General features: G+C 66.1%; 33 protein-coding genes across 81 annotated transcripts; 18 read left to right on the top strand and 15 right to left on the bottom strand.

The window, feature by feature from the left end:
• The first annotated feature begins 1,300 nt into the window (after positions 1 to 1,300).
• CAMK2B (calcium/calmodulin dependent protein kinase II beta) lies at positions 1,301 to 19,708 on the top strand. 4 transcript variants are annotated; one of them, XM_087763134.1, is made up of 21 exons: positions 1,302 to 1,465; positions 3,969 to 4,063; positions 6,364 to 6,423; positions 6,758 to 6,812; positions 6,920 to 6,985; positions 8,659 to 8,731; positions 9,361 to 9,463; positions 9,860 to 9,943; positions 10,439 to 10,533; positions 10,758 to 10,880; positions 10,976 to 11,059; positions 11,514 to 11,556; positions 12,066 to 12,140; positions 13,711 to 13,748; positions 13,824 to 13,895; positions 14,951 to 14,995; positions 15,320 to 15,368; positions 18,150 to 18,225; positions 18,332 to 18,426; positions 19,128 to 19,362; positions 19,438 to 19,708. In XM_087763134.1, the coding sequence occupies exons 1-20, from the start codon at positions 1,401 to 1,403 to the stop codon at positions 19,358 to 19,360; spliced, it is 1,629 nt and encodes a 542-aa protein (XP_087619260.1). In that variant the 5' UTR covers positions 1,302 to 1,400; the 3' UTR covers positions 19,361 to 19,362; positions 19,438 to 19,708. The 4 variants fall into 4 exon arrangements, with proteins under 4 accessions (XP_087619262.1, XP_087619263.1, XP_087619260.1 ...); XM_087763136.1 differs by lacking the exon at positions 12,066 to 12,140 and having other exon boundaries at positions 1,301 to 1,465; positions 13,708 to 13,748; XM_087763135.1 differs by lacking the exon at positions 14,951 to 14,995 and having other exon boundaries at positions 1,303 to 1,465.
• A 1,437-nt stretch (positions 19,709 to 21,145) lies between these two features.
• Positions 21,146 to 28,856, bottom strand: YKT6 (YKT6 vesicular SNARE protein). Its single transcript, XM_087763138.1, has 8 exons — positions 28,837 to 28,856; positions 27,777 to 27,899; positions 24,830 to 24,912; positions 24,091 to 24,191; positions 23,441 to 23,545; positions 23,207 to 23,272; positions 22,604 to 22,705; positions 21,146 to 22,210 (listed from the first exon to the last, which is right to left on the bottom strand). The coding sequence occupies exons 2-8, from the start codon at positions 27,878 to 27,880 to the stop codon at positions 22,175 to 22,177; spliced, it is 597 nt and encodes a 198-aa protein (XP_087619264.1). The 5' UTR covers positions 27,881 to 27,899; positions 28,837 to 28,856; the 3' UTR covers positions 21,146 to 22,174.
• A 268-nt stretch (positions 28,857 to 29,124) lies between these two features.
• On the top strand, positions 29,125 to 36,920 carry GCK (glucokinase). Of its 2 annotated transcripts, XM_087762783.1 has the most exons (11): positions 29,125 to 29,379; positions 29,748 to 30,684; positions 33,359 to 33,521; positions 33,650 to 33,804; positions 34,038 to 34,157; positions 34,248 to 34,343; positions 34,590 to 34,689; positions 35,543 to 35,726; positions 36,021 to 36,176; positions 36,430 to 36,663; positions 36,759 to 36,920. In XM_087762783.1, exons 2-11 carry the CDS (start codon positions 30,640 to 30,642, stop codon positions 36,901 to 36,903), a joined length of 1,398 nt encoding a protein of 465 aa, XP_087618909.1. In that variant the 5' UTR covers positions 29,125 to 29,379; positions 29,748 to 30,639; the 3' UTR covers positions 36,904 to 36,920. The 2 variants fall into 2 exon arrangements, with proteins under 2 accessions (XP_087618909.1, XP_009474617.1); XM_009476342.2 differs by having other exon boundaries at positions 29,125 to 30,684.
• An 861-nt stretch (positions 36,921 to 37,781) lies between these two features.
• MYL7 (myosin light chain 7) lies at positions 37,782 to 41,035 on the top strand. The gene is made up of 7 exons (XM_087762884.1): positions 37,782 to 37,826; positions 39,206 to 39,316; positions 39,577 to 39,652; positions 40,123 to 40,227; positions 40,358 to 40,436; positions 40,544 to 40,592; positions 40,872 to 41,035. Exons 1-7 carry the CDS (start codon positions 37,824 to 37,826, stop codon positions 40,971 to 40,973), a joined length of 525 nt encoding a protein of 174 aa, XP_087619010.1. The 5' UTR covers positions 37,782 to 37,823; the 3' UTR covers positions 40,974 to 41,035.
• Positions 41,036 to 41,242: 207 nt separating this feature from the next.
• Positions 41,243 to 42,826, bottom strand: GNLY (granulysin). The gene is made up of 5 exons (XM_087762885.1): positions 42,668 to 42,826; positions 42,187 to 42,311; positions 41,960 to 42,085; positions 41,707 to 41,879; positions 41,243 to 41,361 (listed from the first exon to the last, which is right to left on the bottom strand). The coding sequence occupies exons 1-4, from the start codon at positions 42,705 to 42,707 to the stop codon at positions 41,712 to 41,714; spliced, it is 459 nt and encodes a 152-aa protein (XP_087619011.1). The 5' UTR covers positions 42,708 to 42,826; the 3' UTR covers positions 41,243 to 41,361; positions 41,707 to 41,711.
• A 664-nt stretch (positions 42,827 to 43,490) lies between these two features.
• On the top strand, positions 43,491 to 49,989 carry POLD2 (DNA polymerase delta 2, accessory subunit). Its single transcript, XM_087762782.1, has 11 exons — positions 43,491 to 43,593; positions 44,321 to 44,596; positions 46,814 to 46,935; positions 47,814 to 47,937; positions 48,015 to 48,129; positions 48,270 to 48,468; positions 48,606 to 48,686; positions 49,068 to 49,225; positions 49,344 to 49,471; positions 49,569 to 49,670; positions 49,777 to 49,989. Exons 2-11 carry the CDS (start codon positions 44,377 to 44,379, stop codon positions 49,932 to 49,934), a joined length of 1,407 nt encoding a protein of 468 aa, XP_087618908.1. The 5' UTR covers positions 43,491 to 43,593; positions 44,321 to 44,376; the 3' UTR covers positions 49,935 to 49,989.
• Positions 49,990 to 50,072: 83 nt separating this feature from the next.
• AEBP1 (AE binding protein 1) lies at positions 50,073 to 56,879 on the bottom strand. Of its 3 annotated transcripts, none has more exons than XM_087762741.1 (21): positions 56,587 to 56,879; positions 55,979 to 56,446; positions 55,672 to 55,743; positions 55,345 to 55,416; positions 55,137 to 55,223; positions 54,570 to 54,671; positions 54,299 to 54,388; positions 54,018 to 54,095; positions 53,864 to 53,938; positions 53,667 to 53,776; positions 53,448 to 53,587; positions 53,262 to 53,346; positions 53,027 to 53,171; positions 52,849 to 52,937; positions 52,610 to 52,733; positions 52,330 to 52,526; positions 52,052 to 52,231; positions 51,631 to 51,973; positions 51,388 to 51,527; positions 51,204 to 51,303; positions 50,073 to 51,115 (listed from the first exon to the last, which is right to left on the bottom strand). In XM_087762741.1, the coding sequence occupies exons 1-21, from the start codon at positions 56,831 to 56,833 to the stop codon at positions 50,565 to 50,567; spliced, it is 3,495 nt and encodes a 1,164-aa protein (XP_087618867.1). In that variant the 5' UTR covers positions 56,834 to 56,879; the 3' UTR covers positions 50,073 to 50,564. The 3 variants fall into 3 exon arrangements, with proteins under 3 accessions (XP_087618867.1, XP_087618868.1, XP_087618869.1); XM_087762742.1 differs by having other exon boundaries at positions 56,593 to 56,879; XM_087762743.1 differs by lacking the exon at positions 55,672 to 55,743.
• A 136-nt stretch (positions 56,880 to 57,015) lies between these two features.
• Positions 57,016 to 63,945, top strand: CAPG (capping actin protein, gelsolin like). Of its 4 annotated transcripts, none has more exons than XM_087762799.1 (10): positions 57,016 to 57,843; positions 59,791 to 59,862; positions 59,927 to 60,099; positions 60,177 to 60,331; positions 60,722 to 60,883; positions 61,441 to 61,590; positions 61,686 to 61,778; positions 61,996 to 62,128; positions 62,206 to 62,294; positions 62,387 to 63,945. In XM_087762799.1, the coding sequence occupies exons 2-10, from the start codon at positions 59,840 to 59,842 to the stop codon at positions 62,450 to 62,452; spliced, it is 1,044 nt and encodes a 347-aa protein (XP_087618925.1). In that variant the 5' UTR covers positions 57,016 to 57,843; positions 59,791 to 59,839; the 3' UTR covers positions 62,453 to 63,945. The 4 variants fall into 4 exon arrangements, with proteins under 4 accessions (XP_087618925.1, XP_087618922.1, XP_087618923.1 ...); XM_087762796.1 differs by lacking the exon at positions 57,016 to 57,843 and adding an exon at positions 58,942 to 59,049; XM_087762797.1 differs by lacking the exon at positions 57,016 to 57,843 and adding an exon at positions 58,970 to 59,106.
• Positions 63,946 to 64,043: 98 nt separating this feature from the next.
• DBNL (drebrin like) lies at positions 64,044 to 79,532 on the bottom strand. Of its 2 annotated transcripts, XM_087762779.1 has the most exons (14): positions 79,405 to 79,532; positions 78,302 to 78,357; positions 75,744 to 75,856; positions 75,130 to 75,204; positions 74,521 to 74,667; positions 73,220 to 73,297; positions 72,454 to 72,605; positions 71,264 to 71,318; positions 70,633 to 70,707; positions 70,389 to 70,491; positions 68,869 to 69,009; positions 67,311 to 67,417; positions 65,789 to 65,894; positions 64,044 to 65,192 (listed from the first exon to the last, which is right to left on the bottom strand). In XM_087762779.1, the coding sequence occupies exons 1-14, from the start codon at positions 79,485 to 79,487 to the stop codon at positions 65,053 to 65,055; spliced, it is 1,431 nt and encodes a 476-aa protein (XP_087618905.1). In that variant the 5' UTR covers positions 79,488 to 79,532; the 3' UTR covers positions 64,044 to 65,052. The 2 variants fall into 2 exon arrangements, with proteins under 2 accessions (XP_087618905.1, XP_087618907.1); XM_087762781.1 differs by lacking the exon at positions 68,869 to 69,009.
• A 4,193-nt stretch (positions 79,533 to 83,725) lies between these two features.
• Positions 83,726 to 102,112, top strand: TCF7L1 (transcription factor 7 like 1). Of its 2 annotated transcripts, XM_087762776.1 has the most exons (12): positions 83,726 to 84,024; positions 84,103 to 84,163; positions 85,050 to 85,180; positions 97,432 to 97,515; positions 97,668 to 97,800; positions 98,395 to 98,497; positions 98,809 to 98,892; positions 99,351 to 99,494; positions 99,566 to 99,725; positions 100,012 to 100,119; positions 100,464 to 100,524; positions 100,598 to 102,110. In XM_087762776.1, the coding sequence occupies exons 1-12, from the start codon at positions 83,821 to 83,823 to the stop codon at positions 101,062 to 101,064; spliced, it is 1,740 nt and encodes a 579-aa protein (XP_087618902.1). In that variant the 5' UTR covers positions 83,726 to 83,820; the 3' UTR covers positions 101,065 to 102,110. The 2 variants fall into 2 exon arrangements, with proteins under 2 accessions (XP_087618902.1, XP_087618901.1); XM_087762775.1 differs by having other exon boundaries at positions 83,726 to 84,163; positions 100,598 to 102,112.
• A 6,124-nt stretch (positions 102,113 to 108,236) lies between these two features.
• Positions 108,237 to 112,286, top strand: TGOLN2 (trans-golgi network protein 2). The gene is made up of 4 exons (XM_087762777.1): positions 108,237 to 108,394; positions 108,821 to 110,187; positions 110,923 to 111,006; positions 111,935 to 112,286. The coding sequence occupies exons 1-4, from the start codon at positions 108,337 to 108,339 to the stop codon at positions 111,938 to 111,940; spliced, it is 1,515 nt and encodes a 504-aa protein (XP_087618903.1). The 5' UTR covers positions 108,237 to 108,336; the 3' UTR covers positions 111,941 to 112,286.
• A 2,993-nt stretch (positions 112,287 to 115,279) lies between these two features.
• Positions 115,280 to 120,903, bottom strand: LOC104022617 (caspase-3). The gene is made up of 4 exons (XM_009476358.2): positions 120,007 to 120,903; positions 119,702 to 119,874; positions 117,974 to 118,115; positions 115,280 to 117,858 (listed from the first exon to the last, which is right to left on the bottom strand). Exons 1-4 carry the CDS (start codon positions 120,206 to 120,208, stop codon positions 117,611 to 117,613), a joined length of 765 nt encoding a protein of 254 aa, XP_009474633.1. The 5' UTR covers positions 120,209 to 120,903; the 3' UTR covers positions 115,280 to 117,610.
• Positions 120,904 to 121,023: 120 nt separating this feature from the next.
• On the bottom strand, positions 121,024 to 128,520 carry RETSAT (retinol saturase). 2 transcript variants are annotated; one of them, XM_087762773.1, is made up of 11 exons: positions 128,327 to 128,520; positions 127,681 to 127,863; positions 126,816 to 127,057; positions 126,013 to 126,214; positions 125,171 to 125,368; positions 124,954 to 125,073; positions 124,087 to 124,225; positions 123,803 to 123,912; positions 123,342 to 123,508; positions 122,830 to 122,989; positions 121,024 to 122,361 (listed from the first exon to the last, which is right to left on the bottom strand). In XM_087762773.1, exons 1-11 carry the CDS (start codon positions 128,484 to 128,486, stop codon positions 122,216 to 122,218), a joined length of 1,827 nt encoding a protein of 608 aa, XP_087618899.1. In that variant the 5' UTR covers positions 128,487 to 128,520; the 3' UTR covers positions 121,024 to 122,215. The 2 variants fall into 2 exon arrangements, with proteins under 2 accessions (XP_087618899.1, XP_087618900.1); XM_087762774.1 differs by having other exon boundaries at positions 123,378 to 123,508.
• A 1,339-nt stretch (positions 128,521 to 129,859) lies between these two features.
• ELMOD3 (ELMO domain containing 3) lies at positions 129,860 to 136,417 on the top strand. 9 transcript variants are annotated; one of them, XM_087762786.1, is made up of 12 exons: positions 129,874 to 129,930; positions 130,223 to 130,300; positions 130,598 to 130,667; positions 130,984 to 131,046; positions 131,393 to 131,484; positions 131,714 to 131,837; positions 132,190 to 132,312; positions 133,749 to 133,879; positions 134,503 to 134,579; positions 134,725 to 134,852; positions 135,011 to 135,082; positions 135,637 to 136,417. In XM_087762786.1, exons 2-12 carry the CDS (start codon positions 130,226 to 130,228, stop codon positions 135,840 to 135,842), a joined length of 1,161 nt encoding a protein of 386 aa, XP_087618912.1. In that variant the 5' UTR covers positions 129,874 to 129,930; positions 130,223 to 130,225; the 3' UTR covers positions 135,843 to 136,417. The 9 variants fall into 9 exon arrangements, with proteins under 9 accessions (XP_087618917.1, XP_087618912.1, XP_087618916.1 ...); XM_087762790.1 differs by lacking the exon at positions 135,011 to 135,082 and having other exon boundaries at positions 129,877 to 129,930; positions 131,393 to 131,531; XM_087762791.1 differs by lacking the exons at positions 130,223 to 130,300; positions 135,011 to 135,082 and having other exon boundaries at positions 129,860 to 129,930; positions 131,393 to 131,531.
• A 982-nt stretch (positions 136,418 to 137,399) lies between these two features.
• On the top strand, positions 137,400 to 139,041 carry ADRA2B (adrenoceptor alpha 2B). The gene has a single exon (XM_009476362.2). It carries the CDS (start codon positions 137,608 to 137,610, stop codon positions 138,751 to 138,753), a length of 1,146 nt encoding a protein of 381 aa, XP_009474637.2. The 5' UTR covers positions 137,400 to 137,607; the 3' UTR covers positions 138,754 to 139,041.
• A 2,995-nt stretch (positions 139,042 to 142,036) lies between these two features.
• LOC104022622 (glycerol-3-phosphate acyltransferase 2, mitochondrial) lies at positions 142,037 to 152,876 on the top strand. 4 transcript variants are annotated; one of them, XM_087762760.1, is made up of 20 exons: positions 142,037 to 142,074; positions 145,024 to 145,148; positions 145,366 to 145,479; positions 145,718 to 145,791; positions 147,049 to 147,159; positions 147,656 to 147,784; positions 148,729 to 148,828; positions 148,912 to 149,048; positions 149,208 to 149,307; positions 149,475 to 149,681; positions 149,793 to 149,903; positions 150,192 to 150,277; positions 150,369 to 151,318; positions 151,385 to 151,533; positions 151,644 to 151,721; positions 151,871 to 151,999; positions 152,076 to 152,196; positions 152,380 to 152,433; positions 152,559 to 152,614; positions 152,689 to 152,805. In XM_087762760.1, exons 3-20 carry the CDS (start codon positions 145,366 to 145,368, stop codon positions 152,803 to 152,805), a joined length of 2,823 nt encoding a protein of 940 aa, XP_087618886.1. In that variant the 5' UTR covers positions 142,037 to 142,074; positions 145,024 to 145,148. The 4 variants fall into 4 exon arrangements, with proteins under 4 accessions (XP_087618886.1, XP_087618885.1, XP_087618883.1 ...); XM_087762759.1 differs by lacking the exon at positions 152,559 to 152,614 and having other exon boundaries at positions 152,689 to 152,876; XM_087762757.1 differs by having other exon boundaries at positions 151,871 to 152,196; positions 152,689 to 152,876.
• On the bottom strand, positions 152,849 to 155,330 carry LOC104022624 (oxaloacetate tautomerase FAHD2A, mitochondrial). Its single transcript, XM_087762818.1, has 8 exons — positions 155,250 to 155,330; positions 154,214 to 154,402; positions 153,927 to 154,143; positions 153,796 to 153,855; positions 153,554 to 153,716; positions 153,267 to 153,375; positions 153,098 to 153,185; positions 152,849 to 152,983 (listed from the first exon to the last, which is right to left on the bottom strand). Exons 2-8 carry the CDS (start codon positions 154,396 to 154,398, stop codon positions 152,921 to 152,923), a joined length of 885 nt encoding a protein of 294 aa, XP_087618944.1. The 5' UTR covers positions 154,399 to 154,402; positions 155,250 to 155,330; the 3' UTR covers positions 152,849 to 152,920.
• A 974-nt stretch (positions 155,331 to 156,304) lies between these two features.
• On the bottom strand, positions 156,305 to 159,841 carry LOC104022625 (uncharacterized). The gene is made up of 5 exons (XM_087762665.1): positions 159,739 to 159,841; positions 158,032 to 158,321; positions 157,661 to 157,933; positions 157,085 to 157,192; positions 156,305 to 156,921 (listed from the first exon to the last, which is right to left on the bottom strand). Exons 1-5 carry the CDS (start codon positions 159,839 to 159,841, stop codon positions 156,454 to 156,456), a joined length of 1,242 nt encoding a protein of 413 aa, XP_087618791.1. The 3' UTR covers positions 156,305 to 156,453.
• Positions 159,842 to 160,781: 940 nt separating this feature from the next.
• Positions 160,782 to 161,554, top strand: COX5B (cytochrome c oxidase subunit 5B). The gene is made up of 4 exons (XM_087762834.1): positions 160,782 to 160,940; positions 161,040 to 161,113; positions 161,197 to 161,296; positions 161,372 to 161,554. The coding sequence occupies exons 1-4, from the start codon at positions 160,856 to 160,858 to the stop codon at positions 161,482 to 161,484; spliced, it is 372 nt and encodes a 123-aa protein (XP_087618960.1). The 5' UTR covers positions 160,782 to 160,855; the 3' UTR covers positions 161,485 to 161,554.
• A 1,039-nt stretch (positions 161,555 to 162,593) lies between these two features.
• On the top strand, positions 162,594 to 163,765 carry PURB (purine rich element binding protein B). The gene has a single exon (XM_009475016.2). It carries the CDS (start codon positions 162,678 to 162,680, stop codon positions 163,707 to 163,709), a length of 1,032 nt encoding a protein of 343 aa, XP_009473291.2. The 5' UTR covers positions 162,594 to 162,677; the 3' UTR covers positions 163,710 to 163,765.
• A 793-nt stretch (positions 163,766 to 164,558) lies between these two features.
• On the bottom strand, positions 164,559 to 170,213 carry LOC148055047 (uncharacterized). 14 transcript variants are annotated; one of them, XM_087762804.1, is made up of 4 exons: positions 169,567 to 170,050; positions 169,162 to 169,256; positions 167,881 to 168,117; positions 164,559 to 167,780 (listed from the first exon to the last, which is right to left on the bottom strand). In XM_087762804.1, the coding sequence occupies exons 3-4, from the start codon at positions 167,881 to 167,883 to the stop codon at positions 166,860 to 166,862; spliced, it is 924 nt and encodes a 307-aa protein (XP_087618930.1). In that variant the 5' UTR covers positions 167,884 to 168,117; positions 169,162 to 169,256; positions 169,567 to 170,050; the 3' UTR covers positions 164,559 to 166,859. The 14 variants fall into 14 exon arrangements, 9 of the variants coding, with proteins under 9 accessions (XP_087618930.1, XP_087618932.1, XP_087618931.1 ...); XM_087762806.1 differs by having other exon boundaries at positions 167,881 to 168,078; XM_087762805.1 differs by having other exon boundaries at positions 169,630 to 170,050.
• Positions 170,214 to 170,350: 137 nt separating this feature from the next.
• On the top strand, positions 170,351 to 177,066 carry LOC104023371 (histone H2A.V). The gene is made up of 5 exons (XM_087762833.1): positions 170,351 to 170,494; positions 173,872 to 173,949; positions 174,237 to 174,350; positions 174,461 to 174,590; positions 174,848 to 177,066. The coding sequence occupies exons 1-5, from the start codon at positions 170,492 to 170,494 to the stop codon at positions 174,907 to 174,909; spliced, it is 387 nt and encodes a 128-aa protein (XP_087618959.1). The 5' UTR covers positions 170,351 to 170,491; the 3' UTR covers positions 174,910 to 177,066.
• Positions 176,932 to 181,810, top strand: MAT2A (methionine adenosyltransferase 2A). 2 transcript variants are annotated; one of them, XM_087762784.1, is made up of 9 exons: positions 176,932 to 177,066; positions 178,633 to 178,710; positions 178,793 to 178,915; positions 178,998 to 179,110; positions 179,193 to 179,336; positions 179,422 to 179,640; positions 179,721 to 179,903; positions 179,977 to 180,110; positions 180,509 to 181,810. In XM_087762784.1, the coding sequence occupies exons 1-9, from the start codon at positions 176,976 to 176,978 to the stop codon at positions 180,609 to 180,611; spliced, it is 1,188 nt and encodes a 395-aa protein (XP_087618910.1). In that variant the 5' UTR covers positions 176,932 to 176,975; the 3' UTR covers positions 180,612 to 181,810. The 2 variants fall into 2 exon arrangements, with proteins under 2 accessions (XP_087618910.1, XP_087618911.1); XM_087762785.1 differs by lacking the exon at positions 176,932 to 177,066 and adding an exon at positions 177,409 to 178,409.
• GGCX (gamma-glutamyl carboxylase) lies at positions 181,789 to 188,810 on the bottom strand. Of its 5 annotated transcripts, none has more exons than XM_087762766.1 (14): positions 188,779 to 188,810; positions 186,799 to 187,011; positions 185,973 to 186,131; positions 184,794 to 184,872; positions 184,601 to 184,707; positions 184,332 to 184,495; positions 183,924 to 184,183; positions 183,283 to 183,414; positions 183,051 to 183,202; positions 182,810 to 182,979; positions 182,597 to 182,727; positions 182,378 to 182,525; positions 182,110 to 182,305; positions 181,789 to 182,031 (listed from the first exon to the last, which is right to left on the bottom strand). In XM_087762766.1, exons 1-14 carry the CDS (start codon positions 188,793 to 188,795, stop codon positions 181,875 to 181,877), a joined length of 2,085 nt encoding a protein of 694 aa, XP_087618892.1. In that variant the 5' UTR covers positions 188,796 to 188,810; the 3' UTR covers positions 181,789 to 181,874. The 5 variants fall into 5 exon arrangements, with proteins under 5 accessions (XP_087618892.1, XP_087618890.1, XP_087618891.1 ...); XM_087762764.1 differs by lacking the exon at positions 188,779 to 188,810 and adding an exon at positions 185,436 to 185,601; XM_087762765.1 differs by lacking the exons at positions 186,799 to 187,011; positions 188,779 to 188,810 and adding exons at positions 185,436 to 185,601; positions 187,084 to 187,210 and having other exon boundaries at positions 182,110 to 182,525.
• Positions 187,277 to 190,040, top strand: VAMP8 (vesicle associated membrane protein 8). 2 transcript variants are annotated; one of them, XM_087762836.1, is made up of 3 exons: positions 187,277 to 187,417; positions 188,801 to 188,992; positions 189,833 to 190,040. In XM_087762836.1, the coding sequence occupies exons 1-3, from the start codon at positions 187,415 to 187,417 to the stop codon at positions 189,974 to 189,976; spliced, it is 339 nt and encodes a 112-aa protein (XP_087618962.1). In that variant the 5' UTR covers positions 187,277 to 187,414; the 3' UTR covers positions 189,977 to 190,040. The 2 variants fall into 2 exon arrangements, with proteins under 2 accessions (XP_087618962.1, XP_087618963.1); XM_087762837.1 differs by having other exon boundaries at positions 187,310 to 187,417; positions 188,804 to 188,992.
• Positions 190,041 to 190,374: 334 nt separating this feature from the next.
• On the top strand, positions 190,375 to 193,375 carry LOC148055044 (vesicle-associated membrane protein 5-like). Its single transcript, XM_087762835.1, has 3 exons — positions 190,375 to 190,673; positions 191,828 to 191,959; positions 192,847 to 193,375. The coding sequence occupies exons 1-3, from the start codon at positions 190,671 to 190,673 to the stop codon at positions 193,069 to 193,071; spliced, it is 360 nt and encodes a 119-aa protein (XP_087618961.1). The 5' UTR covers positions 190,375 to 190,670; the 3' UTR covers positions 193,072 to 193,375.
• A 333-nt stretch (positions 193,376 to 193,708) lies between these two features.
• CUNH2orf68 (chromosome unknown C2orf68 homolog) lies at positions 193,709 to 195,236 on the bottom strand. Its single transcript, XM_087762828.1, has 4 exons — positions 195,013 to 195,236; positions 194,779 to 194,894; positions 194,232 to 194,350; positions 193,709 to 193,935 (listed from the first exon to the last, which is right to left on the bottom strand). Exons 1-4 carry the CDS (start codon positions 195,105 to 195,107, stop codon positions 193,813 to 193,815), a joined length of 453 nt encoding a protein of 150 aa, XP_087618954.1. The 5' UTR covers positions 195,108 to 195,236; the 3' UTR covers positions 193,709 to 193,812.
• A 67-nt stretch (positions 195,237 to 195,303) lies between these two features.
• On the top strand, positions 195,304 to 199,445 carry USP39 (ubiquitin specific peptidase 39). 2 transcript variants are annotated; one of them, XM_087762771.1, is made up of 12 exons: positions 195,306 to 195,688; positions 195,987 to 196,056; positions 196,177 to 196,271; positions 196,943 to 197,079; positions 197,165 to 197,317; positions 197,421 to 197,646; positions 197,721 to 197,798; positions 197,899 to 197,966; positions 198,048 to 198,379; positions 198,848 to 198,983; positions 199,066 to 199,152; positions 199,244 to 199,445. In XM_087762771.1, the coding sequence occupies exons 1-12, from the start codon at positions 195,325 to 195,327 to the stop codon at positions 199,289 to 199,291; spliced, it is 1,794 nt and encodes a 597-aa protein (XP_087618897.1). In that variant the 5' UTR covers positions 195,306 to 195,324; the 3' UTR covers positions 199,292 to 199,445. The 2 variants fall into 2 exon arrangements, with proteins under 2 accessions (XP_087618898.1, XP_087618897.1); XM_087762772.1 differs by lacking the exon at positions 197,721 to 197,798 and having other exon boundaries at positions 195,304 to 195,688.
• A 172-nt stretch (positions 199,446 to 199,617) lies between these two features.
• LOC104023369 (pulmonary surfactant-associated protein B-like) lies at positions 199,618 to 203,317 on the bottom strand. Its single transcript, XM_087762809.1, has 8 exons — positions 203,200 to 203,317; positions 202,675 to 202,799; positions 202,038 to 202,106; positions 201,774 to 201,899; positions 201,243 to 201,341; positions 200,510 to 200,848; positions 199,819 to 199,908; positions 199,618 to 199,725 (listed from the first exon to the last, which is right to left on the bottom strand). Exons 1-8 carry the CDS (start codon positions 203,264 to 203,266, stop codon positions 199,690 to 199,692), a joined length of 951 nt encoding a protein of 316 aa, XP_087618935.1. The 5' UTR covers positions 203,267 to 203,317; the 3' UTR covers positions 199,618 to 199,689.
• Positions 203,318 to 203,525: 208 nt separating this feature from the next.
• On the bottom strand, positions 203,526 to 206,614 carry LOC148055042 (uncharacterized). Of its 2 annotated transcripts, none has more exons than XM_087762832.1 (5): positions 206,434 to 206,614; positions 205,541 to 205,674; positions 205,058 to 205,153; positions 204,351 to 204,525; positions 203,526 to 203,679 (listed from the first exon to the last, which is right to left on the bottom strand). In XM_087762832.1, exons 1-4 carry the CDS (start codon positions 206,471 to 206,473, stop codon positions 204,355 to 204,357), a joined length of 441 nt encoding a protein of 146 aa, XP_087618958.1. In that variant the 5' UTR covers positions 206,474 to 206,614; the 3' UTR covers positions 203,526 to 203,679; positions 204,351 to 204,354. The 2 variants fall into 2 exon arrangements, with proteins under 2 accessions (XP_087618958.1, XP_087618957.1); XM_087762831.1 differs by having other exon boundaries at positions 203,526 to 203,618; positions 206,434 to 206,608.
• Positions 206,615 to 209,203: 2,589 nt separating this feature from the next.
• Positions 209,204 to 212,199, bottom strand: LOC148055041 (pulmonary surfactant-associated protein B-like). Its single transcript, XM_087762817.1, has 6 exons — positions 212,082 to 212,199; positions 211,560 to 211,684; positions 210,923 to 210,991; positions 210,659 to 210,784; positions 210,128 to 210,226; positions 209,204 to 209,733 (listed from the first exon to the last, which is right to left on the bottom strand). Exons 1-6 carry the CDS (start codon positions 212,146 to 212,148, stop codon positions 209,335 to 209,337), a joined length of 885 nt encoding a protein of 294 aa, XP_087618943.1. The 5' UTR covers positions 212,149 to 212,199; the 3' UTR covers positions 209,204 to 209,334.
• Positions 212,200 to 212,407: 208 nt separating this feature from the next.
• Positions 212,408 to 215,253, bottom strand: LOC148055040 (uncharacterized). 2 transcript variants are annotated; one of them, XM_087762830.1, is made up of 5 exons: positions 214,988 to 215,253; positions 214,176 to 214,309; positions 213,931 to 214,026; positions 213,224 to 213,398; positions 212,408 to 212,561 (listed from the first exon to the last, which is right to left on the bottom strand). In XM_087762830.1, exons 1-4 carry the CDS (start codon positions 215,025 to 215,027, stop codon positions 213,228 to 213,230), a joined length of 441 nt encoding a protein of 146 aa, XP_087618956.1. In that variant the 5' UTR covers positions 215,028 to 215,253; the 3' UTR covers positions 212,408 to 212,561; positions 213,224 to 213,227. The 2 variants fall into 2 exon arrangements, with proteins under 2 accessions (XP_087618956.1, XP_087618955.1); XM_087762829.1 differs by having other exon boundaries at positions 212,408 to 212,500; positions 214,988 to 215,247.
• Positions 215,254 to 217,336: 2,083 nt separating this feature from the next.
• On the top strand, positions 217,337 to 218,583 carry MRPS24 (mitochondrial ribosomal protein S24). 4 transcript variants are annotated; one of them, XM_087762824.1, is made up of 4 exons: positions 217,337 to 217,408; positions 217,681 to 217,755; positions 217,834 to 217,945; positions 218,267 to 218,583. In XM_087762824.1, the coding sequence occupies exons 1-4, from the start codon at positions 217,376 to 217,378 to the stop codon at positions 218,548 to 218,550; spliced, it is 504 nt and encodes a 167-aa protein (XP_087618950.1). In that variant the 5' UTR covers positions 217,337 to 217,375; the 3' UTR covers positions 218,551 to 218,583. The 4 variants fall into 4 exon arrangements, with proteins under 4 accessions (XP_087618950.1, XP_087618951.1, XP_087618949.1 ...); XM_087762823.1 differs by having other exon boundaries at positions 217,341 to 217,408; positions 217,678 to 217,755; XM_087762825.1 differs by lacking the exon at positions 217,681 to 217,755 and having other exon boundaries at positions 217,339 to 217,408.
• The last annotated feature ends 4,771 nt before the right edge of the window (positions 218,584 to 223,354 follow it).

The following is a 223,354-nucleotide window of genomic DNA, read 5'->3' as shown; positions in this document are numbered from 1 at the left end:
CCGCCTAAAGGCTGGGGACGGGGACACCCAAGGGTGTCTGCAGGTGGCCCTCATGTCCCCCCATGGGGGCAGGGTCCCTCCCACGTGATGGCGGGGGCTGGATTTCGGGGTCCTTTGGGGCATCAATATGGGATCCCGGGGGGGGGGGCAGGGCTGGATTTCGGGGTCCTTTGGGGGTGAATATGGGATCCCTGGGGGGGGCTGGATTTGGTGGGGTGGGCATGGGGTGCCTGGCGGCTTTGGGGGTGCCGACCTCGGGGTCTCACCCCATTGCTCCCCACCTCCCTGTCCCCATTCCCCCCCTAATCCCCCCCGCGCCAGGCGCCGAAATTTCTCCGTGGCGATGCACAAATATAACCGGGCTCGGCGCAGTCCCCCACGGCCGCCCACGGTCCCCATGGCAACGGCAGCGCCAGCCGCCAGCCGCCCACCCGCGTTCGCCCCGCGCCCCGGGGTGGGCACCCGCCTGCCCGCGCCCCATGCCGCCCACCCACCCGCTCGCCCCCGGCCCCACCGCTGATGTGTGCCCACGGTGGGGCGGGGTGGGAGGACCCCGGTGTCCCCGCACCCTGGCCAGGCCCTGGGGCTGCTGGTGGCCTCCAGGGTCGCCTCTTGTGCCCCCCCCCCCCCCCAAAAAACCTGCCCCCCCAGCAAGCCTCTGGCGTTGGGGGGCTTCAAGGTGCCCTTGGGGGGCGGAGATTTTTGCCCCCCCAGACCCCTGCCGGGTGTTTTGCTGAGGGGGGGTTGGAGCCTGGAGGGGTTGTTTGGGGTGACATTGGGGGGGGCTCGGTGTTGGGGGGTGCAGGGGGATGGTGGAGCGGGTGGGTGTGGGGTCCTTGAGGGGGTGCCTGGATATTGGGGTCTTTTGGGGGGCGATGTCGGATCGGGAGGGGGGATTTGGGGTCCTCCGGGGGGGGGGGGGATGTGGGGGTCTGGGTACGGGGATATTGGGGGGGATCCCGGGGAGGGGATCTGGATGCGGGGCCTTTTGGGGGGTGGCTGTGGGTGCTCAGGGCGGGGAGTCGGGATTTGGGGTCCTTTGTGGGGGGAGATGTGGGATGCGTGGGAGGGGGTCTGGGTACGGGGATATTGGGGGGAATCCCGGGAGGGGGGTCTGGGTACGGGGCCTTTCGGGGGGTGGCTGGGGGGAGTGAGATAGAGGGGTCCGGGGGGGTGCGGATGGGGGCGGTGGGGGGTCCCCGGGGCGGGGGCGGGTCCGGGCGGGGGGGTGCCCGGCGGGGGGGGATCCCAGGCGGGGGGCGGCGGGGGCTGTCCCGGGCTGGTGCCTCCCCCGGCCCGGCAGCGCCTCCTCCCGCCCCCCCGCGCCAGGCGGAGCCGGAGCCGGAGCCGGAGCGGAGCCGGTGCCGGGGCGGCTCATTGCGGCGCGGCGCGGCGGCAGCATGGCCACCACCGTGCCCTGCACCCGCTTCACCGACGAATACCAGCTCTACGAGGAGATCGGCAAGTAAGGGCCGGCGGACCCCGGGCACGGCAGCGGGCACGGCCCCGGGGGCGGCGGGGGGCGGCGGGGGGGGGCGCTGCCCGGGCTCCGGCCGCCGCTCGGTGCAGACGTGACGCACCCCCCCCCCGGGATCGGCCCCCCCCCCCCGGGACCGGCCCTGCCCAGTGTGTGTCCCCCCCGTACTGCCCTCCCCCGGTACTGGCCCTGCCCCCCCCACCGCCCCCCCCCCCGGTCCGGTGCCTGCCCCCCGGCCGCAGGGACCCCCGGGCCTTACAGCCCCTCCCCGGCGGCCCGGACCCCCCCCCCCCCAGTTCCTCCCGCCCCCCACTCCCAGTCCCTGCAGCCCCCTTGTTCCCCAGGGACCCCCCCATCCTTCTGGACCCCCATCCCTGCAGACCCCCCCGATCTTTCCTGGTCCCCCCGGTCACCCCAGACCCCTCCAGATCCCCTCCAGTCCCCAATCACCCATCCCTATAGACCCCTCCAGCCCTTACGGCTGCCCTTGGCCCTATGGACCCCCCACCCTTATAGACCCCCCTTCCATTTCTCCTGACCCCCCAGTCCTCGCAGATCCCCCAGCACTCCCAATTCCGCCCCTGGCTCCTACAGCCCCCCAGTCCTTATAGCCCCCACCTGCTCCTATAGACCCCCCGATCTCTCCAGATCCCCTGCTCCTTATAGCCCCCCTGGTCCTTATAGACCCCCCCGAAGCTCTTACCGACAGCTCCCCAGCCCTTATAGCCCCACCGGTCCTTCTAGACCTCCCAAACCCCCCCAGTCCTGATACCCGCCCCCGAGTCCTTATAGCCCCCTGGTCCCTATGGACGTCCTCACCCTCCAGACCGTCCTTGTCCTTATAGGCACCTGCTCCTTTTGGACCCCCCCAGCCTCCACGCCCCCCAACCTCTCCAGCCCCCCCATCTCTATAGACCGCTCATCCATATGTCCCCGCTGCTCCTTACGGACCCTCCTCATCCGCCGGCCCCCGTTAGACCCCTTTGGGCCTTATGTAACTCCCCAAATCTGCGGCCCCCCCCGCCGGTCCCTACAGACGCCAGCCCCGCTGGCCCCCCCAGTCCTTAAAGACCCCCAGGTCCCCCCTGGCCCCCCCCGGGTTCTTCCAGCCCCCCCCCGCCTGTGACCCCCCCGGGGCGGGTGTTGGGGGGAGACCTCGTCGGGAAGGGGGGGACCCCCCCATATCGGGGGGACATTTTGCAGGGGTAGACGTGGTCCCTTTGGGGGTATCGGGGGGGGGACGTGGTGCCGTCGGCGGCTGTTCCCTCGCTCTCCCCAAAATCCAGCCCATCCTGGTTGCCATGGCAACGTGGTCCCCCCCCGTCACCCGCCAGCCACTGTGTGTGTGTGTCCCCACGCCGGGATTGTCAGGGACATCTGCCCCCGGCCAGTGGGGAAACTGAGGCACAGCTGGGAGGGGGCCACGATGGCCGCCCCTCCCGCAGGAGCTGGCACCCACCATGTCCCCGCCTCCCTGGGGCCATGTGGGGAGGGGACAGGGGGACAGGGGGTGCCAGGCCCTGGGGAGTTCTCCCTTGTCCCCCGGCGGTGGCAGGGTCCCCACCGTCCCGGCCGGCGCGGGGCCCTCGGTGTCCCAGGACATGGGGACCTGGCGCGGTGGCAGGGGGCGGCCTGGCCCCCAGCCTCCCGGGGCCCACGTGTCCCCTGCGGGACACTCGGCGTGGCGGGGCCGGGGTGCTGCCGGGCTCTGCCGTGTCCCCAGCCTGCCTGGGAGGCCATGCCCTGTGAGGGTCCCCTCTCTGTCCCCCCAGACGCTGCTCTGCCCCCCCCGGCCTGGGTGCTGCTGAGCACAGGCAGAGCTGGGGCACCCGCTGCCCCTGGGGACCCTGGCGGGCAGGGGACGGGCAGGGGACGGGCAGGGACATTGGTCCTGGGAGGGGGACAGATGGTGGTGGCACTTGGAGGGGCTGCAGGGTGTTGCTGCTCGGCACGGGCACGGCCACGCCGTCTCCGTCCCTGTCCCTGTCCCCAGGGGTGCCGGTGGCCGCTGGCTCCCCGTGCCCCGCCGTGCCCACAGCCGGGCCCTGTGCCCGCTGCCACCGCCACGGCCACAACCGCCACCATTGCCACCACCATCGCCACCGCCACCATCGCCACTGCCGCCACCATGGCCACCGCCGCCATCCGGGCCACCCGCCGTCCCCATGGCAACGGGCTGCCGGTGCCAGATCCTTCCCCAGACCCCCTCCGTGATGCCGGTCCCCGGTCCCCCGCCAGGCGCTCGCCCTGCCGAGCCCCCCCTGCCCAGCACCCCCAGCCCCCCCATCCGCAGGCCCCCGGCGTGCCTGGGGCGGGGGCCGAGCAGCGTCGGGTCCCCCCCGCTGCCGGGGTTCACCCCCGGGTGCTGAGTCACGGCCGGCGCAGCCCCCGGCCCCGGGGTGCTGAGTCACGGGTGGGAGCCCACCCATGCCTGGTTTTGGGCGGGGGGGCCGAGGCAGGCGGGGGGCGCTGAGCCTGTCCCCCTCCCCAGGGGGGCTTTCTCGGTGGTCCGGCGCTGCGTCAAGCTCTGCACCGGCCATGAGTACGCCGCCAAGATCATCAACACCAAAAAGCTCTCCGCCAGAGGTAGGACCCCCCCGTGACCCATGGGCGGGTGCTCCCAGGGCCCCCCCAGCCCGGCCACCCCGGTGCCCATGGTGACAGCCGTGGTGCCCAGGACACCCGTGGTACCCCTGGTACCCACAATACCCGTGTCACCCGTGATACCCCTGCCACCCGTGGTGCTCGTGGCAAAGGGTGCCAGCTGGGGGGGGGTGTGCTCCGTGGGGGCTGGATCCGGCCCTTCCCGTCCCTGTCCCCTCCTGCTGCTCCGCCGGGGTCCCCCCTCCCCGCCCCGGTGCCCCTCGGTGCCCCACAGCGTCCCCCAGGGCCCCGCAGCAGCCGCGGTGGCTGTCCCCCGCGGGCTGTGCACACGTGTGAGCGGGCTGTGCGTGTGCGTGTGGACGTGCACGCGTGTCTGTGTGCGGGCACTGTGTGCACAGGCGTGTGTGTAGTGCGTGTGCATGCACGGGTGTGAGCAGTGGGGGTGTGCGTGGGGGGTGTGCGGTGCGTGTCTGATGTGTACATGGGTGTGTGTGCACAAGTGTGTGCAGTGTGTGTGCGTGGGGGGTGTGTGCTTGCACTGGTGTGAGCTCTGTGTGTGCATGGGGGTGCGCACAGGTGTGTGCAAGGGTGCGCGTGCTTGCACAGGTGTGAGTTGTGTGTACGATGTGTACTTGGGGGGGTGTGTGCATAGGTGTGTGCAGCGTGTGTGTGTGTGCATGCACCGGTGTGAGCTCTGTGTGCACACAAGTGCGTGCGACGTGTACATGGGGCTGCGTGCGCGCACAGGTGTGTGCATTGTGTCCTGTGTCGCGGGGTGTGTGCACACCTCAGCGGTGTGCGTGTACGCTGGGGGGGGGGGGGTGTGCGCAGGTGCGGGGTGTGCGCAGGTGCGGGACGTGTGTGAGCACGGCATGCACGGGTGTAGATGTGGGGTGTGCACACGTGTGAGCAGGCAGCGTACGGTTGCACTGGGTGCGTGGGTGTGTGCTCTGTGTGTACACATGTGTGTGCCTCGGCCATGGATGTGTGTGTGCGCGCACAGGTGTGAGCAGTGTGTGTTTGCTCTGTGTGAGTACAGCGTGCGTGGGGATGTGTGTGCACACACGTGTGCATGTTGTGTCTGTGCACGCCGTGCATGGGATGTGCAGGCTGCATGTGTGTGCACACGTGTGCAGGCCGGGGGGCGTGCCGTGTGCGAGCCGTGTGTGTGAGATCATGGCCTTACACGTGTGCACACACGCACACGTGCGCAGGTGTGTGTGAGCAGGTGCACACCCCTGTCCGTGTGTCCGTGTGCCCTCCCTGCCCAGCACAGCCCTTCCCCGCTCACAGATGGGGCTGCCCTCACCCTGCCTGCCCCTGCCCTCACTCTTCCTGCCCCTGCCTTCACCTGCACTCACAGGTACAGCCACGCACCCCGGTACACACACACACAGACAGGTACAACCACACGCAGGTACAGCTGCATGCTCATACAGTAGCAAACACGGGTACACGTGGGCACACACATATGGCCAGACACGGGTACAGCTGCACACACGCACAGGTACACCCGCACACGTGAGTACAGCCACACACACAGGTACAACCACATGGATGTACAGCTGCACATGCATGTACTGCCACACACGGGTACAGTGGTATGCATGTGCGCATATGTACAGCTGCACACAGAGGTACACCCATGCACACAGGTACAGCTGCACACAGGCACACCTGCACACAGGTGCACAACTACAGGCACATGTAACCCCCCCACATGGACAACCGCACCCGTGTGCACACCCACACACGTGCACATCCACACGTGCACAGACACACCCATATGCACACACCCATACATGCACAACCACATGGATGTACATCCGCACACACGTACAGCCGCATAAATATGCCCAATAACACAGACGTGCACACCCGTGCACAGCTGCGCACACCTGCACACACCTGCACATGTGCAACCCTGCCCACACTTGCACACCTGCACACCCAGACACACTGACACACGTGCCCATGCCCACAGGTGCCCACCCACGCCCACGTGCACACCGGTACATGCACACACAGTCCCCACACGCGCACACCGGCACAACCCACACCCCCCGCACCTGCACCCTTGTGCACACCCACACATGCGTGCACACCCCTGCACTCGCACAACCACACCCAGGTGCACACCCGTGCACACCCACACCCACGTGTGCTCACACGTGGCACCTGCGGGCTCCTCCGGCCAGGGCCGGGGCCGGGGCCCGGTGACCCCTGCGGCGTCGCGGGGTGGGGACGCGGGGCGGGTGCCTGGCTGACACCTGTGTCCCCAGACCACCAGAAGCTGGAGCGGGAGGCCCGCATCTGCCGGCTGCTGAAGCACTCCAACATCGGTGAGTGGCCGGGGATGCCGCTGCCACCCGGGGACACGCTGGGTGCCACCATGGGGGTGTGCCACGCTGGGAACGTGGGGTCCTGCTGGGTGCCCCCTGGGGTCCTGCTGGGCATCAGCCCTGGGGCACGCTGGGTGCCCCTCTGGGGACACAGGGGGTCCCACCCTGGGGTCCTGCTGGGTGCCCCCCTGGGGACGTGCTGGGTGCAGTGCGAGGGCTGCGTGTGACAGACACGCGTGTACCACACGTGGCGGCTGCGCGGGGGCCGTGGGCTCCCGGGGCCGTGGCTGAGCCTGTCCCTGTCCCCATCCCCGTCCCCGTCCTGTCCCCGCAGTGCGGCTCCACGACAGCATCTCGGAGGAGGGGTTCCATTACCTCGTCTTTGACCTGTGAGTGCGGCTGGGAGCTCGGGGGGTATCGGGGGGGCCCCGGGGGGGGTTGCGGGTGCCCAGATGCCAGGGTCCCGGGGTGACACGGTGCCCCGGCTGCGTTGCAGGGTGACCGGCGGCGAGCTCTTCGAGGACATCGTGGCGAGGGAGTACTACAGCGAAGCTGATGCCAGGTGAGCCCCCGCGCCCCCCCAGACCCCCCCGAACCCCCCTGGACACCCCCAGCCCCCCCAGTGCCCCCCCGGGGGGCTGCAGGGATGGGGCAGCTCCAGCAAGGCAGGCAGGGGGGCACCCAGTGGGTGGGGGGGTGCCCCCCCATTATCGTAGCCCCCCACCGGCTCTGTCCTGCTGCCGGGTGCTCGGTGGGGCCCCCCCATGTCCCCCCCCTCCCACCCCGTGCTCCCCCCCCGCCGCTGAGGCCTGGTGCTGTCATGACATGTGCTGGGGGGGGGGGGCTGGTGGCGGGTGGGGGGCCCCCAGGGCCCCCCCCGTGCCGGTACCGAGCCCCCAGCGCCCTGTGTGCCCGCCGTGTGCCCGTCCCCGTGGTCTCTGGGCTTTCACAACAATGTTTCTCCCCTTCTCTCGTTCCCCCCATCTCTGCCCCCCCGTCCCCCCCCGTGCCCCCCACCCCTCGTCCCCCCCGTGCCCCCCTCATCCCTCCCTGTCTCCCATCACGCGTCGCTCGGGCTCTCTGCGTGTCCGTGTGTCCGTCCGTGTGTCCGTCTGTCCCACCGCTCGCTGCCCCCTCCCGGCACCCTCTTCCCTCTGTTTTGCCTCTTGCCGTCCCACTTGCCCCCTACCTGCCTTCCTGCCCCCCTACCTGCCTTCTTGCCCCCCCCCACCTGCCTTCTTGCCCCCCACCTACCCTTTTGCCCCCCTCCTGCCCCCCCTCCTGCCCCCCACCCCTTTATCCCCCCTCCTGCCCCCTCCCACCCCCTTTACCCCCTCCTACCCCCTTTCCCCCTATTCCCCCATCCTGCCCCCACTCCCATCCCATTCCTCTCCATCCTGCTCCCCCTCCTGCCCCCCTTTACCCCCCCGCCCCCCGTTTTGTTTTGCAGTCACTGTGTCCATGAGCTATTAGCACGCGTTTCTCCCACCCATCACTTTGCCCCTGTGCAGAGGGAGCCGCAGGTCAGTATAACGGGGGGGGCCGGGGGGGCCGTGCCCCCCGTGCTGCCCCCGCCCGCCGGAGCATCCCGCTTCCTGGCCCCCGCTCCCCTCGCCGGGACCCCGCTTTGGGGCTCTCTCTTCCCTCCTTTTTCTCCCCCCTCCCATCACTTTTTTTGCCCCCCCCCTTGCAGGGAGGTTGCCCCCCGCCATGCCCCAGCACCCCTAGCCGGGCCGGGCCCCCCCTTCACCCCCATTTCAGCCTCTCATCCCCCCGCTCCTTCCCTCTTTCTTTCTTGTCTCGTCTCCATCCGCCCTCCCCGCACCCCCTGTCCCCCCCGTGAGTCCTGTCTGGGGGGACCCCGGTGTCCGGGCGGCAGCAGGGCTGGGGGGGGTCCCCATGGAGGGGGGGGCACAGCAGCACCATTAGGGTGACCCCCATGGCTCCGTGCCAAGGTGGGAGCACCCCTTGATGGGCACCCAGGGGTGACCCCCCCCCAGGGGTGACCCCCCCAGGCAGGGGCATGGGGGGTGCCAAGCTCAGCACCCCCCCCAGTACAAGATCACTGCTTGCTTTTGTAGGGTCCCCCCCAGGGCGCAGTGGGGTGCTGGCAGCGGGGCAGGGGGCTGGTTTGGGGCAGGCACAGGTCCCGGGTGCCCCCGGGCATGGGGGTGCGGGAGGTGGCGTGGGGGGCAGCGTGTCCCTGACCCCCCCCCCCCCGACGTTTGCACGCAGCCACTGCATCCAGCAGATCCTGGAGGCCGTCCTCCACTGTCACCAAATGGGCGTCGTCCACAGGGACCTCAAGGTGAGTGCCTCTGTCTGTCCGTCCCTCTGCACAGGGTGGGTCCCCTCCCTCCCAGGTCTTGGGGTCCCTGAGTCCGCACAGCCCGAGGGGGCCCTGGCTCGGTGGGTCCCCAAGCCCTTGGCTCCTGGGGGGGTCACTGAGCTCCTGCTGGGGCTGGGGGGGTCCCCTCCGCCCTGAGTGCCCCCCAGCTGCCATCTCCCCTTTCTGGGTGTGTGTGTGACCCCCCCAGTCACGCCACACTTCTGCGCTGAGTTGGGTGCTTACTGCGACCCCCCTGCTCACGTTGCGGTGCGAGGGGGCCATGAGCTGGGTGGGATGTGGGGACGGGGATGAGCGAGGGGGGCGGCTGGAGCTTGGCTGTGGGGTGGGACACGGGGCTGGGAGCGAGCCGGGGTGACACCGAGGTGGGGCTGGGCCCGGGGCTGTGCCACCCGGGCACCCCCAGGCATTTGGCACGGGGCACCCACAGCCCCCAGACCCGCTGCCTGGGGCAGGGGGCTGCCAGACGGGCAGCACCCACTCGACGGCGGCTGCAAAGCACCCTCTGCTTCCTCCCTCTCCTCCTCTGCCCGCCCCGTGCCCGGTGCTGCCCTTCTTGGCACTGCCCTCGCCCGGCGCTGCTGCCGCAGCCGGAGAACCTGCTCCTGGCCAGCAAGTGCAAAGGGGCGGCGGTGAAGCTGGCCGACTTCGGCCTCGCCATCGAGGTGCAAGGGGATCAGCAGGCCTGGTTCGGTGAGTGCCACCGCGTCCCCGTGCCTGCCACGTCCCTGTCCCGTGTCCACTGTGTCCTGCACCGTAGCCACCGCGTCTGTGCCCCATGCCCACAGCATCCTGCCCGCCGTGGCACAGCCCCCTGCCTGCCGCCTCCCCCCCATGCCCACCGCGTCCCTGCCCTGTCTCTGTCCCTGTCCCATGCCCACCGGGTCCCTGTCCCATGCCCACCGTGCCCGTGCAGTGTCCCCACCGCATCCCTACCCCATGCCCAGCACATCCCTGCCCCGTGCCTGTGCCCCAGTCCCATGCCCACCGCGTCCTGCCCCGTGCCCACCCTGTCCCTGTCGCTGTCCCTGTCCCCTGCCCGCTGCCTCCTGCCCGCTGCGGCTCAGCTCCTGCCCGTCTCCGTCCCAGGCTTCGCGGGCACGCCCGGCTACCTCTCCCCCGAAGTCCTGCGCAAAGAGGCCTACGGCAAACCCGTGGACATCTGGGCATGCGGTAAGAGCCTGATCCCGGCCTGATCCCAGCCTGATCCCATTCCCCTCCCATCCTGATCCCCTTCCCAGTCCCTTCCTGATCCCATCCTGATCCCATCCTGTCCCCTTCCTGGCTCCATCCTAGTCCCATCCCACTCCCATCCCAGTCTCATCCTATTCACCATCCCAATACAGTGCTGGTCCCATCCCAGTTCCTGTCCTGGCCCTATCCCAATCCTCATCCTGGTCCCATCCCTGCCCCCATCCTAGTCCTGTCCCCTTCATCCTGGCCCCATCCCGTGGCCATCCCGGGCTGCGTGCCCCGGCCATGCCACGCTGTCCCCGGTGGGTGGGTGCTGCCACGGGGGACGGTGCCATCCCGGCAGCACCGGGGAGGCTGGCATGGGGACAGGCCACCCTGGGGACACCGCTCCCCGGGGGCAGGGCTGGAGGGAGCCGCGGGGAGGCTGGGGGTCCCTGGCCCCCTCCGGCCCTGACCCTGCTCTCCTTCGCCCAGGTGTCATCCTGTACATCTTGCTGGTGGGCTACCCGCCATTTTGGGACGAGGACCAGCACAAACTCTACCAACAGATCAAGGCCGGTGCCTACGACGTAAGTCCCCGGCGCCAGGCACGTCCCGCGCTGTGGCTGGCCGGCTTGTTAACTCTGGAACCTACTGAGGGACACTACAGCTAATCACCACCAGGGAGAGCCTGGGGCGGGACTTTGGGCCACGTCTCTGGCGGCTGGTTGGGGACGTGGGGGGAGGCAGAGGGACGCAGGTGCCGTGGGGCTGCCCCTCCCCAGCCGTCACCCCGCCATGTCCCCCCCCACAGTTCCCTTCGCCCGAGTGGGACACGGTCACCCCCGAAGCGAAAAACCTCATCAACCAGATGCTGACCATCAACCCTGCCAAGCGCATCACAGCCCACGAAGCCCTCAAGCACCCGTGGGTCTGCGTAAGTGCTGCGTCCTCCCACCCGGCATCCCCCTGGTGTCCCCTCCCGGTGTGGTGGCCACCGGCGCCTGGCGCTGACCCCCCTGTCCCCCGCAGCAACGCTCCACCGTGGCCTCCATGATGCACAGGCAGGAGACAGTAGAGTGTCTGAAAAAGTTCAACGCCCGGAGGAAGCTCAAGGTGAGGTTCTTCTCCAGGGAGGAGCGTGGGCTGGATCCGGCCCTGGCCCTGCCCGGTGTTTCCCCACCCGGCACAGCACCACCCTGCCCATCCCCGGGGCTTTCCCGTGGGGCACAGTCCCACCCTGCCCATGCCCGGTGCAGCACAGTCGCATCCTGGCAGCGCCCGGTGCGGCACGGTCCCGTCCCGGCCACCCCACGGTCCCATCCTGGCCGTGCCCGCTGCTTTGCCATGGGCCACGGTCCCCTCCCAGCGGTACCCAGCGCAGCAGGGTCCAATCCTGCCCCTGCCTGGCACATCGCACTGTGCCGTGGCCCCATTCTGCACCCTCCGATCCCATCGCCGTGTACCAGGGCCTCATCCTGCACCCCCCCATCCCATCACCACACCCCATGGGCCCCATCCTGTACCCCGCCATCCCAGGGCCTCATCCTGCCCCTTCCCTCCCTTCCAGGGCGCCATCCTCACCACCATGTTGGCCACCAGGAACTTCTCAGGTAAGGGGGGGCTCCCGCTGGCCGGGGGGGGCCGGGGGCCACAGCCCCCCCGCCCGCAGCCCCCGCCGAGGCCGGTGCCCCCCTGCCCCTCTCTCTGTCGCTGTCTTTCTCTCTTTCTCCCCCCCCCACCCCCTAAACCCCCCCCATTTTTTCCCTGTCGGCGAGGACGGGGGCGTGCGTTAGCCAAGGGGGGGCAGGATCCGGCCCCCCCACGCACACAGCAGCAGGTAGTGCCCGGTCCCCGTGTCCCCCCCACCCCACTCCGGTGGCTGGCGGATGGGGGGGGACATGGGGAAGGGGGGGGAATACGACGGAGCAGCGCCAGCCACCCCCAGGCCTGAGGCCGGGGTGATGGGCACCCCAGGACTTGTTGGGGGGGGGGGTGGGGGGGTGGGAAGGTGGGGGTCCTGGCTGCAGCCCCCCCCCCACCTGCCCCCCCCTCCCCTAACAGGAGCTCTGCTCCCTTTCTCTCCTCTCTTCTCTCTCTCCTGCCCGTCTCCTGCCCGCAGTGGGCAGACAGACCACCGCTCCTCCGACCATGTCGGCGGCCGCCGCCGGGGCCCCCCTGGGGCTGGTGGAACAAGGTAGACGCATCCGCAAAGGGCCCCCCCGGCCCCCCCGGCCCCGCTTGGTTTCTGTGTGTCCCCCCTCCTTCCAGATCCTTCGTCCCCATGTCCCCCCCAACCCCAGCCTCTTCCTCACCCCCCCAACGGGTTTCGGGTGCCCTCCTCGGAAATCGGAGCGCAAGCATGGCCCCCCCGCATTGCTCCCCCCGCAACCCCCTGCATCCCCCAGCCTCTCCCCCCCCCCATGGGGACAGAGAGATGCCACTGTCCCCCCCTGCTGTCTCCCCCCCGGCTGGCCCCGGGGGGGGGCTCTGTACCCCCCACATCGCTTGCCCCCCACCCCATCATCCTGGGGGGGCAGCTTGTGCCCTGCTGTGGGCCCTGGAGGGGGACACACTGTGGTGGCACCCCCAGGGGACACCTGGGGACCCCGCCTGGGTCAGCAACGGGGAGCTGGGGGGGGAAAGGATAATTTTAGGGTGCCCCCCCCCCATTGCTCCCACCCCATGGCACTGTCCCCCCCCACGCACACAGGGGGGGCACGCCGGTGCATGGAGGGGGGCAAACCGGCCGCCTGCCCCATGCCCCCGCCGTGTCCCCCCCGTGCCCCCCTGCACGCCCCCCAGCATGTGCCCCCCTCCCCGCATGCCCCCCCGCACGGCTTCCGAGAGCTGCAGCCGGTGTTCGTGGCGCCGCGGAACACTCGGCGGGTCTTAAACCGTGCCCCCCAAAGGGCTACAGCTGCCCCCCCGCCGGGGATCCCCCGGCCCCCCAATTCGGCTCTGGTTTAAACCCCCACCTCTCAGCGCCCGCCTGCTTTCGGAGGAGGGACCGGGACCCTTGGGGACACCCCACCAGGGACCCCCGTGGGGACATGGGTCCGCTGGGGGGGGACAGGGGTGTCCCCTTCCCCCCACTCCCACCCCCCATTGGGTGCTGCTCCATGCCACCCTGCTGTCACCGGACTTGTCACCGCACAGCCCCTGCCACCCGGTGATGCCGGCGGGGGGGTCCCTGAGCTCGGAGGAGCGACGAGGATGCTCGAGGTGACACCCCCCCCCACGGCCACTTGTGTCCCCCCATGTCCCCGTCCCCCTGCCCCTCACTGGCCAGAGATCTCGATAGCAGTGACAGATGCTCCCCCCCCGTCCTCGTCCCCTCCAGGGTGACACCGGGGGGGGCACAGGGGGCCGCCCCCCCCCCCCCCCGGACTCAACTCATCTTTTTTATGTTGTTTTTTTATGTTTTTCCCTTTTTCCTCCTTTCCCGCCCCGTTTCTCTCTCACCCCCCCCTCCTCTCTCTCTCGCTTTCCTCTCTGCATTTCTCCAAGGTAAGCCAGCTCTGCCCCCCCCCACGGGGGGCCACCAGGTTGGGGACACCCCCAGGACGGGGACACCCCCAGGACGGGGACACCCCCCTCCCAGCACGTGTGTGTGTCCCGACGCCGGGGTGGCGGGTGCTGCCGGCACCCGGGGGGCATCGGGGTGGGGGGCTGGGGTGGGGGGGTCAGGGCGGGGGGACACGCGGTGTCCCTTGTCCCCAAGGGAGGGGACAGCCACTGATGCTCTCTCCCCCCCCCCGCAGCAGCTAAGAGCTTACTGAACAAGAAGGCGGACGGCGTGAAGGTGAGGGGCCGCGGGGGGGCTGTGGGGGGGCTGCCCCCCCCGTGCCGCTGAGCCCCCCACTTCTGTCCCCTCCAGCCTCAGACCAACAGCACCAAAGGCAGTGCCGGTGTCACCAGCCCCAAGGGGACGCTCCCGCCCGCCGCCCTGGTAGGTGACCCCCCACCCGCACCCCCAGCACCCCCACCCCGGCCGGATCCATCCCGCCAGCCCATCCCATCCATTGCCATGCGCCCCTGATCCCTGCCGCCTCGTCTGGCTGTCTGTCCGTCTGTCGGTCCCTGGTGTTGCTGGGGACAGGCGGGTGACATGGGGACAGGGGTGGAGGGGGGGGGTGCAGGATACGGGCACGGAGGTGCCACTGCCACAGGGACACGAGGTGGGTGCAGGAGACAGGCGCGGAGATGTCCCTGCCGTGGGGACAGCGAGGTGGGTGCAGGAATCAGGGATGCCCCACCGTGAGGACAAGGTGGGTGCAGGATGCGGGCACGGGCACCCCACCACGCGGGCGCAGGATGCGGGCACAGGGAGGGAGATGCTGGCCAGGAGCCTGCCGGGAAGGTAAGCGCGGGGTACGGGCGCGGGGCTGCCCGGCCGGCCCCGCGGGTGCAGGACGCGGGGATGCCCCGGCAACGCGGATGGCAAGGTGGGTGCAGGGTGCGGGTCCGGGGATGCCCCGCCAGCACAGGGAGGGCAGGACGCGGCCGTGGGGATGCGTGGCCGGTACGGTAAGTGTGGGATACGGGCAGGATGCCTGGCCAGCGCAGGATACGGGCGCGGGGACGCCCAGCCGGCACAGTGAGTGCGGGACGTGGGCCTGAGGCTGCCAGCCGGTACCAGGAGTGCGGGATGCAGGCAGAGGGGTGTCCAGCCCACCCGGCGAGTGCAGGATACGGGCACGGGGCTGCCCTCCACGACCCGGCCGGCTCCTCCTCGGCCGTCCACGGGGGTCCCGCTGCGGCTCGCTTCCCCCGCTCTCTCCCCCTTTCCCCCACCTCCGTCTTTCTGTGAATTAAACCATTTGGCTTTCGCTGGACTAATGACTCTCTGCTTCTCTCCCCCCTCTGCCCCTCCCCGAATCCGGTCTGGGTCTCTCTTCGCCCCCGTCCGCGTGCCGCTCGCTCCGTCGTCCCCCTTCCGTTGTCCCCCCCCGGGCTCTCGCTTTCTCCCCCCCCCCGCCTCTGTCTCTCTCCCTTCTCCCGTAGGAGCCTCAAACTACCGTAATTCATAACCCCGCGGACGGCATAAAGGTATTGCTGCCTCTCTTCCCTTCTCGCCTCGCCCGCGATCGTTAGCCCCCGGGGTCGTTTGGGGCCCCGCTTTCCGCCTCCATCCCCCCCTCAGCATCAGCCATGGCGCGGGGCGGGGAGGGGGCTGACGTGGCGCTGGAGCGGATGAGGATCGTGCACGGGGCGCGGTGACGGCGGGGGCTTCCCCCCACCGCGGCGTCCGGCATCGCCGGGGTCCTGCCGAGCCCCAGCCGGGCTCATCCCTGTCTCCATCCCCGGCTGGGCCGGATTCTGACCCTCTCTGTTTGTGTCTCTCTCCCTGCACCGCCGCCGTCCCGCTGGCAGGAGTCGTCCGATAGCACCAACACCACCATCGAGGACGAGGACACGAAAGGTGACGGGGGCGCGGGAGGGCTGCGGGGCGGGGCTGGCACTGGGGTGCACTGGGAGGGTGCTGGAATGCACTAGATGGCACTGGGATGCGCTGGGAGGGTGCTGGAATGCACTAGATGGAGCTGGGATGCACTGGGAGGGTGCTGGAATGCACTAGGATGGAGCTGGGATGCACTGGGATGGTGCTGTGATGGCACCAGGATGCATTGGTGTGCACTGGGATGGCACTGGGATGCGCTGGGAGGGTGCTGGAATGCACTAGGATGGAGCTGGGATGCACTGGGATGGAGCTAGGATGGAATGGGATGCACTGTAATGGCACTGGGATGCAGTGGAATGGCTCTGGGATGGCACCAGGATGCACTGGGTGCACTGGGACAGATGGGACACAGTGTAATGGTACAGGGACGTATTGGGATGGCATTGGGATCTGCTGGGATGGCACCAGGGTGCATTGGGGTGCACTGGGATGGAACTGGGATGGATTGGGATGCACTGTAATGGCACGGAGATGCACTAGGATGGCATTAGGGTGCATTAGAGTGAACTGGGGTGCATTGGGAGGCACTGCAATGGCACGGGGACACACTGGGACGGCACTGGGATGCTCTGAAATGGCTCTGGGATGGCACCGAGGTGCATTAAGGTGCACTGAGATAGACTGAGATGGCACTGGGATGCACCAGCATGCACGGGGGTGGCATTGGGATGCACTGGGATATACTGAGATGGCACTGGAGTGGACTGGGATGCATTGACACGCACTGTGTCGCACTGGGATGCAGTAAGATGGCACTGGGATGCACCACGAGGCACTGGAATGACACGGACACAGTGGGATGGTACCAAGATGAACTGAGATGCACTGGAAAGGCAGTGGGATGCACTGGATAGAGCTAGGCTGTACTGGGATGTATTGGGATGCACTGGAATGGCACTGGGACACAGCAGGATGGCATTGAGATGCAGTGGGATGTCACTGGGATGCACTGGGACAAACTGGAGTGTAATGATATACTCTGGAACAGCACTGGAATGGAACTGGGCTGTGTTGGAATGCACTGGGAAACACTGGGATGCACTAGGAAGGCGCTGAGATGTGCTGGGATGGTGCTGAGATGCACTGGGACACACTGGGATATAGTGGAGTGCCACCGAGATGCATTGGAATGGCACTGGACTACATTAGGGTGACACAGGGATGGACTGGGATGGCACTGGGATGCACTGGAATACAGTGGGATGATACCAAGATGAATTGAGATACACTGGAATGGCAGTGGGATGCACTGGATGGAGCTGGGGTGTACTGGAATGCACTAGAATGGTACTGGGATGCACTGGGAAGCAATAGGATGGTACTGCAATGCACTGGAATGGAACTGGGATGTATTGGGATGCACTGGAATAGCGCTGGGACAATCTACTACACACAGCAAATTGGCACTGAGATGCAGTGGGATGTCGCTGGAATGCACTGGGACAAACTGGAGTGTAATGATGTGCTGTGGAATAGCGCTGGTACATACTGGGATGGAACTGGGCTGTATTGGAATGCAGTGGAGTAGCACTGGGATGCAGTAGGATGGCACTGGGATGCACTGGGGTGGCATTGGGATATAGTGGAGAGGGCTGCATTGGAATGGCACTGGAACACACTGGGATTGCACTGAGATGCGCTGGGACACACGAATTCAACAGCATGACACTGGGATGCACTGGGATGGAACTGGGGTGAACTGGAATGCTTGGAATGGCACTGGGACACAGTAGGCTGGCACTGGGTTGCATTAAAATGCAGTGGGATGGCCCTGAGATGTACTGGTGTAAACTGGGGTGTATTGGGCTGCATGGGAATGGTACTGGAACACACCAGGCTGTAACTGAGATGTAGTGGAATGCACTGGAATGTACTGGGGTGTCACTGGGATGCAGTAAGATTGCACTAGGGTGGAACTGGGGCACATTGGAATGCACTGGGATGTAATGGAGTGCACTGGAGTGGCACTGGGATGCAATAGGATCGCACTGGGATGTGTTGTAATGCACTTGCGTGGGTCTGGGATCTGTTGTAATACACTGGGATGGTACTGGGATGCACTGGAATGGCACTGAGCCACAGTGGGATGGCACTGGGAGACACTGGTATGGAACTGGATGTATTGGGATGCACTGGAATGGCACTGGAATATACTAGGACATGCTAGGGTAACGCTGGGATGCACTGGGCAGCACTGGGACATGCTGGGGGGGCACTGGGCAGCACTGGGACATGCTGAGCTGGCACTGGGAGGGCACTGGGCAGCACTGGGACATGCTGGGAGGGCCCAGGACGCTGGCTGGGCCGTGGGGATGCAGAGACCGGTGCGACAGAGCTGCGGGGCCTGGGCGTGCGGAGGTCCCTGTGTCTGTCCCCATGGTCCATCCCTCCGTCTGTCCCCGAGGCCCATGGATCTGTCCCCATAGTCTGTCCTCAAGGTCTGTACGTCTGTCCTCATGGTCCATCTGTCCCCATGGTCCGTCTGTCTGTCCCCGTTGTCTGTGTCTGCTCCACGGTCCATGTGTCTGTCCCCATGGACTGACTGTCTGCCTGTCCCCATGGTCCACGTGTCTGTCCCTGTGGTCCGTCTGTCCGTCCGCATGCCCCCTCCACGTCCCTTCTCCACCTCCCGTCCCCCCGTGTCCGTCCCCCCGGCCCGCCGGCGGGTGTCCATGTGTCCATCCCTCTCCCGCCCCCATCCCCGTGTCCCCCCGCCCCAGCTGACGCTGGCTCTGCCCCCAGCCCGCAAGCAGGAGATCATCAAGATCACGGAGCAGCTCATCGAGGCCGTCAACAACGGGGACTTCGAGGCCTACGCGTGAGTCGGGGCCGCGGGCGGGGCCGGGCGGGGCCGGGCGGGTGGGGCTGGGTGGGGCTGGGTGGGCGGGGCCGGGCGGGGCCGCTGCTCACCCGCTGCCTTGCAGGAAGATCTGCGACCCGGGGCTCACCTCCTTCGAGCCCGAGGCCCTGGGCAACCTGGTGGAGGGCATGGACTTCCACCGCTTCTACTTCGAGAACTGTGAGTCCCCTGCCCATCCCCTGCCCTGCCCTGCCCTGCCCGTCCCCTGCCCTGCCCGTCCCCTGCCCTGCCCTGCCCTGCCCGCCCCCCCGTCCCTTTGTCCTGCCTGCCTGTCCTGCCTGGCCACAGCCCTCCCCCTGCCTGTTTGCCTTACCTGTCCCTGTCTGCCCCCCTGCCTGCCAATCTTGTCCATCCCCTGCCCTTTTTCTGCCTGTCCATCTGTCCGTCCAAACTTCCCAGCCCCTGCCTAGCCTCTGCCAGTCTCGCCCAGCTCCTGCCTGCCTGCCTGTCCCCTGCTTGGTCCCTCTGTCCGTCCATCCTGCCCATCCCCTGCCTGTCCTTCTGTTCCCCTGCCCATCCTCTGCCTGGCCACTGCCTGCTGCCCTGCTTGTCCTGCCTGTTCCCCATCTGTCTCTCTTCTGCCTGCCTGTCCGTCCTGGCTGCGTGTCCATCCACCCATCTCTGCCTGCCTGCCTGCCTGTCCATCCACCCATCCAGCCTGCCTGTCTGTTGCCTGTCTGCCTGCCGGTACCCTCCCTGCCTGCACATCACGCCTGCCTGTCCATCCTGCCTGCCTCCCTCTATCCCTCTCCGCCTGCCCATCCCCGCGCCTGCTTGGCCGTCCATCCGCCTGCCCCGCCACCATCCCTGCCCGCATCCCTGCCCGTTCCCCTGCCCGCCTGACGGCCGCCTCCCGGCAGTGCTCTCCAAGAACAACAAGCCGATCCACACGACCATCCTGAACCCCCACGTGCACGTCATCGGGGAGGACGCCGCCTGCATCGCCTACATCCGCCTCACCCAGTACATCGACGCCCAGGGCCGGCCCCGCACCAGCCAGTCGGAGGAGACCCGCGTCTGGCACCGCCGCGACGGCAAGTGGCAGAACGTCCACTTCCACGGCTCGGGGGCCCCCGTCGCCCCGCTCCAGTGAAGGTGAGCGCGGGATCGGGGAGAGAGGGGTGCTGGGGTGCCCCGGTTCTGGCTCACAGGGGTCCCCCGTCCCGGCAGAGCTCGCGGTGGCTGTCCTGGTTCCAGCCCGATGGAGACGGCGATGGGAGCCGAGCCGGCAGCCGGAGCTGCGGCCCTGAAGCACGCGTCCGCATGCCTGTCCCCCCTCCGCCCCGGCCCCTGCTCCTCCCCCCTCCAGTGCCTGTGTTTGCAGAAAACAAAAAGACAAAAAAAAAAAAAGCCAAAATGACGCCAACAACAAAAAAAGGCAAAAAAAAAAAAGGGGAAAAAACCCCAACCCCAACCCAACCCCACACACCCAAAAACCAACCCAGCCGCTCGGCCACAGGCGGGGGGGGCTGGGGGGACGCCCCCGCGGCCAGACCCCCCCTCTCTGCCCGTCTCTGCCTGGGGGGGGTCTCCCGGCTGGCGGGGGGGTGGTCCCGCCCCCCTCCCCGGCTCTGCTTGTGGCGTTTCGCTGTTGCTGGTGGTGGATGTTGTTCTTGGACTCCGCTTTCGCTCTTTCCCTCCCCTGCCCCTGTACATAGAGAGAGCTCTTTATTTTTGAATTCCCACGGGGGGCCCCGGCCACGGGGTGCTGCCGGGTGGTGAGCGAGGTGGCGGGGGGAGGGACCCCCCCAAAGTCCGGCGCTGCCCCCGGAGCGACACCCGCGGGGACCGAGGCTGATCCCGGGCGCCCGGTGGGCGCCTGTGGGAGGGTCCCCCGACGGGCACCCCCGTGTCCCCATGCCGGTGACAAAGCCCGGGCACCCAGCACCCCGTTTCCCCCTCCCTGGGCAGGCGGGTGGCTGGGTGCCGGCTCCGGGTGCCGGCGGGTTTTGGCAGAGGGGAGGTGGGTGCCACGGAAGGGGGCTGGAGGGCGGCGGGGGGGCTGCGGCCCAGGCGGCGGGGATCGGGGCGGGGGGATCGGGGCGATCCAGCCAGCACTGACGCAGCATCGAAAGCACTTTAGACTAAGAGAACGGGTCTCTTAGGGGGCACAGGCTGCTCCGCCGGCTGCCGGGGCTCCCCCGCCGCTCCCCCCACGGCCCAGGGGCACCGGGCAGTGCTCCCGGCTCCGGCCGAGAGCGTTGGCTCCCCTCCTGCGCCCCTTCCCCCGGCCAGCGCTCGGGGGGCCCCGTCTCCCCCCACTCCCCTGCCCCGGGGAGGCATCACCCCGCTCCGGGCGCTCTGCGGCTCGGCCACGCGTGTTCCCCGGGGCTTCCCCTTCCTCCATCTCTGCGTCCGGAGGCGCCGTGTGTTGCTGGGGGCTGTTTTTGGCTGGGGGGGGGCGGGGCGGGAGGGCCGGGGGATATTTTTCTTTTTTAAATTATTATTATTTTTTTCTGCATGCCCTTTGCGCGGGAGCAAACCTCGGGCGCTAACGCTGTATGTCGAGGAGCTGAGCTGAGCTGTTACTGTCCCATGAATGCTGGTGGATCGTTGCCAAATTTTTCTCTTCTCCCCCCCTTTTCTCTCATTCTTTTTCCGCCCCCCCCTGCATATCTCCCCCCCGCCCCACACCCCTTCGTCTTTTCTTTCTGAGCCTTGTAAGTGTAAAAGATGACTCTGATTTCGTTTTTGTCTCGGGAAAACTGCAAATAAATTATGAGGAAAAAACAACTGACCAAAAAAAAAAAAACAACAGCCGGAGGGCAAAGGCTGAGTCAATCCGTACCCGCGGTTCGCCCCGGGGACGCCCCGTAGCCACTCCCGGCCCCGGCTCGATTCCCGACCCGGGAAGCCGCAAGGAGAGTCGGAGCCGGGCTACAACCGCCAAAGACAACTTTATCCCTGCCCGGCCGGTGCGGCCAGCGGCACAGAAACGATAGGCAACACCGATCACGATACAATCCCGAGCGAAAGCTTTTTCCCTTCCAGAGGAGGAGGAAGAGGAGGCAGCGAGGGCCGCGGGGCAGCCGGCAGGCTCTGGGCCCCAGGCTGCCGGGAGCAGGGGAGAGGGCCCCCAGCCGCGGGGAAGCCAGGCGAGCCCCCCCGGCCGCCCCCCGGCCCTGAGCACCGGCGCTGGCTTCCAGCCGGCCCCGCGCTGCCTACGTGGGGGGCTCAGGCACGTCAGTGGGGGACAGAGCCCCCGAGCCAGCCAGGGGCACCGGGGGCCGGGGGCTGCCCGGGGCCCCCCGTCCCAGCTCGGCTCTTCCCCACGCCACCACCGAAGCGAGGGAAGGGGCCCAGAGGCGACCCCCTCCCCGGCACCCCCTCGGCCCTGTCCCCTCCCCGGGGACGGGCGCCACAGCTTCCCGCTCACCGGCACTGGGAAAAGCTCCTGAGGAGGCAACGGGTGATAACGCAGCAGCGAGCCTCCCCCAGCAGAGGAAAACGCCTCTTCTTCCCTTCCCACCCCTCTCCCACGCCCCCGGGCTCCCTCTTAGAACCCTCACCCCAAAGACCCCCCCAGCTCCCCCGGGCAGCCCCGGCTCCTCTCTCCCCGGCCGCCCGGGAGGCCGAGGCGCTGGCTAGTGTTACAGGTGTAAAGGCAGGGGCAGGCGCGCGGCCGGGCGCCCCGTGGTCCAAGCCGCCCTCGGGAAAAGCGAGGGCAGCGGGTCTCCGGCGCTCCCCCCACCCCGCGGGGCGCCAGCCCAACACCGGCCTCGCCATTCCCTCGAGACGAAAAAAAGTCATGTAAACGCGCGGCGCCGAGGACGCCCGGCCCCGGCCGCCGCAGCGCAGCCCAGACCTGGGAGCCCACCCTGGGCTTCTGCTTGCTGTCCTGGGTGCGGTGAGGTCCGAAGGGGAGCGAGGGCCTGGTGGTCCGGAGCAGAAGACCCCGGGCTCCGCGTCACATGATTTCACAGCACGAGTTCTGCTTTCGAGCCTGGGAAGAGAAGGAAAACCGGCAGTGACGCTTGCTGCAGCTCCCCGAAGCTCGCCACGAACGCAAAGGCCCTGTGGCCCCACGCCGAAGGCTCGTGGCACAGATCTGCCCCCCTCAGCCACCCCCTTAGCCAGAGCCCGTGCCGGGAGCCGCCGTGGCCAGGATCGGCGCCAGCCTCCACCCCGCAGGGCAAGGAACGGCCCGGGCGAGGGGCTGAGGAGCTCCGCAGCGGGGGTTTGGGCAACCGAGCTCCCTCCGGGTCCAAAGCAGCTGCGCCGGCGGACGGCGATCCTTGCCCGGCACCCGCATCCACCGCCCTGGGGGTTTATTCTGCCCTTCCCTGGCTCCCTGGGGAGGGGGCGACCCTCCCCTGGGATGCAAATCTGCACTCACAGTTTTGTAGAAGGCTTTGGACTGTGCCCCGAGCACCTCCGATTTGGAAACCAAGTCGTCCAGCTTCTCCCCTCGCTCCAACAGCGACTCCATGGTGTTGTGCTGCCGACAGAAACCGGTGCTGAGCCCCGGCGCTGGCACCCTGGGCCCTCCCAGACCCCGAGCAGAAGATGGAGGTGCCACCACGTCCCCATCCGCACAGGAGGGGACGAGCCTCTGCCCTTCCCCCGCGGCGAGGGAGGGAGCAATCCCAGCCCCAGCAAAGACGGGAAGGTGGCAGCGAGCGGGAGGAGAGGAGCCCTCGGTGCAGGCGGCCGCACACGCGGGTCACTTAAAGCAGACGACAAGCGAGGATGTAACGCTGCGCAGGGGAGGGACCGTGGCTTGGAGGAGGGAAGCGGAGGGGAGCCAGTGCCCCTGAGGAGCCCGGAGGGAAGGGGAGAAGCAGCTCCGGCAGCACCGGGAATGACCCTGGGGAATGGAGGGGGCCGGACGGCCCCTGGAGGGCCACGCTGCACCCGAGCCCTCCGAAGGACGTCCCCATGGCCCCGAGCGGTTGTGCCAGCCGGAGCGTCCCAGCCGCGGGCCCAGCGTCCTCCTCACCAGGATGATTTTGGTCTCGTCCAGCTCCGCCTGCACTCTGGTCATCGGGTCGGCATCGCGGGGGTTCTTGGAGAGAAGCAACACGGCGTCAGCACCACCGCCGCAGGGACGCCGGTGTTCCCCGGGCCACGGCCCCGCAGCACCGGTGTCCCAGCACACGCTGAGGCATCACCTCCAGAGCTGGGGCCGGGGGGAGCGTTTCCCGGCCTCCGTGCAGGACCCGGGGGGCCGTACCTGGTATTTGCTGAGGTACCCATCCAAGGCCGCGTAGCTGATTGTCGCCGGGGATCCCGAAGGCCAGTCTACTTTGCTGACCTGCCTGGAGAATTCATCCAGCACCTGCGACGCAAGGAAGCGGGCGGTTACTGCCTGGCCAGAAGGGATCTTCCTCCTCATCCTCCTTGTTCCCTTCTGAACGAACCGAGGGAAGAGGCAGAAACCAACTTCCTCATCAAACACGGACAGAGCAGCACGCACGCCAGATAGGGGCGGCCGTCCCCAACTGTCCCCAAAGCCCTGTGCCCTGCCAGGGTGGCCAGACACATCATCACCGGATTTTGGCAACGCCAGGAGCGTGGTGACACCCAGTTTTGCCGCATAAAACCCAAGCCAGGCAGGGAGGACGGGGTGGTTGTGAGGCCAAGGCCTGGGCTAGCAGCCGAGCGGAGCCGGGACTAAGTCCTAGCGGGCAAAGCCAAGCCACTGCACGGCCGGGAAGTCTTTGGGCCGGTCGGGTCCTGCTCGGCTCAGCTCTGACGTCCCCCAGCTAACGAGCACAGGGCCATTTCCTCATCGCAGCACGAGCACAAGATCTGGATTTGCTCCCCGGAGCAGCCCCACCGCAGACTCTCGCCCTCGGAGCTGCTCCCGGCCCGCGCGCTCACCTTGTCCAGCAAGGTGAAGCAAACCCGCTGCGGATACTCGTTATCTGCGATCACCACGCCGGCCAGCCCGTCGTTCCGGACGTACACGTGGCAGAGGTAGTCTGGGCAGAGAGTTCACGTCAGAGAGGCAGCGGGAAGGTCTAGAGCCTCCCCCAGCGCCCGCCGCCTCCCGCCCGGCCCCAGCGGCTCTTCCACAACCCACGAATTGCACTGGAAGGTTTCATTCAGCGACCGCGCTTCACGTGATTTCATTAGGAGAGCGGGAAGGGCTCAAGGGAGGATCAAAACCAGCCCCAAATTGTGTTGCAGCAGGTTACCGCAGCCTGGCCGCGTGGTGGGGACACGACGCTGCCTTTCCAGGGCAGCAGGTACTGCCAGCGTCAACCAAAAACCAGAGGGGGAAGCGCTCAGCCTGATTTTAATAAATAACAACTTGTCACAAGCCTGGAGTGTCATTAAAGAGGCTGCAGCGGCCAACTCCAGGCCGCACCCTGCGCGTCTCAGGGGGCAGGAGGGACGCGGAGCAGGGCGGGGAGGCGCGAGGAGAGGCCAGAGATCATGGGATGGGACAAACCCAGCAAGCGGCGGGCGCGCAGCCCCACAGCTCCAGGTGTCCCAAGGGCGGCCAGGAGCGTAACAAAGCTCGACCTTTCACTGCTTTGAGGTCTCGTTTTTTATCACAAACGGACAAGGAACGAAGCAGGTGCGGCTGCGCGCTGACCCCGGGTTATCCTCTTACCTTGCTCTTTGACGGAGGCTCTGCTGCCCAGCTCCGAGCGCTCCACGATCAGCTGGCTCGTGAAGGTCATGAATTCTTGCACGCTGCAAACACAAAGCGTCGGCGCTCGAGTCTGCGAGGGGACCTGGGGCTGCGTGCGGCCTGGAGAGCCACGGGCGTGCTGGCGCAGCAGCGATGGCGGGGATCACCTGTCCCACAGGGCCCTGGCGTTTTGGCCGGACCGAAACCCTTCCCCACGCCCCCCCCCCCCCCCCTTCTGGGGAGCGGGGACGTGGCCGAGCCGTGGGTTTTCCTCAGGGAAGAGGCTGGAGCCTGCACCTACGCAGAGCTGCGGCCACCACCCAAACACCTCCAGCTTCGCCAGGCCAGGGGAGCGCCCACCCCTCCCCGGCCGCGGCGAGGGACTCGCGTCCTTGGGCTGAACTCGCTTTTTGGTGATTTAGCAGACAGTAAACCTCCGCCGAACCACGGACCTGCCCGGCTGAAGCCTGGCGGGCGGCTGCGCCCTGCTCACACGCAGCGAGGGGCTGCAGGGGCCTCCGGCCCCTTCCCTCGCCTGAGCTTTTATCCCGTGCTCGGGGCCCTGACCCCAATCCCACGCAAGGCGCCAGCGAGCCGGGGAGGCTGCTCGACCCGCAAACACACCTCACCTACCCACCAGTTTGATCAAAGTCGAGGACCATCCTTAAGTCGGGCTCGCGCTAAGTCTGGATAACATTCCCGAGCCCAGCCGCGCGCCCTGCCAAGGGCCGCCAGGCTCCTGACGTAAACCCTCTCCTTCGCCCCACGGTAAAAGAAAAGAGGCCAAAGTCACAAGCAAGCGCAAAATCGATCCGTTCCCAACGCACACCGGGATTAACGCTGACAAATTCCCCACTTCACCTGGAAAGTCCCAGGAAGGGAAACCTGTCGGAGCTCAGATTACCGAGTTTGCTCAAACACCCCCCACACCAACACGGGAGCTTCACGTGACGCGGCGCCGAGGCAATGTCAACGAACACGGACACCGGCGCGGCAGAGACCGCGGTCTCCCCCGCTGCCTTCCACTGCTGGAAGCAGCTCCAGATCGGGGATTTGCCTCTCGCACTTTACGTATTCCTTAGGGGTTTTGCATTTCCCCCAGCCCGGACACCACGCCATCGGACGCCGGCTCCACTGAGACTCCGAACTGACGGGTTTCCAGGCACTGCAGAGAAAAGACTGGCCCAAAGATTTCTTAACATCAGACTTCAGCAGAAACAGAGGACCAACACGTTCCTCCTGGCCTGGGGGATCTGCTGGCAGCCGCAGCAGTTCCAGGATTTAAGAGTATTCCCGGAGGAATCGGCCACCGAAGACTTCATTCCCTCACGCCCCCTTCCTGACCCTCCTAAACTCTTCGGCAGACGTTGGACGGCTGACGGCCCGCGCTGGCACAGCCAGGCCAGCCCCGTCCTCCTGCCCGCGGGCTCCGACGGCTCCCAGGAGCCCCAGCCACGTTCACCCCAGACCCGAACCCCAAACCCAACTCTCTGGTAACTCCACAGCCTCAAAAAAAAGGTACGGGCAGCGTTTTTAACCCAAACTTCAGTTAATCGCACCTTAAATATCACACCGAGGCTGCGCTCTCACAGGCACCGAGGCGCTAGCAGCCCCTCCAAGCACAACCAGGCAACCAGCCCAGGGCAAGGATTAGCCACCAGAGAAAAGCTGCGAGACTGACGAGCACAGACACCCCCTCACCCTCCACACACGGCATCGCTGTTCCCAAAAAGCCAAGACTTTTTTTTGAGCAAAGAACTAGCCAGCTGCTGGGCAAGCGGCTCTTTTCAGCTGTAGCCGACGGCAAAACCACGCAGGGAATTTTCTCAGGATTTGGCAAACTGGGAGCTGCGACTACGAAGCGATTTGGATTTTTAAGAGATTACTTCACTCGCCGCAATCCATCTTCGAGCGCCTGCGTTGGCAGCACTGGCACAGCTCCTTTATCCCTCTTGCATATTTGGCTAAGAAAGTATTTTTTAAGACAACCTTACTTCAGTATTTTTGCTTTATCACTGGAATTGCAGAACCAAATGTGCTTGAGGCTCCATAAAATCTTGGCAGGGACAGGACATGGAAAATTTGAGTCCTATAGGTGAGTATTTCCTAAAGCCCTTATCATCTGGAGCCGGGGGCCGGGAAAAGAGCATTTCCCAACAGGCACCTGCTTTATTTTACAGCTTTTAGAGGCTTTCAGGAGCTCCCCTCAGCTGCAAGCTCAAGGGCGACCGCTGAGAGAGCTCCGTGACCTCTCTGCGTGCACGCAGCGGGCAGCGGGACGCCCGGATCGGCGTTCAGGCCTAAACCGGCTCACCCGAAGCTGTCAGAATAACCCGAGCGGAGGTTTGTGGGCTGGGAAAAGTTTAAGATTAGACCAAACACCTAAATAAAAAGAGCGCGGAGGTGTCAGGCGAGCCTCGTTTGTCTGACACAGAGCGGAGCCTCCTCCCACTCGCCTCTCGCACCCAGCAGCCGCCGTGACTACCAGGCTCAGGCACTCGCTGGAGGGCGAGCAGCTGACCCGAGCGCTCGGGGTGTTTCCCTGCGCCCAGATTTTGTCGCTTGGCTACAGCCGATGAGTTACCAGGTGAAACCTGACCTCCTGCTGCTGGCCCTGGGCGGCTCGTAGGGAAAACGAGGTTTCGCTCCGCTCCCGAGGCTGAAAGATGGCTCCAAGTGGATTTTGCAGCACTGTGCAGGCTCACGGCTCCCCAGGGGAGCGTCTCCGGTGGGTTTATCCCTTCGGAGAAGCCTGTCACCACTGCCACTGCATCCCCGGTGCCACCAACCAGGGAAGAAAAGCCCCCAAAAGCTCCTACCCCCCCTCCCCGAGGCCCTGCCCGAGCCACGTGCCGGCCTCGCAGCACACGGGAGATTCCCCCGCCCCCAGTCTCCCTCGGGGGGTTCGGGCGCCCCGGGCACCCACCTGGAGCGCTGGAAGAAGTTGAAAGTGGACACGTCGTAGGCGGCCTTCAGTAAATGCACTTTGGGGTCTCCCTTGTAGAGGACGCTCAGGCTGTAGAGCCTCATGGCGCCGGCTCCCGCTCTCCTGGCGCAGGGGGGCCGGGGTGAGGGGGGGCCGGGCGGGGGGGCCCGGGCGGCCGGTGGGGGCCCCCCCAGCGGGGCTGGGGCTCGGCAGGACCCTGCTGCCACCCGCGGCTGGGGCTCCCCCAAACGCTCCCTGCCTTAAACACCCGCTCCAGGATAACCCAGCTAGCCCGGTCTGTCCCAGTATAGCCCAGCTAGCCCGGTCCCCCGCCCCAGTACAGCCCAGCTAGCCCGGTCCCCCGCCCCAGTACAGCCCAGCTAGCCCGGTCCCCCGCCCCAGTACAGCCCAGCTAGCCCGGTCCCCCGCCCCAGTACAGCCCAGCTAGCCCGGTCCCCCGCCCCAGTATAGCCCAGCTAGCCCGGTCCCCCGCCCCAGTATAGCCCAGCTAGCCCGGTCCCCCGCCCCAGTATAGCCCAGCTAGCCCGGGCCCCCCCCCCCGCATAGCCCAGCTCGCCCCGTCGCCCCCCCCAGTATAGCCCAGCCAGCCCGGCCCCCCGCCCCAGTATAGCCCAGCTAGCCCGGTCCCCCGCCCCAGTATAGCCCAGCTAGCCCGGTCCCCCGCCCCAGTATAGCCCAGCTAGCCCGGTCCCCCGCCCCAGTATAGCCCAGCTAGCCCGGGCCCCCGCCCCCCTATAACCCAACTACCCCGGTCCCCCGCCCCAGTATAGCCCAGCTAGCCCGGTCCCCCCCCCCAGTATAGCCCAGCTAGCCCGGTCCCCCGCCCCAGTATAGCCCAACTAGCCCGGTCCCCCGCCCCAGTATAGCCCAGCTAGCCCGGTTCCCCGCCCCAGTATAACCCAGCCAGCCCAGCCCAGCCCAGCCCAGCCCAGCCCGCCCCAGCAGGTAGAACCCCGTCGCCACCAGGCAGAACCCAGCTCCCCATCCCCATCCCCATCCCCATCCCCATCCCCTCCCGGCCCGGCCTGGCCCGCGGTACCGGCGGCTCCGGAGGGGGCTGTGAGGAGGCGGCGGCCGACGGAAGGGGGAGAATGAGCCCGACCCGGAAGCAGAACCGCGGCGGCCGGAAATGACACCGACCCCGGGCAACTGCCACGGGGACTCGCCCGCTCTGCGCTCGCGCGGTCTCCGTCCCGCCCTCTCAGCCTCTTGACCAATAAGCGCTCCGTCTCCCGCCTCGCCCACCGCCCCTCGCGGCCAATCAGCGCCGTCCTGGCGTCATGGGGCGGAGCTTGTTCCGCCGGAGCTCCAGCGGGGGGCGCTCGACCCCGGCCTCCTCCGCGCGGGGCGGGCGGGGGTCCCCGTGTGGGGCGGGGGCCTGCGTGGGGCCCCCCCGTGGGGCGGGGACGGCCGTGGGGCTGCTCTGCCCGTGAGGGGACCCCTCCGTGGCGTGGCCCCATGCGTGGGACCCCCGCCGTGGGTTGGGGCCGCCTCCTCTGCGCGGCTGCCCTCTCCCCCGTGGGGTGGGGCCCACCGACGAGATGTGGGTGCACCCCCCGAGAGTTTGGGACCCCTCTGTGGGGTGAGGACCCCCCCATAGGGCCAGCTCCCCCCACGGCTGGGGCAGGGGTGCCTGAGCCCCCCCCCGCCGCCCCACGGGTGCCCCCAGGCCATGGGCAGGGTGGGGAGGAGGCGCTGTGGGGTGACCCTGGCCCCCCCTGGCCCCACCATGACACCCCAAACCCTGCCCCCAGCCCCCTCGCTCCCCCGCGGGGCTGCCGGACCCCCCAGGGCCTGCCCAGGCTCCCGGGGGGACCCTTCCTTCCTCCTCCCCAGCTCCGTGAGCGAGGGGACGCCGCCGCGGGCCGGCACCGGGAGGTTTTGGGGTCCCCCCGTGGCTGGGAGTGTCCTCTTGCCTGTTGCGACCCCCGTAAGTCTGTGTTTCCCCAGGTGCCCCCCAACGCTTGGCTGACGGCACCGATCCGGGGGCGAGGGGGGAACGCCGTGTCCCCGTCCCCCAAAACCAGTGGCTGTCCGCGGCCCACCGCGATGCCCGGGATCACCGGAGCTTTTCCCATCCCAGGGGCACGGAGCACTTCCCAGTCACCCTCGTCCCTCGCCGTGCGGCCGTAACCTTTGTCATCGAGCGACCGGCTCCTCCGGCCCGGCGCGGTCTCCATGGGAGCGTGCCGGGTTGCTAAGCCGTCCGGTGGAGTGCTTGCCACCGCCGCCAGGACATCGAGCCGTTGATATGACAACTGGAGCGGGGACACGGGTGGCCCGGGCGGTGCTTCGCATGACGGGGCCAGCGGCCCCCGGCGGGGAGGGGTCCTGGCCAAGCCTCGCCACCGCACCAGGACTTCCCCGCTGGCTGTAGAAACCCACCGGGGTGGGCTCGCGACCCCTCGCCGCGCTGAAAACCATCCGGTAAAATAAATTTACTGGTGAAAGGAAGCGAGTGCGGAGAGCGTGACCAGCGTCCCCGCCGGCACAGAGGGCCGCGGCCCCGAGATGTGGGGCGAGAGGGCTGAGCGCGCCGGGGCGCCGGGCCCCTCTCCCTGCCCCTCCGCTTGAGGGTCCGGAGGCCGGGGGGGGAGAGCGGGACCCCCCCTCAGCGGGTGCCAGAGAGGAGGCGGCCGCCGCCGGGCGTCGGATGAGATAAAGGGGTGAAAGTGGAGCATCCCCCGGCGGAGCGAGGGACGGAGCAGCCCAGCGCCGGCCGGACGACTGCCGGGACGGGGAAGGGGGCTCGCTCCCCGGGCCAGGTGCGGCGGCGGGGTGCCCGGGGCTTGGCGGGGGGACGGCTCGGCCCGCAGCCCACCCTGCCCCGACGGCTGCCCCCATGCTGGATCACCGAGCCAGGATGGAGAGCGGCAGGAAGGAGAAGGTGAGGCCGCCGCCGGGGCGATCCCAGGGGCAACTGGTGGGGAGATGGGGCGGGGGGCACCCGGCGGGTGCGGGCAGCGGTGCGGATCCTCCCCGGGCTGCCAGCCCTCCCTGCGGCGAGCGGCCAGGCGCTGATGGCGTCTGCTGCCGGGCAAGGTCCCCCTTGGGGACGGAGGTAGCCGGGAGGGGAGGACGGCTGGCGGGTTGGACGTCGGCTCCAGGGGCAAAGCCGTGCAGCCCGGGGTCAGCCCCGACGTGCCCAGGGGGGTCCCCGTCCCCGAGGTCACCCCCCGGCACGCTCCGAGGAGGGGACCCAGCGCCATGAGCCAGGGCTCTGCGTTTTGGTGCACCGGATCTCGGCACGGCACGGGCCGTGCCCCATCCCCGTGCCACCAAGGACTCAGGACGGAGCCGGGAATGCCTGTGGGACTGCACCGCCTGGCTGGGATGCTCCTGCCGTCCAGGCGTTGCCGTTGGCATCTTTCTGCCAGCCAAGCAGCTGCCATCCCCGGGACAAGATGGGGCCTGTCACCTCCTTCGGCTGGTCGTCACATTGTCCCCGAGGCACCCAGAAGGACGGCACCCGGCTCATCCCCGGCCAAATGTCAGTCGGGGGCAGCTGCTCCCAACTCCTCTCCTGGATGGATTGAGCTGACGGGGCTGCGCCATGGGTGAGGACAGCAAGATGCCTCCCCGCTGCGGACTGGGATGTCCAAGGGGACACCGAGGGGACACGGCACGTGCTGGGGGCAGGAGTGCGTGGCTGGCAGAGTCGGGCATCGCCGGCCACTGCAACCTTCGGCCGCGTGGTTTCCAGCTTTGTCCCCTTTGCGGGATGCGTGAGAGCAAACAATTTCCTTGGGAAGCCAGGAGCTGGTTTTGGTGGCATGGGAAGAGCCAAATCCCACTGAGGAAGAGTGAAACCCCTTGTTTCGGGGGCAAGAGAAGGGATGAGTCGGGACATGCGGCACCTGAGATGGAAAAAACGTTGGAGAAATAAAACTCAGACCCTTGGGTGCCACTCGCGGGTGCCGGCCCTGGGGACGGGGACCCTCTGGCCACGGCAAATTTGGTGTTCATGTGCCGAACAGTGCCACAGGATGGCTTCATGCTGAATACCTTCAGCCGACAGCTCAGGCGAGATGGTCTAATCCGGCTCCACACTTTTCCTGGCAGGATTTTTCCAGCCATCCCGGGCTGAACACCCTCCGGGTCGTGGCGAACCTCACCACGGTGCTGCCTTGGGCTGCCCCGGTCCCTTTTTGGGGTGGCCGGTGGCATCCCCCAGCATGGCGGCATCCTCCGTGGCGCAGCCACGTCTCTTGGCATCTTGTCTCGCGGCACCTCAGGGGTTCAGGGCTAATGGAGCCCCCAGGCTTCGGCACCGAGACAGGGCGGGGAGGACGGCTGGAGAGGTGCCGGGATCCCGCCCGGCTGAGGGTGGTGGCTGAGGCCCGCCCAGGCGCGAGGGCTCTGCGGGGCAGGAACTTTCAAGGGCGAGGAGATATTTGGGATCAGCCCCCCCTCGGGGAGCTGGAGGCTGAGGGACGGCGTTCGGGGCCGGGTGAGGTATCAGGGTGCGCTGGGGGGATCGGGGCGAGCAGCCGCAGGTTTGGCTGAGCCGAGGCGGTGGGTGCTCTTCCCATACCGGGATGCTCCAAACCACGTCCCAAAGCCTTCTACGATGCCCCCCCGCCCCGAAACACATCGGGAAACAGCAGCAGCCTCGAGGAAAACATCCGTCTGCCGGCAAAAGTGCAAGCGGGAGCGTTTGAAGCTTGCCCGGATCCCAGTGACTAATGAGCCCTCTAATGCCGCCGGCTGCATCTGGCCGAGCCGCGAGCGCGCTCTCTCCCCCCGCCAGCTCCATCTGACAGCCCGGGGCTGCCTGCCCCCGATTACGTGCCGTGGCTAATGGAGGCTGCGCCGGCAGCGGAGCCTGGGGTTGCTGCGTAAAGGGTAAATACAGGTCCTGCCTGCCAGGCGCTTCCCTTGAGTGGGCCCTGCGATTCTCCCTGGTAGCGAGGCAAGGGAGCATTTCCTGATAATACTTTTTATATCCCGCCCGCGCTCCGGGCTGCCTGCTCTCGGCCCCCCTTTCGCGCCAAGTCCAATGGGCAGAAAATGGTACCCGCAGTTCCCGGCGAGATACAGGGAGAGGGATGGATGCTCCTGGCTCCCAGGGGACCAAGGAGAACGCAGCATCCTCGTTGCAGACACGGAGAGGTCCCGCATCCTTGGCGGGAGCTGCTGAGCTCCTAAATGGGATTGCTGGAAGTGCTCCTTGCTGGGAAAGACTGGGATTCGGCAGGATGGGACATCCCAGGTCACTGGTCCAAGGCCTGCTGGAATGGCGCCGGCTTCAATGTGGTGTCAACCATCTGAGCTCGTGGAAAATCAATGGGCTGAAAGCGACAGCACGGGGACCATGACAGGCAGCGCCGGGAGAGGATCTGGGGCCAGCAGCGGCTCGTGCTGGTCATGCGGATTCACCAGCCTGTCCGTTAGGTTGGAGGCAGGATAGCGGAGAGATGGGATAAGGTGTTTCGGGGTGTCTGTGTGCTGATGGGGAAAAGCAGGGCCAGGGGAAGGAAAATTTGGATTATTTATTGCGGTTCAGGCCACCCGGGTCCCATATCCCCCGTCCCCAGCTGATGCCATCCGTCCTGCCGCAGGTGGAGCAGATCCTGTCGGAGTTTCGGCTGAAGGAGGAGGACCTGAAGAAGGTGATGTACCGGATGCAAAAAGAGATGGACCGAGGGCTAAAGCTGGAGACGCACGAGGAAGCCTCCGTCAAAATGCTGCCCACCTACGTCCGCTCCACACCCGAGGGCTCAGGTACGGCGCTGCCGGGCTGCTTGGGCATCGCTCCCGGTCCTTTGCCGCGTCACCTCTTCCTCAGACCTCGCTGAGCTCGGTGCGGGAGGCCGAGCTGCCCCCGAGCCGGTCACCTCCTGGCTTTGCAGAGGTCGGAGATTTCCTGTCGCTGGACCTCGGCGGCACCAATTTCCGCGTGATGCTGGTGAAAGTGGGCGAGGGGGAGGAAGGGCAGTGGAAGGTGAAGACGAAGCACCAGATGTACTCCATCCCGGAGGACGCCATGACGGGGACGGCCGAGATGGTGAGCTGGGCACGCGGGGCGTCCCGTCCCCTCCTGCACGGTCCCCGTCACCGGGCAGGGGCGCACCCTGCCGCGTTTCGGTGGGGACGCCGGTGGGGGCATCCCTCATCCCTCCGGGGGGTGGCAGGGAGGTGGCCACGCGCCGGGGACCCGTGGTGGGGATGGTGGCCGGCTGCGGGCGGTGGGAGGATGGGGGACAGCCCCCGGCGAAGGCTGGACCTCCTCTCTTCCAGCTCTTCGACTACATCTCCGAGTGCATCTCCGATTTCCTGGACAAGCACCAGATGAAGCACAAAAAGCTGCCCCTGGGCTTCACCTTCTCCTTCCCCGTGCGGCACGAGGACATCGACAAGGTGAGGGGGTGGCTGGGCAGCACGAGGACTCGGGGGGCCCCAGGACCCAGCTACACCCACAGCCCCATTTTGGTCTTACCCTCGCTCCAGGGCATCCTCCTGAATTGGACCAAGGGCTTCAAAGCCTCCGGCGCGGAAGGGAACAATGTGGTCGGGCTCCTGAGAGATGCCATCAAACGGCGAGGGGTGAGATGATCGTACGGTTTGTGCCAGTACCGCAGCGGTGGGGAGACCCCAGCACCCCCGGCTGTCCCCGAAACGGGGCCGCCGGAGCCTGGCGCGTCCCTGGGAAGGGTCGTTCCACGCGTGCGCACACGCAAGCACGTGACACGTGTGCATCCTCGCCCTTGGGGACCCCCCAACCCCGACCCGCCTGCTGCGGCACAGCCCGGACCCCCGGCGAGACCCCGATGGTCCCTCTCCCCTCCCCAGGACTTCGAGATGGACGTGGTGGCGATGGTGAACGACACGGTGGCCACGATGATCTCCTGCTACTACGAAGATCACCGGTGCGAGGTTGGGATGATTGTGGGTAAGACGGCCCCTTCCCGCAGGGACACGCAGCAGGCCGGGGGGGACCGTTCCCACGGCCCCGCTCACGCTTCCCTGCTGCGAGCAGGGGCTTGTCCCTTTTGGGGACACCCACCAGGGACAGGGGGGTGGCAGCGGCGCCCTGCCGAGGTCTCCTGAGGTTGGGACGCCAGATGGCATCGCCTGGCCCCGGCACGGTGGTGGGGGCACCTTTGCGGTGAAGAGGGGGTCTGGTCACCCAGGGCGCGGGTCTGTCCCCGAGGGCCATTCTTTCTCCAGGCTGCCGGTGGCTCCGGCATCTCACCGTACGGCTGGGGACCCACTGAAGGTGGCCAGCGCTGGCCGTGCTGGGGAGCCCGGGAGGTGGGGATGGGTTTGAACCCCGCAGGCTCCTTTGTCGCCTGCAGGGGAGCAGCCCCCCGCCATCCCCCAGACCCACGCTGGCTTTAGTGCCATCAACCATGCAGCCATCTGGGCTTTCCGCACCGGCTCACGCCGTCCCCTCGGCCTGGGTAAACACCGCGCCACTGGCACCGGGCTGTTTATCAGCTCCTCCGGAGGCCAGGCTGCCCTTGCTGCGCAGCAGCCAGAGCCCCTGGGACCCCGCGGTGGCCGTTCCTGACACCCAGCAGGGACATGCAGCCGGCTGGGGCCGTGGGGAAGGATCGGGGGGAGCAGGAGGGCTGAGCTTCCCAATCCGCATCAGGATGGGGACGGACAGCTCCGAGCGCAGCCCCCCAGCTGTGGCGCTGGCTGCCCCACGGAGCCGGCAGGACGGGCAGGACGCGGGTGCTGGGGCTCAGCGCTGTCCCCCGCCACCACCACCCACTCCCATCCCCGGTTCCCGCTGGCAGGGACGGGCTGCAACGCCTGCTACATGGAGGAGATGCAGAACGTGGAGCTGGTGGAGGGCGACGAGGGGCGGATGTGCGTCAACACGGAGTGGGGGGCCTTCGGCGCCTCGGGGGAGCTGGACGAGTTCCTCCTGGAGTACGACCGCGTGGTGGACGAGACCTCACTTAACCCCGGTCAGCAACTGTAAGGAATAGGACAGATCCAGTTCCTCTGGGCGTCCCCCCGCCATCCCCGGCTGCGTCCCCTCCGCCCACCCTTCTCCTTCCCCCTGCCCGCCCGTGCCACGCTGGGCTCAGCTGAGGCCGGAGCAGCTCAGCACAGGTACCCCCAAAACGGGGGTCCTTCGCCCCGGCTGCTGTGCCCATGCACGGGGATGCATCCGGCAAGGGGGGCGGAAGGAAAGAGGGGGTGCCGCGGGACGTGGCCCCCCCAGTCCCGGCCCTGACGGCCGCCCCCTCGCCTGTGTCCCCCCCCCAGCTACGAGAAGATCATCGGGGGGAAGTACATGGGGGAGATCGTCCGGCTGGTGCTGCTGAAGCTGGTGGACGAGAACCTGCTCTTCAACGGGGAGGCCTCCGAGAAGCTCAAGACCCGCGGGACCTTCGAGACCCGCTTTGTGTCGCAGATCGAGAGGTACGGGGCTGGCGGAGCCGCGGCGGGGGGCCGGCACCCGCAAACCAGCCTGCTGTGCTGCCCCGCACCGGGGTCTTCCGTCCCGTCACCACACAGGCGCATTGGGGTCCCCTGTCCCATCACCCCACACCAGGCTGTCCCACGCTGGGGTCCCCTGTCCCGTCACCCCACACCAGCCCTCTATAACCGCCCCGCACGGGGTCCCCGTGTCCCCCCGTCCCCTGACCGACGCACCCCTCTCTCCCTGTCCCAGCGACTCCGGCGACCGCAAGCAGATCTACAACATCCTGACGGCCTTCGAGCTGCTGCCCTCGGGGATGGACTGTGACATCGTGCGGATGGTCTGCGAGAGCGTCTCCACCCGCGCCGCCCAGATGTGCTCGGCCGGGCTGGCCGGCGTCATCAACCGCATGCGGGAAAGCCGGAGCCAGGAGACCCTCAAAATCACCGTGGGGGTCGACGGCTCCGTCTACAAGCTCCATCCCAGGTGAGGATCCCCGAGAGCCTTCCTCCCACCGTGGTCCCCTTCCTCCTCCTCCTGCATCCCCCAAGCCTTGACCCCGTTTTTTTCACCTCTGGCAGCTTCAAGGACCGCTTCCACGCCACGGTTCGGCAGCTGACGCCCGGCTGCGACATCACCTTCATCCAGTCGGAGGAAGGCAGCGGCCGCGGGGCCGCGCTCATCTCGGCCGTCGCCTGCAAAATGGCCTGCATGATGGGGCAGTGAGAGAGGACTCGGGTGGAGGATGAGGATGATGATGGCCTGGGGGGGTGGGAGGACGGCGGTCCCGCTCGGAGCTCTGCGAGGAGCAGAGACGGACGTGGGAAGGGATTTGCCGCTGGTGAAGGCGGCTCCCGGCTCCCCAATAAACGGGGTTTGCGTGGACTTCTCCTCTGGGGCCGCTTGAGCGAGAGCTCCTCGTCTTCCTCGTGCCGGCAGGGAGACCCCCCCGTGGGGCTGCCCCACGTCTGAGGGGTCATCCTGCACCTCCCTGGCCCCACTGGGGACCCCGCCGCGGGGAGCGGGACCCCCGTGCGCCCCCCCAGCCCCTGTGCTGGGACTGAGACCCCCGGGGGGCTGGCCAAGGGGTGAGGGGCTGGTTGGGGAGGACCTGGGGATGGAGGGGGCCGGGGTGGCCCCCACCAGTGAGCCCCGGAGGTGCAGAGACCGACTGGGGTGTGCCGGAGCTGTGCCGGCCGTGCCGCAGCACCGATTTTTGGGGATCCCCTCCAGCCTTATCCCCGCAACGGACACAGGGTGGGGGGCAGAGCCTGGGGGCACCCCAGCCTCCCCCTCCCAGCACTGACCCCCCCAAAAGGGGGCACAGACCCCCACCAGGGGCTAAATCCCGCTCCTGCCAGCGGCAGGACCCCAAAACCCAGCGGGTCCCAGCCCACCCCAAAAATGTGCCGTGGCTCAGCCCCCTTCCCAAGCAGCCAAAAATAGTGTCCCCTGCCCCGGTGACAGCCGGGGGGGCCCGGCCTGGCTTGCGTCCGGCACAGCCCCGCGGTGTCAGCACCCGGCGCCAGCACCAAGTTTGGCTCGGCCGCCCGCCCGCGTCCGCCGCCCGATTTAGCTTGGGGCGATAAGGGGGGGGATAAAAGCCGGGGCGCCCCGGGGAGCCCCAGCCCAGGGCTGCGGCGAGGATGGTGAGTGCGGCCGGGGACCCCCCAGGCACGAGGGATGGGGCGCCCCAGGGTGTGCGGATGCTGCGGGGGGGACTGGGGGCACCCCAGGGTGTCGGGGTCCCTCTGGGGGTCTGGGGCACCCCAGGGATTTGATCGCCCTGAAGGTTTGGGGCGCCCCAGGGCGTCGGGGTCCCTCTGGGGATGGTGGGCACCCCGGGGTGTTGGGTTCCCCAGAGGGTCCAGGGCAGGGTTTCGGGGTCCCCCTGGGGGTCTGGTGGCACCCCTGGATGTTGGGGGTCCCCCTGGGAGTCTGGGGTGTTCCACAGCATTGAGGTCCTCCTGGGGCACCCCAGGGTGTTGGGGTCCCTCTGGGGGTTGGGAGCACCCCAAGGTTTTGGGGTCCTCCTGGGGCACCCCCAGGTGTTGGGGTCCCTCTGAGGGTCTGGGGCACCCCAGGGTGTTGGGGTCCCCCTGGGAGTCGGGAGCACCCCAGGGTGTTGTGTCCCTCTGAGAGTCTGGTGGTACCCCAGGGTGTTGGGGTCCATCCGAGGGTCTCGAGCACCCCAGGGTGTTGGGGGGGGTCTGGGGGCACTCCAGGGTGTTGGGGTCCCTGTGGGTGTGTGCGAGCACCCCAGGGATTGAGGTCCTCCTGGGGCACCCCGGGGTGCTGAGGTCCTCCCGGGGCACCCAGGGTGCTGGGTTCCCTCTGGGGGTCGGGGGCACCCCAGTCTGGGACCCCCTCGGGCTGTTGGGAGTCAGCCCATGGTAGGGGCCATCGTGGGGGGCCGGGGACACCCTGGGACGCCTGGGGCCACCCCATGGGGCTGGGCCACCCCATGGGGTCCGGGGCCACCCTGGGACCTGGGGGCACCCCAGGATCTGGGATCGTCTCAGGGTGTCGGGGTCATCCTTGGGCGTCGGGGGGCACCCTGGGCATCAGCCAGCGGATTCCCTGGGCTCTGATTGGCTGCGGCCAGCAGCCAGCAGGATTCCCTGGGCTCTGATTGGCTGTGGCCAGCAGCAGTAGGGTTCCCTGTGCTTATGGCCGTGGCCAAAAGTGGATTCCCTGTGCTCTGATTGGCGGCAGCCCTCAGCCAGCAGGATTCTCTCTGTTCCGATTGGCCAAGGCCGAACAAAAGGGATTCCCTGTGCTCTGATTGGTTGGAGGACCAAAAAGGGATTCCCTGTGCTCCAATTGGCTGGGGCCAAACAAAAGGGATTCCCTGTGCTCTGATTGGCTGTGGGACCAAAAAGGGATTCCCTACGCTCCGATTGGCTGGGGCCAAACAAAAAGGATTCCCTGCGCTCTGATTGGCTGGGGCCAAACAAAAAGGATTCCCTGCGCTCTGATTGGCCGGGGCCGGACCAAGGCTTCCCCGCGCCCCGGTTGGCTCCCGCAGGCCAGCAGGAGGGCGGGCACGCGCGGCAGGGCGGCGGCCAGGCGGGCGCAGCGCCGCTCCTCCAACGTCTTCTCCATGTTCGAGCAGTCGCAGATCCAGGAGTTCAAGGAGGTAACGGGGCGGGGGGTCCCGGGCGGGGGGTCCCGGGGTGGGGGGATCCCGGGGCAGGGGTTCCCGGAGCAGGGGGTCCCAGGGCCGGGGGTCCCGGGGCGGGGGGTCCCAAGGTGGGGGGGTCCCGGGTGGGGGGGTCCCAGGGTGGGGGGATCCTGAGGCAGGGGGTCCCAGGGCGGGGGGTCCTGGGGCGGGGGGTCCCAAGGTGGGGGGGTCCCCGGGCTCGTCCCCCCCCGACCCCCTCGCCCGTTCTGCTCCAGGCCTTCAGCTGCATCGACCAGAACCGGGACGGGATCATCACCAAGGCGGACCTGAAGGAGACCTACACGCAGCTGGGTCAGTGGCGCCGCGCGGGGACGCGACGGGGACGGGGACGGGGACGGCTGCGGCGCCGAGTCGGGGTGGTAACAGTGGCAGGGGACAGTGACAGTGCCAAGCTGGGGACAGCAGTGATGCCAATCGCAGGGATGGTGGCAGTGCCAAGGGTGGGGACGGTGCCGGTGCCAAGCCCATGACAGTGATGGTGCCAGCGATGGCGCCAAGTGGGTGACGGTGCCAGCGCCCAGTGTGGGGACAGATGTGGTGCCAGGCACGGGGAAGTGACCGTGCCAAGTGCGGGGCCAGTGACGGTGCGAAGCCCGGGGCAGTGACAGCCGGGGCCGCCCGGGCGCGCGGAGGGAACCACTGGCTTTATCTCCCGAGGGACGCGTCCCCGCGCTCCAGCTGGCATCTCCAGTGCCGCCTCTCCCCTCCCGGGGCCAGGCTGTCCCCGGTGCCCAGTGTCCTTGTCACCGTGTCCCCCCCAGGGAAGGCGAACGTGAGCGACAAGGAGCTGGAGGAGATGCTGAAGGAGGGGAAGGGGCCCATTAACTTCACCGTCTTCCTGACGCTCTTCGGGGAGAAGCTGAACGGTGAGCGGCCCCGGGTGTCCCCTGACACCCCCCAACACCCCTGTCACCCCCCGACACCCCCCAACACCCCTGTCACCCCCCGACACCCCCAGGGGTCAGCCCCAAGCCCCACCTAACACCTCCCCGCCAGGCACCGACCCCGAGGAGTCCATCCTCAATGCCTTCAAGCTCTTCGACCCCGCCGGCACCGGCACCGTGAACAAGGACGAGTGAGCGGGGGACAGCAGGGACCCCTCGGGGCACCCGGCCAGATCCTGCCTCCCCCGGGCAGGGGATGGGAGCCGACCCCGGGCTCAGCCGTTCCCTCTTCCCGCAGGTTTAAGCAGCTCCTCCTGACCCAGGCGGATAAGTTCTCCCCAGAGGAGGTGAGGCGGCTCCCCTGGCCGTCACCGTCCCCGTCCCCGTCCCCTGCGCTGGCCCCTGCCCACCCCGTCCCCTCACAGTGTCCCTGCACGAGGGGGGACAACAGGACCCTCGGGGGGAGCAGGTGCCCAGGACGCCCGGCTCTGCCTGCCCACGGGGAGATGTGGGGAGGGGGACACAGCCCCCAGCCCCAGCTCCCCATGTGTCCCCCATAGTCCCTGTCCCCAGGGTCCCCATGTGTCCCCCATAGTCCCTGTCCCCAGGGTCCCCGTCCTCCACAGGTGGAGCAGATGTTCGCGGTGACGCCCATCGACGTCTCGGGGAACATCGACTACAAGTCCCTGTGCTACATCATCACCCACGGGGACGAGAAGGAGGACTGAGGGGACAGGGGGTCCCCCGCCCTCCGCCGCTCGCTCTGGCCAAATAAACCACCAAACGAGGGGATCTTGTCCGTCCGTCCGTCTGCAGTGGCCCCAGGGAGGGAGGTGGCTCTGTTCAGCCTGGGCTCTGCACCCTCGCATGGCTCCCGGTGTCCCCATGGAGCTGGCGTGTCCCCAACACAAGGGACAGCCCCCCGCCAAAGGATGGGCTCCCAGGGGACCCCGGCACGGGGGACAGCAGGGCCACTGTCCCCAAGAGACGCGGTGGCCTGGGGTGAGATGCTTTATTGCACGGGGAGGAGGATGCGGGGGCCAGGGTGGCAGGTGGGGCTGGGAGGGGGTTTCAGGGTTCCGGGGGTGGCACTCGGGGCCGGTCGCGGTCTGAGCCCTGCGGAGACAAGGAAGGAGCGGTGAGCTGGGGGCCACCGTCGCCCGTCACCCCCAACGCATGTGCCAGCGAAAGTGGCTCCTCCAAACTTCCCCCCGCCTCCAGGAGGCATTTTGGGGTCCCCTGCCTCACCCCCACCCTCCGGGGGCACAGGCAGGTTCCCTCCTGGAGGCACAGGACCCCCAAGGGCTCTCCCGCGCTGGGGCAGGCACGGGGTGCAGGACACGGGGTGCGGGATACGGGCTGGGGGAACGCGGGGTGTGGGATGGAGGATGCGGGGTGGAGGACACGGGATCAGGACGCGGGATGCAGGATCGGGGCGCGGGACGCGGGGCGGGTGCTGACCAGGCTCAGGCCTTGCAGAAGCCGATGGCGACGCAGGTGTCCTGGGCCTCGTCGCCGTTCTGCAGCGCCTCGCTGATCTGGTCCCGGTACTTCTTCACCAGCCGCTTGCAGACACGGCCCAGGCGCTTGCCCAGGGCCCGGCAGGCTTTGCCCAGCGCCGCCTCCACCGCTGCCTGCCACGACCAGCCCCGGCGGCGTCAGCGGGGCCGCCTGCGGGGCCCCGCTCCCCCGAGCCCCCCGGCCGCCCGCTCACCTCGTCGGGGTTGTCGCCCACCATCGCCTTCATCTGCTCCAGGATTTTGGTGCACAGGGTGCACTTCTTCCCCTTGCCCAGCGCCATCACGTCCCCTTCGTCCACGTCCCCTTCGGTCATGTCCCACTGTGGGAGGACAAGGCGGACCCTCAGGGCTGTGCCGGGCCCCCCGACGCAGGCAGGGGGCTGCCCCACAGCCGTGGGGCGGCGGCAGGGCCGGTGCTCACCAGGGCCAGGCTGTCCCAGAGGTCGCGGCAGTACTGCTCCCTGCCGCAGCGGCTGGCGGTGGCCACGTCCTGGCACCAGGCCGCGGGGCCGCCCTGGCAGGGCTCGGGGACCGCAGCCTGCGCCGCTGAGCGGGGATGGGGACGGTGAGCGCGGGCGCGGGCGCGGGACCTCGTCCCTGCCACCCCCAGGTGCCTGTCCCCACGTGGCCGCCATCCCCGCCATCCCCGGCTCCCCATGTGGAACCCATCCCCACCATCCCCATGTCCCCACCTAAGACCTCGTCCCCACCGTCCCCACTGCCCCCACAAGGACCCCGTCCCACCATGCCAAGGTCCCCACGCAGACCCCGTCCCCAGGCCGCCTTCCCCGCTGTCCCCCGTGCCCGTCCCCACGTGTCCCTCTCCCCTGCGCCCCGGGGTGCCTGTCCCCCCGCCACCCCGTCCCTCCTCGGGGGCACGGGGCAGGGGGGGCCCCCGTTACCTCCCACCGCCACCAGCACCAAGAGGAAGGCGGCAGCCATGGCGAGCCCACTCGAGAGGGTGACAGCGGGTGACAACCGGCCGGCCCGCCCCGACGGCTTTTATAGCCCGGCGAGCGGGCTGTGGGGACGGCCGCGCCACTCAGCGCCGCCGAAACCCAAAAAACCCTTAAAATGGAGCGGCGCCGGCTCGCAAACCCCTTCCTCCCTCGCACCTCCGCCCCCCGCCCCCGCGGCAGGAAGGCAGCCGGGGGGGCCCAGCCCCGCGCCCCACCGAGCCCCCGCGCCCCGCAGCCGGCTGCCGCCGGCGGCCCCCAGCCCTGGGCCCGGCGGGGGCCCCACGGGGGCGGCCCAGCAGCCCCCCAAGCGGGGGGGGAGGGCGTGGGGCCGGGGGCTCGGCGGGGGTCCCCTCTGCCCCCGCCCGGGCTCGGGGGGGGCCTGGGGCTCCGTCCCGCTGTTCCCGGTCCCCCCGTGAGCAGTGGGGGGGCCCGGGGGCCGGTCCCGGTGCCCCCCCGGGGGTCGGTCCCGGTGTCCCCTGTCCCCTCCCGGACCCCCCGAGGCCTCAGGGGTCGGCCTCGTGCCCCCTGTCCCCCATGGCCTCCGCGGGGCCTGTCCCGGTGTCCCCGTCCCCTCCCGGCCTCCGTGACGCCCCGGGGCTCGGTCCCGGTGTCCCCCTCCCCTCCGGGGCTCCCTGGGGTCCCGGTGCCCCCCTCCCCCCGCCCCCGCCGGTTTCCACGGTAACGGCCTCGCGCCGCCGCCACCGGCGGTTGCCACGGCGACCCGCCGCTTTGGCGTCACTTCCGCTCCGAGGCCACGCGACTTCCGGGCTTTGCGGCGTTCGCGCCTTTTCCCCCCCCCGCCCCTTCCCCATGGCGGGCTCGCGGTGCCGGCGGCCCCCCCCGACCGCTGACCCCTGACCTCTGACCCCGTAGGTGACCTGCGGCCTGGGGGGGCCCGGAGGGGGGTGAGGACGGGGGGGTTTGTGGCTGCCCCGCTCGGGGGGGGCCCGGCGGGGGGGCGATGGGCGCCCGGCGGGGGGCTGGTGCCTTTTGGGGGTCCCTGGGGGGCGGCTGAGGGTCCCTGGCGCGGGGGGCTCCCGGGGGACCCCCGCGAGGGTCCTGGGGGGACCCTGGTTTGGGGAGGGGGGTCCTGGTGCTCGGGGGGGCTGGGGGGTCCCTGTAGCGTCCTGCGGCCTGGGGGGGCTTGGGCCGGGGAGTTTTGGGGCGGGGGTGTCCTCGGGGGGGTCGTGGTGCTCGGAGGTGTCTGGGGGGCTCCCGGTGCCCTGGGGGGTCTCTGTGCGGGAGGGGTGTTTAGGGGGGGTCCTGGGGGCTGTGCAGGGCTCGTGGTGCCAGGGGGCATTTGGTGGTCCTGTGGCCAGGGTGGGACTGGGGGGCTGCGGGTGTCCTGCTGCCGGGGGGTGACTGGGGGTCCTGGGGTTTTCCTGGCACCAGGGTGGGTCTGGGGGTGCCCTGGTGCTGGGGAGGGGGGCGGTGACTGGGGGGGTCAGCCGTGTTTTGGGGGGCGAGGGGGGCAGTTTGGGGGTGGGGGTTGCCTCCAGGGAGGGATTCGGGGCGACGGTGATGGCCGGGGTGTGCCGGGCTCGCTTTGCCAGGCTTAATTTGCCCAGATCCTTAATTTGCCCGTTTCCTTGCCAGATCCTCCATTAAAATCCCGCCGTGTCCGGCCCCGCCGCTCCGGCCCGGCGCCCACCATGTTCTGGGAGCAGGCAGCCGCCACGGCGCAGGGTTTGCTGGCCCCCCCCTCCGCCGAGGCCTCCACCTTCACCAGGCTGCCGGTTTCGGCGTACGCCGACTACTCCCAGCCCTTTCGGCTGGGCGAGCGCAGCTTCAGCCGCCAGTACGCTCACATCTACGCCGCGCGCCTGATCGAGATGCGGCCCATCCTGGAGGAGCGGGCGCGGCAGAAGTGGGGTGAGTCGGTTTGGGGAGTAAGCCCCCTCTTTGGGGGAGGAGGGCAAAGCCGCGCGGCTGGCGCAGCACCCGCTGGAAGCTCTTCGGTGATTTTTTGGCAAGTGCTGGCCATCCTTTCCTAAGCTTAGGCACACATTAGGGGTCGAATAACCCTTTGGGGGTTTTGGGGGGATGGTTTCTCTGCCGGACATGTCCCAACCTTTCTAAAATCAGCTTTAAACATCAGCTGTGTGGAGAAAACCTTTTTTCTTTTTGGCTCACCGGGCCAGGTCAGAGCTCTTGCTCGCTGTCGGGAGCACGAGTGAAGCGCAAGGTTTGTCATGGCGAGGGGCTGGCGGGCGCCCCGGCCAGGAAGCGGGCTGTGGGGGGCGCGAGAGGCGCCGCTTGCGCCGGGGGGGCCGTTTCCTCGCCCGGCAGAGCCGTGTTAGCGGTTAGTGGGTGGGATCCTCGTGCTAGAGAGTTTCCATCCAGCGCTGCCGTTATGCCTTCAGATGAAGCAACTGCCTCGCCGCTGCCAGAGCGCGGTGGCTAAGCTTTCTGACAGGCCTCGGCGCGGCGCATGGCTCCTCGAGCGTGGTAAAAGGCTGTTATCGAATTTCACCATCTCGGACCAGCCAAGCTTTCAGCTTTGCCCTTCTATGGAGGTTTTTGGGCTTGGCCGCTTGTTTTTCTTTCTCTCCCCGGCCCCGTGGGCTGCACGGAGTGAGGGGAAGCAAAGCCCGCACTGGGCTGTGCCGGTTGCACAGCGGATGTCTTTCCTTGGCCGGCCACCCTGCGCCGTAACCCTGGATTTTGCCGAGGTTGACGGGAACCAGCAGTTTTGTAAAGCTCCACTTCCCAGAGTCATGTGATGGGACGAGATTTCTGGCGTTTGTCTCACAGCGAGAAGCGCCTGCAGGCAAAATCTGGAGAGAGCAGCCCCCCTCCCCCTAAACACACACATTTGGAGGGTTAGAGCCAAGAATAAGAAACTAAAACGGGATTGTTTTTTCTGACTCCGAGTGTTTGCATTCCTGGGATTGATGAACCTGTGTTTCCAGCTCCGCTGAGCCCAGGGTGCCGGTGATGGCAGCGGGGTGCTTTCCACCGGAGAGGAGTCACGTTCAGCAGGCGTGTGATTAGCAAAGGGAGAGTCTGGGGGGGAAAAGGTCACCCCACCGCCCACAGCCAGAACGGGCGACCCGACGGAGGAGCTGGCGCGGCAGCGGGCTTCGGCCGTGTTGTTCTGGGAGAGGAGCCTGGCAGCTCCCGCGGCCCCGGCGCAGTCCTCCTCCCTCCCGCGCTTGAGGCTCGGGGTGGATGGGCTTCACAGCTTGATTTAAGCAGCAGGAAATAAAAGTCCTGCAGACACGTACAGGATGGGGCTGGAGCATCTCTGGGTCCTGGTGGGTGAGGTGAGAAGTCTTGGGCTCAGCCTGTGGTGAGGGAGGTGCATTTTTTGCTGTCTGCACGTGCTCCCCAGCCACGGAGACGATGAAGCGCTGGGGCTGCAATGCTCTCTGCACCTCCTGAGGTGCGAGTTGGTTCCCCCGGCCCGTATCCCCCTGGTAAAGCCCAGGACCAGGCACAAGCCTTTCGGGCAGAGGAAACCCTGCCCTCCCCAGCAGCCTGTCTTCATGCTGGGATCTTCCCAAATGCCCGGCTGCGATGGGGATCCTGGCTTCCAGCAGGAATCCCGGGCAGAGGATCTGGCCCTGGCAGAGGCAGAGGTCAGACTTGGGGGTGGTGAACGATCTCTCTTGCCTGTCAAATCTGAGTGGAATGTTTGGGTCATCCGGATGAGGAGCAGGAACACCAGCCCCTCGTGCTCAAGGGCAAGGGCACCAATTCCGTGCCCAGGTGGGACAAACCTGGACCTGTGCCCCCTGCAGAGCTGGAGCTGTGGTCCCAGCGGGAGCTCTGCACGCTGTCCTGGGTGGTGGCCAGGAGCTGTGGGTCCCCCAGACCCTGGTGTGACCCAGCTTTCCTCCCCCTCAACGCGGAGGAAATGCCTGCAGGCAGTGCTGGCTCTCTGGCATGCTCCATTGGCCCCATCTGGCCTACACATGTGGATTCGGCTCCATGCCTCGAGGAAGAGCAAGAGGCTTTGCAACATTCCCTCGCCGCCTCTTGCTGGCCTGGACGTTCAGGCCCTTTCAGCTGGTCCCGGCCAGCCTTGAACCTTGCCTGCCCTCGCAACCGTCCCCGAGGCCGGCTGAGCCCCGTTTCTCTCTGCAGGGAACGGCGTGGTGGTGAGGAAGCTCTGCGAGCTGCGGGCGGGCGAGAAGTGCTGTGTGGTGGGGACGCTCTTCAAGGCGATGCAGCTGCAGCCCTCCATCCTGCAGGAGATCAGCGAGGAGGTAACAGCGGGGACGTTCCCTCCCGCGGGCCCCCCCGTCCTCCTCCGCATGGCTCTGGGGGACGTGCCAACACACGGCCGGCTTCCCATCGCTTCCCTCGTGCTCGCTGTGGCCGAGCAAGTGGGAACTGCCCGGGCCTTGACCTGGGGAGCTGGTGTATAATCTTCTCTGTGCCTACCCTGTCCCTAGACACCGCCACTCTTGCTGCCACCCCTTTGGGCCAGTGCGCATCGTGTACGTGCCTGCTTGGTGTTGCTTTTCCTGCCCTTGGAGGGTTTGGATCCAGCAGAGCAAACCTCCTTTCCCTGCTGCAGGGGAGGAGGATGAGGGGGGCGTCCGGGGAAGCTCTGCCGTCCCCATGCCGTGCTGGGGGCCCATCTGCTCCCAGCCAGCTCACAGGGAGCGTGTTGGGAAGTTTGGAGCCTGCTCGTCGCAGCATGAGGTTAGCCCCGTGCCTGCCGGGCAGGGTTCAAAGGGAGCGGAGTGCTTGCCCGGGCGATGATTGCAAACACGTTTCCCGAGGCGAGCCAGAGCGCTGTCTCCCGCCGCCTGGCTGAGCCGCTTCCTCCTTGGCCGGGGAGCCACGCTCGTGTTTGCTTCGCCAGGGCGCTGCAGGGAAGCGTTAAGCGAAACCAGCTCGTCCAGGCGGTGTGCAGCTGGCGAGCAGCGCCGAGAGCTGCCGGGGCCTCCAAAGCGCCGCTTTCAAAGCGGCAGCGGGGGTGTTGGCCGCATCGGCGGGGGGGGCCGCGCCGGCGGCTCTCATGAGTCACGCGCCCGCGCTCTGGTTTCCACGAGCGGGGTTTGGCTGGGGGGAGGAAGGGCCCTTTGGGGCAGCTCGCCTTGCCGAGGCCATGACAGCCTGCCCTGTCCCCCCGCAGCACAACCTGGTGCCTCAGCCGCCCTTGCCCAAGTACATCCACCCCTCCGACGAGCTGATCCTGGAGGACGAGCTGCAGCGGATCAAGCTGGAAGGAGCTGTCGAGGTGCAGAGGCTGGTGACAGGTAGGGGACGATGGCTCTGCAGTGGGAGCCACCTCACAGGCCCTGGCCGGGGGCTGACCGTCCGCTCTCTGCCGTAGGGACCATCTGCGCCGTGTACGGCTCCGAGCAGGATGATGGCAAGTTCCTGGTGGAGGATCACTGCTTCGCCAACCTGCCCCGGCCGCTGCCCTGGAAAGGCCCCGACTCGGACCGGTGAGTCTCCGCAGGGACAGGAGCGGGGCTGGCACCGCCGTATCCGGAGCCCCTTGGTGTGGGCAGCCCTGGCATCGCCGTGCAGGCAGGGATGGGCGCAGGCAGGGAGCACAGTGTGCTGCCCGAGCCTCTCCGCTTAGGTTCGTCCTGCTGGTGTCGGGGCTGGGGCTGGGCAGCGGCAGCGGCGAGTCCTTGCTGAGCACGCAGCTGCTGGTGGACGTGGTGACGGGGCAGCTGGGCGCCGAGGGCGAGCAGAGCTGCGCCGCGCAGATCTCCCGCGTCATTCTGGCGGGGAACCTGCTGAGCCAGAACACGCAGAGCCGGGACACCATCAACAAGGTACGGCGGGGAAGGGGCCTTCAGCCTCGACGCTGCTCTCTGGGGCCCGGGCTGGCACGGGGAGGCCCGTGGAGGTGGGGAAGGAGGAGTCAGAGAGGGCACGGGGTTGTTCCCTCACTCTCTCCCCACTGCCCCAGGCCAAGTACTTGACCAAGAAGACCCAGGCTGCGAGCGTGGAGGCCGTGAAGATGCTGGATGAGATCCTGCTGCAGCTTTGCGTAAGTGCTTGGAGCGGGATAGGGTTGGCCGGGGACTTGGGTACCTTCTGGGGGAGGGAGCCTGGCTCCCGAGCCAGGGAAGCAGCGCTCTGCCAGCAGCCCGAGGGTGCGGGGTGGCAAACGCCCCTTCCCCGGCCCCCACCTTCTCTTTGAGCACCGCATATGGTGCTGTACAGGAATGCGGCAAGAAGGGGAGGCAGCGCGCAGCCCAGCTTCAGATCCCTCTCCTGGCATCTGGTCTCTGTGGTGAAGCCAAGCGGGGCTTCCTGCGGGGAAGTGGCGGGAGCCAAATCAGGGAGTGGGCAGAGCCGGGGATTTGCTCTGAGCCCCTTCGAAGGAGGGTGGCTGGGCCATCCCCCGTAATCCCCGCTCTGCCGGCAGACCTCCGTGCCCGTGGACGTGATGCCTGGTGAGTTTGACCCCACCAACTATACGCTGCCGCAGCAGCCCCTGCATCACTGCATGCTGCCCCTCGCCAGCGCCTACTCCACGCTCCGGCTCGTCACCAACCCCTACCAGGCCGACGTGGACGGCGTCAGGTAAAAACACCTGGTGTGCCAGCAGCTCTGTGATAACTGCTGGCGGCATGGGATCGCGGGGCAAGTCACGGCAAGTACAGCTGTCAAATCTCTCCTTCTTTCCCCCAAAATGGTGTAGGTTTTTGGGGACCTCAGGGCAAAACATCAGCGACATCTTCAAATACAGCAGCATGGATGACTACCTGGAGATCCTGGAGTGGACGCTGCTGGCGGGACACATCAGCCCCACGGCCCCGGACACGCTGGGTAAGGCGAGAGCTGGGTGGCCGCCAAGGCTGGGGGGGTGTTTGCCCTCGAAGGGGTGCAAGGTGCAGGTTCCCCTCCTAATTTCCATCCCTCCCAGGCTGCTACCCCTTTTACAAATCAGACCCTTTCATCCTCACCGACTGCCCTCACGTCTACTTCTGCGGCAACGCTCCCCGCTTCCAGTCCAAGCTGCTCAAAGGTGAGTCCCGCAGCCTGCAGGGCCCCCGATCCTCGCTCGGGGCTGGGACCCTGCCCCGGGGTGCTGCCCGAGGGCTCACCTGCCTGACGCCTGCCTGTTTTTGCAGGGGAGGACGAGCAGCAGGTCCTGCTGCTGACGGTGCCCACCTTCAGCACCACACAGACCGCCTGCCTCGTCAACCTGCGCAACCTCAGCTGCCAGCCCATCAGCTTCTCCGGCTTCGGGGCTGAGGACGATGACGGGGACATGGAGGTCAGGCACTGACTGAGCAGGCAGGGCACGGACTCAATAAACCCCTGGCCCCTCGGAGGGCCCTGGCGCCCTCCGCCTTTGTGTCATCCCCGTCTGCCCTCCCGGGAGGGCTGGCACAGAGCTGCCGGGGGCACAGGAGAGAAGAGACGCTTGTACCAATATAACTTGATTTATTTGTGTAACAAAAAAACTGTGTGGAGGGGACAGGGGCTGCAGCTGCCTCCGCGTGGGCCCTGCCCTGGAGAGTGGGACCACCCCTGCCAGCCCCGCTGTGCCGGGAGACGGGGACGGGGCGAGGGCTGGGTCCTGCTTCACCCCCTCCCTTGCCAGGCAAGGGCTGGCGCTGCCCAGCCCCGAGGGACGGGGCAGCACGTCCTCTCCTGCCGGGCTCTGGAGCCTGGCAAGGGGGATGCTCCGCAGCCGCCCAGCCTTTGGGGCGAGCGTCGGCATGGCGTGCCCTGCAGTCGAGGAAGCAGCGCGGGTGAGAAGCCGGAGCCCACCCGGGGCGGGCTACCCAGAGCGGGCTGCCCGGGGCTCGAGGAAGGCTTTAGAAGCAGATGCCGGAGCCTGCTGCAGGCAAAACCAAACCGGCCGCAAGCGTCCGGCCTTGGCTCGAGGCAGGAGCGAGGGGACGAGCATCTCCTAGTCACCAAAGTTCACGGTGTAGGTCTCGGCCGTGGTGAAGGGCTGCGCCGTCCCCGTGCCCAGCTCCCAGGCCTCCGTCTCCGTCACCAGCTCAGTCACCACCTCCGTTTCGGTCTCCATCTCCCAGGTGCCGGCTGTGGGTGGCTCTTGGCTCCAGGGCGCGTAGGCAGTGCTGCTGAAGGGGAAGGGCAGGGCCGTGGTGGGCGGCGGGGCCGTGGGGGCACTGGCGGCCGTGGTGGCATTGAGACGCCGCAGCCTCATCTGTTGCCGGAGCTGCATGCGCTGCCGGAGGCGCATACGCAGGCGCATGCGTTCGCGGGGCGTCATGGGGCGGCCGGGCACGATGCGGCGGATGGGCCGGTTCCCGTTCATGGCCATGATCTCCCGGATGCGTTTCCAGTTGGAGCGCGAGAGGACGAAGTTGCACTGGGTGGCCCCAATGTCGTAGAAGACGCTGCAGGTCTTGACGCTGGGGTTGTAGCCCTCGGCCCGAGCCGAGACGCGGTACTCGCCCGGGTTCAGGATGCGCCAGTAGTCCCCACCGCTGGCTGCGGAGAGCGAGGGGAGGCAGCGGGGTGTGAAGGAGGCGGCACGGTGCTGCCGGCACGCCGCCTGGCACCCTGTCCTGCACCATACCTGTCTTGATGTTGTGGTTGATGCCCCCCACGACGATGGTGGCGTTGGCGATGGGTTCTCCCTGCTGGTCCGTCACCAAGCCCTTGATGCCCCGGTGGACCTACGCGAGGAAAGGGGACGAGAGGAGCCATGTGGGGCAGGCGGGGCAGCGCCGGCTCCCTGCCTGGCGCGTCCCGGCACCTACCTGCTCCATGAAGGTGAGCAGCGACTCCTTGTTGTTCTCCCACTCCTGCTGCAGCTCACTCTCGTGGGGGAACTTGTCGCAGCCGAGGTAGACGGAGAGCTCCAGGCAGTTGGTGTGCAGGTAGCTGAAGTCATTCATGGCTGTAAAACAAACCAAGCGCTCACCCAGCCGCTCGCTCGCACCTTCAGGTGGTGGGAGCGCGGGGCGGGCGGACCGACGCCGTATGGCGTGGCACCCACTTACTGCCAGCCCGGGGGTGCCACTTGGCCCCCTGCACGATGCCCATGGCGTTGGTCATGTCCTGCGTGTGGCAGCCCCCGCGGAAGGTCTCGGTCATGGTGAGGTGGGCCGAGGCGTAGGAGATGGCGAGCCAGCGGAAGATGGCGTGGTCGGGCGTCTCCTGCAGCTCGGGGTTGTCGTCCTCGTAGTCGTCTGGCGGGCGAGGGGCGGCCGCTGGTGTCTCGCTGACGGGCCGGGCCGTGTCAAAGGGGTAGGATACCAGCTTCTCCCCACCCTGCAGGTTGGCTCCCAGCACAAAGGGGTTCTTGTCCATCCATGCCATGACAGCCCGCGTCTCCACCGCCACCTGCCATGGCAGGCACGGCAGTGTGAGACACCACGTCCCCATCACTGTCCCACCACCCCGCCCCGTGCCGTGGCTCACCGTGGCGTCCTCAACCAGGTAGTGCTCCGGGATGGGGATGTGGTGGTTGGGGAACTTGTGGGGCACCAGCTTCCTCTCCTCGGCCGCCCACAGCGCCGAAGCCAAGTCGGGGAAGTTCTCAAAGAGGTCGTAGCCCTCCTCCGTCCAGTGGCCCAGCGCCCAGTTGCCCAGCTCGGAGCCCTGCGGGCAGCCCAGGGCAGCGGTGAGCCCGGGGGCTGCATCCCACCGTCCCATCCCACCGCTCCGCCGTCCCATCCCCTGCCCTGCCGTCCCCTTACCGCCTCGCGGGCCAGCTCGTAGCCATCGGGGTTGAGGGAGGGCACGAGGTGGATGCGGGTTTCGGTCACCAGGCTCCGCACCCGGGGGTTGCCGTCATGGTACTCCTTGCACAGGAACTGCATCAGCAGGAGCAGCAGCTCCCGGCCCAGCGCTTCGTTCCCGTGCAGCCCCGCCGTGTACCTGAACTCGGGCTCACCTGCGGGCAGGGTACAGGCAGGATCAGCATGCTGCCTGCGGCAGGGGACAGCAGCCGGGTCGCCCCACACCTCCCCTTCTCACCCGTCTCGTGCTCGCCCGGGTTGTCCGAGATCTCCATGGCGTAGATCTTCAGCCCCCGTGAGCTCTTGCCGATGTTGTAGATGCGGGTGATGGTGGGACACTCCTCGTTCACCACCTTCATCAGCTGCGGGCGCAGGGTGGGGGGCAGGTGATGGGGGACAGTGCTCGGGGGGCCGAGCCCACCCCCCGTGAAGGAGCCCACCCCACGGAGGTGCCCACCGCCCCACGGAGGTGCTCACCTGCCTCATGTCCTTGTAGGTGTGGTGGCGGAAGTCCAGGTTGTCGGTGGAGGTCACCTCGTTCTGCTGGGCGTAGTAGCTGCTGACGGCTGCGGAGGGGACAGGGACACGGCGGTGGGGGGCTGCGGAGCTGCCACCCCCCCAGCCCCCTCAGCCGCCGCTTTGGGGTGGCTCTTACTGGAGAGGGGGCAGCCCAGGACCTCGAGGCGCAGGCAGAGGCTGCCGTTCCACGTCTGGGGGTAGATGCGGATGTAACGGGCCACCATGGGCTCGGGGAACTCAGTCAGCACTGGCGTGTCCTTGTCCACGTTGCCGTAAAACATCTGCAGAGGGGAGCGAGATGTAGCCACGGCGGGGGAGCGGGTCCCTGTTGTCCCCATCCCCCCCAGCCAGCCCGTGTTGGGGTCCCGTACCATCTCCTCGTAGCCATTGGTGTACATCACCCAGTTCTGGCTGTCATTGCTGAAGCCCACGTAGAAGCTGGTGACAAAGTCCTCGCTGCGGGAGGAAGGGGACAGGTTGGGAGGGGAGGTCCCCGAGCCGCTCCCCCACCCCGTGTCCCCAGATCCGTCCCCTCCCGCTCGTCCCCGGCCCCATACTGGATCTGGGAGTCGCGGCCCTGGGTGATGACGCCGGTGAACTTGGTGGTGCGGCGGGTGTCCACCTCGATCCAGTGCGCCCGGCTGTCGTCCTCAGCGCACCAAGCCCCATCGAAGAAATCGTCCTCGTTGGTGCCCGCCTGGGGTGGGGATAGTGGGGGGGACGTGGGTGGGGGGCCCGCTGGTGCGGAGGGTGGCCGCGGGGCGGGCGACCCTCACCTGCATGTTGAGGCGCCCGCGCTGGGCGCCCAGCCCGTGGCGCAGCATGGAGGAGGCCAGGATCTGGTCGTCCTCGATGCGGTGGGACTCCAGGCCGATGGGGGGACACCCTGGGGACAGTGTGGGGGGCGGGAAGGGTGGTGGGCACCCCCCCGCAGTGGGGTGCCCGCTTCCCCCCCGGGACCGGGGACACTCACTTGTCTTCTCCTCTGGAGGGGCCCATTCGTCCTCGTCTGGCTCCCACTTCTTCCCCCCTGGTTTTTTGGGTTTTCCTGGAAAAGGGGCGCATGAGGGGGAGCAGAGCCCAGGGGGCTGGGGCGAGGGGACGGGGATGGGGGGGCTGGCACCCACCTTTGCGGTCCCGGCCCTTCTCCTCTGCCCAAGGGTCCTCCTCCTCCTCCTTGCTGCTGCCGCCTTTCTTGGGCTTCCCTGGGATGGGAGAGTGGCTGCTGGGGACATGCCACCCGCCCAGGGGACATGTCACCTGCACCAGGGACGTGCCACCTGCCCCAGGGACATGCCACCCACCCTGGAAACATGCCACCCACCCTGGGGACATGCCGCCCCCCCTGGGGACATGCCGCCCCCCCTGGGGACATGCCACCCGCCCCGGCACCCATCCCGTCTCTCACAGGGCTTGAGTTTCTCCTCGTCCGTCTCCATCTCGTCCTCTTTGTCCGGGTGTTTCCTGGGCTTCGGGGGGGGGGGCAGCCCGTACTCCACTGCGGGGCGCAAAGGGGGAGCGGGGCTGGGACACCCCTTCAGGGCCGGGGGACGGCGCGGGGGTGCCACCCGCCGGAGCCCAGCTGGGCACGGGGGGAGATCCCTACCCGTGGGGCCGGGCAGAGCCCCCCAGGAACGGGGGTCCTGGGGTGCCCCGGCCCCCCATGGCTCGTCACTCACGGTCATCGTAGTCGGGTCGTAGGAAGCCGTCCTCGTAGTCCCCTTCGGTCACCAGGACGGGCGGCGGGGGTGGTGGCTGAGGGGGTGGCACCTCCGGCTTCGCTGGGGAGGGCGAAAGAGGCCATGCTGGGGGTTGGGGGGGGAATGGGGGTACCCCCGTGTCCCTGTGGGATCCCTGTGCCCCTATGGGATCCCTCAGTCCCTGTGGGGTTCCTCATGCCTCCGTGGATCCCCACACCCCTACTGTGCCCCCAGGGGTCCCCCATGTCCCTGTGGCGTCTCCCATGCTTCTGTGGGATCCCTGTGTCCCTGTGGGATCCCCCATGCCCCTGTGGGGTCCCCATGTCCCCCTCTGTATTCGCACAGGATCCCCGTGCCCCCAAGAGATCCCCTAGGGGGTCCCTGCACCCCTGTGGGGTCCCCTGCACCCCTTACGCAGTCCCCATGCCGCCCCCCCAGCTCCAGGCTGTCCCAAAACGATGCTCCCCTGGGTCCCCAAGGCTGGGGACTGTCCCCCCCACCCCGAGAGGTGCCAGCCCCCCTTTGTCCCCCTGTCACCCCACTTACGTGGCTCCTCGGGCTGGGGCCAGACTCTCTCGGGTTTTTTCCTGCTCGGGGGCTTGCGGGGTTTCTGCTGCCGCCGGATGTACTCGACTGGGGACAGAAAGGGGGTGGCGGTGACTTCAGAGGGACGAGGCGGGGGGACACCCCCTCCCTCCTTTCCTCCAGGCCGGGGGACCCCGGCGGTCCCCCCGCCCGCGCCCCGGCACCGTACAGTCCTCGTAGTCCTCCCGCTCCAGCTGCTCGTTGTAGTCCAGCGTTGGTGGCTCCGGCTCCTCGGGGACCTCTGTGGGGACGGGGCGCAGGGTGGCACCGGGGAGCAGGGAGGTGGCATTGGGGTGCAGGGAGGTGGCATTGGGGTGTAGGGAGGTGACACTGGGACGCAGGCAGGTGGCACTGGGATGCAGGGAGGGGGCATTGGGGCACAGGGTGGTGGCCCCGGGGTGGAGGGAGGTGGCCCTGGGGTACAGGGAGGTGGCCCCAAGACACAGGGAGGTGGCCCTGGGGTACAGGGAGGTGGCCCCGGGGACAGGGCACTCACCAGGCTCGGGCTCGGGGCTCCAGTCCTCCCGCCCCGGCTGCCAGGGCTCGCTCGGTGGCTCCTCCGGCTCCCCTGGGGACAGGGACACAGAGCGAGGGGCTGGCGGGGCCCCCTGGCAGCCCCCCACCGAAGGAAAATCCCGTCGGGAGGCAGGCTGGCGGGGCGGAGGGGTGACCCCGGCGGGACACAGCCCAGCCGGCCGTGGGGTGCCACCGGGAAGCCGAGCGGGACACGGGGGGACGCAGTGGGGTGCCACCCCCCCACCCCAACCCGGTGGGCGGCGAGATCAGGCCCCCCCAAGACTTACCTCGGCCACCTCCATCCTCCTCCTCCTCGTAAGGCGAGGGCTGCTCCGGGAACCGGGGTGTCCCCGCGTCGTCCTCGCCCCGCGGGGGCTGCGGGGTGGCGGGGGGCCCCGGGGGGGTGGTCGGTGGCTCCGGTGGCTTCTTGCCGGAGGGTTTTTTGGTGGCCTTGGGCGGCTTCTCCTTGGGTGGCTTCTCCTTGGGCTTTTTGGAGCCTTTTGGGGTTTTTTCGGAGCCTTTTGGGGGTTTTTCGGAGCCTTTGGGGTTTTTTTCAGAGCCTTTTGGGGGTTTTTCGGAGCCTTTGGGGGTCTTCTCCTTGGGCTTCTTGGGGGGCTTGTCCGCGCCCCTGTCCCTGTCCCTGTCCCTGTCCCTCTTGGCGCCCCGGGCTCTCTCCTTGGGCTTTTTGGTGGGCTTGGGCGGTTTTTCCTTCTTCCCCTTCTTGGGTTTCTCGGGCTCCGTCAGCCCCGGGGAGCCTGGGGAGGGGAGCGGGGGCAGCAGCCGCCCCGCCGCGGGGTGAGGGGCGGCCGGGGCCGGGCTGGGGGGGGTCCCCACCCCCCGCCGCGCCCCGCTACCGGCGCAGCCCCGACCCGCGGTGCCGCTGCCGCCCGCTCACCGGTGCCGGTGCCGGTGCCGGTGCCGGTGCCGACGCCCAGGTCGGTGCCGAAGCCCAGGTCGGCGCCGTCCCCGTCCCCGTCCTCGCCGTCGCCGCCGCCGGGGCCGAGGAAGCCCCGCAGAAACGCCTCGATCTCGGCGTCGGTGAGCGCGGGCGGCGCGGCGGGGCCCGGGGCGGCCCCGGGCAGCAGCGGCAGCAGCGCGGCCGCCAGCAGGAGGCAGGAGCGGGGCGGCCCCGCCAGCCCCATCGCCGCGTCCGCCGCACCGGCCCCGGCCCCGGCCCCGAGCGCCCGGGCGGGACCGGCGGGGGGCGGGCGCAGGGGCCGGGGGCGGCACCGAGCTGCGGCGGGGCTGAGCGGCACCCGCGCCGCACCGGGAACGGGAACAGCGGGGACAGCGGGAACGGCACCGGCACCGACACCGCACGGGAACGGGAACGGCACCGGCACCAGCATGGCACGGGAACGGCACCGGCACCGGCACTGCACGGCAACGGCGCTGGCACCAGCACCGGCACTGCACGGGAACAGCATCGGCGCTGGCACCGCACCGGCACCAGCACTGCACGGGAATGGCACTGGCACCGGCACTGCACGGAACCAGGACGGTACCGGCACTGTACGGGACCCACGCTGCATGGGCACTGGCCCTGCACCGGCACTGGCGCTGCACTGGCACCAACACCGCACAGGAATAGCACCGGCACCGCACTGGCACGCTGCGGTGTGGCGTGCCTGACGCTGGACTGACACATGCACTGCCGCTGCCCGGGGAACCCTCGCCGAACCGGCACCGCACGGGCACTGCCGCTGCCCGGGGCCCCGCACCGGCTGGGGACCAGCGCTGCGCTGGCACCGCCTGGGCCCTGGCTTGCAGGGGCACCAGCACCGCACAGGGACCAGCGCTGCACCGGCGCTGGCACGACGCGGGAGCTGGCGCTGCGCAGGAACCAACACCGTGCTGGCGCTGCATAGGGCTGGCCCTGCGCCGGCACCAGGCCCTGGGCACGCAGAGCCCACGCTCACGTGCTGCGGCCTGGTACGGACACACGGACACCACGGGTGCAGGCACACACACCGCACGCAAACACCGCCGCGCTGCGCGCACACCGCATACGTGACGCTGCACGCACGACACGTGGGAAGCCCACCGTCGCGCCGACACGCTGCCACACGCGGAGGCCCCACACGCGGGACACGCACCGCACATGTCCCTGCACACGCGTGGGCGACTGCCCGCGGGCTCCCCGCACACGCAGGTACCACGCACACAGACCACGCGCTGCACGTAGGACACGGCGCAGACGCGGCGCAGACGCGTGACCCCCCCGCCCACCCCCTTCCCGGGGAAGGGAAGGCCCCCAGGTGCCACCCGAGGCGCTAAGGGGGGCGGTGGGCGCCCCCCACCCGCCCCGGCCCCCCAGGCTCCCCAGGCCGCGCGGTGGCCGGTGGGGCCACGTGGCGGGCTCAGGCCGCCCGCGCTCGTCACACGCGTGGCCCCCCCGGCCGTGAGTCACTTCCCAGCAATGCTGCGGCCGCGGCCTGTGGGGAGCTGGGGGGGGGGGGGGCCTGCTCTGCACCTCCCAGTGCCTCCCAGTGAGCCTCCACTGCAGCCCCCCCCGCAACGCAGCCCCCAGTAGTGCCCCCCCTCCCAGTGCAGCTCCCAGTATGGACTCTACCCGTTACAGCTCCCCCAGTACAGCCCTCCCTTCCCAGTACAGCATCCCAGTACAAACCCCTCCCAGTACAATCCCCTCCCAGTATACCCCCCCAAGTGCACCCCCCCATATAGCCCTCCCAGTACAACTCCCAGTACAGCCCCCGCCCATTATAGACCCCCCAGTACAATCCCCTCCCAGTGCAGCCCCACCCAGTCCAGCTCCCAGTATACCCTCCCCAGTGCAGCCCCCTGTATCGCCCTCCCAGTACAGCCCCCAGTACAGTCCCCCCCCCGTACAGCCTCCCCACCCAGTAGAGCCGCCCTCTCCCAGTACAGCCCCCTGTACCCCCCTGGCAGGGCACAGGGCTGGAACCCCCCCCGGGGGGGGGGAGGCCCACGGGTGGCACTCAGTGCCCTGGGTGACAGTGGGTCCTGGTGGGGAGGGGGGGTCCCAGGAGGGGGGGGTCCCAGCAGTGGGGTGGGGGGTCCCAGCAGTGGGGTGGGGGTCCCAGGAGGGTGGGGGGTCCCAGCAGTGGGGTGGGGGGGTCCCAGCAGTGGGGTGGGGGTCCCAGGAGGGTGGGGGGTCCCAGCAGTGGGGTGAGGGGCCCCACTCGAGGCCACATGTCCCCGTGGGGGGCCCACGCGGGGCCAGGCCCGTCCCCCCGTCCCCCCGTCCCCACCCTTTCCTGCCGCCTGAGTCACCGCCGCCGTCTTCCGGGAGGCTCCGCGGCTGTTGGGGCGTCCGTCTGTCCTGCCGCGGCCCGCTGCCGTCCGCCTGAGCGAGGGGCTGTCCGACTGTCGGGGTGTCCGTCTGTCCATCAGGGTGTCTGTCTGTCTGTGTGGCTGGCTGTCCGTCGGGGGGGTGTGTGTCTCTGGGGTATCCCAGACACCCGGGGGGTGTGTGTCCATCCGGGTGTCCTTTGGGGTGTCCGTCTGTCCGGCCAGGTGTCTGTTTGTCTATCGGGGTGTCCTTTAGGGCGTCTGTCTGTCCATCACAGGGTGTGTGCCTCTGGGGGTGTCCATCTGTCTGTCCTGGGGGTTTCCCACCCACTGGGGGGTTTGTCTGTCTGTCTGTCCTTCCTGGTGTCCACCTATCCATCGGGGTGCTCATCTGTTTGTAGGGGTGTCTGTCTGTCCTTCCAAGTGTCCAGCTGTACATTGGGGTACATCTGGCCATTGGGGTGTCCGTCTGTCCATGGGGGTGTCCACCTATCCGTAGGGGCATCCATCTGTATGCAGGGGTGTCTGTCCATCCTTCTAGGCATCCGTCTGTCCATTGGGGCTTCCATCTACCTGTCGGGTGTCCACCTCTCCTTCTGGGTGTCTGTCTGTCCTTCTGGGTGTCCATCTGTCCATCAGGTGTCCATCTGTCCACCGGGGGGTCCACCTCTCCTTCTGGGTGTCTGTTGGGGTGTCTGTCTGTCCTTCTGGGTGTCCGTCTGTCCATTGGGGCATCCATTTCCCTGTCGGGGCGCCCTTGACCCCCCGGCTCTCCACCCCTTGTGCTCTCCATCTTCTCCATCTCACGGTGCCCCTCCGTCCGCAGGTCCAGCCCTCCGCTCCGCCACCCCACGCGTCACCACCTCCCTGCCGCCATGTACACCGCGCTCCCCAAAAGGTACCCCCGCCCCCCCCCTCCCCTTCCCCTCGCCCCCCGGCTCACGCCGCCCCTCGCCCCGCAGCGGTTCCCCCTTCGGCCCCGCCGCCGCCCGCCCGGGGCTGCACATCTGGCGGGTGGAGAAGCTGCAGCCGGTGGAGGTCCCCGAGGCGACGTGGGGCGTCTTCTTCTCCGGGGACGCCTACCTGGTGCTGCACAACGGGCCGGACGAGCGAGCCCACCTCCACCTCTGGCTGGGTGAGCCCCAGGGTGGGTGGGTGGGGGCGCGGGGGGTGGCGGTGGGAGCGGGGTCTCAGCGCTGGCTGCCGCCGCAGGCCGGGATTCCTCGCGGGACGAGCAGGGCGCCTGCGCCCTCCTCTCCACCCAGCTGAACGCGCTGCTGGGCGAGCGCCCCGTGACGCACCGCGAGGTGCAGGGCAACGAGTCCGACGTCTTCATGGAGTACTTCCCCCGCGGCATCACCTACCAGGTACGGGTGCTGGGCATCCTCGGTGGGGGCTCGGGGCGCTCCCGGCGCTCAGCATCCCCACTGAGCACTCAGCATCCCCACCACTGGGCATGTGGGATCCCCTCTGGGTGCTGGGCAGCCCTAGCAGGTGCTCAGCATCCCTGCTGGGTGCTCAACACCTCTACCACATGCTCAGCATCCCCTCTGGGTGCTCGGTATCTCTGCTGGGTGCTCAACACCCCTGATGGTTACCGAGCACCCTTGCTGGGTGTTCAACACCTCTACCGCATGCTCAGCATCCCCTCTGGGTGCTCAGCATCCCTGCTGGGCGCTGGGCACCCACCAAGCACTCAGCATGCCCCGTTGGGTGCTGGGCACCCCAGCGGGCGCTCAGCACCCCTGTGCCGGCAGGAGGGCGGCGTGGACTCGGCCTTCAAGCCCACCCGCCCCGGCGCCGGCCCCGTGCGCAAACTCTACCAGGTGAAGGGGAAGAAGAACATCCGGGCGAGCGAGCGGGGCCTGAGCTGGGCCAGCTTCAACACCGGCGACTGCTTCATCCTCGACCTGGGCGAGGTGGGCAGGGGCCGCCGGGTGGCCCTGTCCCCACCGTCCCTCTCCCTGTCCCCCAGAGCTTCTCACCTCGAGCGTCCTTCTGGGTGGCCATCTGTCTGTCAAAGTGTCCATCCATCCGTAGGGGTGTCTGTCTGGTTTTCTGGGTGTCTATCTGTTGGGATGTCTGTCTGTCCTTCTGAGTATCAGTCTGTTGGGTTGTTCGTCTGTCCTTCCGGGCAGCCATCTGTCCACTGGGGCATCTGTCTGTCCTTGGAGATGTCTGTCTCTTGGGGTGCCCATCAATCAGTTGGGGTGGCTCCCCTATCCATAGGTGTGTTTGATCGTTGGGGTATCTGTCTGTCCATCTGGGTGTCCATCCATCCATTGGGGCATCCCTTTATCCATCTGGGTGCCCGTCTGTCGGGGTGTCCATCTGTCCAGAGCAGCGTTTCCCTGGGCCAGCGTCCACCCCAGCGACTGCTTCGTCCTCAACCTGGGCGAGATGGGTTGGGGGCCACTACGGTGGCCCGGGGAAGGTGGGATGGCTCTGTCACCACTGTCCCTCTCCCTGTCCCCAGACCCTCTTCGTCTGGTGCGGGGCCAAGTGCAACGTGCTGGAGCGCAGCAGGGCGCAGGAGCTGGCTGCGGCCATCCGGGACGGCGAGCGGGGCGGCAAGGCTCGCCTGGAGATCGTGGCAGATGGCGAGGAGCCGCCTGAGATGCTGCAGGTGCGCCGGGGCCCTGACGTCCCCAGTGGGAGCAGAGGGGGTCCCGAGTGTCCCCGGGGTGGCTCTGTGACAGCCCCTGTCTCTTCCCCCGGCAGGTGCTGGGCCCCAAGCCCACCTTGCAGGAGGGCAGCCCCGAGGAGGACGTCTTGGCTGATCAGAGGAACGCGGGGGCAGCCATCCTCTACAAGGCAAGGCCACCTCGGGACACCAGGGTGGTCCCCGGGCTGGGCATAGCTGAGTGTCCCCATGGTGGTCCTGGGGCTGGGCATGGCCAGGGGACACCGCGGTGGCCCTGGGGCAGGGCACATATGGGGGATGCTGCAGTGGCTGCGTGGGGGGACACAGGACCAGGCACGGCCGAAGGACCCTGGGGTGGCCCCGTGGTGACATCCTGGCCGTGGGCAGGTGTCGGACGCAACGGGGCGCATGGACCTGACCCAGGTGGCCGCGAGCAGCCCCTTCAGCCAGAGCCTGCTCTGCTCCGACGACTGCTTCGTGCTGGACAACGGCGCCGGCGGGAAGGTCTACGTCTGGAAAGGTGCCTGGGGATGGGGACGGGGGGGGACGCGGGGACAGGGGCCACCCCCAGCGTGGCTCTGACATCCCCGTGCGCAGGGCGCAAGGCCAACGAGCAGGAGCGCCAGGCGGCCCTGAAAGTGGCCGAGGAGGTCATCGCCCGCATGGGCCACTCGCCCCAGACACAGGTGGGTGCAGGCGGTGAGGGGTGCCCAGGGGCTGGCACAGGCGAACTCACCCCGTCCCGGTCCCCGTCCCCTCCCTGTCCCTGTCCTGGCAGGTGGAAATCCTGCCCGAGGGCCGCGAGACGCCCCTCTTCAAGCAGTTCTTCACCAGCTGGAAGTGAGGGAGCGGGTACCCGCGGGGCCAGCGCCCGGCCCAGGGCAGCACCAGGCTTGTGCCGGCTGTGCCAGCTCCCTGCCAACACCTGCGCCCTGCTCAGCTGTCCCTGTGACCGTGCCATCCCCATCCCCATGTCATCCCCATCCCCATGCCTACATCAGTCACATCCCCATGCCATCCCCAAGCCCGTGCCAACCCCATACCGTCCCTGTGCCATGCCCACGCCACCCCCGTGCCTTTGCCCGCCCCATGCCCATGTCATTCCCATCCCCATGCCATCTCGATCCCCAAGCCCATGCCATCCCCGTGCCTTTGCCCGCCCCATGCCCATGTCATTCCCATCCCTTTGCCATCCCCAAGCCTGTGCCATCCCCAAGCCCATGTCATTCCCATCCCCTTGCCATCCTCATGTCCATGCCATCCTCAACCCCATCCCCATGACCATGCCATCCCCATTCCTTTGGCATCCCCGTGCCGTTGCCCACCCCATCCACCTGTCATCCCCGTCCCCATGTCATTCCCATCCCCGTGCCATCCCCGTCCCCGCGCCATCCCCATCCCCGTGTCATTCCTGTCCCTGTGCCATGCCCATGCTCTGTGCCAACGCCGTCCCCCCACCCTCACTGCTGCCACACCTCTGCCACCTCCACGCCCTCACCGCCTTCCCGCTCGTGCCCGCGCTACCCCCGTGCCCACGCTGTGCCACCCCCGCGCCCCATCATCTCTGCGCCCACGCCATGCCGCGCTGTCCCCGTGCCCACATCATCTTCTTGCCCACGCCGTGCCCGTGCCCACACCGCCTCTCTGCCCACGCCAGGCCCATGCCCACGCGTCTCCCCCGTCCTGCGCCCAGGCCCTGGCGAACACGGGGTGGGTGCTGAGCCCTGTGTCTCGCTGCTCCAGGTGCGGTGCTACGTGAGCACCCCAAGATGGCTGAGAGAGGTGGGAGATGGCCCGTGGCACCCGCCTGGCTGCCAGCCCTGGGTCTCCAGTGTCCCCACATCCCCAGTGTCCCCACGTCCCCAAATCACCCAGGTGCCCAAGTCCCTCATGTCCCCAAATCCCTGGTGTCCCTGCACGCCTGGGACCTGCATCCCCAAGGTCCCCTCAGCCCGGTGTCCCTGCCGCCTCCATATCCTCATGTCCCCGGTGTCCCCACTCCCCGCTACCTCCACAGTCCCTGCACCCTGATGGCCTCAGTGTCCCCAAAACCACCCCTAAAGCCCCTCTACACACCCAGGGCCACCCAGACCCCGTCGCTGCCTGCACATTTCTGCCAGCCGCTGCCTCCGGCTGCTTTTCTCACCCAACCTCCCTCCGTATTAGACTCAAATAGTTAGTGCTGGGGCTAATTACGTATCTAATTATCCCTGCCTTCGCTCCTCTCTCCGGAGCACGAGCCTGGTCACGATGACCCGTTGCGAAAACACGTGGCGATTCCCACGCACGGCCCAGCTTTACCTTATTAAAAGATTTCTTGTTGGCGCTCGCGGCTGACGTTAGGAATACGTGAGCTCTGCCTGGCCCCACGCCAAACACCAGCATTTCACCCCAATTCACGCCCGGGACCGCACAGCCGGATCCTGCTGCAGCCATCACCAAAGAAAAGCCCTTTTATTGTTGCCGGGATGGACAGGGACGGCATGGGAGGCGTGAGCGGTGGGGAAGGAGCCCACGGGACCCCCGGGGAATGGGCTTGGAGGAGCCACCGCGTCCCCCAGCGCCCGTGGGAGCCACCGGCATCTCCAAACTCCTTCTACTTCTAAAGCAACACCAAGGAAAGAAACTCAACAAGGGGGGAAGGTGGCAGCTGGGCTGGGCTCTTCCTTGTTCACAGTGAATTTGGGGTGATGGGGGGAGGGATCCCACGCTCACAGGTTTTGCTGGAAAAAAAAACCAAACCAAACCCCAAACCACCCGCTTTGGTCTGGTTCGACCTCCTCCGCAGGGAGCTTGCTCGCACCCAAGTCGAATCCCTGCAGCAGGGTTTGGGGAGAGGGGAGGGCAGAGGAAACGCCCCTGGGGGACAGCAGGGAGGAGGACACAGGGACAGCGGTGGCCCCGCTGGCAAGCTCGGGGGGGCGGGTGGTGGCACCGCTGTGGAACCAGGATTTGGCTCTCTAGGTGGTGTTAGACCCTGCGAGGTGCCAAAAGCAATCCAGTGAGCTTCGTGAGCAAGGTGAAATGGGGAAAGCGGTTTCTCCGTCGTGGCCACGTCAGTTCTGAGGCCACAGGGTTGGAGGGAGCACGGGGGGAGAGGCAACTTGTTCCCTGAAAATGCCCCGTAAGGGATTTGTCCCCTCCTTCAGCCCTGAAAGAGAATCCATGCCCCAAACCAGGGGGAGGAGGGGGAGATCAGCACTGCGGGGGCTCAGGATGGGATCGGGCCCTTCATCCCGACCAAGGGCCAGCTACGGGGATGGGAGAGGGCGGAGGAGAGCAGCGCCTGGGTCAGCCCTGCTGCTGAGGGAGCAGGGCAATGGCACTTGGAGAAAAAAAAAGAAGAAGAAATAAAAGCCACATATCGTTTGGAAGAATCAGGCAGGAGCCACGTGCTCCCGGGAGGACGGAGCGGCTCTGGTCCCCGCAGCCCCGCCAGCCCCCTTACTCAATCAGTTCCACATAATTGGCAGGGAACATGCCAAAGTGGCCGTCGGGACCGTAGCCACGCCACCAGCCTTCGTCGATCATCTCGATGTTAGTGATGATGTTTTCCGGATCAAATGAGATCTCAGTGTCATCAGCTGGAATGAGACAGAGCGAGGAGGGGCTCAGAGCCAAGCCGAACCCCCCCAGCACAGCCGGGGACGCTGGGACCCCCCGCCTGCCTCGGACGTCCCTCCCGCAGGGACACAGTGCCAGGCACGCAGCCCCCGCCGGAGCCCCCGCTTAAAGAGAGGAGGCGGTGGCAGAGTCAGCTTCCCCGGGGCTGTGTCCCGCCGGAGCCCAAGCCCCTCGACAGCCACTCCTCACAGCAGACTGGCGATTTCACGGCTGGAGAAAGCACGGGCAGCTCAGCCCCGCTGCTGCTGTGAAAGGCCAGGGGTCCAGTAAATTATAAGATGCGAATATCCAGGCAAAACAGGCTCCGAGGCAGGAGGCAGGGGAGGGAAGGCAGGGAGGCGAGTGAGAAACAGATGTTAGGGGGGAAAAAAAGAGAAGCCATCAGCTGCCTTCCTTTTCCAGCTCCACTTTGGGTGGAAGACGCTGTACCTAGCACCCAGCCGTGGGATCGCCTGGCGTGGTGGGCGATGTCTCCGGTCCAGCTCTCTGGGAAGAGACTGGGCCCAGCAAAGCCCTGTCCAGTTCAGAGGGAAAGGCAGAGCTCTGCAGGTCTTACCAGCCTGGTAGTCGTAGAGCGCCCGCGCACACAGCCCCTTCCCCGTCAGGTCCGGCGGCTGCTGGTACTCAACCGGGTAGTCGTATTTGGCATCCTCAACGTGTTCCTTCAGGAAGGAGAGAGGCAGGAAAGGAGTTACCAGCGTGGGCGATGCTGTGCCAGGCAGCTCGTGCTTGGCTAGCCGCAGCAAGGGTCTGCGGCCCGGGGTCTCGCCACCCCAACGCACGGCACGCGGGGTGCACGTCACCCCTCTCCGCTTCTCGTAGCCCCGCTTGGTTTCCTGGGTGAATGGGGAGGTGTTGCACACCGGGAATTGCAGGAGAAAACAGTGGGAGGGAGGAATACAACACCGTGCAACACCCAGAGATTTAAATCAGCCCCCCGAGCCTTGGGGAACTGCGTGCAGGAGGTCCCAGATGCCCCCCCCCCCGTAATAAAAACGCTGGCTCTGGGGGCTCCACGCATCTCTGCCAGGAGATAAAGGGGACGAGCGTGCAAACCAGCCCGGCACCGAAGAGCGGAGGCGGCCAGCTCTCCCGTTTGGCTCACGAGCCGGCACCGATCCTGCAGTGCCTCTGGCCCAGGAGCCAGCATCACAACCAGAAACACCGGAGACCAGCAGCAGACAACCCTTCTGGAAGCCGATCCCTCGGGATCTCCGCTGCAGACGGCAGTTCATCACCCCCACGTTTAAGCCTGTTGAAGCTGGACAAGCTCCAGCTCCAGTTTTCCAAGCGTTTCTCTCTCATGACTGTTTTGAGACCTGAGCTGGCTGCTTTTTACTTTTCTTTCGTACGGAAAGGCTGAGGCGATCACTCAGCCCATCTCCCGCTCCCTTTGAACCAGCTGGACACTTCCAGACCAATTCGAGAATGAGAAAATTAAGTATGTTTGAAATGCTTATGGTTTTGTGAGGGGGGGGACGGGACAAGACGGATGAACAGAGGAGAGGAAACCAAACGGTCACCACAACTCCGAGGGAAATACTGCAGCATGACACAACCCCGCTATTAGACGCTGGAGAATCTGACGGGCACGCCAAGAATAGCTGAGCTTTGTCGGCTCCGCTGGTTTTGGACGTGCAAAGAAGCAGGAGAAGGAGGAGAAGGCGCTTTGGCCAAGGGGCTGATGGGGCTCTCCCCGTGCCCCCTCCTGGGGCTCCAGGGCCGCAGTGACGCCGGCCGGAGCACCCCAGGGTGCGGGACAGGTGACAGGGGCTCGGCGCCAGCACCTCTTGCTGTCAGCGCAGGGAAGGGATGCCGCAGCGTCCCCTCGCCGTGCGGATGCGGCCCGAGCATGTGCGAGCGCCGGGGTTTCTCCGTTTCCTACTGATTTTAGCCCAGGCAGCCGGGCTCCGAGCACCGGAGGGGGGATTTGTACCCAAAGAGACGAGATGCTCGTAAGAGGGTTCCAGGCTCACCCTAACAGATGAGACACAGCCCTGCCCTCTCGCGCGAGGATCCTGGCCAGCCCCGGGTGCCCTTTTCCCCCCGGGGTCCTCCAGCCTCCCCCATGCACCAACCTGAGGTGGTTCTTCATAGATGGCCGAGGGGTCCAGCGGCTCCGTGTACAGATTCGCCTCTTCCACGTGGGAAGCTGGGACGCTTGAATTGTACCCGGCGTCTCGTCCTGCCAAAGAAACGCACGGTATCTCACCACGATATCCATCACCGAAACCTCTCCCTGTCCCCTCGTTCATCCAGCTCCAGGCTGAAGTGCCACCGAACTCCTGCTACGAGCTGGCCGTCACCCGGCTCTCCTGTCCTGCAGAGGGGACGGGTCCAGCAAGCACGACCCCAGCCGCGGGGTGAGCAGGGGCGTAGGGAACGGTAAAAAGGACAAGGGAGAGATCCAGGACCTCCGATGGGGAAAGGAACAAGCTTGCTCAAGAGGAACCATTTCCAAGCTGCTCCTGGCGGTGAGCACAGGCCCTGACGGGAAGGTTTGGCGTGGAGACCCTGGCCGAGAGCAGCATCTAGCGGTGACTGCGGCTGGGGGGCCGCCGGAGCTCGGCCCTCGCCCCGTCGCTGGGGTGGATGGCGCAGAGAGCAGGCACACGGCGCTCTGAAACAACCCCTGGTTTTGCTCCACCAAAGAAAATCTGTTTCTGGCTGAAGCATTTTGCTGAACCCAATCTTGGTTTTTAACCAGGTCCGTTTTGATTTATTTGGGAAAAGGCAGCTTGGAGGTTGTTTCCCAGCTCCCACCTTCCTGAAGCAAAGCTCTGGAGCAGCCTTGGGACAGGGCAGCGGCCGCCTGGCGAGCTGGGGACAAGCCCGCAGGGACGCGAAACCACACAGCCCTTCAAGGACAAGGGAACCCCTCCGTGCCACCCACGGCGCATGGGGAGACCTTCCAGATAGAGCCAGTCCTCCTCCAGACTTGCTCTTCCCACCCAAACCACACGAAAGGGGACAGAGCATCTCGCCACACACAGAGAAAGCTCTGCGTAGCCCGGCTCCCTCTGCCCGCCTTGCCGCCCCAGCCCCGGCGGCGAGGGCAGCGATGCCCGGGCAGACGGGCACTGCCAGCCCTCAGAGCCCCGCATCCTCTGGTCTTTACTGGGATGGCGAAACCCAGCCCCGCCGAGCTGCTAGAGCTGGCTGCTGTCACCACGCTCTGCTGCCCGGAGGGAAATCCCTGCGCGGGTGCAGAAAGCCTCCTGTGCTGGGTCTCCAAGGCATTTTGGAAAGGTCTGCGTGCGAACCTCAAAGCCCCTGCAGCGGGAGGTCTGGAGAGGGGCTCTGGGGGTGCGCGGAGCTGAATTTCAGCCTTTCAGCCAGGAGATGTCCTCATCCCCTCGGCTGCTGAACCTCCTGCCAAGTCTGAGAAGGAAAGGAAGGGACCTTGGGACCAGGCAGCAATAACTCTCCTCCTTCCCCAACCTCAGCATCACGCTCAGCCCCTCCGGCTGGCGACAAAGCCTGCGGGTTTCTGGCCCATAGATCCTCGCGCCCTGCCGAGGCATGGGAAAACGAAACAGAAGCTGGGAGCCTGGCCTCAGCATGCCCAAGTTTGGGGACTTATTTGGAGAGGCGAGGCGAAAAGCTTTGGTTAGGCGAGGAAGCAAAGCCACGCACCTGCCGCGGGTACCGGAGAGGCTGGCGGGGTCCCCCAGGCAGAGGAGGGGGCGAAGGAGGCTGGGGGAACATCCCGGGCAGGAGAGGCAGGGCTCGGCACGGAGTTCACCTCCTTCTGCAGGAAAGGGCTGCGAAGCTTGCCTGGAAAAGGAGCGAAACGTGCTGCAGGAGGCGGGCAGGCATCGAGGCTTCCAGCCGCACGGCGACAGCCCCGCGGCTCCCCAGGAGTTAGTCACCGAAGGGTGGTGTCGGATGCTTTTTGCCTTAGGTTATTCGCCTAAACAGGATTTTCCAGCTCTAATCCTGGTTGTGGAAAACAAGTTTGTCTACTGGTTACAGCAGTAGCTGCAGCCAAGCAAAAAAATAAAAAAAGACATAATTTTAGGGAGGAAGAGTAACCGGAGGACACCACCACCCAGGCCCTGCTCTCCAGGCTCTCTAGGGGGATTTTCGGAGCACCCTGGATTTCACAGACATTAGGCCCAGCAACTGGGAGAGGCACGATTCAAACTGGTTGCTGCCAGCCTTCTAAGCCCTTTCCTTTGGCAGAAGGTGACTGCGCGCTGTTATCTCCCCCATCGACACCTCTGAAGCAAACAAAAGCAAAGCAGGAGTTGCCAGGCAAGCCCTGCCCCGGCACAGCAGTGAATATGCACCAGGACTTGCCAGCCTGCCCTTAGCCCGCGGGTTTTGTCGGTGCCAGGGCATTTGTCTCCTCTGCCTCCATTGAAAAACATCAAATACTAACACAAACAAGGGAAATCCTGAGGGATTCCTCGGCCTCACAAATCAGCCTCCCCGCCGTGATGTTTAAACGGCAAGAGAGACATTTTCCCACCCTGGGATTTCATCCCGTCCCGCCGATGGCTTGCCCACACAAGAAAGCACGTTTGCGCTCCCATCACAAAATAAAAGTGCTTATTCCAAAGTAATTCAAGCCACTTTCAAGGGGGCCGAGCTGAGGAGGAGACGCTCATCCAGGGATGTGACGTGTTCTCAGCGACTTCCTCGGCTGGTTTCAGCTTCGGTTTTCACAGCTTCCTGCTTCTATCGGATAGATCAGATCGGTCTTTTCTAAAGGGCTGCACTCCCGCTTGGTTCAGCGGGGCAAAAAATCGGGCGGAATTTACGGCAGCCAGGAGAGATTGCAACAGTGGTCCCTTTCTGGCATTAATATATTTAATTTTCATTTTAAAAATCAAATATAAGCCTCATGAGTTGACTCAAAGTATGGAAAACTTCAGTCTCGGCTGTTAAAACCTGGCGCAGCAAGAGCCTTACCATGAAAACCGTCACGTGAGCCGGGTGTGAGACATCGCCCTGCCTACAGCCGAGAGCACCGCGTGTGATGAGAGCGACCCGTGCTCAGCAGGAACCGCGGCCTCACGGGTATCGCGCCCACCCCAAACACACGCTCCCCGCACTGGGAGCACTCTCTGCCCGCAGATTCACCCGGTGCGGGGAACGGGAACCGGCTCACGCTGCCCGACCCGCTGCCGGCGCTGCGCCCCGCACCATACCTGGCTGGGAAGCCGTCGCCGCGTCCGCCGGCACCGACTTCTCCTTCTGCTTAAAGATGTCCCGGGGGTTCACTGCCCTCTGCGCTATCAGCGACGCAGCCTCCTGAGAAGGCGAAGAGCGCAGAAACCCTGCGGTCAAGGACCACGGCCTTGGACGGGGAGCAGCCCCCCCACCGCTGCACGAGGCGCGGAGCCGAGCCGACGCAGCCCCCCCAGCAAAGCGCTCGGGCTCCTGGCAGCGTACCTGGGCTTTCTCCACCGATTCGCTTCTCTTGAAGCCCTTCCGCTGCCTGGCGTCGTACTCCTCGGCTTGCTCCTTCTGCAGCACAACAGGGGGTCTGCTGCAGCCTTGGCGGGCGCCCAGCCAGCCCCCCCCTTCCCCAGGGACCAGAGGAATGGGAACAAGGAACAGACACGGCGACGAAGGGTGAATGGGGACGAAACCCCCTGGGTCTGGGAGGGAGAGGCAGGAGGTTTGCTGGGCTGAGGGTAAGGACTTGGCTCCCTCCAGTGTCCCCAGGCTCTTCTCCAGAGTTTTCAACTCTGCTTTCCCCAGAGGCCGTGGCTGGACCGGCCATTGGGAGCATGTGGCCAGCGTGAGTAGAGATATAAAGCGAGATCCAGCAAAATCAAAGTCCATCCAACAAAACTGAGGATGGAGCAAGAGACCTGGGGGACCAGCTCGTGGCACCTCTCCTGCCAGAGGGTGTCCGTGGGCCTTTCCACGTCCCCCGCCTGCCGTGACAACGCCTGGGGTGCTCCTCCATCGCCCTCCTGCCTCTCCCCGCAGCGTGGTCTGCACCCGAGCACCCTGTCCTCTCCGTCATGGGGGATGTGCGAATAAACCTGCCACGGGGGACAACGCCAAAGCTCACCCATTGCTGCTGCTCCCTGTCCCTGTTCTCTGCCTCCTGCTGCTGCTGGAGTCTCCTGCGGTGACAAATGACAAACTGGGGTTAACAAACAGGCAGGATGAGCGGTTTGCTCTGCACAGGGCTGCTCTGGGACCTCACCCTGCTGCAGCTACACTTTGCTTCTTGGGGAAGACCAAAGAAGGGCCGTTCCCCCTCACCTCCGGGGCCAGACAAGGAGCCACAGGCCACCGCCGGAGCCGTGCAGGGGGCAAGAGCAAGGAGCGAGGGGCAGAGTAGCAGGAGCTGCTTCAAACAGTGGGACCAAACCAGGGAAATCTCTTCCTTCAGGGGCACGGACAAGAGCACCCGGCACGGAGGGGCCGGGCAGACTTCCCCATCCGAGCTCAAAACAGGAAGGCAGTGCCCGCTGCTGCTCGCCGAAGTGAGCTCCGCCACCTAACAGGGGTCACGCCGGGCTTGGAGAGGAAGGAAATCAGCACAATGCCGGTCCTCGCACAGGCCGCTCCTCCCTGCAGGGCGCAGAGCCCTCCACCAGCCGGCCCGGACCTCCGGCACCCCACAAATGGTGGCCACAGATTTCGACGATGTCTTTGAGAAGCACCCTGCAAGGGGGGGACTTGGTCCTGGGGGCAGGATCCACGGGTGATGCTGGACAAGCAGCCGAGCTTGCTGGCGGGTCGGCCAGGGGCTCGCTGGGGGACGCCCAGCCGGGGAGCCCGCAGGTCAGCCAGACCAGCCGGGCCAAACCTCTGGCACCGCTCCAGGAAGGTGAGCGAAGGCAAACACAACTCATTTGCGCGTCGGCAGGAGCAGACGGACGCTCGAGATGCACAGGGGCTATCAGGAGGATCGGACCTGCGGATCGCGGTGCCCGAGGGCCGCGTGCTGCAGGGGCAGCCGGGCTGAGCCTGCCCCGGCACAAGCCGAGGCAGATCCCCTCCACAGCTGCTGCCTTAAAAGAGGTTTCCTGGAATTGCAGCGATTGCAGCAGCTGGGAACACACGGACACGATCCGCCGCTCCCTGAGGCACAACCCTCCGCTGGCAGTGCAGGGGCTGGAGCGGGGACAGCAGCTCGGGAGAGGTGGTGACAAGGGCACGCAGCACCACCGAGAGCAAAGCCACGAGATCCCAGAGAGCGGGCCGGGCTCCGGGAATCATTACGAACGCTTGTCAGCGGCAGGGACTCACTTCTGGGCTTCGATTTCGTTGGATCTCGCTTTGTATCTCTGTTCTCGCCCCGCCGCTTCCTGCAGCTCCCGCTCCTGACGCTCTCTCTCTAGCCGCTGCCGCTCCTCCTCCGCTCTCCTCTTCTCCTCTAGCCGGCGGTTTTCTTCATCTTTCTAATGGGAGACATGCATCAAGTCGTGAGTTTAATGCTGCCAGCTCTGAGAACCCCCCAGCTCTTTGCACGCCGCGCTGTGCCCCCAGCCAGCACGGCAGATCTCCTGCAGCTCCCCGGGCGCCCGGCGCCCGTAACGCTTCCGCAGCCTGAAGGTGCACGCACTGTAAAACCCCGGGGTAAAGCAACCGGAATGGGAAGCAAATACAGAGCAGACTTGCCCTGCTGTCCAGCCTTGGAGAGCTGCCTTCAGAAAGGTCAAAACCCAGCCCCCTCACCCAAATGGCATTTGCCATCCACCAGGAGCCGGGTCACAGCCCAGCCCTCTCCCCTGCGCCTGCCCCAGCAGCCCCGAGCCAAATTAAGATGAGATAAAAAGCATCTTGCTCTTCAAGCCCAATTTCTTCCTCCCCTTGCACCCCAAGGCAGCAGGACCTCTGCAGCCAGCCCAGCGCCATGCTGCTTTCCCCCCTTTGCCAGAGGTCTGGATCCCTGACTCGGCGCAGGAGAGCCCAGGTTAGAGAGGGACGATGCAGACAGAGAGAAATCTCCAGCTACATCCAAATGCCTCCTCCTGCTCACACCTGGCTGCTGAAGAGAAGCGGCAGCACTCACCTCAGCTTTGGCCCAGAAATTATCTTTATTGACTCTCTTGATTTCGGACATCGCATTCGTCTTCTGGTAGACAGAGCCCTGGGGGAGGCAGAAGGCGGCACGCGTGAGCAGTAGTCACCGAGCAACCACAATTTTCGCGTCCCTCTGCAGAACCGTGTCCCCGTGGCTTTCTGGCAGCTCTCTCCTGCTGCCGCGGGACCGGGCAGGCCCTCTTCGCCTTCCCCTGGCAGAGGGCACCCAGCCCCGCACAGCCACGGGCCAGCAGGCTGGGTTGAAGGGGTCAATGGAAGATATTTAGCACAAAGAGTTAACAAAAGAGACACTTTCTGATAGAATATAACAGCAAAACCAGCACGGTCCCGTGTTCAGCACAGTCTGTGACTTTTTATAAGTTACTATAACCTGATGCTTTGCCCCAGACTTTAAAGAAGGGCTGGCTTCATGAAGCCCAGCGATGTGCATGTTGCCAAAACCGGGGACTTCCAGCCTGGTTTTCCTCTTGCCTCAAGCAAAAATCAGGTTGCTGAAGCGCTGCAGAGCCCAGGCTGGAGCAGCCAGCAGAGGAGCGACCAGGACGCCGGGAACCTGGTGCTGCCGCACCGAAGCGGGGCCAGGGGCAGAGCGAGGGCCTTGCACAGCTCAGGTTTGCTCTTTACCCACATCTCAGAGCAGGGTCAAGCGATTCAGAGTTGGAGAGCACGTGCGGCTGAGCTTCTCCTTTGTGCAGCTGAGAAACCTCGCTCGCTTGGCGTGTGTCAAAAAAACACCTTCCACAGAGCATTTCCACATAGGCAGAAAGGACGCTGCTGACATCTCTGGCCTCGACACTTCACCGCACCGGGGGAAGCCTCAGTTTTCGTTTGCAAGCAGGTCAAAACACCGCTGCACCGACACGTCTTGTTCCCTGTCCCTCGGCTGCACCACAGCCTCGGAGAAGGCCCAGGCCTCGCAGATACTCTGCAAATTTGAAAAGCTGGAGCTTTTGTGTCTCTACAAACCTGAATAGAACCGGGGGGAATCAGTCCTGCTTAAAAAATTGGTTGGGCCTATGCAGAGGAGAGCTTAGGCTTTCTGTTTGCTGCACAGACACCTCGGCTCTGCCACCACCCCGTGCTCTCGCCCCGATTCACTCTGCAACGAGCCAGAGAGAGGAACCAGCCCTGGGCAAAACCATTGGTGCTTCCAGGGCCACGTCAAAGCACGGGGATCCCCTTGCACCGCAGGGGGACGGTGGTCCTCGACTCTGTCCCTGCCCGACTGCGAGCCGGAGGGACGAGAAAGCTCCCACGGAGCAAACTCACCACCGGCGCCTGAGGGCCCGCGTCCTGGAACTTGCTGCTCTCCTTGTGGAAGTTGTAGTTGGCCCCAGAGGCCTTGGCAACCTTCTCCATGATGAGCTCAGGCTCCACGTCCTCCTCCGCGCGAGCGTTGATGGTGACATGAGCCCCCTGAGCAGGAGAAAGCCAGCACAGGAGTGAGAGGGCGGATGCCAGGGGCCACTAAACCCACCACGCGGCTTCGCCGGGCCCTCTCTGCGCTCCTGGAGCTCCCGAGGGAAGGAAAAGGGCTCAGGTGACAACGGGAGGTCACTGGCCACTCTAAGATAACGCAACGCTGGGAAAGCACATGCTTGCGAGGGAAAGAGAGGCTTGTTTCGCCTCCTCTGCAGTCTCCAGAGCTGTTTTTGACCGCAAGAGGTTTGTGTTGCGCATCAGCCTCTGAAACGGCTCTCTTATGCACCGCAGGGAGCACCGGGTGCTGGGGCAGCGCTCCCCGGCCTCTCCGGGCCACGCTCCTGCCTGCCAACAGGCGCCTCCGTGCCACCCCAAGAGCAGCGCGAGCCGCGCAGGGCGCAGCTCCCCAGCCCGGGGCCCACCGATGCGGAGAGGGCGCCAGGAAGAGGACCAGACCTTTAGGAAGTTTGCTACGGTGCTGACGTGGTTGGCGCAGGCTCCTTTTCTGACGTCATTCACGCCTTCGCCCGTCTGCAAAGAGAAACCATCGGCACCTGCTTACCCCAGAGTCCCATCCCAGGCTGCTTTTATAGCAGCAGCACCTTGATCGAAGCCTGCAAATCATCGGCGCTGGCCAGGGCGAGGGCTTCACCAGGGCTCGCTGCGTGGGAAAAGACCCCGCTCTGCAGCAGGTGCTGCCCGGAGGGAGAGCGAGCCTCCTGCCCAGGGACGACGGCCGCACCGCGAGCGCTCCAGGCTCCTGCTGGTCCTCAAGCGCTTCATTCACCCCACCTTAGATGGGTTCAGAGCCATTTACCGGCAGCGTCACCGCCAGCCGGGTGAGCTACGTGGCCAAAGAGATGCAACGGGGAGGCGAATCCTCCCAGCCTCTCGTCACCTGTGTGCATGGGGTTTGGACCAGGCGCCCGCCGCAGCGGGCACGGTACGCCCTCGGCATTGCAGCCTGGTGGAGGGGATTCAACACGCTGCCTGCGAGCGGTTGGCAACTACAATTCCAGAGAGAATCGGAGGGAGAAACAGTCATTTATTTCCACCAGGTCCCCACTCACCCAGTTGACGAGGACGTATTTGGGCAGGCCGGAGTTGGGATCCTTCACCCTACAGAAGGCGTACATCACCTTCCCGCTGTTGAGCTCCTCCACCATCTCCTCCAGGCCACCATCTGCCCCGGGAAGGAAACGAGAGGCGTGAGACGAGCCGACCACGTACAGGTGGAGGGCACGGCCGAGCCTGCAGAGCTTGCAGCCGCCTGGCTGTTTATTTCCCGGAGATTATTCCTGGTAGATTTGGAGTTGTCCTACACCGAGAGTATTTCAGACCACTCGCGTTTGCCCTGGTCCTTCCACTACCTGCTCATTTGCGCAGGAGCCGAGCCTCAGCCCGCTCTCACCCACGCCCCCGTCCCCAGCAGCCTTCGCCACCAGAGCTCCTCTTCCTCAGACCTTCACTGCGACAAGCACAAATCCGCGTACGGAAAGATCCCGGGTCCATAACGCAAGTCAAGGGACGAGGGAGAAGGGAAAGGAGATGCTTGCGTGCCCCAGACTAATTAGAGGCTTTAACCAGAGCAGGCAGCTGCAAACTCTGCCCACAGCTTCCTACATGAAACCGCACCGCAAGGTCTCCGGCGAGCGCCTCCAATGCCAGAGAACAGCTCAGCAATGATCGGAAAAGTCCCGAGAAGCGGCAGAGGAACTGGCTACGCCTTGTTCCCGTCCCACCTTCTACGTCGGGCGGCGGCTGCGACGAGCCCTGCTTCGTCAAACGGGAAGTAGAGAAGAAACCGAGACGAGGAGACCCCTGCCCTTGCGCCCTCCTTGCTGGCGTTAAACCCACGGGGCCCCTCCCGGCAGGTCTTTGCAGGGGCTGCTCTCAGCTACGAGCTCGGGGACGAAGGAGGAGAGCCCACCTCTGCACAGGGGAAAAAAAATTGTGCAAGGCTCAGCAGAGGGGTTGTGCAAGGCGGGCGAGGGATGGAAAGGGCTACGTTGCCCCACGAACCGCAACATCACTCTCGCTAAAAGCGTATGCCAAAAAACGACCAGAAAAGGAGGAAAAAAGCAAAAACATGCTCTCATTTCAAAAAAATTCCCACAGACCACGATTCCTCCTACTTTGGTTTGTCTGACCCCTGAAAAGTAGAAGACAAGCTACTGCTTAGCATCAAACACCAGCAGCAACTGCACAGCCCAGTCTGTTTTGCTCTGCACTGCAGCAGGACCCGAGATCATTTTCTTCTCCGCTATTAAATATTTATGCTTTGGCTCTAAATTTGGCACGGTGGTTTCCAAGCCTAGCAGAAAAGTTTAAGGGCAGAAGTCTGAAGGAGGCTGGCTGACGGAGCCCTGGCCGGGCACCGGGAGGGTTCCGGGGCTGCGTCTTTGCCGGGTGGATGTTTAACGCGGCGGCCACGGAAGGACACAAAGGGAAGCGCTGGGAGGAGCAGAGCTCTGCGGAGAGGTCGGGGCTCCGGTAACAGGGAGCAGCAGTTAAGCTGCGCCTAACTAAGCAGGGTCCAGCATGAGGACCACATGGGACTTTTAATTTACAGACAAAACCCGCCAAGCAGCTAACACCCGTGCGAGCCCTGCGTTCGGATCTCTCTTCCACACAAGCCTAACCCTTCAACGGCGGTCCACCCGCGCCTCCGCCCCGCCGACGGTCCCCCGCAGCCGCTCTCTAGCGCAGATCCGGTGCTCAGGCAGTCGCATCCTCTGCAGCCTCCCCGGGGCTCCCCGCAGCCCTCGGTAACAGCTTTGGCTGAACACAAGGCCCCGGCACCAAACAACCCACAACGGGGGCTTTGCCGGACCCTGCAAAGCTGCCCAGGAACGTCTCACCTGACCGCAGTAACCGAGAGCTTCGTGGGTCGTGAGAAACACTTGCAAATGAGAAAGGCAGCCGGGAGGGAACAGAGCCGAGCGCTGGAGGATGCAAATCTAGAGAGTGGAGAAACCTGCCTGGATGCGTTGCTTTCTACCAGCGTTAGCTTTGCATCAAGAAGGATTTGTGTGGGAATCGGCAGCCGGATAAAAAAAATAAAGTCCCACGAAGCAGGGAACCAAAGAAAGAAGAGGCACTTTAGCTGCAGCGAGCTGGAATTGCCAGCCTGAGAAAGCCGGCTTTGAAGCGCTTCGTGGTCCTGCCTTCATCTTGCCCTGCGGCCGGCTGGGATCTACAATACTTCGGGACTGCAAAGGGGTACAAGGAACTGAACTTTGGATCCTTCGGAAAAGAGGAAAACGAAAGGGAAGAAGAAGGCAGAGCCACGCACGCGCCTCTCCCGCCTGCCACCGAGACTCTTCTCCACTTCCCTCGCTCAGAAACCGCACCGAACACCCCGCTGCTCCCAGACGCGCGCTCTCGCCCCCGTCCCAGCGCCGAGGGGCGAGAACAGGCTCAGGGACTGAAATAAAAATCAGCCTTCAGTGAGGGGCGAGGGAGCGAGCACCGCTTCCCGCCGCTGGAGCCCTTCCAGGCAGAGGCTGGATGCCACCAGAAGCACCGAGCGACAAAAGCCAGCCAGACCTCGTGAGCCGAGCCCTGCAAACAGCCCCAGCCTGGGCCGGCGGCGCCAGGCCGGGGGGACGGTCCCTAACACGCTCACCTCCGCAGCCGGCCACGCGCAGGTCGTTGCTGTTGCCTTCATAGGTGAACAGAGCCCTAAAACAAAGCCAGAAGCGGAGGTTTTATCCAGCCCGGTGCGAAACGCTCGCCCCAAACCTCACACCCCGTCACCGACCCCTCCGGACCCTCTGCAGCGCACCCAAAACACTGCCCCGTGCTGACGGTACCCGTCCGGGGTGTCCGCACGCCCCGGAGGCCCCCGCTGCACCCAGCTCCATAGGGCCCCCACCCCACACTCCTGCCCCACACCCCTGATCCCCCCGATGCACCCCCAACCCCTGATCCCCCCTACGCACCCCACACCCCCAGACACCCCCACAGCCCTGACCTCCTCCATACAACCCCCACCCCAGACACCCCCACACATCCTGGGGTCGCTCGTGTCCCCCCCAGTCCCCACCCCCTTAGATCCCCCCCATACACCCTGATCCCCCCTATGCATCCCAGACCCACCCAGACACCCCCACAGCCCCCTGTACACCCCAGAACCCCCCAGACACCCCCACAGCCCCCCTATACATCCCAGAACCCCCCAGATCCCCCTATACATCCCAGACCCACCCAAACACCCCACAGCCCCCTATACACCCCAGAACCCCCCAGACACCCCCACAGCCCCCCTATACATCCCGGAACCCCCCAGATCCCCCTATACATCCCAGACCCACCCAAACACCCCACAGCCCCCTGTACACCCCAGAACCCCCCAGACACCCCCCCATACATCCCAGAACCCCCAGATCCCCCTATACATCCCAGACCCACCCAAACACCCCACAGCCCCCTGTACACCCCAGAACCCCCCAGACACCCCCATACATCCCAGAACCCCCAGATCCCCCTATACATCCCAGACCCACCCAAACAACCCCACAGCCCCCTGTACACCGCAGACGCCCCCAAACACCCCCACAGCCCCCCTATACACCCCAGACCCCCCCCAAACACCCCCACAGCCCTCTATATACCCCAGACCCCCCTCCCCGGCACCCCCCACCCCCTGACCGCCCCCCCAGCCCCCACACCCCCCGGCACCCCCCAACCTTCCCTGGCAGACCCTCCCTCGCCCCCCCCGCCCCTCACCAGTCGGTGGGGCTCCCCGCCGCCACCACCCGCCCGTAGGCCTCCTGCAGCGCCCGCCCGTTCTTGCTGAGGTTCAGCGCCATAGCAGCGCCCGTTCCCGGCCCGCCCCGCGCTCCCACCGCCACCCGGCCCGCCCCGGGCCCGCCTCCCGCCCCGCCGCCCGCCCCGGGCCCGCCCACCGCCCCCCGGCCCGCCCCGGGCCCGCCTCCCGCCCCGCCGCCCGCCCCGGGCCCGCCCCCCCCCCCCCCGCCCCCCCCGGCCCCCCCCCCCGCCCCCCCGCCCGCCCCGGGCACGCCCCGCCGCCCCGCCGATGCTACCGGGCCCGCCTCGCTCGCCGCCCCGCCGCGCCCCGCCCCGCCCCGCCCAAGCCACGCCCCCAGAGCTTCAAGCCACGCCCACTGGTGTCCACGCCACGCCCCTGATTGGCCTCACCTCTCCCCCTTACGGCCACACCACGCCCCAGGACCTCCACGCCACGCCCCCTTACGGCCACGCCACGCCCTCCGCAGCGCTACACCACGCCCCCGAGCCGCCAAGCACGCCCCCCGCACCGCAAAGCCACGCCCACAAGTCTCCACGCCCCTCCCCCTGGGTTGCCCCGCCCCGCCCCGGGAACGGCCCGCCCCCGGACCACTAAGCCACGCCCCCCGCTCCGAGCGGGTCCCCCGCGGCCCCCCCCAAAGGCGGCGCTGCCGCCCTCATCCCAGGCCAGGAGAATCGGGGGCTCCGGGGATTTCCCCCGTGTCCCAGGCTGAGGAGCAGGAGGGGCCTGGGGGCTCCCAGCGCTGCAGCCGCATTCAGCCCGCAGCTGTCGGCGGTGCAAATGCACCTCGGTTTCACCCCAAATCATCAAAATCCTGCTTTTTTTGGGAAACGGGGCTCCAGCAAGGGGGGTATTTTCACAGGGCAAAGATTTTCCCATGCTGGGCATGGGGGGTCCCTCTCCTCTGCCCCCCAATGAGTCACCCCAAAAACTGGGAAAGGAAAGGGGGGGTTCAGGCAGGAACGCAAGCACCAAACCCAAATTGCCTTTGTTTTTGCTTCCTCCGCATTCGGGGTCACCCTAAAGTGGGACAAGCGGGGGGAGGCAGAGGCAGGAGGGGCTCCCCAAAAACTCCGGCAGCGTTTCATCCCCACCCCGCCAGCCTCGGGGGGCAATGGGGGGGAAACCCACCCGTGAGCCGTCACCGTCGCCCACCGGCGAAATAACCGGGGGCTGAGCTCCTGCTGCCCCGGCCTCCCCGGGAGGGTGAGCCCCCGGCACCCCCGCTTGTCCCCGGTGACGGTGTTGTGCTGGGATTTCTCTCCTCCGGGCTTCAGGCTTCGGTTGGGGAGGCGGTGGAGGGGGACAGGTGTCCCCCCGTGTCCCCAGACACCAAGGGAAAAGGGGTGGGAGATGGTGGATGGGGTGGTCGAGGGTCCCGGGGTGGCCAAGGGTCCTGGGGTGGCTGAGGGTCCTGGAGTGGTCGAGGGTCCTGGGGTGGTCGAGGGTCCCAGGGTGGTTGAGGGTCCCAGGGTGGCTGTAGCTCCTGGGACTGCTGAGGGTCCTGGGGTGGCCAAGGGTACCATGGTGCTGGGACACCACAGCCGAGGGTCCTGGGGTGGTCGAGGGTCCCAGGGTGGTCAAGGGTCCCAGGGTGGCCGAGGGTCCCGGGGTGGCTGTAGGTCCTGGGACTGCTGAGGGTCCTGGGGTGCCTGAGGGTCCCAGGGCAGCCAAGGCTCCCGTGGTGGCTGAAGGTCCTGGGGCGTCCGACGGTCCCACCCTACCGCAGCCGCAGCACCGCGCCGCTGGAGCCATTTCCAACCACGCCATTGGCGGCAGCGGCCCTGCTCCAGAGACTCGTTTTGCCAAGGGACCGTCCCCGGGTCCCCCAACCTCCGCTCCCTTCTCCATCCCCAGCCTCGCGGCACCTTCGGGGCGCCGCTGCCGGGACCCCAGCGGCTTTTAACACCAGGACGTGCTGGGGCAAAGGCCGGGTGACGGGATCCGACCCAGCGGCACGCGGCAACGCCCGTAATTGCTTTTTGGTTTGGGCTGCGCAGCAGCAAGACGTCGCGTGAGATGGTTTTGAAGGGCTCGACCCTGCCGTCATCTCCTCGGTCTCGTGCACCTCCCCTCCCCCCTGCCCAGCCAGGATGCTCTTAATTATCGCTTAACGGGGCGGGGGGGTCTTGGGAACATCTTGGGAAATGAGTTACGATGAGGTTTTGCCTCCAGAGCACCAGTTGCCTTCTGGTGGCACCTCCAGACCCATCGCAGAGGCTCTCCTGGGCTTGTAGGATGTGCAAAAAATGTTGGGAAAGACCCCAAAACCGCGGCGCTGCCAGCTCCCGTGTTTTCACCTGGGGTCCTGCAGACGCGGGGGGTGGCTGGGGAGCGCTAGGCGGTGTGGGACAGGCACCCTCCCCGCGCCCCGCGCCAGGAACCAGCCACCGCCCCGCTCCTTCGTGCACTCCTGCCACGCGTTATTTATCTCCTGGCCGGGAGAATGTCGGGAAAAATAACGCTTTGGGTGGTTATTTATATTTTTTAGCAGGCCGGGGCTGGCGCGGCCCCCCGGCCACGTCCGGAGCCCACACGGGAGGGCTCTCCCCCCCACATCTGCCCCTAAACGCAGAGCAAGGAGCCGCCCGGGAAGGGGCAGATGTGAACGCCCTGGTCAGCACATGGATGGCAGCGCTAATTAAAAGCAGGGCAATAAAACATCTGGAGGACTGGGAGCTGGGGAGGGCCGGCCAGCACGATGCCCTGCAGCTGCCTCTCGCTGCTCCTTGAGAAACTTGGGCAGGGGGGACCGGGGTCACCAGTTATTTAGATGTTACAAAAGCCTTTTCATGAAGTATTTCAGGCAAAGCAACTGAAGAACCTTTGTGGAGCGGAGCGAGGGGCTGCTGGCCCGGCGGGGAGGGGTGGGGAGAGGCTTGTGGCCCCAGGGACCGGGGATTCGGGGGCTCTCCTCGGTGTCCGGTGAAACGGGGAGGTGGCAAGCGCGGCCAGGGATGGGGGTTCACGGTCAGGCTGAGGGCGATGGGATGGGATGAAGCCAATTGCTTGGAGATGGTGGATGAAGCCCCGTTTGGTGCCATCTTGGTGTGATGGGCAGTGGGGTGAGCACCCATCCCACCCGTGTGTCCCCGTCACGGGGGGACGAGCCCACCCTGCAAGAAAAAGGGTGGAAAAAGGGTTTTCCCGTGGGGTCTGTCCTCCAGGCTGGCTTGGAGCTAGACGGGCACCATGGTGGCACCCTGGCACCCTGCTCCCGGCGTGGGGTGGGATGGGGAGCCCTCTCTGAGCTGGTGTGGGTGACGGGGGCACCCTGGTGGGATGGGGGCACCTTGGGTGGGAGGGCGGCACCCAGGTAGGATAGGGGCACCTGAAGAGGATGGGGCAGGGTAGGGACGACTTAAGCAGGATGGGGGTACCCAGATGGGATGGGGCGTCCTGGGTGGGATGGAGGGACCCTGGACAGGATGGGGACACCCGTGTGGGAGGTGACACCCTGGATGGGATGGGGGAACCTCAGATGGGGCACCCTGGATGGGTTAGAGGAACCCTGGATGGGATGAGGGGACCCTGGACAGGATGGGGGACCCCACATCGGATGGGGGACCCCGGATGGGATGGGGGGACTCAGATGGGATGAGGGGACCCTGGATGGGATGGGGAGACTGTGGGTGGGATGGAGGGACCCTGGATGTGCCACGGAGCCCCTGGACATGCTGGGGAGCCCCTGGACGGGATGGAGGGACCCAAACGGGATGGAGGACCCTGGATGGGATGGGGGGAACACAGATGGGATGGGGGGACCCTGGATGGGATGGGGAGCCCCTGGACGAGATGGGGGGACCCAGATGGGTGAGGAGACCCTGGATGGGATGGAGGGACCCAGATGGGATGGGTGGGATGGAGGGACCCTGGAGGCGCCAGGGAGCCCCTGGACATGCTGGGGAGCCCCTGGACGGGATGGGGGGACCCAGATGGGTGGGGGGACCCTGGATGGGATGGAGGGACCCAGATGGGATGGGTGGGATGGGGAGCCCAGGGTGGGATGGAGGGACCCTGGACAGCACGGGGGGACTCTGGGTGGGATGGGGAGCCCAGGGCGGGATGGAGGGACCCTGGAGGTGCCGGGGACCCCCCGGACGCGGCGGGGCCACGCCGCCGCTGCCGCCCCGCGGGCGCTCGGTGGGCAGCGGGCCGGGTCCCCTCGGAGCGGGGCCGGGGCGGGCGGCGGAGCCGGCGGCGGGCGGCGGGGCGGTGCGATCGCCCTGCCCTGCCCCGCGGTGTCGGTTTGCAGCCGGGCTCCTCCTCTCCCCCGCCGCCCCGCGCATTCCCGACCCTCCCGGGCGGCGGCGGCGGCGGCGGCGGCGGGGGCCCGGCGGAGCCGGAGCGGGCGGCGGGGCCGGACCCCCACCATGCCGCAGCTGGAACCGGCGGCGGGGGACGACCTGGGGGCCCCCGACGAGCTCATCGCCTTCCAGGACGAAGGCGAGGAGCAGGACAAGGGAGCGGGGCGCGGTTCGGCCCACGGGGACCTGGACGAGCTGAAGTCCTCCTTGGTCAGCGAGACCGAGAACCGCGGCACCGGCACCGGCACCGGCACCGGCTCCGACTCGGAGGTGAGCGCGGGGGCTGGCGGAGGGGGAGCGGGGGGAGGCGACCCCCGCCCGGCCCCGCTCACCGCCCTCTCCCCGCAGGCGGAGCGGCCCCCGCAGCCCCGGGAAAGTTTCCAGAAGCCGCGGGACTATTTGGCAGAAGGTACCGGCTCCGCTCCCGCCCCCGGTGCCCCCCCCGCTCCCGCTCCCCGCCGCATCCCCCGGGACCACCCGACACTTCCCAACTTCTTTGTTTCCGCCCCCGGCTGCGGGCGGGACCCCCCGCGCCCCCCCCCCGCGTCCCCCCCGTGTCCCCCCGCGTCCCCCCGGTGCGCCGGACCCCCCGGCCCCGGGTCCCGCCCCCCTCCCGGTAACCGACCCCCGGTCGCTTCCCCACGGATGGATCGGTGCCTCCGCCCCCCGCCACGGAGGAACCGGGCTCGGGACCCCCCGCAGCTGGGGCCTTTCTGGGAGTGACCCGCACCGGGAACCCCCCGCCGGAGGAACCGGCACCCCCGGGACCCCCCTTACCGCCAGCCCGGCCCCCCAACCCCTCTGCAACCGGGACCCCCCCCGCAGCTGAGACCCTCCAAGAAGAACCAGGGACCCCCCCGAAGGACTTGGGCACCCCCAGAGGGACCTACCCGTCCCCGCCCCAAGCGGGGACCCCGCCATGGGCCCCCCCGAAGGACTTGGGCACCCCCAGAGGGACCTATCCGGCCCCCCCAAGTGGGGAGCCCCCCAGAAGAACCAGGGACCCCCCCGAGGGACTTGGGCACCCCCAGAGGGACCTATCCGGGCCCCCCAAGTGGGGGGCTCAGACCTATGACCCGCCCCTGCCTCTGCAACCGGGACCCCCCCGGAGCAACGGGTGCCGGGACCCCCCTCCCGCAGCTGGGATCCCCCCCAGAAGAACCAGGGACCACCCCAAGGACTTGGGCACCCCCAGAGGGACCCCCCCACGACCCCCCCACGCTCCCATCCTTGCCCCCCCCGTGGGAGCATCCTCCCCCGCCGCCTCCTGACCCCCCCTTTCCTTCTCTCCCCAGTGGTCAGACGACAGCAAGATGGGGGGTTTTTTAAGGGCCCCCCCTACCCCGGCTACCCCTTCCTGATGCTCCCCGAGCTGGGCAGCCCCTACCTCGCCAACGGAGCCCTCTCCCCCGGCGGCGCCCGCACCGTAAGTGCCCCCCCGGGGACCCCCGAGCCCCCCCTGCTCCCCCATGTCAGGGGTGCTCGGCCCCCGCCGCGGCCCCCGGAGCCTCACGCCCCATCCCGCAGGAAGGCAACAGCCTGGTGCTAAAAAACCAAAAAAATGGGGTTTATTCCCTGTATTTTTGGTTCCCCTTGCTCCTTCCAGGGGGGTGCACCCCGGGGAGGGGGGGGGCTGGCCCCGGGCACCCGGCCCCGAAACCTGACCCTGAGCCCCTGCGCCGCTTTTCTTATTTAAAAGGGCTCCCTTCGACTTTTTAAAGCTCTTAATGGGCTGACATTGTCCGTCCCTCCTTTGGCGTTTAGAAAACTGATTAAGCAAATTGAGCGAGCATGGGGGGGGGGGCACAAAGGAGAGCGGGACTGAGCCCCCCAACCTCGACAGCATCGAAGCACCCAAACCATCCCGCACAGCAGCCTGGGCCGGAGCCACGAGCCCGGTTCAGAAATGCAAACCCGGTTCAGAGACATGACCCTTCCCTCCCCGGCTCCCCCTGCCTCAGTTTCCCCTCCCGGTACCCCCGTGGCGGGGATGCGGCGCGGCCGCGGTACCGCCGCTCCCGGCTGCAGCATCGCGCCACGCTCCTGGCTTTCTGGCTGGATTTCTCGGTCCGCAGCCGCGGTGCTGGTGACACCTGATGGGTTTAAGCACGTTATTATTGCCCGGGCTCTATAGGAACCTGCGCTCCCGTATGGAATATATACAGGACAGCAAAAGTTGCTGCGATCCAAATTGCTTCAAACCCCCGGCGCGAGCTCGCCGGCCGGGATCCCGCTTTCTGATGGTGCTGCGCGGAGTTTTCTGTATTTTTGGGGGGTTTCTTGCTTTCGCTTTATTGGAAGCAACTGGTTTGAATGGCCGTCGAGCGCAAAGCCTGGGGCCCCGGCCGGCCGCCGGGCTATATACATGGCCCCGGTCTGGCCGGCGGCCGGGTGCCGGGCAAAGGCTGTATTCCCAATTTGTCACTTTTGGTATTACTACGTTTTGGAGATGATGCACAACTGGCCACCATCCCAAACCGCGGCGAGGAATCAGGAATAACGAAAAGGGAGAGGGGTTGGGATTCATAGAAAACGGCCCCTAATGATGATTTAATGAATCCCAGAAAGGGGGGGTAATGAAAAGGGGCTGGGAGAGGAGCGGATGTTGCATCCCGGTTTTGGACCCGGGCTGATGTTGAACCTGGAAAAGGGCTGGAGGGATGAGTGGGGCTGGGAAAGCGCCGGATCGGGGCCGAATCCCGCCGGATTGGGGCGTTTCTGTGCGGAGCTGAGCCCGGGGCGCTTGCGTGGCGGGGGCAAACTTGGGGTGCTGGGAGGATTTGCGGGCGCATGTCACGTCTCGATGCGAGCAGGGGGGCTCTTGGAGCCGAATGTGGCTGTGCCGCCGGGGCAGGGTGAGGCCCCGCCGTATCCTGCGGCCACTCGTGCAATGAAAGCGTCTGAGCTCTGCGCCGGTCGGCAAAACCCCCCCTTTCCACGTGCTCCCCCCGAAGCGGCAGCGCAGGGATCCCCTGGATCCCGGGACACCGTCATGCCAGCGAGCCCGGACCGCATCCAGGTGGGCGCAGCATCCCCGAGCCTGCACCAGATCCGGCCGGGCGCAGCATCCCCGCACGGCAGCATCGCCCACGGGCACCGAGCTCTGCGCCGACAAATCCGCCGCCCGCCCTCATCCCGGGAGGCTTCGAGGCAAGACCCGACACGTGAAGCGTGGAGGTGGTAGGAGGCGGGAGGCCACCGAGCAGCCCTGGGAGCTTTTTTTTTTTCCCTGTTTCCTTCTTTTTTTCCCCCAGCCGTTGGAGGAAATGAGCTGATCCGCAGGATCCGGCCATCCCAGCGGCCACGGCATCCTCGCCATCCCTCAGCCGGGGTGCTGCGGATTGAACCGCGCGACTCTGCCGTGGGAAAAAGGAAGATTTGGGAGGGGAAAAAAAAAACCCAGACCCGAATAATCTCTGCGCCTGGGAGATGCTCCGAGGAGGCAGCGGGGCGGGCGAGGGACGCTGGGGACGGCCATGCCTGCGGACGCAGGTGGTGGCTTGACAGCGGTGAAACCGCTTTTTTGGAGTAACAGGCGGCCAAGCCGGTGCTTTTGCAGCTCTCCGCTCCAAAAGATTTAGAAATCTGGAAAATATTTAGAAATCTGGAAATGCGATGCCTTCACGCACCCCAAACCAGGAGAATCGCCTCCACCCCCGTGCACGGCTGCCGGGCACCGGAGCGACGGGATGCTCCTGCCCGTTATCTGGGTGAATTCGCTTCACTCCAATATCGCCCCTGTTATTTCCGAATGGGACCCTGAAATTTGGGGCGTCCCCTCCGGTTTCACTTTTCTGGTGATTCCTGGCCAGGGTGATGGTTTTTTGGGGCTCCTCTAAGCCAGAGAGGAATTTGGCAGGGTCTCATGACGGCATTGCCGTTCGGAGCAGCATTTTAGCCTGGTTTCCCCAGGAGCGCACCGGGAACTGGGGACCCCCGAGGCTGGGTTTGGTTCCCTGGGAGCATCGGAGCCGCGATTCCCAAACACACGAGGGTGCCCAAGGTGGGATGGAAAGGAAAAGCTGCGGGCAAGCACCGGCACCGCGAGCTGGACGGCTGCAAGCCCCTGTCGCCCCCGTGCCGGATCCATCCCATTGGGATCATTTGGAGCTGGCATCTTTTATCCCAAGCGCAGGACAAGCTGGATCCATACCGGGGCAAAATCGCACCCCAGTATCCTTCTCCAAACCCCAGTATCCTCCTCCGATCCCCAGCTTGGGGAGGGAAAGGGACGGGAACCGGGCGCTCGGCATCCCCAAACCGGGCATGGCACCGCCGGGGAGGCGAAGGCGAGACCACGCGTTGGCGGATAAAAACCCCTCGCACGGGACTGTTGTTATTTCCTCAAAAAAAGCAGTTTAACCCCAGGAATTCGAGTCTGGAGGCGAGTATTTAAATAAACCCGAACCTTCCTCAGGCGTGGAAATTCAGCCGAGGCACCCAAACAGCTCCCCGCGCCCTGCAACGATGCAGCGGCGGTGTCATTAATGCACGCCGGTGTAATTAATGCACATCGGCGGGTTGCGGTCCCAAAATAAATGAGGAAAAAAACATAACCTGGACTTGTTTCGGCTTTTTCTTCCCCATTCCCGAGATGAGCTCGCGATCCCCACGCGGGCTGCAATACAGAGGCATATCTGTCTGCAAAAGAAAATATATTCTCTTAAACGTGCGGCTGCCAAGAAAAATGATTAAAATACAGATTTTTGGCAAGAAAAAGGGTTGCTCCGAAAACCGGGCGGGTCTTGCCGGAGGCTCCGGCGGCGGCTCTGGCTGAGCGGAGAGGGTTTTGGCGTGCGCTCCTCGGGATGCGGGATGGAGGTGGTGGGATGGGGGGGATTTTTTTCGGCTGCGGGGGCTCGCTCGGTGCTCGGCATCCTCTAACCGCGGCGGTTCGTCCTTCGCCGGTCGCGCTCTGGGCTCCTCCTTGGGATTCGCTGGTTTATTTGGGATTCCCCCCCCCCCGCAGTGCCAGGGGCTGCCTTCCCCACCTGGAAAATATTATGAAAAAAAGGATTTTTCACACTTTTTGGCTGCTTCATCTCACCCTGCGCAGCTGCCGATGCGTCCCTCCGGGCAGCGAACCCGCCCCGTGCCTCAGTTTCCCCACTCGAGGTGCTCCGGCCTGTTGAGCCTTTGCACACAATGGCTCCTTTATGTCTCCTCCTTAATTATGCTATTCGGCTAATTACCCTGGGTTTTCTTTTTTTTGGGGGGCTAAATGAGACCTCCAGGAGGTTTCCACTAAACCCCCCTAACTTCTCCCTCCTCCCTCCCTTTTCCAACACGATTCCCAAATTAAAGCAATGAAGTAAGTGCTCCGGGCGACTCTCATAAGACCTGGTTTTGTTAAGGGGACTTAACGCGCATTCATCATCTTTCTGGTATTCTGAGCAGCTGCTTTTCATTAGTTTTTCTTCCTTGAAGTCGCTGGCGGGAGCGGGGGAAAGAGGAACCCGGAGAGAAGCGCCCGGCGCATCCCGGCCGGAGGAAGAGGAGGGTTAAGGGCAGGGGGAGGTCGGGCTCGCGCCGGGTCCCCTCTCTCCGTGCTCGTGCCGGGTTTGAGGGTGTTTTGGGGGGAGAGGGGATGGGTTGGGCTGTGACGGGCTGGGTGAAGGTGCCCCGCGGAGGAGGAGGAAGGGGTGAGGATGATGTGCGGCTTCACGGCTTGCGTCTTTTTTGGGGTGTTTTTTGGCAGCGATGTCACCCTGTGTGTGCACCCCGGGAGTCCCTGAGCCCCGGGAATCCCGCCCGGAGCTGTGGCAGAGGAGGTAGGCAGGCTGTGACGCTGGGTGAGCTCGTGTCCCCTGGATGCTGCCGGGGGGTTCGTGACCCCCCGGCATCCCATGGATGCTGCCAGGGGGGTGTGGGACCCCCTGGTGTCCCATGGGTGCTGCCAGGGGTACGGGACTCCCTTGGTGCTCCCCTGAGCCTGGGCGCAGCATCGCCCGGCAGGACGCAGGGATGCACCTCCAGAGGGGTCAGCCCCCAAAATCCTGGGCTTTGTGGCCGGCGGGGGCACAGCACAGCGACGGGACCCTCTTCACCCCAAATTTCTGTGGCAGTGTGGCTTCGAGTGACTTTTCCCATCATCCCCATACCTTGGATGGGATCTTAAACATTTTACACATGCTAACGTCCATTAAAGCAACCTTTCCCGGCTGGGCATCACATGTCACGTCCCCCCCGAGACCAGGGATGCTCCAGGGGGGGCTTCGGAGCCGGCGGGATTTTTTTTGCCAGGGCGGGGATGAGCCCTTTGCACCCGCTGGGATCCCCCCGGCGCGGATGCAGCCGCCGCCTGAATGCGGGATGAATGGAGCCATTCAGCGTGATGGACGGGAGCTGAAAGCTGCAGACAAAAGCCTCGGGGCAGCGGGGAAAACTTGTTGCCGCCAGGTTTGGGGAGCGGGGAGGGAACTGCTGGCGGTTGGGGGTCCCAGCTTGTGCCGCTTGTTTCTTTTTCAATGGCTGGGTGGGTGCGTGAGGGATGCTCGGGGTGCCCATGGGCGAGGGATGCTGGGGGTATCCGCGGGCAAGGGATGCTCGGGGCGGCCATGCATGGGGGATGCTCAGGGCACCCCTGGGTGAGGGATGCTCAGGGCACCCATAGGTGAGGGATGCTGGTGATATCCACAAGCGAGGGGTGCTTGGGACGTCCACACGTGGAGGATGCTCGGGGCATCCCCGCGCCAAGGTGGCTTTGGGATGAGGCTGTGCCCCACGAGCTGCCCGGGAGCCAGCTCGGCCGGCATCCTGGCCATGCTCCAGCTCCATCCCGCTTCCTTCCATCCCTCCCATCCCGCCTTCCTCCGCGGAGCTGCGGCTGGGGTCAAGCTGTTCAGCAGATGCCACCTGGCATCCCCGGCGCGGCGACACAGGGATCTGTGGCTGGAGATGAGGTCGGCTTTAAGCGCTGCCTCTCCGAGCTCATCCCAAATGGGGTTTTTTTGGCTTATTTTTCAGCTCCCAGCCTTTTTTTCTGGTTTCCCATCCTGGCGCCGTTGGCATTTCCCACCTGGTTCGTGCCGGTGTCTGCATGCCACCGACTGACGGGTTTGGGCTGTGTCGCGGGAACGGTCGAGCATCCTTTATTGAGGGGTTGCAAACTCCCAGTGCTGCACCCGTTCCCACCCCCGAGTCAGTGTCCCCACCTGGGACAGCCTTCTGGCTTCTGTCGCCCTAGAAATGCCGGGAGGGGACACCGCGAGCTGCGGGGACAACCCGAGCCGTAGCATCGCGCCCCGTATCGCCCCTTTGCAGCCCTTTAAAAACCCCGATGGGAAAAGAAATAACCCCACCAGGAACTTTTGGGGTTCTCCTTGGTGGGATGCAGGGATGCAGGAGACCCCCCCAAAGGTCTCGTCCCTGCTGGAAACCGCCATCCCGGCGTTCGCGGCCAACATCTGGAGGAGATTATTTGGCTGGGAAGCAGCTCGGAGGGGAGCGAGGCAGGGAGAGGGGGGCGAGGATTTACGGCTTGTTTCTTGGGCTGTAAATCCCAGCTGTAATTGGGATTTCTCCCTCCCTAATTATCCGCGGGGAAGCGGAACGCGGCGGTTCCCCGCGCGGGGATGTGGGACGGGCGATGGGCCGTGCGGGGCCAGGATGCTTTTTGGTTTTTCCCCTTTTTCTTGGGCATTAAGGTGATTTCTTCGAGCTTGAAGGACACCTGAGACCTGGTGCAGGAAGGCAAGAAACCAGGTCCCCTTGTTCCATTTCTCTCCGGTCCCTTCCTTGCCGTCATTTCCAGCTCCACACGGACCAAAACCCCATGGCTGGGGTGTTGCCGGCCCGTTCGCTTTCCTCTTCCCTCAAAGCGCGACTCTCTTCCCCTGGCCTCTGATTGCTTCCAGGAAGGAGGGGTTTCCCCCCTTTGCCCCCCTTTGCCCCCCTTTGCCCCCCCTTTTCCCCCCTTTTCCCCCCCTTCCCCCCCTTTTCCCCCCTTTCCCCCCTTTCCCCCCTTCCTCCCCTTTCCCCCCTTCTCCCTCTTCCTCCTTCCCTCTTTTTCTCCCTTTTCCCCCCCTTTCCCCCCTTTTTTCCCTTCCCCCCTTTCCCCCTTCCCTCCTCCCCTATTTCCCCCCTTTTTTGGGGCTCAGCACCCACAGCCCCTCCCCACATCTCCCTTTGCACCCAGACCTCCTCCACAGCAGCCCCGGCACCTCCTGCCGGGGAAGTCTGGGGGGTTTCCAGCTTTTTGCTCCCAGGCACGAAGTTTTATCAAATAAGACAATGTAGAAAACTCATTTCCCTCAAAAATCGCATCTCTCTCTGACCGCCTGTGCTGTTAGGAGCCAAACTTGGTTGGTTTTAACCCAAAAGAGGCGGTGATGCTGCTCAGCGCTGGGATCTTGGGATGCTGTGGGACCGGAGCATCCAATACCCGGATGAAGATTTTCGGGGGTTCCATTAAACATCCCACAAGACCCCATTTGCCGTATTTTGGGGGAAAAAGGGCCGGAGCGGCGGCAGGAGGGGGAAGGGCGCGCTGTCAGTTATCCCGCAGCTGTGTAAACAGGCTGGGAGCGAGGAGGGCCGGGGGGATCGGCGGGGGCCGCGGCAGGGCCGCGTTCAGGCTTGCCGAGCCCGGAGGCTTTGCAAAGCCCCGGGAATTTGGGCTGGAAAAAGGGGATGGCACGGGGATGGGCAATTTGGGGTTGCCGTCCCCCACCACCTGCCCCAGGCGGCTCCCGGGGACGGAGGTGGCGTGGGAGGGATGGACATCGGGGATGCGCCAGCGGGATGCTTCCCCGGATGCTTTCCAGCTCGCCTGTGGGGTTTTTGGGATGGGGACGAAGTGGCCGGGTGCCAGCATCGCGTGGATCTTCTCCACGGCGCCGGTGGTTCCTGCAGGCTCATCTCTGGGCTGGAGCCCGCGCAGGCGAAGGGAAAAGCCAGCGCGGAGGCTTTCCGCCCCCGGCGCCTGTGCGCAGCATTTTACCCGGAAAACCGTCAGCTCGGGTCCCAAAGGGACTTTTCTCACCCAAAATGAGAGGAGCCTGCTGTGACCCTGTGCTGTCTCAGTGGGACACGCAACATCGGGACAAATGACGTTGGGATGTGCGACGCCGGGATGCGCAACATCAGGAGGACAGGCAACGCTGGGATACGCAATCCTGGGACGCACGATGCCGGGACATGCAATCCCGGGACATGCGATGCTGGGATACGCGATGCCATGACATGAGATGCCAGGACATGCAATCCCGGGACACGCAATGCCAGGATCTGCAGTCCTGGGACATATGATCCATGTGATGCCGAGACACGTGAGACTGGGACATGCGATCCTGGGATTTGAGATGCTGGGACACGCAACACCAAGACACACAACACCGGGACATGCAATCCTGGGACACACAACGCTGGGACATGTAATGCCAGGACACGCAATGCCAATACGCGATGCTGGGACACGTGAAGCCGGGACACATAACGCCAAGATCGGCAGTCCTGGGACACGTGACGCCTGGACATACAACGCCAGGACATGCGATGCTGGGACACGCAACAGTGGGACGCGTAACGCCAGGCCACGCAATGCTGGGACGCACAACACCGGCCCTGCCACCAGCCAGGACTTCTCCAGCGGCGCTTTTCCCCCTTCCCAGGGAAAACGTCTCAGGCGGGATCGAGCCCCGCGCGCGGAAGAGGAGAGGAAATCCGCTCATTAAAGACCCTAATTGGGCATTAGGGGATCCCGCGGCGTTTGCACCTCCTCCCCGAGCGTGGAGGGAAAACGCCGCCGCCGCCACGCGGCACGGCCCCCCCGGCACGCCGGTCCCCGGCACGCCGCCGCCGCCAGCCCTTCCTCCGGCTGCTGGGGCCGTGGGTGGCTGCCGGCGGGGGCTTACCCCACCCCGGGGAGGGGACGGACAGACAGACAGGAGGCTTCATTGTGGTCCTACAGCTCCGGCAGGGAAGGGGTTAACTCCCTGCTTTTAATTGGGGGGTGGCTGGTAACGAGGAACCAGAACTTGCTCTAATCTCTCTGGAATGTGACCGATTTTCAACTATTTTCTCCTTTTTTTTTCTTTTTTTTTTAAATAGCTCCAATCTGCCGCTCGCGCGCGGCTCCCGCACGTGGTGGTACAGTGGGAGCTGTGTCCAGGCTGGGGCCGAGGGGAAGCCGGGGGGGCTTCATTTTTCCACATTACCACTGAACCGTTCGCCAGCTCCCCCCCTCTTTGTATATTTTGAAAGGGTCCCCCCCTTCCTCTCCCCTCCCCGGCCTCCTGAAACGGCTTCAAAATGAGAAGCAGCCTTTTATATACCCGGCCTTTCCCCAGCCGCCGTCCCCCAGCGGCTTCTCCGCTTACAGAATAGACGAGAAAGCCCCCTTTGTGATGGGGGCAGCGGGCAGGGGACGGCGAGGCGGAGCCGAAGGCGCCCGTCGGGGACGCGGGGGGCATCTCCTGCCTCGCCCCGGCACGGCCCCGGGGATGGCGGGGGACCACGCGTGGCGTCGCCTCGGCACGGCGGTAGGGATGGCGGGGCACTGCGTGCATCGTCCGAGTGTGGCTCCGGGGATGCTCAGGGCATCCAGCGTGTCACCACGGGCACGATCATGGGGACGTCGGGATATCTCGTGTGCTGTCCCAGCGCAGCCATGGATGCCCAGGGCACCTCGTGTCTTGGATGGGTACAGCTGCGGGGAGGCTGGGATGTCCCGTGTGTCACCCTGCCGTGGCTGCAGGGATGCTCCGGGCACCGCGTGCATCGCCCTGGGGATGTCGGGACATCTCGTGCGTCACCCAGGCACACACGATGCTCGGGGCATCCCGTGACGGTCATAGGGATGTCAGGACATCTCACGCATCACCCAAGCACAGCCATGGGGATGCTCAGGGCATCTTGTGTATCACCCCAGGCGTGGTCGTGGGGACGTCGGGACATCTCGTGTGTCACCCCAGCACAGCCACGGGGACACTTAGGGCACGTTGGCTGGGCACAGCCATGGGGATGTTGGGGCTTCCCGTGCGTCACCCTGGTGCGGCTGCAGGGATGCTCCAGGCACCTTGTGCCTCGCCCTGGGCGTGGACATAGGGATGTCGGGACATCTTGTGCATCACCCAGGTACAGCCCTGGGGGTGCCCAGGGCATCCTGTGTGTTGCCCTGTGTACCATCGTGGAGATGTTGGGATACCTCGCACGTCGCCCTGTGTACCATCGTGGAGATGTTGGGATACCTCGCGCGTCGCCCTGTGTACCATCGTGGAGACGTTGGGGTATCTCGCGCGGTGCCCCAGTGCAGCCATGGGGATATCGGGGCATCCCCTGCATGGCGCTGGCAGGGCCGCAGGGATGTTGGGGCACCCGGTACATCGTCCTGGCGTGGCTACGGGGATGCTCAGGGCACCTCACGCATCACCCCGGCGTGGATGTAAGGATGCTCAGGGCACCTTGTGCATCGCCCAGCTATGGCCGCGGGAACGCCGGGGCGCCTCATGCCTCACCCGGGAGCATCTCGAGCCAAAACCCTCTCCCCGTCCACACGACGCTGCAGCTTCGGTGGCGCGCGGGGCGGCAGCAGCAGCGCTCGGCTGTTTGGAACCAGCCCGGAGTTGTATGGCAGCCAGACCCCAGGGCTTCCCCGCCGCAGCCCGTCGCCTTTGATCACCCAGATTTGGAGGACGCATCAAAGCCAGCGCTTCAGGAAACGGCTCCTACTGTACTGGGGCGCGCAGGGTGTGCGGCAGGTCATGGCGCGAGCCCGCGCGGGTCACGGGGCCGCTCGCATACCAAGCGTGCTCCGAGCGTGCACAGCGCCCTGGCTCCCTGCCTCCTCCGCAACCGGCCTTCGGCGGAGCGGCTGAGGGCCAGATCTGGTTACGGCTCCCCAGCACCGACGGCTCCGTCTTGCCGCTATTATCCCACTGGTGCCAAAAATCTCCCCGGGGAGAGCGCGTGGAGGCATCGGGATGCTGGAGCATCCCTGTGCGCGGGATGGGGATGGGACGTGGGGTGCTTGGTTTAGGCGGTGAAGCAGGTTTTTAGGGGATCCCCCATGCTGGTGGCTGCGGGAACGGTTGGGTCATGGGAAATCCCCATATTGGGCTTCGTCGGGACCGTGCCGCGGCCGGCGGGGTTTCCTGCGGCACCTTCGTGGCAGTGCCGTCGGCACAGGGTGGCTGCAGTTTGCCAGCGGGATCGTCCCCATGAGCAGTGCCGTGTCTTCTCCCGGCTTTGCCGGGCTGCTGGGAGGTGGTGTGGGGTTGTGGCTCAGCAGAGGGTGCGGGGGGCCGGCGGTGCGGGGCCGAGTGCCGGCAGGAAGGGGGCGTGATGATGGGGTGCTGGGGGGATACTGGAGATACTGGAGACCAAGGGAGTACTGGAAATGCGGGGTGGGGGATACTGGAGATGGAGGGGGATACTGGAGATGGAGGGGGGATACTGGAGATGAGGGGGATACTGGGGGTGGAGGAGGGGATACTGAAGATGGGGGGGGGATACTGGAGGAGCAAGGGGGATACTGGAGTTGCAGGAGGGGATGCAGGAGATGCAGAATGGATGCCGGGGTGTACTGGAAGTGGAGGAGGGGGTGCAGGGGGGATGCTGGAGATGCAGAGGGGGACGCTGGAGACTGGGGAAAAGGGGGAGGCAATGCTGGGGGGACAGAGGACGCTTTGGGGGGCCGCAGGAGGCAATGCACGCGCCGATGCATCTGTCCCGCCGTGGAAGAGTTAACGCTCCCCGCAGCTCCTCGCTGGGTTTTCCTTCCAGCTGCTTCGGATCAGGAAGGTTTGTACGGCAGGGAAATTCCTGCGCGCAGCTGCGGCCCGTCCAGGCCACATTCCCCAGCCCCGGCATCTCGCGGGACGCGCCTCCCTCCCGCCGTCTGCCGGGAAATGCCTCCGGCCCCCCTCTGCCGAAAAACACAACACAAAGCACCTTTCTTTCGGGGGCCGCTTACGTCCAGTGCCAGGGAGACAAACCCTTGGGTTGCAGCAAGGTTTAACCCAGAGAGGGGGAAAAGCCCCAAAAAAGCCCCGTCTTTGTCTCCCCCCACCCCTCGTTGCAATATTGGGCTGGTTTCTCGCACTCTGGCAGTTTGGGGTTGGTGCTGGTGCCCTGGGGACCGGGGACAGGGAGGGCACGGGGACCACCCCAGGGCTGAGCCCCACGGGCGATCACGGCTCATGCTGTGCTGCGCCGGGCATCGCCTTGTCCCAGAAAGTCTGGGTTTGGGATAGGGAAAGGCGGCATCGGTGCAGGCAGGTGGAGAGTTGTGGGGAGGGCAGGTGGGGGCTCGTGGCTCCCGGCAAGCCAGCACAGAACTTTGGGATTTGCACCATTTGGGGCAGGGATTTGGGATTTGGGGCTTTGCACCATTTGGAGCAGAGATTTGGGGTAGGGGATTTGGGGATTTTCATCATTTGGGGTGGAGGTTTGGGGTTTTGCACCATTTGGGGTGGAGATTTGGGATTTAGGATTTGGGGCTTTGCATCATTTGGGGTTTTGCACCACTTACAGGGTCCATAGGGGCTTGTAGGGCTGCAAACAGCCCCGCGTGCCCCCAAAACCCCCTTGCCACCAGGCCACAGTGTCCTCCATGGGTTGGGGTGTCCCCAGCCGAGTGTGCAGCCAGGGCTGGCGGGGTGTTTTGGGGCTGGGGGGTGTTTTGGGGCCGGGGGTGTTTCAGGGCTGGCGGAGGGCGTCAGCCCGGCTCTCCTGCAGTACCTGCAGATGAAGTGGCCGCTGCTGGACGTGCCCGCCGGCGCCACGCTGAAGGACAGCCGCTCGCCCTCGCCTGCACATTTGGTAAGAGCAACCGAATCCCACGGGGGTGTTGGGTTTCCTGGGGGAAAACCCTGCTCCAGCCTCCCGTGATGCTGATACGATGCCCATGGCGGGGTTTTGGGGGGGTGGCCGTTGTTTCGCCCTCCCACGTGCTCTCCCTTGCTGCCCCGCAGTCGAACAAGGTCCCGGTGGTGCAGCACGCCCATCACATGCACCCGCTGACGCCGCTCATCACCTACAGCAACGACCACTTCTCGCCAGGCTCGCCGCCCGGCCACCTCTCCCCGGAGATCGACCCGAAGACGGGTGAGCGCAGGGGGGAACACAGAATAGGACATGTTTGGGTGAGCAAAGGGATGGTGACGGTGTCAGTGCCGTGCTGGGAATGGGGTGCTCGCCGTTGGATGGTCCCTCTGCTTCCCGGATGGTTTTCACAGCCTGGTCCCTGGGTGGTGGGAAGGGGACGCGGCCGGTGGCCAGGGATGGGTCCTGGACTGGTCACAGGTTTGGTTGGGGTGCGTGGGGATCCCTCCAGGTCTCTGTTATGGTTATCTCAGCAACCTCTCCCTGTGCTCCAGACGGGGAGATGGGGTGCTGGGAGGGAGATGTGATGCATGGCAGCAGACAGGATGCTCAGAGAGGGACGGGGTGCTCGAAGGGAGACGGGGTGCTCAGAGGGAAACGGGATGCTCGGAGGGAGACAGGGTGCTCAGAGGGAGACGGGGTGCTCGGAGGGAGACAGGATGCTCGGAGGGAGATGGGATGCTTGGAGGAAAATGGGGTGCTCGGAGGCAGATGGGGTGCTCAAAGGGAGGGTGCTCAGAGGCAGACAGGGTGCTCGGAGGCTGCCATGTCCACGTTTTAACACCGCTTCCCCTTCGTCCCTCCCTCCCTCCACAGGAATCCCACGGCCGCCGCACCCGTCCGAGCTGCCCCCCTATTACCCGCTGTCGCCAGGAGCCGTGGGCCAGATCCCGCACCCGCTGGGCTGGCTCGTGCCGCAGTAAGGATGGGCTCGACGCTGGGCCAGGGGCTCGCTCCCACCTCCGTGTCCCTGTCCCCGGGCAGGTCCTGTGAGCCCCACGTCCCCCCGAACCCCACATCCCCCTGAGCGCCTCCTCCTCTTCCCACTTATCCGCTTTTTCCACAGTGATCTTGGTGGGATGCCCAGAGCTCCAGGGGCTGGGAAGGGAGGGACTCCCCACCACCAGAAATTTTGGGAATCAGTGGGATGGAGATCGGCCGGGGAGCAGTCCGAGGGTGCCCGTGAATTGGGGAGGGATATCTTTTCCACTAAAGCTTGTGCGTTTGCAGGCAAGGACAGCCCGTGTACTCCATCCCTCCCGGCGGCTTTCGGCACCCCTACCCCGCCCTCGCCATGAACGCCTCCATGTCCAGGTGGGTCTCGGCAGGGACGAGGGACCCTCCTTGGGCGTCCCGGAGCTGGCAGCGGGTTTTTGGCCGCTTCCCTGAGGACGATGCGGACTCTGCCCTGCAGCAGCATTGGTAGTGGGTGCTCCCAGGGACACCCCGCTCTGCACGGGCACAGACCAGCCCCAGGAGGCTGTGGTGGCCTCCTCGGCCAAAAATACCCCTGGGAGGGTGCAGATGGTCCCCACAGGTGATTCTGTGGGGGAAAAGCAACCTCCCATGGGCTCAGGGCATCGCTTAGGCTGGGTCCATGTTGCCATCCTGCAAGCTGGGGCAGGATCCAGTGTAAAACCAGATCCCAGCTGGGTTGGGGCTGGTGGTCTCTTAGCCCAGGAGGTTCTCGGGAGGGTTTGGGGTGGAAGCCGGGGGCTGTTGGTGGCCGTGGGGAGCTGACGAGCCCTCCCCTCCCGCTCCCTCCGCTGCAGTTTGATGTCCAGCCGTTTCTCCCCGCACATGGTCCCACCGCCCACCCACGGGCTGCATCCCTCGGGCATCCCGCACCCCACCATCGTCTCGCCCATCGTGAAGCAGGAGCCCACCCAGCCCAGCGTCAGCCCCGGAGCTAACTCGTGAGTCAGGGACGGGAAGGGATGGCCCTGGGCCGGGAGCTTGTCCTGACCCACCGTCCCGCTCGTTGCAGGAAATCCCCTGTCACTGTGAAGAAGGAGGAGGAGAAGAAACCCCACATCAAGAAGCCTCTCAACGCCTTCATGTTGTACATGAAGGAGATGAGGGCCAAGGTGGTGGCCGAGTGCACGCTGAAGGAGAGCGCCGCCATCAACCAGATCCTGGGCAGACGGGTACGGGCATCTCCCTCGGCACTGCCTTTGCATGCTGCCTGTTTGTGACCTTAAAATGGCTTTAACCCCCCTTTACTCCACCTCTCCCTGTGGCTCGATCCCTTGTCCTGGGGCATCGCCAGCCCAGGAGGTCCCAGGGAGCTGGTGGCAATGGGGTGACAACGTGCTGGGGCTGGCTGGGAGCCCTGCAGCCCCAGGGCAGTGTGTCCTCGGGGCCAGCAGCGTGGCGTTGGGGTTTGCAGGGTGGCGTTGGGGTTTGCAGCGTGGTCTCTTCTCCCCCCTGCAGTGGCACTCGCTGTCGCGGGAGGAGCAGGCGAAGTACTACGAGCTCGCGCGGAAAGAGCGGCAGCTGCACTCGCAGCTCTACCCGACGTGGTCGGCGCGGGACAACTACGTAAGTGTGGCCCCCCCAAGCCCCGCGGCCATGGGGACTGGCCGGGAGGAGGCCTCCCCTCCTGTCCCCTTGCCGGGTTCCCGGATGGCTCCTCTCCCAGGGCGTTTGGCTGGTGGGAGGTTGCTGCCGTGCTCGGGGAGGTCGGTGTTTGGGGTGCTGGGGGTGGTGGGTGATGGCGCTGGGTCCCTGGGGGATGCTCTGCCACCCTCAGCAGCTCCTGCATCCCTGTGAGCTGCCCCTGGGCACCATCACCCCCATTTCTCCCCAAGGTCTCATCCGTCAAGCAGCCACCAAGGGCTCTTCGGTAGCAGAAAGCCACATAACGACTTTATAATATTTTCCAGGGCAAGAAAAAGAAGAGAAAGCGAGAGAAGCTGGCCCAGCAGCAAAGCCACGACACGGAGAGTGAGTATCCCCCCCGCCAGCCCCCTCCCTCCTCCGGCTTTCGGCCGCTCACGCCATTCTCCATCGTTTCCAGGCTCCCTGGCGTCCAAGAGCAAGAAGCCGTGCGTGCAGTACCTGCCGGCCGAGAAACCCTGCGACAGCCCCGCGTCCTCCCACGGCAGCATGCTGGATTCGCCTGCCACGCCGTCGGCCGCCCTGGCGTCCCCGGCCGCGCCGGCTGCCACCCACTCGGAACAGGCTCAGCCCCTCTCGCTCACCACCAAGCCGGAGGCCAGGGCTCAGCTCACCGTGCATTCGGCCGCCTTCCTCTCGGGCAAAGCCGCCTCTTCTTCCTCCTCTTCCTCTTCCTCCTCTTCCTCCTCCTCGAGCCTCGGCAGCCCACCCTCACTCCTCTCCAGACCCATCCCCTTCACCTCGGTGCCCTCCACGGCTCTCCTGTCCTCGCCTCCGTCCTTCGCGGCCGCCATCCCGTCCCCGCAGGCTGCCCTGGCCGTGCTGCAAACCCAGCCCCTTTCCCTGGTCACCAAACCTGCTGACTAAGGGAAAAACTCGTCCCCCCCTCGTCCCGTCCCGTCCGTCCCCTCCCTGCTGTACATTGCAGAAGCCACAATCAAGATTCATATGCAGCCAAAACCATTATTGGTCAATATTTGACCCTTTCTGAACTCTTTTGTAAGCAGACTCTGGAGGAAGGGGCTTTCTGCTCAGAGCTGCTGCCAGCAGTCGACCTAAAGACCGTTTTTATTAAAAAAAAGGAAAAAAAGGAAAAAAAAAAAAGAAAAGAAACCCTCCACAAGCTGCTGACGTTGGAAATCTGCGAGCTGACCGTGGGCAGGAGCCGAGTGCCCGTCGCTGCTGCAGGGCACGGTGATGCTGACGGCCCGGCGCTCCCATGCATGGGCATGCCGGCACCGAACGTGGCGGGCGTTGAGCTGGGGCCGGCGCTCCGTGCCGGAGGCAAGAGCAGAAACGCCAGCTACCGACCCGGTGCCTCCAGGTGCTCCCAAGTCCTCCCGTCCTGTGGCTCTGCTCCCGGCCACGGTCATGGCCTTCGCTCCGTCCCGGCGAGGAGCCGGATCCTGCCCTGAGGATGCTGCGCCGTCGGCCCTGCTCCTTCCCGCGGTCGTGCTGGGGTGGGCAGGATCCAGGGCTGAGCCCTGGGTGGGGGGGTTTTCCCTGGAACCCTGTTATTTTTCACAAAAGGAAATAAAACTACAGCTGCAACTTGCTGCGTGAGCGTGGTCAGTGGGGGAAGCACTCGCTCCTTGCCCATCGCCACCCTCTCCCCGCCAGCGCTCGAGCATCGCCGTGCCCTGGGAAGCATCTCAGGATGGGGCTCCGGTCCAGCCCCGGTGCGGGACGCGGGGCCAGGCATGGCCCCACTGGAGAGCATCACCCAGACGCCTCCATCGATGGGCACAGGGTGATTTTGGGGTGTCCATCACAAACCGGCGACGGAGCGAGCAGGCAGCGTGCGGTTTGCTGGCGAGATACGGGCAGCAGGGTGCGGGATTAGGTACCCCGGTTCGGGGGCGCCTGAGAAGCCGAGGAGCACGAGGTAGTGGGGTGCGTGTCTCGTGGCCGGGAACTGCAGGATGCCCTGGGCCTGCTTCTTCCAAAGCAGGGATGAAAAGACAGATTAGGATGAAAAAGGACCTTCGCAAAAGCAACCCAGGGTCACCCAGTGGATTTTCAGTCCATCTGAAGTTCTCGGTCATTTCAACACTTGAGCTCATCGAGACTCTTCCGTCTCCCTATATTTTTAACAGGAAAAATAACTATCTCAAAGTTTTCCTGTCGAAAGCCGCAATTTTGTTTTCTGTTGCAGATTTCTTTCCAAGCTGTGCCTGCCCAAAGGTGATTCATGGTGTTTATAGTCCCGTTTCGTTCCCCTTTCTGAATTTCTTGGCCGATTTCCATTTCCCAGGCCCCAGCCTGGCTCCTCTCTACCTGCACCAGTGCTGCGTTTGGGGACCGTGGTGTCCTCGGGCTCCCAGCCCGTGGCGGTGGGCAACGTCCAAGCCGTCCCTGTCAGTGATGGGCTGAGCCCTTCCCATGGCTGCTGGCCCTCTGGCTCTCAGTTTGGTGGGTGCTTTTTGCTCAGTTGGTGGAATAAATGATGCCTTCGCCTCCTGTTGTGACATTTCTCTTTTCCTTTCCAGTGCCGAGCTGGTGTGAGAAGCCACGGGGGAAGTATTTTTAGCAAGCTGGAGCAGCAGCAGATGTCCATCTGCAGGTAGAGGGGAAAAGGGACCATCTTGGTGTCTCGCCCTTAAGGAAGACGGCATCCACATTTACCAGATGTTACGTGAGACGAGTGTGTGCCACGGGATGACGCTGGCATCCGTCGCCCCAGTGGATGACACTTGGATTCCAGGATTCCTATTTCCATATTGGAGCTGGGCAGAACTACCAAAACAGTACAGCCGAGCGATGCCCCCAGCTGCGGGTGCAGACAAGAGCACAGTCTGGAGCCCTTGCGTGAGCACCAGGGACACATTTGGGGTGAACGCTGGCTCCTGGTAACCTTATGAAAGCTCCAGATGACTTCTGCGAGCAGTGACGGCACCTCCAGCAGGAGCACAGCTTCTCCCGTCCAGCTGAGGATCATCTTCTGGACTGGAAGCAACAGCTTAAATTCACAGCTCAGAGCATCCCAGCTGGGTGGTAGCTCCTGAAATCATTGCTTTAAGGGGTCCTGGCTAGCTGAGAGCCTCGAGCAGCGAGAGGAGCCTGCAGCAGACCCAGCTCCTGCATACCAGCTTCTTGGTGGCCACCACCAAAGCCTCCAAGCGCGAGAAAGTGCCCGGAGCCTCTTTATTCACTGTCACACCCAAGACAGCCCTGAACTCGGTAGGCGTTTCCGTTCCACACACAGAATTGCTTAAAGTTCCTGCTTTCAAAGAACAAATTTGTAAATGCTGGGATGGGGCATGATTCCTCCACAGTGGCACCCAAGAGGACCAGCCACGATGCTTTAATTAATGGCATCCTGATAGCGTGTCACGCGGTTGTGCGAGATCCAGGACTGAGAGGATTAGAGTGTCGCCGAAAACGTGCGTGGCCGTCATTTGAAAAGAGGCAAAACGTAGCTTTTTTTAGAAAGGCTGTTCCAAGAAACTGGTTTTCTGCGAGGAACGTCTGGATCGCATGCAGCCTCGCTCTCCCCAACACCGGGAGCAGGCTGCAGACAAACAACTTCTTGAATTAGATTTCATGGGAAATTAAAGGCATGAAGAGACCTGTCACAAGAATTAAAGTCTGAACCGGAGCCAGACAGCTTCAAACAGATGTTGGACTTCAGCAGGAGAATATTTCTTTGTTTTACTCGGCATTTTCCCATACAGAAAAGGAACATCTGTTCCGATGCTTTCGCAGTGCTCCTCAACTGAGATAGGCGGGGATTATCCCCTGCTAGAAGAGAAGCAACTGGCCACCAAAGCCCCCTTGGCTTCGCTCCTCCCGGAGAAGAGGGCGAGGCCGGTTACGCGTTGCTCCGCTCTGCAACGGACACGCTGAGGCTATCTCAGTGGACGCAGGCTGATCGCGGTACCTGTACGTCCTTCGTGCTTGCAGATGGCGAGGTGAAAAGGTTGCATTCAGGCTGCTCATCAATAGAAGACGGATCCCTCAGCAGGGTTTTCTTTGGCCTCTGGGAGGTGCTTCAATAAGGGGCAAATTCTGGGGTTCGTCTGTCTTGCAGAAAAACCCGAATATCCAGTGTGCTTCAGTTTGGGCTGTTGTGGCAAGGCTGTTGTAGCCCCTCTCCTCTTTTTTGGACAAGTTTTAGACGATATTCCTCGCAATGTTTAACTTATCCTCAGGCCTGGGAGCTGAAACTGAGCCAGGCAGCCCAGGATGCAGAGGAGAGCCATGCGTGGAGGTCCTGGGGAGCTCTCCAGCAGCATCTCCCAGTTACAAGAATTCACTTTTCAAACTTGCAACACAAAACCAATTTTGTGGCCAAAGATTCCTGACTTTTTCCCTTGGTCCCCTGAGAAAATGAGGCGTTTGCCACTGCACGCTCCCTGGTCCTGCTCTGTAGATGACTTATTTTCCATAGGGTGCATCCCAACCACATGCAACGAAGGGGAAAAGGTCAGGGAGGGAATGAAATGATGTCCCACGGAGAGCTGGCAGCAGAAGGAAGGGATAGCATGGTGTAAAGAGCAGGGAGAGGTGGGACAGCCGGATTCTGCCTTAGCTGAGAGGCACGAAACAGCTGGGACGGGGGACGTCGTGCCAATGGCGGGGTCCCCGGTGCTCTCCCAGCTGCGGCAGGTGTTGCCGTTTGCACACACAGGTCAGGATGGTACGAACACCGCGGGGGGCTAAGCCCCGGCTGCGCGGAGATGGGTGAGGCGGACCTGCTCGTCTGGGGTTTGCCGTCATCTCCAGCAGTGGAGGTGCACGTAGAAAGTGCCGAGAGGCAGCAGGAGGTACGGCCGGGTGGGAGAGCCGGGAGCAGCCGGGTGAATGATGAAGCTGGAATTGGGAACGCGCCCTTGGGAGATACCCGTTCACCATCATTGCCACCCATTCCCAGTGAAATGAAGTTCAAGAAGTGCCTGATGTCTCCGGGCTGGGAATACCCTGGGTGAGCAACTACGGCAGAGCTGCGCGTGGGGTGGCCGGGGAGCTGGGCTGCGTCCTGGCGGATCGGCGGCACCAGGAACGGCACCGGGAGAGGGGAGGATGCGCCTGTGCATCTGTCCCTGTCCAGAAACGTGATGTACAGTAAGAAACGGTTTAAAACCTCGATTAAAGGGTGCCATTTTTGTGACGAGCCCAGCCCTAAATTCGCTGCAGCTCTCGTGGGGGTTTTACTGCTGGGAGCTGGCGAGCATCTCGTTAGGAGCTTGTCAAGAGCAAACTTCTGGGAGAGCTTGCTCTGGAGCGCGGGTAGCATCTGGGAGCCAGCTCGGTGCTTTCCCCGCTTTTTTTTGGAAGCGGGGTTACTTCTGTCACCTCCGTCCGCTTGCTTAATTGCAGCCATCTTGATCAAACGGCCCTCGCCCCCCTCCCTCCGCAGCTCTGGCTATTCACTAATTGAAATGCCTAATGAGGTCCCAGGGGTCTCCTGCAGAGATGGAGCTAATTAGGGGCTCCGCCACGAATCCAGCGAGCAGCAGCAAATGAAGCTAAGGTTTCCTCGAACCTGCTTTTTTGCGAGGGGCCGGGGGGAGGGCGCACCAGATGTCCTGCTTCCCCGCTCCGCACCGGGGTACGGCTGGCGCGCCGCGGACTCCGGGCTCCTGCCAAAGCAGCTGGTGCAGAGGCAGTGGCTACACTTAATACATTTTAATTAGCATCATTAAATTCTTCCATTTGCTAATTGTTTCTCCTTTTGATCCCTTATCCTGACCAGATTAGCCCTCGGGGGAAATGGGCGGGAGGGGGGACGCAGACGCTTCTGACGAGGTGAGGACTTTATTATCTCCAAGCGCGGGGTTGCCACCGGACCTCGGGACACCATGCTGAAACCCCCCGGTTGGTGCTAAACTACAGGCCAGATTTGTTTGTCCAGCCCGTTCTTGGCCGTTCTCAGAAAGAGTCATCCCCAAAAAGCGACATCCCACAAGGATTTATGAGAGGAGGCGGTACTGGTCTAGGAAACCAACCAACACCTCGCTTAAGTTCGAATGTAAAGGAGTTGTTTTTCAGGCAATAAAGGACCGGCAGCTGCCATCACGGTGGGAAGCAGCTGGGTGGGACCGAAAGAGAATTTCCTCCTCCCGCTTTGCAGCAGACAGAGATAATAATCCTCGATCCTCCTTCTTTTCCTCCTGCCGTCTACATCCGCGTCATCGTGCCGAAGCCAGAAGCAGCTTCCTTGTCGTCCCGGTCGATGGCAGCTTCCCGCTCCTCGGGCTGCGCGGAGAGGGTGCAGCCGCTCGGAGGTTAGGTGAGGTCGCCGGTCCTGTTTATCACGTTTTAGCCAAGAAAACCGTTGAAGGAAAACGAGCCTGGTGCGAGCCACCAGGCGCTGAGCTGATGTCAGCCTCGTCCTCGGTATTTTGGGCAGAATTCTGTTCCCAGATGCATTGTTGTAAATCCAGAGGAACTTGGCCTCCGTTCAGTTACTCTTGACTTCCAGGGGTGCGAGTGAAAGCCGAACTGGCTGGGCATGAGAAATAGCCTCGCTTGTCTGTTTTAAATCTCAACAAAAGCATTGGGCCAACTGTTCTTCTGTCTCCTTAGAAAGGCAGGCATGGGCAGAACCGAGCTGCTAGGATTATTGGAATGTATTGAATTGAATAGAGGATCGGAAAAAAAAGGAGAAAAATCAACCACAGAATCCATCATCCTTGAGGCCAAGTCAGGATTATTCCCCGAAGTATGATCGCTGTGCGGGACTCATTTGGTTTGCGTGTTGGATGACATTGTGATAGTTTTCTGTGTTTTAGCGTTAAACGGACCGACCGGGGCAGCTAACGAATTCGTGGCGTTACTGCGATTCCTTCCGGAGACGCGCGAGGCGTCGCTGCTTGTCCTCCCGCACGCAGTGCCGCGGGGCGCCGCGGTACGGGCGCAACGGCGCTGGTGACACCGCGCAACGGCGGGAAGCGCGCGTGGTCCGCGGCGGCTGAGCGCCGGGGAGGTTCGTCCTGGGCAGAGGTGAAGGCAAATCCGTTGATCTGAAGGGGAAGAAGTGAGATGACGGGGAAGACAGATTGGGATTGCTGCTAATAAGCCAAATTACGGGGACGTAACGGCACAATTCATGCTTCTGGGAAACTATCAAAGGTCCGGCTGGTTTGGGAAGGACAGGCAGGGCAAAAGCTGGAGAGAAAGCCTTATGAAGAGCGATGGACGCCCGTGCCGATGTCCCTGAACAGAGGGAGACAGACCCGTGCAACACGAGGAAGGCCCAGGGAGAACATCTGGAGCTCTTTGTTCTACCGGGATCCCCCAAAAGCCGCGGCCCGGCAGAGGTCTGCTGGAAAAGGAGCAGAGCGGGAGGCAAACCCCCCGAGAGGGTCTCGGACAGCGGGCGGGGACAGCCTTCGGACACAGCGGGTGATGCGCGGCGGGAGGACGACGGCAGGGGACGTCAGTCGCGGCTCAGGGACACGCAGCGCCGCAGCCGCCTCGGCTCGCCACCGTAGGGTCGCGGTTCGTGGACCTGAGGGCGTCGAATCCGCCCGAGGAGCTCGGGCGCGGGCGTCAGACCCCCGCCGCGGCCCAGCCGTGGCAGAAGGACGCTGGAGGGCGCGAGGGCCTCGCGGCGTCCCAGCCCCGGCTTCTCGAGGCCCGGAGACAGACCCCAAGGGGGCAGGTTTTACCCCAAAATGCCGCGTTTGCCCCAAAGGTGGAGCAGGTTTGCAGAGGCAGCCGTGCCCGCGCTGCGGCACTGCGCCTGGCACGCGCCGTGGGCAGTTAAGCCCCGCCCTCAATTTGCATAAGCCCCACCTAATTAGACTGGGCAATGGCCCGTGGTCCCTAAGCCCCGCCCCATTCTCCACAAGCCCCACCCTGATTCCAACAAGCCACGCCCCATTCTCCCAACCCCCGCCCCCGAGTCCCAACAAGCCCCGCCCCAGTCTTAGCAAGCCGCGCCCCGATTCTCAACAAGCCCCGCCCCACCCTTAGGAAGCTCCGCCCCTATTACCCACAAGCCCCGCCCCTTATCAGCAAGCCCCGCCCCAGCCCCTCCAAGCCCCGCCCCTTCCCGTGTCTCACCTGCGGCCGTTCCCGCTCCCGCCCGCCGCCTCCCGGCTCTCGCGAGATCTCCTCCGCAGGCCGCGCGCTCCTGCCGGAAGCGGAAGCGGAAGCGGGCGGGGGCGGTGCGGGCCGTTCGGTGGGGCCGCCATGCCGCTGCGGCTGCTCCTCCTGCTCTTAGCGCTCTGCGCCGCCGCTCGGGCCGAGGGTGAGTGACCGGCCGGGGCGGCCCGAGGTGCCCGGGGCCGGGGCAAGCAGTGAGAGGGCGCCCGCGGCCGGGGAAGCCCGGGGCGGGGGGGGGGGGACACACACACGGGGGGACCGGCGGGGAGGGCAGCGGCCGGGGCGGGGGGGAGCGGTTGGGGTGGGCGAGCGGCGAAGCCGGGGCAGCGCTTGCCCTCGGCCGGGGTCTGACGCGGGCGCTGGGCTTGCGGGGGCTCCTCTGCCGCCGGGCCCCTCCTGCGTGCGGCGGGGCCGGGGTCCCTCCGGGGGGACCCCGCTCCGCTCCCCGCCGCCCCGCTGGGGGGTTCCTTCCCCCCGGCAGCGGCGGGGCCGCCGTGTCTCCGGCAGCCGGGCACGCTGCTCGCAGCGGGGGCGGGGGCAGGCGGTGACCGCGGCCTCTCTCTGCTGGCAGCTCCCGGGCCGGGGCCAGAGGCAGCGGGGACCAGCAGCCCCTCAGCAGGCGCTGGGGGAGCCGCCCGGCCGGGAGCACCCGATGGGCAGGAAACCCGGAGCCGAGAGCGCAAATCCACCGGAGAGCAGCCCTCTGAATCCAATCCACCCAACGGCAGCGGTCCCAAATCGGGCACGAATAACGGAGGAATGAGGGAAGAGGACAAGGACAAGGACAAGGAAAAAAAGGACAAGGAAAAGGAGGGCACGGACGTGTCTCACCAAGGCACCAGCGGCGAGCAGCAGACCAGCGGCCAGAGTGGTGGCGGCCAAGGCAGCAACACGAGTTACCAAAACAGCAACGGCAATGGCAGTGCCGGTGACCAGGGCGGCGGCGGCGGTGCCAGTGAGCAGGGCGGCAGCAGCCCTGGTACCCAGGGCAACAACGAGACCCAGGGCAACAACAGCCAGAACCAGAGAGACAACCAGGAGAGCAACAACAAGAACAAGGATGGCAACGAGGATGGCAACAACGGGACCCAGAGCAACAACCAGGACAGCAGCAGCACGGACCAGGGCAGCAACGGCACCAGCAGCAGCACGGACCAGGGCAGCAACGGCGCCAGCAGCAGCAAGACCCAGACCAACGGTGAGGGCAGCAGCGGCAAGAACCAGGGCAACGGCGGGGACGGCAACAACGGGGACAGCAAGGACAAGAACCATGGTGACAACGAGGACAGCAAGGACAAGAACCATGGTGACAACGAGGACAGCAAGGACAAGAACCATGGTGACAACGAGGACAGCAAGGACAAGAACCATGGTGACAACGGGGACAGCAAGGACAAGAACCATGGTGACAACGGGGACAGCAAGGACAAGAACCATGGTGACAACGGGGACAGCAAGGACAAGAACCATGGTGACAACGGGGACAGCAACAACGTGGACCAGGGTAAGAAGAACCAGGACAGCAACAACAGCCAGGACCAGGGCAACAACGTGGGCAGCAAAGACACAAACCAGGGCAGCAACACCGAGAACCAGGACAGGAACACAGAGAACCAGGGCAGTAACGGCGATAACCGGTCCAACAGCCAGGGCAATCAAATGAGCTCACCCACAAATCAAAACGTATCACCACAATTAACTTCCTCCACTGCCTCCACTGCTGAGGGCGACAGCGGTTTAGGCGATGGAGAAAGCCCTGGAGAGGAAGAAGATGGGGCTGAAGAAGGCAACGATGCCTCCTCCTTCAATAAGGAGAGAGAGAAGAGCATTCCTTCTCCCCCCAGGGGCCAGTCGGAGAGCAGCCACTTCTTCGCCTATCTGGTGACCACGGCCATCATCGTTGCTGCCTTATACGTAGCATATCACAACAAACGCAAGGTGAGTGGCTGTGCTCCTTACCTGGGCTCTCGACATCTCCCCTGCGCTGTCGGAGCCTCCTTTCCTCTTGCTGGTCACCGCTGCAGGTTGGGACCTGCTCGGTGGAAGGCCTCTCCCCTCGCCCTGACGTTTGCTTCTCTCCGATACCCCCCGCTTGCTGCGCGGCACGGGTTTGGTTAGCCTTAGCTTGAGCCGTGGTCCCCGGCAGCTTTGGGAGGAGCAGAGGGGTGTTGTAACCAGGAAAGGGGGTGAATCTCCATGGAAGCTGGGTGGCCTCGGCTCTGGTGGTTGTTTTCAGCTGAAGGAGGTGAAAAGGCAAAGATGTATGAAGTTACCCTGCGTTTTCTCGCTGACAATGAGTTTTCTATAGCAGGTTGCAGAAGACTTGTCCTTAAACAGTCTTGCGGGGGGGATGCAGCTCACATGATGTAACTGGCTTTTGCTGGGTTGTTTTTTCCTCCTGTAAAGCTGTTTTTGAGGTAGGAGAAAGAAAACAAATTCTTACTGTTGTCTGCCTATTAGGCAAACCTCATTATCACCTGCTTTCAATCTTAGCTGGGTTTAGATATTGGCGTTTGTTTGTTTCAAGTGCTTTTTCAAACGAAATACGGTCAGTAAAAGGAGGTGAGCGAAGCTGGGCTTTGGCCCGTTAGAAAGCGCTTGCGTTCCAAGTGAGAAAAAGCATATTTGGTCGCTGCTGTCCCACTCACCGTGTCCCCACTTCTCTCTCCAAAGATCATTGCTTTTGCTCTGGAAGGGAAAAGATCGAAAAGTGGTCGACGGCCCAAATCTGGCGATTATCAGAGACTGGATCAAAAGGTAAGATCTACCCGAAACGGGAGCGGGGAGAAGGTTGCAGTGCTTGGTGTATGCCGCAAATGCGATCTGTTGGCCTTTCGCGTTAGAGACGGTCACAAAGCCCCTACTTGGTTGGTGTTGGAAAGCAAATTTTTTAGCAAAAACCCCACTCTTGGTCTGGAAACAGAGGTTTGCCAGAAAATGGAAGCAATAATGCTGAGAGATGGTGGGAGAGGGGGCTAACGCAGAGCAGAAGTGTGTGAGTCTCGAGCTCAAGTGTGCTTAAGAATAGTTTGTTGCTGACTCAAATGACTTTTTCAAAGAAGTTTGTAGCAGGGGAAGGGTAGGATTCGGGGAGAATTCCCTTTCTTCTTCCCCTTGAAACTTTTTTCACCCGTTGTCCTTGAAGTCAGATGTGTCTGTAGTTGTTTTCTGCAATGGGAAGAGAAGGAGACGAGGACAGAAAATTTTTAAAAGTTGAGAAAGTTAAGCTGAAACTTTGCCTTTCAGAAGGCTGTCAGCATTCGGGGAACCGCAACGATGGCCGTTTCCAAACGCCGTTAGGGGTTTTGCATATAAACCTCAAGGCCGCGTCGTCCTCGGCTTGCTGTCAGCTCTGCAGCGGTGCAGCGCAGCGGTGGGGGTGGAAGCTCAGTTCTCTCCCTTCCCGAATCGCAGCCGTGCCTGGCTGGGGAAGCCGCCTGAGTTGATTTGCCTGCTTGAGCCTCCCCATTTAGCCTCCAATATTTTGGGAATTTGTTTCCTTTGCCCAGAATTTCCTGACTTGCCCCTGAGGCGCAGTAAAGCAGGCAGGCAGTTACAAAGAGCTTGGGTTTTATTTGAAAGCTCATGAGAGACACTCAGCCCGCTCAGACCCTGATGCTTTGTCAGAGTAGAAAAGCGATACTGAGCTTTCAAATTGTTTCAGCCTTTCTTTTTGCCTTCCCAGATCTAGGTTCCTCCCCGGATGTTCAGTGGAATAACGACGGCTGGCGATGGAAACGCAGTAACACTGGGACACCCACCGACTCCCCTGCTGTAGCGCTCTGAGTTGTAGCTGTGCTGCCGTGTTCAGATTTCAGACAACAGAAAGAAGGGGAAATGCTTTTCGGTTTGCACCTGCACCTTGGTAATGTCGAACCTCTCACTGCCTCGAAACGCGTTTCTCCTTTCCCGGCTGCCTGAAGATGAACTCATTTTCTTGCTTGGGCGTCTGGCTTCTGGCCTGTGACCCGGGACAAGCCGGTCCCCAGCACTTGACAGAACTTTTGTGTCCAAATGAAATGGAATTTGCCATCTACTGTACTGACGTCTCCTCTTGGGGGGGGGGGGGGGAAACCCGCCTGCGAAATGAGCCATCTGACTCTTCCCCTTCCAGAGTCATAGAGCTGCCTTTGTAACCAGCACAGTCTTGCTTGAGACACAGACGCTCTCCTCTTCTGTCCATTGTATTTGGATGCTAAAGTTCGCAGCGTGACTGATTGCACTAGTTTGGAAACGATCCGCCGAGGACTCTGATTTGATTTGGTTATTTTCTCTCTCTGTGATGAAGACAACGTTAGAGTTTATCATCTAGACTCTCTCTTCCATGCACATCTTTGGAACCGCTAGAGCAGTCTCTGGCCCTCGGGTTGTAGCTTAAACTTCCTCCCCTGCATCCTATGCTCCGCGCGGGTCTTTTCCCTCCCAGTCCCCAGAGTTCAGGTGTTTGCACTAAAGGTTGCAGTTCGATGCTGTGAAGGAGGGCAGGCTAGGCTTAGAAAGCTTCGTGCCAAATTGCCGCGGTGTAGTTGTAGCAGACTTTGCCTTGGCAGATTCCTTTCCTACCCCTTGTCAAATGTAGTTAGGTGGTAACGTAAAAATGTACGGTAATCCCGAAGCGTTTGGGATGAATGAAACTTGCGGTCATTCAAACCTCTTCCTCAAAATGCAGTACTGAGGCCCTGGAGCTTTCAGCTCCACTGAACGAGCCTCCGTCGGCCGCAGAGCTCGCTGCGGCCGAGCGCTCAGCCACGGCTCTTGCTGAAGAAGCGCCGCTTTCTCGCCCGGTCGAGAGGCGAGGTGGCTGCTCGCCCCCCGGGTGGCACGAGCCTTGGCGGCGCCGCGCCTGCCCAGCGCCTCTCGCCTTGGGAAACCGTTGTAGCTGGCGGCGCGGGCGCCGTCTCTTCTGCCTGTGAGTCACCACGGGGCGTCTTCTCCCCAAGGTCACCTCCTGAGCAGGTGACCGACATGTGAAAGGGCTTGTGGCACAGCCGGCACCTCTTCCCGCTCCCCGCGGCTCTGCCGGCCCCGGCTTTGAGGAGTTCTGGGTGCGTGAATGTACACATAACCGGCTGCTCGTCGCTGAGCTGCTCGCTTCGGCGTGCTGTGGAGCGCTTCAGCTAGGGCCTGGGACGTACTGCTTATATTTAAGGCTGCAAAACACATTGAGTCACGAGTTACAGCTGTGAGGTGGTTTTTATTTTTGTAGTTCTACTCCAAAGATGTTTGTTTGAGACAGTACGTTTCTGAAGAAGGTGTGAAGTGCCTGCCCGGCTCGTGCTTTTGTTTTTTGTGATATGGGCAGAACAAAATTGGTATGAGGCATTTAGAGCTCTTCACACGGGTGCCCATCCGCGCCCGAAGCTCGCGCCGGCCGTATGTGAGTCACCCTCGCCGCGCGCTTGCTGACTGACTGCGCAGGAAGAATCCCCGTCGGGGTGACTTCCCGCCAGCTGGCTGCAAAAGCGACTTGGGGGATGAGGCCGGCCTTTTGCCGGCCTTCCCGAGGCTGCGAACAATTGGTAATCTGCCCTGTGGTTGCTAAAGATAGTCGCGTTTGACAAGGGCAAAGGCGTTTCCTTGTCTGGACACGAACGATACAGCTGTATTTTTTTTTTTTTCCTCTAGTGGTTCATTCCCCACGTAAGAGGGGAGAAGGGGCTTGACCCTCTCTTAAAAGAAGAAGCCTCTTTTTTCTTTTTTTTTTTTTGCTGGCTTTAGCAAGCACAAAGAGCAGGAGAAAGTCCCTCTTGGCTTTAAACAGCTTTCAAGGTTTCCCTATAAGCTTTTCTGATGCTACAAGTACTTGCAGAAGCTATTTTGGAGAACAGGAGTGTGAGGTGGAGGGAAGAGAAAGGAAAACAAGTCTGGGAACATAACCCGTGGGGAAATGTGCCTTCTGGAAAGGGTGGGAGCTCCTGCAACAAGACTCCGCTGTTTCAGAGATCCCGTAGGATACGTCTGCGGCTCGCTGTTGTGCGGCTGATTTATGGACAGGATGCGGGGTGGGAGGGGGTGGCTTTTGTCTTCTGATGGCGGGGGAAAAAAAAGCATATTCCAAGATGTGAAATGCCATGTGCTTCCGAGCTGCTCCTGCGCGCGCTGTTTTCCTGCTTTGTCCTGTTCGGTTTTGAAATTGAAGGGTAATTTACAAGGGTGTTTTTTCACCGTCTGCTTGCTTTTCTATCCCGCGAGCTTTCTCAAATGCCTCTCGGTCCTCTGTCGTTCCGCGTCGTGTTGGGAGTGCCGCCCCCGTTGCCAGCAGTTGGCTGCGCACAGCCGGCCGAAGCGAGGGAGGTCTGCGGAGAGCGGGACCCTCGTACCTCCACCGTCGCGAGTGTCGGGCTGGACCCAGCACCAGCTCCTTCGTCAGGCTAACGAGGACGTACCTCACATCTCGCTGGACGCCGTTGCTTTGCTCGGTCCCCAGCGTGGCTCCGGCAAAACAGAAATGCCCGGTGCCTGGGAAGCGCAGGGTTTGGGGAGAGGCAGAGCGAAATCGGGGGACTCCCCCTCAATCTCCTCCTGCCCAGCAGTTCCCGAGGCTGGCGTGTTTCTGGCAACGGTCGCCGTAATTGTCCGAGCCGCGTGCGACCTCTGGGAATGACTCCCGGTTTGTTGATCTTTATGGTATTTAAATTTATGCAATGTGATTCAAACGGGTCAAGGTGCACGTAACCTTTTCCCTTTGGACGCAACACGTTTTGAATGGACGGTATCTGTCGGTATGTAGGATTTTTGCCAAATGTTACCGCTTTCAGGCCAGCTGCCCTGCCGGTTTGAATCAGCAAATGGTTTGTTTTCTGCTGCAGTGAAATGCAACTTGCTTTGAAGGATCAGAATTTTTATATTTCTTGGTACTTTTTTTTTTCCTGTGTGGTGAAGTCAATAAATGGATTTAAGAAAAATAAATAAGGAGGTTTCACCTCTTTTTTTTTTTTTTTTTGTGCGTGTTCTTTTCATGGTCTCCTTTGAAACCTGGCAACAACGGTGCAGGTTAGTTCCTCTTTGTGCAAAAAGAAAAAGAAAAAAAAAAAAAAAAAGGTTTTAACAAAACCAGCGCTCTTTGAGCTGAGCGGTTCGCGTTGAGACCAACCCTGTGGGCGGAAGGAGCCGAGACAGGTTTCAGCCGAGAGCGGATCTGAAACATTTCCAGTCTGCTTGACGATCACCTGTAGCGACAACCCTGTTCCTCTTGCCCGTCTCGGTCCCTCGGGCGCGTGGTAGCGAGCTGGGTTAGTTAGAACCTGACCTTAAGATAGAGTCTAAACTGCTTTTAACAGAGCTCCGTTGTGGATCTCTCCTGTTGTATTTCTTCTTTCACCCGCAGGGAGGCTCCGAGGAGGATGCAGCCCGCATCCCAGCACAGCCCGTCTCTGAGCAGCAGAGACTGGGAGAGACTGGGAAAGAGGGCACCCGGTGGTGCCGCTCTGGTTCCCTGCGGCGAGAGCAGCCTGCGTGGGACGCTGCCGCCCGCCCAGCCGCGGAAAGGGGACGAGACGGTGCCACGAGCACCAGCAGATGATGAAGGCGCTTCTGGGTAGCGCTTACTGCTGCTTCCTGCAGTAAATGGAAGAAACGCTCTCCTTTCCCCCACTTTTTCCCTAAAAGGAGGGAATCCACCCTCCTGCCCTCTCCTCCAGCTGGGCCGGGCACCAGCTGCCTGGCAGTGAGCGCCGAGGACGGGCGAGGGAAAAGGGAGGGCCACTTGTTTTCCTGTTGACGGGGTTGCTGAGAGCTTGAGGGAGGGGAAAAAGGGTGGAAGTAGGGGACTCAAATGAAAATTCTCCATTCGCGTGCACGTGGGGTTGTGGGATTGAGTGCTCCTCCGGGTCTTCCTACGAGGAGATGAGCGCACCGCTCTGCTGCGTGGCCTTAGGGTGATTTCCCCAAGAAACAAGGGCTACTGAATGGTGCTCCAAGAGCTCTTTGAACCCCTTGTCCGCTTCCACCCTGATTTGAGCGCGCTGTAAAGGTCTCAAACCTATTTTATCCCACAGGTGGAGTGAATGTAGCGGGGAAGGAACAGCCCTGGTCCCTCAAGGGAGAGAGGCAGCAGCACGAGCAGCCCGTCAGGCGTGCCGGGACGCGGTGAGTGCCGAGCGTGGGTTGTGCCGGGGTAGCTGCACCGCGCACCTACCCGTGAGTCAAAGTCCAGGAGGGGAAAAAACGCTAAATGAAACCAAAATTACCTGCCAGCTGGGTTGGGCTCTGCTTATCGGAGCTGGGTTGCGCGGGGCTACGCTGAGAAATACCGATACGGCCAGAGTTTATCCGAGAGGCCCTTAGGGCGGAGGCGGCGCGGGTTTAATGAAGAGCTTAATGCGTGAGCGCAGGGTGAAACTCTGCCGCGTCGGTGGAGGTCTTGGCCCCTTCAGCCCCTCCCTCCTCCTGCGACCGCCCGGGGACCAGTCCCCCGTCCCGCAGAGCGGGGCTGTCCCTGTGCTCGCACAGGAGCCGTTCAGGCTCTTTATTGACGGGGCTTTCGTGCTTATTCTTGGTACCAAAGAGACAGCAGCAGGAGAGGACGTGGAACAAATGTGTCAGGTCCACGAGGTGTCCCAACCCGTCCGTCCCCTCCGCTCGCATCCCGGCTGGAGCTTTTCCCCTCTGCCCTTGCTCACGTAAGAAGGAAGCTCCCAAAGACCCAGTTATCCATCGTGAACTCTTGGAGCTACCTTGAGCAAACACTCCCAAATCCACTCCCTGACCTCTGCTCCGGGTCTCGGTTTAACCCACCAACCTGCAAATCCTGCTAACCACCCTATTTTTTTATTTTTAAAGCCTTGACTTTTTGAACAGCCTCACGAACAAACAGCTCGAACATGAGGTGATCTTTACAGCAGGGCAGCAGTATTTTCATTATAGGTAGGGCACCAGCCAGGTAAACACATCAGCTTTGCCTCTGTAAGACAAAAGTCCGTGGCCTGTGCGGGTTTGTTGAGATTGTAAAAAAAAAAAAAAAAATAAGAGGATGAGATTGCATTTGCAAGGTTGGAGCTCTTTCGTGTAAGAAAACCAGGAGAGAAGCAGGTTTACGTCCCACTCCGGAGCCGTGGGCAGCCGTGGCTTGGGGCTGCTGCTGTAGGGCGTTTGGGTATCTCGGCATCATCATGTGCTTAAATCGGATGTTCCTGCTCTGCTGAAGGTCCCGTGGTAAGGTTTGCCCCAGCTGCACTTGGCTTGCTAAAACCTCCCCCCAGGCAGCTCCAACACGTCCCAGGCTGAGCCGGTCACCTTTCCAGAGGGGCTTTCTGTTGGTTTTCTCATAACTTGTCGTGTTTTGTCCATGCGTGACAGGGGAGTTCTTGCAGCCCAGCTGCTGCTCTTCGCCCCTTGGGCTTTTCTGCAGAGCTGGCAGCTCTCAAACACCGTCTGCCTCCTCCACGATGGGTGCCGAGAAGGGGAGGACCTCCTCCAGCAGGTTGGTGACGAAGCAGGGCATCTCCTTGCATCCCTTGTAGGTGCCCCTGGCCTGGCAGCAGAACGCCACCTCCCAGTTAACGCGGGTCATGAGGCGGTTGAGGTCCAGGTGACGTTCCTCGCCCTCCAGGACCTTGAGCAGGGCCCGGAGGAACATGGATCCGGAGAGGTTGAGGAAGGCCACGTAGCCTGCAGAGTGTAAAGGAAGGAGAGCAACGTTGGCTGGGCCGTGGCCCTGTGATGGCGGTGTTTCCAAAAGGAAGCGTTTTCGGCCAGCGTTGGTGTGTCGGGGGCTCTCCCTTACCTGGGCTGCAGGCGAACATCACGGCGGTTTGGGGAGGGATGGAGAGGTAGTGTGAGAAGCAGTCTGGCTCGCGCTCCGGCTCGGGCTCCCCGCTGTCGCACTCCACAACCACCCCCTGGTCGAGTTCTCCTCCCCGGCAAGCCTGCGGGCAGAACGGCTGTCGTGAGCTTGCCCTGCTCTGCTCTCTCCCTTTTGCCCGTCTCCGGGGCAAGCCTAAAGCTCCTGGGGGCTCCGGGGGCTCCCTGTGCACCCATAGCCCCCCCAAACCAAGCCTCCAACCCCTCCGGTGGTGCAGAGCCCCTCCCAGCTCCCATTCCCTGAGTCCTACAGCCCCCCATGGTCCTCTCCCACCTCCGTCCCCTTCCCATCTCATCCATCGAGCCTCCTCTTCCCTTCTCAGCCACGGCCGCTCGGCTTTGCCAAGGCTCTCTTCCCGACGAGCCTGGAGATGGGGCTCCCTCCTCCCTTCCCTCTGCATTTCTCACGAGGCTGATTCCCCTTCTCTTTGCATTTACGCCTCCACAGTAAATGCGGTGCTGCACATGCGAACCCAGAAATACACCTGGAAACGCAGAAGTCCCCTGGGAAAGCGCTGGCAGAGATTCCCCTTGGACTGCAGCCCGCGGGCAGCCCAGTTTGTGCACGGTCCTTTATTCTACGTGATGGTTTGGTCTTTCTCGCGGGGACGGAGTAGTGGTGGTGGGAAGGCGCTGGAGAGGGACTAGCGCTGCTGAGGCTGCGCTGAGGGCGCGTTTCACCCCTGCCTGGAGCCACCTCTGCTGGACGTGTTGGTCCCAGCACATCAGCACCAGCACGAGTTTTCCCCGCTGATGGAGGTGCCCAGACCAGTCGCCGGGTTCGTTGGCTTGTCTGGGGGACGTCCCCGGCTGTCGCTGCTCCCTGAGCAGCAGCCAAGCCCTTTACCAGCAGGAAACGAACGCCATGAGTGATTTGGACTTGCTTTCAGGTGAAAAGTCATCTGTGTATTTGCATAATGTTTGCCGAGCTCACGCTATCTGCTGGTATCCATCCAGCTGCTGAATTATTTGTGTTCAGTGATCTCATCCTCCCTGTCGGATCAGCGGTAAGGCGTACTTCCCGGGCTCCTTTCCTGCAAGGGCACGTTCACGCTCCCCGCTGCTTCACTGCTTGGGAACCAGCTGGGGGCTTTATTTTTTATCACCAGTTCCCAGCTGGGTTTCTCCCAGCCCTACCCCAGGAGTTTGCTGTGCCCAAATGTCACAGCAATGGGATTTGAAGGCAGCTTTTACCGATTCATCTGTATCCTGGTGGTGTCTGGGAGGAATATTTGATGCCAGCAGCGTCACGTGTCATGGCAAACAATTTGGTTTCAGCCCAGGCAGTCCAGAGGGTGCAAAGCAGCGGGAGAAACGCTCCTGTCTGGAGACACTGGGAAAAGACCGAGGCCGCTTCCCAAGGAAGGGACACGTGTGTGGGTGACGAGAGGCTGGGAGAGGAGGGTTTGCAGTGAGCAAGGAGACTTCAAAATCAGTGAAAGCATGAAAAAAAGAGAGGTTTGGATGTTGGAGGATTGTGGTGGGAAGCTGGGGAGCGAGGAAGGGAGCAAGGTCTCACACAGATGTACCAAAATCTACAATTAAACCAGATTTATACTGGCAGCAGCCTTAAGCCTCCTGCTTGTGCCAGTCTAATTCTGCACAAACCCAGCAAAAAGGGGATCCAGTTATCATCCAGCAGCCGTGTTACCTGGATAAAGAAGATTTTCGGGATTTTGGTGAGCACCCGACGCTGCTCTGAGGATAAAATCTGGAAAATCCGGGTCAGTTTAACGGGTTCTGAGTCGGAACCGAATATGACCCCCTCCTCTCCGTGGCTGGAGATGATGCTCACAAAGTACTCCCCGTGCTCGCAGCCGCACTCTGCAAAGACACGGCCAAACTGGTGCCTTCGAGCATCGAGGCGGGCTGTGGCCGGGGGTACTTGGACCCGGAGGTGGGAAACGGGAGTGGCTGGGCTTGGGGAAGACGAGGGGCTGGCGGGGGGACGTGTACCTTGCTGGTAGAGGTCTTCTATCTCCTTGGCCGTCTTGTTATGCATCAGCTTCACCTCGTAGTTGAGCCGTGAGAGTACCTTGGAAAGCTTCTCTGCTTCTCTCTTGGCCCCTCTCCGGGTCGCAAACACCACATCGCCGTCGCTGCCACAGAAATCGGTGTTGACGATGACAAGAGCCCGGTTTTGCCTTGGCTGCGACATGCTGGGGTGTCCCCTCCGAGGGTAGGTGGTCCCCAAACCCCCGCCGTGCTGGCGCGGAGGTCGGGCTTGTCTAGCGGTGAGCCCCGAGGGCTGCTTCGGGAAGCCCAAGGGAGCGTATCCTGCTCCGCCGGCTGACTCAGCACCAGCGCGGCTGATTTTCAAGGGCAAGGCGGGAGCGATGCCGTGTCACCCGCCGCGGCAGCGAGATGGCACCCGGGCGTGACTCATAGGGGCAGGAGAGGGCCGTGGCTCGCCCCGGGTTCAATGGGCATCGCCGGCTGCGAGAGGGCTGGGCTGGCACCGTCCAGCCTGGGGCATATGTGGGGAGGGGAAAGAAAAAGGGGTTTTTTCCCCAAGAGGATGGTGGCAGGGCTGGGGGATGCGAACGCCTGCATTGCCGGGAGCAGCCAGGCAATCCAGACTCGCCCTGTCTGAGTCTTCCCCAAAAAGCCAGGCAATTCCTGCTTCCCGTCGCTGGCGGTGGGGAAAACAGCCCCTTCCAGCTTCCCCCGCGAGCTCCTGGCAGGGCTTTTTGGCCAGGGCTGCTCATCGCCTAACCCTGCCCGCTCCCGGGGGCCAGCAGGCGCTGCCCGCCGGTGTTGCCCGCTTGGGGTACCCATTTGGGGCACTTCTGCAATTATTCCTCCCCGAAACAGCCCGTGCTGGTGCAGGATGAGCCCCAGCGCCACGCTCACAAGGACGGGTCTCAGCCGCATCCCCTCTCTCCTTCCCTTCCCAAAATGCCTGACCTGGAGCGTCGAAAAGCAGCCCTCCCCTGCCGCCAGCCCTGCTGAGCCCACATCACAAGGCACAGATCACAAGATGATCACCATTATTTATTTCTGGTCTCACGTGCTTCCCTTTCCCATTTGGAGAGGGCTTTGATCATGTTCCCAAGCTCTTCCCAGCAGACAGAAAGGCTAGACATTTTTTTTCTTGCTAAAGGAGCGGGTGTTTGCGCCATCGCACGTCTCTGGGCGATGGAGGGTAGAGCAGCGCTGAGATATCGCGGCGTGGCGGGGCCGAGGGGCTGCTTCGCTGCAGAGCACGCTGGTCCTGCTGCTCTGCTGCAACAAGGCACCGTACAGCTAGCAAGCACTAGTGCTCTTAAACAGCTTTAAACCTGGCTTAAATCACTCCAGCCTTCCCGCCTGGCCTCGGCATGGCAGAAGAACCTGCTTATTCCACCTCCCTGTTGAGCCAGGAGCCGGCTCCTTCCTAAAGGACGGTGTCCATCAGCCTTTCCCGGGCGTCTGCGTTAAAACACCGCGCTGGGGCTTAGGCTGGCCTGATTTCCTCGTGCTTAAATGCAGGCGGTGCCGGTCCAGCGGCTGGCAGGGATTTACCAAACTGCCTGATGCTGCCTGGACAAGCCCGTGCACAGCCCCGTCCCGAGGAGGTGCTGCTTCCTCTGCCTCCACAAGCCCCGGGGCTCCGAGTCCCACGTGGAGCTTTATGAGCCCAGCGAAGCTTTAGGAGCCCAACTCGGCACCAAAGCTGCCGTCTGAAAGGGGGAAAGCATCCCTGGGAGCTCGCTGCCCTTGAGCCAGCGGGTCTGGGTGAAGGTCGATGCTCTTCCGATGGTCCAGGCGGCTGTCGGACACTGGTGGGGCATCAAGCGACCAAGGGGTGTTGCTGGTAGAAGCTGTTGGGTTTTGCCTTCTGGTGCAGCCTGGTTTTTGGGGTTGCTGTGACTTCTCTCCTGGCCACTGCTGCCAGTGGCAGCTCTTGGAGCCCCTCTTCCCCACGCCGGGAGAAGGGGTTTGCCCTCAAAAGGGCGGCCAGGGATCAGGGCTGGCTTTTACTCGCTAGCGGTGGACGTTGTGGTGGAAGGAGGTGAGCTCTAGGTGGGTACGGTCCAAAGCAAGCTGGCTGGAAATGGGTATGGCATCTTCTGGGCTGTAATCCTTTGGCTTTGCGTTAGAGAAGGATGTGCTATGGGTGACTGACAGCTGAAAATAAGGCACTGGGGGGAAAGGGAGGTCCTGGCCGCTGGGACGGCAGGCGTCAGTCCCTCTTCTTGGCGTCGGTGGCCTGCGTGCGCCTTTTCAGCCATGCCATGTCGATGTAGAGGTTGCGCTTCAGGACAGCGCTGGCGCAGATGAAGGCTCCTTGAAGGGCTCCCACGAAGCCGCTCGTGCACAAATCCTGCCCTGGAAGGGAGCAGGAGGCGGCCATGGCAGCGGCTGTGGTGGGGACCCATGAGCAGCCCATGCTCTCCATCCCCAGCTGACCATCAGTGCTGCTGGGCATCACCATCCCCAGCCACCACCTACCTCCCAGCTGCCCCCGCACCAACCCTGGGGTTTGAACCCACAGAACCCCTCCCTGTTTGACCCCTTCCTTCTCCCCAGCAGGGAAAGGGCCTCATCCTGCCCAGCTAATATAAATCAGCACTGGGCAGGGAGACAACGTCCAGGAGCTGGAGGAGGTACAGTCCTTTTCTCCTCCCGTTGGGGCCATGCAGCTCCACTTGGACGTGCTCCAGCGGCTCTTGCCTTGCCCCATGGCACCCCGCGGCTTGTCCCCTTATTTCATTGAAGGTTTTTCTCCCCCCATATCCTGCTTCCCCAGAGGCGTCCTCATCTGAGAACGTGGTGTCTGGGTGGTGGCCGTGGTACCTGTCAGGTAGAGGTTGGGGACGGCCGTCTGCGCCCTCACAGCGGCGATGGTTTCGGCTTGCAGGCGGGCCATGCTGTGGTCGATGCCGTAGATCTCCCCCCTGGGGCTGGCGATGTAGTGCTGGTTGGTGAGGGGCGTCCCTCCAGAGATGTACTCGATCTGGGGGGGGACAAGGGGACAACATGGTCTGCAAGGGGTAGGGGTGATGGTGTGGGGTGTCTTGTGCTGTAGAAAGCTGTTTTCATGGGGTACAGGCCAGGACAGGTTTCCTTGCAGACCCTTAGCTGCTGGTTCTGGCCAGGTTTGGTCCCAGGATGGTCCTGGAGGACCATCGTCCCCCTCCTTGGACCACACATGGTCAGGAGGCAGTGGCTATGGGTTGGTGCCGCGCTGCCCAGCTGGACCTCACGTCCAGCAGACCCAGACCCAGTTCCTACATTTGCGGGATGGGGCTGAGTAGACAGGAGCCAGGAGAGGAGCTGGAGGACCCACCAACCCCAGGTTTCCTCACCCTGTCCTCGATGCAAGGGTAGAGCTTGAAGACAACCTGCATGATGGTGTCCACAAAGGTCTTCTTCAACTCCTCATAGTCGTCTCCCCGCTTATTGACCTGCTTGTCCTTCCACTCCTCAAACCACTCATATTTGGCGAAGGTCACGATGGCCAGTGTGGATTTACCTGCAGCAGGACAAGGTTGGGGCGGTTGTCCCCCTGCCCACCCTCATGCCACCATTTTGCTGCCACGGATCCAGCCCTCCCCATGCAAACGCCAGGGATGTCCCCAGGCCTTTATGGTCCCATATCCTTCATCCAGTTATCCTGAAGACCACTTTTCATGAGCAACCTGTTGGGCAGCTTTGACCATGGCTATTTTAGGAGAAACTCCTCGTTTGCAGTTCATCAAACGAATCAAAACCCAACAAGAGTTTTCAAGCCCCTCCCAAGCATGTGTGGTTGGGCTTCAGCCTTTACCTGGGTGCCTCATCTCCCAGGTGGGGTCCTTGGCTGACGGGCAGGTGACAAACAGGAGAGGGATGTTCTTGGCAGCTTCTTCTCTGGAAGAAGCCAGGTAGCGATTGGTTCTGCAGGGAGATACGAGGGTTTGAGGTGGGTTTTGACGCAAACCTTTCCGTGAATACTTGCTACGTCCGAATCCCCATGCAGCGAGGATCTGCCAAGAGCATTCTCTGAGTCACCACCCAGGAATTCATCTCCTTACGCTTAACAAAGCACGTTTAAGGTGAAGCCAAACCTACATTTCATCCAGGTCATTTCCTAGGTACATGAAGTAGTTGGTGGGCTCCAGCCCCAGCTCTTCCCTTGAGCCATTAAGTCCTACGAAAACGGTGAAAGCCCCTTCGCCATGTGTCACCATGCGAAGCTGAGACTGGATCTCTGTGATACGAAGGGAAGAAGGGGAAAATCAGTATTTTCTGGGACCCTCAGCTACAGAGAAGTGGCTTCTCCAAGAAGAAGCCCCACTCCTATCTACATTGCTCCCACGTTGGCTCGTAAAACTGATTTATCTCGAAACAACCCGTGTGTGCTCAAGGGGTGGGATGGCAACTCCTGCGAACTGTAAGGAAGGCAGCAGCGCTGCGATTTCCTGTAGGGGATGCTTTGGGGTGCCCTCGGCTTGAGCTTTTGCTGGGTTTAGTGACCTTCTTGGAGTCAAATGCGCTCCTGCTCTGCAAACGTTGAATGGTTGTAGATCAGGACCATGTGGCTGCCCGGAAAGCTCCCACCCACCCGTGCCCCCGTCCACCCACCCGTGCCCCTTCCAAAGCAGCAAAAAGATTTTGTGGCAGCGCTAAACCCAACTTTAAGTGGACATTTCACCAACTTTCACAAGTTTTGGGGCACTACGCTGTGCTTTTTAGGGGAACCGAGCAGCAAACCAGGGCTTTGCCAACTGTATGGCCAGTTTTGGCAAATTAATTTAGGCTTGATTAAAAAACCTGCAAAGAAACGTATGGCCAGGGGTGGTGTTCTGAACGCCGCGACATAAAGAACGGGGTTTTGCTGGTGTCTAAGAAATGATTATAACGAAGCCGCTTTTTGATGTGGCTCAGAGGGGGACCAGTGCCGTAACCCCAACGAAGCCCAACGCTGCCGTGTTTTACCAGGCAGCGCCCGCGCCTCCGCCGGCAGGAGCCGTTCGTAAGTGTTGAAGATCCCAGCATCCGAAATGATAACAGGAGTGAAGATGTTCACCAAATCTTGGCCTTTCTTGACACTCACGCCTGGAAGGGAAAGGCGACGGGGGAGGAATGGGTCCAGTTAAAAGCAATGCCGCGGTGGGGAGAAGCCACGCGTGCCCCATCCCGTGCCAGCGCTCACCGCAGGCTTTGCCCTGGGAGTCCAGCAGGATCCTCTGCACCGGTGCCCTTCCCAGTACGTTGCCTCCGGCTCTCCGGATAACGGGAATGGTGTGGAAGGCGATTTCCCCGCCCCCCCCTTTGGGGTACCACGCACCACGGAGGAAGTGGTTCACCAGGATGCTGTGCATGGAGAAGCTGGCCTTGGAGGGGACCACGCCTGAAAAAAGGGGCAGCGCAAGGTGAATTTGTGCCGAATTGTGGGTTTGTGGCTTATCCTGAAGTTTTTAGGATGAGGAATGCCCTCGGCTGGACGCGATGCTGTAAGGAAGGATGGATGCAGGTGAGAAACGATGGGTCATCGGTACCCGGAGAAGCAGGGAGGGCATCAGACGTGGGTGGCCCCGTGGCAAAGCCCTTGGCTCTTCCACAACTCGGGGTGCACCCCCTGAACCAGCCGAGTTATGGGGGGCTGAGGGCAAATCCCCAGGGTGGATGGGAGGAAGGGAAGGGGAAGGGGAAGGCTCGGGGCGAAAGGGTTACGGCGAGACCAGGGCGGTGGTGCCAGCGCGAGGTTAAGGCTGGGTAGACGTCCCCTTGCGTCGGAGGCGCGACACGGCCATGCCGTGAAGCCGAAGGATGCGGAGGGAAAGAGACGAAGGCGAGAAATGGGGACGATGGGGACAACCAGCTGCTGGCTTGGGGACAAGGATGCTGGCGGAGCATCCATGCACGCAGCAGCCCTCGCCTGCAAACCACAACACCCTTACAAAAGCAAATGAAAAAGAGTTTTCGTGGGTTTTTTTTGTTTCTAAAGGGTTTAACTTTACCTCCACGACGCCCCGGAGCCTCCTGGCTACCTACCGTAGGTGGGGAAGATGTAGCTGAAGACGGCCCTGAGCTCGGGGTTGGCGGTGAGACCATCCACCACCTCCTTCAGGCTGCGCGACGCCAGTCGGCAGAAGGGGCTGAGCCACGGCAGCAGCCCCGAGCGGCACAGCAGCCTGGCCAGCACCCGGGGGATCATTTTCAAGGTGCCCATCAGCATGGTCCCTCTGCCGACGCTCTGCGGGAGGGGAGGCTGTTGCTGAGCACCCGCCTCCGCGGGGGCTGCGGACAACCCAGGGTGGGCTCGAAAGATGTTTAAAAGCATCTTTTTCCCCTTAAATTTACTGCTTGGCTGGCAGAGAGGTGACAGCCTCTCGTAAGCGCCGAATCCCGGGAAGCTGCGGGCAAGGGAAGAACCGGCACCCCCAAAAAACCTCCCCTGCGGCAGGGGCTCCCAGCCTTTGCAGTGGTTTCAAAGCTTAAATTAATTCATGCTAATTTAGCACCGTTTTGATGATTGCAGCCACTCCACCGCCTGGGAGGACTGGGAGGTGTCGGGGCTCGCAGGGACCCCAGCACATCCCGTGGGGCCACGAGCATCCGCGGGGAGCGGGGTTAAACCTCTGGGTGCGGCGCCGGCTTTTGAGGCAGAAAAGGGAGATTTCGACGCGTTTCCCAACAGTTTTGGGGCCGGGCAGGTTGTACAGCGCCGTTATTCTCTGCAGTTGCCCAATATCTGAGTTTTGGGGTGAGGGGGGGAGTTTCCCCTCCCTGCATGACCCTGCAGAGAAGGACCAGAGCCAAAAACATCCCCGTGGCGAAGCCAAAGCCCCCTCTACCTTCACCAGCCGCTCGAACTCATCGATAGCGGCCTCCTCCCCGGGAAACTGCTCCTTCAAGCCTTGGAAATATTCCTTCTTCCCCGAATAGATGCGATACGTCCTGCCGCGGCCGGGCTCCCCCAAAAGCACGGTGTCGTAGGCGGCCGGCAGCCGAGCCCACTCCAGCTGCCCCTCCGTCAGCTGGTCCAACATGAAGCGGGTGATGGAGCCCTCCTGCATCTGCCCCACGTAGTGGATACCTGCAAGAGGTATTTTTCATTTATTTTGGGGGTTTTTTTCCTTTTTTTTGCACCCCATCGCGTACCCCTGGGATGCGCAGGAGCCTCCTTTTTTTTCTCTGCTGCCCCCCAGTAGCTCCGTATGGAGGGGAAAGGGAAAAGCCGGGAAAAATCCGCCTCCCGTTCTAGGTTGAAGGGAAAACCAAGTGCTCGCCGCGGGTTTTTAAGCAGCTTTTAGGAATTTTGTTAAGTGTTGATATTTCTTCCCCCTCTATATTGCTGTAAATAATTAATCCCGTGCAACTCGAGGCACGTACGGAGCCGGACTTTGTCTTGCTGGAAGGAGTTGGCCGAGGGAGACGTGTCCTGAGGTGACATCCCCCGGACAGGGAATTCTATAGGGGCCGAGCTGGATATGGGGAATTCTATAGGTGTCACCGCGGCGGGGCGTGACCGGCAGCGCCTCGGCGGGAGGGAAGGTGTGCGATATCGCGTCGCTCACGCAGAAAAAGCGCTTGTATAACCCGGGGCGGGTGCTGGGTCCCCACGGGTGTTACGGGTGCGGCTCCCGCCACAGGCCCCCCCCGCACCTCCCCATCCACCGGGGGTGGCTTTGGGACCCCAGATGCCGCCGGGGGCCATACCGGTGTCGAACTCGAAGCCCTTCTCGCTGAAGGTGTGGCAGCAGCCCCCCAGCTTCCCGTGCTGCTCCAGCACCAGCACCCGCTTGCCCGCCTTCGCCAGCAGCGCAGCGGCTGCCAGGCCCCCGATGCCGCTGCCCACCACGATGGCATCGAGCCCCTCGGGGACTTTATCTGCCGAGAAAACTGGGGGGGGGGGGGGTGCATCCTGAGCGGTGGGAAGTGGCACCCCCCGCGCGGGCGCATGGTACCCGGCGGGTGGCCCCGAAACCTGGCTGGGGGTGATGCCACTCGGGGGGCGATGCCACCCTGGGGGTGTCACACTGCCCCGGGGGGTGATGCCACCCTGGGGGGTTAATGCCACCCTGGGGGGGTCATGCTGCTTCAGGGGGTGATGCCACCCTGGGGGTCATGCCTTCCCCGGGAGGAGATGCTGCCCCGGGGGGGGAGATGCCGCCCCGGGGGTGATGCCGCCCGGGGGGTTAATGCCGCCCGGGGGTGATGCCGCGCCGAGGGGGGGACATGTCGCCCGGGGGTGATGCCGCCCCGGGGGGTTGATGCCGCCCCGGGGGTGATGCCCCCCGGCAGGGCTGAGGGCTGGGGTGCCCCGGGGTCCCGCTGGGGCGGGCATTGCCCCGTAGCCCCGTACCTGCCTTGAGGACGGTCCTGCGCGCAGCCTTGTCGGTGACGAGCGGGGCGGGCGGGCGCCGGGCATCGGCGGCGAAGGGGCTGGGGCCGCCGCCCGCGCCCCGCCGGAGCCGGGCCAGGAGGAGGAGGAGGGCGAGGAAGAGCAGCGCGAACGGCCACATGGCGCTGCGGCGGCTGCCGGCGGGGCCCGCTCCGCCCCGCCGCGAACGGGAGGGCGGCACCGGCCCGGGAGGGGCGGGGGAACGGGGCCGGCACCGGGCACCGGGAGGTGGCGCCGGGCACTGGGAGCCGGTGTTCAGCACTGGGAGCCGGTGCTGGGAGCTGGCACAGGGCGCTGGGAGCTGGTATTGGGCACTGGGAACGGGTATGGAGCACTGGGAGCTGGCACTGGGATCTGGTACCGGGCACTGGGAGGCGACAGTGGGCACTGGGAGCTGTTGTTCAGCACTGGGAGCTGGTACTGGGAGCTGGCACAGGGCACTGGGATCTGGTACCGGGCACTGGGAGGCGACAGTGGGCACTGGGAGCTGTTGTTCAGCACTGGGAGCTGTTGTTCAGCACTGGGAGCTGGCACGGGGCACTGGGAACTGGTGTGGAGTACTGGGAGCTGGCACTGGGATCTGGTACCGTGCACTGGGAAGTGACACTGGGCACTGGGAGCTGGCACGGGGCGCTGGGAGCTGGCACTGGGCACTGGGAACTGGTATGGCTGGTATGGAGCACTGGGAGCTGGTGCTGTACACTGGGAGGTGACACTGGGCACTGGGAGGTGACACTGGGCACAGAGAGCTGTTGCTCAGCACTGGGAGCTGGCACGGGGCACTGGGAATTGGTGTAGAGCACTGGGAGCTGGCATTGGGAGTTGTGCCCTGCACTGGGAGGTGACAGTGGGAGCTGGTGTTCAGCACTGGGAGCTGGCACAGGGAGCTGGTACCGTGCACTGGGAGCTGGCACTGAGTACTGGAATCTGGCACTAGGAGCTGGCACTGGGCACTGGGAGCTGGTACTGAGTACTGGGAGCTGGTATGGAGCACTGGGAGGTGATATTGGGTACTGGGATCTGGCGCTGGGCACTGGGATCTGGCACAGGGCACTGAGAGCTGGTACTGGGCACTGGGAACTGGTATGGAGCACTGGGAGCTGGTACCATGCACTGGGAGGTGATAGTGGGCACGGGGAGCTGGTGTTCAGTACTGGGAGCTGGCACGGGGCACTGGGAGTTGATGGTGGGCACTGGGGGCTGGTGCTGCGCATTGGGAGCTGGCCCTGGGAGCTGACACCGAGCACTGGCACTGGGCGCTGGCACTGGGCGCTGGCACTGGGAGCTGGCACTGGACACTGGTACCAGGCCCTGGGAGCTGGTGTTTGGCACTGGTACCGGTCCCCGGGAGCCGGCACCGGTCCCCGGCCGCGTTCTCCGCGGTTTGACCCTCCCGCGCCGCCGTCGCCCCCCGCGCGGCGCCTGCCGGGCGCTGTAGTCCCGCGCCCTCCGTGTCCCCCGGGGCGGACTACAGCTCCCGGCATGCAGCGCGGCCGCGCCTGCGCAGTGCGCGGCGGCGGCGCCGGGACCGGCGGGCGGGCAGGGAGGCCCCGCCGCCGCTTCCGGTGGGCGCGGGGTCAAAGGGCGGCGGGTCAAATGGCAGAGCGGCCCGGGGGGTGATGGCTGGGAACCGGGAACCGCGGGGGGGCAGCGGGCGGGGCCGCGGGAAGGGGCGCCCCGGGGCCTGCGGGGCGGGCGGGCCGTAGGCCGCAGGAGAGGCCCGAGGCCTCCGGAGGGGCCCTGCGGGACCGGGGGGGGGCTGTCACCCCCCGGGACACCCCCGGGGCCACCCGGCCCCGCCGCCTGAGGCTCCGCCGCGGCTCCCGCCGAGGGGGGAGGCCGCCTTCTTCCCCGCAGGGCATGAGCGGAGGCGCCGGGGGCTCGGAGCGGCCTGAGGAGCGGCAGCGGTTCCCCCCGCCCGGCAAGTCCCTGCCCGTGCGTGTCAGGCCTGAGCCCTGCCGCGGCCGCGCCCCCGCCCTCTGGGACCCCCTCATCGCTCTCCTTCATTTATGTCCGTGTAAAATGATCTTTCGGGGGTACCCAAAGCGATCTTTCCGTTACCCGAGCTGGTAGCGCAACCAAAACGCGCCCAGCCGGCTGGCGCGGTCCTCAGGCCGCCAGCCGAGGACGGGGCTGGTTCCCTGAGGGAAGAGCTGAGGGTTTCGGGGAGCGGTCAGTTTTTGGGGTCTGCTCTGGTGGGTGACGGCTGCCCCTCTCTCTGTCCCCGCCTAGATCTCAGCTCTGAGACAAAATGGGCTCCTGCAGGCTCTGGTGCGGGGAGCGGGGCAGCCCGTGGGCGCTGGTAAGCTTTTCCTCTGCTGCCTTTGTGTTGATCTCATTGTGTTCTGGTGGGGGAAACGCCTGGGGAGCTTGAAGGGAGCCCAGTGCTGGGCTCGCAGGCAAACCTGGCTCCGACTTGGTGAAGCCTTGGCCTCGCTTTGTCCCCGATTTGCCAAGGAGAAACCTCGTAGCGTCTCGGGGGCCTTGGTCAGGATTTATTTCCCCAGAGAAGGGGAAATCCTGCCCCGAGATGACCTGAGCGGTGCCGGGGGAAGGGAGCAGGCGCCCCCCAGGGCTCCCAGCAGACTCCAACCTCCGGCGTGCCTTTCTTTTGGCAGAGGTCAGCGAGGAGCTGCGGCGAGCCCAGGAGGAATGGGAGGCTGTGGAAGAGATCCAGTCAGGTACAGCGGAGGCCGGCAGCGCCAGGGATAAGGGGGGTTGTTCCAGGGTTGGACAGAGAAGGTCTGGGCAGGGGAGGGGACCTGGGTGTGCAGCTGGGGGACATTTTTGGGGTGTGGGGGGGAGCTGGGGAAGGGGCTGAAGGTCTGGAGGGGGTGGGAGACCCGCTGCCTTCCCCCAGCTCCCCAAGTCTTTGCCCCCCCTGCCTTGCTAGAAGCTGGGAGCGAGCTTCCTGCTCCGGAACAGCCGCTCTGGCCTGAGGCGGGAGCTCGTTTCGGCACGGGGAAGCTGGAGCGGAGGGCAGGGCTGAGGCTGGGGGGGCTAACGCTGTTCTCTGCCCCTCTGCAGGGCTGGGGGGGACGGCGGCTGGTGCCGCGCCCCCGATCTCCTTCAACGAAGCGCTGCAGTACTTCCAGACAGCTGACCTCTCCGAGTGCAGGGTACGGCAGGCCCCGCGCTCTCGCCCTCTCTCGGGGGGGTAGTTTTAGTAAGTAGGAGAGGGGAGCACGGCGGGAGAAGCTCAGCGCTCCCCTCTTTCCCTTCTGCCTTTCCTTGGCTCGGCTCGTCGCGTGATCCCGTCCCTCCCAGCTCGCCCACGGGTTTCTCTCCTGCCCAATTCCCCGAGGGACCGGCCCCGACCGTTTTTTTGCATGTTTTTCTCCTCCACAGAAGAAAGTCCAGGCGACGGCGCGCAGGCAAGGCCTGGCTGCTCTGCTTCACTTCCTCTTCGGCCCTCCCCGGCTCCAGCCGCAGCTGCAGGGAGAGCGGGAGCTGGCTCTGGCCATGGCACAGTGTGAGTGTCCCCGCCGCGAGCCGCTGGCCCAGCCGGCGTCGCCGTTATGGCGAGAGCTTCGTGGGGAGCCACTCGAGGGGGGCTCGGGGTGCGGCATTACTTGTGTTTCTGCACCTCTAAGGCTTTTTTTCTCCTTCCCTTCTCCCCTCCAGCAGCACAAACACAGCCGGGGTGTTCTCCTTGTTGCTGTAAGCCATTCTTGGCTGCAGGGTTTCATTTCCAGCTGGGCTCTGGCTTTACGCTGGCGGCCGTTTCTTTCCCCGCCGTGGCTCTGTGCCGGCACTCAAGGGCAGCGGGGCAGGGATGCCCAGCGGTGGTTTTTAGATGCCGAGGGGTGTTTTCTCTCTGCCAGGTGGTTTGGACAACAACGAGAGAGTGCACATGAGAATCCTGCAGACCATTTACAAGAAGCTAACCCACTCCAGGCTGGGCTGCCCGCGCTACGGGGTGCACTGGGAAGAGCTCGGCTTTCAAGGTAGGGCAGAGGGAGAGACCTCTGGAGCAAACCTTTGCCAAGAGGGAGCGCGCTGGTCCCGTTCCTTCCTCCGGAGGTGGGATCCAGGGGCAGTGCAAGGGGTTTGCTGCTCATTCCCTCTCCCTCACGCAGCTGCCATCCCTGCTGCCGTTCCATAGAATCATTTAGGTTGGGAAAGACCCTTAAGATCATCAAGTCCAACCGTTAACCCAGCGCTGCCAAGGCCACCACTAAACCACGTCCCTGAGCACCACGTCTGCCTGGTTTTTAAACACCTCCAGGGGTGGGGACTCAGCCCCTGCCCTGGGCAGCCTGGGCCAGGGCCTGACAGCCCTTTGGGGGAAGAAGTTTTTCCCAATATCCAACCCAAACCTGCCCTGGTGCAGCTTGAGGCCGTTCCCTCTCGTCCTGTTCCAGTTCCCTCCCCAGCCTTGGGCTCCAGCCCCTGCCCCAGCCTCGCTGCCCTGCTCTGGCCACGCTCCAGCCCCTCCATGGCCGCCTTGGGGTGAGGGGCCCAGCGCCGAGCACAGCATTTGAGGGGCGGCCGCAGATCAACGCTCCCGCCCAACTTGGTGTCGTCTGCGGCCGTACTGCGGGTGGCTCGGTCCCCTCGTCCAGACCGTTGATAAAGATATTAAACAGGAGCGGCCCCGACACTGAGCCCTGGTTTCGTAGCAGATCTGTTGCTGCCCCAGCCAGCTGTCATGACCAGTACAACATCTGGACTGGCTGGCCAGATAACACCGATACCTGCTGCCCCGGTTGCCCGTGTCCAGCTGGCGTGGGCATAACAAGAAGTTGGCGTAACCGCTTTACCCAGGCCATTAATGCTCTTCATTAGCGAGCGATCTCTGCGGCTAATGAGCCGTCTCGGGAGGGCTGGGTTATTAGCGAGGCACGGGTCGGGGCTCTGTCGCTAAGGTTGCGTCGCAGGTTGCTTTCAGCCTCGGCTGTGTAAGAAAAACAGCGTGATTAGAGCTGTCACGTGCGGCCTCGCAGGAGGTTTCGGGCTGGTTGACTCACGAGTTAAATAGGCCGGGTTTTAATGGAGCCTGAAACCCTCAAGAGGAGGGGAATGGCTCCCGCTCCTCCGCCCTGGCGAGCGCGCAACTGGTTCGAAGCGTTCGTTTACCAGCCCTGGGGCGGGTAGAGCGTGGGGCGACTTATTCCTAGAGAAGGTGTGGGAACGGGCGCGTGGGTGGGAGAGCAAGGGTTTGTTGGTGCCCACGCGAAAGAGGCTGCGGCACCCGTTCGGCTCTGGTTAGGGAAATTCCCCGAAAGCTTTCCCTTGGGATGTGGTTCCTGAAGGGAATCGCTGGGATTCCCCTGCTCTTGAAACGCTGGGACGGGGTATAAAGAGCCCGTGGAAGCGGGGGGGTGACCAGAGAGCGACTCCAGGCTGTCCCTGGCTTCACCGGGCTGTCCCGCTCCTCCAGGTGCGGATCCCGGGACCGACCTGCGAGGGACGGGGATGCTGGGCCTGATGCAGATGCTGTATTTCGTCATGGACTCTCAGACGCTGCCGCTGGCTCAGGAGATCTTCCAGCTGTCCCAGCACGAAACCCAGGCACGTCCTTCCCCTTCCTCGCTCGCTGCCTGCGGGGGTGCCTACCCCTTTATTTCTGACACGCGGGGAAGGGAAGCACAAAATCCTTCCCTTCAGAGGAAGGGCTTGACTTTTTTTGCTGCTTAATCCCCCTCACGCTGGCAAGGGGAGGAAGGTGGTGCCCAGAAAGCTCCCGTCGGAGGCGGGAGCCAAGCTCCCGGTGTTGGCTTTATGCTGGGAATGAGATTTTTAGCATCCCAGTGGAGACTGGAGATTTGCTCCTGGGATCCTGGCTCGGAGCTCAACTTGTGCAGGTTAAAAGGGCCGGAGAAGCGGGCGAAGAGCAGCGCAGCCTGAAAATGGGAGCGAGTGGAGCCCGTCTCCTTAAACTTGGCATTTTGGTCTTGGAAGTGGTTGGGTTTCAGCCTGGATATAAGCTCAGCTTGACCCACAGCATCCATCTAAGCCTGTATCCGTAGCGTGATTATCCTGCTACGTGGATCTGTTGCCTGCAGCCGCTGTCCCCCAGGCTTGGGGCCGTGTGGATGTGGCATGAAAGGGCCGGAGGTGTCTGGGCGCCTCCGTGTGCCACAAGAGAGGAGGCTTTTTCCAGCCGAGCTGCGATAACACTCATTCTTTTGCAGAATTTCCCCTTCTGCATCATGTCCGTGAACATCACCCGCATCGTCCTCCAGGCCCTGAGGGAGGAACGTCTCTCCAGGTGAGATTGGGAGTGGCCGATGGCTCCGTAGCCGGGCTGGGTGGGGTTTTGGGGTCCTCAAAAGCCATCTGTCCCTTGTTCCCGCTAGCGGGGTCCCTCCCCGGGGGCTCGGGACGGCGGCTGAGCCCCTCTCCGTCCCTTTCAGGGAGTGCAACCGCAGGCAGCAAGTCATCGCCGTGCTGAACGACCTGTACGCGGCGGCCTTTCTGCAGCTCTACCGCATCTGGAAATGGCAGCACAAGACTGTCGCCGACTCCGGCTTCCTCCTAAAGGGTGCGTTTCCCCGCGCTTTCCCCTCCTTCCCTGGCCGAGGAAAATCACCCGGGGCCCGGAGGACAAACCCGGGGCGTTCTCAGCCCGTTCGTGTCCTGCGGAGCCCAGCCCCAGCGCCCAGAAAGCCCCGACCGTTCATCGTTTAATCTCACACCCAGATTTTCAGCAATCTTTAGCCGAGTGCCCTGCGGGGTGCCTCTCCCCGCCATTTTGCATCTCAAATCGTAAAGGTGAGCACCCGTGGAAGCGCCCGCCGCGTTCAAAGGGTGCTGTGTCGCGGTGGCACGAGGTGGGTGACAGCAGGGATGTTTCTCGCTCCCCGGGCTCGCTCGCGTCGCGCAGGGTGGTTGCGTAAGCCCTGTTTGTAGCGGAGTCGCCGACGGCGTGCTTTTCGCAGCGAGCACTAAATTAACCAGCGAGGTTATTTACTCTGGAGGAGCCTGGTGTCAACAGAGCCGCTCGGCTGCGCCGCGCTAATGGCTCCCTCTTAAATCGGGGTCCAGCTGTCGCGGTCTGGCTCCGCTTCCATCCGCTCTCCCCGGGCTTTCCCTCCCGGGGGGAATCTCGGGGGGCTCGGGCTGATGCTGAGGTCGGCTGGGGGTTTTGGCGCGGAGCTTTCCGTGCTCTCATCCCAAGCACGACGAAATCGTTGCCTTTCCCGAGGGGACACGCTGGGCCGCCAGAAGTAATACACGGGTCAAAACCTTACCCCAGGAGCGCGCTGCGTCCCCGGCACCGCCCAGACCTCGCTCTCTCCTCACGTGTTTCCCTCTGGCCTCCCCAGAGCTGGAATTATCCACCAAAAAGAAACCGAAGCAGCTCCTGAAATCCCTGGAGGCCTACGTGAACCAAAACCCCGCGGCAGCCGGCCTTCAGCTGCCCTCCCCACCCTCCGCCTCCGGCGGCGGCAGCCGAGCCGGCGAGGAGATCGACTTCACCGGCGTTTGCGACCTGCAGGTTGAGCTGGAGGGGGAAGCCCGACTGATCTGAACCGGAGGCAGACGTGCCACGGGGAGCTCCGCTCGCGGAGGGTGCTTGGCCACCACCGCCTCTGGTTTGGGGGCTCGGGAAAGGCCGTGCGGGTCGTGGCAGCAGGTGCGGAGCGATGGGAGGTGGCCGCTGCCCTGGGAAGCGTGGCACGGGAAGGGTCTGGGACCGAGCTGAGGGCAGCCAGGCGCCTGGGACGCCGTTGAGGGCGGATTTTTTGCCCTAAAGCCCCAGAAAGGGCGGCCCGCTCCTTCCCCCTCTCGCCCCGGCTGCGCTGACGGCATTGCGGGAGCGAGCCGCGGGGCTTGACCCTCTCCAGGCAGAAATCTCCAGGAGCAAAGGCAGAAAACGTGGCAGAGCGGGTGGATTTTTCTGAGCCACCGACCTCAGGCTGGGGTAGTCCGTCTGTCTGTCTGGAATCCGTGCTGCCGTCTGTCTTTACCCCTCACAGGAGAGTTCAGCGATGCTCCAGGCGGAGCTGGAGCATGGTGAGAGCGCTCCTGCATCGACTCCCGGCTCCAGCAGCCCCGGGAGGGCTGTGTCAGCGCTCAATAAGTTATTAAAAGGAGGAAAAAATGCTTTTCTTGGCGTAACGGAGACTTTTTTGGAGTGGGGTTTGGTGCTGGTTTCTGCGGCGGGGTGGGGGGAGAGGGCTTCCGCTGGCGGAGGGCCGCTGCGGGGAGCGGGGAAGGGCGAAGCGGGATCTGCCTGGTGCCCGGGAGCCTCCCCTCCCAGTCCGCCGTGCCTCAGTTTCCCCCTTTATGAAACCCGAATTACAGCCCCGTCCCCGGGGGAAGCGCGGGGATGAGCCGGGAGCAGCAACGGCTGCTCCGTGCCTGCCGTGAGCCCTCAGCAGGCGCTTGGAGATGCTCCGAAAGCATCTTCAGCCCGCAAAAGAGGGGAAAAGGCCCCGAAAAGCGCGGAGCTGGAACGACGAGGTGTCGGCGCAGGGGGAGCTGGGGGGGGCGCGGAGCCCTGCGTCGCCCAGCCCTGCCCTCACCCCTCCGAGGAGGCGAGCGCCCGCAGGGCCGGAAAACGTTCCCCTGGCTGGAAAAACCTGAATAAATGGGCAAAAAGGGTTTTTTCTCTCTCAAAACTGAATTATTGCATAAATCGCGTGGAGGTGCGGGGGCGGGGGGCAGACGGGGTGCGGGAAGAAAAAGCACCTTGGGGGGGGGGGAGTTGGGGGGACGCGGGGACCGGGGAGGGACGCGGGGAAGGAGCGGAGCCCGGAGCGGAGCCCGGCCCCGCCGGCGGCCGCTGGTCCCCCGGTGCCGCCCGGTTCCGCCCCGGGGGCGGTGGCTCGGCCCCCCCCCCGCTCCCGCTTAAAAACCCGCGGAGGCGGCGCCCGGCAGCGCAGAGCCCGGCGGCACCGGCGGCGGCACCGGCAGCACCGGCGGCGGCAGGTAGGGTGCGGGCAGGGCAGGGCAGGGCGGGCAGCGTAAGGGACTTGCAGGCAGCACAGGGCAGGGGTGCAGGCAGGGGAAAGCAGAGGTACAGGCAGGGCAGGGGGCCAGCAGGCAGGGCAAGGGGCCAGCGGGCAGGGCAGTGGGGCAGCAGGCAGGGCAAGGGGGCCAGCGGGCAGGGCAGGGACCAGCAAGCAGGGCACGGGGCCAGCGGGCAGGGCAGGGACCAGCAGGCAGGGCAGGCAGCCTGGCGGGCAGCATGGCAAGGGACGCCGGTGTCCCCCAGCACCCCGCGGCCTCGTCCTCCCGCACCCCGGGGCACCACTGAGCGCCGGCGGCCGGAGCCCGCAGCCGGCAGGACCATGGAGGGCCCCGAGGGCGGTTACTCGGTGCAAGCCACCGCCGCCATCGCCGCCGCCATCACCTTCCTGGTGCTCTTCACCATCACGGGCAACGTGCTGGTGATCCTGGCCGTGCTGAGCAGCCGCTCGCTGCGGGCGCCCCAGAACCTCTTCTTGGTGTCGCTGGCGGCCGCCGACATCTTGGTGGCCACCCTCATCATCCCCTTCTCCTTGGCCAACGAGCTCCTGGGCTACTGGTACTTCGAGAAGACGTGGTGCGAGATCTACCTGGCTTTGGACGTGCTCTTCTGCACCTCGTCCATCGTCCACCTCTGCGCCATCAGCCTGGACCGTTACTGGTCGGTCAGCCGCGCCATCGAGTACAACGCCAAGAGGACGCCGCGGCGCATCAAGTGCAGCATCTTCATCGTCTGGACCATCGCCGCCGTCATCTCCCTCCCGCCCTTGGTCTACAAGGGGGAGAAGAAGGCGGCGGCGGGGGAGCGGCCGCAGTGCAAGCTCAACGAGGAGGCCTGGTACGTCCTCTCCTCCAGCGTCGGCTCCTTCTTCGCCCCGTGTCTCATCATGATCCTCGTCTACCTGCGCATCTACCTGATCGCCAAACGCCGCCACCGCTCCCGCCCCGCCAGCGCCAAACCGCCGGGATCGGTGCCACCGAATGTCCCCCCCCGGGCCGGCGTGGACGCCCCAGGGACCGGCCCACCTGCAGACAGGACCTCGCTGCTGAGCCCCGAGGAGCCCCCGACGTCCCCCAGCCCTGGGGCGGGGGGGTCCCCGCAGCCCGGGGGACGCCCCAGGGACACCTTGGCCACCGGGACGGGGCGGGTGGTGTTGGCACATCGACCGCCGGCGCTGAACCCGTGGAGGAGGAAGACTCAGGTCAACCGGGAGAAACGTTTCACCTTCGTCTTGGCCGTGGTCATCGGCGTTTTCGTCCTCTGCTGGTTCCCCTTCTTCTTCCTCTACAGCCTGGGCGCGCTCTGCCCCCGGCGCTGCAAGGTCCCCGACGGCGTCTTCCAGTTCTTCTTCTGGATCGGTTACTGCAACAGCTCCCTCAACCCCGTCATCTACACCGTCTTCAACCAGGACTTCCGCAAGGCTTTCCGCCGCCTCCTCTGCCGCCGCCGCGCCCCGACGCCCTGGTGAGGGGCTCTGGCCGCCCCCTTCCTCCTCCTTCTCCTCCTCCTCCTCCTCCCGGCCGCACTCACCGCCTGGAGCGTCCCTGGGGTTTGGGGGGGGCTTTGAAGCCCCCCAAAGCGATGATGGGTTCCCCCCTGCCTTCTCTCGCTGCCAGATTTCCCTGGGGGCCCAGGGTGGGGGGCACGTGCCACCGCGCCACGACCCCTGTCCCCGGTGGCCCGGTGGCAACCTGGCAGACCTCCCCCCCAAGGCGGCGCCGTGGCCTTTTAACAATAAAAGATATTTTGTAATAAGAAAAAAATGTCACTTTTTGTCGGGGGGGAGGTGGGGGGTCCCAGGGGGTGTCCGTCCCCCCCGTCCCTGGGGACAAGAGCCGCGGCCCGTGACGGCCGTCAGCGCGGCCGGGAGGAATGTGTGCCGGCGGAGCGGGAACACGATGTCTGGGAGGGGGCGGTTATTTATGGCAGCGCCCGGGAAGGAATAAATAACGATAATTAAAATAAAAAAAACCCCAAACAACCCCAAAGAATAAATCTCTGCAGCTGCCGCCCGCCGGCCCCGAGGACGTTCAACCCGACGGGGGACGGGGACGGAGCCCGGCGCTGGGGGACCCCGGTGGGGTGGGGATTGGCCAGTGGCTGCTGTAGGGGATTCGCTGGTGTCTCGTATAGGGTTGTGCTGCCCACCCGGGGTGCGGGTGACGCGTGTTGGGGGCTGCGGGGGGGTGGTGGGTTGTGGCTCACGCTGGGGGGTTGTGACCCACACCGCTGTGACCCACGCCGCGGTATCGTGACCCACACAAGCGTAACCATGGGTCGCAGTGGAGCATCGTGACCCACACTGGCGTGTTGTGGTTCGTGACAGTGTATTGCGACCCACAGCAGGGTATTGCGATCCACACTGGTGTGTCATGATTCATGGCGGCGTGTTGTGACCACACTGGTGTGTCGTGACTCAGAGTGCTGTACCATGACTCACGATGGCACACGGTGACCCACACCGGCGTGTGGTGACCCTTACTGGGGTGTCGTGACCCCCACCAGTGCATCGTGAGCCACACCGGGGTATCGTGACCCACGCCGGTCCATCATGACCCACACTGGTGCATCGTGACTTGTGATGGTGCATGGTGACCCTCACCAGTGCACGGTGACCCCCACCAGTGCTCGGTGACCCCCACCAGTATATCACGCCTCACGCTGGGGTGCCATCACCCAGGCCGGTGCCCCCGTCGCCGGGGGACATGGCCGGGGACATCTCGCCTCCGCAGCGGCGGGGTCAGCCCCATCTCCCTGCCCCACTGCGGGACGTCGCCTCCACCCACCCCAAACCAGCTGAACTTTTGGGAAGCCCTTTCCCAGCCCGGCTGCTCTCCTCCTCCCCTGGAGCCCGGCACGGCCGGCGGCCGTTGGCCCATCCCGGCGCGCTGGGAGGATGCTCGGGGTGGGAGAGGTCGTGCGAACGGGGCTGGGGCCGCGGGGCTGCGCACGCCGAGCCGCTGGACCCCCGCCAGCCTGGCCCCAGGGCGGCTGGACCCGCTCCCGGCCTCCGGCGCCACGTCCCGCTGCGGCTCCTCTGCCCCGCAGCTGCGCCGGCCGCTTCGCACCCCACGTCGCTGGGGGGAGAAGTGGGGCCGGGTGTCGTCGTGTTGGGGTGTGGGGTCCTGTGGGGCTGGCCGTGGTCCCACAGGGCTGCGGGTGGCCCCGTGGGGCTGGGCATGGCCCCCATGGGACCAGCCTGTCCCCAGCGGGACCCGATCCCCCCGCCCGCCCCGGGCCGCCAGCGCCGCCGGCTCTGCCCCCCCGACATCTCCCCCTTCCGCTCCCCACTAATCCCCCCAAAACAGCCCATGGGTTGCCATGGCGATTCCTGAATTCCACCCCCCGTAGATTCAGCAGAACCAGGTTTGTTGCAAAAAAAAGGCCGCAGAAACTCAAGCAGGGTGACCTTTTTGCCGAAAAAATCAGTTACAACGGGTTCAAACAGGTCGAAACAGGTTGGCGGGGGGTTTATTCCCGCTCCCGCGGCGCTCGGGGCAGCGGCTGACCCCCGCGGTGAAGCCGCCGTGCCGCTGACCCGCCGGCCCCGGCGTTATCGCCGCCGGAATAATTGCCATCCCCTCGTTAGCGCTGGGGAAGCGGCGGGAGGGGGAAGTTAATTGAGCAGAAATATTAATTGCTGACATCCTCCCCCGGGTGCTGCTCTGGGCTGGGGGGATGCTCAGGACCCAAACTGGGACCAGTATGAAGGCGCTGCCTTAAACTGGTGTGAGAAACCCTCACAGGGAGGTTGGATGATGCTGTGAGGTGCAATGAGTTCTTGCCAGGGCTCAGCCTGCCCCTGCTGGGGCTGCTCTAGGGCTTGCCCCCAAGGCCGGGCTTCGGGCTTTTAATTAGCGCCCGTTAATTACATGATGAAATACCATAAAAACATGATAGACGTGCCAAAACCCTCGGCGCCGGCGCCTGGGATGATCCCTCCCGCGATCTTTCATTTTATTTTTGGGAGTTTTGACAAAATTTGGCCACTTTCGTCAGCGGAGGAAGGTCAGGCGTGAAGCCGGTGGGGGGGAAATTATTTCTTCACGGGGGAAAAAATGCGCGTTCCCGTTCAAATATTTAAAAATAAGGAGCTGGGAACGGCTGCGAAAGCTCTTTATTTGTATTTGGGTTTAATGGCAGAGCAATAAAAGCCGGGGAAGGGAAGATACGGTAACCATAGCCACCGTGGTGCGGGGGGGAGCCACGGCAGCCCAGTTGTGTTTAAAAATATTGAAAAATTTAAAAAAAAATGGGTTGGGTTGCCTGAAATCTTCCCGTTTCGGTGATATTTTATGGGCGACGCAGTGTGAAGATGCTTTGCTGTTATTGGGGTCCCCCGGAAAGTGAGAAAAAGCAAGAAAAAGCCAGAAGAAAAAGTGAGAAAAAGCCCGAAAAAGTGCGAAGGGGCCCGTTTTCGGAGAAGGCGGGCTCAGGGCGGGCAGGATCTGGCCCAGGCGCCTCCCCCCGCTGTTTCGTGCCCCCTAAAAAGCCCCCCAAGGCCCCGGGGTATCGCAGCAGCCCCCTCGCTCTCCCTCCTCCTCTTCCCTTCCAAGTAAATAAGTTTTTTTTCTTATGTTTTTCCTTTTTTCCTGTCTTTTCTTTTTTTCTTTCCCTTTTTCCTGTCTTTTCTTTTTTTCTTTCCCTTTTTCTTGTCTTTTCTTTTTTTTTCCCCCTTATTATTTCCCCACCAGAGGACGATTAAGGGATAAAAGCTCTCAGCTGCACTTAAAGGCAGATTTGCTGTGCCAGCCCCCGGGTGGGTGAGAGCATCAGCCCCAGCAGGCAGGTGAAAAACGTTGCCTTTTTTGGGGTGTTTTCGGGCAGATTCAGCCCATTTCGGCTCCCCCAGTTCCCTGCCGGAGGTTTTGAGGGGTGATGGCCCTGGGGGTGACAGGGATGGGGACCAAGGATGGGGGTGATGGCCCTGGGGGCGGTGGGGACCTGGGAAGGGGCTGGGACCCCGGGATGGGGTTTGGGGCTGGGGCTGATGTCCGCAGGGGCGATGGGGCTGGGGACCGGGGCTGGGGCTGATGTCCCTGGGGGTGACGGGGACCGAGGGGGTGCCAGGGCTGGGGACGAAGGACCCCGGCGCTGCCCGGCCCGGCCCCCGCCGCCCCTCAGGGCCGGGCTCCCCCGGGGCGGAGCGGGCCGCAGCGGCCGGGCCTGCGGCGGGTGAGAGCGGCGGGAGCGGGCGGCGGGGCTCCGTGGGGGCGGGGGGCTCTGTTACCCCCTACCGAGGCTCTGTAGGGGGTCTGGGGCCTGTGTGGGGTGTTACCCCCCTCTCAGGGCTCTATAGGGGCTGTGGGGTGTGTTACCCCCCCCCCAGGGCTCTATAGGGGCTGTGGGGTGTGTTACCCCCCTCCCAGGGCTCTATAGGGGCTGTGGGGTGTGTTACCCCCCCCCCCAGGGCTCTATAGGGGCTGTGGGGTGTGTTACCCCCCTCCCAGGCTCTATAGGGGCTGTGGGGTGTGTTACCCCCCTCCCAGGGCTCTATAGGGGCTGTGGGGTGTGTTACCCCCCTCCCAGGGCTCTATAGGGGCTGTGGGGTGTGTTACCCCCCCCAGGGCTCTATAGGGGCTGTGGGGTGTGTTACCCCCTCCCAGGCTCTATAGGGGCTGTGGGGTGTGTTACCCCCTCCCAGGGCTCTATAGGGGCTGTGGGGTGTGTTACCCCCCCAGGGCTCTATAGGGGCTGTGGGGTGTGTTACCCCCCCCCAGGGCTCTATAGGGGCTGTGGGGTGTGTTACCCCCCCAGGGCTCTATAGGGGCTGTGGGGTGTGTTACCCCCTCCCAGGGCTCTATAGGGGCTGTGGGGTGTGTTACCCCCTCCCAGGGCTCTATAGGGGCTGTGGGGTGTGTTACCCCCCCCAGGGCTCTATAGGGGCTGTGGGGTGTGTTACCCCCCCCCAGGGCTCTATAGGGGCTGTGGGGTGTGTTACCCCCCCCAGGGCTCTATAGGGGCTGTGGGGTGTGTTACCCCCCCCAGGGCTCTATAGGGGCTGTGGGGTGTGTTACCCCCCCCAGGGCTCTATAGGGGCTGTGGGGTGTGTTACCCCCCCCCAGGGCTCTATAGGGGCTGTGGGGTGTGTTACCCCCCCAGGGCTCTATAGGGGCTGTGGGGTGTGTTACCCCCCCAGGGCTCTATAGGGGCTGTGGGGTGTGTTACCCCCCCCAGGGCTCTATAGGGGCTGTGGGGTGTGTTACCCCCCCCCCCAGGGCTCTATAGGGGCTGTGGGGTGTGTTACCCCCCCCCCCGGGCTCTATAGGGGCGGGGGGGGGGGTTACCCCCCTCCCAGGGCTCTATAGGGGCTGTGGGGTGTGTTACCCCCCCCAGGGCTCTATAGGGGCTGTGGGGTGTGTTACCCCCCCAGGGCTCTATAGGGGCTGTGGGGTGTGTTACCCCCCCCAGGGCTCTATAGGGGCTGTGGGGTGTGTTACCCCCCCCCCAGGGCTCTATAGGGGCTGTGGGGTGTCTTCCCCCCCCCCCAGGGCTCTATAGGGGCTGTGGGGTGTGTTACCCCCCCCCAGGGCTCTATAGGGGCTGTGGGGTGTGTTACCCCCCTCCCAGGGCTCTATAGGGGCTGTGGGGTGTGTTACCCCCCCCCCAGGGCTCTATAGGGGCTGTGGGGTGTGTTACCCCCCCCCCAGGGCTCTATAGGGGCTGTGGGGTGTGTTACCCCCCTGCCTAAGGCCCTACAGGGCCCGTGGGCCCCCGGGGGTGTCGCTCCACCAGCAGCCCCCCCAGCGCCCGAAACCGTCCAGACCAAGACTTTCTGTCTGTTTCTGTCTTCTGGTTGGTTTTTTCCCCAGGGCCCTCCAGCATCCCGGGGCCTCTCCCCCCCGGCTGGGGGACGTCCCCCCGCCCCGGCCCCACAGCAGGGGCTGCCAGCGCCGTCCCCCCACCCGCGGCGGCGCGTCCCGGCGGTGGGCGACTCCCTGGGGACAGGGACGGGCGCCGAGGGGACGCTCCGATCCCCGGGCACCGCCAGCACCCCCGGGGAACCCGGCTGCAGCTTCGTGCTGGGGGGTTCCCGGCGGGTCCCAAACCTTCTCTCCATCCTCCCTTTCCTTTACGCCCCCCAGCAACTTTTTAAAACCAGATTATTTTTGTTTTCCTCCCTCCTCTCTTTTTTTGGGGGGAATAACATTCCTTAAAACGACCCCACAAGAACGGGAAGGGGTCGACGCGATTTAAAAGCCCCTGATGCCTCGCGGGGGTCCCTCGCACAAGCAGCCCCGCTCCCAGCGCCGGTGGGCGATGCCGCGGGTCGGGATCTGGGCGTTTCGGGCAGGCTGCACGGGCGCTGCGGGGTTTTTGGGTACAGATTGGCATCTCCTTGCCGAGGGGAGGAGGGTGTGGGAGGGAAAAGTCAATTGTGGCAGCACCGGAGCTCGATTATGAAGAATAAATTCTTTTCCCGAGGGCTTTTGGCGTGTTGGCTGCTGGGTTGGTATTTTTTTTATTTTTTCCCCTCTCTTTTTGTGCTACCAACCATCCATTTCCCCGCCGAGGAGCAGGTCCCGTCCCCGCAAAGGCCTGACATGGGGAGAGGGGCTCGGCGCCTCCCCCCCAGCACCCTGCGGGTCCCATCCTGCGTCACCCCCTTGCCCCACGGCTCTAGTTATGGTGGCGGGGGGGTCTCCCGGTCGCTGCAGGCGGGATGGGGACGAGGGGTCTGGGGTCTCCCCGCGTGTCCCCCGGCTGTCGCTGACCCCCCTTGCCTGTGTCTCCCCAGAGGCGTCTCCGAGAGCTCGCCCCTGCGCAGAACCCGCTGCCCGAGCCCCTCGGGGTGCGGATCCGGGTCCCACGCTCCTCCGGTGACAGCGGCGGAGAAACGAAGGCGACTCCTTGGCTGGAGAGGTGGGCACCGTCCCCTCGGAGGGGAAACCAGCTTGAGTCTCCCCTTTGTGGCTGCCCCTTCGATCCCAGATAAATTTGCTTTATTTCTCCCCAGTAAGCCCAGTAACGGGACTTTTCCCCGCAGCGCGAGTGCGTTTCGGGGCGCGTCCACCGACATCTGGTATTTCCAGGGTTTGTGCCATCCCTCCCTCCTCGCTGTCTTTCTTTCCCTCCTCAGATGAAAACCTGGGTCTGTGATTCGGGGCAGCAACTGGAAATCTTCATCCCTTTTCTGGGCAAGTACCGTCCGTTCTCGGGGCACTGCTGCCAGACCTGCACCCCGAAGAGCTGGGTAAGAGCGTGGCCCTGGAAGCTCTGGGCTTTGCAGAGCTGGCTGGGAAGGGAATTTGGGATCCCAGGATGCTGGCGAAGGGGACGAGGCCCATCCGAAGGGTCCCGTGTGCCCGGCGGGAGGGCTGGGGGCTGGAGCGGGGCCGGCACAGCCAAAGCCTCCCCACCTCTCCGAGCTGTCCTCCTTCAAAGGCAGACCTGCTGCTGCCGTAAGAGCTGACCCCGCTTTCTCCTTCCAGGATGGCTTCTACCACAAGCAGCTCTCCTCCCTCGGCTTCCGCAATGCCATCCGAGTGACGGAGGAGGACACACGGTGAGGCCGGAACAAGCTCTGTGCCGGGGAACCCTGGGCAAACCATGTTTTTTCCCAGGTTTTATTCTCCCTTTTGTCTGAATCCCTGTGGAAATCCCTTCCCCGGCTGCAGAAGCATGGGGACACCTCTCCATCATCCTTGCTCCCTAATTAGTCCAAGAAGGAGTTACGTTAATTATATTTTGAGAGGCTGGAAGCCGCGTCTCCGGGCGCAGAGCGTTAATACCAGCAGAGAGGAGAGGGCTCGGTCTGTTCCTCTGGCTACTGTCACACTCAGGCTGGGAGGAGAAGTCGGCCACAGAGTTGAGGATTTGGGGTTGTTTCTTTTTTTTAAACAAAGCTTGGTATCTTGCTGCTGTTGGGAAGAGCTTGGCGGGGGGGCTGGGGGCGTTCTCCTTCTCCTCTCTGGCTTCGGCACAAGGACAAGCTCACGCACGCAGCGCTTGGAGCGAGCCCGGCTCCCGGCCCCCGGGGAAAGGCGAAACGGCCTCTTCCCCAACCCCTCCTGCTCTTCCTCCTCCCCATGGGCCCTAACTCCAGACCTCCAGCTGGTGTCAACCAGCCTTTTCCTCCGGCCGAGGAGCTGACGTGGAGCCCTCGACCCCTTTCCTTGCCAAATGCCTGCTATATTTTTTGTTCCGGAGGTGCTGGACTCCTTCGGTTCCTCTCCCCTTTCAGAGCGGTCCCTGGTGGCTTAGCAATTTTGCGCTGTATTTTTCCAAATCGGGTCATTATACTCCATTCAGCTTGAAATATCCCAGCTCCAGCTTTCAAACTATTTGAATAATTCATCTCCACTCGCAGCGACTCGGGAGTTGCGGGATGGCTAAAAAGAGCCCGGTGATGGGTGGCTGAGAGCACAAGCAGAAAGACGAAGGTCTGAAGCTCCCGTGTCTCTCGCCAGCCACCTGCAGCCCTTTCGCTGGGTTGCCGCACGCTCTGTGATATCTAAAACCTCACTTGTGTCCCTTTCAGGTGCTGCCTAGCTCTGATCTGGGGGCAGATTTGGGAAAGTACCCGATTTGGGACCTCTGCAGCATCCTCTGCATGTTTTTAGCAATTTCAGGTTTCCTCCTCACGTGAGGAGCGATGCTGTGAGGACCGGGGTGGCCGGGAGCATCACCCTGCTGGTGCCTCCATTTTCCCAGCTGTAAAACAGGGAGAAAAATCTCAAATTCTTGCCAACAGCTGGTTTGAGGGAGGCCGAGCACCCTGGGAAAGCCCCTAACCACCAGGACTGTCTCCCTCCCTGCCCAGGTACCGGGGCTGGCTGGTCCGAAGGGTCTGTGGTTTCCTCGCTGTCTGGGACTGGAAGATTCCTGCTGACACCCCCGGAGACCTCCCGGCGAGGATCTGCCGCAGCAAGAGGTAGGTGGGAGCAGCCCGAGGGGCTCCCTGGGTCACCTTCACCTCTGGCAGGACCCGGCTCCTGCAGCCTCATCCCCCAGTCCTGCGGGATCCCATGCGGTCGCCGGAGCGAGGGATGCGCTTGCTGGCTCCCGGCGGAAAGAAACGCGCCAGCTCCTGCTCGCTGCTGCGCCCTTCCCACAAGCTCCCCCCGAGGAAGGGGCTTTGCAGCCGCTCCGCCCGGGCTCAGCACCCCCAGAGGGGGTTTGGTGCCCCGGTTCGGTGGGGAACCGGCTCTCCAGGCTCTGCTGAGGCTCTCCCGGTCTCGCCTGGTCCGGAGCACATGGTGTCTGGGGTGTCGTGGCCTTGTCAGGCAACTGTCACCTAATTCGTTGTCATCGCTAATTACACAGCATGAGGCCGCAGCCGGTACATTGTAATTACTGTAACGCAGAATGCTTTTCAAGCCCTTGCTCTGCCTCCTGCTTCCCACCTCCTCTCCGTCCCCTCTCCACAGGGTACGGGATGTCGCTACCGGCCAGACCCGTGGCTCGAGAGGGGACGGCGAGTCCCACCGGCGGTGGAAGGAGAAAGCACTCCAGATCCTGGCCGAAATCCAGGCCCCGCTCTCCCTTCTCATGCTGAGGTCTGCGCTCCCTCTCCGGGGAGGGTTGTGGGTGCGGATCCCCCTTCATGGGCATCTCCCACCTCCTCCTGGAGGGGTCCCGGTTCCTGGCTGGGGCATTCCCAGTCCCTCTCCTCCACTCCAGGTCTCTCATGCTCTTAACTTGTGCGTTAAGCCCCTTCGGATGGGCTTTCAGCGGTGGCTCGGTGCCTCGCTCCCACGAGCCAGCCTTTGGGGGGACACACGGGGATCCTTTGGGGGACGTACATGGATCCTTTGGGGGATGCGTGTGCAGGTTGCCCAGGGCTACACCGGCAGGACAGGCAGCCCCTGGGGTCCCGCGCAGCTCCCTGGGGATATTTCCCCCAATTTCTTCCAAGGAGCTGGAATCTGACACCGGAGTGGAGAAGGGAGGGAGGGGGGAGAAAAAAAACCACTGGGAGGATGGAAATCAAAGCAAAGCAAAAGGGAACTTTTCTTTTCTCTCTCTCCTCTCTTCTTTTTTTCCTCCTGTCATTGAGAAATTGGCAATTAAAGGTTGCATTGTAGCCTAATTGCTTGTCTGATTGAGCTGTAATAAAAGAACCCTCTGAGCAGTCTGAAGTATTTAAAGGGAAGAAATTACCCAGGGGATAAAAGCCTTCGGATCCTTCCCGTAAACAGCGTGCGGGAGGACGGGGAGATGGAGGGGTAATTGACTTCAGCTTTTGTTGCTGGGGGGGAGAAGGGGGTGGTCTTGTCACATCCAGCCTTTAATGTTTTAACTTAATTTATAATAAAGCTGTTTATTTGCTTTACGGGAGCTGAGAAGTGACATTTCGAGTTGAGCTGTCCCATGCAACCCCCTTTGCTGCCTGGATGGGGAAACTGAGGCAGGGAGGGGTGGCCTGGGTAAGGTCTCGGGGGGGGGGCTTGGGGGCAGCCACGGCCCCTGCGGGGTTGCTCACTTGCTTGTTTTCCTGCAGGCTGTGCAGCTGGGCCCTGCTCAGGCTCCTGAACCGCCTCTTCCTCAGCGTGCAGCTCCACCGAGGGCAGCTGGAGATGGTGCTGCAGGCCGCCAGGACGGTAGGGAGCCCAGCGAGGTGCGCTCGGCCCCGCGCCTCGCCATCAGCACAGCGGGCGCTGAACCCTGGCCGCCTTCCTTGCAGCCCGGCGTGCCGCTGGTTTTCCTCTCGACGCACAAATCCCAGCTGGATGGGCTGCTCCTGTCCTTCCTCCTCTTCTCCCAGGGGCTGGGAGTGCCCAGGGTGACGGTGGGCGGCCAGCCCTGCAGCCCTCACCTCCGGTAAGGCACGGCAGATGCCCGCTGGAGCCTGGCAGGTGGCCAGCTCCCTGCATATGGAAGAGGGAATTGCGCTTACAAAGCCCCTGGGCCGGCATGGGGAGCAAGGGGGACGTGACCCTGTGCAAGGTGGGTGACGGTGGTGTCTTCTTTCCCCTGCAGAGCCTTGCTCGGCCGCCTGGGAGGGATTTTCCTGCCTTCGAGGGTGGAGCAGACACCGAGCGACCGGGACGAAGGGCTCCCGGGGGCTGTCCTGGCCGCGGTAGGTCCAGCCTGGGGTGCTGGGAGGGATGAAACATCCCCCCGAGCTCCGAAAGCGCTCGGCAAAGGCGTCTAGGGGTGTCTCGACCCCGGGCTGGCCAAGCCTTTTGGCTGTGCATCCCCGGGGTGCTGCCGGTACCCCCAGCCTCACCCCGTCTCCCCCACCAGTACGTCGGGGAGGTGCTGAGGAGCCGACAGCCTCTGCTCATCTTCCTGGAAGAGCCCCCCGTCGCCCTGCGCCTCTCCGCCCCTGCCCGCGAGTGGCTGGCCCTGGTCTACCGAGCCGTGCGGGACGGCGCCGTCCCCGACGTCCTCCTGGTGCCCGTGGGCATCGCCTACGACGTGGTCCCTGGCGGTTTGCACCGGGAAGGAGCGGTGAGAGGTCTTGCCGGTGTGGGTGCAGCACCCAAATCGCTCGGTGTGTCCCTGGGGAGCGGCGCTTGCCCGCCATCACCCCATTAACGCTTTGGTCCCCTCTCTTCCCAGCACGGTGCTCAGCCCCTCGGCCTCGGTGCCTGCCTCTGGGCAGCGTGCCGGGCCATGCGCCGAAACCTTGGCTGTGCCCGGGTGGACTTTGCCGAGCCCTTCTCCTTACAGGTACGGCAGCGGGGTTTCCAGCCGGGGCCCCTGGCTGGATCTGTCTCGGCCCTGGAGGGTTTATTGCCGTGATGTTGGCGGCTTGGACTGAGGGCTTTGGGGTGGCTGGAGGGGATCCAGTGGTCTCCAGGGGATCCGGTGAGCCCACCTTTAGGGGAAGCTGGGGGGTTCCTGGGGCAATGGGGCAGCGCTCGTGGGCCCTGGGGACCCAAGGGATCGAGTCAGCCCTCGGTCCCCTGGGGACCGAGGGCTGCGAGCACCCACAGGCTCGTTTGTCCTCCTTCCCAGGAGTTCGCGGCCACAAGCCTCGTCAGGCAGAGCTGCAAGGGGAAGCTGCTGGAGGAGCTGCTGCTGCCCACCATCCTTGGCACGTGGTAAGCGGGAGCCGAGCCTCGGGGCAGCGTCTCGCCTCCGATGTCTGCTCCCGGCCCTGCTTTCTCACCCCTCTCGCCCCGTTTTCTCCAGGCCCAGCCAGCTGGATGGCAAGAAAGCAGAGATTTGGGGTCCTGGCCCCGCGACGGCCGCCGGCTTGGAGGCAGAAGAGGAAATGTTGGTGACCGAGCTGGGCCTGCACTCCCTGAGCGGTGAGGGGTCTGCTGGGGCAGGCAGGAGTCCGTCCTCCCGCCGTCTGCCTGTCCGCGCAGGGCTGCGGCTCAGCCGCGCTCGCCTGGTCCTGCCACGGTCGCCCCTCGTGCTCCCGCCGGCGCGGAGGCGGCTGTGCCATTACCGGTTATTTTTTGGGCGCTGCGGTGATGCAGCCGGCGGGGTGACGGCTGCCTGGCGGCTGCCTGGCAGCGCCTGTTCCCTGGCTGGAAACGGAGAGTGTAGGCAACCGGGGGCTGGTGGGGGGGGTAAAGCGGCCCGGCACCCGCTGGGTGATGTCCTTTGGGATGTCACCCCCGCTGCCTTCTCTCCCCTTTGGGCTCGGGGCGGGGAGCTAATCCCCCGATGGCTAACAAGCGCCTCTGGCTCCCTGGCAGACGGCGTTGCCTGCTCCGCCGTCATGGCTGTGGGGATCACGTCCGCGCTGCTGCTGCACAAGCACCGGGAGGTGAGACAAGGAGGTGTCCAGGTTCCTCCTCCTTTGGAGGAAGACTGCCAGAGCCGCCCCCGCCGTGCAGGGGACCAGCTCATCCTCCTCTTCCTCCAGGGCGTCTTCCTCTCCCGGCTGATGCTGGACTTCGCCTGGCTGCTGGAGGAGATCCTGCTGCGCCAGCGCGACGTGGGCTTCTCGGGGCAGCTCCGCGCCCTGGTGCGGCACAGCCTCGTCCTGCTCGGAGCCCGCCTCACCCTCTACCACCTCTCCCCCCTCGGTGACGTCCTGGTGGTCCCCGAGGCCTCGGCGAAGGCCCTGAGGGAGCTGGGCCAGCACAGCGCTGCCATCCTGCCCGTCTTCGCCAGCGAGGCGGTGGGAGGTGAGGAGCGAGGCGTGGGGGATCGGTGACGGCGGGGGGGAATCGGTGACACCGTTTTCCTGGCAGCCTGCGCCATCCGTGCCTTGCTGCTGGAGATGCTGCCCTTCCTGGGGGCGACCGTCGGACCCTCCGGCATCGTGCTCAGCCAGGACGAGCTGCACCGCAAGACCCTGGAGCTGCTCCGGCTGCTGCCCCCAAACCTGCTGGGGTTCCAGGTGAGGGGCTGGCGGCGCGGGGTGGCACTGCCATTGTGTGGAAGTGGCCTGTCACTGCTGCCCGTGGGGTCATCCAGCTCCCTGCCAGCCCCTTGCCTCCTCTTCCTCAGCCCTGCCAGCCCCTGGACTGCCGGAGCCAGGACATTGTGGACAAGCTCCTTCTCTGCGGGCTGCTGGAGGCCGAAGAGGTGGGTGCCCTGCCAGGACCCCCTCCCCGCGCCGCGGATGGGTGGCTCAGCCCTTCCTGCACCCTCCGGCCCTGGCTGGGAAGGGGATGAGGAACCGGGGTCCCTGCGGGGCGGCATCGAAGGTCCCTGCTCCCGGCTTGTCCCCGCAGCCAGAGAGCGAGCGCTGGGTCTGCGACTTGGCCCCGCGGCCCTTCTGCAAGCGACAGCCCTGGACAGGGATGGACTTCACCGACAGCGACAGTGACAGCGAGGTCGAGGTCCCCAAGCGCTGCTTCAAGGTACACAGGGTGTCCCCCGGCTGCCCCCGTGGCAGGGTGAGGACGGTCTCCCCAAACTCTGGCTTCCCCCATCCAGCTCAGGGAGCCCCAGGGCTCGCCCGGCTTCCTCCTCTTCCTCTGCCGGCTCCTGAGCCCTGTGCTGAGGACCTACGCCAGAGCCGCGGCTTTCCTGGACCGACCCAGCTGGCCCCAGCCCGGTACGACCCCCTGCGCCTGAGCAACCGCTTCTCCGACCCCACCAGCCCCGCTTGGCTTGGCTCTTGGGGAAACTGAGGCACAGCCGAAGCTGCCTGGCAGCCCTGGCTCCACACCAGGACCAGAGCAGGGCTGTGCCCCCCTGGGAGCTGGGGTTTGACCCCCTCCTGTCTCCCCAACCCCAGAGGCTGCCTGCGTGGAGTCGCTGCTGCAGTTCCTGGCCGAGGAGGATGGTTTCGGTGAGTCAGGGTGGGGGGTGGACAGGGCCTCGCTCCCGCTTTGGGGTCAGCACCCCCAAAAGCCGGGCCAGGGGTGCCCGGAGGGTGGGATGCGGGTGCTCCCTCGGGGATTTCTCTCCCTCCAGAGCCCCCCAACAGGAGCCTGGCCCTGAGCTCCCTGCAGACCTTCAAGGAGATGGGGGTAAGCACCCCCGAGGCTCCGCCGGCCCCCCTGACCTTGAACTACTGCGCCGCGACGCTCCTCTCCCTCCCCAGGTGCTGGAGGAGGTGCGGACCCCCGCCGGCCCCCTGCTCCACCTCGCCCAGCCTTTCCGCTCCCGCGCCAGCCAGGAGAAGCTGGAAGCCTTCATCCAGCAGTTCACCCAGCCGTAGGCGCCGGCGCGGCCGCCGTGGTGCCGATAAACCTGGGAGCAGGTACCCGACCGGCCTCGTGCGTTTATTGAAGGGGAAGGCAGGCGCATCGGGGCGAGATTTGGCGTCTCCCTCTTCACACCACCTTGTTGCAGATGGCGCCCAGCTCCTCGATCTCGCACCGCACCTCGTCTCCTCTCTGCGAGGGGCAGGGGGACGCTGGCAGCCCCCGTCGCCTTGTCCCCCGCGGGGTCCTGTATGTCCCCGCTCTGCCACCCCCAACCCTATTTCCAGCCCCCCCCCCTTCCCTCACCTTAAGGAACACGGGGGGCTTCCGAAAGGCCCCCACGCCAGGAGGGGTTCCTGTCAGAAGGATGTCCCCGGGGACCAGCGTGACAAACCTGGGGCGAGGGAGACACAGGCGGTGACAGCCGTCACCCCCTGAGCCCCTGGGGAACGGTGCTGGTGCCGCCAGCACCTACCGGGAGACCCAGGCGATGAGTTTGGGCAGCCTGAAGATGAGCTGGCTGGTGCTGCTGTCCTGCATCACCTGCCCGTTCACGCTGCAGCGGATGCCGAGGTTGTGGACATCTGCGGGGACAGAGGGGACGCGTCACCCTGGGAGGGGACATGGGGACAGCGCCGCGGGATCCCCGCTGCCGGGAACCCCCCACCGCAGGAAAAGGTGGATGCTTTTGGGCAAATTTAGCGCCCGCTGCCTCCTGCATTAGCCAGGAGAGTCCCTGTCCTGTCCCCGTCCTGTCCCCACCTGCCACCGCATCCTTGGTGACAAGAGCCGGCCCCAGGGGACAGAAGGTGTCGAAGGTTTTCCCCAGCAGCCACTGCCTCCCATTCCTCTTCATCTGCCAGTCCCGGGCGCTGACGTCGTTGGCCACCGTGAAGCCCACGACGTGGTCCAGCGCCGCCGACTCCTTGGGGTGGAGGGGGGTGACAACGGGGTCTCACTTAGCCCGGGGGAGCCCCGAGAGGAGGAGGGGCAGGGCGGGGTACCTCGATGTGCTTCCCCTTCTTCCCGATGACGGCGGCCAGCTCCACCTCCCAGTCCACCTCCTGCGGGAGAAGACGGGGGCTTGGAGGGGCCGCACCCCACGGCGCGGGGGGCACGGCGCGGGGGTACTCACGCTGCTCTCCTCGGGGTGTATGATGTCATCGAAGGGCCCGATGATGGCGCTGGGGAACTTGCTGAAGATGATGGGCTCCTTGGGGATCTTCACGTCCTGCTCCAGGCAGTGGTCGCGGTAGTTGAGCCCCACGCAGATCACCTTCTCCGGGTCCCCGATGGGCGCCAGCAGCCGTGCCGTCCCCCGCGGCAGCCGGTGCCGCCCCGACTCCAGCGCCCTGCGGGGCCGGCGGGGCTCAGCGCCGGGGCCGTGTCCCGCGCCGCGGCCGCCGGCGTAGGGGCACCCACCTTCGGGCGAGGGCCAGGCCGCCCTGGCCGCTCTCCAGGAAGGCGCGCATGGAGCGGGGCAGCGCCGGCTCCGCCGCGCTCAGGTCCACCAGGCTCCCCCCGGCCGCCTCCTCCAGCCCCAGCCGGGGCTCGGCCCCCCCGGGCCCCCGGAACCGCACCAGCCGCATGGCCCCCGCCAGCCGCATCCGCCTGCGGGCACCGGCCACCGGATCCTTGGGATCCTGCCCCCGGTGGATCCCGGCACCGGCCGTGGCCCCCGCCCTGGGGTGTGCGTGGGGGCCGGGGACTTTGACCCCCGGCGCGGGGGGATCCCGGGGGGCTGGCACCCTGCCGTGGGGAAGGGGCGGATCCCGGCACCCGAGGGATCCTGGAGGGAAGGGAGATCCCAGCACCAGGGTCCCCGGTGGAGGCAGAGTAGATTCCCCCGGCGGGGGGCAGATCCCAGCGTGGGACAGATTGGGAGGGGAGAGGGGATCGGGCCCTAGTAAGGAAAGGCTGGGGGCAGTGGATCCCTCCCCGGGGGGCAGATCCCAGCACAGAGCAGATCCCCAGTACGGCAGCGAAACCCTCCCAGGGCAGGGAATGGGTCCCAGCATGGGCCGGATCCAGGGGAGAGATGGGATCTCCCAGCACACCGGAGGAGGGGGAGCAGATCACCTGATCCCACACAGCCCCGATCCTGCGGGATCCCCGCCACCCCGCGCAGCCCCGATCCCAGGGATCCCCCCGATCCCGCACAACCCCAGCCCTGGGGGATCCCTCCCCCTGACCCCACACAGCCCCAATCCTGGGGGATTCCCCCCCCCCCCCCCGATCCCACACAGCCCCGATCCCAAGGCTCCCCCCGGTCCCGCACTGCTCCAGTCCCAGAGGATGTCCCGCTCAGCCCAGCGCCAGGGACTCCCTTGGTCCCGAGGATCCCCCCCATCCCAGGGATCCCCCCGATCCCAGGGGATTCCTCCCCCCCCCCCCCCCCAAATCCCAGGGGATTCCCCGATCCCGGGGAGGGCCCATGGGGGATCCCGGTGCCACCTACGTCACGCGCCGCGTCACCCCTCTCTCGGCACGCGCCGACCCCGCGGCACCCGCGTGAAGGTGTCCCCCCGCCCCGCGCCGAGTCCCCGCCCCTCCCTCCCGACCAATGCGAGGGCGGCGAAGGCGGGGCCGCGTCGGCCTCGCCGCCAATGAGAGCCGGCGGCGCTCGGCCACGCCTCCCCCTCGCCGGAGGGGCGGGGAAGCGGCGTTGCTAGGATACGGGGGGCGGCCGCCATGACGGCGCCCCGCCGCCATGACAGCGCCGCCATGACGGCGCCGAGGCCGGGGCCGGCGGAGCGCCGCGGCGGGAGCGAGCCGGGCCGAGGCGGGTGTTTCTCACCTTTATTTCATGGAGACACGCAGTGAGTGAACGAGCAACAGGCGGCTGCGGAGGAGGGGGCCGGGCCGGGGCGGGGGCCTGGCTGGGGCCTGGCTGAGGCCTGGCTGAGGCGCGACCTGGCCTCCCCGGCCCGTTTGTGAGGAGAAAAACAGCAGAAATAACCCAAATAACCCTCCCGGCCGCGTCCCGCCTCTGCCGCCACCACCCCGGGGCCCGGGGTCGCCCTCTCCGGCCCTGCCGGGGCTGTGCGCGGCCCTGGCTTCCACCTCGGCTCCCCGGGCGGCACGGTTCATCCCTACATCATCGCCGTTTCTTTTATTTAGAAAATAAACCCTCTCTCCTCATACCGCCGGAGGGCGGGGAGCGGCCTTTCCCCTGGCTGCGGGTCCCCCTAAGCGACGCGTGGCGGGGAGAGGCGGTTCCTCTGCTTTCCCTCGGCCTCCGGCCGCTGCCGTTTCCCGGCTGCGATACAGAAACCCCCTGCCCGGAGGGTCCCGTCCCGGGGCCTCCTGCACCACCCGCGGCTGAGGGATCCTCGCTTCTGGGGGGCTCTACCCCCCAAAATTTGTCTGGCTGGTGGGGCGGGCATGGCCCGGCGCTGTGCCAGGGAGGGCTCAGGTGGACGAACCGGCAAAGTCGTCCGTATTTCTTCTCGTCTCTTGTAACCGGAGTGCCGGGAGCCAGGTGGATTATTTTCTTCTTTCCTTTAAACCTCTCGTTTTGTCGGAAATCGTAGAAAACAAAGTTCCCCTCGGGTGCTGGCGGAAGGCGCTGGCGGGGCCGAGTTCCGGGTGCTAGATGACGTTCTCGAAGATCTGCATGGAGCTCATGATGTCCTCGTCCTGGACAGGGCGGGAGGGAGAGGTCAGAGCCCCCCGTGCCCCCCGTCGGCCCCGGGCGGGCCGGAGCTGTCGCCCCCCGACTCTCCCGCTCCCCCCAGCGCGTTGTTTTGGCACGGGACGGGGTTATGTCTCGGACTGGGAGGCCTGGCAGTGAGGAGGAGGATGGCGGTGAGGCCGAAGCCCCCCTGGTGCTGCTCACCTTCTGGCACGTCTCCAGGAACTCCTCGAAGGTCACCACGCCGTCGCCGTTCCTGTCCATCTTCTGCAAGGGAAGGGCAGGGGCTCAGTGGGGACGTCCCCGTCCCCGGCGGTGGTGACAGCCCCAGCCCGTGCCACCCGGGGGGTGTTGGTGGCCGCCGAGAGGGGACAACGCAGGACGGCCTCACCTGGAAGAAGAGCTCCACGTGCTCGGCGGGCGCGCTGTCCCGCAGGGTGGGCTGGGTGCAGCGCCCCATCATGTCGTAGATGGACTTCATGATCTCCAGCATTTCCTAGGAGGGGACAGAGCGGGGACAGGGTGACAGGAACCCTCGAACGAGGGCACCTTCGTCCCCCAGCACCCGTGTCCGCCCTCCCCGTCCCTCTCTGGGTGCCCCCCGCGATGCTCCCATCCTGCCCGGCCCCCCCAGTCCTCGTCCCCGCTCCCCGTCTCACCTCCTTGGTGATGTAGCCATCTTTATTAATATCGTAGAGGTTGAAAGCCCACTTCAGCTTCTGCTGCACCGTCCCCCGCAGCAAGACCGAGAGGCCGATGACAAAATCCTGCCGGAGGAACCGTGGCCGTGAACGGGGACGTCCCATGGGCACCGCCGGCACGCCGGGACCCCAGGGACGGACCCGCGTCCCGCCTGGCTCGGCCGTTCGCCCCCCTCCAACGGTGCTGCGGCGCTGCCATCGATCGTGGGACGCCCCGGGGGACTTTTTCCTATTGATCCCATTTCTATTCTCGCTTGTAGCTATTTTTAATCACCACGGTAAAACCGGCGCCGGCCCCCCCGCCAGCCGCCCCTGCCGCAGTGCCTGGAACTCTCCCGCCGTCGAGAAGTCCGAAGATTTTGGCCGTCGCCGCTGCGCCGAGCTTTTATCCCCGACCGCACGCGGGCGAAGAGGGAGATCTGATGAATCACGCCGCTGGGCACGCTTACAGCCGGCCGCGGCTCGAGGAGCGCGGCGCTGGCACGGCTTTTCCCGGCGAGAAGCCGGGCGCGGAAGCGGCGCCGGGACGCTCACCTGGAAGCAGAGAGCCCCGTTGCGGTCGGCGTCGAAGGCGTCGAACAAGAAGTGCGCGTAGGTGCTGGCGTCTGCGAGGGGAGGAAGGCGAGAGCCGGTGAAGCCCCCACCCCGGCACGCACCCGCATTGGGATTTGGCGTTTCCTCCGGATGCGGCCCCCTCCCGGCACCCCGACGCCGGCCTGGGGGTCCCCGCGACTCACCGCCTTGGGGGAAGAACTGCGAGTAGATGAGCTTGAAGGTCTCCTCGTCCACGAGGCCGCTGGGACACTCCTGGGGAGGAGAGTGGGCGCCCGGTGAACCCCGGCTCCACCAAAGTCCGCCCGCCGGCGCCGGGGGTGGGGGCCGGGGCGAGGGTCCCCCCCACTCACGTTCTTGAAGCCGCGGTAGAGGGATTGCAGCTCCTTCTTGGTGAACTTGGTGCGCGCCAGCAGCTGCTCCAGCCCCTCGGGTTGGTGCCGTACGGCCGACAGCTCCAGCTCGGCATCGCCGCTGTCTGCCGGGAGACGCCGGCAAAGACCCCCGTGGCTCCAGCAGCCTCTCCGCGCTTCGTCCCGGCCTCTTTCCCGCCCGGATCCCACCCTGCTTAACACCGAACCCCCCAGACCCGGCGGCGGATCCCAAATTCCCCTCGTGGCTTGAGGAAAACCAGGGCGCCCTGGGTTTCACATCCCGAGGGAGAAGCCAGCCGACCCGGAGGGTTTCCCCCGGAGCCGCCGAACCCTTGCCCGCCTCCGGCAGCACATTCCCGGGGCGCGGAGCGTTCCGGAGCCGCCTCTCACCCCGACCCCGCTAATGCTCCTTCCCGCCCGCGCCCGGCCTGGCGGAAGGTAATTAATAAATGATGGCTCATTAATAATTCCAGCTTGGGAAGCCCCCGCGGACCCGTTCAGCGCCGAGACGGGGATATCGGGAACTTCGGAAAAACCGGGCCAGGGTTGGGGAGAGGCTCCGCCGTGCCGCATGGGTAGGGACGCCCCGGAAAACCCCGGGGTGCTGCTGTGGGGGGGGGTCTCCCGGCGAGCCGGGTTTGCCGAGGTATGAAGGGGTGGGATTGGGACTGGGATTGGGATTGGGGCGCCCCAGCCTCCCGTTTTGGGGGCATTTTGGGGGTCAGTGGGGGGCTGGGGGCTCTGGTGCCCCATCTCAGGGGGTTTTGGCAGTCGATGGGGGATTGGGTGTCCTCAGTGTCGCATTTCAGGGGGTTTTGGGGTCGATGCAGGACTTGGGGGTCCCCAGTGTCCCATGTCAGGGGGATTTGGGGGTTGGTGGGGGATTGGGGGGGCCTGGTGCCCCATCTCAGGGGGTTTTGGGGGTCGGTGGGGGATTGGGGGGCCCTGGTGCCCCATCTCAGGGGGTTTTGGGGGTCGGTGGGGGATTGGGGGGCCCTGGTGCCCCATCTCAGGGGGTTTTGGCGGTCGGTGGGGGATTGGGGGTCCCCAGCGTCACATCTCAGGCGGATTTTGGGGTTGATGCAGGACTTGGGGGTCCCCAGTGCCCGGTCTCAGGGGGTTTTGGGGGTCAGTGTAGGCTGGGGGGCCCCAGCGCCCACCTCAGGAGGGATTTGGGGGTGGCTGTGGGCTCGGAGGCCCCCGCTGTCCCACCTCGGGGAGGTCTGGGGGTCGCTGAGGGCTGGGGTCCCCCCGTCACCCCGTCTCGGGGGTCTCGGGGGCGCGGAGGCCCCCGCATCGCCCTGAGGAGGGGCCTGGGGGTCGATGCGGGCCGGGGGGTCCCCGGCACCCCCTCGGCGGGGCGTTTCGGGGGGGCTGGCGCCGGCCCAGCCCCTCGGGGAAGGTCAGAGCAAGGCTGGGCCATGACGCGGCAAGTGCGGGGCGCGGGGCGGGGGGCTGCCGGCTCCCCCGCGCCCCCAAACCCCGGGTTTCGCCCCCAAGCCCCCCGCCGGCAGGGGAGACACCCCAAAAAAGCAGCTTTTACCCCACGGGGAGCATTTATGGGCCCAACGGGTCCTGCGAGCCGGCGGGGGGAAGGACGGGGACACCCCGAGGTGCGGCGGGGGGCTGACACGCAATTCAATTAATTACCGAGGATTAATGAAGGGGGGGGAGCTGCGGGGTTACCTTCCACGGAGATGGGCTCCAGGATGCCGAACTGCTTGAGGACGGCGATGAAGAGGAGGATGACCACGGCCACAGCGCACAGCTCCATGCCCTGGATGCCCATGGCCGGCGGGGGGGGAAGGCGGCGGGGTTCCCCCCCCCCCCAGACCCAAGCGGGGCGCCCCGGGGCGAGGCCGGTGCCGTCCCGGTGAGCGCCGGGGCGCTGCCGCGGGGCCGCCTGCGCCGCCGGCCTGCCCTCCCCCCTTGGCACGCGCCCAGGCCCCCCCGCCGCGCCCGCCCCACCGCTTTGGGGTTGGCTTGGCTGGGTTCTTTTCCCATATTTGCTTCTTTTTTTATTTTTTTATTTTTTTTTTTTTAAATTTTTTAATGCCACCGGCGCCCGTCCCCGCCGGCTGCCCCCGCGGCACCCATGGGTGCCCCCTTCACCCCAGCCTGTGAGAACGGGGGGGCCCAACCCAGCGTGGCCCTAAAATGGGGTAAAAAAAGGCGGGTTTTGCCCCCCCGCCGGGAGGAGGCGGGCGGCAGCCCCCCCTGCCCCTGGGGGGGGGCGGTCGGGGCAATTGGCGGCGCGGGGACCGGTGGCGATGAGTAAGCAGCCGGGCCCCCGGGAAGGGCTCCGCGGGGGGGGGGGCGTCCCCGTCACCCCCCGCCCCGGGCCGCCTCCTCCCCTCCAGGGTGGCGCGTTCCCCGGCGTCCCGGGGGCGTCCCGGTCCCCCCGGCCCCGGGGACACCCTCCCTGTCCCCCCGGGGGCCTCCCATCCCCGTGGCCCCGGGGACATCGCCCCCCGGCCCCCCGGGGCTCCCGGCCCCCCGGCCCCGCCATTGCCCCCCGGGGCCGCACGCTGGGGCGGGGCTTCTTCCCCAGGGGCGGGGCTTCTACCCCCGGGGCGGAGCTTCTGCCCCACCGGGGGCGGGGCTTCTGTCGCATGGGCGGGGCTTCCACTCCGGGGCGGGGCTTCAGTCGCTCCAGGGGCGGGGCCTGCTGCTAAGGGCGGGGCCGTGGTTGCCGGGGGCGAGGCGCGCCCGCCGCTCGAGGGGCGTGGCCCTGCCGCACGCCGCGCCGCCACTTCCGCTTCCGCCGCCGCCCCCGGAAGCGCCGTTTGCCGCCGCCGCCGCCATGGCCTCAAGGTTACTGCGGGTGAGCGCGGCCCTGCGGCTCCTGCCCGCCGCCTCCGCGCCCGCCCGCCGCCTCGCCGTGCCCGGTGAGTGGGGGGGGGGGGGTCCGGGGAGGGGGGGGGGCAGCGGGGCGGGGCCGGGCCGCGCCCCGCCGCCCTGACCGCCGTGCCCGCCGTGCCCCGCAGGCGGCCTGGCCAGCGATGAGGAGCAGGCGACGGGGCTGGAGCGGAAGGTGCTGGAGGCCATGAACAAGGGGCTGGTGAGTGCGGGGGGCCGGGGGGGGGGCGTCGGGGCCGGGGGGGGCCGGGGCCCGGGCGCCCGCCGCTCACCCCGGCCCCCCAGGACCCCTACAGCATGTTCCGGCCCAAGCGCTACGCGGGCACCAAGGAGGACCCCAACCTCGTCCCCTCCATCAACACCAAGCGCATCGTGGGCTGCGTCTGTGAGTGTGCGCCCCCCGCCCGTCCCCCCGCCCGCCCCCCGTCCCCCCGTCCCACCCTCCTCTTCCTCCCCCCAGGCGAAGAGGACAACAGCTGCGTCGTCTGGTTCTGGCTGCACCAGGGGGAGGCCCAGCGCTGCCCCTCCTGCGGCGCCCACTACAAGCTGATCCCCCACGAGCTGCCCCACTGAGGGACCCCGCGGCCCGGGCCGAGCTGAGCCCCCCGCTCTGTGTCACCCCCATAAAGAGTTTGTGTGTGGAGACCCCGACTCTGTCTGCGCGGGGGGGAGGTGACTTTGTCGCTGTCGTCGTCAGCAGGGAGGGGGCGCAGGGGGCGGGAAGGGGGCGCCCCCCCCCCCCCCCCCGGGTGGTCATGACCTTGGTGCGGCATTTGGGGTGGGGGGACCCCGCCCTCGCCGTCCCTGTGCCCGGGGGGGAGGGAGCTGGGGTGCGGGTTTGGGGCCCCCCTCTCACCCAGGGGTCCCGAAGGGGGTCACAGCCGCCCCCCCCCCCCCACACGAGGTGTCCCCCCAGACGGAGCTCTGCACCCGTGGGGATGCTGTCCGTCTGTCCATCTGCCTGTCCGCGCCGGGGGGGGCGCAACCGGCCGCTGTCCCCCCCGGGCGGCCTCACCACGTGCCCGGGGGGGGCCGCTGGGTGTCAGGGCCCCCGGGGGGCGGGCGGCCCCCGCCCCGTCACCACCCCCACCTCCCCGCGGGGGGGCCCAGCAGCCCCCGGCTCTCGGGGCCCCGGCCCCCACGCGGACGCCGCTCCTCACGGCGCGTCCCCGCGGCCGGCACCGGAGTCGCCCCCCTCGGTTTGGGGCGGCCCCCGCCCCCTTCTCCCGGCGGCGCCTCCCGGGGTGAGCGGGGCCGGGGCCCCCCGCGGGCGGGGCTGCCCCCGCTGCCCGGTGGCGTCCCTCGGGGAGGGGCCCTCCGCTGCCGGGGCGCCCGGGGGCCGCCGGACCCCCGCTGCGGCCCCCTCCCGCCGCTGACGTTCCCGATGACGCCAGGCTGGCCGGCCGTGACATCATCCACTGTTGCCCGTCCCTCCGCGCCCCGGGCCGGAGGTGGGCGGGGCTCTGGGGGCCTCACCGCCCCCCGCCCCCCCCCCGCGCGCGGGCCAATGGGAGCCGGCGGCGGCCGTGACTGACAGCCGGGCGCGGCGGGGGCGGGGCTCCGGCGGCGGCAGAGGGCGCGCGGGGACGCGGCGGGCGGGGCCGGCCCGCCCCACGTGACTCGGCGGGGGGGAGGCGGGGCGGCGGAGTGCGGCGGTGACGTCACCGCCTGTCGCAGAGGGGCGGGGCGGGGCGCGGGGCCGCGCGCCGGAAGCGGGGCGGCGCGCGCGGAAGGGCCGGCGCGGGGCGGGCGGGCGGACGGACAAGATGGCGGACGGGGACAGCGGCAGCGAGCGCGGCGGCAGCGGCGGCGGCGGCGGCGGCGGGGGGTTCGCGGCCGGCCGCGGCGGAGGCGGCGGCGCCGGGTCCGGGTCCGGCGGGGGGTCCGGCGGCGGCGGGGCGGGCCCCGAGCAGGAGACGCAGGAGCTGGCCTCGAAGCGGCTGGACATCCAGAACAAGCGCTTCTACCTGGACGTGAAGCAGAACGCCAAGGGCCGGTTCCTGAAGATCGCCGAGGTGGGCGCGGGGGGCTCCAAGAGCCGCCTCACCCTCTCCATGGCGGTGGCCGCCGAGTTCCGCGACTACCTGGGCGACTTCATCGAGCACTACGCCCAGCTGGGCCCCTCCAGCCCCGAGCAGCTGGCCCAGGCCGCCGGCGCCCCGGGGGAGGACGGCGCCGGGCCCGGGCCCCGCCGCGCCCTCAAGAGCGAGTTCCTGGTGCGGGAGAACCGCAAGTACTACCTGGACCTGAAGGAGAACCAGCGGGGACGGTTCCTCCGCATCCGCCAGACCGTCAACCGCGGGCCCGGCGGGGCGGGGGGCTTTCCCGGCGGCCCCCCCGGGCTGCAGAGCGGGCAGACCATCGCCCTGCCCGCCCAGGGCCTGATCGAGTTCCGCGACGCCCTGGCCAAGCTGATCGACGACTACGGGGGCGAGGAGGACGAGCTGGGCGGCCCCGGGGGCGGCGGGCCGGGCGGCGGGGGGCTCTACGGGGAGCTGCCGGAGGGCACCTCCATCACCGTGGACTCCAAGCGCTTCTTCTTCGACGTGGGCTGCAACAAGTACGGCGTCTTCCTGCGGGTGAGCGAGGTGAAGCCGTCCTACCGCAACGCCATCACCGTCCCCTACAAGGCCTGGGCCAAGTTCGGCGGCGCCTTCTGTCGCTACGCCGAGGAGATGCGCGACATCCAGGACCGCCAGCGGGACAAGCTCTACGACCGGCGCGCCGGGCCCCCGGGTCCCGGCAGCGGCAGCGGCGCCGGCGACGATTCCGACGGCGACGACGTGGACGACGACTGAGCCTCCCCCGCCCTCAGCCCCGCCGCCGGCTCCCCCCCCCCCCCCCCCCCGAAGCCCCGATCCCCCCGGGCCCCCCCGATCCCGCCGCCGGAGAGAGAGGAACCGGCCCGACCGCGACGCCGCCCGCGTCCCTCCCTCCTCCGCACTGGCGCGCGCTCCGCCGCCGGCCCGAGCCGCCGCCGGCCCCCGCCGAGGACTCCCAGCTTCCCGGGGGCTCGGATCCCCGCTCCGCTCCCGGATCCCGGCCCGCGCCGACGCGGCGGCCCCCCCCCACCATCGAAACCAGCATCCCGGCGGATCGAGAGCCTCGCCGGGGGGGAGCGAGCGACGGAGGCGGCGAGCGGGAGCGTTCGGAAGCGAGAGCCGGGGCAGGGGGGCCGCATCTGGACCAACGTCCGTTCTCTCCTCTCCCCCCTCCCTTCTCCTTTCGTTTTCCCCCTCCTTTTCCAAATTTTTTTTTTTTTTTTTTTTTTTTGGGATGCAAACTGCTCAACTCCAGCCCCCGAACTGGATCCCGCACGCGAGCTAGCGCGACGCCGGCAGGTTCCCGACCGTGACGGCAGACTTTCTGGGCTTTGGTGGCCTGTCCCCGGTCCCTGCCCGCCGGCGGCGGGGGCGCGGGGGAGGCCGGCTCCCGCAGGCACGAAGCACAAGGAAAACGCGATGGGGCGCACGATCTTCCCCTCCTCTCCAAATAAGGCGGCCTCCGGCGAGCGCCGGCTCCGTACCGGCGAGGCCCGGCCAGGTTTCCTTCCCGCTCGCCGTTCCGCCGGCACGGCCGGCACCGGAGGCGGCGCCGCCGGGATCCCGGGCCGCCCAAATCCGCCCCTTCTCCTCTTTTCTTCTTTCCCCCCCCCCCCCCCAGCAGAGCCAGCCCGCGCCTTCCCGCGGTGCCTCGCGGCTCGGTCGCACCGGCGGCACGCCGCGCCCCGGCAGCCGGGGCCGTCGGTGTTGGGGGTTTGGGGGTTTTTTGGGGTTTTTGTTTTTCCTCTTTTTATTTCCCCGCACCTGGCCGCCCCGGCCCGCCGCGCCGGCGCCAGCGGGGCCCCTCCAGCCATCACCTCTCCTATTAAATAGATTTTTTTTTTCCACTCTCAAATGTTTTATTATTTTTTTTTTTGTTTTTAAGCTCAATCGGCTCAATCCTGCCCTTTCCCAAAAGGAATCTTTTTAGCCACGTTCTCCCGGGAACTCTGAACCGCGGGGGGTTCATCGCTCTTCATTCCAAAGTTGCAGGTCTTCTTGTCCGACGGCTTCTCCCGTTTTAGGACCTTTTTTGGGTTTTGGTTTTGTTTTGGTTTTTTTTAAATTAATTTTTTTCCGCTGTTTTTCGGGAGCCCGCGCCCGCCCGCCCTCCAATCTCAGCTGCCTCCTTAATTTATTGCCGCGGATCCCGGCGTCTCCCTCTCTCCGTACTTCTCGGGAAGCGAGGAACGGCCGGCAGCGCCTCGGCTTCGCCCGGCGGGGGGGGGACGCGCCACCGCCTGGCCCCAAAACCCGGCAGAGCCCCGGGGGACGTCGTCTGTCCATCCGTCCGTCCGTCCTCCGAGCCCCGTCCCGCCCTTCCTCGCCTCCGTAGCTCTTTTTAAAGGGATTTTTAACGCGAATTTCTTCCGTTCATCCCGTTTTTAATTCTTCTCCGTCGCAAAGGACTGGGTTTCCTCACTCTCACGGGAGCAATAGTCTTTTATCTCGATGTCCGGCCGCGTCCGTACTGTATTTTGTACCCTCAGGCAGCTCTTTCCAGTGACGTCCTGCTGTATTCGCCCAGCGTCCTCGTTCTGTGTTCGCGCGCCTTCCGTTCTTCGCCGCGGAGAAACAAACAAAACACAACAAAAACCAGAAAGCCCACGACGAAGCGCCGCCGCCAGCGCCGGATCGGGGGAGACGGCGGCACCGCTCAGCCGCCCCGGGGGACGCCCGGCTCCGCGGCCTTGGACTCGCCGGCGTGCGGCTGCCGGTTGCAAAGACGCAGGCGGTACCTCTCCTTTTATTTTTGAAGAGGATCATATAGAGATATATATATATATATATAAAAAATATATATATATTCTTTTTTTTTTTTTTTTGGCTGAATTGCGGTCGTTTGGCCTTACCTTTCTACTCCGGGGTAGCGGCGCGGTTGCTGCCGGCCCGGCTCGGCGCTCGACAGCCGCCTAGGAAACACGTGCGAGAGGAAAAAGGCAAATACCGCCAAAAAAAAAAAAAAAAATAAAAAAGAAAAAAGTTACCGAACCCCAGAAAAGCGGGGCCCCGCGCGCAGCCGGCGTCCGCTGCGGCCACCAGGACCCCGTCTCCTGCCGGAGCGGCGGTGGCTCCGCGTGCGGAAACCTCCCGCGGCTGCAGCTCAGCTCCAGCAACCAGAGCGCGTCGGGGGAAGAAACCTCGCGGCAAGAACAAGAAACCAAACATCCAAAAAATAAGATAAAAATCAGAAAAAAAGGGGTTTTTTAACCTTTTGTAAGCGAACCAGCGGCCGGCGAGAGCGAGTCGGAGAGGCGGGCGGACGAGCCGCGGGCGCGAGCAAGGACTCGGGTCGCTTCTGCCGGGGGGAGACTTTTGGTTTGGTTTGGTGAGTTTTGGGGTCGGTTTGGCCGCGGGGCCGCGAGGGGGGAGCCGGCGGGGAGCCCCCCGCGCCGCCGGGGAGAGCGGGACGACGGTTACGCCGAAGCCGGGCTCCCGCCGGCGCCGGGCTCTCCCCACGGACGGGACCTCGGCGGCGCGCGGCAGGTCGGAGGGTTTGGTGGTTCCCTTATATATCTGTATATACACGTGTGCGCGCGTGTGTATATATACGAGATTCGGTTGACTTTTTTGGTTTGGAATCTGTAGAAAACGGGCAAATTGCTTTTTCTTTTTTTTTTTTTTTATTTTTATTTTTTAAAACCGGAAGGGGGAAAAAAATATCCCAAATTCTTGGAGCTTCCAGACTTCTGTTGCCCCGGAAGGGACGGTTTGAGAGCGCGACTATCGCTGTACAAAAAAAAAAAAAAAAAAGAGAAATCTTGTAAATCTTGTATAGCGCCCCGAAATCGATGTACATACCCAAAACGTCCGGGCCGAGAGCCGGGAGCTGTCGGCGGCTCCGTTAAAAGTTAAAACCGCTTCAATTTTTCCCCCCCAAGAGAAAAATATGGAAGAAAATCGGAATTATCCTGCCTTGTTTCCAGCCGTTTCGGGGTCCCGGGCAGGGGCATCCCCTCGTGGTCCCTCGCCGCCGGCGGAGGACGGCGCGGGGGAGGCGGCCGGTCCCCGGGGCTGCCGCGCCGGGGAGAGCGGCGGTTTCTCTTGTTGGCGATAAAGAAAAAGAAACAACCCAACCCTCGCCGGCTTCTCTTTTAAAAAAGAAAAAAGTTTAAAAAAAAAAAAAAAATAGAAAAAAAAACCAGAAAAAGAATAAAGGAGCGTGAGCGAGCGATGACGGTACTTGAGCTGATGCACAAGGGATCTCTCAGCAGACGCCCGGCGCCGCGCTCGCCGGGAGAGGAGAGGGCTCCCGGTGGGAGATGGGAGCCGGCGCGGCGGCGGCCCCGCGGATGCCCGGAGAGGTGTTCCTCGTAGGGTGAGGCTCGGCCGCGGGCGCCGTCGCCCTCCTCTTCCTCGCGGAGCCGGTCGAGCCAGCGGTGCCTGTGCAAGCGGAGCGGGGGTGTTTGGTGCGTCGGCGTCGGATCCCGAATCCAGGCGCCGGAGCGGATCTCGGAGCGAGCCAAGCCGCGAGAGGAACGGCCGGTGGAGAGCGCGGCGCCGGCGGCGCCTCACCGCGGCGGGGCCGACCGTCGGGCTGGTGGTCGTCGGCGAGACCGCGGAGGCCCCGCGCCGGCGTCTCTCCGGCGTTGCCGGTGGCGTCGAGGCCTCGAAAGTGCGGCGTTCCTGGGGATTTCTGGCCTCGGAGCAGCGCCGACGCCGCGGCCGAGCGCGGGTGTGGCACGGGCGGCTCTCCCGCCCCCGGCACGCGGTTCTCCCCGGGCAGAGGTGGAAACGCGCCGCCGGCGGGCGACACGTTGGCACGGGAGAGCGCCGGGTCCTCCTCCGAGAGCCGCCGGGGCCGGGACTGGCTTCAGCTGCGATCTGCTGAGAGACCAAAACGTTCACCCCGAAGTACCTTGACGAAAGAAGAAAGTTTTATTCCTCTTATTTTTTTAATGAAAGAAAAACAAAAAATAAAGCAAACCATGCACTTTAGGCGGCCCAGCGCGGGGCTGCCGGCGCCCGGGGGGTCCCGTCCCCCCCTCTCCCTTCCTCTGCGGCCGGCGGGGCGGCTTCGGGAGGCGCCGGGGAGCGGCCGGCGGTTGCCGAAGGCAGGTCCTGGATTTTACCACTAGCAAAGACGACGCCCGACGTGACGAACTCCTCATGCTAGCGAGCACTCCTTACCGTAGCAGATTTTTGCAAATGGAGTTTTACAAGTCTATATTTAAAGAATTGTATGTTTGTAACAAATAAAAAGTATGCGGAAAAGTGAATGAAAAACCCAGCCCGGCCCCGTCTCGCTCCTTGGGGGGTCGGGGGGGCCCGGGGGGCCCGGGACGGGGCGGGCAGGGTCAGCGGTGGTCCCACGGCGGTGTGGGGCGGCCGGGGGACACGCAGGAGGGTCCCCAGAGCCGGGGCCGCCGCGGGGGGCACGGCGGGGAGGCGGGGGGCGCAGGGGTGGGCACCCCGGGGGGGAGGAGGGTCGGGCGCGGCACACGCGTGCTGCGTGTCGCGGCTCACGCCGGCGCGCAGGGACCGGCCCGGGACGGCGCGCGTGCAGGTGTAAGGCGCGTGCGCCGCGCGCACGGCTGCATGGCGTGTTCACGGCCGCGTGCGTGGCGCGCGGCCTGCGCCGGGCGGGCTGTCGGCGATCCCGTGCCGCGTCCCCCGGCAGCGAGGCAGCCCGGCCGGCGTGCGGCGACGCAGGCGCCGCAGCCCGCGCCGCATTTAGCTCTGCGGCTCCCTGCGGGCACGGGCTCATCTGAGGACACGAGCGGGAAACGCCTGCGCATGAGCCGCCGCTGCCGCGGCACCGCAACCCTGCCGCTGCCGCGCTGCAGGCGGCCAGGGCCTGGCCTGACACCGTCCCGGGGGGCTGCGTCCCCGCCGGCCGGGGTCCCTCGCCCCTCGGGGAGCAGCTGGCAGCATCCCCGTCCCGCACGTCCCCCACACGCCGGGGGGCAGCTGCTCTGGCCCCGCGGGGGGACAGCGGGGGACAGCTGGGACCCAGGCGCGCAGCAGGCGCCGGCGGCAGTTGCTGCCCGCGGGGCAGGTGCAGGCAGCGTTGCCTCTGCCGGGACCGGGAGCAGCTGCGGGGGCGCCCGGGCACCCCTCAGCCCCCCGCAGCCGCAGCGAGGGGCAGGGGCTGCCCGCTGGCCCCCAGCCCTGCCTGGCGCCGGAGGGAAACCGAGGCACGGGGCAGGCCGGGACAAAGGTGCCTTCCTCGTCCGTCCCCCCCCCCCCCAGCCCGGCGCTCCCCTACCTGCTCCATCGCCGCCTCCGCCGCGCCAGGGCCCGTTGAGCTCCCCAGGCTGCTCCTGTCCTCTTGACCCTCGCTCTCTAACAATCCGAAGTTTCCTTTATAATATCAACCTCGTCACGTAAATCGGGTTCGATTTGAGGCTGGAACGGGGCTCATCACGAGAAATTCAAGGGTTTTTATTTCCCGCGACACGCTCTTCCCCAACACCCCCCCCCCCCCCCCGTGACTGTCCGGATCGGGAATTTTTTGGGCTTTTTTTGGCCGTATTTTACCCCTGCCATTACCAGCGACTGCCCCTTCTGCCTCTCAGTGTCCCCCATGCCCTGAGCCCCGGCCCAAACCCATCCCCGGTGCTACCGGGGCTGCGGGGATGGCTTGTGCTACTGGGGCTGCTGCCCTTCTTACCCTGCAGGGCAGGACCAGCCTTTATTTCTGTATTTTCTGAAAAACACACAGGTAAGGACTCACAGGCACCGCTCGCCCGAGCCTCAGCGCCCCCGGGGAGGGATTCCCCCCACCTCGGTGCTTCCCACGCCAGCTGGCACCGGCAGCGGCCTGGCCAGGCCGATCGCAGCCGCTTGTAGCTGAGGTTTAAACCTTTCCGGGCTGCGCCTCGGGCCCAAGCCCTTCGGTCGGCCGTGGGGGCGATGACAGGGCCTGGGCTGGACGGGGCGCGGCTCTGCGGCCTACAGAGGCCGCGGACCCCGTCAGGAGCCCCCGCTGCCCGGGGAGGCCCCGGCCCCCGAGCGGGCGGGCGCGGCGGGACCCGCCGACGACCCTGACAGGGGCCGGGGCACCGCCTGTAACGGCAGCGGCACCGTGCGAGCCCCCCCCGCCGCCCCGCTCCCCTCAGCGCCGCGTCCGCCCCCTCCCCCGCTCCGCGCAAACAAACAACACGGGGGGCGGGGGGAGAGAATGGGCGGGAAAGGCTCCTCTCCTTCCATTGGCTCCACGAGCTGTCTGTCCGCCTGACACCGCCTCTCGCCAGACGGGCGGCTCTTTCTATTGGTCAGGGATCACGTCACTCCGCTGCACCGCCCACCGGCTCGGAGGCGCCGGGCACGCCCCCCGCCCTCACCCCTGCGTGCCGTGTGCAAAGGAAAAACAGCCGTTAAACGGGCCGCGGGGCGGAGCCAGCGGGGGGGCAAGAAGCGGCGCTGCGATTGGCCCCAGCGGGATGTTCAAACTAGTATGAGGCGTCTCCATTGGCTGGAGGTCGCCGCGGCAGGCCGGGCTCCCTCTTCGCGCTCGGGCGGGTTATTGTCTGGCGGCTCCTGAGGCGGCTCCAGCGCGGACTCGGGACCGGAGCTCAGGCGGCGGCGACGGCACCATGGTGAGGGGCGGCGGCGGCGGCCGGACTCGGTCCGGCTCCTCTGGGGGCGCGGGGGGGGCTCCGGGACCGGGACCGGAGCCGGTGGGAGGCCGAGGTCGGGAGGCGCCGCTTCCCCGCTGGGCCGGGGGGGTTGGCCGCAGGCCCGGGGCTGACGGGGGCGCCCGGTGGGGGCTGGAGCCGCCGCTGTCAGCGGGGAGCCGCGGCCGGGGGAGGCCTCTCTCGGCGAGGGGCCGGCGCCGCGGCGGGGGAGCGAACGGGCGGCTCCTGCGCCGGGCTCTGTCACCGATCCGTGACCTTGGGCTCGGCGCCGCTCGCTGCCCTCCCCGAGGGGCTCCCCCGGGAGCCTCCCCTTGGCGGGGCGCCTGGGAGGCCGCCGAAAGCCCCCTCGGGCTCCCCGGGGCTGCCGCCGTTGGGTAACCGAAGCCTCTCGCCGACTTTTGCCTCGTTGCGGGGCCCTTCGGGAGAGGATTCGTGCCGCTTCCCGGGGGCCCGGCCCCGCCGGCGGGGCGGGGAGCGGCGCAGCCGGTGTCTCCCTTGGGCTGTCAAAGCTCTCCCGGGGCGGCTGGGAGACGCCGTGGCTGCCCTTATTTCATGGGTTTTGGAGGGAAACTGCCTCTTTACAGCTACTTTCCGTGTTTATATATCTTAAAAGTTGATTGTGTGGTAGCAAACTGACTGTCGGGGGCATAAAACCTGCTGAGCCAGGAGCGAGTGGCCCGAAGGATGTCTGTCAAGCGGCCCGGCCGCCTTCCCCAGGTAGCCCCTGCCCCCAGGAGCCTTTGGTTTCCACGGTTTAGGTTCTAACCGACGTCCCTGCGCGCCTCAGCTCTCGGCAGAGCTCGCCGGTGGCTTCCCAAGGAAGGGTCTGGCTCCTTGGGGGGAGAAGGCCGGGGTTTGATCCTCCCCGCTGCCTTGTTCCTGTGGCCTGGTGCCTGAAACTCGTGGAAGTCACGGCTGCGGGGTCTGTAACTGCCGTTTAGGGTACGAGGAGGGAGATAAGGGCCCGATCGCTAAGGGTTAACGTGGAAACGCTCTGCGAGATTATGCAACCCTCACCGGCGCTGGAGGATATCTCGTAACTTGTGGCAATAGATAAAAAGTTGCTTTTTGAAGTATTTTAGTCCCGTTTGAAACAAGGAGAAGAATTAAAAAAAAAAAGCTGCTTGTCGGCTGCGAGAGACCCAGCGCGTTCAATCCGGTGGGGTTTTGGTGTGGGAACGTGCTTCCATGGGGAGAAGGGAAGGAGGCGCCGTGTTCCTGCACCCTTCGGCGCGGTCCCCTCCAGATGAAGAAGGGAATCGCTGCCGTCTCCAACCCGACTGAGCCCCCGCGAGCGCCCCATCCCGAGGAAGAGGAGGAAATCTCCGCACCGCAAAGGCGATGTTCATCAAGGAGCCCTCGTTCCTCCGCCGGGACCGTGGCCGGGAGGGGGATGAGCTTCTGCAGGGAGCCGGTGGCACCTCGGCTGTGGGAACCTGTTGCGGCGTTTCCTCTGCAAACCCCGCAGAGGGCTTAGGCGTTGGTGAAGGTGGAGACAAACCTCGGGACTTCCGCTGCGAGGCTTTTCTTCCCTCTTCTAGTCAAATATCGTGTAAAGAAGCATCGGGCGGGCAGCTGCCAGCTGGAAAACTTGACGGAGAAGTGGGAAAGTTCACAGCTGGCTGATAAAAGCCGTCGGTGTGAATAGCCAGGGCTTTTCCCAGAGCCGTCTTTTATTTCGAGAGCGTGGAAATATCCCCAGATATCCCTTCCTGATTTTTGAAGTTTTACTGAGTGATGTTTTCTACTGATAAAAGTAAGTCCTGATGCTTCACCGCAGCGCAGGCAGCGTCGTTGGCGCTTCAAAGCGCTTCTGGAGGCGTCTCCAAGTCATCCCTCAGCCGCTCTCCTAACAGACCAGAGCCAACGGCTTCTGAAGACGCTCCTGTCCTGCCGTCGGCTGCCAAAATGCCGAGCGGGTTTGCCAGATGCCAGCATTCCCGCAGCCGGATCTCTGCCGCGGGGAGGAACCCACCTGCGCTCGGTGCCGCAGGACGCCGGCCCGGCTCTCCTGCCCACCTCCCTCCGCTTGGTTTATTGCCTCCAGAGTAAATATTTTCCCCTCGTGATTTATTTCTTTTTCAATATTTGAGTTTAAGCCGGCGGCGCTCCCCAGCTGGCGTGAGCGCGGGGTGTTAACTCCCACCTCGCTGGGACGGGACGCATATCTTGGATATCCCCGTGTTAAGTTGGTGCCTTATTTTAAGGATTAATATGCTCAGTTAGCGTCATCTCGGTCTCCAGGGATCTCTGGATCCTGCGGTTCGTTCCGAGTGAGCAAGAAGGGCTGGCGGCAGCTTTCCGCTCCCTGACAGCGAGACGTCATTCCCCCTTTTTTGAAGGGGCTGGGGATTGCGTTGGGATTGTGGGATCAACGCGTGATGTAAAAACGGGGATTATGAGCGCGGATGCTTTTAGGGCTCCGCTTTCCCTTTGCGGTGGCTGTATGGGGGCTGGGAGGCTTAATTTTGGGGGTCTTAGCTGCTGTTTTTCTGAGAGGGAGCGGGTTTTGGGGTGGTACCAGCAGGTCTGGGCACGGCACGGCCGTTAAATGTAATTCCCATCGTTGCGAGGCTTCCCTTCTCCCTCCGGTACAAACCACCCGTTCAGCGGAGCGTCTTCCGTCGCATGGGGGGCCGCGGGCTCTTCCCCACCGCCCTGCTGCGCCGCCCGCCGCTCTCGCCTTCGTTAGAAGCGGCGCTCGTTAGCCATCGGCGACGTCGCGCTGTCTTCGTTATCCCTCGAATCAATCGGTTTCCTTCACGCGGATGTGCGAGAGCCCGGCAAACCCACGTTCGGTTCTTCCTCGTTTCTCGGCGGCTTCCAAACTCTCGCGCTTCAGGGGTTTCGCCGCCCCCCCCCCCGCAACACGATTTTCACTACGTCCGTGATTTCTGGGGCTCCCTGACGATTTTCCGCTCCGGAGCAGGAAGGGAATTGCCCTTGAACCCCGCAGGCCTGGGCCGCAAATTCCTGCGTTCAGAAACAGCGTCCTGCCGCGCGCCTGCCATCGGAGAAAACGAATCTGAAATCAAACTGTTTCACAACTGCCGCAACAAAACCACGCAGGCTCTTTGGGCTGGTTTCCTCCTGTTTGGCGTTTTCGGGAAAACGATGGGAATAGCGGTAGCAGGAAGTGACAGACAGACGCCCGGGGCGATAAAGCAGCCGCCGCGCCCCTCGAACCCCCTCGTCCCCTCAAATTCGCCTCGTTTCGGGTCGTTTGAGAGGCCACAAGTTTCCTGCGGCGGCAGAGAACGCGTTTGCCTCGGATTACAGTGCGGCCTGTCTCTCCGGGTTAATTAAGGTTAATTAACAGGCGCCTTTCTCTCTTGCAGGCTGGTGGCAAGGCGGGCAAGGACAGCGGGAAGGCCAAGGCCAAGGCGGTGTCGCGCTCACAGAGAGCCGGGCTGCAGGTAAGGCAGCCGTCTCCTCGTGAAACGGGAATTGCCGAGGGAAGATTCCACTTTGGGCGGCCGGTTGCCCCAAACCCTTTTTTTGGGGGTGAAAACTTCGTGTTTTGTGACTTGCGTTGTCCCTACGGAGCGACGGGCGCTCGCAGGGGCTCCTACGGAGAGGGCGCGAGGACGGATTTGGATCAGGGCCGCGCAATCCCGCGGGAGGGAGCCGCCCTGCGCGGGTGTCGTTCTGGGGGCGCGCGGGGGCTGTGGGTGCTAACGAGGTGTCGGTTGCCCCCGCCCAGTTCCCGGTGGGCCGGATCCACAGGCACTTGAAGACTCGCACCACCAGCCACGGGCGAGTGGGCGCCACCGCCGCCGTCTACAGCGCCGCCATCCTCGAGTACCTCACCGCCGAGGTGGGTCCCCGCGCTTCCCTTCCTCCCTTACAACATAACGTAAAACAAAACAAAATAAAAATCCCCGTGTCCCTCGGGATCCCGAGTGTCTTCCCGATTTCTCTCGGCAGGTGCTGGAGCTGGCGGGCAACGCTTCAAAGGATCTTAAAGTCAAGCGGATCACTCCCCGTCACTTGCAGCTGGCGATCCGCGGCGATGAGGAATTGGATTCCCTGATCAAAGCCACCATTGCCGGGGGCGGTGGGTATCGTCCCCCCTTCCCAAACTGGGAATTTTTAAAAAAAATATGGGAAAATTAGATGGGAATTCGGCAGCGGTGATCGATACCGGAGGCTCGCTGCTTCCCTGGATCCGACTGGAGCGCCGGGGGGGGCGATCCATCGAGCGGGAGGAAATGTTTGCGCCGGGCTATCGCAGAACTCCGCTGGGAGCGGCGGATTTCTCGGGGCCGCCTGGGAAGTCTGACGGGAACCCTCCTCCTCCTCCTCTCTCCGCAGGCGTCATCCCCCACATCCACAAGTCTCTGATCGGAAAGAAGGGACAACAGAAGACGGCGTAGAGAGGAAAAAAAAAAAAAAAAGCGGCCCGCTCCCTCCCATTGTCATACTGTACCCGGGACAGAAGAAATCTTGGGGATACGTGGAATTTTTTTAAGGAATAGTTCAAAGGAAGAGCGTAGCCAATTGACTGTAGAGGAGAAACCGTTGGTATGGGCTTTAGATTCAAAGTTTGACGCGCAGTTGTACCTTGGCAGGCGGCAGCAGTTGGGGCGGTGGTCGAGGGGCTCGGCTGCTCCCCCGGGTTTTATACAAAAATGGAACGGAGAAACCCTTTTTTACAAAAAAAACCGACCAAAAAAAAAAAAAAAAAAATCCCCCACCGCCTGGCTGTGCTCTGAGCGCCCCGGGGCGGGGCCACGCCCCCGCCCCGCCCCCGCCCCGCCGGGCCCCGCCCCGCCCCGGGGGGACAGACCTGCCCGTCTGTCCAGGGGGTGTGGGTCCCGGGTGTCCGTCTGTCCTGGGCGCGTGGGTCCCGGGTGTGTGTCCTGGGGGTGTGAGGCTTGGGGCTGTGGGTCCTGGGTGTCCGTCTGTCCTGAGCACCCATCTGCCCTGGGCAGGGGCTCCCCAGTTGTCCGTCTGCCCTGGGCATATGGGTGTCAGGTGTCCGTCTGTCCTGGGTGCATGTGTCCCAGGTGTCTGGCCTGGGGGGGTGAGTCCCAGGTGTCCGTCTGTCCTGGGTGTCTATCTGCCCTGGGCATATGGGTGTCAGGTGTCCGTCTGTCCTGGGTGCATGTGTCCCAGGTGTCTGGCCTGGGGGGGTGAGTCCCAGGTGTCTGTCTGTCCTGGGTGTCTATCTGCCCTGGGCATATGGGTGTCAGGTGTCCATCTGTCCTGGGTCTTGGGGTAGTGGGTGTCTGTCTGTCCTGGGCAGCTGAGTCCTGGATGTCTCTTTGTCCTGGCTGTCCATCTGCCCTGGGCAGATGGGTGTTGGGTGTCCGTCTGTCCTGGGCACATGGGTCCCAGGTGCGTGTCTGTCTGTCCTGTGTGTGTGGGGGGCCTGTTGGCGTCAGGCCCGGGTGCCCGTCTGTCCTGGCCACGTGGCTCCTGCCCCGCTGGCCGCGGCCCGGCCCGTCCGGGCTCGCTCCCGCCCCACCCCGCGCCCCGGGGCGACGCCGGCGCCGGGGCCCGGCCCCCAGCGCCCCCCCCCCCCCCCCGGGCGGGGCCTGGCCGGCAGCCGGGCGGGAGCCGCGCAGGTGCCGCGGGCGCTGGGGAGGCTCCAGCACTGGCAACGCCGGCGGCCGGTTGCATCAGGCGGCGAGAGGCCGCCATGGCCGCCCGCTCCCGCGGCCGCCCGCCGCCCCAGGCCCCTCCCGCCGCCCCGCAGCGCCTGGGGCGGCCCCGGGGGCCCGGTACCGGTTGGCAGAACCGGGCCCGGCCTGCGCGCCCTCGGCTGTGGCGGTGCCGCCGCTGCCCTCACAAGATGGCGGCGGGAGGCGTTGGGGTGGGGCAGGAGGCGGCGGGGCGGGGCGCGGGGAGCCGGTGCCGGGGGGCGGCGGGGCCGAGGGCCGCACAATGGCGGGGCCGCTCAGCCCGCAAGATGGCGGCGGGGGTGGGGGGGGTGGGGGCCCGTCCTCGCCGCCCGCCGCCGCCCCACCGCGCATGCGCGGCGCCGCACAGCGCACGCGCCCGCCGCTCCGCGCCTCGGCAGCGCGGGAGGCTCCATGCGGCCGCGCCGGGGGGGAGCGGCGGGGGACGCCGGTGCCCGCCCGCCACGCCGCACCCCGGGAGGAAGGCGAGACGCCCCGGCCGCCCTCCCGACCCCGTCTGCCGCCCCGGGGGACGGGGGGGGACGGGGGGAAGCGGCAGCGGGGGAGGCCGCGCCCGGCGTTACGTAACCCTCCCCCCCCGCCCGCCGGCAGTGGTTCCGCCGCCCCGCCCCCGCGGCGCGTTCGGCGCTCGACATTGGTAGGAGGAGGCGGCGGGGCGGGGCGAGGAGGATATAAATACGGGCGGGGCGGAGGGCGCCGCGCTTAGTCCGTTGCGGCCGTCATACCGCCCCGCCGCCTCCCGCGCTCCCGCCCGCCGCTGCCGCCGCTGCTGCTGCTTCTCCTCCGCCGCCGCCGCCATGAACGGGCAACTCAACGGCTTCCACGAGGTGTTCATCGAGGAGGGCACCTTCCTCTTCACCTCCGAATCCGTGGGCGAGGGGCACCCAGGTGCGGGCCGCGGCGGGGCGGCGAACGCGCAGGCGCGAGCCCGGCGGCGGCGCGCGGCCGCCTCAGGACGGGCGGGGGGAGGTGGAGGATGAGGAGGGGAGGGGGCGCACCCGGAGGGGACGGACGGACCGACGGACGGACACAGGGTTGGGGGGGGGGGGGATGCGTGACGCCATAGGGCGCGCGCGCAGTGCGGGGCGGCGCGCGCCGCATTGCGGGCCCCGGCGCGCACGTGCTTCCCGCGTGGGGCGGGGGGGACGACGACACACGACGGGACACGACACGCACACGACACGCACGGGGGGGGGCGTCGTCCTTACCGGGTGACGCAACGGCGGGGGGGGGCGTGACGAAGCAGCCCCCGCAGGGCGGCGGCCCCCGGGGGGTCCCCGGGTGGCTGCGGGGGCCGTGGCGGGCCCAGGGGGGGTCCCGCCCTCAGCACCCTGTCCCCCGCCGCGGGGGGTCCCCGCCTCCGGCTGCCCGGGCGGGGGCGGAGCGCCCTGCCCGCCCCCGGGGCTGCCGGGGGCTCTCCAGATGTTCCCCCCCGCACCTGGAGGCTCAGGGCCCCCCACAGGGGCTCCTTCAGCCCCCCGCGCCCCCAGGCCGCCTCTCGGCGCCGCGCCGGCCTCCCCCCGCCTTTGTGCTCGCCGGTTTCGGGCACATGACTGGCAAGCTGTGCAGGCAGCTGCCTGCTCCCTGCCCGCCAGTGCCCGCCGCCTGGCCGCTCCCCGCGCCCCCGCCGGCCAGCCCGCCCGCAGATGCGGTTTCCCATCGCCCCCCCCGGCCCGCCCGGCTGCACCCGCGCCGCCCCACGGCGTAACCGGAGCCCTGCGGCCCGTCTGGGGGTGCTCGGGGCTCCCCGCACCCCAAATCGGGCGCTGCCACGAGGGAAAAGGAGTTCAGCAACCGCGTGCGGGGGAAAGATCCCTTCCCGCGCTCTTTCGCCCCAAGACCCGGCCGGGGGAGCCGCCTCCCCACGCCCCAGCGAGGCGCTGCCTCATCCTTTCCCGAATCCGGCCCGAAAGGTCACTGCCAAGGACGTCCGCAGGCTGAGGAAAGTTGCTTATTCACTGCCGAGCCCCGAGCGGCCCTCGGGGAGCGCCAGGAGCGGGAGGGGGCTCTGCCTCTCCCAGAATAAAACTGGAGGGACCTGGGGATCCGGTGGGAGCTGGCCGGGCGCGCTCCAGGGCAGCTGCCGGCATCAAGCACCCCTCCGGGAGCTGAGCTGCTGGGAGGCCGGCACGCTCCGGATTCAGAAAGCTCCGGAATCGGGAAGCTGGGGCTCGGCAGTGCCGTAGGTGGCTGAACACAATCCTGACCCGGCTGTAACCGGAGCTTAACTGGTAAATGCCTGGAATTCCAGGCGAAAAGCCCGGCGCGGCACAAGGCGAGGGCTGCGTGCGCCGCGGGAGGCCGCCGGCTTAAGGGGAGGCTTTGTGCTCGGCCACGGCTCCGGTGCCCAGCTTAGTGTGGCTGCGGCTCTGCCGAGGGCCAGCGGCTCCGGAAGGAAGGGCCGTGCCGCGCCGCACCGCCCTGACGGCCTCCCGCGCTCTGTCCCCTTCCCAGATAAAATCTGCGACCAGATCAGCGACGCCGTGCTGGACGCCCACCTCAAGCAGGACCCCGACGCCAAGGTGGCCTGCGGTGAGTCGCTCCCCGGGGACGCGGGGTGACGCCAGCTCCGTGCTGGTGACGTCAGCGCTGACGTCCTCCTCTTTCCCTTCAGAAACAGTTGCAAAGACGGGGATGATCCTGCTGGCAGGGGAGATCACCTCCCGGGCCGCCGTCGACTACCAGAGGGTGGTCCGGGACACCATCAAGCACATCGGTTACGACGATTCCTCCAAAGGTATGTGCCGCGGGGGTCACCGGCTCGCTGCCGGCGCGGGGTTTGGCGCGCCGGGCTCACCGCAGCCTCCGCTCTGCCCCAGGCTTCGACTACAAGACGTGCAACGTGCTGGTGGCCCTGGAGCAGCAGTCGCCTGACATCGCCCAGGGCGTCCACCTGGACCGGAGCGAGGAGGACATCGGCGCCGGGGACCAGGTGGGTGCCCCCCGTGCCGCGTCAGCCGCTGCGGCTCAGCCGGAGGGGTCGCGGCTTCATCGCCCCCCTCCCTCTGCCGCAGGGCCTGATGTTCGGCTACGCCACGGACGAGACGGAGGAGTGCATGCCCCTCACCATTGTCCTGGCCCACAAGCTGAACGCCAAACTGGCCGAGCTGCGGCGGAACGGCACCCTGCCCTGGCTGCGCCCCGACTCCAAGACGCAGGTGAGGGCCCCGCCGCCTCGGGGGGTCCCCAAAACGGCTCCGAGCCCCCAGCCCTCCCACCTGACCGCCCCGCGTCCCCCCGCAGGTGACGGTTCAGTACATGCAGGACCGCGGCGCCGTCATCCCCATCCGGGTGCACACCATCGTCATCTCGGTGCAGCACGACGAGGAGGTGTGCCTGGACGAGATGCGGGACGCGCTGAAGGAGAAGGTGATCAAGGCGGTGGTGCCGGCCAAGTACCTGGACGACGACACCATCTACCACCTCCAGCCCAGTGGCCGCTTCGTCATCGGCGGCCCCCAGGTAGGGCGAGCTTTTCCTTTCCCGCTTGAGGCCGTGCCGGCGCGGCGGCGGCGCGGCGGTGACGGCGTTGTCCCTCGCAGGGCGACGCCGGTCTGACAGGCCGCAAGATCATCGTGGATACCTACGGGGGCTGGGGGGCCCACGGCGGCGGCGCCTTCTCGGGGAAGGATTACACCAAGGTGGATCGCTCGGCCGCCTACGCCGCGCGCTGGGTGGCCAAATCCCTGATCAAGGCCGGGCTGTGCCGCAGGGTGCTGGTGCAGGTGGGTGCAGGCGCCGCTCCCCCTCCCCGCGCTTTCGGGGGCTCCGCAGGCTCAACCCGTCCCCTCCCCGCAGGTCTCCTACGCCATCGGGGTGTCCCACCCCCTCTCCATCTCCATCTTCCACTACGGCACCTCCCAGAAGAGCGAGCGGGAGCTGCTGGAGATCGTCAAGAAGAACTTCGACCTCCGCCCCGGGGTGATCGTCAGGTAACGGGCGCCGGGAGAGGGGGGGACACGCGCCGCGGGGAGAGGAGAGGGCGGGGGGACACCGGGGCGGCGGCAGCGTGCGGGGGCCCCTCCCCGGCCCCGCAGCAGCCGCGGTCACCGCCTGGCACAGCTGGAGCCGGCAAGGAGAGTCGCTTATGCCGGAAGATAAAAGCGCTTTCGGGCGCGGACGGGGGTAAGTATCCGCCGAGAGCCGAGCGCTTGGAGCTTCTCCGGCTTCTCGGGATGTGGGGAGGGGCGGGGGGCGACCGGGGAAGCTCCAACCGCCCCCGGGGACGGGGAGGAGACGGAGGCGCCGCCGCAGACCCCCCGGCCAGGCAGGGAAGGGGCGAGAGCGCGGCCGCATCCTCTTTACTGAGTTGAGGACTTGTATATTCCAGGGATCTGGATCTGAAGAAGCCCCTCTATCAGAGGACCGCAGCCTATGGCCACTTTGGTAGGGACAGTTTCCCTTGGGAAGTTCCCAAAAAACTAAAATATTGAGAGAAAAAAAAAAAAGCCTTGTTAGGCTTTTTCCCCCCACTCCCGCGGGCGTAGGCTACAGAGAAGCTCGCGGGCTCTGGGGGAAAGAGCTCCCGGGCCCCCAGGCTGCCCCGGCCCCGTGTCCCCCCCTCGCTCGCTCTCTTTCTCTCTCTTTCTCTCTCTCGCCATCGTTTCGGTTGCGTGGGGACCACACGCGGCCTCGTGCCATTCCCCGAGCCCCCGCCCCGTGGCCGCCGATCCCTCCGGCTTCTTTTTAAACCCCCCCCCCGCTCTCACGTGTGACGTCTGAGCTCAGAGATGGCAGAAAGCCCCCGAGCGCTCCCCCCGCTCCGTCCCGCCGCGGGGCGGGGGGCACACGCCACATTTCGGGTCCCCCCTTTCCCCGCCGGGACCTTGCTGGTGCTGGTTTTGTTCTTAAACCCAAATTTTAAACCTCTCTTTCGGAGGACGCACGTTTTGGGGGGGGGACGGTGTTAAAACCACCCCCCCCCCCCGCCCCCCCCATGCGGGTTTGGTACCGGAGGAAAGTATTTTAATGGTTTTTTTTTCTTTATAAGAAAGCTGAAGTGACTCCACAACTGCACAGCCCCCCGCCCGCCCCCGGCTCGGCGCCGGGGGGGGCTCGGCCGAGCTTTATATATATTTTTGGGGGGAAAAGGGGAGGGATTTGGCCCTTCATACTTGAACGTTTTTTCTAGCGGTATTTATTGTGTGCTGAGGCGCGGGGCGTGAGTACAGAGAAGCCCCCGGGCTCAGACGGCAGCTCTTGATTTTTTTTTCCTGAAAGCCCCCCCCAGCACCCTCACCCCCCTCCAGCCGCCTTTCCCCGTGCCCGGGAGGCCCAGACGGCCTCCGAATCGGGGCAAAAAAGGGGGAAATCGGGTTTATTGACGGAGGGGGAGAGGGGCAGGCAAGCGCTGGGGCCGCCCGGCCCCGGGACCGCGGCGCATTTGGCTGGTGTGGTACAGAGAAGCCGGCTTGTTTACCTGCCCGTCCCGGGGCCGGTGCCCCAGCGGTGCCTGGGGGTGGGGGTGATGGGGGGGCTTTCTCTTTTTTTTTTTTTTTTTTGTTTTGTTTTGTTTGTTTTTTCTTTCTTTTAATATTTTTCTGGAGGTTTTATTACGTTTGTTTCGATTTCACCGATTCCAAAAACAAAAGAAACTAAAAGAAGTCTCAATAAAAGTGCTGGGTTCAAGCCGTACCTGCCTCCGCCTGCAGCCGGGGCGGGGGGAAACCGAGGCACGCTCGAGTTTATTGGGGTGCTCAGAGCTCGGGGCCCCCCGGGCCCTCGCCGCCGCCCTCCCGCTGCGCCGCCTCCTCCTCGCCGCGCCAGTTGGCGAAGGCCACCTCCTGCGCCAGCTGCTGCAGGGGCGGCCGGCCCAGCGCCAGGTTGCGGAGGGAGATGCAGGTCATCAGGGCGCTGCGAGGGTTGGCGGGGGGGTCAGTAATTGCAAGGGGGGGGAAATGAGGGGAAAAAAGGCGATTTTGGGGCTCTCACCTGCGGCGGAAGAGGTAGAATTTCTTGCGGAGGAAGCGGTGGAGGCGCTGGGCCAGGCCGGCCTCCCGCTGCCGGGTTTGCTCCTCCAGCCGCCGCTGCCGCCGCAGGAAGGCCATCACCACCGGGTCGGCCGGCGTCCCCGCCGCCAGCGGCTCCCCCAGGATGGGCCGCAGCTCAGGGGGCAGCGGCTCCTTCTCTGTGGGGACGAGGCGGGGGTGAGGCGGGGTGTTCGGGGGTCCCCGCGCCCTCCCCGAGCCCCGGCGCTCACCGGTGCCGTTGCGCACCCGCTCCCGCAGCTCCTGCAGCCGCGTCAGGTTCCGCTCCAGCGCCAGCGCCGTGGTGTTGACGTAGAGGTACATGTAGCAGGAGGGCTCCGGCGACACCGTGTGCACCTTGTGGTACTGCCCCGCCGGCAGCTGGGCGCGGGGGGGCCGTCAGCGCCCCGGGGCCCCCCCAGACCCCGCCGCGTCCCCCCCCCGGGCCTCACCTGCATCCCCTCGCCCTCCCGCAGGGAGCGGTTGCGGTGCTGCTCCACCAGCTCCACCAGCACCTCTCCCCGCAGCACCCGCAGGCTGGTGTTACCCAGGTCCTCGCTGACAAAATTCTCCAAGTGCAGGCCTGGGGAAGGAGACAAAAAAAAGGGGTGAGCCCCCCAAACGTGGGTGCCCCCCAAAGCCAGGGGATCCCCCCCTCCCCGTACCGGGGAAGTCGGCGATGAAGACGGCGTCCGTGTGTCCGTCCAGCTGGCTCTCCAGCTCCTGCAGCCGCTCCCGCCAGGGCGACAGCTCCAGCAGCAGCGGCAGCAGCCAGGGCGTGGGCGACCACGGGGACCACGGCGCCCGCACCAGGTCCACCCGCGGGTCCACCAGCCTGCGGGGACGGGCCGTCAGCGCCCCCTCGCCCCCCGCGTCCCCCCCGACGGCGCGGGTCCCCCCCCGAACCTCTGCTGGAAGCGGTCGTTGATGGAAACCCAAATGTCGAAGTAGATCTGGGGCTGGGAGACGTTGTAGCGGGGCAGGAGGCGGCTCAGGCAGGTCGAGTACTGCTTCAGCATGTCCGCGTGGTCCTTCCAGCGCCGGCTCTGCGTGAACACCTACCCGGGGGGGTCCCCTGGTTGTGCCGCTGGCGGGGACCCCCGGTGCCCCCCCGCCCCGCCCCGGGGTCCCCGCTCACCCCCGGTTTGAGGTAGCCCACCTCCCCGGTGAGCCCGTCGCGGTAGGTGATCTTGACGTGCTGGTGGAAGCGGGAGTGGACCATCATGTCCCAGGAGTAGCCGTACAGGCCGTTGGTCCAGTTGTTGTAGCCCTGGGGGGGGGGACAGGACACGTGGGGGGGACGGGACGGGACACCGGGGGACAGCGGTGTCCCCACCCCACGGTGACGAGGAGGGGATGGGGACCCCCCTGCTTCATCGCCTGCAACAGCCCCCCCAGTCCTTACCCCTGTGCCCCCCCAGCAGTGTCCCCAAAATACCCTCTACGTCCCCAAAAATGCCCTCATGTCCCAAAAAATGCTCCCCATGTCCCCAAAAATACCCCCACATCCCCCAAAATGCCCCCCATGTCCCCACGAATGCCCTTATGTCCCCAAAAATACCCTCACATCCCCAAAAATGCTCTCATGTCCCCAAAAATGCTCCCCATGTCCCCAGAAATGCCCTCACATCCCCAACAATACCCCATGTCCCCCAGAATGCCCCCCACTTCTCCAGAAATACCCCCCACATCTCAAGAAATGCCCCCGTGTCCCCAAAACCGCACCCTCGCCCCGGCAGTGCCCGTCTGCCCCCCTCTTCGCCGCCCCAGTGCCCCCACCTGGGTGATGAAGTGGGAGTAGGGCAGGAAGAGCTGCTCCAGCACGTAGAGGAGGGTGAAGGCAGCGGCCAGATGCTGGCGAGGCCGAAGGCTCCCCCGTGCCCCCCGTCCCCCGTAGTGGCAGTCGGGGCTGGGCTGGGGGGGCCGGGTGCTGGGCAGCAGCCGCCGCAGCCAGGGCGGGCAGCGGGCGCAGAGGCGCCGGGGCCAGCTGGGGTGGCAGAAGAGCCCGCTGCTGGCCAGCATGGTGTAGGGGAACATCCCTGGGGGACACGGGGACGCCTGAGGGACCCCCCCCGCCGCACAGCCGGGTCCCCCAGGGCGGCGGCGAGGGGGTCGGGGTGCTCCCACCCAGCCTGGGGGTGCTCTGGGGGGTGGGAAGGGCGCCGTGTCCCCCCCCGGGTGTCTCACCGATGCTGAAGAGCTGGGAGTTCATGCAGTGGAAGTAGGTGACGAAGAAGAGGGCGACGGGCCGGGTGGCGTCGAAGAAGAGGAGGAAGCCGGCGGAGAGGTCGAGGACCAGCCCCCCGCCGTGGACCACCAGCAGGCTGGTCATCTCCTCCGACAGCACCAGCCTGCGGGTGGGGGGCCGTCACCCTCCTCCTCCTCACCCCGTCACCCTCCCCCTCCTCACCCCGTCACCCCCCTCCTCCTCACCCCGTCACCCCCCTCCTCCTCACCTGAAGGGCGCGAAGAGCCAGTGGCGAGCGAGGGAGCCCATGGAGTAGCCGCCCACCCAGTCGGCGTCCAGCTTCTTCAGCCCCGCGATGAAGTAGACGATGAAGATCTGGGGAGGGGAGGCAGGGGTGAGGGGCGGCCCCGGAGGGGACCCCAGGGTGGGGGACGAGGGGGCCCCGGCGTCCGGGCGCCCACCTGGGCGCGCAGCAGGGCGTAGTTCCACAGCGGGACGTGGGCGTTCCTCTTCTGGGGACGCAGGAGCCCGTCCAGGGACCTGCGGGGACACGGGGTGGCAGCGGGGACATGGGGGGACCCCCAGAGAAGGGGTCACCCTCGTCAGCGCCACAGAGGACACGTGCCACCACCCCACGGGGGGACAGTGCCACGGGGACCCCATAGGGCCCCCCGGTGCCAGCAGCGACACCGGAGTCCGTGCCACCCGGCGGGGACCCCGGTGCTGTGAGGGGCACCAGGGTCCGTGCCCCCCCCGTGGGGACCCTGGTGCTGTGAGGGACACCAGGGTCCGTGCCCCCCCGTGGGGACCCTGGTGCCACAGGGGACCCCAGGGCCTTCGTCAGCCCATGGGGACACAGAGCCACGGGGACCCCGGTGCTGCCGGGGACACCAGGACCCGTGCCACCCCTGGGGACACAGAGCCACGGGGATCCCTCCACCCCCCCACGGGGACCCAGCACCCACGGGTGACACCAGACCTCGTGCCACCCCACGGAGGCCACCGGGGACTGTGCCACCCCAACACCGCAGCGCCCCCGGTGCTCTGCAGAGCCCCGTGCCAGCGCCGTCCCCAGGGCCACCCCCGGGGACCCCGCTGCCCACCCGTAGCGGTCGGCGCCCAGCAGCGCCAGCTGGAAGGCCAGCAGCCCGTAGAGGTAGGAGTGGTTGTTCCAGGAGGTCTTGTCCAGCAGCAGCAGGTACCAGTAGGGCCCCAGGAAGGCGGCGCAGCTCAGGCGGTAGCAGCACCCCGCCATCACGCCCAGCGCCCCTGCGGGCACCGCAGCCCTCCTGGCCCCGCGTCCCGCCTGCCCGGCCCCTCCGCCGCCGCGGCCCCCGCCCCGGAGACCCCCGTCCCTCCCCGCTCCCCTCCCAGGCCCCGGCCCTGGCCCAGTGCTCATCCCAGTGCCCGTCCCAGCCCCTTTGCCCATCCCAGCGCCAGTCCCAGTACCCGTCCACTCCCTGTGCCCATCCCAGTGCCTGTCCCAGCCCCTTTGCCCATCCCCGTGCCTGTCCCAGTGCCCACCCCGTCCCCATTCCCACCGCAGTACCAGTCCCCACCGCGTCTCCTGTCCCCATTCCAGCCCCGCTCCTGTCCCAGTGCCACCCCGTCCCCATCCCAGCGCCACCCCGTCCCCGTACCCAGGAACATGACGGCGTAGAGCAGGTACATCCAGTCGAGGGGCAGGGGCCGCAGGAAGGGCAGCAGCGGGAAGCGGCAGACCTCCAGCCCGTCCAGGAACCGCTGGTCCAGCTGCCCCAGGCCCCGCTCCTGGGGCACGTCCAGCGCCATCAGCAGCCCTTGGGGGGGCGGGGGGCGGTCAGCGGCCCGGGCCCCCCCGGGACCCCGGCGTCCGGGCGGGCGCCGACCCCGTCCCACCCCAACCCCTGCCTGGACCTTGCGCCGGCGGCGACGTGGCACGGCCGGGCGCCTGCGTCCCCCCGGGCGCCTGCAACCCCCCCGACACCCGGGTCAAACGCCTGGCTCCCCCCAGATCCTTGGGTACCCCCCAAATGCCTGGCTCCCCCCCTTGGACGCCTGCCTCCCCCCAAACGCCTGGGTCCCCTCCAAATCCCTGGATCCCCCCCAAACGCCTGGGTGGCTCCCAAATGCCTGGCTCCCCCCCGAAGTCCCTGGGTCCCCCCTGGACACCCGGGTCCCCCCAAAATACCTGGGACCCCCCCAACTCCCTGGGTCCCCCCCAAACGCCTGGGTCCCTCCTGGATGCCTGGGACCCCGAAACCGTCTGGGCCCCCCGATGCCTGGGACCCCCAAATCCCTGGATCCCCCCAAACGCCTGGGTCCCCCCCGAAATCCCTGGGTCCCCCCAAACGCCTGGGTCCCCCCAGATCCCTGGGTCCCCCCAGCCCCTGGGTCCCCCCCCCCAGCCCCTGGATCTCCCCCCAAACGCCTGGGCCCCCCCAGCCCCTGGGCCCCCCCGCAGCCCCGGCCCCCGCGGCCGCTCACCGAAGGCCCCGCGGAAGGCCCCCAGCGCGGCGGGGTCGGCGGGCCGGTGCAGCAGCCGGACGAGGCGGTGCCACCGCCCCAGCTCCCGCAGCTCGAAGCCCAGCAGGCGCCGCGCCAGGCCGGGGCCGGGGCCGGGGCCGGGGCCGGGGTCCTCGGGGCGGGGGGGGCCCGGGGGGGGCCCCGCCGCCTCCCGCCGCCTCCGCCGCGCAGGCCCTGCGGCGGGGTCGGAGGTCAGGGGTCAGGGGTCAGAGGTCACCGAGCCCCGCGCCCGCCCCGGCCCGTTACCCTCAGCCGCCGCCGCCGCCGCCGCCGTCGCCATCGCCACGACCCCGCCCCTTCGCGCCGCGTCACGCTACGTCACGCCACGTCCCGGGGCGCGGCCGCCAATCGCCTCGCGCCCCCCGGCCCCTGTCGCCCCCTGACCCCCCGTCACCCCTGACCCCGCCGCGACCACTGACCCCGCCCTCTCCCCCTCCCATTGGCCCCGCCGCGACCCCCCGGCCCCGCCCCCGGTCCCGCCGCTCCCGGAAGCCCCGGGCGGGGCGGGGCGGGGTCAGGGGTCAGCGTCCGCCGCGGGAGGCGGGAGGCGGCGGGAGCGGAGCGGGACGGAGCCGCCATGGTGGGACCGGGGCTCCGGGGGGTTGCGGGGCGCCCGTGGGGCGCCTGGGGGGGTCTGGGGGGCCTATGGGGCGCCTATAGGGGGTCTATGGGGCGCCTGGGGGGTCTATGGGGTGCCTATAGGGGGCCTATGGGGGTCTCTGGGGTGCCTGGGGGGTCTGGGGGGTCTATGGGGTGCCTATAGGGGGCCTATGGGGGTCTGGGGGGTCTATGGGGCACCTGGGGGGTCTATGGGGGTCTATGGGGTGCCTGGGGGGTCTATGGGGCACCTATAGGGGGCCTATGGGGGTCTGGGGGGCCTATGGGGCACCTGGGGGGGTCTATGGGGGTCTATGGGGCACCTGGGGGGGCCTATGGGGGTCTGTGGGGCGCCTGGGGGGATCTATGGGGGTCTATGAGGCCCGTGGGGCGCTTGGGGGGTGCCCAGGTGGCCTACAGGGGGTGTGGGGCACATATGGGGTACATATGGGGCGCTTGGGGGGTGCTCGGGGTGCCTGTAGGCTGCTTGGGGAAGTGCCTATGGGGTGCCCGGCAGGTGCTTGGGTGCCTATGGGGTGCGCAGGGTGCATATGGGGGGTCTGGGGTACATATGGAGGGTCTGGGGGGGGTCTAGGCTACATATGGGGTGCATATAGGGTGCTGAGGGGTGCCCGGAGTGCCCATATGGTGCTTGGGGAAGTGCCCATGGGGTGCATATAGGGTGCTTGGGGTGCATATGGGGTGCCCAGAGTGCCCATGGGGTACTTGGAGGGGTCCCTTTGGGGTGCCCAGGGTGCATATAGGGGGTCTGGGGTACATATGGGGTGCCTATAGAGTGCTTGGGGAAGTGCCTATGGGGTGCCGGCAGGTGCTTGGGTGCCTATGGGGTGCTTGGGGGTCCCTTTGGGTGCCCAGGGTGCATATGGGGGCTCTGGGGTACATATGGGGTGCATATAGGGTGCTGAGGGGTGCCCGGGCTGCATATGGGGTGTTCAGCAGGTGCTTGGGGTGGACATGGAGCACCTATGGGGTGCTCAGGGCACCTATAGGGTGCTTGGGGGGTGTATATGGGATGCCTGAGGTGCTGGGGGGGTACCCAGGGGTGCCTGTTGGGTGCTTGGGGTGCCCATAGGGTGCTTAGGGAAGTACCTGGGCATCATATAGGGTGCTTAGGGGGTGCTCAGGGTACATAGGGGCTGCCCAGGCTGCATATAGGGTGCTGGGGGGTGCCCATGGGGTGCCCAGGCTCTACATGGGGTGCTCGGGGGGTGTATATGGGGTGCCTATGGAGTACATGGGGTGCTGGGGGGCGCCTGGGCCTATATGGGGCGGCGGAGGGCGTTGGGGTCCCTGTGGGGTGCTGGGGTGCCACCGGCTGCCCACCCTAACAGCCGCCCCATGGCAGCAGGCGGGCGGCGCGGCGGGCGGCGCGGCAGGCAGCATGGCGGGCGGCGCGGCGGGCGGCGGGCGTGTGCGGGCGCTGCAGGAGGAGGTGGAGGGCGTCAAAACCATCATGAGCCAGAACGTGGAGCGGATCCTGGCGCGGGGCGAGAACCTGGAGCAGCTGCACAGCAAGAGCCAGGACCTGGAGGCCACCGTGAGCGCGGCGGGGCCCCGGGGCGGGCAGGGCGTCCCCGGGCTGGCACGGGGTCCCCAGGGTGGCACATGGTCCCCACATTGGGTGTGGGGTCCTCAAGTGGCATAGGGTCCCCAAATTGGGCACAGGGCTCCTGAGGTGGCACAGGGTCCCCGAGGTGGCCACAAGGTCCCCAAGTTGGGCATAGGGTCCCCGAGTGACACAGGGTCCCCAAATTGCGCACAGGGCTTCTGAGGTGACACAAGGTCTCCAGGGTGGCCACACAGTCCCCAAGTTGGGCACGGGGTCCCCAAGGTGGCAGGGGGTACCTAAGGTGGCTCAGGGTCCCCACATTGGGCACAGGGCTCCTGAGGTGGCACAGGGTCCCTGAGGTGGCACAGGGTCCCCAGGTTGGCCACAGGGTCCCTAAGGCGGCTCAGAGCAACTGAGGTGGCCACCGGGTCCCCAGGGTGGGCACAGGGCTCCTGAGGTGGCCACAGTGTCCCCACATTGGGCAGAGGGTCCACAAGTGACAGGGGGTCCCCAAGTTGGGCACAGGGCTTCTGAGGTGACACAAGGTCCCCAAGTTGGGCATGGGGTCCCCAAGGTGGCCATAAGGTCCCCAAGGTGGGCACAGGGCTCCTGAGGTGGCACAGGGTCTCCAAGGTGGCTCCGGGACTGGGGGCACTGGGTCCCCTGGGGTGGCACCGGGTCCTTGAGCTGGCACTGGGACCCCGGGGGGGGACACAGGGTGGTGGGACATGGGGCACTGGGTGGCAGTGGGGGTCCCTGGGGTGGCGGGGCTGTCCCCAGGGTGGCAGGGGGTGTCCCCTTGTCCCGCCCTGAGCGGTGTCCCCGCAGTCGGAGCACTTCAAGACGACGTCGCAGAAGGTGGCCCGCCGCTACTGGTGGAAGAACGTGAAGCTGCTCATCATCCTCGGCCTCGTGGGCGTCGTCATCCTCATCCTCATCATCCTCCTGGCCACCGGCACCATCCCCACCTAGAGCCCCCGTCCCCCCGCGGGGACCCCCCGCCTGTCCCCGAGGAATACAGGGATGACGAGCCGCGCGTGCGTGCGTGTCTGTGCGCCGAGGGGGACGGGGGACCCCGGGGGACGCGTGGGGACGCGTGGGGACAGGCGGTGCCGGGGGGAGCGGCGCCGGACGGCGGCTGGCACCGGGGAACAAAGGGCGCAGTGTGGTGGCGGTGGCACTGCCGCCCTGCCGGGGCCTGCGAACCGGGGGGGCTGTGGGGACATGGGGGTCCCGGGGGACCCAGGTACGGGGGGGGCAGGGGGGACCCAGCGACCCATCGGGGGGGGGGACCCGGGGCTGGGGGGGCCAGGGGGGGGGGGGACCCGGGGACCCAGGCGTGGGGGGGCGTAGGGGGGCCCTGGGGGGACCCACGCCTGGGGGACACGGGGGGACACCCCCGCACGGCGGGCTGTAGCGCCGGGGGGCTCTGGGGACATGGGGGGGCTGCGGGGCCGGGGGTGCCCGGGGAGGGGACAGCGGGTCCCGGGCTGCGGCCCGGGGGGGGGCGGTCCCGGGCCCTCCCGCCGGGGGCGGCCGCTGGGGGCCGGGGCCGGGGCCGGGGCGGGGGCGGGACCGGGACCGGGACCGGGAACCGGGACGGGCGCTCCGGGACCGGCACCGACCCGGGCACCGACCCCGGGACCGGCACCGACCCCGCGGGACCATGGTGAGCGCCGGGGGCTCCGCCGCCGCTTTCGCTTTCGCTTCCCCGCGGCCGGGGCCGGGGCCGCGGCCGGGGCCGGGACGGGACCCCCGGGGCTCGGGGACCCCCCCCGGTCCCGGTCCCGCCGGGCCGTTCCCGCTGGCGGGAGGGACGCGGCCCCGGCCGCGGGGGGGGGGTCGGCCCGCGTGGGACTTTCCGTGTCCCCGGATCCGCCCCGCCGCGTCCCCGGCCCCGCCGTCCCCGTGCGTCCCCTCCTCAGGGCACCTCTGTCCCCGCGGTGCCCCTTCCCGGGGTCCCCGGGTCCCCACGTGCCCCTTCCCCGTGCTGCCCGGGTCCCCGTGGTCCCCAAGTGCCCCCTTCTCACAGCGCCCTTGTCCCCATGTGCCCCATCCCCGCAGTCCCCGTGTCCCCATGGTCCCCACGGTCCCCATGGTGCCTCTTCCCCGCAGTCCCCGTGTCCCCACGGTCCCCATGTGCCCCATCCCCGCAGTCCCTGTGTCCCCACAGGTCCCCACGGTCCCCATGGTGCCTCTTCCCCGCAGTCCCCGTGTCCCCACGGTCCCCACAGTCCCCATGTGCCCCATCCCCGCAGTCCCCATGTCCCCACAGATCCCCACTGTCCCCATGGTGCCTCTTCCCTGGGGTGTCCCCGTGGTCCCCATGTCCCCAGGGTCTCCTTGTTCCCAAAGTCCCCACGTGCCCCTTCCCCGTGGTGCCCATGTCCCCATGTCCCCCATCCCTGCAGTCCCCTTGTCCCCACAGTCCCTGTGTCCCCACACTCCCTGTGTCCCCATGGTCCCCAATGTCCCCACAGTCCCCGTGGTGCCTCTTCCCTGGGGTGTCCTTGGCCCCATGGCCCCTGTGTCCCCACAGTCCCCTACGTCCCCACGGTCCCTGTATCCCCATGGTCCCCCTGTGTCCCCATGGTCCCCTGTGTCCCCTTGGTCCCCTACATCCCCCTGTGTCCCCATGGTCCCTTATGTCCCCACGGTGCCTCGTCCCCGCGGTGTCCTTGCCCCCACGGCCCTCGCGTCCCCAGGGTCTCCTTGTCCCCAGAGCCCCCACGTGCCCCTTCCCCGCAGCGCCCACGTCCCGGTGGTCCCCACGCGCCCCGTCCCCCCGCCGCGGTCCCCCCACACGCGTGCCCCCGTCCCCAGGCGGGGCTGGCGCGGTGCCAGCGCGAGGCCGAGGAGGTGACGGAGCTGATGAAGCAGAACTTCGCCCGGGCGCTGGAGCGGGACGGGCGCCTCAGCGACCTCGACAGCCGGGCCCAGGAGCTGCGCGCCATGGTGGGCACACGCGGGCACCCGTGGGGATGTATAGCCCCGGGGGGGGGGACACACGTGGTATAGGGACATGCAGGCCTGGGTGGGGTGGAATGGGACCCTGGGGGACACTATGGGGACAGACAGCCCCAGCGGGGACACGCTATAGGGACATATAGCCCTGGGGGGACACACTATAGGGACATGTAGCCCTAGGGAACACACTATAGGGACATATAGCCCTGGGTGGGCAGGGATGGGACCCTGGGGGACGCTATAGGGACATATAGCCCGGGGGGGGGACGCACTATAGGGGCACGCAGCCCTAGGGAACACACTATAGGGACATACAGCCCCGGGTGGGTGGGGACAGGACCCTGTGGGACACTATAGCAACATATAGCCCTGGGGGGGGCACAGTATAGAGACATATAGCCCTGGGGGACACTACAGGGACATATAGCCCTGGTGGGGACACATTATAGGGACATATAGCCCTGGGGGACACTATAGGGTCATATAGCCCTGGGGGGACACACTATAGGGACACACAGCCTTAGGGAACACACTATAGGGACATGCAGCCCTGGGGGACACTATAGGGACATACAGCCCAGGGGGACACACACTGTAGGGACATATAGCCCGGGGGGGACATGCTATAGGGACATATAGCCCTGGGTGGGCAGGGATGGGACCCTGGGGCACACTATAGGGACGTATAGCCCAGGGGGACACTATAGGGACCTACAGCCCCGGGTGGGTGGGGACAGGACCCTATGGGACACTATAGGGCCATACAGCCCCGGGGGGGCACTGTAGGGCCGTACGTCCCTATAGTGCCCCCCCCGACACTACAGGACGGCGCCGGGGGGTACCCTATAGATCCCCCCACGCTGCTGTCCCCGCAGGGCGAAACCTTCAGCCGCAGCACCCGGGCGGTGGCGCGGCAGCAGCGCAGGGGACACCGGCGCTGGCGCCTGGTGGCCATCGGCCTCGCCACCCTCCTCCTCCTCTTCCTCCTCGCCCTCGGCCTGGCGCTGTGGCTGCCGCGGCCGCCCCCCGCCACCGTCACCGTCCCCCCCAGCACCGGCACCGTGGGGAGCCTGCCGGGACTTGGGGAGACCCTACAATAACAAACCAGCGGGATCTCTTTCGGGGAGACCCTACAATAAATCAGAACCACGACTCGTTTTGGGGAGACCCTACAATAACAAACCAGCGGGATGATCTCCGCAGAGACCCTACAATAACAGACGCGCTGGCCCCCCTCCAGGGAGACCCTACAATAACAGAGCAGCATGGTGACCTCTGGGGAGACCCTACCCTAAATACAAGTCCCTACCCAAGGACTTGTTCTGGGGAGACCCTACGATAACAAAAGGACCCGATTCAGGAAGACCCTACCCCAATAAAGCAGCACCACCCGCTCTGAGGAGACCCTGCAATGACAAAGCGGTGGCACCAGCCCTGGGGAGACCCTACAATAACAAACCAGCGGGACCTGCTCTGGGGACACCCGGCCTTGTCCCCAGGTGCCACCAGCCCGGGGGGGAGGACAGGAGGGTGCTGTGGCCCTGCCACCGGGATGGGGGGGGGCCTGGGAGGGGACCCTGGGGACACACGATGGCACCCAGGGAGGGGAGAGGATGGGAGGGGGGTCCCTGGGGACACGGCACCCAGTGTCACCCACGGCGGGGGGAACATGACGTGGTGACACACCAGGGGCCCTGCCCCGTGCCTCAGTTTCCCCAAGCAGAGCCAGACACCGGAGCCTCGCAGCACCTTTACTGACACCCGGCGGCGGCTGCCGCCCGTCCCCTGGGGGTGGCAGCGTCCCCCAGGGGTGGCAGCGTCCCCTGGGGGTGGCAGCGGCGTCACCCCGTCCCTCGGCGCTTGCTGAGCTCGTCCTGCACCCGCTGGCAGAGGGCCTGGCGCAGGGCGGGCTCCAGTGGGCTCCGGGCGCACACCCGCCGCGTCACCTCCTCCGCGCTGTCCCCCTGCGGCACCCCGTCACCCGCTGTGCCCCACGGCGGCACCCTGCCCCACGGCGGTGGCACCCCCCTGCCCCACGGCGGCACCCACACCCACCCACTGCGTCCCAGGGCACCCAGCACCCACCGGGCACCCACGGGTGCCCCGACATCCCCCCACGCACCCCACAGCACCCACCTGCACCCGTGGGTGCCCCAAGACCCCCCCCGCACGCAGTGCCCATCTCCCCCCCAAACACACAGAGCGCCCCCCCCCTTGCCCCCCGCACCCGTGGGTGCCCCCGGGGGCGCGGGGTCCCCACCTGGTGCACGATGACGGCGGTGACGTGGCCGTCGTCCCCCTCGTACTCCAGGCAGAAGAGCCGGGGCCCGCGGGTGTCGGCGGGGGGGGGCCCGGGGCTGGCGTCTCCCCCGGGACCCCCTGTGGCGCCCGCACCCTCAGAGGGCTGCCTGTGCCCCCCCCAGGGGGCCCCCACCCCCCTTGGGTGCCCCTGCTCTCCCCTGCCCACCAAGGGGTGCCCCCCCCCCCGTGTCTCCCTTGGGTGCCCCCCATGTCCCAGCCCACCCCGGGGTCCCCCCCATGTCCCCCCCACGCACGGGGTCCCCCCACCCCCGTGTCTCCCATGGGTGCCCCCCATGTCCCCCCCCACCCATGGGGTCCCTCCCATGTCCTCTCCCACCCTTGGGTGCCCCTCATCCCCGTGTCTCCCTTGGGTCCCCCCCATACCTCAGCCCACCACGGGGGGTCCCGTCCCCCCCGCGTGCCCCCCACCCCCGGGTGCCCCCCCCCCCCGGTTCTCCCTTGGGTCCCCCCCATGTCGTGTCCCCCCCCGCGGGCGCCCCGCTCACCGGGCCGGCGGGGCCGGTACACCTGCTGGTCGGGGCGGGGGGGGCGGGGGGGGGTGGGGGTGAGCCGGCCCCGCGCCCGCCCCCGCGCCTGCCGCACCGCCCGCTCGTAGGCGTCCCTGCGCACCGGGGGACCGGGCAGTTACCGGGGGGCCGGGCAGCTACCGGGGGGATGCCACGGGAAGGGGGGGGGGGGGTGGTCCCGGGGGGGATCGGGGCCCCGCCGGTGCCCGGTACCTGGCGATCTGGTTGCGGCGGATGTGCCGCACGAAGCCGTGGCTCATATCGAGTCGCCCACCCGGCCGACAGCGCCAGCCCGCGGCCGCCTCCATCGGCCGCCGCCACCGGGGGCCGGCCTGCAGGCGGGAGGGGGGGGGCCGCGGGCGGGGCTGCCCCGCCGGTACCGGGACGCGGCCCCTTTAAAAGCCCCGCCGGCCGCGGGCGCGGAGGGGGCGTGTCCCGCGCATGCGCGGTAGCAGGGGGCGGGGGCGGCGCTGCCGATTGGCCGGCGCGGTTCCGCGCATGCGCGGTCGCCCCCGGCGCAGGCCGATGTCGGGCCGCGGGAAGCGGGAGCGGGAGCGGGAGGCCCGGGCGGCCCCGCGGGGGGCGGGCGCCCCCGCCGCCTCCTCCGCCTCCTCCGGCTCCTCGTCGTCGTCGTCGCGGGGCTCGTCGCGGAGCCGCCGGGAGGGGGAGGCGGAGCGGTCGCGGGGGCGGCGGGAGGCGGAGCGGGACCGCGGGCGGCGGGAGGCGGCGGAGGCGGGCCTGGCCCTCCCGCTGCCGGTGGACCCCGCTCGTATCAAGCGGGAAGCGGGTACCGGCTCCTGGGGGGGCTCCGCCACCCCAACCGGCCCGGTGCGGGTCAAGCGTGAGCGTGAGCCCGATGGCGACTCCGATCCTGAGCCCGAGCCCACCGGTGGGCACCGGGAATGGGGGGGGGGCACCGGGAATGGGGGGGGCACCGGGGTGTGTGGGGGAGCTGGGGGGGCCACCGGGGGGGTGGGGTGGGGGAACCGGGATGGGGGACGCACACCGGGGGCTGATCCAGGGCGGCCCGGGCTTAGGGCTGGGGGGGGAACCGGGGCTCAGCCCCGGGGGTGCTTGATGGAGGCAGACATTTGCTCCATCTCTGATGCAAGGCGTCATCTTGAGCTTCCCTTCGTTAACGCCCCCCCTCGCTAACGCCCCCCCTCGCTAACGAGCCTCCCCCGCAGTGCGCTACGGCCGTTTCGACCCCGAGGACCAGCGCAGCCGGCACTGCCCCTACCTGGACACCATCAACAAGTGAGCAGGGGGGACGGGACGGGACTTTTTGGGGTCCCCTGGAGGCTCCCCCCCTTTCTGGGGGTCCCCCCTGTCCCTGGGGTCCCCCCCAGCCCCCCCGCAGCTCTGTCCCCGTCCTAGGAGTGTCCTGGACTTTGATTTCGAGAAGCTCTGCTCCATCTCGCTGTCCCACATCAACGTCTACGCCTGCCTCGTCTGCGGGAAGTACTTCCAGGGTGAGCCCCCCCGGGGACCGGGGTGCTGCTGGGGGGGGACACGGGGGCACCCAGGGACCGGGGTGCTGCTGGGGGGGGACACGGGGGCACCCAGGGACCGGGGTGCTGCTGGGGGGACACGGGGGCACCCAGGGACCGGGGTGCTGCTGGGGGGACACGGGGGCACCCAGGGACCGGGGTGCTGCTGGGGGGGGACATGGGGGCACCCAGGGACCAGGGTGCTGTCAGGGGGGGACACGGGGGCACCCAGGGGCTGGGGTGCTGCTGGTGGGGACATGGGGGCACCCAGGGTCCGGGGTGCTGTCAGGGGGGACACCCAGGGTCTGGGGTGCTGTTGGGGGGGACATGGGGGACACCCAGGGGCCAGGGTGCTGCCAGGGGTTGCCTGGGGGCTGCCTGGGGACCAGGGTGCTGCCAGGAGGGACACAAGGAACACCAAGGGTCCAGGGTGCTGCCGGGGTGGGGAACGGGGGACACCCAGGGGCCAGGGTGCTGTGGGGGGCACGCAGCGACCCTCGGGGTGGGCAGAAGCAGCCCCGGTGTGGGAGGGGAATTGCTTTCGTCCCATCTCCACCTTCTCCTGGGTTTTCCACCCCCCCACCCCTCTCCAGGGACCCGAGCTCCCCGTGACCCCCCCTCCTCCCCGCCGTGACCCCACCTCTCCCCCACAGGCCGCGGGCTGAAGTCTCACGCCTACATCCACAGCGTCCAGTTCAGCCACCACGTCTTCCTCAACCTCCACACCCTCAAGTTTTACTGCCTCCCAGACAACTATGAGATCATCGACTCCTCGCTGGAGGACATCACGGTGCGGCGTGGGGCTGAGCTGCCCCGGGGAGGGGGCGCAGCTTCGTGTCCCCCCCGCCTTTTCCAACGCCGTTTCTCGCCTGCAGTACGTGCTGAAGCCCACCTTCACCGCGCAGCAGATCACCAACCTGGACAAGCAGGCCAAGCTCTCCCGTGCCTACGACGGCACCACGTACCTGCCCGGCATCGTGGGGCTCAACAACATCAAAGCCAACGACTATGCCAACGCTATCCTTCAGGTATCACCGGGGTGGGGGGCTCCAGGCCTCATTTTTGGGGTGAAAACCCCCCAAACCGCCCCCTTGGGGCTGGCGGAGATGCTTCCCGGCTCCTTTCCCGCAGGCTTTATCCAACGTGCCGCCATTGAGGAATTATTTTTTGGAGGAGGAGAACTACAAGAGCATCCAGCGCCCGCCCGGGGACATCATGTTCCTGCTGGTGCAGCGCTTCGGGGAGCTGATGCGGAAGCTGTGGAACCCCCGGAACTTCAAAGCGCACGTCTCGCCCCACGAGATGCTGCAGGCCGTGGTCCTCTGCAGCAAGAAGAACTTCCAGATCACCAAGCAAGGTGAGGAGCAGGATGGAGTGGCCGGGGGGCACTGGGTCCGGCCCCCAGGTTCTGATTTACCCTCCGGTTTGTAGGGGACGGGGTGGATTTCCTCTCCTGGTTCCTGAACGCGCTGCACTCGGCCCTGGGCGGCACGAAGAAGAAGAAGAAGAGTGAGCAGAGGACGATGGAGGGCCCTTATTCCCTTGGGACACCCCCTCGGGTGGTGCTCGTCACCCCTGGGCCCCCACCCATGTCTTTCTGTCCCCACAGCCATCGTCACCGACGTCTTCCAGGGTTCCATGCGCATCTTCACCAAAAAACTGCCCCACCCGGATCTGGTGAGTACGCGGAGGGGCAGAGGGGGGTTTCTCACCCCCACGGGTGTCTGCAAGCCCCGCTCTGAGCCCCGTGTCCCGCAGCCGGCCGAGGAGAAGGCGCAGCTCCTGCAGAACAGCGAGTACCAGGAGATGATGGTGGAATCCACCTTCATGTACCTGACGTTGGACCTTCCCACCGCCCCGCTCTACAAGGACGAGAAGGAGCAGCTCATCATCCCCCAGGTCCCCCTCTTCAGCATCTTGGCCAAATTCAACGGCGCCACCGAGAAGGAGTACAAGACCTACAAGGAGAACTTTCTCAAGCGCTTCCAGCTCACCAAGCTGCCTCCCTACCTCATCTTCTGCATCAAGCGCTTCACCAAGAACAACTTCTTCGTGGAGAAGAACCCCACCATCGTCAACTTCCCCATCACGTGAGTGGTGAAGACCCCTGGGGGGGCGCTTGGGGTCCCCGTCTCCCTTTCCCTGTGTCCCGTTGGGGGTTTGGGAGCATCTGGAGGAATTTGGAAGCATCTAAAGGGGGGTTGGGAAGCATCTGCAGGGGTTATAAGCATCTAAGTGGACATTGAAATAATCTAGGGGGCTTTGAAATAGTCTGGGGGGGGGGGCTTGGAAGCATCTGGGGGGGTTTGGAAGCACTTAGGGAGAGTTTGAAAGCATCTACGGAGGGTGGCAATAATCTCGGAAGGGTTTGGAAGCATCTCAGGAGGGTTTTGCAAGCATTTAGGGGGTCTTGAAAACATCTAGGAGTGTTTGGAAGCATTTACGTGGGGTTTGGAAGCACCTAAGGGGGCTTTGTGGGTGGCGTAGGGGTTCCCCTGGGGTTTGGGTGCCGGTGACACCCAGCTGAGGGGTGCGGGGTGCCCCCGGGTGTCCCCCAGGAACGTGGACCTGCGGGAGTACCTGTCAGAGGAGGTGCAGGCAGCGCACACCAACACCACCTATGACCTCATCGCCAACATCGTGCACGACGGGAAACCCTCCGAGGGCTCCTACCGCATCCACGTGCTGCACCACGTGAGTGTCCCTCGTCCCGGGGGGGGTGACAGGGAGGGTGGCCCCCCCAGTGTCACCTCTGTCCCCTCCCGTCCCCTCGCAGGGCACCGGGAAGTGGTACGAGCTGCAGGACCTGCAGGTGACCGACATCTTGCCACAGATGATCACCCTCTCGGAGGCGTACATCCAGGTGAGGGGCTTGGCGACAGCGAGGGGGGTCCCAGGGGACACTTGACACCCCCCAAAATGTCCCCTGACCCCCCCACCCTGTGCCGCCACAGATCTGGAAGCGGCGCGAGGAGGACGAGACGAACCAACAAGGCGCCTGAGCCCCTTGGGGACGCCCGCAACCCCCCTGGGGTTGCCCGTTCCCCACCCTGGGAGCACCCGCAGCCCCCCTGGGGGCACCCAAACCCCCCGGGGGCACCCACCCCCCCCCCCCCGAATGCCCCCCTCGATTAAAGGTCACGGGCTGTATTTTTGTAACCGTTTTCCGCCTTTGCTCTTTGGGCGCAGAGAGGGTGTCATGGTTTTCGCAGTTTCTGGGAGGTGTGAAAGCGCGCCTGCTTTCCGAGAAAGCTCAAACCCCTGTGCCCCATCACCCCCCGCCGCGCCCTGGAACACCCCGAAACACCCCAAAACTGGGGAAATCAAGGCAGAGCGGTATCCAAGCTTTATTTGGGGGCAGGGGCTGAGGGGGCGGGTGGGGGGGTCTCCTTGTGCCCCCCTAGGCCCAGACGTGCTCCTGGCAGTGCTGCAGGGCCTGGGGGAGAGCGGGGGGGTGAGCTGGGGGGCAAGGCAGGGGCCAGGCCCCCCCTTTCGTCCCCTTTGTCCCCCTCCCGTGTCCCCAGCTCACCTGGCAGCGGCGGGCGGCCGCGGGGCTGGAGCACCAGTAGGTCGGGCCCAGGGCGCAGGGTCCCGGGTTTGGGGACAGCGCGGGGAGGTCCTTGTGGGGTGGGGACATGGGTGTCAGGGGCTTCCCTGGTACCCCCGGCGTGGGGACACCCCCGGGAACCCCCTCCGCAGGGCTGGGACAGCCTCCGTGCGTCCCTTGGGGCTGTGGCACCCTCAGTGCTCCCCTCGTGGGGGTCCTATACCTGGTGGCACCCCTGAGTGTGTCCCCTGGGGGCTGTGACACCCTCAGGGACCCTGGCCCGTTCTCTGGGGATGTGACACCTTCTGCAACCTCGCCGCGTCCCCAGGGGCCATGGCACACCCTCGGGGACGTGGCTCCTCTGCGGCCGTGACACCCTGGAGGATGACTGATGAGGCTGTCACGCTTTGCAGTGTGTCCCCAGGAGCGGTGACACCCTTTGGGGCTTCACCGTGTCCCCTTGTGGCTGTGACAGCCAAGGACTTGTCCCCAGGGGCTGTGACACCCTTTGGTTCCCCAGCATGTCCCCTGGGGCTGTGACACCCTGCAGCACGACCCTCAGGGCTGTGACACCCATCCCTGGGGACAGTGACCCGCCGCCCAGGCACGTCCCCAAGGGCTCACCCTGCAGTGCCGCCCTCACCACGCCATGGCACCCCGTCACCCCGCTCACCTCAGTGCCAGCACGCCCAGCCGGCGGGCCCGCGGTGGCCTCGAGGGGACGCCAGGGAGGTGACAAGGAGGCGTAACCATCCTCGGGGCGGCAGGAGAGGAGCAGGTGACAGAGCAGGCGGGGGGCCAGGCGGCCCAGCACCTCCTCCACCGCCAGCACCGCGTACCGCTGCGCCAGGCACTGGCACGCACCCACCGCCACCACCGGCAGCACCCGGCACAGCCCCGCTGCCGCCGTCGCCACCGCCTCCTTGGGGACAGCGGCCTGGGCGCGGGCCAGGAAGGTGCGGCACAGCCAGCACAGCGGCAGCGGCACGGGCAGGGCGTCACCGGCGGCGACCTGGGGACGGGCGTTCACTCTGGAGGCTAATGGTGGGGCTGCGGCCGTGCTTGTGCCCGCAGAGGGGCCTGTGGGCGCCCAGCCCCATGGTGCTGCCCGCAGGGGTGCCCCCAAGGGTGCCCGTGCTCGTGGCCGCGTAGGGGCCCTTGAAGATGCCCGTGTGAATGCCCGCAGAGGTGCCCCTATGGAAGCCCGCGCGGATGCCCGCGGAGATTCCCGTACTTATGCCCACGCAGGCAGCCCCGCCACGCCCACGGAGACGGCCGTGCCCACGGCGGTGCCCACAGACACCCACGTCCATGCCCACGGAGGCGCCCGTGCCCGTGCCGATGCCCCGCAGCCCCCGTGTCGACGCCCCCGGGCACCCACCGGCCCCGGCCCCGAGGTCCCGTACCTGCAGGCGGGCGCTGAGCGCCCTGAGGGGGGGCGCGGCCGGGGCCCCCCCGGGCTGCTCCGGGCACAGCTCCAGGCGGGCACAGATGGCGGAGGGCTTCTGGGGGACAGGGTGGGGGCACCCCGAGGTGACACCCCCGGTGTCGCCAAGCTCCCCCGCGTGGACAGTGTCCCCAGTCCCTCCAGTCCCCCGAGCTGTCCCCAGCTGGCACAGTGTCCCCCAGCACGCCAAGGTGTCCCTGGCCAGTACAGTGTCCCCAATCCCCCCAGCACCCCAAGGTGTCCCAGGCTGGCACGGTGTCCCCAAGCCCCCCCCCAAGTGTCCCTGATCTCCCCAGCACCCCGAGATGTCCCCATCTGGCATGGTGTCCCCAGATGGCATGGTGTCCCCAATCCCCCCAGCACCCTACGGTGTCCCCAGATGGCATGGTGTCCCCCAGCACCCCTGAGGCGTCCCCAGCTGCCACGATGTCCCCAATCCCCCAGCGCCGCCCCCGTCCATCCACCGCAGCACCCATGGGTGCCGACTCACGAGGTGCTCCTCCAGGTCGGTGAGGAGGAGGCTGAAGTACTCGTGCACCAGGTTCTGGCAGGGTGTCACCATGGTGGGCACCGGCAGCGCCGCGCACTCCCGCCGCAGGAAGCCCTCCACGGCCACCTGTGCCCACAGCCGCCATGGCACCCGCGCTGGCACCCACGGTGGCACCCATGGTGGCCAACCCTGTGCCACAGCCACCGTGGCACCCATGCTGGCACCCACGGTGGCCACCCCATGGCCCCCCATCCCCATGGGCACCTTGGTGGCCGACTCGTTGGCCATGCGGGTGAGGAGGGTGACGATCTGCTGGCAGTCGGCGCACATGTCCTGCGAGAGGTGGCACCGGGCAGGGGGACATGGGAGATGGGGACACAGGGACGTGTGACGTGGGGACACACGGCGCGGGGCGTAGGGGAAATGAACTTGGGGGGCATGGGGAGATATGGCATGGGGACATACGGCATGGGGACGTGGGGACACAGGGCATGGTTATGTGGGGACATTGGGACATACAGATGAGGCCATGGGGGAATGGGGACATGGGGACATTAGGAGACCGGGACATGGGGACATGGGGGCATGGCAACATGGGGGACATGGGGATAACGGGAGATGGGGACAGGGGGACATGGGGTTATGGAGGCATGGGGACACAGGGACATGGGAGAATGGGGGCATGTCAACATGGGGGACACGGAGACGTGGGAGAATGGGGACGTGGGGGCATGGGGGCGTGGGGACAGTGGGAGATGGGGCCATGGTGCATGGGACACGGGGTGTAGGGTATGGGGCTGTGGGGGACACTGGGTGTGTTGGGAACATGCGGGGGCACGGGGACAAAGGGAGGGGGCACGGGGACATGCGGGGGCGGGGGCTGCGGGCGAGGGGCTCTCACCGTGGCGGGGGGGGCCCCGGCGTGGCGGGCGCAGCGCCCCAGGGCCCCGCAGCGCAGCGCCGTCTCCCAGCTCTGGCACCAGGCGGCGGGGGGCACCCCGCAGCGGCCCCCCGGCACCCCCAGCCCTGCGGCCGCCATCAGCACCCGGCACCCCGGCCTCGCGGGGGACCCGGGCGTCCGGGACCCCCACCCCAAGGTGCCCCATCCCACCCCCAGCCCTCAGGGGGCACCCAGGCGACCGGGACCCCCCGCCCCAATGCCCCTCCCTGGTGTCCCACCCCACCCCAGGACCCCAAGAGGGGACCCAGGCGTCCGGGACCCCCACCCAAGGCCCCCCCCCCCCATCCTCAAGAGGGGACCCAGGTGTCAGTGCCCTTCGCCCCCAGTGTGGGTGCTCCCTCACCCCCAGCCCAGCCCTGGGGAGGGGACCCAGGGGTCTGGGACCCCCCCAGCTCCACCATGGGGTCCCCCAGGGGGTGCACCCGGCTCTGGGGGGCACTCAGCCCGGGGGTGCGGGGGCCCTACCTGGGGTGGCACAGAGCAGGGCGAGGAGCAGTGCCAGCGCGGGTGACGGTGAGGGTGGCGGTGCCATGGCGGGGCTGGCAGGGCCGAGCCCCGCGGCCTCTTATAGCCCCGGCGGGAGGTGGCCGTTGGGACGATGCCAGCACCGCGGGGACACGTGCGCCCCGGCCGCGGGGACACTTGGGGGCTGCCACCCTGTCCCCCACCCCGTGCCCCTGCCGTTGTCCCCACGCCCCTGTGTCCCCCATGGCCATGTCCCCATCGGGGTCCCCGTGTCCCCATCCCACCCCGGTGCCCACGGTGGCGGGGGACAGACACGGTGCCACTCCTGCAGTGACAAAGACTTTATTGATCGGGGATGGGGTGGGGGGACGGTGTGGGGGACGTTGGTGACAGCGGGTGCCCTCGGAGCTGGCTGGTGCCTGGGGTGGGGAGAGGTGGCAGCGGGGACAGGGCACCTGCAGGCACTGTGTCCCCATGTCCCTGTCCCCCATGTTGTCCCCACGTCACCACACCCCCACGTCCCCCCACATCCCCATGTCCCATGCCCCTCCCGTGTCCCCCCATGTCCCATGCCCTGCCGTGTCCCCCCGTGTCCTATGTTCCCATGTCCCCCCATGTCCCCGTGTCCCATACCACCACGTCCCCATGCCTCCCAAGCCCCCGTGTCCCCCCAAGTCCCCTTACCCCCATGGCCCATGCCCCCATGGCCCCCCAAACCCACATGTCCCCATGTCCCTCATGCCCCCACAACCCCATGCCTCCCCCATCCCCCCCAGTACCCCCATGCCCCCATCCCCCCATGCCCCCACGCCCCCCCCATCCCCATGTCCCCCCATGGCTCGACACCCCCATGTTCCCGCACCCCCACGTCCCCTTGTCCCCCCACGTCCCTTCCTGTCCCCCCATACCCACATATCCCCCCATGTCCCCTTGTCCCCCCACGTCCCCCCACACCCCACGTCCCCACGTTCCCACACCCCACATTCCCATGCCCTCCCTCTCCCCCCGCCCTGGCAGCACCCATGGGTGCCCCCCCGTCCCCTTCCCGGCAGCGCTTTGAGGCGCCGCGTCCCTGCCCTCCGCTCGAGAGCCCTCGTGGGCCGGGTGCGGCCCCGGCGCCTGGGTCCCCGCGGGGTGGGTGGGGGGCTCACCTGCTCAGAGCTGCGGCTGGCACCAGCGCAGGTGGGTGCAGAGGCGGGTGGGGTTCTCGTTCCGCCCCAAGGCGTCCATGATGCGCGTCAGGGCGTGGTTCAGCAGGTCGCTGCACAGGTCCCGGCCGTGTCGCAGCTTCTTGCAGATGCGGTTGATGATGCGCGTCGCGGCGGCCTGCAGCACATGTCAGCGCCCGCCGCACGAGGGGCCTTGCCTTGCACGAGGGCCTTGCACAAGGGCCTTGCACGGGGGGGCACTGCCTTGCATGAGGGCCTTGCACTTGGGCTATTGCCTTGCACAAGGGGCCTCACTGCACACAGAGGTTTTGCACGGCGGCAGCACATGGGGGAGGCATCACCTTGCACGGGGGCTTTGCATGAAGGGGGCTCACTGTGCACAAGGGCTTTGCATGAGGGGCATCGCACGAGGGGGATCACTGTGCACAGGGGCTTTGCACGGGGTATTGCCTTGCACTAGGGCCTTGCACGAGGGGCTGCACTGCACACAGGGGTTTTGCACAGCGGCAGCACATGGGGGGGCTCACTTTGCACGAGGGCCTTGCACGAGGGGCATTGCACGAGGAGGTAGCGCCTTGCGTGGGGACCCAGCCTGGCCCGGGCACCTCGCACGGGGGTGGGGGGCCTTGCACAAGGGCAGCGCCTGGCACGAGGGGGTCGCGCGGCGTCGCGGCCCCCCGCCGCCTCACCTTGTTCTTGGGGTGCACCACGATGCCCTGCAGCGTCTTCACCACGTGCTTGCAGACGTAACAGCGTATGGGGCCGGTGGGCAGCGCCTCGCCACTCTGCACACACCCCCGCCTCAGCACCCGCTGCCAGCCCAGTGCCCCCCAGTGCCCCCCAGTGCCCCCACAACACCAGCCCAGTGCCCCCTGCTGCCATCCCAGTGCCCCCCAGCACCCCCACAATGCCATCCCAGTGCCCCCCGCTGCCATCCCAGTGCCCCCACACCAGCCCATTGCCCACCAGTGCCCCCCGCTGCCGTCCCAGTGCCCTCCAGCGCTCTCACAACGCCAGCCCAGTGCCCACCCAGTGTCCCCTCAGTGCCTTATCTTGGTGCCCACCCCAGTCCCTCCTGGGTGCCCCCCCCAGTGCCCTCCCAGTACCTGCCCAGTCCCCCATGGGTGCCCCCCACCCCCTCCCTCCCCCGTGTCCCCGCCGTGTCCCCTCACCATGATGTCATTGTCGCTCAGCTCGTCCTCGATGTCGGGGAGATGCTGGAGCCCCAGGATGTCCAGCCAGGGCTCCCCCGCGCCCTCCGGCAGGGTGCTCGGGGGGGGGGCCTCGGCGCCCACCACCAGCAAGGCTGGGCAGTGCCACATCAGGGGACACGTCCCCACGTCCCCACGTCCCCTCCCCTGCCCCCATGTCCCCTGCTGTCCCCCCATGTCCCTGTCACCCATCTCCCCATCTCCCCCATGTCCCTATTGCCCTGGTCCCCGTGTCGCCATCGCCCTGGTCCCGTGTCCCCATCTCCCCCACGTCCCCATCACCCTGGTCCCCATGTCCTCATCTCCCCCCATCTCCCCATTGCCCTGGTCCCCGTGTCCTCATCTCCCCCACGTCCCCATCGCCCTGGTCCCCATGTCCTCATCTCCCCCATCTCCCCATCGCCCTGGTCCCCATGTTCTCATCTCCCCCACGTCCCCATCGCCCTGGTCCCCATGTCCCCCATGTCCTCATGTCCCCGTCCCCTCCTTGTCTTCATCCCCTCTTTGTCCCCAGCCCTCCATGTCCCCAACCCTCCTGCCCCCTTCCGCACCTCTGCCCTGCTCCCCATCCCTCCGTGTCCCCTCTGTCCCCACCCTACGTCCCCCATGTCCCCATCCCCCATGTCGCCATCCCACCAAAGCCCCATGTCCCCAGCCCTGTCCCCCATCTCCCCATTGCCCTGGTCCCCGTCCCCCCGCCATGTCCCCACCTGCCCCGTGGCCCTGGTCCCCATGTCCTCCATGCCCTTGTCCCCATCCCTGTCCCCCATAGCCCCATGTCCCCGCCCCCCCCATCTCCCCCTCCCTGTCGCCGCTACCCCCCTGTCCGCCCCCGTCCCCGTGGGGGTCCCAACCAGTGACCGCAGCAAACAGGGCTAGCAGCATGGGGGCCATGGTTGCCCATCCCCGAGCCCTGGGGGCCCTTTATGTCCCTGCAGGGAGGGGTGGCACCCGGGGTGAGGGCAGGAAGGGCCCCCCCCCAAAACCACGGCAGCCGCAGCGGGGGGGCCGGGGGGACCCAGGCATCCGGGAACAGTGGTCCCCGGTCACGTCTGCGGGGGGGGAGGGGGGGACAGGGGGGGCGGGGGGAGTCCTTGGGGACCTGGGGGACACGGGAGGACAAGGGGAGGCCATGGGGACACTGGGGACACGGGGGGGACAAGGGGAGAGCATGGGGACACTGGGGGGACAAGAGGAGACCGTGGGGATCATGGGGACATGGAGGGGGGACACATAAGAGGAGACCATGGGGACTATGGGGATACTGGGGTGACATTGGGGGGAGACAAGGGGTGGCCATAGGGACCATGAGGACACTGGAGAGACATTGGGGGGGACAAGGGGAGACCATGGGGACACTGGGGGGACAAGGGGAGACCATGGGGATACTGGGGGGACATTGGGAGGGACAAGGGGAGACCATGGGGACACTGGGGGGACATTGGGAGGGACAATAGGAGACCATGGGGACATTGGGGACACTGGGGGGACATTGGGAGGGACAATAGGAGACCATGGGGACATTGGGGACACTTGGGGGACATTGGGGGGACATTGGGGGTGGACAAGGCGAGAGCAGGGGGACTGGGGGGACCTGGGGGGACAAGGAAGGACCTGGGGGGGACCTGAGGGACAAAGAGGGAGGCCAGGAGGGACCTGGGGGACTCTGGGGACCTGGGAGGATGTGGGGGGCCCTGGGGGTGACAAGGGGACACGGTGGGGACCTGGGGGGACTTTGGGGATGGGAGAAGATAAGGGGAGACCTGGGGGGGGGGGAGGATATGAGGGGAACTGTGCCACCCCCCTCTTCCCAGCAGGTCCCCGGGGCCACCGCAAACCCCAAAGCCACCGGGGAGGGGACGGGTGGGGCCCTGTCCCTGCCCCCCTTCCTGTCCCTGTCCCCCGTGAAGCCACAAGGCTCCGTCACCGTCACCTTCTTCTGCGGCACCGGGGGGGCTCGGGGGGCCAGGGCAGAGCCCCCGGGCTGCTGCCACCGCCGGCAGGGGAACACCAGGACCCCCAGTGCCCCCCAGTAACGTCCAGTACCCCCCAGTAACCTCCAGTATGTCCCAGTTCCCCCTTGTAAGAGACCGAAACGTTAAGGCGGCTTGCTGGCGTTTATCGGATAAGCCGGGACACAGACCGCTCTCTTTGATAAGAGCCGAGGGCAAACTGCCCCTTGGCTTATCAGCGGCCGCTTGCCAGCAAGGCAACTGGAGCAAAGCGGCCGAGCCAGCAGGCCGCTCTGGTAGCCGCTCCGGCGGACACCAGCTGGCATCGGCCGGGCCACTTGCCCACCAGCAGTACGTTAGATGCGCGCGTGTCGGCTACGGGCTGTTGCCCTGGGTAGCCAAACCCAAACGCCCTCTCCGACAGAGGTGGCACACCGAAACGTGAGGGTGGCCACCCCCCGCCGAAGCCGGAGGGCCAGCGGGAGCCGCGGGGTGGCTGGGGCTGGCCGCCCCGTGCTTATTTCGGGAGGCTTGCCTCACCGCTGCCGAAGGTTGCCTGCCTTTCCCAGCGCTCCCCTCCTTCCGCAGCCCCGCAAACGGCTGGCGGGCGGCGAACGGCCTCCTCCGCGTCGCCGTCCCCCCTGGGGCCATTGCAGACCGCCCCGAGCTGGACCACCAGTGTCCCCCGTTGCCCCCAGTGCCTCCCAGTACCCCTGTTACTCCCAGTATCCCCCAATGCCCCCCTGTAGCCCCCAGTGTCCCCCATTACCCCCAGTGCCCCCCAGTGTCCCCCAATGGCCCCCAGTGACCCCCAGTGTCCCCCATTACCCCCAGTGCCCCCCAGTACCTCCCAGTACTCCTGTTACCCCCAGTGTCCCCCAATGGCCCCCAGTGACCCCCAGTGTCCCCCATTACCACCAGTGCCCCCCAGCACCTCCCAGTATCCTTGTTACCATCAGTAGCCCCCAATGCCCCCAGTAACCCCCAGTGTCCCCCATTACCCCCAGTGCGCCCCCAGTTCCCCCCAGTACCGCCAGTAACCCCAGTACCCCTATTACCCTCAGTTTCTCCAGTACCCTCCAGTACCCACCATTACCCCCAGTATCCCCAGTGCTCCCAGTATCCCCGCCCAGCACCCCCAGTGCCCTCAATTACCCATAGTGTCCCCCATTACCCCCAGTCTCCCTCCCATTACCCCCAGTCTCCCTCCCAGTACCCCCAGTCCTCCCCCGCGGCTTCCAGCCGCCAGGGGGCGCCGCCCCGCCCCGCCCCGCCCCGCCCCGCCCCGCCCTGGCAAGATGGCGGCGCCCAGGGCTGTCGGGGTGCTGCGGGTGAGGGACGGGGGGAACCGGGGGCGACCGGGGACAGCGGGAATGGGGGACACCGGGGACACCGGCTACGGGGGACACCGGGCATGGGGGATACGGGGAATGGGGGCCACCGGCTACGGGGGACACCGGCTACGGGGGACACCGGGCATGGGGGCCACCGGGAACACCGGGCATGGGGGATATACGGGGAATGGGGGACACCGGGCAGGGCCAGCGCCGGGGTCCCCGGCTGCTGCGGGTGCCCGCTGTCCCTCACCCCTGTCCCTCAGCAGGCAGCGCCCCGCATCCGCCCCGTCCCCGTCCCCGCTGCCCCCCGGCACCTCCACACCACCCCCGCCTGCCTCAAGGTGAGCCCCGGGGGTGCCCCCTCCCCTCCCCGCCTCGCCCGCCGGGTCCCCCCACCTCTGACGCCACCGTCCCCACAGACGCGGGCGGCGCGGGTGCGCGTGGGCAAAGGGGACAAGCCGGTGACCTACGAGAAGGCGCACGCCCCCCGCTCCATCGCCCACCGCAAGGGCTGGCTCTCCCTGCACACCGGTGGGTCACCCCGCAGCCCCCGGGGCCGGCGGGGACCCTGACGTGGGGCCGTGGCCGTGTGGGGCACGGGGCACCCCTGGGGATCCCAGGGACCGGCCATAGGGTGTTGTGGGGACAGGGCCAGGCGGCCCAGCCCCTCCTCCACCGCCAGCACCGCGTACCGCTGCGCCAGGCACTGGCACGCACCCACCGCCACCACCGGCAGCACCCGGCACAGCCCCGCTGCCGCCGTCGCCACCGCCTCCTTGGGGACAGCGGCCTGGGCGCGGGCCAGGAAGGTGCGGCACAGCCAGCACAGCGGCAGCGGCACGGGCAGGGCGTCACCGGCGGCGACCTGGGGACGGGCGTTCACTCTGGAGGCTAATGGTGGGGCTGCGGCCGTGCTTGTGCCCGCAGAGGGGCCTGTGGGCGCCCAGCCCCATGGTGCTGCCCGCAGGGGTGCCCCCAAGGGTGCCCGTGCTCGTGGCCGCGTAGGGGCCCTTGAAGATGCCCGTGTGAATGCCCGCAGAGGTGCCCCTATGGAAGCCCGCGCGGATGCCCGCGGAGATTCCCGTACTTATGCCCACGCAGGCAGCCCCGCCACGCCCACGGAGACGGCCGTGCCCACGGCGGTGCCCACAGACACCCACGTCCATGCCCACGGAGGCGCCCGTGCCCGTGCCGATGCCCCGCAGCCCCCGTGTCGACGCCCCCGGGCACCCACCGGCCCCGGCCCCGAGGTCCCGTACCTGCAGGCGGGCGCTGAGCGCCCTGAGGGGGGGCGCGGCCGGGGCCCCCCCGGGCTGCTCCGGGCACAGCTCCAGGCGGGCACAGATGGCGGAGGGCTTCTGGGGGACAGGGTGGGGGCACCCCGAGGTGACACCCCCGGTGTCGCCAAGCTCCCCCGCGTGGACAGTGTCCCCAGTCCCTCCAGTCCCCCGAGCTGTCCCCAGCTGGCACAGTGTCCCCCAGCACGCCAAGGTGTCCCTGGCCAGTACAGTGTCCCCAATCCCCCCAGCACCCCAAGGTGTCCCAGGCTGGCACGGTGTCCCCAAGCCCCCCCCCAAGTGTCCCTGATCTCCCCAGCACCCCGAGATGTCCCCATCTGGCATGGTGTCCCCAGATGGCATGGTGTCCCCAATCCCCCCAGCACCCTACGGTGTCCCCAGATGGCATGGTGTCCCCCAGCACCCCTGAGGCGTCCCCAGCTGCCACGATGTCCCCAATCCCCCAGCGCCGCCCCCGTCCATCCACCGCAGCACCCATGGGTGCCAACTCACGAGGTGCTCCTCCAGGTCGGTGAGGAGGAGGCTGAAGTACTCGTGCACCAGGTTCTGGCAGGGTGTCACCATGGTGGGCACCGGCAGCGCCGCGCACTCCCGCCGCAGGAAGCCCTCCACGGCCACCTGTGCCCACAGCCGCCATGGCACCCGCGCTGGCACCCACGGTGGCACCCATGGTGGCCAACCCTGTGCCACAGCCACCGTGGCACCCGTGCTGGCACCCACGGTGGCCACCCCATGGCCCCCCATCCCCATGGGCACCTTGGTGGCCGACTCGTTGGCCATGCGGGTGAGGAGGGTGACGATCTGCTGGCAGTCGGCGCACATGTCCTGCGAGAGGTGGCACCGGGCAGGGGGACATGGGAGATGGGGACACAGGGACGTGTGACGTGGGGACACACGGCGCGGGGCGTAGGGGAAATGAACTTGGGGGGCATGGGGAGATATGGCATGGGGACATACGGCATGGGGACGTGGGGACACAGGGCATGGTTATGTGGGGACATTGGGACATACAGATGGGGCCATGGGGGAATGGGGACATGGGGACATTAGGAGACCGGGACATGGGGACATGGGGGCATGGCAACATGGGGGACATGGGGATAACGGGAGATGGGGACAGGGGGACATGGGGTTATGGAGGCATGGGGACACAGGGACATGGGAGAATGGGGGCATGTCAACATGGGGGACACGGAGACGTGGGAGAATGGGGACGTGGGGGCATGGGGGTGTGGGGACAGTGGGAGATGGGGCCATGGTGCATGGGACACGAGGTGTAGGGTATGGGGCTGTGGGCGACACTGGGTGTGTTGGGAACATGCGGGGGCACGGGGACAAAGGGAGGGGGCACGGGGACATGCGGGGGCGGGGGCTGCGGGCGAGGGGCTCTCACCGTGGCGGGGGGGGCCCCGGCGTGGCGGGCGCAGCGCCCCAGGGCCCCGCAGCGCAGCGCCGTCTCCCAGCTCTGGCACCAGGCGGCGGGGGGCACCCCGCAGCGGCCCCCCGGCACCCCCAGCCCTGCGGCCGCCATCAGCACCCGGCACCCCGGCCTCGCGGGGGACCCGGGCGTCCGGGACCCCCACCCCAAGGTGCCCCATCCCACCCCCAGCCCTCAGGGGGGCACCCAGGCGTCCGGGACCCCCCGCCCCAATGCCCCTCCCTGGTGTCCCACCCCACCCCAGGACCCCAAGAGGGGACCCAGGCGTCCGGGGCCCCCCCCCCCGGCCCCCCCCATCCTCAAGAGGGGACCCAGGTGTCAGCGCCCTTCGCCCCCAGTGTGGGTGCTCCCTCACCCCCAGCCCAGCCCTGGGGAGGGGACCCAGGGGTCTGGGACCCCCCCAGCTCCACCATGGGGTCCCCCAGGGGGTGCACCCGGCTCTGGGGGGCACTCAGCCCGGGGGTGCGGGGGCCCTACCTGGGGTGGCACAGAGCAGGGCGAGGAGCAGTGCCAGCGCGGGTGACGGTGAGGGTGGCGGTGCCATGGCGGGGCTGGCAGGGCCGAGCCCCGCGGCCTCTTATAGCCCCGGCGGGAGGTGGCCGTTGGGACGATGCCAGCACCGCGGGGACACGTGCGCCCCGGCCGCGGGGACACTTGGGGGCTGCCACCCTGTCCCCCACCCCGTGCCCCTGCCGTTGTCCCCACGCCCCTGTGTCCCCCATGGCCATGTCCCCATCGGGGTCCCCGTGTCCCCATCCCACCCCGGTGCCCACGGTGGCGGGGGACAGACACGGTGCCACTCCTGCAGTGACAAAGACTTTATTGATCGGGGATGGGGTGGGGGGACGGTGTGGGGGACGTTGGTGACAGCGGGTGCCCTCGGAGCTGGCTGGTGCCTGGGGTGGGGAGAGGTGGCAGCGGGGACAGGGCACCTGCAGGCACTGTGTCCCCATGTCCCTGTCCCCCATGTTGTCCCCACGTCACCACACCCCCACGTCCCCCCACATCCCCATGTCCCATGCCCCTCCCGTGTCCCCCCATGTCCCATGCCCTGCCGTGTCCCCCCGTGTCCTATGTTCCCATGTCCCCCCATGTCCCCGTGTCCCATACCACCACGTCCCCATGCCTCCCAAGCCCCCGTGTCCCCCCAAGTCCCCTTACCCCCATGGCCCATGCCCCCATGGCCCCCCAAACCCACATGTCCCTCATGCCCCCACAACCCCATGCCTCCCCCATGTCCCCCAGTACCCCCATGTCCCCATAGCCCCATGTCCCCATGCCCCCCCATCCCCATGTCCCCCCATGGCTCGACACCCCCATGTTCCCGCACCCCCACGTCCCCTTGTCCCCCCACGTCCCTTCCTGTCCCCCCATACCCACATATCCCCCCATGTCCCCTTGTCCCCCCACGTCCCCCCACACCCCACGTCCCCACGTTCCCACACCCCACATTCCCATGCCCTCCCTCTCCCCCCGCCCTGGCAGCACCCATGGGTGCCCCCCCGTCCCCTTCCCGGCAGCGCTTTGAGGCGCCGCGTCCCTGCCCTCCGCTCGAGAGCCCTCGTGGGCCGGGTGCGGCCCCGGCGCCTGGGTCCCCGCGGGGTGGGTGGGGGGCTCACCTGCTCAGAGCTGCGGCTGGCACCAGCGCAGGTGGGTGCAGAGGCGGGTGGGGTTCTCGTTCCGCCCCAAGGCGTCCATGATGCGCGTCAGGGCGTGGTTCAGCAGGTCGCTGCACAGGTCCTGGCCGTGTCGCAGCTTCTTGCAGATGCGGTCGATGAGGTGCGTCACGGCGGCCTGCAGCACATGTCAGCGCCCGCCGCACGAGGGGCCTTGCCTTGCACGAGGGCCTTGCACAAGGGCCTTGCACGGGGGGGCACTGCCTTGCACGAGGGCCTTGCACTTGGGCTATTGCCTTGCACAAGGGGCCTCACTGCACACAGAGGTTTTGCACGGCGGCAGCACATGGGGGAGGCATCACCTTGCACGGGGGCTTTGCATGAAGGGGGCTCACTGTGCACAAGGGCTTTGCATGAGGGGCATCGCACGAGGGGGATCACTGTGCACAGGGGCTTTGCACGGGGTATTGCCTTGCACTAGGGCCTTGCACGAGGGGCTGCACTGCACACAGGGGTTTTGCACAGCGGCAGCACATGGGGGGGCTCACTTTGCACGAGGGCCTTGCACGAGGGGCATTGCACGAGGAGGTAGCGCCTTGCGTGGGGACCCAGCCTGGCCCGGGCACCTCGCACGGGGGTGGGGGGCCTTGCACAAGGGCAGCGCCTGGCACGAGGGGGTCGCGCGGCGTCGCGGCCCCCCGCCGCCTCACCTTGCTCTTGGGGTGCACCACGATGCCCTGCAGCGTCTTCACCACGTGCTTGCAGATGTCACAGCGCATGGGGCCGGTGGGCAGCGCCTCGCCACTCTGCACACACCCCCGCCTCAGCACCCGCTGCCAGCCCAGTGCCCCCCAGTGCCCCCCAGTGCCCCCACAACACCAGCCCAGTGCCCCCCAGTGCCCCATGTGTGCCCCCCAGCCCCTCCCTCCCCCGTGTCCCCGCCGTGTCCCCTCACCATGATGTCATTGTCGCTCAGCTCGTCCTCGATGTCGGGGAGATGCTGGAGCCCCAGGATGTCCAGCCAGGGCTCCCCCGCGCCCTCCGGCAGGGTGCTCGGGGGGGGGGCCTCGGCGCCCACCACCAGCAAGGCTGAGCAGTGCCACATCAGGGGACACGTCCCCATGTCCCCACGTCCCCACGTCCCCGCCCCTGCCCCCATGTCCCCTGCTGTCCCCCCATGTCCCTGTCACCCATCTCCCCCACGTCCCTATCGCCCTGGTCCCCGTGTCGCCATCGCCCTGGTCCCGTGTCCCCATCTCCCCCACGTCCCCATCACCCTGGTCCCCATGTCCCCATCTCCCCCCATCCCCCCATTGCCCTGGTCCCCGTGTCCTCATCTCCCCCACGTCCCCATCGCCCTGGTCCCCATGTCCCCCATGTCCTCATGTCCCCTTCCCCTCCTTGTCTTCATCCCCTCTTTGTCCCCAGCCCTCCATGTCCCCAACCCTCCTGCCCCCTTCCGCACCTCTGCCCTGCTCCCCATCCCTCCGTGTCCCCTCTGTCCCCACCCTACGTCCCCCATGTCCCCATCCCCCATGTCGCCATCCCACCAAAGCCCCATGTCCCCAGCCCTGTCCCCCATCTCCCCATTGCCCTGGTCCCCGTCCCCCCGCCATGTCCCCACCTGCCCCGTGGCCCTGGTCCCCATGTCCTCCATGCCCTTGTCCCCATCCCTGTCCCCCATAGCCCCATGTCCCCGCCCCCCCATCTCCCCCTCCCTGTCGCCGCTACCCCCCTGTCCGCCCCCGTCCCCGTGGGGGTCCCCACCAGTGACCGCGGCGAACAGGGCTAGCAGCATGGGGGCCATGGTTGCCCATCCCCGAGCCCTGGGGGCCCTTTATGTCCCTGCAGGGAGGGGTGGCACCCGGGGTGAGGGCAGGAAGGGCCCCCCCCCAAAACCACGGCAGCCGCAGCGGGGGGGCCGGGGGGACCCAGGCATCCGGGAACAGTGGTCCCCGGTCACGTCTGCTGGTGGGGACAGGGGGACATGGGGGGCTGGGGGAGTCCTTGGGGACCTGGGGGACACGGGAGGACAAGGGGAGGCCATGGGGACACTGGGGACACGGGGGGGGGGACAAGGGGAGAGCATGGGGACACTGGGGGGACAAGAGGAGACCGTGGGGATCATGGGGACATGGAGGGGGGACACATAAGAGGAGACCATGGGGACTATGGGGATACTGGGGTGACATTGGGGGGAGACAAGGGGAGGCCATAGGGACCATGGGGACACTGGAGAGACATTGGGGGGGACAAGGGGAGACCATGGGGACACTGGGGGGACAAGGGGAGACCATGGGGATACTGGGGGGACATTGGGAGGGACAAGGGGAGACCATGGGGACACTGGGGGGACATCGGGAGGGACAACAGGATACCATGGGGACTTGGGGGACATGGGGGGACACTGGGGGTGGACAAGAGGATGCCATGGGGACTTGGGGGACATTGGGAGGACTGGGAGGGGACAAGGCAAGAGCAGGGGGACTGGGGGGACCTGGGGGGACAAGGAGGGTCCTGCGGGGGGGACCTGAGGGACAAAGAGGGAGGCCAGGAGGGACCTGGGGGACTCTGGGGACCTGAGGGGATGTGGGGGGCCCTGGGGGTGACAAGGGGACACGGTGGGGACCTGGGGGGACTTTGGGGACGGGGGAAGATAAGGGGAGACCTGGGGGGGGGGGAGGATATGAGGGGAACTGTGCCACCCCCCTCTTCCCAGCAGGTCCCCGGGGCCACCGCAAACCCCAAAGCCACCGGGGAGGGGACGGGTGGGGCCCTGTCCCTGCCCCCCTTCCTGTCCCTGTCCCCCGTGAAGCCACAAGGCTCCGTCACCGTCACCTTCTTCTGCGGCACCGGGGGGGCTCGGGGGGCCAGGGCAGAGCCCCCGGGCTACTGCCACCGCCGGCAGGGGAACACCAGGACCCCCAGTGCCCCCCAGTAACGTCCAGTACCCCCCAGTAACCTCCAGTATGTCCCAGTTCCCCCTTGTAAGAGACCGAAACGTTAAGGCGGCTTGCTGGCGTTTATCAGATAAGCCGGGACACAGACCGCTCTCTTTGATAAGAGCCGAGGGCAAACTGCCCCTTGGCTTATCAGCGGCCGCTTGCCAGCAAGGCAACTGGAGCAAAGCGGCCGAGCCAGCAGGCCGCTCTGGTAGCCGCTCCGGCGGACACCAGCTGGCATCGGCCGGGCCACTTGCCCACCAGCAGTACGTTAGATGCGCGCGTGTCGGCTACGGGCTGTTGCCCTGGGTAGCCAAACCCAAACGCCCTCTCCGACAGAGGTGGCACACCGAAACGTGAGGGTGGCCACCCCCCGCCGAAGCCGGAGGGCCAGCGGGAGCCGCGGGGTGGCTGGGGCTGGCCGCCCCGTGCTTATTTCGGGAGGCTTGCCTCACCGCTGCCGAAGGTTGCCTGCCTTTCCCAGCGCTCCCCTCCTTCCGCAGCCCCGCAAACGGCTGGCGGGCGGCGAACGGCCTCCTCCGCGTCGCCGTCCCCCCTGGGGCCATTGCAGACCGCCCCGAGCTGGACCACCAGTGTCCCCCGTTGCCCCCAGTGCCTCCCAGTACCCCTGTTACTCCCAGTATCCCCCAATGCCCCCCTGTAGCCCCCAGTGTCCCCCATTACCCCCAGTGCCCCCCAGTGTCCCCCAATGGCCCCCAGTGACCCCCAGTGTCCCCCATTACCCCCAGTGCCCCCCAGTACCTCCCAGTACTCCTGTTACCCCCAGTGTCCCCCAATGGCCCCCAGTGACCCCCAGTGTCCCCCATTACCACCAGTGCCCCCCAGCACCTCCCAGTATCCTTGTTACCATCAGTAGCCCCCAATGCCCCCAGTAACCCCCAGTGTCCCCCATTACCCCCAGTGCGCCCCCAGTTCCCCCCAGTACCGCCAGTAACCCCAGTACCCCTATTACCCTCAGTTTCTCCAGTACCCTCCAGTACCCACCATTACCCCCAGTATCCCCAGTGCTCCCAGTATCCCCGCCCAGCACCCCCAGTGCCCTCAATTACCCATAGTGTCCCCCATTACCCCCAGTCTCCCTCCCATTACCCCCAGTCTCCCTCCCAGTACCCCCAGTCCTCCCCCGCGGCTTCCAGCCGCCAGGGGGCGCCGCCCCGCCCCGCCCCGCCCCGCCCCGCCCCGCCCTGGCAAGATGGCGGCGCCCAGGGCTGTCGGGGTGCTGCGGGTGAGGGACGGGGGGAACCGGGGGCGACCGGGGACAGCGGGAATGGGGGACACCGGGGACACCGGCTACGGGGGACACCGGGCATGGGGGATACGGGGAATGGGGGCCACCGGCTACGGGGGACACCGGCTACGGGGGACACCGGGCATGGGGGCCACCGGGAACACCGGGCATGGGGGATATACGGGGAATGGGGGACACCGGGCAGGGCCAGCGCCGGGGTCCCCGGCTGCTGCGGGTGCCCGCTGTCCCTCACCCCTGTCCCTCAGCAGGCAGCGCCCCGCATCCGCCCCGTCCCCGTCCCCGCTGCCCCCCGGCACCTCCACACCACCCCCGCCTGCCTCAAGGTGAGCCCCGGGGGTGCCCCCTCCCCTCCCCGCCTCGCCCGCCGGGTCCCCCCACCTCTGACGCCACCGTCCCCACAGACGCGGGCGGCGCGGGTGCGCGTGGGCAAAGGGGACAAGCCGGTGACCTACGAGAAGGCGCACGCCCCCCGCTCCATCGCCCACCGCAAGGGCTGGCTCTCCCTGCACACCGGTGGGTCACCCCGCAGCCCCCGGGGCCGGCGGGGACCCTGACGTGGGGCCGTGGCCGTGTGGGGCACGGGGCACCCCTGGGGATCCCAGGGACCGGCCATAGGGTGTTGTGGGGACAGGGACACCTGGGGCACATGGGCATCGTGGGGACAAGGCCATGTGGGGCATGAGGGCACTGGGGTCAAGCCACAGGGCACAGTGGGGACGGGGATTTGTGGACACTTGGGGACAGGGACGCGTAGGGCGGGCACACGATCACGGTGTGGCCAGCGTCCCTTGGCACGGCGCGGTGGTGCCGCCGCAACCCTCTCTGTGCCCGCAGGGAACCTGGCTGGGGAGCTGGGCGCGGCGGAGCGGGCGGTGGAGGACGCCTTCCTGCGCCACTTCCTCTACGGCACCTTCCCCGGCATCCTGGCGGATGAGGCGGTGCTGAAGCGCCGCGCCAACCTGCTGGTGGTCTGCGCCATGCTGGCGCGGGGCCTGGTGCCCGCCAAGCTCTACTTCCTGGTGGGCTACGCCGAGACCCTCCTCGCCCGCTTCTACAAGTGCCCCGTGCGCCTGGAGCTGCAGACGGTGCCCGCCAAGGTGGTCTACAAGTACCTCTAGTGCCCGGGGGGAATAAAGCGGGGTTTGTGCCCACCCTGCCCCGCCTGTGGGTCTTGGAGGGTTTGGGGGGCACCGCGGCGCCGTGGGGTCCTGGCCCCGAATGGCCCCCTCCCTCTGTGCCCCATCCCTGCCCTGCCCCTGTCCCCCCGGGGCCTTGTCCCCGCCATGCCCACGTGCCCCACGTATCCCTGTCCCCGCAGTGCCCGTGCGCCTCGGCCCCATGATGCCCGTGTCCCTCGCGTGTCCCTGTCCCCGCCACGTCCGTGTGCCCCACATGGCCCTGTCCCCACAGTGCCCTTTGGCTTGGCCCCACAGTGTCCTCGTGCCCCCTGTGGCCCTGCCCTGCGTGCCCCATCCCAGTGATGCCCACGTACCCCACAGTGCCCTGCCACCCCACATGTCCCTGTCCCCACGCTGCCTCTCTGCCCCACGTGGCCCTGTCATGCCCGCGTCCCCACAGTGCCCGGTGCCTTGTCCTCACCGTCCCCTTGTGCCCCATATGTCCCCATCCCCCTGGTGCCTGCGTGCCCCATGTGTCCTGTCCCCGTGTCCCCGTCCCCGCACAGCCCCCGGGACGCTTCAGAGCCAAGATGCAGTTTCTATATAAGGTGCCCCAGCATCCCCCGCCCGTCCCAGTTAAACCCAGTCCCGAATCTGAGAAAACCAGTTTAATTATGACAGCAGTAGAAAAAGCAGTGGCAGGGGAGGCAACGAGGGGCAGCGGGGCTCAGCCCTGCCCCGGGACTGTGGCCTTGGCCTTGGCCTCGGCCTCGGCCTCAAAGCAGGGGTTGCTGAGGGCCAGCCCTGCACCCTGCTCCGCACTGGCCACTGTGTCCCTTGCCAGCATCTGTGGGCTGGGTCCTGCGGGGACAACAGGAGACAGTGCCAGGCTGTAACTGTCCTCCCAGGGGGGACATCGGGGACAGGGCACCGTCCCCAAGGCGGGACAGGGGGGTCTTGCCCACGTAGCTGAGGAGGGCGGGGGGGAAGAGGAGGCCATGTGCCCGCCCCGCCAGGGTGATGATGAGGTTGAGGCGGAAGAAGATCTGGGCCTTGGCGAAGGCCAGCATCGCGATGGCGGGCAGGGTGGTCACAGCCACCCCGGCCACCACCTGCGCCCGGGATGGGGTTGGTGACAGCCGGGTCGCCCCGTGCCTCCGGTCCCCATCCCGTGCCCTCCTTGCTGCCCATGCTGACGGTGGCCTCAGTGGCTCGTTCCACCCGGCCAGGCTTGGTGCCGTGGGCGAAGGTGAAGGCGCAGGCGAGGTGGGACACGAGCTCCACCAAGATCCCCACGGCCTGCGGGGACAGGCTGTCACCCAGGGGCACCCGTGGGTGCTCCTCCGGGCTGGCACGGCAGGTTGCCCATGGCCGGGCAACCCATCCCGTGCTTGCGCACCCTGCCTGTCCCACGTCCCCGTGGAACCCCACGTTTCCCAGGTCCTTCTGCCACCTCCTGTACCCCCAAAGCCCCTCCATGTGCCACCCCACGTGCCCCGTGCCGCGACGAGGTTGATGAGGGCCACGGCGTTGGAGGGGACGTCCCAGCGGGCCACGCTGCGAGCTGCCTTCGCCCCTTCCCCTGCGTCCGCGCCTTCGCCGGCGACCCCCTCGCCTGCCACCCCGGCGGTGGGTGGGGGGTTCGTGGGGGCAGCCGGGGGACCCGTTGGGCTGGCGCCACCCGCTCGGTCCCTGGCAGCAGCCTTGCTCTGCCTGCGCTGCCCTTGCACCTGCTGCCCGTCAGCGCTTCGTTAGCTGGGGCTTAATTTCCTGCCGGCTCCCTCTGGGAGCAGAGGGCTCTGGGGAGGGGGTTCCTCCTGGGCTGCTGCTGGCTCCTGGGAGCAGAGCGGGGTGCTCCCCCGAATCATCCCACCCTGCCTTCAGGCACCCGGAGGTGAAAAATCCCCCCTGAGGTGAGTGACCGGGGTGATGGGAGTGAATTAAAATCACCACTTGCCTCAATTATCTCCTGAAAAATGTTTTTGCAGGGCGGGAGGGCTTTGGGGTTCCTCTGAGGGCATTTGGGGTGTGCTGGGGGGTGAGTGCTGGAGCGGGGAGGGGGATGTGAGACCCCCATGTCCCCCCAGCGCTGCTGGGGTGTTGTTAAGGACAGAGGCTCGTTTCTCCCGGGTCCGAAGGGGGTCGTGGTCCCGTGGCTGGTCGGTGGCCCCGAATCCACGGGACAGGCTGGGGGCTGTGGGACGGCGGGAGCTTTTGGAGGAGCCCTGGGTGCTGGTGCGCGCCTGCCCCAAGCCGAGCGGGTCGGTCAGCGACCATGGGTGGTGGTACGGTGGTGAGAGGGGCGATTCCTCCGTCCCACCCCGAGCGGGCCCGCCTTGCGTTAAATATCTCCGAAAGCCATTAGGAGCCCTCCTGGATAAAACAGAGCCAGCCGTGACCAGGCAAAGCCATGAGCTGGTTTCCATGGGGGTTTTTTTGCCGTTGCTGGTGTCTGCAGCACCTCTTACTGTCCCGAGCTGCCGGGGGGGCCTGTCGGGGCCAGAACGGCTGTGGGTTTCGGGAAATCCTTGCTCAGAAGCACGGTCAGGGGCCAGGGAGCGTGGCAGCGGCGAGGAGAGGGGAGCCCCGGTCACCCTGGCTGCCTCGGCGAGCGCGGGGGCACAAACGTACCCGCTGTCGTCTCTGGGGGCTGTGTGCTTATACATGCGTGTTTGTGCTCTGTGTGTGCATGTTTGTGGTGTGTGTTCGTCTGTGGTGTTTGGAGAGGGGAAGGGTCAGTCCAGCACCATGAAAACCTGCGAGTTTTCCCGGAGCGCTTTAGAGCAAGCTGCCCTCCATGCTGGTCCTGGTCTGCGCCAGGGTAGGAGCCTTTGTTCAGTGCTTTTCTTCCTCTTAGCCTTAGTTTTGGCCTAGAAAGTGGTACAAATCTCTTATTTTGTTTTTTCCCCTTTCCCCCCGGGACGGAGCACATCCACCTCGCCCCGCAGCCCGCCACGGCTCGTTTTGCTCCCGCAAGCGGCTGCGCGCACCCCGGGGAGCGCGTCGGTGCTTTCGTCAGGACGCGTTCGGGGACGGCCGCGGTAGAGGAGACGGCGTAACCGTGCCGTGGCGGCCAGGCCGCGGCTCGCGCTGGGAGCCGGCGGGGGTTTCGGAAGCAGATTGCTGCGGTTAAGGCAGCCCTGCGTTTCCGAGCCCTGGGAGCGAGGAGCCCGGGGAAGCGGCGCCTGAGCCACCGCGCTGCTGGACAGAGAGGTTGGTTTGTGCTCCTGCCGCCTTGGGAGTGCTGTCGAACAGAGGCCGCTGCTGGGAAACGCATCCAGGTAAAACAGGGAACGCTGGGCCGGAGCCGCGGCCGTGGGGCAGCCGGTGTGGGACAGCCGGCCCCGGCCCCGGCTGTTGCTCCTGCCCAGGCGGCCGTGTGCGCGCCTTCACGCTTGTGCCAGTGTGGATTCTGGCTTCCCTTCCCTTTCCCTTGCAGGCTGTCCCCAGCCGCAGGTGACCCCCTCCTTCCAGCGTCTGTCTGTCCATCCATCCCCGGCCTGGGGGTAAGTCCTTGGGGACCGCCTTCGTGCTCCCCTCCTCTCCTCTGTCATTAAGCTCTTGGCAGCGTTAAACAACCGTTAGCCCCAAGGGAGGCCAGTGCTTTGCCCAGCTTGCAGCAAACATTATTTTGCCCTGGGAAGTTTCCATCGGCTTTGATTCACTCCCCGAACACGGGCTTAACGCTCAGCAGCAGCCCGGTGCCGGTGTCTGTGCCAGGGAAGGGAGAACCCCCCGGGAGGTTACTGATGCTCGAATTCAAAGCGCCCGGGGCCACGCAGAAGACCCGAAATCAGTCAGGCGGGAAGAGGTCGCTGGTTTGCTCTGCCTGGCGCAGGGGGAGAGCCCAGGCTCCGCTCAGCAGCGCCTGCAGAGAGGAGAGGCAAAGGACACCAAGTGAAGCACCAGGCTGAACACAGGGAAATGTTACTGGGAAGGGGATAAAACACTGGCGGCGCTCTTCCAGCCGGAGACGTTTGGAACTGGCGCGGGACGGGGGCGTGCGTGAACAGCACAGCCCCCGGCACCCCCTGCCCTCACCCCTGCCCGCACAGGCCGGCCCGGCCGCTGGCGTTCCCCATCCCTCCGGCTGTCCCACCGGGACAGGCGACAGAGGCTGCCCAGCTCCGCTGCGGGCGAGAGGAGGACGCTGGGACACGGAGAGCCCTTAGCACGTGGATTAAGGCAGGCTGGCCTGGGGGGAGCCAGCAGCAGCAGCAAGAGACTCCTGACTCGCTCCCCGCTGGTTTCCAGCGGCTTTTCCCTCGCTGCAGCTGAGCGGGAAGCAGGGGAGCTGCGGGAGCGAGCCCTGGGCAGAGGACGGGAGCGAAGGGGGACGCGCAGCCTCCGCTACGCAGGGCGGTTGCTATCGAGCCCGGCCCGGCTGCGGGAATAAACCCAGGCGCAAAGCTGGGACTTTACTCCCCGTGCCCCCAGCCCCGACCGAGCCGAGGGGATGGCCCAGCCCTCGCTGCCGGCAAGCGGCCTCGCTGCTCTCCACGCTCTCCTGCGCTAGCGCGGAGCCTAAAGCCAGGCTTGAGCACAGGCTGGGGGCTCTGCAGAGTTAAACGCCTCAGTGCTGCAGGAGCCCAGGGCGCTGCCTCCGCTGCGGTAGGGCTGGGGAGCTCCGGCTGCACCCCACGCAAGCGGGGACAGGGCCCCTCTCCCGCCCCGGCCGGCCGAGCATCGCCGCCGCCGGCTCGGGATCAACGGCGTCCTGGGGAAGAGCCCACTGGCAAGGACAGCGCCAAATCCTCGGGAGCTGCCGCCCAGGCGAGGCAGAAGCTGGAGCGAGAGCCGAGGC

This window comes from Nipponia nippon, unplaced genomic scaffold (assembly GCF_047370975.1).
Source record: "Nipponia nippon isolate SJK-2023a ecotype South Korea unplaced genomic scaffold, ASM4737097v1 scaffold_27, whole genome shotgun sequence".
Classification (NCBI taxonomy): Eukaryota; Metazoa; Chordata; class Aves; order Pelecaniformes; family Threskiornithidae; genus Nipponia; species Nipponia nippon.
Note: the sequence above shows the minus strand (reverse complement) of the source record. Positions and strands in the feature narration are given on the sequence as shown.

Coding starts and splice junctions, on each gene's coding strand:
- CAMK2B (XM_087763134.1), top strand. CDS start 1,401: ATGGCCACCACCGTGCCCTGCACCCGCTTCACCGACGAATACCAGCTC. Junction 8,732..9,360: donor TCGTCCACAGGGACCTCAAG/GTGAGTGCCTCT, acceptor CTGCTGCCGCAG/CCGGAGAACCTGCTCCTGGC. Junction 14,996..15,319: donor ACCCCGCGGACGGCATAAAG/GTATTGCTGCCT, acceptor TCCCGCTGGCAG/GAGTCGTCCGATAGCACCAA.
- YKT6 (XM_087763138.1), bottom strand. CDS start 27,880: ATGAGGCTCTACAGCCTGAGCGTCCTCTACAAGGGAGACCCCAAAGTG. Junction 23,273..23,440: donor GGTACCTCAGCAAATACCAG/GTACGGCCCCCC, acceptor CTTCTCTCCAAG/AACCCCCGCGATGCCGACCC. Junction 22,211..22,603: donor CCAAAGCCTTCTACAAAACT/GTGAGTGCAGAT, acceptor TTCTCTTCCCAG/GCTCGAAAGCAGAACTCGTG.
- GCK (XM_087762783.1), top strand. CDS start 30,640: ATGCTGGATCACCGAGCCAGGATGGAGAGCGGCAGGAAGGAGAAG. Junction 35,727..36,020: donor CTTAACCCCGGTCAGCAACT/GTAAGGAATAGG, acceptor TCCCCCCCCCAG/CTACGAGAAGATCATCGGGG. Junction 36,177..36,429: donor TTTGTGTCGCAGATCGAGAG/GTACGGGGCTGG, acceptor TCCCTGTCCCAG/CGACTCCGGCGACCGCAAGC.
- MYL7 (XM_087762884.1), top strand. Junction 39,317..39,576: donor AGATCCAGGAGTTCAAGGAG/GTAACGGGGCGG, acceptor GTTCTGCTCCAG/GCCTTCAGCTGCATCGACCA. Junction 40,228..40,357: donor CTTCGGGGAGAAGCTGAACG/GTGAGCGGCCCC, acceptor CCTCCCCGCCAG/GCACCGACCCCGAGGAGTCC.
- GNLY (XM_087762885.1), bottom strand. CDS start 42,707: ATGGCTGCCGCCTTCCTCTTGGTGCTGGTGGCGGTGGGAG. Junction 42,086..42,186: donor TCTGGGACAGCCTGGCCCTG/GTGAGCACCGGC, acceptor GTCCTCCCACAG/TGGGACATGACCGAAGGGGA. Junction 41,880..41,959: donor TGGGCGACAACCCCGACGAG/GTGAGCGGGCGG, acceptor TGGTCGTGGCAG/GCAGCGGTGGAGGCGGCGCT.
- POLD2 (XM_087762782.1), top strand. CDS start 44,377: ATGTTCTGGGAGCAGGCAGCCGCCACGGCGCAGGGTTTGCTGGCCCCC. Junction 48,687..49,067: donor AGATCCTGCTGCAGCTTTGC/GTAAGTGCTTGG, acceptor CTCTGCCGGCAG/ACCTCCGTGCCCGTGGACGT. Junction 49,671..49,776: donor CCAGTCCAAGCTGCTCAAAG/GTGAGTCCCGCA, acceptor CTGTTTTTGCAG/GGGAGGACGAGCAGCAGGTC.
- AEBP1 (XM_087762741.1), bottom strand. CDS start 56,833: ATGGGGCTGGCGGGGCCGCCCCGCTCCTGCCTCCTGCTGGCGGCCGCG. Junction 52,527..52,609: donor CCCGGGCGAGCACGAGACGG/GTGAGAAGGGGA, acceptor CCCTGCCCGCAG/GTGAGCCCGAGTTCAGGTAC. Junction 51,528..51,630: donor GTGGCACCCCCGGGCTGGCA/GTAAGTGGGTGC, acceptor TTTGTTTTACAG/CCATGAATGACTTCAGCTAC.
- CAPG (XM_087762799.1), top strand. CDS start 59,840: ATGTACACCGCGCTCCCCAAAAG. Junction 61,779..61,995: donor GGGCAGCCATCCTCTACAAG/GCAAGGCCACCT, acceptor GGCCGTGGGCAG/GTGTCGGACGCAACGGGGCG. Junction 62,295..62,386: donor GCCACTCGCCCCAGACACAG/GTGGGTGCAGGC, acceptor CTGTCCTGGCAG/GTGGAAATCCTGCCCGAGGG.
- DBNL (XM_087762779.1), bottom strand. CDS start 79,487: ATGGCGCTGAACCTCAGCAAGAACGGGCGGGCGCTGCAGGAGGCCTAC. Junction 73,298..74,520: donor CGGGCCCTCAGGCGCCGGTG/GTGAGTTTGCTC, acceptor TGCCTCCCCCAG/GGCTCTGTCTACCAGAAGAC. Junction 67,418..68,868: donor CTCTCCGGTACCCGCGGCAG/GTGCGTGGCTTT, acceptor TTTCTTTGGCAG/GACGAGACGCCGGGTACAAT.
- TCF7L1 (XM_087762775.1), top strand. CDS start 83,821: ATGCCGCAGCTGGAACCGGCGGCGGGGGACGACCTGGGGGCCCCCGAC. Junction 84,164..85,049: donor GCGGGACTATTTGGCAGAAG/GTACCGGCTCCG, acceptor TTCTCTCCCCAG/TGGTCAGACGACAGCAAGAT. Junction 98,498..98,808: donor CTGGGCTGGCTCGTGCCGCA/GTAAGGATGGGC, acceptor GTGCGTTTGCAG/GCAAGGACAGCCCGTGTACT.
- TGOLN2 (XM_087762777.1), top strand. CDS start 108,337: ATGCCGCTGCGGCTGCTCCTCCTGCTCTTAGCGCTCTGCGCCGCCGCT. Junction 108,395..108,820: donor CGCCGCCGCTCGGGCCGAGG/GTGAGTGACCGG, acceptor CTCTGCTGGCAG/CTCCCGGGCCGGGGCCAGAG. Junction 110,188..110,922: donor CATATCACAACAAACGCAAG/GTGAGTGGCTGT, acceptor CTCTCTCCAAAG/ATCATTGCTTTTGCTCTGGA.
- LOC104022617 (XM_009476358.2), bottom strand. CDS start 120,208: ATGTCGCAGCCAAGGCAAAACCGGGCTCTTGTCATCGTCAACACCGAT. Junction 119,875..120,006: donor AGAAGACCTCTACCAGCAAG/GTACACGTCCCC, acceptor GTGTCTTTGCAG/AGTGCGGCTGCGAGCACGGG. Junction 118,116..119,701: donor CGAAAATCTTCTTTATCCAG/GTAACACGGCTG, acceptor TTCTGCCCGCAG/GCTTGCCGGGGAGGAGAACT.
- RETSAT (XM_087762773.1), bottom strand. CDS start 128,486: ATGTGGCCGTTCGCGCTGCTCTTCCTCGCCCTCCTCCTCCTCCTGGCC. Junction 125,074..125,170: donor CTCCCAGGGCAAAGCCTGCG/GTGAGCGCTGGC, acceptor TTTCCCTTCCAG/GCGTGAGTGTCAAGAAAGGC. Junction 123,509..123,802: donor CTGGGAGATGAGGCACCCAG/GTAAAGGCTGAA, acceptor GTCCTGCTGCAG/GTAAATCCACACTGGCCATC.
- ELMOD3 (XM_087762786.1), top strand. CDS start 130,226: ATGAGCGGAGGCGCCGGGGGCTCGGAGCGGCCTGAGGAGCGGCAGCGG. Junction 130,301..130,597: donor CGCCCGGCAAGTCCCTGCCC/GTGCGTGTCAGG, acceptor GTCCCCGCCTAG/ATCTCAGCTCTGAGACAAAA. Junction 131,485..131,713: donor CTGACCTCTCCGAGTGCAGG/GTACGGCAGGCC, acceptor TCTCCTCCACAG/AAGAAAGTCCAGGCGACGGC.
- ADRA2B (XM_009476362.2), top strand. CDS start 137,608: ATGGAGGGCCCCGAGGGCGGTTACTCGGTGCAAGCCACCGCCGCCATC.
- LOC104022622 (XM_087762756.1), top strand. CDS start 145,366: ATGAAAACCTGGGTCTGTGATTCGGGGCAGCAACTGGAAATCTTCATC. Junction 150,278..150,368: donor CCCACCATCCTTGGCACGTG/GTAAGCGGGAGC, acceptor CGTTTTCTCCAG/GCCCAGCCAGCTGGATGGCA. Junction 152,197..152,379: donor ACCCAGCTGGCCCCAGCCCG/GTACGACCCCCT, acceptor CCCCAACCCCAG/AGGCTGCCTGCGTGGAGTCG.
- LOC104022624 (XM_087762818.1), bottom strand. CDS start 154,398: ATGCGGCTGGCGGGGGCCATGCGGCTGGTGCGGTTCCGGGGGCCCGGG. Junction 154,144..154,213: donor GGCCTGGCCCTCGCCCGAAG/GTGGGTGCCCCT, acceptor CCGGCCCCGCAG/GGCGCTGGAGTCGGGGCGGC. Junction 153,717..153,795: donor AGAAGGGGAAGCACATCGAG/GTACCCCGCCCT, acceptor CTCCACCCCAAG/GAGTCGGCGGCGCTGGACCA.
- LOC104022625 (XM_087762665.1), bottom strand. CDS start 159,841: ATGGGCATCCAGGGCATGGAGCTGTGCGCTGTGGCCGTGGTCATCCTC. Junction 157,193..157,660: donor ACGGGGCTCTCTGCTTCCAG/GTGAGCGTCCCG, acceptor TTCCTCCGGCAG/GATTTTGTCATCGGCCTCTC. Junction 156,922..157,084: donor ATGGCTACATCACCAAGGAG/GTGAGACGGGGA, acceptor GTCCCCTCCTAG/GAAATGCTGGAGATCATGAA.
- COX5B (XM_087762834.1), top strand. CDS start 160,856: ATGGCCTCAAGGTTACTGCGGGTGAGCGCGGCCCTGCGGCTCCTGCCC. Junction 160,941..161,039: donor CCGCCGCCTCGCCGTGCCCG/GTGAGTGGGGGG, acceptor CGTGCCCCGCAG/GCGGCCTGGCCAGCGATGAG. Junction 161,114..161,196: donor AGGCCATGAACAAGGGGCTG/GTGAGTGCGGGG, acceptor CCGGCCCCCCAG/GACCCCTACAGCATGTTCCG.
- PURB (XM_009475016.2), top strand. CDS start 162,678: ATGGCGGACGGGGACAGCGGCAGCGAGCGCGGCGGCAGCGGCGGCGGC.
- LOC104023371 (XM_087762833.1), top strand. Junction 173,950..174,236: donor CACAGAGAGCCGGGCTGCAG/GTAAGGCAGCCG, acceptor GCCCCCGCCCAG/TTCCCGGTGGGCCGGATCCA. Junction 174,591..174,847: donor AGCCACCATTGCCGGGGGCG/GTGGGTATCGTC, acceptor CTCTCTCCGCAG/GCGTCATCCCCCACATCCAC.
- MAT2A (XM_087762784.1), top strand. CDS start 176,976: ATGAACGGGCAACTCAACGGCTTCCACGAGGTGTTCATCGAGGAGGGC. Junction 177,067..178,632: donor CGTGGGCGAGGGGCACCCAG/GTGCGGGCCGCG, acceptor TCCCCTTCCCAG/ATAAAATCTGCGACCAGATC. Junction 179,111..179,192: donor ACATCGGCGCCGGGGACCAG/GTGGGTGCCCCC, acceptor CCTCTGCCGCAG/GGCCTGATGTTCGGCTACGC.
- GGCX (XM_087762765.1), bottom strand. CDS start 187,117: ATGGCGACGGCGGCGGCGGCGGCGGCGGCTGAGG. Junction 184,708..184,793: donor ACGCCCTGCTGCGCGCCCAG/GTGGGCGCCCGG, acceptor TCCCCTCCCCAG/ATCTTCATCGTCTACTTCAT. Junction 182,032..182,109: donor TTCTACCTCTTCCGCCGCAG/GTGAGAGCCCCA, acceptor CAACCCTCGCAG/CGCCCTGATGACCTGCATCT.
- VAMP8 (XM_087762836.1), top strand. Junction 188,993..189,832: donor GCCAGGACCTGGAGGCCACC/GTGAGCGCGGCG, acceptor GTGTCCCCGCAG/TCGGAGCACTTCAAGACGAC.
- LOC148055044 (XM_087762835.1), top strand. Junction 191,960..192,846: donor CCCAGGAGCTGCGCGCCATG/GTGGGCACACGC, acceptor CTGTCCCCGCAG/GGCGAAACCTTCAGCCGCAG.
- CUNH2orf68 (XM_087762828.1), bottom strand. CDS start 195,107: ATGGAGGCGGCCGCGGGCTGGCGCTGTCGGCCGGGTGGGCGACTCGAT. Junction 194,895..195,012: donor CGCCGCAACCAGATCGCCAG/GTACCGGGCACC, acceptor CCCGGTGCGCAG/GGACGCCTACGAGCGGGCGG. Junction 193,936..194,231: donor CCGCCGTCATCGTGCACCAG/GTGGGGACCCCG, acceptor GGGGTGCCGCAG/GGGGACAGCGCGGAGGAGGT.
- USP39 (XM_087762771.1), top strand. CDS start 195,325: ATGTCGGGCCGCGGGAAGCGGGAGCGGGAGCGGGAGGCCCGGGCGGCC. Junction 196,272..196,942: donor CTGCGGGAAGTACTTCCAGG/GTGAGCCCCCCC, acceptor TCTCCCCCACAG/GCCGCGGGCTGAAGTCTCAC. Junction 197,647..197,720: donor CTTCCAGATCACCAAGCAAG/GTGAGGAGCAGG, acceptor TCCGGTTTGTAG/GGGACGGGGTGGATTTCCTC.
- LOC104023369 (XM_087762809.1), bottom strand. CDS start 203,266: ATGGCACCGCCACCCTCACCGTCACCCGCGCTGGCACTGCTCCTCGCC. Junction 200,849..201,242: donor CGCTCAGCGCCCGCCTGCAG/GTACGGGACCTC, acceptor GCCCGTCCCCAG/GTCGCCGCCGGTGACGCCCT. Junction 199,726..199,818: donor CGGCCGCCCGCCGCTGCCAG/GTGAGCTGGGGA, acceptor GCTCTCCCCCAG/GCCCTGCAGCACTGCCAGGA.
- LOC148055042 (XM_087762832.1), bottom strand. CDS start 206,473: ATGGCCCCCATGCTGCTAGCCCTGTTTGCTGCGGTCACTG. Junction 205,675..206,433: donor CCTGTTTGCTGCGGTCACTG/GTTGGGACCCCC, acceptor GGCACTGCCCAG/CCTTGCTGGTGGTGGGCGCC. Junction 204,526..205,057: donor TGGTGCACCCCAAGAACAAG/GTGAGGCGGCGG, acceptor CATGTGCTGCAG/GCCGCCGCGACGCGCATCAT.
- LOC148055041 (XM_087762817.1), bottom strand. CDS start 212,148: ATGGCACCGCCACCCTCACCGTCACCCGCGCTGGCACTGCTCCTCGCC. Junction 210,992..211,559: donor CCGGGGCCCCCCCCGCCACG/GTGAGAGCCCCT, acceptor CACCTCTCGCAG/GACATGTGCGCCGACTGCCA. Junction 209,734..210,127: donor CGCTCAGCGCCCGCCTGCAG/GTACGGGACCTC, acceptor GCCCGTCCCCAG/GTCGCCGCCGGTGACGCCCT.
- LOC148055040 (XM_087762830.1), bottom strand. CDS start 215,027: ATGGCCCCCATGCTGCTAGCCCTGTTCGCCGCGGTCACTG. Junction 214,027..214,175: donor TGAGCGACAATGACATCATG/GTGAGGGGACAC, acceptor GGGTGTGTGCAG/AGTGGCGAGGCGCTGCCCAC. Junction 213,399..213,930: donor TGGTGCACCCCAAGAGCAAG/GTGAGGCGGCGG, acceptor CATGTGCTGCAG/GCCGCCGTGACGCACCTCAT.
- MRPS24 (XM_087762821.1), top strand. CDS start 217,492: ATGGGGGATACGGGGAATGGGGGCCACCGGCTACGGGGGACACCGGCT. Junction 217,756..217,833: donor CCACCCCCGCCTGCCTCAAG/GTGAGCCCCGGG, acceptor CCGTCCCCACAG/ACGCGGGCGGCGCGGGTGCG. Junction 217,946..218,266: donor CTGGCTCTCCCTGCACACCG/GTGGGTCACCCC, acceptor CTGTGCCCGCAG/GGAACCTGGCTGGGGAGCTG.